Consider the following 288358-nt stretch of genomic DNA (forward strand, 5'->3'; position numbering starts at 1 on the left):
TTCATTCATTGTATCCGCACTAGTTCACATTTTCAAAAATTCATCTTAATTAAGAAGGAGGCTGGGAGGGTAAGGTTTTTCCCACATAGTCCGGAGAGGATGTCTGACAAAGCATCCACAGGAAAAGGCTTAAACCTGAGGATAAAAAAATGCCTGTATCATCATGACTGGTTGCCAACATATGTTTCTGGAAGCATATACCCAGACCAGTATAGTGCTGTTGTTCCTATACATTTCCTAGCTAGCTAAACCAGCAAGATTTTACTGTTTTACAACATGTCCACAAGCTGGACCAGCACTAATGATGGAATTATGCTGGTCTAACTTTTGCCGAATGCGTGTTCATGAGAGAGTCGAGTTCCAACAGAAGGGTGACAAACTAACGCCAGCCACGAATTTGAAGTCTAAAACGAGAAGTTTTAAAGAAAAATGTCGGAGGATTTCGATATATACGCCGGAACTCAACTGTCTCGTGAATGCGCGTATACAGCCATTGCTGGAAGCCTGTGATTATAGTTTATTAAGTTTTAAATATGGATTTTTTTTCTCACAAAAACCCCTCGCTTCACTTCAGAAGGCATTTATTACCCAATGGAGTCGTATGAATAACTTTTATGATGGATGGATGCACTTTTTGGAGCGTTAAAAAAAAACATTACAAAGCTGGGAAGAGCCAGCATATTATTTTATATAACTTTGATTGTGTTCGGCTGAAAGAAGAAAGCCATATACACCATGGCTTGAGGGTGAGTAAATTATGGGATCATTTTCATTTTTGGGTGAACTATTCCTTTAAAAAAGAAACAGAACTAGAAGTAAAAAGGGTGGGGGACCAGACATGCTAAAGGGTCAAATTCTCTTCCCGACCATAGCATTAGGATCCCACTGTGTCTCCACTTTAGCACAGCACTCCTAAACTGCAGGACCCTCCGATCGGTCTGGACAGGCTCAGAAAATCCAAATATTATCCTTCTGAAACTCAATATGTGGGCACGACTATGGCAGCTAATAACCTGGCCCCTGCCCTCACTCCACACCTCCCAAGAGTAGATGGCGGTGTAGGCATAAACTCCCACATAATGCAAAGAATGCCTTCACACTGAGAGAAGGTCATTGGTCATTTGAGGGTCTTTAGCAACGCCGTCCGCTCGCACCTCCACAACATACACACCCCAATGCCTGGAACTATTGTACCCTCAGATTATAATGTTGATACTGTAAATTTAGTGGGGGAAAAAATAGTTAGAGGTGTGTCTGCTTCTCTAAGGGCTGTGGCTGGTGGCGCCTACATTGTTTCCTTCTGTTATTTTAGAGCTTAGAAATGCTTGAAAGTTGATTTTCTCTGGACGTTGTTGTGAGAGTGCTAACGTCAATCTGGAGGTCTACATCTTTTAGCCACATATCTGATCCTCGGTTTCCTTGACTTGCTTTCAAACAGGCCACACAGAGATTAAACATGGCCAAAATAGCGTCACTGCCTGCTGTCAAATCCTGTTAGAGAGCTTAAAGGAATGGGAACAGGCTAGTAAAAGGTACTGAGAAAGGCCAATGTGAGAACATAAAATGCAATTATATGTATTATTATTAATAATAAGTATAATTATTAATTGTCTATGCATATTGTATGTACTGCTCAAAAGTTTGGGGTCTATATGACTTTTTTAATATGTTTAAAAGAAGTCTCTTATGCTCACCAATACTGCATTTATTTGATTAAAAAACAAACAAACTGTAAAGACAGTATACTGTTAAATATTATTACAATTTAATATAACTGTTCTATTTTAAAATATTTTAAAATATAATTTAGTCATGTGTTGGCAAAGCTATATTTTCAGCATCATTACTCCAGTCTTCAGTCACATGATCATTCTCATACTGATTTGGTGCTCAGGAAACATTTCTTCTTATTATCAATGTTGAAAACAGCTGTGCTGCTAAATATTTCTGTGTAAACTGTGATACATTTTTCAGAACTCTTTTATGAATAGAAAGTTCTTTATTTAAATTTTTTTTGTAGCAATGTAGAATCTTCCTGACCCCACACTTTTGAATGGTAGTGTACATTGGCTGGAGTTGAAATTATTGTCGATAATCTGAAAAGAATGTAAACGATCAACATTACACCATAGCTTCGTCTTGAATATTTTATCTTTCTTATGTATAGCTGACAATTAATAATTTGCGAGCCCAGAGTTTTTTGCCAAATACAGTCCAAATGGTTATTGTTATTGAGCTATGCAACTACCCACTATGTATGTCAAAGTAAAGTACTGCTGATTTTTTTTTCCCTCTGTGCATGCAAAATTCATAATCTTTTGTTGTTTTTTTCTTTTGATAGACAGAAACCTTGCAAATCTCTGGTCTGACCTTCATATGCGAGTGAACTCATGCCTTGAAGATTTTAAGCATGCATTAACTACAGTGCCTCAATGAGACTCTTAAGATTTAAAACTATTTACAGTAAAAAGCCAAAAAACACAATGAGCTCAGCTCACTTCTACACATCCTTCAACAGCCAATTTACATATATAATCAATTGGTACCACCTCCGCGGTGCGTTTATTCACTGCACAGAAAGGCGGTATTGATTGTACTGTGAGGGATTGTGGTACATTACTTGGAGGTTGTTCCAGAGGCTGATGAGGACACTAAATATAATCGCCGTCAAAACGATCAGCCTTTTTCTGTTACTTGAATGTAAATTACTCAGAAGCTTATGCCTGAAAGCCAACAAAATGCATGACTATTTTTACTTACACATCCAAGGATCTCATTGATTATGTCACGCTCATTGACATGAAACAATCGTACAATGTGTCTATTTTTGACTTTATCCGCTCTAAATGTCTGTTGCATGACAGTCGCGTATCAGGGTTGAATGAACAGAAATGCCCTGATGGCGGAGCTTTATTTGGGGTCTCTTGGACGTCATTGGATAATAAGTGGCCAGGAGCGGGCCTGAAACCCAAAACCTTTTTCTATCTAAGGAACAGAATGGGTTGGGAGGAAGCCCTGTAGGGTGAGTCAAACAGGAAGTGCATAAGAAGTGTAGGTCAATAGAGATGCTCAGCAAACAATGTGTAAGGATGACCTGTTTGATCATTGATTTGTATCTGATCTACTGAGCACCACATTGCATATCGGGGAAATCCCATTGCATATCACGAAAACCAATAACATTTGATTTCACTGATGTCCAGTCTGCACAATAGGCACCATATTTAATTTGAGAGCAAATAATGACCTAAACTTTGTATATATACGTACTGTATGTACCGGTATGTATGTATGTATGCATGCTTGTGTGTATGAATGTATGTAAGATAAATGAAACCTTAAAAGCCTTAAACAAAAATAAGAAATGTTAAAAATGATTAAACTGAAATAAAATAAGCATATAAGTTGAAGTAAAGCAAATCACTAAAACAAAACTAAATTAAAGCTAAATAAAAAAATTATAAAAATAACTAAAAATGAAGATGGAAACTGAAAAAAGCTAATTCAAAATAGTGAAAAATACTGTAATAGTATATCAAATACTGAAATAATAACACTGCATTGTAGTGCACAGTTTTATGGACCCATTTTATGTTGCTTGTTTGTCCTTTTTGGAAATCTTAAGAGAGACTAAATCGATTTTCGGCAATTAAAAAAGTTCTTTGCTTTTTGCAAAGTTTCGTATGAGTGATACAATTTCACTACAAAATCTTAAAAATGGCATATGACGCTTGAGTACTTTCACTTGTATTTTTGCACACTTATTTTATCAAGAAATCCTACCCTATCACTGTGTTCATTTTGGATTTAAATTATACAAATTTAAACACATAATCAATGCCAAAATAATTAACCATTGGCAGATGAAAATCTGAACAGCCGCTATCCTCCACCTTTGCCTTTTAGCTAGCACTGAGAAAATGTATTAGCTGAACATTTTTCCATGCCGTTTACCAAAGGTTTCACCTTTTCATTTTATTCGGGCTGACTTTGGCTCCAAAACGGTAGAATATATGCATTCCACAGTTCACTTCAGGCTATGTGAAAACATCTCAAGACTGACATTTTTATGCTGGCCTTCACAGCAGGCCTTCGACCAGGCATCCCGAGAAGGAGGAAAAAAGAAACCAAGAGTAGTTCTTTGGGAGAATCAGTGCGCTCTTTTCTGGCTATTGCCAAGTCTGTTAGGGTTTGGTTTGGTTTGGTTTGGTTTGGTTTGAACAGCTTTCTTCAGAGCCATCAGGAAAGATTCAAATTCAGGTAAGCGTGGACTCTCGCTGTCATGACTGGCTAGCCTGTGGCCTGACCATTTGGAAAGCTGTATACAATAACATTTTACTGAGTTCATAAACCTCTCGTGTACGTAAGAATCACTCTCCTCCATAAATCTGAAGGTGTTTAAGGCATGCACGGCTGTGAAATTGATGCAGTAGGAAAGGGAAACGTACGGAAGGGCAAGACTTCAATGAGGCACATGCAGCCTGAAATGGATCCTGGATCCTGAAGATGGATCCTGCCTGAAATAATATACTTATTCTTGAAATTAATCAAAAATGAACACGTAAAAGTAATGACTTTTGCTTTTGCACATAATTCAAGTCGGGCAGATGGAGCAAATCGTTTAACGAATTGGACCTAGCCACTGAAAAAACATTTCACAGGTACATTTTTAGTGTTTACAGGTGTGAGAAATGTATTATAGCAAAAAAGTTTAATTTCTCTGGCTGTATGGAAGTCTTTAATATCACTGTCCCATGATTAAAAAGCACAGACTGAGGTCATAAAGTCTGCCAACCCTATGAGGATATTGGCTTTGACTTCCTAATAGGATAGTAATAGTCCCTCAAAGAATTGTTCCTGACTCTTTCTTAAGCAATTACATGAATGACGTCAAAACATCCACCCCTTCTTATTGCTTTCATTCATCCGAAAGCCTCGTGTGGTTTTTAGCTTGTTCATGTACAGTGTGTCACGCTGCTACAATACAGATTTTCATTGCACTTCCTCTCATCATGTGCCTATGTAACACATAACACCTGTTTCCTCTATCCTTATGCACAGACTATCCTGCTCTGTTGCTGGTTAGCAGTGCAGTTTTTACTTACAATGCAGTCTCTTTGAGGGCACCAAAGCTCATCCCTTATAGCCCAAAGTTTGAGACCCCATTGAGACCCATTTATAAACCAGCATGAGTCATCCTCCTCCAGCCTGCCGGATATGCCCTCCCCTTATTGAAGTCCACTGCAAGAAACACATATGCACACGCATCTGATCATCCACAGATGTTCTGATCACAGAGGAACGAGAATGAATCATGGGGGAACAGCTTGGAATGAAATATAAGATGGAGAGTTCCAACCAGGGTCCAAAATAAAGTATTTGCCACTAATGGCTGATTAATTGAGAAAATTCCACAAATATTTATTTGAATGACCACAAAACTGTATTTTGTATTGTTATTTTTTTATAAAAATGTTTTTGGTCCAATGACTATGAAATTCTTTTTCTTATTTTCCTAGCATATTTTTGACCCACATTATTTTCTCGATAATCCATCTGTACTCACATTTGGTAAGTTTTACATTTTTAACCAATGGTTCCATTTCTAAATGTTATGAAATACCAATAAACACAACTGTGACATAACATTCTACACTAATGCGTCAAGTTGCTTTGTTACCGCAAAAGTCTCCAGTCAGACTAATGAACTATATTTGCATAAGAATTAATGCAATTATTATTATCATTAATAAGAACATTAGTGTTTTTTATTACATTTCTGTTGCATGTACAATATGCCATTCAATGGTAAACATTAGTTTACATTACTAAATATTAGATGCACTGTTAGGGGCAAAGTTACTTTCCAAAAGTAATGAGTTACAATATTGCGCTACTCCCTAAAAAAGTAACTACTTTCGTTACTTAGTTACTTTCTATGGAAAGTAATGCGTTGCACTTTTGCGTTACTTTTTCAGCTGTTTGCAATAAACGAATCAAACAAAAATAAATAAAATAACTCAACTCTATGTTTCAAGTGGTTTCCCCAAATTCAACTGAAACATTTACTTCTGCAGTCTCAAAATTATCCAACCTTCTAAACAGAATCCCTCACAATATCTGCAAAACATGCGTTGTCTCAAGCACACCTGATGCAACTAATCAAGGGCTAGAAATAGAAAAGTCAAAAGAATGGTCCAAAAAGTTAAGAGAAGATATCATCGCCCTTCACAAACAAGGAACAGGATACAAAAAGATAGTTAAGGCCCTAAATGTTCCTAAAACACCATTGGAAGCATAGTTCGCAAGTTCAAAGTTAAAGGAACAGTGGTTACACTACCTGGACGGGGCAGAAAAAGGAAGCTATCAACGGCTGTAACCAGATTTCTGAGAAGGTAGGTTCAGAAAAGACATCGAGTGACTGCAAAAGACCAGCAGCAAGAGTTGGTGGCAACAGGCACTGAGGTTTCAGTTTGCACAGTAAAGCACGTACTAAACATATGCGGTTTCCATGCCAGAACTCCAAGACGTACACCAATACTGACCACCAGAAAAGCACCAGAAAAGTCAACTCCATTTTGCTCAAAATCATGTAAATAAGCCACTGAAGTTTTGGGATTCTGTTCTGTGGAGCGATGAAACAAAACTGGAACTTTTCGGACCTTTGAATCAGTGGTATGTCTGGAGGAAGAAGAATGAAGCATATGCTGAAAAGAACACTCTGCCTATAGTTAAAGGGGGGGTGAAATGCTATTTCTACACTATATGCATACTGAGTTTTTTACACTGTTAAAGAGTTGGATTCCCATGCTAAACATGGACAAAGTTTCAAAAATTAAGTTGTATGTTTGATGGAGTACTTCTGTGCCAAAAATACTCCTTCCGGTTTGTCACAAGTTTTGGAAAGTTTTTTTCGAGTATGGGCGTGTGTGACGTCAGATGGGGCGGAATTTCCTTATATGGGTCCTAAGGGCACTTCTCCCGGAAGGGCGCGCGTGCACCCGTAGACCAGAGCGAGAGAGCGAAAGCAGTACGCCCATCAAAGCGCTGTGCTCGGCCTTAGGGAAGTCATCAACAGAGTTGTGCAAGTGTTCTTGGTTGTTCCCTGCATTTCGACGATGATTGTTTTATAAACAAGGCCCAGTTCGACGCCGGATTTGCAGATCGTCTAATGCTTAAGGATGGAGCAGTCCCAACGATAAAGGTTCACGGTCGTGTGTTGGAACCGCAGGCGGTGAGTAAAACTGCTTCAAATGTCTGTGTGTTGTTAGCTATCGGCGCGTAAGCACAGCAAGTAAACAACATGATCACGTATAGTTAATGTATCTATGGAGCATGCGATGTATGGTGTGTGTGTGATTCGCGCTCGTGATTCTTTAGCTCCGCCCACACGGCACGCCTCCAGCCGCTCGGTTTTTTCCGGAAAGACTCGGTACAGCCTATCTTTCTTTTATAAATATAATAAAACTAAAGACTTTTTGGAGATATGAAGGATGCAATACTACTCTATAGGTACTCAAGATTAACATGAGATTGACTGAAACTGAGTGTTTCACCCCCCCCTTTAAGTATGGTGGTGGCTCGGTGATGCTCTGGGGCTGCTTTGCATCCTCTGCCACTTTAAACCTGCAGCGTGTGGAAGGCAAGATGGATTCATTTTTGTATATCAGGAAATCCTAGGAGAAAACATCATGCTGTCAGTGAGGAAGCTGAAGTTTGGTGGTCATTGGACCTTCCAACAGGACAGTGATCCCAAGCATACCACCAAGGCTTGGTTGCAGAAGAAGTCCTGGGAGATTCTACAGCCGCCATCACAGTCACCTGACTTGAACCCCATAGAAAATCTCTGGGGGGATTTGAAGAAAGCGGTTGCAGCACGCAAACCCAAGAATATTACTGAACTGGAGGCCATTGCTCATGAGGAATGGGCTAAGATTCCTCAGAAACGCTGCCAGAAGCTCGTGTCTGGTTATAAATCTCATTTGCAGCAGGTCATAACAGCAAATAGTGTTCTACTAAGTACTAAAGATGCTTGCCATGAAGGGGTTGAATAACTGAGACAGCAGAAGTCAATAAAAGTTTTCAGTTTTCAATTTTCAGTTGAATTTGGGGAAACCACTTGAAACTATTGTTGTGTTGAGCTATTTAAATTACTTCTGTTTGATTTTTTCATTGCAAACAGCTGAAAGTCTGTAAATTTCGCCAATAAACTTGATTTGCAATGGGGGTTCAATCATTTTGATCACAACTGTATCTTTCCTGTCCAAAAATATATAGGCCTATACATTTAAAAAAGGCCTAGATTAATTGATGGAATGTTTATGTAAAAACATCCATTAACTTATACATCATCATTCAGTTCAGAAGACTGAAAACAGAGGGCCAAGCATCAGCTTTGGAGTGAAAACCAGCAACATTTGGTGCAAGGGGGTAATAAAGCCATGCATTATGCTCCTGTGGATTTAGAAGCTGAGGTATGTGTTTGAAGTGATATTCTTTGGATTAAAACATGTCTTAGATGGAGTCTACAGGTCCAAAACCTCACTTGGAGAAGATATGGCAGAACAACCTCAAGATTCCTCTGAAGTATTAAAAGTTTGGTGCAGACATGTGCTCCATGAATAGCATAAATAGTGGAGTACAAGCCAGTTCAAATGATAACTGAGAACAGGTGTTTTTGACTGTTCATAACTGTTTATGGTATATTGAAACCTTAACAAACTGATTTTTCTACAAAATTCTGAATCAGCCTTTTGATGCTGGTTAAATATTCTAATTAAAATAATACATTTCATAATATGAGAGAGAGAAGGAAAAGAGAGGGATAAGAGAGATTATCGAATAAAAAATAATATTCAGATTGCCATCACAACTGTTGCAGGCAAATTCCACACTCTCTCACCTCCATCCAGTGAGTGCCGTCACTTGTAATGAACCTTTTTAGTAACACAGCACCACTCCTGCTGTGCTAACATCTCTCCAGGAGACCTGGTTCACACAGATCCTTCAACTACAGCTCTTAATGTTCACAGTTTAAACCTGACGAGCAGGCCCACACAGAGTCGAGCATGCAGAAGCCCACAGAAAGCTCTGCAGAATTCGAATGCTCGTTATTTATAAAATAAACATGCATTCTGCCCCTGGAATATTCGGTTATTAAATATTGTGGTTGATTTGATAGTGCTTTCAGCTACCAATAAGTATAAATAGTACACTTGCAGTTATTTTTAACAGATGTTTAAATAAATTTTACAATGTTTTATGTTGTCTTTGCAAATTTTTTTTTAATGCTTGAATATTTTAGTCTCCTAAATCATTATTGCTTCATTTTTTGTTCAAATAAAGAAAGTAAGTAATGAGGGTGAGGAAATAATGACTTCAATTTATTTTTTTATATATTTGGTGTGTGTCTATTTGTGTGTGTATGGTTCAGGTTATACTCTAAGTTATGGGGACAAAATGTCCCCACAAAGAGGGCAATATCCAAAATCCTTGTACTTGTGGGGACATTTTTGGGTACCCATGAAGAACCAACAACAACAAAAAACATAAATTGTTACTGGATATTGCCGATAAAGGATTTGGCGATCATTGTTAACTTTAATTTAACCTTAACGGGAATTGCATATGTAATTGATTATTAATGAATACTCCAACCACATTGACAGCATGAAAAGAGCAGAAGAACAACATGTCAAATATAACTGATGTGAATTACATTCCAGGATAGCCTTAGGTTTCCCACAACCCATGCAAGCTGTTCCCATCTCTTTATTAAGTTGGAAATCTAAGAGAACAGTTTAAGTGGACACAGAGAGCTGGCATTTCAGTGCATTACTTCCAGAACATCGTGTGAATGTTCAGGAAGCTGAAATGGGCTCTTGGCACCATTAAGCTACTGAAATATTAAAGGGGTCCTGTCATACTTTTTACATTTACATTTACATTTATGCATTTGGCATTTATCCAAAGCAACTTACATTGTACAAGGTACACACTGTAAATTTTTAGCAGTTCTTGCTTTCTCTAGGAATCAAATCTATGACCTTTGGCGTTGCAAGCGCCAACCCTCTACTGTTTGAGCTACAGGAAAGCTATTTTATTATTACTTCATTTTGAGATCCATTCTAAGTTTTGCGCCAAAAACAATAATGTAGTTTTTTATTATTTTAATTTTCCACACGTTTTCTACCCTTTCTGTGACCCTTAAAATGAAATGTTCAGTTTTTTTTGTTGCTGCTATGCTGCTACACACACACACACACGCACGCACGCACGCGCACTAATATTTTCCACAAAAAATATTAATCAGCACAACTCTTTTCTACATTGATAATAAGATTAAATGTTTCTTGAGCAACAAATCAGCATATTAGAATAATTTCTGAAGGAGGAAATCAAAGAATCATGTGACACTCAGCTTTGCCATCACAGGAATAAAATCCATTTTTAAATATACTCAAATAGAAAACAGTTATTTTAAATTGTAATAAAATGTTGATCAAATAAATACAGCCTTAGTGATCATAAGAGACTTCATTCAAACTACTAAATAATATAAATAATATAGGCTAATGTATATTACATACATACCTTAGTATTTTCTTTAGTGCTGTCAAATCGATTAATCACAATTAATCACATCTAACGTAACAGTTTTTGTTTATATAATGCGTGTATGTGTATATATACACACACACACACATATATATTACACACACACAGAATATATTCACACACATATACATAATGTAACATATATATTATTTAAACAAAAACTTTTGTTAGATGCGAGATTAATCCTTTTGACAGCACTCATTTTTTTAACTGCCCATACTTCAACAACAGCTCCATCCTTGCTATAAAGACAGAACAAACTTGTTAGGCTTATTTTGGTGCTCAAATCCTAATAAAGCTGGACTTATTAACTTTTCCTTGCGTCAGCTCCGCGTCCCATCACAGTGACAGAGCGAAAAAAGTCACCATGCACCGCAGATATTTGGCTGGTGACATCAACTCAAGTCTGAAATTGCTGCAGGAACCACGTCTTAGACGTAGTAGGGTGGTGTAAGTTGCCAGGCAGCATCAAGTGTTAAGACAAGCAGAGTGAAAAATGCCAGCACTTGTCCTGTCAGAGGTGAAGAATGGCAGGGCTGTCTACAGGACGTTGTGGGTTACGGAGCCAGGCTCATTAATCTCGTCTGACTGTGATCTTACCCCAGCACATATGCAGCAGCGAGCCCCTATTCCTTCTCCACATTCCCATACCAGACGACCCCAAAACATCCCACTCTCCCAGCCCAAAAAATGCTCTGGCATCCGTATATTTTTCCTCAGATCAAAAACAAAAAGTCCATATGGAGCTAACTTCACAGTCCAAGTTTCTGCAATCTCCTTTGAGCCTTGTATTACAAAGTGAGCATAGAGATACTTTCTAATAGTTCATATGCTGGAAGACACCAGGGTTATTATAGAGTGTGAGAAGAAAAAAAAAGTGTGAACATTGTACCTTCAGGGGTACTACAGCTTGTCAATGGGTAAGTTCCCTCAAAATACATCTTTGTTCATTATTTACCACTAAAAGGTGCATATTAGTGTCTTATGAAACTTTAGGGGCAGAAAAGCTACAAATATGTCCTTTTGAGGGTATTGCCCCAGTGACGAGCTGCTGTACCCCTAAGGGCAAAAAAATTATAATATTTCTGAGTGTGTTTATAAAAAAAAAAATATATATATATATATTTTTTTTTTTTTGTCTTTTCAAATGATAGCCTACCATGTGCATCTGATTTGACTATGGTTATCATTCCATCTGCCTATATTGACAACTTAACTGTTTACATTATAACACCATTAAAGTCTATGAAAACTGTGGTGTGTTAACATTATATTATAGCATGTAATATTATATTATAATGTACATTTGAATATGATTATTACTACACCTACCTGTGTTCACAAATAATACTCTCAAAAACTGAATTGTTCACATTATAACAGTTAACATAACAGTTAAAGTCTAAAATATGTTATATTAATATATATTAATTATATTATATTATTATAAATGATATTATATTATATGTAGTTTTGTGTAGTTAACAAAAAAATGCATTCATAATGGTTTTCACTAACAATAATAACCTTCTCTCGCTGGTCTACGCTTTGGGTTCCTATCCTAGTGTAAGTAAGAAAAGACCAGCGTTACTCAAAGGCATTAATGTTTTTAAATGACATAATAACTTTGGTTTTTAATCCATCCCTCTTGAAAAATGAGTCCAATTTGGGTTTTGAGGAAGCAGCCTGTTCCTACCACTGGTTGTGGTTTTGTCCCAGAAAGTTAGTGTAGGCCTATGTGCTTTCCATCTGTGGGTGAAGGTTCACTTTTGAATAAAATCACTAGATTTAGTAATGACATTTGGTTAGGGGTCAGATGTCATACAATGGAATTGATCCATTGTTGTTTTTGGTGTTATTAGACATATCTCTTTGCATAACAGTCTGAAATATGAAGTATATTCATATACATATACATATATAGGGAGCGGTATTTATTATCTTGAACATAAAAAAAAGGCATTTACCTACAAATTAAATGTCGTTATGAGTGTTCTGCACAATGTGGAGTCATTTTTAAATTGTAATAAAATGGATTATGTACCTTGTCCAATTTACTCTTTATTCAAAATACCATACCTGTGTTCCAGGAAGTTTCTTAGTATGTCGTGGCTTGATATTCATATTACAAAATTTGTATCAGGCTAAATAATGTTATAATTTGGCATAAGCAAACACACTGTAGTAGGTGGGCTATTTAGACAGTCGGCCTTTCATTACCATTGTTTTAACTCAACATTCATGTAACGAGCCAACCACTTAAACTGTTTGGTTTGTTGTTCAACTCCTGAATAGCTCTTTATTCTTTTCCATTTTCATTCCAAATGTGGTAAATATTGTTGGATGTCTGTATTCGCGCAAAACTTGAGTATATCTAATTACGTTTTGTATAATCCTTCCATCAAAAACAATCGCTTCAGTCGTGAGAAATTAGTCATGGTCAATAGAATATGTGAAAAAGTAGTCTGGGGATGATGAATACAGAAAACCAGAGATTTAATATGTACATTTGATACATTTTTGTGCTTAAAAAGGAAAACATCCAACGTTTAATTGATCGTTTACAATTAACCCTTAATTCAAAACTATGAATAACTTTGTCTGCTGATTCCATGGATCCTCATAAACAACAGCAGCAAGCAGTTTGATTTTATTATGTTTGGCACTTCTCAAGCTGTTTATTCTGGTTTCTCAACATAAAAATTATTGAACTGTGGCTTTTTTTGGCTGGCAGACTCTTGCAAAAACAATTATTGCTTTGTAAAATATACAACAAAGAGCACAGTGTCTCAATTACTACAGTTAAACAGAAAAAGGGAGAGAAAGACCAAGAGAGATGGAGCATTTAGAATCATTGGAGAGAGTATTTAGCCCTAATAATTGCGTAGGGTAATTGTGACAGTGAATCCCGCAGTTGGCCACGTGCTGCTGATGACTGCGGAGAAACACAGAGACTGAGTGGAACCCTTCACTATTACCTTGGCTGTTTGTGGTGGTCCCTTTGGCATCTCACTTTCCCACAAACAGATGGTAATCTCTCCCGTCTGCCAACTATTTAGTGAGAGGAGGAGTCACAATATGCTCCCTGCACCAATATTTTAGCATCTATCTATCTATCTATCCATCCATCCATCCATCCATCCATCCATCCATCCATCCATCCATCCATCCATCCATATGCATTCATGAGGTTGCAAGTAAGTAACGAAGTATCAGTATAGAATAAAACAATCACAAAGTAGTCAAATTAAAATACTCTAAAAAAGTGAGTTTTAAGGGAAAATTTAAAAACACTAAGAAATTCCACTTGGCTAATCTCAGAGGGCAGAGAGTTCCATAGTTTTGGAGCTATAATGAAGAGAAAGCCCCATCACCCATAGATCTTAAACGTTGGCAGAACGGTTGAAAGACCAGCCTCAGAGGAGCGGAGATCACGCGTTAGGGTGTAGGGGGTTAAGAGCTCCGACAAATATTGAGGAGCCAAACCATGCAAAGCCTTAGGTAAGCATGAGAATTTTAAAATCAACACGAAACCTGACTGGGAGCCAGTGCAAGGACTCCAAGATATGAGTGATGTGATCCCCAGTCCTTTTCCTAGTCAGGATTCTAGAGGCTGAATTTTGCACAAACTGTAATTTATTTCAGGTTGCTTTTGAAACCCCAGCCAGTAGAGCATTGCAATAATCAATACGGGAAAATACAAAAGTTTTCAGCCACAGGGAAAGACAACATGGGACGTAATCTGGCAAGGTAAAATATGATTTTTTTTTTGTTTCCAAGATGAAAAAGTTTTTACAGTATTCTGGATATGCTGATCAAATGTTAAAGGGTTAGTTAATCCAAAAATGAAAATTCTGTCATTAATTACTCACCCTCATGTCGTTTCAAAACCGTAAGACTTTTTTTTCAACTTTGGAACATCTTTTTGATGAAATCTGAGAGCTTTCTGTCCATCAATGTACAGCTACACAACTGACTCTTCTAAGGCTTCAAAAAGTTCATAAAGAGCGGTTTAGTCAAAATTTTCTGAAGAGACTTGATTGCTTTATATGATGAATTATCACTCAATTATTACTTTATATCACACATCAGTTGTGGTAAACGGAAGCTCAAGCATGTTCGCTTGACGTGTGAGAACCAATGAGGTTTATTCTCGTGTTACGCAGCACGTTTGAGCTTCAGAAAGAACCAATGAGGTTAATTCTCGTGTTACGCAGCGCGTTTGAGCTTCAGAAAGAACCAATGAGGTTAATTCTCGTGTTACGCAGCGCGTTTGAGCTTCAGAAAGAACCAATGAGGTTCATTCTCGTGTTACGCAGCGCGTTTGAGCTTCAGAAAGAACCAATGAGGTTCATTCTCGTGTTACGCAGCGCGTTTGAGCTTCAGCAAGAACCAATGAGGTTCATTCTCGTGTTACGCAGCACGTTTGTTACGCAGCGCGTTTGAGCTTCAGCAAGAACCAATGAGGTTCATTCTCGTGTTACGCAGCGCGTTTGAGCTTCAGAAAGAACCAATGAGGTTCATTCTCGTGTTACGCAGCACGTTTCTTACGCAGCGTGTTTGAGCTTAAGCAAGAACCAATGAGGTTCATTCTCGTGTTACGCAGCGCGTTTGTTACGCAGCGCGTTTGTTACGCAGCGCGTTTGAGCTTCAGAAAGAACCAATGAGGTTCATTCTCGTGTTACGCAGCGCGTTTGAGCTTCAGCAAGAACCAATGAGGTTCATTCTCGTGTTACGCAGCACGTTTGTTACGCAGCGCGTTTGAGCTTCAGCAAGAACCAATGAGGTTCATTCTCGTGTTACGCAGCACGTTTGTTACGCAGCGCGTTTCAGCTTCAGCAAGAACCAGTGAGGTTCATTCTCGTGTTACGCAGCACGTTTGAGCTTCAGCAAGAACCAATGAGGTTCATTTTCGTGTTACGCAGAACGTTTGAGCTTCTGCAAGAACCAATGAGGTTCATTCTCGTGTTACGCAGCACGTTTGAGCTTCTGCAAGAACCAATGAGGTTCATTTTCGTGTGTTACGCGGCACGTTTAAGCTTATGCAAGAACCAAATGAGGTTTTCTTCGGTTGAGCTCCTGTTTATGTTTGCTGATCAATATGTGAATAAAAGCCTAGATTAAATCTGTGCATATAAAGCAATCAAGTCTCTTCAAATTGACTACACCGTTCAATTCATATGGATTAGTTGTGTGCGTGTTTATGAGAGCACCATGATGCATGCGTATTGTATTGTGTTGTGTTTATGTGAGACACCCCCCCCCTCCAAATAATTTTTTACTGACCCCTAAACTTTTAAACAATATAATTTTAACATTTAAAATAATCCTATTATAAATATCCTATTTAAATGTATAAATGAGGGAGGAATACAATGAAAAGAAGTGGAGGTAACACAAAGCAGAAAGACTGATCCGTATGAATATAGATTTCTTTCGTCTGTTAAATCAGTGATATGAAAGGCGGGCAGGAAGAGAGAGAGATTTACTGCAAGAATAGCACATTCCAGACATATGCTTTGAAAAAAATTGAGAAAAATCCACTGGGATGCATTTCAAACATAAGCCTAATAGCTGGCGAAGAAACAGTTGTTTAGATGGGATTACATGACAGGGACGAGACTCAAATATGGGATATCCACAATATCACAACAAAAAGTTCAGTCTCTGACCTGGCTCACGCTGAAAGAACGTGTTTGTCAACACAACACCGACCGTGAACTGTTTATGTAAAAGTCATCACAGTTCAACGGTCAACCTAATCCTTGTATGCCTTACAGATGTGAATGAAAATCCGTCTTGCCGAGCAGAATCAAACAAACACATGAGGGCGAGAGGGTGCTGAGTCCATTCATATCATATAACTGGGTTTTTTGAAGACTTCCATGTTTCCCAATTATTATTTTTTAAATTAGCAGTGGACAATTACCTCCAGTTGTGTGCAGAATCTGAACGTCTTCCATGAGGAAAACTAAACAGCCTACTGGTAAACCAAACCATGCGTGTCCACAAATCATTTCGGCACATGTGGATGTCATAAATAATTCTGTTGTTGGGTTGAGTGCAGAGAAGACACTGAAAAAAAAGAAGAAAAGGAAAAATGTTGAAGCGTATAAAATTATACCAGTGGCCTCTTCGTTTTCTAAGAGAGGTAACCACCACTTTAAGAAACTGTATGAGGTTATTTTCAATCAGGATGTTACAATCCCCAAACCTCCATCCAAATGACAAGCTCTCTTCACCACAAGGGGCAAGAGAATTTGTTCCAAATAATTTAGTTTTATTATGATTGCTTTTTTTATTAACCGAGACATGCCACAATATTACTAAAAGAACGTGTGTCAGGACAAGTGTGTGTGTGTGTGTGTGTGTGTGTGTGTGTGTGTGTGTGTGTGTGTGTGTGTGTGTGTGTGTGTGTGTGTGTGTGTGTGTGTGTGTGTGTGTGTGTGTGTGTATTAAAGCTGCAAGGTTCGGGATAAATTGAGAATTGAATATTTTTTAATTTTTTTGTAAAGAGATCACGGTACTCCCAAGACTCTGGTGTAATGATTACTTTAGATTACGCTCACTTCAGACATACTAGGATACTCGCTATTTTTGACAATTTTGTGTAAATATGTCTGCTCAAGTGCAAGAAGACTTAAAAGAGAGCTCAGTTTAGTATTTGCGCGCTGTCACCTACACATAAAACTTTCCACACAACATGCGAGTAATGGAATGAACTCCTTTTCATGTCTTCTTGCACTTGAATATTTAAATTGTCAAAAGCTTAAACTTTCGTGACGATGCAGCGCTGGACCTTCAACTGTTCCGAGCATCGTTTACATTTGTTCACGTTCATGCATTGTTAGAATTCATGAAAATGTCTCCTGCCAACTCGCGAGTTTCATTTCATATACTCGCCAACGTCGATTTTTGCTCACATTTGCCGCTTGGTGAGTCTTCATTTCAGTTCATTTATCAACCCAGTACCTTTCAAATACAATTTTGTTTTCCAGGACTGCATAAACACTGCCCTGGTACGCTGAACCTATAGGCTACATTAAAATTGCATGTAAAGATGCATAAGCCCAGCCAATGCGCAAACAAGTTATAATGGTCACCATGCCTTCAAAAGGGGTTGAGATTCAATGCTTTGCTTTCAGGAGCAAAATCATACTTGCTGAGTCACAGCTAAATGTGTGGGGGCATGAGTTTGTGCACATGTGCCATACACGGAGACAGCTAGACGTAGGCTTGTGTTGTTCACAAGATATCCAAACCAAGAAAAGGAAGTGTCAGCATCAAAGGAGGGAAATGTAGTGAAATTCCTTTCACCTCCAATAGCTGCCATTATGAATTCTACCTGGCACATGTCTAAGAGTCCTTTGTCCTTGAGCTGAAAGGCATCATTGTTTTGAAAGAAGAAATGAGGAGCAGAGTGAAATGCTTGTGAAGAAGTTAGTGCGAGAACAGAGCTGGTGTTTTCTGAAACTCAACACGAACATCTTCTCATATCAGCTCAACGTGCCTCAACCTGAACGCTATTCACAAAACTAAGAGGGTCTAAGTGAGTTTTTCTTGCAGATGCGGATATCTAGTTCCTGTTTGTCGATTACTTGCACTGTGTGTGATTTATACAGCGACTTTCACGGGGGTCGCCTTTTTAAAAATTCATTTGTATGGGTATATTGAATGCACAATCTCTTCATGTTCATCTTGCAAATGCCATCTATATAAACAACACTCTGAACAGAACATTTAAACGATTCTAATTGGGACAGAAAGTGTTTGAGCGACATATTACCACCCGCTTTTTTCGCAAACGTCTGTTTAAATGTATGCATGATTGAATGTGTGTCCACTTTAGCAGGCAAAAAAAAGTCAGGTTTCTATTTTTAGTAGTGTAGTGAAGCACTGCTCACACTGAAGCAAAGTCCCTGCAAGTCTCTTCACTCGGCGGCCATGTTTGAAAGCCTCTCGGGCAGCTATTTCAGTCATGGATGAACAGCTTCTCCATCAAATTCTCCACAGCTGTTCTCCAAACTTACGATTAAATTTCATATTTGAAAGCACCAATTAAATCTGACAACAGCAGTCTCATAATTTTTTTCAAATTTCTCAAATAATGACCCAAATAAAGCATTTTCGCATGTGCAGTCATAAGCGTCTCAGAACACTGACTGTTTCTATAGCAACCGTAGCTTCTAAAGGCAGCTGCAGTGACGCAAGGACTTTACCAACTGGCGAATGACTCTTTTATTTAGAAGGCGGGACTTATTATTCTGCCAAATTGCATGTTGTACTTTCTCCCATTCATAGTAATTTACAACTGGTTCAAGTTGGTCATGCAAATTCGCCACATTGACCAAAAGAAGCCTGCATAGCTAAAAAGTGACTTCTGTGTGAGCTGTGCTTCATACATTGCTACATATTGACAATAGACAATCAACCTTTTAGCCAACGAAATTTGCCATGAAATATCGATTGAGATTGAATGATTTTATCTTACATTTATTTATTTTTTAAAAACAGTCCTCTACAACTTACAAAACAAAATGAAAACTGAAAGGATACTGTAATATTTAAGTCCTCTGCTGTTTTACTACAATCGATATCTGAGAAGCAAGTTGCCATGGACAATGTTAATATTAGGAAATATCTGACTGCTGAATGCCATGACTGACCAATCAGAATCAAGTATTTCTTAGAGCAGTGTAATAATTGTGTAAAAACTTGAATGTGCGGCATACTTTTTACGACACCTTTTAAACCCCTCCAGATCCCTTGATTAGGGGCATCAGACGCATCAAATCCCCTATTAATTCTCACTCTGCGGTAGTACTTCAGTAGCTCTTTTTATTGGCTGCAAGGCCTCGCATGGGATGAGACACTTGCATCTGAGCCCAGAAGATAATTTACTAGGAGGGCTGATGTCTCAACGGACCAGGTCTGACGGGAAAAACTGTCTAAAAACTGGGATTCGAAATTTGGAGCCTTTCTGTCCCCCTCCCATAATTTGACACATGCCATGTGCTATGACATACTGCAGGACTTGTTATGACAGCACAGATAGAAAAAAAGCATGCAGGCAACCCTTTCCACCAGCTGAATGCTAGCAACTTACTTCTGAAATACAGTGAAAAAAAAGGGATCATGCATAATTTACAACTTCTGAGGTAAAACGGAGTTGTAAAAACTGACAGATCTGGCAAAATATATAAGTTGGACTTTGTACACAAGGTGGAGGAATAAACCTCATGTTACACGTTGAATGTAAATACTGCAAAGCACTTTGATTTCTCTGCATATGTCTGTGGTAGACTCTGGCTTGTAGAACACATCGTAGAATTTTTATTTCCATCACATTATAACTATATTATTTCTTTTTGAGGCAAAACCACTGTGTATAATCTGCCAATTGTTGGGGAGAGCATTCCACTTTGGTCTAATATGTTTCATGAATATAAACAATAAGATTAGCATTGGCTCTGCTAAACGGCACATTTATATCAAAATTCCCCGTTCCAAATGTGTTCTTCCATTGAAATACTGCAATCTGAACAGCCTCGCTTCACCGATACTAACTGAAAAAATGTTTCATTGAAACTTGATTTAGCAATGCATCATGTCCTGCATATAGACTAAAACGACAAAAGCAAATAACCTTTGGCGAAAATGGATTTGAGAGACTTGCATTTTGAAAAATTGGATGGTGTATTTATATAACGCTGGCATTTGAAAAGCAAAGTGTATGTGTCTGTTTTCACTAGAGCAGAAAACTGCCTTTTGCGATAGTCATTCTAAATCAATAATGACTGAAATAACTATTTTACCCAGTAGTCAATATGCTTTGGTATTGCATAAATGCTTGGACAGTTCAGTAAATGAAGGGTAAATTCAAAGAAGAACCTTCTGCTCAGAGAGCAAAAAAAAAAAAAAGCACGGCCCTGTTTTTCATGGCTAGCCCTCTACTTGAAGGATCATTAAATACGAAAACACATTGTTCCTGGAAATCGTGCATTTCACTTTAAACAACACAAGCATCACAAGACAGATATCAGAGATGTTGAGTGAGTCCACATACTGTAGGTTCCTATGCATTAAGAAACTGGCCAGATAGCAAACCATACTGTGTTTTATAAGCATATGAAACGTAAAGCTGAGGCGCAATAATATTTGACTGTATGTAATCACACGTATAGACCTTACTGGCACCGATTTTTGTCATCAATACGTTTTCAAATGGAAACATGCTTTTGATCTGCAGCTTTATAAAAGCTCATGAAAGACTTTTGATGGATGTTGACGTCTTGCTGTCTATGTGGAGAGTTTCCATGTCGGATATCAAAAGAACCTTGTGGACTCACTCCAGCCAGAGAGAAAGAAAGGATGGAGGCCCACAGGAACTGCTGTGGTCTGAGAACATCATCTTGTCTAGATTTATTTACGTACTTATTTTTTTGGAGTGGAAATATATTCACATATCCAAAAATAAAAAAATAAATACAAAATAAATACGTGTATAAATAATAAAAAAATTATTAAAAAATGTACTTTGTCCAGGTGCAGGAAAGACCTGCAAATTAAAGTAAGAATTCAGATTTATTTACTTCATATATCAAGTGGAAAACTGCACAAAGAAGTTTTTGAGTAAAACTAAACTAAACTGAGGCTGTCCACCCTGAACCCACCCCTTTGATATGGAGGATGCATTTCAGCCAAACATTTTACAAAACCAACAACTCTCCGAGTGTTTGACATGGTAATGGATCTGACAATATGTTTGGTCTTGGTAGATTTTATCTCCTACGCCGCTGCTGTTACTGTTATGGCTGCTGCTGCATAGCAAGTACGGGACTTGCTACTGCCAATACATACACGACATTCTGATTCTTACACGCTGCTGTAAACAAGTAAGACATGCTTCTGCTGTAACACTTAGCATACATGAATTACCCGTATAGCAGATCTATACAGGTGGAGCTGGGGAAGGTGGAGGGTTTTTATGAAGGTGCACTGCAACTGCTACAGCAAACGCTGACCAAGTATTTGAAGGTTAAGCAGCGAGTTCATTGGCTACTGATACAACAGGAACCAATCAGCTGTGTCCTATAGAGAATGATGTAATTGCAAGTAAATTGAGTTAAGGATCTATTAGCCTGCACCGTCTAGTTTCATGACAGAACTTTGTATTTGATTACAGCTTTGGTGTTGAAAATTATAGTGTAGTCTGATTTTATCACCCCACAGAACGCTATCTGATAGTTCTATAGAATCCCCATCTGATAGTTTGTAATGCCTGTTCAGAAACTTATGGTAATAGTAAACAGTATTTCCAGTTCTTTTGTAACAGTGGTAGCTATCAGTTAGAAACATGCTAAGACAACAGCCTAATCAGTAAACAATATGCTAAGCTAGCAGAAAAATCAACTAACAGTATACAAAATATATAAAGATAATCAGGTGCTGAATAGAGTAACAAATCAATAAAAACTAATCAAGTTTAAATTTTTCATTGTATGAATTTTAATTATTCAATACAAATTACAGACTTAAAACTGCGTTTCTTATTTCCAAATGTGTTCCTCAAATTCAATCATTAAAAACGAAAAAAATCAACAAAAAAAAAATCATTAAAGCTACACTGTGTAATTTGTTAAGTTGATTCTTAGCAAAAAACACTTTGTTCTTTCAAAATTATATGTGCTCATTAATGTGTAATTACTTCTACCAACTAATCAAGTATTCTCGTAAGCGTAGAATCTGCCATTTAGAATACATACGAGCGAGTCGCTTGAATGGCGGAAGCCATGTTGCGCCTCCATCTTGAAAATACATTAGCCAAAGAGGGACATACCTGGAAACTCAAGCTTCGCCCTTCGCGTTTTTACACTCAGTGGCACCATGACGAATGCGAGGGGGAGATTACTTGTGACAGCCGGCAGATTTGAAATAATACGGCCACCGTAGGAGTTAAAACGCCCTCGGAATGGGAGGGGCTAGAAAGTAATATTCAGTTGGTAGTCATATACAATTTCACCGCTAGATGGGAGAAAATCCTACACAGTGTAGCTTTAAAGAACAGGAATTCAGAACTGAAATTGTCTCAATATTTCCAATCTCAACACGCGAAAAGCAAGTTGGTGACTTTGTTCCTCCATGATTAATTATATTCCCAGAAATGAAACTGAAGAAGATACACCTCACTTTGAGGCAAAACATTGTTTCTTTAATGCATGGCCCACTGTGATGTGACTAGCCAGGGTTAACGTGTCTCATTCATCTTCAGTCTTCCCAGCCTCATCCCTAAACCACAGAGAGACAGATGTGCCGAGGGGGAAGCCCCCCTGCTTCAATTCAATTCTCTTGCCAATTCCAGCCACCCTGGGAATTCTATGGGAAACCATGGGGAGACTCCCTCTTTCCTCACCTTCTTAGGCTCTCTCTGATCATTGCGTTTCTTTTCGAAAAATAGCTCAGAGAGAAGTCACTTTCTACACATGGAGATTTATCTCCATTCATAGTCTGCAGTGCTGAGTGTATGGATTACAGATGATTAATACCTTCACTGACTCATCACCTGGGGAGTATCCACAGGGGCTTAAGTGTGTAATGCACAGCAGACATCCAAGTGTCTCCTACCCACCTCGATTCACCCTCTTTTCACATGCATTACCATGGAAGCCTGTTTCCGCCTCAGAGGAAAAAATAAAAAGGTTGTGTAACAGTCAGAGTAATAAGTAGTAAGATATAAAGTGACTGCTTATCATAATTGACTTTTGTGTCTTACAAAAGTCGCAACTGCAAGATATAAAGTCACAAATACAATAAATACACATTTTAAGTGAGATATTTAGACAATTTAGAGAAACAAAATTGAAATTGAAATTATGATATATCATGTCAAACTGCAAGATGGTCACATTGTGAGATATAAAGTTGCGATTGAGATAAAATGCGCAATTGCGAGATATAAAGTAACAATTATGAAGATGGAAATATGTGTAATGCAAGATATAAAGGTCATATTGTGGATATTAAGACACATCATGAGATTGCAAAATAATTCACATTGTGAGATATCACCATTATGAGACAAAACCTCAATTGCAAGATATAAAGTAACAATTATGAGGAAATAGTTGCAAATATGTGACAAACTGCAAGATGTCACATTGTGAAATGGAATACCACAATTATGAAAAATTGCAAGATAAAAAGTAACAAAACCGAGAAACAAAGCCGCAATTGTGAGACAGTCATGTTGCAAAATATGGGCATTTATGGGAATTACGAGGTTTATGAGATAAAGTTATAAAACAAGATATAAAGTCATATTGCAAGATATTATGTCGCATTAAGAGATTGCAAAATAAGTCACATTGTAAGATATCACAATTATGAGAAATAGAGGCAATTACAAGAAACAAAGTCGCAATTGCGATAGTCATTTTGTCACGTTGTTAAATGTAAACAACTATGAGAAACAAATTCACATTTGTAAGACATGAAGAAATTACCTTTTACATTTTTTTCACTCCAAGGCAGAAAAGGCTTCCATATATTAGAGATCAATGGACCAATTCACAAGCTTGCTGTGCAGGTGTGCGTCTAAGGTTGAGCTGTGTCATAACCTAAAGGAATTAGAAATAACATGGACAACTAATCCACAGTGCTTTGTCTTTGACCTCAATGGCATAGCATTTAAATGCTCCAGCTGTTTGACCTTTCTGGCATGAATGGGAGTCTGGTTCAGCTGATTTTCCATCTTCCTAAGAGCCACCGCAGAAATTAGAGCTGTGATTACTGGAACACTAAATCAGATGCAGCCTTTTTCGCTCTGTTTCTGTGTTGATGATCAACGACACTGTTTACACACATTCCAATAAATTGCAGTAGCTGCTACCTGTACAAGCGTTGCATGTTAAATTAGCATGTCTCATGTTGCACTGGAGCACCTAGGCAAATTCTTTTCAAACGTTAGATGGATGACTTATTCTTTCTAAAAACTTCTTACTTATGAAATATTCCTAAACTTGGAAAAAAGAAAAAAAGAGGAAAAGAAAAACATCTTCCTGACTACAGATGGCACTATTGTGTTAAGTTGAAGGCCAGTTTCGAGTCTTGCACATCACTCACACATCAAAGTGATTGACATGTTCTTTTACAGACCACTTACAAGCCTTTAATGACCTTTACAAGAGAGGGCATTGACTTCTTCCATTCCTAGTTGCCTGGGAGACAAGGATCCACATGTAAATGATATTCTCTCTCAAATGAACCATCCTTGATGGTTCCTCAAAAAGCTACACTTCAATGAAGCTGTTCCTGTAAAAATAACCGCTCTGTCAGTCTCCCTCCGCGGTCCCCAGGCTTTCGCCGGTTCTGCGAGCTTGGAATGCGAAATCAAACGCAGACACATCCACTGACCAAAGTATTAAAACTGATGAGTAAATGACTTTCACCGCTCCCACTTCAGGCTTTCAAGCTCCTTAACAAGTCAGTCGGTCCATGAGGGAAAAAAAAAAGAGAGGCAATAAAGTCAACGCTCAACTTTTCCACCGAACTGCATGTGAAATTATGAGACAATTGCCACGACTTAATAAACAAAAGAGATGGAAGTAGCAGCTGACCCGGCACGGGTGAGTGAGAAAATAACGCTCATTTGGTCCCGAAAGCGATGTGACCGTTACAAATGAGTGCAGTAGGAAACCAGACCTCCTTTTCACAACATCTCTCAATCTTTCCCACTCTCCCACTTGAGAAAAACCCAGATTTATGCATTGAAAGTGCTTTTGTTTTAATTACCGGCAAAGCTTTCCTGACGGTCTTGCTGTAATTGAGGGGCAAGAGTCCCAGTCGGATCGTTGGGAGCGAGAGACTGCCTGCTGCTCAGCCTTCTTTTAATGGGAATTTCTGTTGCTCCTAAGTATTTCAGCAGATCCCCGCAGCCGCCCGTGGGGTAGCGTGAAGCTGGGGCTCTATCGGTTCTTGAAGTCTTCTGAGGGCACATTATATGACCATAGTAATGGCGATTATTATCCTCTTTATTGCCATTATCATTCAGTGGTCCAACGGGTCGTCTGAATGGGATTCTAACCGCTCATTAACATAGCAGCTCGGTGAGTAGCTGATCTTTCAGCTGGGTGATTGAAAATGACTAGCCAAAGCATTTCTAGAAAACAGGGCAAGACAGAAGAAATTATCCTGGGATATCAATGTACGAAACAAGTAATTGACCAATTAAGATCTTCCAAAACAAAGATTTGGTTATTCAAAAATGCAGTCCTTTATTTTTCTAAGAAAGAAACAGATTCTTAGCTGATCCTCCAGCTTGGCAATTGAAAACAACCAGCCAAAACATTCCTATTAAACGAGGCGAGAAGAAGAAATGACCTTTGGATATCAATGCTAGAAACAGATACTTGATCAATGAAGACCCACCAAAATATTGCTATGGTTAGTCAAAAAATGCAGTCCTTTATTTTGCTAAAAAAAAGAGACAAGATTCTTAGTTGATCTTCCAGCTGGGCGATTAAAAAACGACTAGCCATAACATTCCTAGAAAACGGCGAGACAGAAGAAATTACCATTGAATGTCAATGCATGAAACAGATAATGAATGATCAATAAAAAACCCACCAAAACATTGCAATGGTTAGTCAAAAAATGCAGTCCTTTATTTTGCTAAGAAAGAAATGGGTCAGTCATGACATCAGTTTCTAGCACATACAGTAAGCACATTTCCATCTTCTCACAGTTTACTCTCTAATCAAACCCTTAAAATTATCAGAACTGACTGAACTAGAAACATTACACAGATTTTCCTTTTTACGCTCACTTCCGTTGCAGACGCATTTGATTCCACCACTCGTCCCAATGATAAGCTCTTAATAATAAATAAAGGAGTGCTGCCGGTTGAATCAAGAAACGTGGAATGGTTCGGGTTGTCTGAAGCCTACCAGGAGACCTCAAAACAATACAAAGATGGATGAACTGATATAGAGGTGGTTGGGTTGGGTGGTCTGGTCTGTGGGTGGTGGTGGAGTATTCCAGTGAGCAGGGAGAGCTGCCATGGTGTTGTGGTGACAGAGGTTGTGGGAAGGGGGGACAGAGCTGAGGTTTAAGACATGGTGATCTGCATGGACTCCAACATTTCTTCCACCGCCTTCACCGAGCATTTGTTCTCCTTCTTCCCACGGCCTGCCATCTAGGAGAAACAGAAAGAGAGGGGTTGATGAAAGGACATCATTCCATTTACAATGTTTTTGGACGTATTACGTTTTAACACAAACATTGTGGAGCGTCAGACTCCATAACATGCTGATGCTAAAAGACAAGTATTTGTGTACGATTCCCATGTCTTGCAGGAACTGCATTCATAAAACACTTCAGACTGTTTCTAAGAGGGTGAAGAGTGAGTGAAGACCATTGTTACACATCTTTGAACCTTAAGGCTCTTAAGTCTGCCTAAACTAGGAGATGAACCTATTTTTTGAGGGGTCCCAGAGACATTAACCTTTATTTAAGTAATATAAACTATATATAATTACCATATGGTAATTATATATAGTTTATATTACTTAAATAAAGGTTAATGTCTTTATTTAAGACTTATGTTGCTCGGCATACCTTTCCCCAATCAAATGCTTTCTAGTATGAGAAATGTTTCTCTCCCTAATACCAGCAGCAACTGACTAGCAAAAGGCTTTAAAGGTATTCACTTTACAAGTATTTTAATTGAAATCTTAATTTAACTTAACAACTTTTTTTTTTCAAAGATGCAAGTTTTAGCTGCATTAAAAATTGACTTGATGGCTCAAAAATTGTTTGAATAGTGATGACGCCTCTGCCTGCACTAGTAGAGTAATTGAGATGCCGCTGCGGGTCTCTATTCCTCTCTCCTTGTTTGCCCTATGAGAGTAAAAGGATTGGAGGGATACTACAGCCTAATGAGTCACCAACTTACACGCTCACTCACAAAGACCCATTAGCCGACAGACCCCATGGCCAAGCATACTTACTCACACGCTCTTGCCACATCCGCTGTGACTCATCTGCTAAGAGTCCCTCTGCCTTGCTCAAACTGGACAAATTGAGCATATCGGCCAAAGCTCACTTCTCTATCCTCTCCTCCAGCAATTGACATAATAAACCAATCCACTGTCCATTAAAGGCTGTGCTCTCCGTTTCTCCTCATTAGTCTCATCTGACGTCTGCAACGTATCCCGATCACCACTGCATCTCCAGCAGAGATAGGTGTTTAAGAAGTCAAGGTTTGTCAGGTTAGCAAAGTCCCATTAACCCTGGCTGGTACATGCTGGAACTACACCAAAAAAGCTGAAGATGAACAGTGACACCGGTAAACTGAAGTGCTTTGCTCATCAAAATCAAACCGTATACAAATGAGATTAATCAGATATAAAAACTTAATTTATTCCTGTGATGGCAAAGCTGAATTTACAGCCGTCATTACTCATTACTCCAGTCTTAAGTTTCACACGATCCATCAGAAATCCTCCTGATCTGCTTATTTGATGCTCAAGAAACATTTCTTATTATTATCAATGTTGATGTAATGTCAGGTGAACTTAGCTGGATCTAAATGCAGTGCGTTTAATAAATCAAGATAAAGGGCAGAAGATAAAGGAACAGAAATCCAAGGAATAGAACTGACGACACAGACGATACATCCATAAATGGATAAGAACTAACTTATTAAAAGAAACTTTAGGGTCTAAATACACAGGGGATAATTAGCAAACAAGATACACCTGGGAACAATCAACAAGAAAACTACAAACTGACTACGAAATGGGGCACCACACAGGAAATAACTTAAAAGTATACATACATATAACAGTTGCACTGCCTAATATTTTTGTGGAAACCATGATATAATTTTTTTAGGATTCTGTGATGAACAATTTATTTGAAATAAAAATATTTTGTACCATTATACATGTCTTTACTTTTACTTTTGATCAATTGAATCTGAAATATATATATATATTTTTTTATTTTTTTTTGTCTGAATAAAGTTTACTTTAATGAATATACAATTTTTTAATTTTTTTATACATTTAAAAGATTTAATTTGATATTTTCCTAAAGAGAAAGAAATGGGCCCAGATGATTAGCTTAGGTGGTTCTCACAAAGATGTCAGATTTCAAATTGCGCCAGCTGAACAACTGCCATTGAGATAAATGGGAATGCTAACAGACAGCTTTCTCCAGGTATTCTAGACCTCCTTGGAGGAAACATCTGCATCGTAATGGCCTGTGGGTGCGTTTGTAGAAAGAAGGAGCCAGCAATCCCACTGAACTCATTGGGTAAACAGAAAAAAAAAAAACACAAAGCATGGCCGAGAGAGCATGGCAGTGCCGTTTCTGGGCTTGGCAGTGCATATCTGTGTCATTGCAAGTAATTCATGGGTCCCGCCGGACATGTACACATACAGAGAGACAAATGTCTGGGAAACATCGCTAGATTAATAGAGCTGATTTGTGGTCTAAATGCCAGGCTGCCGTTCCCAGCATTCTCTCAAAAACCCCACATTATTGTGCAAGTGAGCTGTGTGGTTTCTCCTGAACGATGGATTCCATCACGTTTTAGACGAGTGCAAAAGTCAAGGGCATCTACAAATGGCACAGAGGACTACTCGATGTTCAGCAGCCCATGCATATCATGCATTTCAAAGCAATTAGACATGTACACATGCTGACTCAGTGCCAATGTTTGCATTGATCGTGGCTGACACGCGACCAGGTAATTGCTCACTTATGAAATTAAGCGATATGCGTGTGCCTTTTGTTTCTGAGTGTTAGATAATGGACTGACCCTGTCATATCGCTCAATCTGCTGTGAGTGAGGGCTCTGGCATTACGCATCAGAAGCCCTGTGTTGCACCCTAATCCATCAGCGAGGTGAGTCATCCGTCTGTATGACTATTATGAAACGTGGACTGACTCAGGACTTGACAGCCGCTGTGGCTGAGTGATATCAGCGGTGAATTATTAGCTCTATATTGAGAGAGAGAAGGATAAAGTTAATGTATTTATGCTTTTAAGTCAAAGACAGAAAGCACTAAGAGGAAAAAGGAGAGAGTTGAGAAGAGAATGTCCTAACAAATTCAATTCGAACAGTTGTCCGAGGACATCAACCGTGGCCAGAGAGTGACTTGCCTCTACCATCAAATGAAGGTATGCTAACCACCAGAGGTTGGAGGCACCGTTAACCTCCAGAAGACCTCATCAATCAAAGCTACTCTGCTAAAGGGTGACTCAACTTCTCTTTGAAAGACCTCAGAAGTTCTTCAAAGCAAGGAGTACAACAGGTTATGTTGACCTCTCAATACAACTAAGGTGCTTTCAGGTATAGTGAACGAGGTCAAGGATAAATTGCTTATTCTGAATAGCCTTAGGTTAATTCTTACCTGCATATTCAAAGCCACTTCACCATATCTATGTCATTAGAGATGGACACAGATGATTCTCACACAGTATTTCAAGTTCTCTCAACATTAACAACATCAAAGTCTCTGACTCATCTTGTGTAAAAAAAAAAAAAAAAAAAAATCTCTACGTATCATATGTAATACCTCCCAAGAACCAAGTGTCAACAGCAGATATCTTTGTTGTTTTGACAAAACATTGTACAACACCAAATGAAAATTCTGTCATCATTGTGTCTAACCCTCATTTTGTTCCAAACCTGTTTGATTTAATTATGTGGAATAAAAAAGAATATTTGGAAGAAAGATTTTTTTTTTCCCATACAATGAAAGTCAATGAGGTCCAAAACTAAACTGGACCCAATTTAATTGCATTGTATGCATGGAGATGGTGAGACTTTTTGAAATGTTGCATATCAATCAGGCAAATCAGTCCGAACATATTTTATTATGTTTAAAATGAAACTACATGGAGCATGATTTCTGGCCTATGAGATTTCACTGTGGGAGGGACTACCAGGCGCAACGTGACAAAAATAGGAACCAAGCACCGTCACAAAGTCTTGACGCATGATGCTGCTGACGCTATGGTTAGGACACAATGTCAGAATGACTGCCATCATAACCAATGACGTTCTTGTGAGTAAAGTCTCTCCTGAGGCATACGGATCAGTCAATAGAGGAGAAAGATACAGAAGATGATTGTGTAAAAAAAGACAGAAGGAATGAAAGGAACATTAATATCCATTTATTGGGTGGTCTGGAAATTCCAACAGAAAACCAGCCAAGTTTTTAATACACCCTCAGGGTTGGAGACCACAAGGTCGACGTGTTACTTTTGAAAGTGGATAACAGTCCTTAAATATTTAATTCTGTAAAAGAAATGTAAAAAGGCAACAATGCACATTTTATAGGTCCCTTTAGCATGTATAATTGACCCACAAATGAGTCTTTGACTTTCTTTCCTCTCTAGAATACAAATGAAAAATGTATTTTTTTATTCATACAATGAAAATCAGGTCCCCACTGACTTTCAGTGCATGGACAAAAGCAGTTCTTTAAAATATCTTCTTTTGTGTTCTACTGAAGTAAGTTATACAGGTTTGGAAAGACATGAGGGTGAGTAAGCGATGCCAAGTTTTCATTTTTGGGTGAACTCTCTCTTCAACAGCAAGATCCAGTTCATTCTGATCAGAATTTGGTCTTGTGGCGTACATCTGAAGAACCCCTCTTTGGCACTGAGACGCCAACCAACATGTCAAAGGGAGCTCCATCTAGAAAGTGTGACAAGAGTCCTCCAACCGCACAGGAAACACTCCAAGGCTACGCTTGTGTGTGTGTGCGGCCCCTGATGGCCCCACTTGCTGACTAAGGACCCCTTTATTACACTTTTAGCTGTCAATCCTTATATAAGCGATGTATATCAACCCTGATGGCAGTTAAGATTTCAAATAAATCTATAATATTTACATTGTGTACCATGGCAACAGCATAAACCGCTTTAGTGATACCATGCGCGCTGCACTTCACTTTTTCCTCTCTTCTGCTATCATTATTGCCTCCCTTTGCAGCCGTGGTGTGCACGCTGCATATTTTCCCCTTGCTAACTCCCGAGGCCTGTGTTTGGCACCAGCTGTTATGCTTCATAGGGATAGTGGCGCTTTAACATGCAGACATAGAAAACAGCTGCGTAACACAATGCCAGGCCCTGTGGGCTTAAGTCAACACATTAGCTGCGCTCTGCCCAGGCACGCGTGTTCAGCACAGACCCAGCGTGAAGGCATGGCATACGCTCACTGTCTGGGGATGTGCACTCCTGTCTGTATATCAGATTGTGCTCTGCAAGAGAAAAAAAGAACGAACCCGGGCAGCCAAACGCCACTGCCAGTAACTCGGGCTGGGCGGTATGACTAGGTAGAGATTCTGCTATACATCTGCGGCAAGATTTAAAAGATCCAATGACAAGCAGAAAACTGTAATAAGTGTTCAGATTCAAACATCACACACACATTTTTTTGATAAATATAATACCGTTCAAAAGTTTGGGGTTGGTAGTATTTTTTTTATGTTTTTGAAGCTCATAAATGTTGCATTTATAAAATCAAAAACACATAAAAATACTATGAAATACCGTTTTCTTTTTTAATAGATAATTAAAATATATAATTTATTCCTGTGATGGTAAAGCTGAATTTTCAGCAGCCATTCCTCGAGTCTTCAGTCACATTGATCCTTCATAAATCATTCTAATATGGTATCTATCCATCCATCTATCCATATACCGTACATATACACACATAGACCCTTTCCAAAAAATTTGAATATCATGGAGAAGTTTATTTATTTCCATAATTCCATTCAAAACGTTAAACTTCCATAGATTATAGATTCAGGGCCCACAACTTAAACGATTTCAAGTATTTAGTTGTTTATTTGTACATAATTTGGGCTTCCAGCTCATAAAACCCACGAAAACAGGATTTCAAAAAAATTGAATATTACATGATATCACACAGTAATTATACAGTAATACCATGGTCATTGAACCAGGTTTTGGTTATTTTGGCAGTGTGGGCGGGTGCAAATCCTGCTGGAAAATGAAGGAAGCATGAAGTGCTCTGAAAACGTCCTGGTAGACGGCTGCGTTGACTCTGGATTTAATAAAGCACAGCGGACCAAAGTCCTCTTTTCTGATGAGAGCAAATTTTGCATCTCATTTGGAAACCAAGGTCCCAGAGTCTGGAGGAAGAATGGAGAGGCACACAATCCAAGATGCTTGAAGTCCAGTGTGAAGTTTCCACAGTCTGTGTTGGTTTGGGGAGCCATGTCATCGGCTGGTGTTGGTCCACTGTGCTGTCCACTCAACGCAGCCGTCTACCAGGACATTTTCAGAGCACTTCATGCTTCCTTCAGCAGACAAGCTTTATGGAGATGCTGACTTCATTTTCCAGCAGGATTTGCACCTGCCCACACTGCCAAAATAACCAAAACCTGGTTCAATGACCATGGTATTACTGTGTGATTTCATGTAATATTCAAATTTTTTGAAATCCTGTTTTCGTGGGTTTTATGAGCTGGAAGCCCAAATTATGTACAAATAAACAACTAAATACTTGAAATCGTTTAAGTTGTGGGCCCTGAATCTATAATCTATGGAAGTTTAACGTTTTGAATGGAATTATGGAAATAAATAATCTTTTCCATGATATTCTAATTTTTTGGAAAGGGTCTGTATATAGCCCCTAAACGGCAACTTTATCAAAAATGAGATGATGATATTGAGCGAATGCTCTCCGCACATAGTATACATTCATCAAATACTTTCGCTTCAAACCCGCTAAATCCCAGCCTCAGTCCATTCAGAAATACCGGTCAGTTGGCAGAAACCTTTGAACGCCACTTACTTTTGCCAGGAAAACCCTCTCAGTTCACAGAACCAATCAGAACAAGCTAATCGAATCATATGATTTCAAGATGAATGACGACGTGCATATGAGCCGGCTTTCAATTGTCGAGCTGCAAGTTTTTATCCTGATTATCCAGAAGAGATTTTTTTAACTAAACAAGATGTTTAGAAGTTTAGAAGAAGTTTATACTAGAAATGTACATTTTATGACAATGGATTGTTTAGATTTGACATATCAGTTTAATGTTTACTGAATGCACAACTTAACATTCGGCCTACACTTTTTAGGTATTTTAATTTTTGATACATAATTTTATATATTTTTTTAATATTGCATATATAGATTATTATATTTTAAATATATATTCTATATTTTTATTTATTTTGAGCGTAGTGTATATGGTGTAGTTATTGTATAAAGTCTTCTATTTGTTGTTGTTATCCAATAAAGTTTGCAGTCATTTTGTGTCATTATGGTCATATTGTGTGATTTTTTATTAATTTTTTCCCTATATTTTAGAGCCTTTTACCTTTATTCAGAAAGGACAGTGAAGAGTGACTGGAGAGAAATAGGGTGGAATCGGGAAATGACTGCGGGTCAAAGTCGAACCTGGGTCCCCTGTGAGCACTTGGACCTGAATATGTTACGGACGTGGCAGTAGTGATTTTGCAACTGTTTACTAAGTCTTGTCCAAACAGGTGGACTTAGAGGTTTTTGCAAAAAAAGGCAATCAGATTTGTTAGATACCATTTTCATTGCCATTAAAGTGGCATTTCTAAACCTAAACATAGGAGCCTAAAAAAATAATTAAAAAAAATAATTTAAAAGAAAAATGTCAGATGGACTTTTTGCATCTGAACTCTTCATACATACATGCATATACATATACATACACATACACATACACATATACATATACATATACATATACATATATACAGTACAGGTCAAAAGTTTGGAAACATTACTTTTTTTGTATTTTTGAAAGAAATCTCTAATGCTTATCAAAGCTGCGTTTATTTGATAAAAAATACAGAAAAAAACCTGTAATATTGTGAAATATTATTACAACTTAAAATTATATTTTTCTATTTGAATATACTTTAACAAATTATTTATTCCTGTGATGCAAAGCTGAATTTTCAGGATCAGTACTCCAGTCCTCAGTGTCACATTATGTGTCATCCAGTCTATCACATGATCCTTTAGAAATCATTATAATATTCTGATTTATTATGAGTGTTGGAAACAGTTCTGCTGCCTAATATATTTGATGAATAAAAGGTTAAAAAGAACTGCATTTATTCAAAATAAAAAAAATATTTTCTAATAATATAAATCTTCTTTACTATCACTTTTTATAAATTTAACACATCCTTGCTGAATAAAAGGATTTATTTAAAAATAAAATAAAAAATATATAAAATAATTACTGACCCCAAATTACTGACCAGTAGTGTATATTGTTGTTACAAAATATTTCTATTTTTAAAAAATGTGCTTTTTTAATTTATTTTATTTTTTAGGAAAGTATCCTAAAAAAGTATCACAGGTTATGAAAAAATATTATGCAGCAGAACTGTTTCCAACTTTGATAATGAATCATCATATTAGAATGATTTCTAAAGGATCATGTGATAGACTGGAGTAATGATCCTGAATGATCCTTGATGAGCAGAAGAAACTTTTCAAAAACATAAAAAATAGTAATGTTTCCAAACTTTTGACCTGTACTGTGTGTGTGTGTATATATGTGTATAGGTATGTATGTATAATTTTTTGGGGAGAGATTTAGGTTATACCACCCAGTAACTCATGCATTCCTCTTACCTGATAGGCTCTGCTAATCTGAGAGGTGGCCCATGCAGCGTATTTCACATTGTCCTTCTTCACCTTTGCGCTTACTTTTGGGCTGGCAGCAATGTGACTCGCCGACTGCGGGAAAAGACGACGAGAAAAAGACAACAAATAAGGGTGAGATGGACCACAGTGTTGGGGGAAACACATAAAGATTAGAGTATCACCATTCCTGGAAAGCGTCAATAAAGACCCATGAGATCAAAATCCATCGGCTCCCACTTAAAGCCCACATAATGGAAGGGTGGCTAAACCCTGATGGCAATGGAGGGTATTTTTTAAAGGGTGGAAAATGTGAGGGTTTTGAGCCTGGTTGAGTAGTAAAAAAAAAAAAAAAAAAAACTTCTAGACGCTGTTAACGCAGCCTGATGTGTCTCGCATCAGAGATAGGAAAGGCGGTGCTGACAGGACTGGGAGTGTCAGGGAGGCGGCGTGTGAACGGCATAGCGCAACGTGAATCATGCTCTCCAGCCGCAACAAGATCTCCGTTCCACAACCACAAATCCTCCATCTTTAGCTCGTTATTGCTATTAGACCCGCTCAACAGAGCTTGCAGGACTCTGTCGGCTAGCATGAAAGCCCTTCCTCATGGATGTGCTGAAACTTTAACTGCACACCAATCAAACTCATCTCTGTTTCTGGCAGAAAATCCCTCGGCTTCTGGATTTTGGGGTGTGTAAGGTTGGTGAGATGTGGCAAATAGGCCCTGTTAAGGAAAATGTTTGGTCACTCGAGCCACAATCTGTGTTAATTTTTCATTTTTGTTTTAGTCATTGTGACTTATGATAAAAAAATATCCTTTAAATTTAGTCAATATTTTGTTTACTCCAAATTTAGGTCAATGAAAACAACATTTTAGCAGACAAGAAAGTCACAAATTAAAGCAAATATTCAAACATTTTATATATTTAAATATGTATCACCCAGCTTTATTGGAGTATTATTTATATACTATCATAATATATATGAATACTTTGAATTAGCTTTTTTCACTTTTTAGTTTATTTTAATTTTAGTTTACGTTTTAGTTATCTTTTTATGTCCTCTTGTCATTATTATTATGGGATGTTCAAAAAATATATATTTATATTTAATTTATTTAAGTTTTAGCAATTTTATTTAGCAGCATAAACATTCAGGTAGGTACCAAAGCAACATTTTTAATTACAATTTTTCCTCTCATATTTATATTTTAGCTTTATTCAATAATTTAGTTAACAATAAAAACATGTGAAAACTGTACTTGTTGCGAAAACCTGTTCAACTTAAATTTAATTCACTTTGAATAATTTGAGGAAAATTATTTTGTGATAGTAGTTTTAAAATAGTTGACATCACAAATGCACATCTTTGGGTTCGTCATCTTTATCTTTGTTAAAATTTTCATCAGTTGACAAGATCGGTCACAATATCTCATGTTTTATCTGATGTTTTTGCTGGGTAGTGCTCTTTTCTCTACATATGACCGGGAAACAGGCGCTTGGTTTTGTTGTACTGACCGACATCCTTCTATTGCCAGACTTGACACACGTGCAAATCGCACATCAAAGAGCGCTGATGACTGTCATAGTTCTGCGTTTGAACTACTGAGGCGTGTATGTGTGTGTGTGTGTATGTTTGAACAGTGGTCCTGTGTGTGGCTCCCTATGCACCCTCTGTCGGCCTTCTGCCCCTGGCTGGCTGTTTGTGTTCATATGTCAGGAGTCACTTACAAATGATGCATTGGTGTTAATGGACAACTTCCTGTTTAAATAAATACAGATGAAAGGCTTATTCAGCACACATATTGCCTGAACCTTTCCAGCAGAGCCACGTGTGACGGAGGGGTTGCCATTTCTTACCATTATTTTATTGTCAAAGGTTTGTTTATCTCTGGAATAAACATAGAAATGCCCTACAAAGGGCTAGTGGGGTTACATTACAGCAAAAAGTCAAATATTTTCCAACACAAGGACTGAAAACACCAACTGCCCCTGTGTGAACCAATCACAGCCTCTTCAACCATTCACGTTTAAAAACAAAAGCAATAGAGAAGGCGTCTCTTACCATGTAAAGGCCGAACAAGGCCCTCATGTTTCTGTTGTTAAGCTTCAGTGCCTGCGCAAAATACTTCCTGGCCAGCTCGAGGTTTTCCAGACCTCCCTGGGTGTACTTTACCTGGGGGAGATGGAAGAGGAAACAGAAAGGTGATGTTGTGTTATTGGCACCCTTAAAGTTGACACGAGAGCTAAATAAACAGAACATGATCTAAATAAACAGGAATTATCCTATACAAGCATACAACATGATGGATGCAGCAAGTCAGAGAGTACAAAGTTGAAGGGAGTTGGCCAAAGATTTGTGTCTATTGCAAAGCGACAAAATCAAACCAAACTGATTATACTGAATGTTTAATGATGCTATGCAGATAGGAATGTTGGACCAATGAGATTTTACAGTGGGTGGAGGCAACACACATTGATATGACCACATTTTTTTTGAAAGAACAAAGAAAATAACTAATTTTTTTTATTAACAGACGATTTTAAAGGATATGACCAAGATATGAATATATATATATATATATATATATATATATATATATATATATATATATATATATATATATATATATACACACACACACACACACCTTTTTAAACCCATAAACCTCTTCTTTCTGACATTTTAAAAATAAACGATTTAAAAAATAAAAAAAACATATGCAAACATCATACACACAATATAAAATCATACACACACAAAAGTATACAAACTAAAGTTAATAGTTTGTGTATAATCTTACATAATTCTTTTGTATGTTTATATGTTTTTATTTGACATTCTATGTTTGTCACTTATTTTCTGAAGGCCCACATTATTATCAACCATTTAAAATGTATTTGCTTCAGATGGCATTGTTGATTAACAATTAAACATCATTCTTCCTAAAATAATGCTTAAAATTTTATTTTATTTTTTAAATCACCTTAATTAAACTGAAAAGAACATTTGTTTTAGGCAGGAAGAAATAAATTGTACCTCTGCGTATTGTTCACAGTACAGGTGATTGTGTGGGTTCGTCATCATCAGTTCTTCAAGACAAAAAGCTGCTTTTGCATAACTGCGGGAGTGAAACAACATGAGAGGGAGGGGAAAAAAGAAAAAGAAAAACTATGAAGATCACACATACACACTTAAAACATCTCCCAGTAGCTTTGTGGCTGATTATGCAAAGTGATGCTCAGACTCGTTGACAATCTGGGACTGGACAGTTTGAGGTTTCTCTTTCATCAGCTTTTATGAGTTAATGGAACTGTGTGTATAAACACCCACATGGTCAAATGACAAATGGAGCTTTGCAACAGAGGTGGCATTTCTGCCCTAGATTCAAAAATGAATGACAGTCTGTTTCTGGGTTCTTCACTGACATCTCGAGGCTGTCATTCTCAAAAGCCGTTTCCACATGAGATCACTGCTGAGCCATTGACCTCACACTAAATTTACAGTATCATGTCTCAGACGCTCTCTCCCTTATAAGTATACAACATGGGCCTGCACATTACCCCATTGCTCCCACCAAAAAAACAAAACAATTTCAAAAAGAACTGCAGGACTATTACGACAAAGCCGCAAGACACAAAAATGAGCCAAATGAATCCAAAAGCTGTGGACGGGGTTGAAAGGCTCGTTACCGCCTCGAGTCCGCACAGCTTTTTTAGCTACCGTTAGGCAAGCTTTCGGTCTCATTCCGTGCGAGGTCCACACATCAAGCCTCGCAATGTACGTGCTCGCAAACACATAACAATTTATCACAACACATGAAATCTTAAACCAGAGCTGGAGCACGTCCAATCGGGTTGTGGATGCTAATCTTATGCCTAACAACAACTGGTGGAAAAAACGGGCTGACGCAAACAAGACTTTTTTGGTGGAAAAAGGGCATTGATGTTGCTGACTCGCAAAGAGATGATGAGCCTATCTAGCCGTTTAGGAAATGTTCAAGGGATTTTAAATACAAAGAGAGGAGAGAATGAGAGTGAGAGAACAACACAGACAGTCAAAGAGGTTGGAAGAGTGAGCCAGTGAGATCAGGCCACTCAGAAGGTTGAATGCTGCTTGCAATTACCATTTCCTCTCCATAAAGACTTTCAGATGTGCTCCTGCTATGGCGTAAACTGTGGCGGAGCAATGCAAAGAGTGTAAGAGAGAGAGAGATAGACAGATGGAGACACAGAGAAAGCAAGGCAGGCATCAACCCACATCACTCCTTAACTTAATGCCCACTACCTGAGTATTCAACATACACGGCCGACTCTACCAGTGCTCCATTTATGGATGGTGGTTTCTGCCTCAAAAAAAAAAAGAAAGGAAATCTGTATGTGTCACAATGTGACTTTAATTGTGAGAAAAAGTTTAAAATGAAAAAGTCATTAAAAGTTATAAAGTAACACTGAGGGAAAAAAAGTCAAATTTGGAGGCAGTCATTTTGTGATGTATAAAGTCAAATTGTGAGTTATAAAGTCACATTGTTAGAAAGACATGAGGAAAAGTCATATTTGGAGATCTTAAAATAAAAATATTTCAAATATAAAGTCACATTTTGATATTTAAATTCTAATTCCGCAACAAACTCAAACTGAGAGAGAGTCAAATTGTTCGAATCAAATTCAACTTAGGACGCAAACTCAAATTGTGAGATTTCTAAATATTAAGTCAAATTGTGAGATATAAAAAGTCACATTGCAAGATGTTAAGTCTGAGAAATAAAGGTGCGATTACCTTATTTTTAAACTTTGATGCATTAAAACAGGCTCTTACATCCATCTCCACATGAACCTACAAACCTAAAACTGTCTTAGGATGACTGACTAGTTGTCTAAAAACCAACTAGCCAATTAGTGAAGTTTACTAGTTTATCAAGACTGCTTTCAATTGAGCTGCATCCACCTGTTTTTGAAAGAATTAAATCCTATCCGTTCCGTTAACATGATCAGTCAACATATTTTTGCTTCCTTAAGAATGACCAGTTAACTTTAGACAACCCACCGGAAACCCAGAGGAAAATATCTAGTTTTTGGCAACCCTACCTAACAATAGCATCAAATTCACCCAAGAAACCACTTTTCAATTGTCATTGAAAAGCATGATCTACTAGTTGTCCGTGTATACTGCGGACTTAGTGTGGATAGCCTCCCGTCATAGCTGTGTAATCAGCTGTTTGGGTGGCGTTTGTTTCTCTTCATCTTGTTTTAGTTGGGAGAATGGTTGCCACCTCATTCTCTTGGGAATTTCTCTTTTTCCCCTTTTCTCCCATTCTTTCACAGCGTGGAAGAGAGATGTGATAATGCTGGCTTTGCCGGAAGAGGAGGGGAAGGGGAAAAAGTGAGTCTGTGACCTGAAATAAAGAATAGAAAGAGAAAGGGGAAGAGAGTAAAAGAGTGACACTGACACGCCTATAGATAAGGGGTTGTCAAAGAATGGTGTGATATTAGAAAAGTTGGACTAAGCGGGCAGATAATCCTCTCACCCCTGGATTTCCTCTGTCTGCAACAGCAATAAAGCTCTTTACACAAAACCGTGAGGTATCTAATAAGCGGTGCTCTCACCAAGCGCCTGCATTCCTACGGCCAGTGGCCTCCGACCGGGACAACCAACTTTTTCTTTCTCTCACACACATACTAACACCACGTAGCCCCCCTCATGGACAATAAGACCAAAACAATTAAAGGAGGATGGAGGAGAGGAGGCACTGACACAGACTTGTAGTTTCCTACAATCCTGATGCCTGGCAGAAAGTAACCCCTGGCAAAAGAGATATCAGCAGGGGAGCGCAGTCTTATCCCAGGAGTTGGAGAGGGGGCTCAAGGAACAAATCCTATTATGGCCCTACTCCATGGGACAAACAGACACTGAGCTTTAAGAAGGGCCCCTGGCTGAGACTGGCATTTCACTGTCTTTTACTCCAGAGGGTCCCAAAACTCTCCAGCAACCGTCACACGTCAACCGAAGGTCCTGAGAATGACCTGCGAGATGGTGGTGAATGTGACCTTATAACCCTTGTAAACATCACATTTTATACGGACATCTTACTGACACATTGGTGACTGATAAATCGATTTTAGCAGATTCATTCATCTTAAATAATGAGTTTTCCCCTACCTGTCTGCATTGTGTAAGAAGTCACACTGAAAACTTCATGATTTTACAAAAGTAGGATGCACTGATATTTTCAAATTCTAGCTGATTCCCAATAACCAGATAATTATTATGTAATGGGTATAATCAATAAATGGCAGACCTTAAAATTCTATACTATTTTGTCTAAGTAAATCAAAAATATGTACAAAGACGTACAAGTGAATTTAAGTAACAAACTTAAAATATAACAAACTTAAAATATAATGTGCAGTATATAAAATTAATAATCACCTTGGATTTGCTAAAGATTACATTTAACAGCGTTATTAAAGTATAAGTCTAAAAAGATTAACTTTAAGTGAGCATTAGATGATGGAAAAGTAATCTAAATGTAAAAAAAAAGACAAAAGAGCAAGTACAATTAAATATGCAATATTAACTGATATTTCTAAATAAATAAATAACTAAATAACTTCATAAAAGCTGATAAAGGAAATGGTGAAAAGAGCATTAACAGTCATTCTGATTTTTATGTGTTACTGTTTTTACACACAATGATGTGCGTGTTAAAATTAATTTTATTTCCAAATCAAATTCTTTTAATAAATTCATCTGAGCAAACTGAAACCCAGTAGGCAGATATTATTGAAGCCTTTCCCCTGTTTTGCCATAAAATATGCCTACTTTTTTTAAACATGACTGTGAAACATGTTCTAGTTACGTTGTTTATGTACGGGGGTCAATTTGACCAAGACAATTTGATTAACCCTCATGTTCTATCAACTTCTTGCAAGAAAAAAAAAAGAATCAACAAAAGAAATGATGTAAGAAATCATTACTCATGTTCATTGATGTAGAGTTCTGACAGCTCATGCCATGCTTCCTGGTCTCCCACAAACCTGCAAGACAGAGTAGTGGTAGTTAGCTCATCAGAAAGGCCACGGTGGACAAAAGGGGGGGTAGGGAAAGGCTTGAGGGCCAACTCAATCAAATGCAAAACCCATTTTAATTAAAAAGTGAAGGGGAAGTGAGGGAGGGGGGAGGTCTAAATCCTCTTGTAAAACACTCACTGCTCCAGATATTCGTTGAGCTCGCGAATAGCCTCACTGCTTTTGCCCTGCGCTCGCAGGATGGAGATCTTGCGCTTCCTTGCTGCCTGTTGGGTTGACATCAACAGAGGATTAGGGCTTTATTGTCTCAAGTGTTTGCGAGCAACAGAAAAGAGCAAAGAGTGAAAGAAAGAGGCATGTGTAAATGATCATAGTATTGTGAAAGCTGAAGGAATCTCCACAATCCCCTAGGCTTCTGGTGATCAGACTGTGAAGACAACAGGGATGGCAGAGGCACCACAATCTAAGTTGGATTCCATCTCCATCTTACGAGTTTCGATCAGACAAATACTGATTTTGAGAGTTATAGAAGTAAGAAATTGATTTAGATTCACTCAAACATTGTCAGATTGTCACCAAATAACTTTACGGATAGCATTTTGGGGATTCTGGTGGTTCTTGTTAACAAAACATCTAATTTCCGTCTTAGAAATGTGTGACCTAGTCTTGCATAGCCAGACTTCTGACTTGTAGCAAAATATCCTCATTTGTGCTCATTTTAGCAAAGATTAGATTTAGCATTTTGTCAAATAGAATTTTACATTTCAAAAATCTATTTTAGTTTTGAATTTAAATAATAACAATCATTTTAGATAATTAATTTTGCAGTCATTTACAGATTAGTTCAAATGTCAAGACAAGTTAAATATCATGTCTATAATTCATATTTACGAAACTAAATTATATTACATTTATCTAAAAGTAAAAAGTACAAAATTCTAATCGTTTAAATATTCCAGCTCCATAAAAACACCTTGAGAGAAAAAGACCAATGTACAGAAAATACTATAAAAACAACAACAACCCCAAAAAACCTACTTAATCATACAACCCGTGAGCAGAATCGTGGAAGTTATACAGTACGGTATGCTTTAAAATAGTCTTACAACATCACCCTAAAAAGCATCAATCCTTTTTTATGAATTCTGAAACAGGACATCATGGAGATGGATTAAATGCACCAGCACAGTTACTGGGCAGAAGTGCACGTACAGTTTCTTTTTTCCTCCCCTGAGGCAGTGTTATAATAAAAAGCCTTGCACCATCAGATTGTCCAATATGACGTTTCCTTGAAAGCATATTATTACTGCATTCAATTCGTAAGTAATATAGCAGCAGATACCAAAAAGTAATGTCTTTATCAGATTAGAAAACGAGCATCAGCGAGGATGCTGCTCACATTTGGAAGAGCAAGTAAAGACCCATTTCAAGTGGTGAATATAACACATTGCCAAAGAGACGCGGGCCATATGCATTCACATAAACTTACATAGCCCAGCTCACATCAGCCACAAATAACGTCCGCCTTGTTCCGACGCAGAAGTGACCTTCAGGCGGATTAGAATCTCATCAATCTGAATCAGAAAGTATTACGCCAAGTCCAACGACTTTTCCAGGAGAGCCTCTTTTTTTCCCTCCGCTGGTGAAAGGAGAGCAAAGAGCAGAAGCTTTACCGTTAGAAGTGCCCCAGATATTATTTATGAACTGGCACTTGATAGAGTGGGTCTTCCCTACTACCACAGCATGGACCAAACTCCATCAAGCCGGGCATGAGTCACGTCTGAAAGGCCATAAATCTGGAACTGCTATGATACCACCGCCACTCCAAATCCACTTATCCATCAACCAGGCGGCCAGACGAACCTGCTCCACTGGCTGCTGGAGCTAAGGAGTTGATGAACTGCCAAACCCCTACTGTACGCAAGTCTAATAGTTCTTACTGGATCAGCGGAAGACATGGTTTCACATTACCGGGGCTGCAGATGACAGGTGAAATAAGGCTATAGCTACAACCTCAAGCTGTTTGGATTATTGCACGAGTTCTGTATCGCTACATAACGTTTTCCTCCAAAAGTATTTAAAGAAACTGTGGAATGGAATCAAACAGCAATTCCAAATAGTTTAAGCTATCACATTTTATTGTTAATGTTCAGTCTCTGCCAACAAACTGATTTCTTTGTACTCTGCACTGAACAAGGCGGAAGGCTGTTTGCGACCACAGGTTATTTACTCGGCCCCCATATCTGTCTTTTGTTTCCTCTTAGCGCACTTGGCACCGACAGAAACGTACGGAGGCTGGTAGACCAGAGAGTCTTACGAAACTTTATTAAACAATGAGCTATTCCAAACCATTCCAGGTCTCTTTATGTCTTTCCCTCCCTCTCCCTTCTCTTTCGACGTGATCCAGGAAAGGCCAGCATCTCATTTTCATTCTCTTCGTGATTCTTTCTTCTGAAGCATTTCTGAGTGGCTCTCACCGTGAAGGACCTGGCTGCTTCCATCAACCCCTGGCTCTGCTTTCAGACTGCCGTTGAGAGCCCACCTCCAGGGATTTCAAAGGCAACCAGCGTTCCCACAGGGTGAAGAGGAGTTGACTTTCAGCACTGTGGTGTACCGACACGACCTGACTTAAAAATTCATCTTTAAATAAAAGAATGACCTGCTATTGGTTTAAACATATCCAGACCAAATCTACAGTCTCAGCGACGGATATCAAAATAAATTCTAAAAGTCCAAATTCATTTGAATGTCCAACTCTTCGGAAGCAGCGTTAAAGGAAAAGTTCAGGCAAAAATTCTGTCATTTACTCATCCTCATGTATTATTTTGATTAATGTTTCAGCTGAGTTTGTTTACCATATACAATGAAGGTCAAATGGATGCAAAGCAACACTGGATCGCGCTGACTTTCATTGTAAGGAGAAAAAAAAAAAAGCAGAGGCATTCTTCAAAATAAAATTCTTCTTTTTTGTGATCCACAGAAAAAACGGTTTCTAAAAACTATGACAAAAATGTAATTGTCCGAATGACCGAAATATAGTTTCGGTTCAGAAAAAAATCTGTTTGACCTTTACAAACGACATCTCATTCTGCACTGTAATTGCATGTCAACCTAGAGGTTAACCTCATGAGAATTGTCATTGACCTAAATTGCTTTCACAAGCACAACCATGTTTATCCTGCTGGATTACAGACAGAGTGAGAGTGCCGAAAATCTGTGAATCGAGTAAGCCTATTGGGTCAATCAGTGTTAAAATAAACAGCTTGTTAACATTACTTTCACTGTTCAGAAGTGGGTACTGTGTTAAGTGAGCAAAGATGATTAGAAGATAGATAGATAGATAGATAGATAGATAGATAGATAGATAGATAGATAGATAGATAGATAGATAGATAGATAGATAGATAGATACATAGACAGGTAGAATGACAGATGGATAGAATGAACTAAATATGATAGATGGAACTAACGAACAACAGATAGAATGACAGATGAATAGACAGACAGATAGACAGACAGACAGAACAAATGACAAAACAAACAACAACAGATTATAGATGGAACAAATGATAGACAGATAGATAGACAGGCAGGGAGAGAGACAGACAGAGAGATAGAACGAAAGACAGAACAAATGACAAATGAACAGACAGAGAGACAGACAGATGGATAGATGGAACAAATGACAGACAGACAAATAGATGATAGAACAAACGACAGATGGATAGATCGAACTAATGACAGATAGATAGAGAGATAAACAGACAGACTGATATGAGCCAGGAAGAATTTCTCCAAATCATTGCTGTAGGTATTGGACCATAATGAGCAATGGAAGGGCTAGGAGTTCGAACATTTTTGGACACCGCCATGGCAGAGAAACCTTGAGCAATTTTTGTTGATTCAACAATTTTGGTTAATGGGTACCACATCTATTCCACAGCCTATAATTACAACAGTTCAGTTTCCAATCTCAGCTCCGCATGCTGGGATGCCTCACAAGTCCTCACAGTAGTCGCCAATTTTCCGCCATTTTCTTGGATCGTGCCCTCATCCCATTCCACTGTACATGTTAAAAAACACAGCGTTTAGATAAGCCTTGCATTTACAGACAGGTGACCTAGATGATGTCATCCCTCCCATACCACAACCTCTTGTCACCCCGCCTGCTATACCCAGCCAAAGGGGATTGGATTGTGGGAAAATATAGTCTAGTTGCCACTGCACAACGGCTCCGTTTTCTTCCATTCCCCTCCTCAAAACGTACAGATTTGACAGGAGGTGACTTGCATTTGGAGATCAGGAAATGGGCAAATCCTTTTCGGGGCCATCAGAAATATCTGGGCTGAACCTAATTGTGTCAGGGTGTTTCACATGGTTCTCGCCTACACCCTTTCCACAAGTGGGTGCATCCTACCAAGCCTACCATGTCCTGTCAAGGAGCATTCAGTATGAAGATAAGACATGGAAATCGTATGCTTTTCACAGTGAAAACATGCCCTTGATGGCTACACCGATGGCCTGTTTTAGTCTTTTAACATACAGAGCCACCTAATCAAGTTGATAAATCCAAAAAGAGCAAAATCCCACGGCGTTTCACAGAGCGATCAAGCAAAGCTTTAAGTATCTGTCAGCCCATTTCACTTCATTTCCCAGACTTCCTGGTGCAAAAAAAAGATGGCTGTCTGAGTGATCATTCACAAACGCACATTTCCTTTTAGGAGATGATGGCTGCAGCCGGTTTCTGCAAAAGACTGATGAGGTAATGAGACGTGGTTGGACAGTATTTTCCAGTGATTTTTCTGCTGAACTGTGTGTAAAAGGACCATTTCATTATATTGATGATGACAATTCAAATTTGGGTTAAATGACAGTTCATAAATAAAAAGCCCAGTTTAACAATTTTAAGATTAACAAAACATTTACCCAGTAGATTTCATAAAAGGTATGTGCTTCTGCATAGAACTGCCTGTACTATATTTCACAAATGATCTCTACCTGCAGGTGTTTAGTAACGGGATATCATATTTCTCCTCATGGTTTTCATTACTACAGCAGATAAAGTTCACGAAAAATGCAACACTTTGATGGGGACGTTTGCGAAAATCACGTTATTGCCACACTCTTTTCCAAGCGTATTTGGCTTGGATAACACTAGGACACGGGGAAACATATTTCCCAGAGGGGAAATTTGTTTCATATCTTTTGGATGTTAACAGAGGGGCAAAGCGATATGATTACTAGATTGTGAAGAATAATGTAACCGCACTGGTTTGATGATATCCATTTTGCGCCGATCTTCTCAACTTCCCATTTACACGCCATTAAATGTGCTTGCAATTTAACCTTGATCATGGGAATAGGGAGAGTGCCTCGGTTGAAATGCACAAAAAACAAACAGAACAGACCTCTCGTTTTCAGAGGGAGAAAGACGGATGAGAGCGGTTCAGTCCAACAGTAACAGATAGTTAAATAAATATCAAATGGTAATGATATAACAAATGCAGAGACGAGAGGACGGAGGACAGGCCCTTTTTTTTTACCCAGCAAGATGAAGACGGTGATAACCCAAAAGTGAAAATTCAGTCATTATTTATGCATCCATTCCAAACCCACTTGACTTTCTTTGGTTGGACACAAAAAGTGAATTTTTGAAGAATATCCTGGCCACTTATTAATGTAACAAAACGTAATGTAGACTGGGGCTGCCAAACTCCCAAATGATAAAAAAGCACCCTTAAGTGGCCCATCGTTCTTGCTCTCTTTGGCAGGTTTAGTTCATAAGAGAAGTAGCGATATCCGATATGTGAAACTTTTTTCTTCCTAGTCAGATCTCTTCAATGAATCAGTCTGACTGATTAATTCAAGAATCTGACTGATCTGGTTCTCACTTACTTAATGATCCAGTTATAATGGTTAAAAGCCCAATGAAGAAGATTTTCAGTGAATAACACCTTAAATCTACCATATATTCAAAATATTTCAGAAAAATAGTGCACAAACCAAATGGTCTACTTTTTGTTTTTACATTCTTTTTTAAACCAATTTTTGTTTTATTGTGTTCCGTGGAAGAATAAAAAACGCACAGGTTGGGGAGAAAATGAGGGAGAGTAAATGATGACAGAATCTTAATTATGGGTGACCTATCCCTTTAAGAGAGAACACAAGCAGAGAGAGAGAGAGAGAGAGAGAGAGAGAGAGAGAGAGAGAGAGAGAGAGAGAGAGAGAGAGAGAGAGAGAGAGAGAGAGAGATCACCGGGGGAAAGGGGGTCCTGCCGGAGCACACATGAGGGTTTATTGACTTTGCCAGAAAAGCCTCCATGTGTTCAAAACAGACGGACGGTGAGGTGTGGAATCCACACATGATGTCCAAAGAACAAAAGTATCTGCTTCATCATGCACACTTTGCCAGCCCAGAGAAAATGTTTAAAACATTAAGCAAGTCCATGTGTAGAGACAGTGTAAAAAATGTGTATTGCGTCTACAGGGAAGGGCCAAAACAAATAAGGTTATGCAAACACTTTAAAACATTTATTTTCTTGCATTTTCTTATAATGAAGGGTAGGTACAATATGTTTTGAGGTGATGGTGGAAAGATATTGGAAAAACATGGAGCATACATGGATGCTGTAAGCCACTTCACTCAATAAATAATCAGTGAATAAAAAACAGGCTTCATGCGTTACGCCAAGAGAAGACAAATCAATAGCAAACTTCTAATACCTAAGTGATCTTTAAATAATAAATAAGTTAAGACTGAACCACATACTTTAAATGGATAATTCATCCAAAAATGAAAGTTCAGAACCTCACATGAATGATTTTCTTCCATGGAAAACAAAGTAATATGTATGCAAGTTTTTTTTCAAGAAATTATTACTTTTATTCAGCAAGGATACATTAAATTGATTTTAAAAAAGGGAGAATTTAATTTGTTATTCACTGATCCAGTGGACTAGTCATTGAGTTAAACTCGAGAACCGAATCAGTCAATTTGTGGACGAATCATTAAGACTTTAAAAAGAACATCTGACTCCAAAAACTAGGGATACACCAAAATAAAAATTCTGGGCTGAAACCAAAATTTCAGGATGGACTTGGGCGAAAACCGTTGATCGGTTTAAGTGTGATTGATCCGTGCCGCCGCTTAAACTGAGGCAGCTACAGTGATCGGTCACGCCGTATTAAAGAGTGCCAAAAATACATTTATTGTTTGAATTTCGTAATTAAATTGACAGAATTTTAAAGTTGAGACTTTGCTTTATATTAAAAGTACCAAAGCTTTTTGTGATTATTGGATGGCAACAATACTCCAAATGTTTAGTGAAGTTTTGTTTATGCATCAACAGAAAACAGCACAAACTAAAAGATTTTAGATTTAAGAAACCATATCATTAATGGTGTAATATTGTCAATCCAGTGATAGTGTCCACACAGCTGACATGTTTATCATGCTTATCCACGTTGTGTGCACGAAACGGACGCTGAACAGTCAAAATGTGCCATTGGAGAAGCGCTAATTAAATGTCTGTTTAGGTCACTGATTTCGACCTTCCAAAACCAAAAACAGTTTGAAAGAATATTTTCGGTAACAGAAAATTCAGTGCACCCCTACCAAAAATGTATTTCTTTGAAGAAATAAAACCTTATGCATTTGGAGTGACATGAGGGTGATTTAATGAAGACTTATTTTCATTTCTGTATGAACTATTCCTTTAGGTTATCTAAAGGTTAAAGGTAAAAAAACGAAGGAAAAAAAATTAGCACCCCTGAGACCTCTCTATGGAGTCTCAGGAAAAGCGATAAATCCCCATCTTCAAGCCATTTATTTTTGCTGAGGTTGCCCTGGCCATGTTTAATGCAACCGAAGTCCATAAATCAATGGTCTTTGTTACCTCACACACTTGTGTGTACTGCGTTTGCGTGTGTGTGATTTTAGTGGCTGAGGTCACTGAGGGGAGAAAGAGTTTAACGTATGAAAATGAACTTTTCAGGCAGCAAAACAAGTTTCAACCACATTTTTTTCCTTACCGTATTTGTCGGGTCATCTTGTAGTATTGAGTCGTACAGCTTATTGGCATCCTCATACCTTCAACAGAGAGAGATCATATTTAAGGATAATCAACAGGAACACCGGTCATGTGAAATTAAGTGGTAGAGCCATCAAATAAAGTTACCAACTTTTTGTATAGAGAACAGCTTGTTTCTATAGTGACAGAGGCGACGTATCCAAGCGGCAGAAATAAACAGCCATTACCGTAGCTGCTCAAATAGCCAGTGTTGTGCGAGGTTTACTAGCTCCACAAAGAGCGTAATCCACAAACATGATTGCCTGCACTTTGATTTACCTCCAAACAAATCAGCCTGAACTTCCACCACAAATCAGGCATCGTTTCGAAGCGCATTTCGCTTAAAAGCCATTCCGAAGCAAGACATATATGAGTTACAGATGCAAAAAAATAAATAAATACACTCCACGAGCCCTTCAACCTGAACTGAGGGTTGGACAGAACGGTGTTTGAAAAGACGTTATGAATTACGATCTCATACAGTGTTTTCTGAAGAATGGGAGGACAATGCCACAAGCACTTCACTTGTCATGTCGAATGAAGAATGAAAGCTTGCTTTTTTTTTTTTTTACGAGGGACAACCTGCACAGTTAACGCTAGCACGGCCAAAGCAACCGACCTCATGATCAAAAACCTGTTTCAGCCCGCAACCAGCAACAAAAGCAGATCTGGTTCCTATTATCATTGAGCTCCAACGCCACTCCTGTTCTCGCATCCACGTTAGAGTTCACTCCCTCTCTGGCACATCTCAAATGGCACCAGCCGCTTTGACTTGCTCTATTTATGTAGGATTCAGCCATGTGGAGGGGAGAGTTTCATTTAAGCCGAGCGTCTGATGGCAATTAGACTCTAATTTGCAGTTTATTTAATCTGACCGTGCAGGCGCAATCACTCACAATTACGGAACAACCCCTGGCATAACTGATAAACACGTCGAAGACATGGTGACCAGAATGAAACAGATCTGAAATCCTGCTGAAATTCTATACGTTAACATCAATTCACAACCTTCTTAATTGTTTGCTAAAACACTGAGAGAGAGCGAAATTCTCTGGGAGAGAAAAAGCAGACCATAGGTTCTATGTTTACAGGTCTGGCCGGCCTTGTTTTCCCAACCAGAGAGACAAAAAGAGAAGGGGGGGTGGACAGAGGGACCCCCAGAATAATAGCGGGAGAGACCACTTCCGTCTTTGGAATTCCTCGCACAGGCACAAGAGCCACAGGACTACTGAGGGCTGAACCATTCTCTCTCGCTTTTCCACTTAGCAGAAGGAACAGTGGCTTGCAAAATAAACAGCCTCCCTTCCCACGCATCCTGCCACTTACGTCCCAGAACCCCCCCTTCCTTGCAGCTAATCCAAGGCCTTGGTGTTAAGGTGGTGCTGTGGTGTATCTTACCTCTCCAGAGCCTCCAGCCGCATCCCTGCTAATCGCTTCACTCTGTGACTGTCTGGAAACTGCCTTTTCAGCTCCTGTAGGCAACTCTACGCAAAGAACAACAACGGTGGGGTTGACCATGCGAACATTTAACTTTTCAAAACAGACTCCACAAACAGGTTTTCCAAACCTTCTTCATGTCTGCCAGTGGTTTGTCATACAAAAGTCCTGTTCTAAAGTCAAGGTATAGGTTGAGCCAATGTGAGTATTAATCAAAAACAGCTTAGTATTGTCTTCATAAGATAAATATTAATAATATATCTATACATTTCAAAATGACTACCAAAGGTTTTTGATTTGCGAATTTATTTGATTAAAAAAACAGCAAAAACTGTAATGTTGTGAAATATTTATACATTAGTTACACTTCTGTTTTCTATTTCAATATATTTTAAAATGTAATTTATTCCTGTGATGCCAAAGCTGTATTTTCAGCATTATTACTCCAGTCTTCAGTGTCAAATGATCATTCAGAATCATTCTAATCTTAATTTGGTGCTCAAGAAACATTTCAAAGTTGAAAACAGTTTCCACAAAAATATTAATCAGTATGAATGATACATTTTTTGATTAATAGAAAGTTCCAAACAACCACATTTATTTATTTATGAATGAAACAATTATTCAGTCACTTTTAATCAATTGAATGCATCCTTGATGAATAATTGATTAATTTATAAAAAATAAAATAAAAAAATTACTGGCAGCAAAGTTTATATTATTTAAATGATATTATTTATACAGAACATTTTATTTATTTATTTAATCAGGAAGGTCCCGTTGAGATACAATATCTCTTCTGCCAGGGAGTCCAAATCCGAATCAACCATTAAAACATTTACACCGTTCTATAAAAACAGACTTTAGGATATTTTTAAACAAAGTGAGAGATGGTACATATTTCATGTGTAGTACACCTTGAAGCTCATTCCATGCATAAGGAGCATAATTAGAAAAGGTGTGTTTTCATCCATTGTTTTGACTAAAACCGATTAAAAGGTTATTTTTTAACAAAAAATAATTAAATCAACAGAAATACTAAAATAATAATTACATTTCGTAAAAAAAAAAAAATGGTAACACTTTACAGTAAGGTTCATTAGTTAACATTAATGTATTAACTAACATGAACTAACAATGAGCAATACATTTGTTACAGAATTTATTAATATAAGTGAATAAAAATACAGCTGTTCCTTGTTTGTACATGTTAGTTCACAATGCATTAACTAATGTTAACAAATACAACCTTTTATTTTAATAATATATTAGTAAATTTTGAAATTAATATTAACTAAGATTAATAAATGCTTAAGAAGTATTGTTCATTCTTAGTTCATGTTAACTAATGAACCTTACTGTAAAGTGTTACCAAAATGAAATTTTGTTTAAAGGTTATATAGACAATTTTTTTTACTGTTATTTTATATATCAGGCTTTACAGGGTTACCAACATCAACAAAATACTGACATTTCCTTAAACATCAGTCATGATTATTTGCCCAAAGAATAAATTCCTATATTCATTGCACCACAGCTTGAGTGACTATGTAAAGCTTGCTGGATTACAGAGCACTTGAAAATTATACTACAACTCTCAGGGGTGATGAAATGTGGCTTCATACATTTTTTTATTTATCCACAGCATTCAAAAATTTATAGATCTACTCTTAAAAGTGTGATGTGACTAGTTTGACAAGACAATATTACAGCGAAGGTTTCTCCTAACCATAAAATGAAACCGTAACTTTCCTGTCCGTGGGTGCCATGATAAACAGGTTGGCCATACAGCTGTGAGGGAAGACGGGAAAAATTGCAAGTGACATGGGTGAGAATTCAGAACACTGCACAGCAGGATCCCACAATTCCACACTGGCTACTATAAAAAGCAGAAGCAGGATGCTACTTTTACCAGTTCTTTCCCACTGAGATGAACAGGCCCCGTTTTTTTTCTTTTCTTCACACACATGACTTGGTAAGGAATGGTTACTGACAAATCCAGTGTTTTCCTGGTTAGGATGGAAAGTTTGCTCTGTGGCTTAGCCCGGCTGACCCATCACGCTCTCGGACGGTTTTTCCCGTTGTTTTCCCAGCTGCTGGTAAGAACCTCAGAAACTGACTACTGTAAGTGTCTCAAGTCAACCAGGATCCCTGATCACTGAACAAATTTTTTTTCCCAAAAACAACTGGGAAAACGTTGCATTTTCAATGAGCAAAAACAAAAACTTGACGAGTAGGGTTGCCCAGTTGAATATATGAGAGAATGCGAGAACGTTACTTAAAAAGAAAACTCACCCAGGCCAGATCGTCACGACTGCAGTCCAACGCTGCGATCATCACCTGCTCGTAAATTATCCAAACTGAGCACAGGAGACAAACATAAAGTGACACCATATTAGTAAGTCTATTTTTCAACATGGTAGCGAAGATGACAAATGAACATCTAACCCGCGTGAACTCCTTGCGAGCAAACTGTGACTTTCTTCTCTGTATCATTAGAAAAGACAATCTTTAGCGTCCGTCAACGACGCAGTTTGTCTTCGTAATCTCCGGGTGTGGGCGAGCTGGCAGGTCTCATGGAAACGGTCAGGAAATTCTCGCCAAACAAAACGAAGTCGCTGAATTTTGACAAGAAAACCTTAGCGTATTCATCAGTTTTATGTATCAGTTCAGTCAAACACCGCAAAGGGTGAGCGAATTTCACCCTCTATTCGTCATGACGTGCGTTACGTGCTGAAATCGCGCAGCTATCGTCGTCTCGGCCCAAAAAGTGTGTCGTTACTTTGACAGATTACAGGAATTTTTAATTCCTGCAATTAAATGCTTAAGTCATTTCCAAGATGGCAATGTTTAACGTTCAACTGGCAATTGTAGCAAAGCGAGTGGCTTTAGCTGCTCTATTTACCATAAAGAAAACTGATTAGTGGGCTTGGCTAATGGATCCAATTAATGAAATTAATGCTCCATGACAGACAAGTGTGTTTTGACAAGCATGCCCGAAGTCTATCGGCTGAATGATTTCAAATGTGCTAATTGAGAAAGAGCAATAAAAAAATCCCACCGAACAAGAAAAAAACTGATATGCCAAAGCAAACAAACGCCTCAAGTTTTTTTTTGAGCCGTTTTTATGATTCCAAGTCTTGCTTTGATAATTACCATCTTGTTTCACAGCCAATTTAAGAGCTGGTTTCAATCAAAACAAGCTGTGTAAAGTATTTACCCTGCTCTTTAAAGAATAATAAGAATAATAATCACAACAACAAAAAATTAAAGTTTCAGTAAGTCAACATCATGCATCAATAAAACACAGACTTTCATTTTTAGATTTTTACTCATCTTTGCTTTGTTCTTTCCTTAATTAGATAACAGGCCCATCTAGAAATCTATTTTTTTTGATTGCTTGTATGAGCATATTGCAGTAAAAGCCTTTTAAAGGGCTGTTTGGTAACTTTGACTCTTTCATTGTTGTTTGCTTAGATTCCTCAAAAAGCAGTGTTGTTATTTGAGGAACAGCCAAAAGAAGTTTAGTAATAGTTATTTGAGATTGCATGTGGTTTTAAAATAATAATATGGACAAAGAAAAAAAAGGCTAAATTTGATTTGAATAGAAAACAGCCCAATTTCTCCAATTGGTAAACCGAAAATTGTCAACTATAGGAGTGAATTTCAGAGCAAGTATGAAGGATTGGATCACCTCTGAGATAATGATTTTAGCTGCTGAAGAGAGTCTTGGCTTTAGTGGCTATGTTTGACAACACGATTGCAGGACTTGTCTGGCTTGTCTGGCTAAGAAACCCATAACTGACCAAAGCAAATAAATATTAAGCCATCTGAAATGTTCTGCTGTTTCCACTTTAACCTCATTTTAAATGTCAAGAGAAAAGCTGAAAAGTCTTTTTGTTATCAGATCTTTAAGGACAAATAACTGGTGCTCTTTTCCGTTTTCTGCAATAGTCATATTCAAGAGGTCAGATAAAGACTTCAGCAACTTCATACACGGTATGTTTTTATAAATGTTAACAAAACCTATGCCAAAAAAAATGCTGGTTTTGAGACATTTAGTGGATCCAAATACTTAAGCAAAAGAAAAAAAATCTAATATTTAATAATTAAAAAAATGCCATTAACTGCTTATTTTCAAATGACTATGCAACTATATTTCCACCACTGAACTTTTGTTACTCTGACTGTGCTAAAGACCGCAAAACCATCTCTAGTCACTTAGTGAGGTTTATCTATTTTATTTTATCTTTAAAAAATTAAGTAAAGTTTTTAGTGGAAGTAGTTTAGAGTGAATTTAAAGACAACTTCTCAGAGAGTGAACATTTTAAATAGCAAACCCTTTCCTAAACTCGTCCTCTTTAAATCACTTCTACAACTGCCATCAAATCATAACTTTTGTAACAAAATCAGGGCCTTTAATAAATTGCAAAACAATTACTGTCAAACTTCAGATCGCCGGCTGTAGGAAATGTTCCTATTAACTGTCTAACGGGAATATAACCTCAATGTTTTGTTAGGAGTATGATGGTTCCATGCAATAAAAAGTTATAGTTTCAGCCTATTTATTTGTTAAATATCTGTTAGTTATCCTGTTGAAGAGCTGCACTCGTAGTCAGACAGACATCACCCTAAACCGGTCCAATTATAAAATCCATTAACATAAAGAATTATATAATGCTATAGAGACCGAAGGTACTTCATTATGTATTACTTCTTATAAGTTTGCTTTTGTTTACTGTAATTGTACTTACTATCATCTCCAAGTTTAGACGCATGCTCATTAATCAGCTCTTCACCGACATCCACAATCTGCTCACTGTTCCTGTAATTCTCTTCTCTCCACTTACGGAGTTTGTCACGCATCTCTGAAATGCAATAAAGAAACACATTAGCCCTTGGCTGAAACTTTATCACTTATTTATTTTCATCATCCATCAATTATTTATTGTGAATTTAACTTGTACTTTCTTTATTCATCTTCCTACTTTTCTAAAAAAATATATATAGTTCTCACTGCTCTATTATACTGACATGTTTCCTCTTTGTAAAGCCTAATTTAAAATTAATCAACACAAAACTTTTTAGAACGGTCTATATAAGAATAAAACAATTATAATGATGTCAGATTCTGATAATGGTGTCAAAACAACTAAAAGGCCAAAACAAATTAATTACACATCTAACTTAATTAAAGGCACAAAGTACATACAGTGGGGAATAAAGGTCTGAGAACATTAAAGAAAATACTTATATTTTGAAATTTCCCCAATAGAAAAACCATATGAGTGAAAAGCTGTATAGAAAAAAATGTCATTGCCTTAACATTTGATATTCACAAGTATTTGTTTTTCTTTAATGACAGCAGCATTATTTAAGAAACCAAGTCGTGGGACATGTTTTTATCTCATGTTCAAAGAGCCAGACACATAATATCATATCAGTTGTTAATAATGTTAGCTAAGTTAGTGTTTGTCGGTACTTTTGACAACACTAGTTCATCTAAATCTGCATTATTGCACTATATTAGAATGCCAGAAGGCAACAAAAGATTGACATTAAAAAAAAAAACAATAAGAGATGATGATAATCTCAAGAGAACTGAATCATTCTTTATTATTTGCTGCAGATGACATCATCAATATGACAAATCACCATTTAACTGACCAGACAGACAAAAAAAAGAAAAGAAAAAAAAGAATACTCCGCTTCTATTTCAACATGACAATTTCTATACATCCCAATATGATAGTTAAATACAGATTGCAACCTAAACACCGTAATCCATTATATGAACATAAGATGATGTCTTTCTAGAATAGAGATTGTGTTACTAAACTGTACAGAAGCTAACTGGCTACTTAGATCGCCTGTTGTAGTCTTTAATGAAAAGCACCACAAATAAGGCATTTAGTTCGCAAATCTTTACAAAATGCTCAACTTGGGTAACGGTTGAATGACAACAGATAAATACTGAATCAACTAATAACCGCTGTTAACGAAAACAAAGTGATTTACCTTCCCAAGTGACATCGTACAGCTCCGATACAGACGACATGTTTTCTTAGCTCCGCCTCCTGTGAGCTGATTGGTGGATGACAGTGACGTAGCGAGTGAACGCTGTGAGAAGGGTCATTAAAGGGCAAAGGCCAAATCAAGACAGTTTTTAATTCAAACATTCCAAACACAGACCTGATATTTTTTTCCCTTACATAGAGGATAATTAATAATTATTAAATACGAATTAAAAAAGACAAATTACTATTAAAAGAAAGATAATGGGAAAAAATTAAGTTTGAAGTTTTATATATATATATATATATATATATATATATATATATATATATTTATGTGTGTATATATATATTTATGTGTGTATATATATATTTATGTGTATATATATATATTTATGTGTGTATATATATATATATATATATATATATATATATCAATCAAAGATCAGTGGCAATTAAATAATTATAATGTATTCATTATATGAATAATAAATAATATATAATATAAATAACCATAAATAATTGTCTCTATTGTTTTCTTTGTTTTATCTATTAAACTAAATTGGATTTGGTAATAAAAGTTTATTACCATAGAGAGTCTTCGCAGCGTTTCCAAAGGTTATCGTGGTTTTATATGCTGTGTCTATTTTCTCTCTCTATGTGCTCAATTGGTCTCTTAGGAGCTGTGGATCTGGCTCAGCGTGTGCGTTTACTCTGCTGTGTCTACCACACAGTGCACTCACCAAGTGAGCTCAGCACATGCTTGTTTATAGCAGCACAACCTAAACTTGATGTCGTTCCTATTGTGGCTGCTTGTGCATTGTCGAATCTTTACCAATGTTTTTGTTTTCTAAAGGACACTGTTAGCATTTAAAGGGCACCTATAATGTCATCCTCTCTGCAAAAGACAAAAACAAAACTCTTGTGCGGTTCATTGTGCACTGGTGACTTGTGGATTTATAATTTCCAGGTCATCTAGATGGCAGTCACATAGTATACATGGATTCTGGAAAGCTAACCACATTAAAACAAGCCAGCGCTATCTGATAGGTAGTGTTGACTGAAAAAACAATAAGCAAAATGTACTTTATTTTTCTTTCGCAAGTTTTTGCACGCAGATTTTTTAAGTAAATTTCACATACGGAATTGAGTAAACTTAACTTAACTAAGTTAAGTAAAATTTACAAAGAAAATAAGTACCTTTAACTTGGCCAGAAAAGTTTGAGTAATTTCTACTTAGATGAATTTTACTTTGCAATACTTTTTACTCAAACAATATAAAGCTGAACTAAGCCACGCTTTTAAAATGTAAGCTTTACTTTGAAACGTTCAAGTAAATACTACACTACATATTGACATGTCTACACATTTTTGAAGTAATGCTGGACAATAGACATATCCAAACAAAGAGACCTCAATACAATACACAATGTGAGGGTGTCATTTTGAGCAGAAAAAGAATTCCAGATGTCATAAAATGACAAGTTACTAAACCTAACAACAAAGCAATGATGAAACGGTGTAACTACAGCTGGAAAACAGCCAAAAATCAACCTTATTAATTATTCAAGCCCCAGTGCATGATGAGAACACCAGTATCTGAAAATATTTTACTTTATTTTCTAACGTTGATATTTACGCTTTAAGCTTTTGGGTCAGTAAGATTTGTAAGCAAGAGAGAAGCAAGGACACATTAAAAAATAGATTTCTATTTCAAATAAATGCTTTTCTTTTTAATCTGTATTCATCAAAGAATCCTGAAAATAGTGTATCTCAGTTTTCACAAAAATATTAAGCAGTACAACTGTTTTTACATTGATAATAATTCATGTTTCTTGAGCAGCAAATCAGCATATTGGAATGATTTCTGACAATAAAGACTGGAGTAATGGCCACAGAAAATTCAGCTTTGCCATCACAGGAATAAATTACATCGTTTTAAATTGTATTAATATTTCAGAATATTACTGTTTTTACTGTATTTTGTTTAATCAAATAAAAGCAGACTTGGCGAGTAGGGATTTCTTTTTAAAAACTCATACTGAAACTCAAATCAAATCAAACTTTTGAACAGTACTTTTAGTGCAGTGTAAAATTTTTCCAATGGTGTGAAAGTACTTAATCTTTTTTCATAATAATGTAGCTTTTCCAGTAACTATAGCTGCTTTTTCCAATGAGGTGCAGTGCGAACAAGCTGTTGTATTGTCGGAAAACCCGCTTTATGAATCGGTTAATCCTAAACAGTCCTCTCTTTCTCTTAAAATTTCCAATTTATTCTAAAGAATGTTTTTTTTTTTTTTTTTTTTTTTTTTTAATGGATGAAACATTCACAATAAGATCAATAACATACATTTAGAAGACGCCTCATGTTCACGGTTTCTACAAGCTCCTGACAGGCATCGGATTCACTTACAACTGTCCACGGGAAGTGAGGAAAAAGCACATGCTCTGCGTTTACTTTGGAGCTCCGCTTCTCGCCAGAAGTGTCACCATAAGGAGAGATCAATAGCAGCCATTTGAAAACCGAAATTGTGCTGCTTAACTACTGTGTGCGTAGTTTTCCGTGCCTTTGGAGCACCACATGTGACATGAGGTAGACCTGTGTTTCCCCTCATATGCCTGCTTCCACAGAAAGAGGGCATTCTCTGAAATACTCTGTTCAGACATTTTATTTTGATTTCTGACAGAAGTAGTCAAGGCTACAGATCTCTGACACAAGCAGTTCTAAAGACGCAAATTGGAGCAATGAGTGAGGTGTTCTGCGGCTTTAAACGACCGCCGCGCTTTTCCAGTCCTTTTTTTTTTTTAAGCAATATCTTCCAATTACAGAAAATGAAGGCAACAGTATTTGCTTTGAAAGCAAATCTCGACCCCAGTCTGACAGGATCGCTTTCAATCTTAGACAAATCATACATGACTTCAACTGTGTGCCTGGATTGTTGTAATAAAGCTTCTTCCATGGCACCTTTGACCTCTAGACCTGGACATTGTAGCAAATCCCATACATACATATACACTTTACTAAAATACACAGTAACAAGTGCGTCACACATCTCTTGTTCCAGTGCCAAGAATAATATTAAGCTCTCAATTGATCCTGTGACATAAAACCTGGCCTAAAAGTGTAATTGCTCATGGTAGAATGTCTGTCAACACATGAACAGCATTACATGTGGCTGGATAGGGTTTATGGATGTCATTCTTTCTCATTAAATTCAATTCAAACTGGGTCTCAAATGACACTACACTGTGAAAATGAAAATGGGCAGTTGAAGAGTTATTTCTTCCTGATTTGACTCCTAAAATGACTTTCATTGATGTAGCCCAATGAATTCTCGTTGATTCAGTGATATATTTAACTTAAATAAAGGTCATTTAGATGTTAAACATAATGTATGCTGTAATAAAAATGAGGTGTTTGTAGAAGGCAACAGTATATATAAAGGCATTTAATGTCTTGACCGAACTGGTCAAATTACTTTAAGTTATATCAATATTTCTTTATATGAAATATGTCTTTATTTCTGTTTTTTTTTCCTCATGTTTTCATTGGGAAATTTACATGGTGAGCAAACAGCAATTCTTAAATAATATCACATTAAATGTGCAAAGACATAAAACGGCACACACAGTCCTCAACACTTAGTACATAATACCTTTCTGATATTACAAGATAAGTTAATAAATCTGACACCCATTTAACAACATTGTAAATAAAACTGGCAAACTGCCCTAGTGCATGCTGGGAAGAGGGTAAATGGGACTGATCCACAAAATTATTTTATTTTTTTTTAGTTTAGCCTCATAATGATCATTATAATAATTAATCATTATAATTTTAAATTAAAAAATTGTTCCTGAAAGTTGTAGGTTGTCAGAATGAATAATGAAAAAAGCAACAACAAAAAAAAAAATAATAAAGTAAAATATTATTAACTGCATCTATATACAGTAGTGTCTAAAAGTGATTATTTTTAATGACCCTACAAATTCGATTAAACCATCAAAATATGGGGAACATTTTTTTAATTTGAGGGAAGAACAAAACACTGAACTTGATAAAGGTCATTTTATTTTTTTTATTTAAGTCTGCAAACTATTTCTTGCGACTATGAAATTAGGCATGAACGCTAATATGAATGTGCTTGTAGTCTTGGATCGTGATATCTCCGCAAAAATTTACAGACACATTTACAGGATATGTGATTGTAGAAAACAAAGGCCTGTTGAAAAGCCATTGCATTGTCTCTCTACACTCCAACATGTGCTCTAAAGCTGTAAAACCACAACCAAAGAGCACCTCATTTAAGCTGACAGCCTGGAAACCTTTTTCCTGTTGTGAAATACTTCTTAAGCTCACGACACTGCACATTATTCCCCGTCCTCAATTGGAACTCATTTCGTTTAGCAAAACACTTCCTGAGACCGAATGGGTCACGCCTCAGTTGCCCTCAATATGTGGGGGCAATAGAGCATGACCCACAACTCACCCATGCCACTGTCACTCCTTGGACTCGGTCCGTATAAAGATGTTTTAGAGTCTTCCCATGTGTCTTTTGGGGTTAGCAAAGCACAGCCACATCAGACACGATACAGGACACCTTCTGTATAGCAACGCCAATACAAAGGAAGGACTGTTGTCACCAGCTCTGTAAACAGTAAGCACAATTACGAGAAACCGCTGGAAATACAGCTTGTTTTTATAGCACGTCTGTAATTTCCTCAACTTTACTCTGGCGGTGAAGAGCAGCCGAAGCACAATGATTTCACAAGACCACTGCTTGATTCTCCACAGAAATAGGTCTATCCAAAGTTGCAGTATCCAAAGTAGCGGCGGTCTGGCCCTTCTCTGCTATTGTTGCAACTGAAGACGTCTACGTCCTCAGGGGGTCGTCAATCATTTGAGGTTTTGGTGCATTAAAAAATGCAAAGTTAGCACCATTTCATTTTCATTTTTAGCTGCTTCATATTTGCCTAATCTATGTGTTATTTACAAAGGCAAGGACATCCAGGTTTATAATCAAATTCATCTTGTCTTTTTCTCAATGTTAGCTTTAGCCCATGTCCTTTTATCACAGATTTTTCACACATCATAGAACAAAGTGATGCTAAAATTATATGCCTTAATCAATATAATAGCTATCGGTTTTTGCTCATTGAAAATATTATATATTTAATGACTACTTAAAAATATACACTACCATTCAAAACTTTGAGGTCGGTACGATTAATGATTTTAAAAGAAGTTCTGTTCAATTCAATTCACAAAGGCTGCATTTAGTTTATCAAAAATACAGTAAAACATCAATATTGTTAAATATTGCTACGATTTAAAATAACCTTTTTCTATTTTAATATATTTTAAAATTTAATTTATTCTTGTGATGGCAAAGCAGCCATTGCTCCAGTCTTGAGTGTCACATGATCCCTCAGAAATTATTAAAATATGCTGATTTGATGCTCAGAAAACAATTCTTATTATTATCAATGTTGAAAACAGTTGTGCTGCTTCATTTGGAAACCACGATACGTTGATGCATAAAATTCACAAGAACAGCCTTTATTTGAAATATAAATGTTTTGTAACATTATAAATGTCTCTACTGTCACTTTTGATCAATTTAATGCACCCTTGCTGAATAAAATAATAAATTTCTTTAAAAAAAATAAGCTGATATCAAATTTGCATGAAATCAAAACTTACCATATATTACAATCTATACCAATCTGGTATTTCACAATCCAGTCAGTTACAGATGGATATACAATCAAATTCATCCCTAAATTGTTTGTTGAACAGTTTCACCCTGAAATATATCACATTATGGAAATAAATGAGTTGAAAATAACATTCACAAAAACGTTAAAATTATACGTTTTTTGCATCAACAGGGACCCTTACAGACAATAAGACAACATGAACAAACAAATGTACAGAAATAACCCCCATTATTTAATAACCCCCAAATGTAATGAATTATTATTATTATTATTATTATTAGTGGATAAAATAATCATGGCTGACAATTCAACAGAGTCAGAAATGCAATTTAATTTAATTGTATAAATTGCCAATTGAAAATGTGATTAAAAAAATATACTTTTTTAATATATAAATGAAATAGAATACATTTTTTAATGCATTTCGTAACGGTTAAGTCTTTAGTAGTAGAGGTTAATTTCAATCACGTTTTTACAATCTCTCAGATGCATTTTCACGCCCACAAAAACATTATTGGACATTCAGCTTTTCCATTAAATCATTAAAGTGATTAAAATGCAGTCTTGACATGAACTCTCAGAGCAAGCAATTGTGTTCTGGCTTACATGTGCGATGCAGATGTTGTCTTGCTGGGCTCGGTGCAATGGGAGGTTCTGTGAGAATCTGCATTGTTTGCTCACCCCCTTGGCTCCAGAGATAACCCAAGCCCATTGGCATCAAATATACAACAGTGCTGAAGTCAGCATCGGACACGGGATAAGGGGTCTGGGATGTTGATTTATTACTAGACACGTCCAAAGAGCAAGGTGATGCATATCTAAAAAACAAGGGGGATATAATTTAAATTCATATCACTGGCACTGAGGCCCAAAGCGAAGGTTTGACTTTGAGGCATCATGCATGCATGGAGGCATTCGTCTTCAGAGGCAATTGATTTGGACTCATTTGATATAGCAATGAAAAGCAGCTGGAGACTTGTCTGGCAGTGTATTCCACTTAATAAGGCAGCTATCACAGGGGAATGGTTTTTCACGAAAAGTTTGGCTACTTGTTACTATGTTTATCATTTTTTTCATTGCTCGTCATGAATTGCATTGAGACGCTTTAAAAAAAAGAAACAGTGGTCAATTGTGCTGTCAATATAGCCTAACATGTTAATTTAGTGCCATACAAAGAGCAATTCAAACTTAAAGGGATAGTTCACTTTGAAATTAATTTTTGGTATGTTTTAGCTTACCTCAAGGACATCCAAGATGTAGGTGTCTTTTTTTCCGCAGTAGTTTAAATTTTGATATTTTTAGGTCAAACCGTTCTTGTCTGTCAGTCATATAATGCAGGTCTATGGTCACGGTCTCAAAACACATGCACAGAGTCCAAATTAAAACAATTCCCCGTCGTCCAAATTAAAACAATTCCCCGTCGTCCAAATTAAACAATTCCCCATCGTAAGTACACATTGATGGCCTAAGACACGAAACGAGCGGTTTGTGTGAGAAAACGAACAGTATTTATATCGTTTTTACCACTTATACGCAGCCATGTCGAAGTGCTCTGATCTGACGTGTGCGCAGACTGGTGCATAGACATATACACACTAGATGTCGCCTTGTCTACAGCAGTTCATTGAACGAATGTCTTTAAGGCGACATCTAGTGTATATATCTATGCACCAGTCTGCGTACACGTCAGATCAGATCACTTCGACATGGCTGCGTATAAGTGGTAAAAACGATATAAATACTGTTCGTTTTCTCACACAAACCGCTCGTTTCGTGTCTTAAGCCTGGAACACACCAAGCCGACGGTCGGCCGTCGGGCAGTTTCCGTGCGTCGGCCGACTAAATCTTCTCAGTGTGTTCCGCACCGTCGGCTGAAATTGGTCCTCGTCGGCTTTGTAACGGCCGATTCGACATGTTGAATCGGCGTCGGGCCGTCGGTGAAAGAGGGAACTCTGATTGGCTGTTCAGCTTAGTGACCGAGTCAGTGCACGAGAATAATAGCAAAATAGCGAGCAAAGTCAAAACGGTACAGATAGAAGGCTGTTCTAATGATATGTCATCTTATCTGAGTGTTCCTTGGCGAATATTTCAATATTAACACGAGAGGAGTGGAATAAAGACAGTGTTTAGCAGGATTGATATTCAAAACAGTAAGCACACACTGCTTTGTTTACGGTTTGTGTAACTGCAGCCGGCAGCGTCGGTTTCCCTTTTTGAATGACGAATATATCTGCAGAAATAGACAGTTGTCTCATTTACACGCAGGCGCAGAACGCGCATTCTAGCTGACAGTCGGCTGTAGTTCTCTCGGTGTGTTCAAGTGCAGCTTTTTACCCCGACGCGAGGCGACAACACAGTCGGCTTTCATCAGCGCTAGTTCGTCTGCGTCGGCTTGGTGTGTTCCAGCCTTAAGGCCATCAATGTGTACTTACGATGGGGAATTGTTTAATTTGGACGACGGGGAATTGTTTTAATTTGGACTCTGTGCATGTGTTTTGAGACCGTGACCATAGACCTGCATTATGACTGACAGACAAGAACGGTTTGACCAAAAAATATAAAAATTGAAACTACTGCGGAAAAAAAGACACCTACATCTTGGATGCCCTTGAGGTAAGCTAAAACATACCAAAAATTAATTTCAAAGTGAACTATCCCTTTAAATGTTGAGTTACCATTGTTATTGTTTTCAATCAGTTCCGCGTTTTTAATCAATAACTTGCTTGAAATTACACTCCTTTCCCACAAACATCTCATAGGCCACAGCTTACGACTAAAAAGGATCAACAACAGTTGCAAACTCTATGTAGCCTATCGACCTTATGCGGCAGAGAAACAAGTGCGATTTACTTATTGTAAAGTTAACGAAAGTTATCACGAGGATTGTAATGTTTAAAGCAGATGTCTTAACAAAAGTCAGTAGACCGGGAAGATTCGGGAAGATTCGAGCCGTTCATTCATAAGTACGCAAGATCACTGTAAGAACACAGACCGGAAGACAAAAGACAACGAGCGCAGCGCTGAAAAGGGGCGGAGCTAAGGTCTTATGCCGCGTTCCAGGCAACCTGTAACCCGTGTTTTTCCAACCTTATACCCGTGAAAGTGCACTGGAACGGCAGTCAAACCCGTGACTTCCCACCCGTGAACTCGTACTAGATCGATGTACTCCCAGTTACGAGTTGGAAAAACACAGGTTACAGGTTGCCTGGAACGCGACATTATTCACAGATTTATGTTTTCTTAAGTTGCGGGTGTTGTTCTATTTGCATACATGTTTTCTTCAGTTGCAGCGCGTTGAGCTCTCTCGGCCACCGTAGATTTCCGATTCGGGAACAAATTAATTTAATGAACCAGTTATTCTGAATCAAACAGAAAGATTCACGAAACAGCCTCAAACTCGAACAATATCCGGTTATGTCCGATTTCAAACGAAACCGTTGTTTAGCCTTCAGGTTAGTGATACTTACACTGTTTACCAGGGCTCAATAACACAAGGATTTCTTGTTCTACTTGCCGGACAATACATTTTTTACTTGCCGTGCCAAACAAAAACATGCGCAAATGATCAACTTTCGTGATGATGCGATGCAGCACTGGCCCAAACGGGCGAGGGACACTTCTGTCAACTGTCCCACGCTGGCCCCGCGCCATCGATCAGGCCTTATTGTCGAGCTCTGTTAACTCACTGGTTATTTTATATAACGTGTAATTAAAGATACATATTCAAAGTCAAGTCAAGTCAAGTCAAGTTTATTTGTATAGCGCTTTTCACAATACAGATTGTATCAAAGCAGCTTCACAGTATTAAATTAAAATAATACAACAAAGTTTGTTTCAAGAGGAATTTATTGATTGATAAAATTAAATTAAATATCCCCAAAATATCCCCAACTGAGCAAGCCAAAGGCAACAGTGGCAAGGAACCGAAAAACTTCATCAAGTGACCTAATGGTGTCCTAAAACTCCATCAGGTGACCTAATGGAGAAAAAAAACCTTGGGAGAACCCAGGCTCAGTCGGGGGCCAGTTCTCATCTGGCATTTATGAGCTAGAGGCCGGATTGTAGTTTGAACTGTAGGATTATATGAATGCCTGGCTGAAGAGTCAGAATTATTCTTACAAACATCTTGCTTATAACAATCAGGATACACTGCAACTTCAGGTGCAGAAGTGTATGGAAATTGTGAGAAATGCAAGCACAAAATTAAATCTTAACACGCTGACTTTTTGGGACTTTAGCTTATTCACCGTATCCCCCAGAGTTAGATAAAGTCCATACATACCTTTTTCATCTCCATGCGTGCTGTAACTCTGTCTGACGCACCCACCGCTAGCCTAGCTTAGCACAAAGACTGGAGGTAAACGGCTCCAGCTAGCATACTGCTCCCAATAAGTGACAAAATAACGCCAACATTTTCATGTTTCAACATTGTGTCTCATGTGACCTTGTTATTCGTACACGCTGTGTTATTTTTGAATAATTTTTTACAGATCGGGCTTTGGTCGGACTCGGGCTCATTTAGCTTTTCTCCTTTCATCGTGCCCATAATATACGTGCAGAGCGCAGGCTACTGTATGAAATATTGTTATATTGATAATATTATAAATATGCAACGCAATATGCGATTACGCGACACGCGTGCAATGCATTAGAAACTAAAATGGCATGTTTTGCTGTGGATTTTTTTTTTTTTTACAAGCATCCAATCAAAATGTACTTTGTCCCTGGCATTTCCCCTCTTATTCACAGTGTGGGCCTACCATGGCTCCTCATTAAGTCTGCCTTCGTCTCTCCCAGGCTGGGGAGACTAGAGAGCGCCTGGCAGCAGAAGCCCACACAAAGGTGCGGAGAAACTGGCCAGACGCGGCTGCTGGACCACCCTCCAATCTTCCTCCCCCTGACGGAGTCAGATAAGTAACAACAAGGGGTCTCCACGACACTGCACTTAACAATAGTTCCCTGCAGTTAATGAGGGGCCTACGGGGCCTTTTGTCTCATGAACTTTCTTTATCACTCACACGTAATATAAACACACAATGAGGTATATTTATTTATTTTTAGTGTGAAGTGGTATAATACAATGTTCAGTGTTTTGTGTATGTATGAATGAATTGAGTGGTATATCTATGGAGGACCAAATTACTATCAATTAAATCATCAAATAAATGTCAATTATTCAATTAAATAAATAAAACATTAAATATTTACTTAATAATTCAAGTAATTTGGCCCTCTATATAACACAATGTTTGTATAATTAGTAAACAAATACATACATAAAGCAATGCAATTTGTATTGCTTTATGTATGTAGTTTTTTTTCTAATTGTGAAGTGGTATAAAACATTATTTATTATTGTGGAGTGGTATAACAGTGTTTTGCTTTATTTATTTATTTATTTATTTATTGTGAAGTGGTATAATACAATGTTGTATTACATACAATGCATGTATGTATTTATTTATTATGAAGTCATATAGCACACACCGTTTACAGGGTTGAACACAGTAGTATTTGGTCGTGTAAAAATGCTAGCCTCTACGTGTACTGTAACTGTCAAGTGTGATAGATTTAATACAAAATGCAGCAGTGGTTTTTACTTACAAGCCTTATGTAAGGTGCTGTTTTTTTATTTTGAGGCTTGAGGTTTATGATAGTGAAAGGAAGAAAGATGTCCATTTGTGCGTGTGCACTCCGAGTGGAATACTTAATTGTGCAAGTTATTATTTTTGTGGTCATACCCACCACTTTTCTCAGTTGGGATGGGTGGAGATGGAGCGTGGGTGTGCAGAATTCCCTCCGACGTGTTGTGGAGCATCTGCATAGTGTAGTTTCCAGACAGAAGAGTTGTAAAAAAGCAGCAACAACATCTGGGGCAATCACAACTTTTCCTGCAAACATTTTATTGTCCACCACAGACATTTAAACCATCCATTTCTATCTACATAAACATTGCATGTCCAAAAACATCAGGAAAGATACTTCTGCAAATATTAATTGAGTCCATTTTTACTTCAGATTGATTTGCAGCATTTTGGAGGGAAATATACCCTCAACCATGAGCTCATTCAACACTTCGTCAGTCAAATAAGGTTATAAAAATTTAGGTTAGATTTAGGCCTCCTTTTAAAACACTGCCTTTAAAGATCCAGAGGGATTTGGGTTTACTAACTTCATCCAATTGCAAATGCAGAAAGGCCTCTATTTTCCGGAGCAGTGGCTACGTTTCCCTCAAAGGCACATCAGCAATTTAATCACCTACTGTATAGCGCACAGTTTCCCGTGCATTAACAAAGCCACAATTTTGTATGATTCACTGTAAAACACAGTTCCTCTTTATAAATGACTCCATTTGTGTTGAAATGAACTGTTAAGGAGGTACCAACGCCAAGAGAACTTTTTTTTTTTGTGTGTGCCATTGCATTTGTACCGCTTAAATTATGGGACACCACCAGCGTCACCTTGAATTGAAATCTGTAGTCTGCTCTTCAAAGGTGTTTTGTTCATTTTTGTTAGTCACTGTTTTTTTTTTTCAAGGTCTGTAACCACAGATATTAATAAGCAACGGTTTCATGTGTTCTGGAGAATTAACTAACTTGTCAGTCTTCAGGAACTATTATTCCTCCATTTCCATATATGTCACCTCCGTTTCCACCTACATGTCACAAATAGGTTGCTTCAAAGGAATATGCACTCTAATATAAGGGTTTTATACATGTAGCTTAAATTTAAGTTTAAAACGGACATGCTAGAGAACTAAATAGTTCATTTTCATCACGCTCGCTGTCTCTGACTCTTCTAGCCTCAGTCTTGTTTGGTGGAGAGGGTAAACGTGGATTTTCCAATGCTGTGCTCCAGGGCCTCCTTCATTAAAATGATTGGCTGGTTGAAACAGGAGAAACCAGAGCAATTTGGCCTCAGAATTAATTTTTCAAAAGTAGTCTTAATGTCAATTAGTATTCTATTGCGGTGTTTAACCTATTGCTCCTTCCTTTTCCAACAGCCTTTGCCAGCATTGGACTCTTTCTGGAAGTCGTTGCCTTATCAAGTTTACAAGCAAAATAATAATATAATAAAAAAGCAGTTGATGATTCTATTTGCTGATTTCAGCATATTGGTTGCATTCTCTCCGAAATATCTAATAAAACCACTTTGCTGCACTTATCATATTTGGAAATTAAAAAAAGATGAATTTGAAACACCAAATATGATCATTTTGTCTCAAATTTAGAAAGCGACTATATGTGATAAAACTTGTTACTATCCCTTTTATATAAAAAAAAAATGACACCTTTATTCCCGAGAGAGACAGTGGAACACTTAGGTACTTTATAAATAGGGATAGTGAGGAAAAAAATAATTCCAGTTTAAGAGCCGAAGCATTTACAATCCCGACATGGTGCCTATTTGCAGTTAAACCAAAGCACTTAGTAACAGCCGGTAATTTCCTTATGTTAAGCCATGGATAATTATTTCACAATAATTTTCATGGAGGTCTTCCCAAGCGGAGTGCCAGCTAGGTTTGATGTGCCAAATTGTTGAAACAGGGAAAATAAATTTTCTCATTGAGAATTATAAAACAAGTAAGTAAAATAAGAGCCTTAAATAAATGAGCTCCTTGCTTTTCTTTTGTGAAAACTCCAAGGCTATCACTGTGCATATGCTCGCATGCAAGAAACGCATTATTGATGCTGAATTATTTGGACAAAAGGATTTTCTCATGAACTCCGGGAAGTTGTGGGAACGTATGGTGGGTGTGACTGCAAACAATATACTCAAAAAAGAAAAACATGATTGGTTTGCAAAGGAAACGTCATGCACACACAAAGACTGTGAAAACTGGCTCGTAACTAAAGCAAGTGTGAATTTTGATGTGATATTTCACATGTTTCAAAGAGAGTTAAAAATCATGTTAACCTTTCAACCTCAAAACTAACAAGATGTCATGCCACTAAATACCATTCCAAACCAAAGTATTTAAAATACAACAAAACACGTTTTAACTAAAGGGCTTTGTTCGGATATATAAATCCTCAAACAAAGACATCTTTAACTACATATGTTGTTTTCCCTCCAGCTTTCAGAGTTGCCCAGTTAAACAGAGTTGGCCAAAGTGACAGCTTTACATTTGTGACTCATTCCACAGTCAGAAGAAACAAGGGTTCGATGTTACAAGAGGGAAATTGTTTTGGGATCCAGGACAGTGCTGTGTGGTTGTCAAGTAAATATAGTGCTTGTGGAACCCATTAGAGATGGGCCATTTAGGAGCTGATATTGGCTCTTCTCTGCAGTGTATGGCCAACACATGGGCATCTTTATGAGACAGCTGCTGAAGTGAGGAGTATAAAACCCGCTGGATGCTCTTCTGCTCCTGTCTTCAATTTATCATTGAGTTAGGCCCATATTGCATGGTTATTTTGACAGTAATGTCATTGAGGGAGCTTTTTTTTCCTGTTGGACCTCCGTTTTGTTTTGATCTTGAAGTGAAGGTAGCGCTGTGTTCCAGAAAGAGGTCACCTCTCTCTGGAACTCTCGCTGATACTTGTCTGCTGGAGGAATTTCAGTGGGTTCTGGAAGAGGCCCATTATTTCAGCTGGGTTTTTAAAAATTCACCAAGTTCACTTGGCAAAACACGACCTCTTTAGAAATAAAATGTTTCATTGTATCAATTCTGCAGTCAAATTATATAGTCTTGAAAGGTTTATAGCATATGTGCTCCTATTTAAGTAGGCTAGAATTACACACTTAGGAGAGATTGTTGTAGGCTATTATATTCTATTGTATTCATGTAGAGTTTAGTAAACTTATTTTTCTATTTTATTCTATACTGTCAGAAATAGGGGTACAGTAGGAGTCCATTTCTGTTCCCCAAGGTACAATCTACACTAACGTACCCCATAGGGGTTATTATTGGACCTCAAGGTACATATATGTACCTTTTTGAGGGTCAAAAAGCATTAAAAGGTACATATATGTTCCGTTTCTTTTAAAGGTTAAGGCACAATATTGTACCCTTGAGGGTACAGCCCCAGTGACAAGCCATAGTACCCAAAGGTACAATTATGTACTTTATTTTCTAGAGTGTATTTGTGAGTACAAAAAATGTCTCTCTCTCTCTCTCTCTCTCTCTCTCTCTCTCTCTCTCTCTCTCTCTCTCTCTCTCTCTCATAAAAAAATAAAAATTATATACCTGTATATATATTACAGGGCTACTTTATTTCACTTCAGAATTCTAGATCTGAGCTGTAGATAAACGAAAATGATCTCCGGACTATATTTCTGTTCCATCAGATTCATGAGTCATGACAGCTGTTATCTTGACCACGCTGGCAAATAATCATGACCACCCGACATGAATTATATAAATTATTTTAATAGCACGGCCATTCAAAACCAGGGTCTATGTGCATAGATCAGCGAAAATTATTTTGGCCGGGAATTAATGTAAACACAGATATTGGATTCCAGTCCTGTCTAAAGTGAATGTAAACAGGAGGGCCAACAAATCAGATATGGTCAAAAGATCGGATCTGTGCATTAAGACTTGCAGTGTAAATGCAGCCTGCGCGACTCATCATAGACATAAACAGAGAGTAGCTCCAGCTACAATGTTCTTCCGAGAGACGCATGCACTTCTGTTTATTAACCGCTAGAGCACCCAAAGTTACGGACTGCACTACTTTATTTTATATTGCATCAAATATTATTCAATTCTGGTAGCGCAGAGTATAGTCACAACAGACGAAACATAACATTACAATAGTAATGAACTTAAACAACTTAAAGAGCTCTTCATTGTACCACCTGACTGCTTCAGATTTATTTTGCCATTGATGATGTTGCTATTAAAACGCATGAATTCGAGACACGAACGGTTATACATCGTCACAGGTTTCCATCTCTTCCAAATTATGGCGTGAACGCAATAAGCTTATTGTTTTGGTTCAGGAGGAACTGCTGTTTCAGTTGCGGTGCTCGGTGAGTGACGTTTAGCTCTGCATATATAGCATGAAACGCGCTGATGATGTAAACCTTGGAGGTATGAAAATACATGCGTTGACAGGCAGGTGGGACATCGTACCATTGCATTCGGACCGAATGCAATGATTGGCTGAACATTTTATGGTCCTATGACGTCCACAGATGACATATTATACTTATAAATACATTTAGAACACTTAACTTAAGCCGGGGACACATTTAACAACTGTAAGTTCGATTATAAATGTAATTTGATACTGATCATGCCCAAACGCGCCAAGTCAGAGACAGTTGCGTTCAGGTGTTTACAGTTTAAAATCTGTTCCAGTCGTTGGGAACAGTCTGTAAGTGTGTTCAGTTCAGTCTTAGAATGTTTCAGCTAGTTGTTAAGTGTGTCATAAGTGATTGTTATCAGGATTTCAACCAGCATAACAAAAAATGTTTCTGGGACAAATCTCCTACCCTGCCTTTAAATTTTATTCTTTAAATTGATTCTGTTCTGTTCTGTTGTTTTACAATAGACAAAATATAATTATTAAATCTAATTGTTAAAAAAAAAAACTTTCCTAGAAGTGCAGTTGAGTAAATTTTATTATTTAAACTATTGTATTCTGTTTCATTTGTTAACTTTATTATATTAGCGCAGAATAGTCATGTACATTTTATTAATACAATTTCATTTTATTCCTTAATTTATTCCCTATTTCGTTCTGTTTTACATTAGAGTAAGCATATTATTAATAAACCTAGTTGTTTTAATTTTTTTTAAACTTTATTATATTCTATTCGTTTTTATTGCATTTATAGTTAGGCTACAGGGAATACCAGAGTCAATAAAAAATATATATATTGTATTCAGTTTATTTTGTAGCTTTATTCTATAATATATTTTTATTTTGCATAGAGTAAACATCATTCAATTTAAACCAGTATATTCTCTGATACTGATACTGTGACTTTCACTTACACCTGCAGCCTATGGCGCTTTGTACTGTGTGAACACTGTATTAAATAAAGTTTTCCCCGTTTTGAAGCGCGTCCTCTTCCGTAGTCAACATGGCGGAATACGATCTGACCACCAAAATCGCCCACTTTTTGGACAGGCATCTCGTTTTCCCACTGCTGGAATTCCTTTCAGTAAAAGAGGTACATGTGTAACATTTGTTCGTTTTTGCAGGCGTGTTGTAGCACTGTTTGTTTGTAGAAGGTGGCATAGGTAGTACCACGTGCGCGGAGCCGGTAGCCGCAATATAGTGGAGCCGCACCGCTAACTTACGTCCGGTATTGTGTAAAAGATCATATAACTCATGAGAGTTCAGCCGGTATTAAAATAACAGAGTAAATACAGGAAAATGACAGAACAAAAAACGTTTACCTGAGTAATTATGGACACACTGTCTAACCATAGTACAACTAACCCCTCTGTTAGTTATTTGCTAGCTATGTAGCCTAGCAAAACATCGTGAGCTGCCTAGCTTTCTAAGCAGCGAGAAAGAGTTTCTGGCCAGCTGACAAAACAGTACAATAGTAATAGTGTTGTGAAATATTACAATTTAAAATAAATGTTTTCTCTTGTAGTTAAAAAAATAAAAAATATAAATAATGTATTCCTATGATGTTAATGCTGAATTTTAAGCATCATTACTCAAATGTAATACAAAAAAAGTATTAGTTTCCACAGAAATATTAAGCTGGAACTGTTGTCAACATTGATAATAACCTTTATTGATAAATGTGCACCAATAATAATTTATACTAATTGAGCACTACATCATATTATTATGATTTCTGAAGGATCATGTGATACTGAAGACTGGAGTAATGATGCTGAAAATACAGATTTGCCATCACAGGAATAAATTGCATTTTAGAATATTTAAATAGAAAACATTTATTTTAAAATGTAATTATTTCACAAAATTACTCTTTTTCAGCATAGTCGTAGTGAGCATAAGATACTCATTACAAAAATATTAATAAAATTGTTCCAAACTTTTGTTCCAATGTATTCTCACATCTGCATGAATGTACTGTCACTGTTTTCTAGATCTACAATGAGAATGAGCTCCTCCATGGAAAGCTGGATCTCCTCAGTGACACCAACATGGTGGACTTTGCCATGGATGTATACAGGAATTTATATCCTGATAAAGAAATACCCAGCTGTGAGTGCTTTCACTTCTAATGGTCTTCAGTGATAAAAGATGCGTCGCTTAATGTGATGCTTGAGAATTGACTGTATGAGATTCATCTCTAAAATGTATCACCTGTTTGCAGCTCTCAGAGAGAAGAGGACTGAAGTTGTGGCTCAACTGAAACAACTGCAAGCCGACACCGAGCCGATTGTGAAGGTGTTTGAGGACCCAGAGACCATGAGACAGATGCAGTCTACAAGGTACAATACATGCTGAAATGTACCAATTTTTTCAACTGTCTGTCACATACTGTCTTTTTTTTTTTTTTTTAAGAGATGGTTAAATCTGCTGTTAATGTACTCACCCTCAGGCCCTCCAAGATATAGGTGACTTACTTTCCTTCAGTAGAACAGTTACGTTTTTAGCTGAAACCGTGGTCCACGGTGATTCAGTGCAAGTCAATGGCTATTGTCACTTTGGGAGTCAAAAAAACAAAACGTATACTTGCAAAACAAAATTAATATCCGTGGTTCCTGACTATATATTGAGGTCTTATGAAGTGAAACGATCTGACTGTACAAGAAATGTCTGAATGCCAGTGTATGGCAACTGGCATTATTTGCCATACTTAAACGCCACCCCTGGTTTCAGCTACAAATCTTCTTTACTCTTGTACTTAAGAAAAACTAATTTATCCACATGTAATTTATTTTTGGGTGAAGAAAGTATCCATTTATTAAAAGGGTTTGTCTCACCTGAGTATCTAAATATCATTATACCATTTATGAGATGTTCCTTTTAACACACCGGTCTGGATTGTGATCACTACATTCATTAAAGGTTGTTCCTTGTCTATGTCTTTAGGAAACCTAATTCTCTTGTAGGATTTTTTGTTTTTTTTTACACTAAAGTCACACTAAAAGTTTGTTGTTTTAAACAATCTGTGTATATTGTTATGACCCAGATTAGGGACCAACACAAGTCGTAAAAAAGAAAAAAAAAGTTAAACAAATCGCAATGGCCAGGGCAAGAAAAGGATTACATTTATTGGCAGTAAAAGTAACAAAATAAAGGAACATATAAACACACACAACTCAAATCAGGACTGGCGAGCGAACTAATCTGAACTACAACTCAGTTAACATTTCCTAACTACCGAGAAAAATAAACAAACACAAAAGAATCGTCCGGGTCAGCTTACTTACCTATGCTTTCCCTCTATTCTAATATAACTAAACAAACAAAACTCACCATCCTGTACAAAAGAAAAGGAAAAACAACCACCAACAATAGGTTTCCTGAGGTAAGCCACCGTGAGGTGCCACCAGCAGCTCTTAAATAAGCAGAGGCCGCAGGTGTTAGGAATAATCAGGCTCCGCCCCCATCCAATTGGTAACTATGCTCAGAAAGAAAAGAGAAAACAAGAGAACGAGCAGGGGCTCGTAACAGTTGTTATTATTATTCATTTATTATTGTTTTTACTTTGTCAGTGCTTTTGAATTTCAGTTCATTTATTTATTCAGTGATTTAGTCAGTCAAGTAATGCTCGTCCTCATTGGCTCATTTGTGTATTCAGACGTATTTGGCCATGGACATGCCCCAAAGCCTGTTTTTTTTAGGTATTTGGTGCATGCTTTAGAGTGTACAGTGGTTTACTTTAAATTAGAATTGATCTTTCTGTACTTAACAGAAAATTTGTATAGACCTTTACATGGCTGTGGTTTTTACTGGAAGAAGACTGGAGAATCATTTAATGTTATGACAAGATTAGTCATTGTCTATTCCAAGCAACAGCTGAGATGGTACTTTAGTTATTTTGTTGTTCATCTAATGCAAGTTGAACAGTGTACAATTGCACATTTGAGACAAGACAGTCCTCAGGGATGTGGGATGAAGCCCTGCTCGATGCTAGACGATACTCCAAACAGAACATTTGTGGCTCTTTTTCTGGATGGTCTGGCTTAAGTGCCATTTAATTAAGTGGATGGCAGAACATCAGCGGGCATTTGTAATCACAATCGGTTCGCATTTGATTGAAATTGCCATGTGGATGAGTATATGGTTTCATTCTGCAAATTTCAGAAGAGCAGAATGTTAGAGCATCCTGTGGTGAGTTTCACGGAGGCTACTTTTCAATTTATCTGATGCTGACTTTGCCGTAATTAAAATATTTTGGTTAAACTTAGTCCTCATCTAGTGCTTGCTTTTCTTTGATGATGTGCCTCATTTCTAGCTGCCGGCCAATCTAGATGTTTTAGGTTTAGATATGTGGTGTATAAGGGATTAAGAGATGTTTTTTTCTTAAAAGAAAGTTGTTGATGCATTGATCACTAAAGCAAGTATAGATATTCTCAAATAGCATTACCATTAGCAGTTGGAGGGATTTGCTGGATTAGAGACAGTGGATTCCTGTTGATTATGTTGGATTGAAAAGACATGGTTCTGCTCTCAATCAGTCGCCATCAAACCTAGAAAGAACAGAAGGAATGCATAGCAATGAGTTAGTCACTGATTTGGCCAATATATTTGAGATAATTTAGACCTGATCATGAGACCACTGTTCAAAAAGTTTAAATATTTGAATCTTTGCCTGTCCTTTATAGCAGGGATTCCCTTTTTTGTCAGCCGAACCTCTTTGGCCCAAAATGTTTACTTGAAGAACCCCTTGAAGACACATTCACATGTTCACGCCACAGTTCTCTGATGTTGCTTAATCGCCATATTTTTTATGTATATGTAGGTATGTATATGTGTATATATATAATGTATGTATATGTATGTAATATATATTTTATATATATTTTTAATGATTTAAGTAATTTTAGCTTTTCATTAACTAATGAACTGCATGCAGTTTTCTCATGAACCCAGCAAAATCGTATATGCTATTAATATAAATATTAACAGCTACAATGGCAAATCAAAATATAATGACATGTAGCTTTCAGTTGTTTGTTTCTTAAGTAATAATAATTTGAGTAATTATTCAAAAACAGTCCGAAATAATGATCAGTAAGTGTTTTTTTGTCAGTATTGTTTGGTTAATATTAATGAAATAAATTACATTTACCGATTAATGTACATTTATTACTTTAAATATTGGTGTCGTTAATTATAGTTGTTTTTGACATGCTTTTGTGAGTATTTTAAACTAAGCTTTGTGGTTTTAGCAGATTTAACCTACTTAGAATCTAGATTTTTACACATACACAAAAAGTCGTCGATGATACAATACTAGGGTGTTGTGGTTGGTTGCCAGGGTGTTGCTATGCAGTTGGGTAATGTGTTCTGGGTAGTTCTTATTCCGGTCCTGTATGTTTGTTAGAATGTTCAACATCAAAAGCTGCATGATTTAATGTATCATTCATATCTTCAACACAAACCATGTAGGACAAGTTATGCTCCAAAGTTTAATATTTGGGGTTAGGGGTTTGTTGAAATTTGCTTGCCACAGCAATAATTGCTAATAGCTTTGGTTAACTTTTTAATCACATTTTGCTAGAGCTGTTTTATATCTTTTTTTGTGTCTGTGTTCTATGTCTTTTGGCCCCTGCAGGTATAGAGGCAGCAGCTGAGGCCACGATCTGCACTTAGTTATTGTTTAATTGCTCGCTTTGACTAGCGTTAATACAGCACCGTGCTTCCATATATTTTATCAGGCTACCGATGTGTGTTTGTGGTGTCTCTACAGTGTGAAATCTCAGTAGGTGGTATTGCCTTCCCTAGACATTTTTAAACACCAGTTTGCGTTTCGTTTCTCCAAAACATGCTTTTATCACAGTTTAGGATTAAGTATGTGGCCTTAGAACCAGGCGCAGTCTTAATTAACCCACTCAAATGGATGTCTGCTCTTCATTAACGAGCGGCTTTGAAGTTTACTTGTTCGATCTGAATATTTCGGGTTTCGGGGGGCATTTTTTGGTGTCTGGAGTTTCACAGGCCGAGACGACCACGAGGAAGTGCAGATCAGGACTCGTCTTTATTTGTTCTTTTATTTGTTAATAGCTGCTTGTGTGCGGCATGTTTCTTTTAAACAACGTCAGTCGGATGTTTACTGGGTCAGCTCTCTGACAATGTCGCTCACAGGGCGGATGCAGTAAGCAGGTGATTAGTGATATCATGTTTAGAAATCTGTCAGGACCATTGTTCAGGAGTGTTAGGACATATGGAGTGGCGATGGATTTTTTTTCTTTAACAGACTGAGCGTGATGGATAGATGAGCTGCACTGAATGGCTGAGGGCCGAGTTATCTCGCAGTTCCCTCAGCACCAATGCATTGACCTCCATGGCAAAACCTGCCCTGTCTGTTCCTCATTTCAACCCAGACGGGAGGTGGTGAGAGCTGACGGAGTAAAGATGTAATGTCTTCCTCGGCAGACAGATTAACATGGACTGACTGTTAGTTTTTGGAGATACTCGGTGAGAGCTGAGGAGGTTGGGCAAATGCAAAAATTTTCATATTGACTGTGTTCTAATCAGGTTTGATGCGACAAGACAAGCAATTTGAAAAGAGCAATGTCGATATTTGTTCTCATTAGTAGATATTTAGTGTTTAAAAGGATAGTTCGTCAAAAATGTGTTGTTTTCAAAACCTGCATGACATTATTTCTTCTGTGAATCACAAAAGAAGACTTTAAGAATGTTCACACTGCTCTCTTCCATACAGTGACAGTGAATGGGTATGGAGTAAGGCTGCATGAATAATCAGAATAACCAAATTATTATTATATTCTCTTAAATTCTCAATTTTATTTGTTAAAGTGAAATATATTTGTAATACATTTGTAATTTTAAAGTTCTTATTTTTTCGTTTTTTGTAATAATAATAATTATTATATAATCATATTGATATATAATCACAAAAATGTTGGCCAAATTATGTAGCCCTAAAAACAAGCAAATCAAACCTGCAGTTAAAAAAAAGTTTACATTAAAACATTTCTTAGAAAAATTGCAATACATTTTGTTTACCCCAATTCATCATGCAGCCCTAGGATTAGAACCTAGAACTGTTTTTTATGATGTACAAAAATGCATCATAAAAGTGGCCCATATGACTTATTCTCTATATTCCAAGTCTTCTGAAGCCATACAATACCTTTGTTTGAAGAACGGACTGAAATGTGAGTCGTTATTCAAAATCTAGCTCGACAGTTGTGCTCACAATTCACTTTTATTGTATGGAAAAGAGCAGCTTGGACATTCAACTATAAATATTCTATTTGTGTTCCACAGAAGCCATAAAGGTTTCAAAAGACATGACGGTGAGTAAATGACAGAATTTACATTTTTGAGTGAACTAATCCTTGTTTCCTGATGTTCTTATTTGGAGTGAGATTACAAACCAATGAGATTTCACAAAGGGTGAGGCTTGCCAGCGCAACGGCATAAACAGAAAAATCAGACAATTGCATAAATGTACTGTTGCTGTTTGCGGATATGTCTGCTTACATCAATAAAACCTGATTTACACAGAAAAGATTGGTTGGTTTTATCACTTATCGCTGTTTAGGACGTGGCGTAAGGGAGGTGGCTCGTCTCCACCCAGAGTCCCAGCATCTGTCAGATGATAGTATAATGGAACAGAAGCAGTTCTGCAGGAGAATGCCTTTATAAACAGCCTTTGAACCTCCCCACAAATAAAATAAACGTGCAAACCTCCTCTTTCTGTCTGGAGCATGCATGGCTTCATTTGCCGAATTCTTCTGAGGCCGGCCACATTTGGCGGAGGTGGTCATGCGGTAAGCTTGGTTACCAGCCCCCCGTGCTGAGCATTTTGCCAAAACTCAATGATACGCACAAGTCGCTGTAGATTCTTACTCCATCTCACCTGAGGGGGAGAGACAATGTGTTTGTGTTTCATGTCTTCGTTACTTTATTTTTTGTTTAATTAGCGGTGTTTCCTAAGTGGTGTTACTTAAGGCTTGTCTTTAGGCTTATTGGTTTTTCCAAACCCCAGTATTAAAGGTCGTTGTGTAACTCATCCCGCAAAGTTTGTGTTACGGATGTGAATGATACCTCAAATCATGAGGCTGGTTGAAAAATGTGTGCTATTAAAAGTAATCAGACTTACCATTTTTGTCTGGCAGATATTGGTAAAAAAAATAAAAACTAATATACTTTTATTGAAGTGGACCATGAGGCATATCTAGATCACATTTTCTTCAGAAAGTGTAAAACATTTTTCTTATAGGGACTTGTTAAAGGGACCATCATAATAAAGTGAAACCTTAATTTTGTATAAAAATAAAATATATTTTTATGTTACATTATATTTCATTATATTAAATTAAAAATAAAATATAGTGATTTTATTTAATATGATTATTTAGACGTTTTGAAAATAAGTGTATTCCATCAACTGTTGCTCACCGCAAAATGTTTCTGTGTTCCAGGGACGGGCGTATGCTGTTCGACTATCTGGCTGACAAGCATGGCGTAAGTACTTCTGCTGACTCTTCCACCCTTCTGAAGAGTTCTCATGACTTCTCTATGAACCCAGTGTTGTTTTCGGGGGCCAACAGGAGGGGCGGCCCTGAGCAGCGAAACATTAAATGACTTCCCAAACCTTAAGTCATTTTCGGGGATTTTATGGCTTGCAGAAATTTCTGCGGACATTTACATTCTGTGGCGAATTGTTAAGAATAAACTGAACAGCTCGGGACCCGTGGGTATGGCCTCAAGAATGCTGGGGATTCTATATTTGACTTGACGGCACTCCCACCCCAGCATCCTGAGACTGACCTGAGGCCTGTCCTCAGTGCACCTTCACTGCACAGGCTACGCCGTCTTTACGACACGATCCTCGCCTTAACAACCCTCTCGTCGCCGCCCCCAGGAAGGCCCCTGTGGCCTTAACGACATCCGCACCAGGGCTCTAGTTTACTGTGACCACACAAACACACAGATCTAAACTACACACACAATGAGCTCTCTGTTCTAAGACGCTCTGGCAGCAAGTTTCCCGAGCATGTTCTATCGAACTGTCCATCAAACTGCCGGTGCTCTCTGGTCATCGCTGTTAGCTGAAATTGAGGATTGTATTTGAGGTCATGTAGGTTCACATGTGAACAAAGTTTTCTGAAAAGCTACAAATAATTTGTCTGTTCTCACTAGAAGTGAAAGTACTGCTGCACAAAGTACCAAAATCACAGTAAATCAGAACACATTTGTGACCCTGGATCATAAAACCAGTCACATGTCGCACGGGTATATTTGTGGCAAAAGCCAACAATACATTGTATGGGTCAAAATTATCGATTTTTCTTTTATGACAAAAATCATTGGGATATTAAAGATCATTTACAGTGAGTAAATTTAGTAACATTTTTGTGAGTGAATGCAGCACAATCGCGAACATAAATGGACAACTTAAAGGTGATTTTTCTCAATGTTTAGATTTTTTTTTTTTTGCATCCTCAGATTCCAGATTTTCAAATAGTTGTATCTCGGCCAAATATTGTCCTATCCTAACAAACCATACATCAATGGAAAGCTTATTTATTTAGAAAATTGACACATGTGACTGGTTTTGTTGTCCAGGGTCACATTTGATGTTTAAGGTAGCTTATTTGATTTTTAAAGGAATAAACATGTTGCGTGTGATATATTGGTAGACACGATTAACCTGTAGAAATTTGTCAACCGGTAGAGATTTTGGACTGTCGTCTCTATCGTGGTTACGCTCATGTGACGTTGCTGTGCTAACGCTGTCACAAAAGCTTATTGTTTGCATGCGTTTTTAAGTATTGCTGTTTAAAAACAAGTAACTTGAAGTGCAGTTAGCAGGAGGAAGAGAGACTGTTTCTCAGCGCTGTCTGAGAGACGCGCACATAAGGAAGCGTGAGAACTTTTCACAGACTAATTGGGCTTGAACAGTTAAATACACATACTTTTTTGTCAAAGTGACCATGTCTTTCTAAGTAAACACAGCCATTTATTTCTTAAGTGAGCATTAACAGTTGAGAAAGAAAGCGCATGAGTATATCAGATCCGTGCAGTCGCTCTTAAAGTGACAGCATCCAAATTTACCAGCTGTTGTTATTAATGTTAATCAAACAACAACAAAAAGAAAATCTCTCACTACTCTTGACTGAATCACTTTTGTAGCTTTAATAAGAATAAATGCATATTTAATTGACATAGTAAAGGCTATGCAGTTTTTTTTAGTTTTTTTTTTATACATTTGATTACTTTAATTATGAATAAAATTACTCCTCTCGTGATATAAGATTTTGGTCAAATTGCCCACCCCTAGTTGTGCCTACTGCCTAGCAAGATTACATTACGTAATCATATACGTTACGTTTCATTACGTGTGTTATGTTTTCACACCCTGATGTGAATGTTATAGCCATGAATAAATAAAGGCTTTTTCTAAGTTCTTGATTGCTTTGGACTTATGATTTTTGTAATTTAATTGTCTATTCAGCTAAATTGTTTAAGCAAGTACAAGGCTTATCCAGCATCTTCATATGGCTGAAACTTTATATGTTACTCTTCATTTCCATTGCGCATAAATACACATTTTGTGTATCTAATCATACACAGTGTCTACTGATAAAGTTTATCACCTTGCACTGAAAAATTACTTTGCGACTTTTACATCTGTCTTTCCTTGCAGTTCCGGCAGGAGTATTTGGACACCCTGTATCGATACGCCAAGTTCCAGTACGAGTGTGGGAACTACTCAGGTGCAGCGGAGTACCTCTATTTCTTCAGAGTCCTGGTATGTGTCTTACCACGCCCCTGTCTTTAACAGATGACAGAGTTGTGTTTTCTAGCATTCTCCTCTGGGACGTTCCCAGTGGGGCAATTTTCAAGAGCTTCTTTTCATCACGACACCCTTTCATTTTCTCCTTCGCAAATTGATGCCATTAAATGCATTCTTGTTTAATAAGTTCTTGTCTAATGGACAAACAGTTCTATTTTGATGGAGAGTCCCCTTGTGGGTGTTAATTGAGCCAGACGGTCGCCCTATTGAGAGTTTGAATTATTGTCTCTGCTTAATATGGTTCTGCTTTTTTAGTACGAGACTCTGCCAAATCCCGTGAGTTACGAGCATTACGCATGCACTTAACGTTGTGTTTTTCAAAATGACACAGATGAAAAGTAGACATGGCTCGCTCACAGGTAGATTTTCTCAAATTAGAATCCAAATCCTTTTATCATGAAATATTGTGTCACTTATTCATTGCTCCACAAAACAGGCAACTTTTTTTTTTTTTTTTTTTTTACTTGAGGCAATCCGAAGAACTAAAAGCTCCTGATCTGTAATTACTTCTGAAAAGTGCCATCCCATGGCTTGTTAAATTCCTTGCATGTCTTGAGTGCTGAAAAGAACCTCTTCAAGGACTTGGTTAGGAGTTGTTTCAGGGCTGTGTTTAGTGGCAGACTTCATAAGCTTATGGGTTTATGGGCAGTGCTGCTCCCCATAGATGATTGGTGGGGATTTTGTGGCCTAATCACTCTTGGTTTGACAGGATTCCCCAGTTTTTGTAAGGGTTAAAGGTTACACAGCTTGTTCCATATAATCCAAAGGCACCAAAAAAAAAAAGGCTTTTGCAACAGAAGATGACTAGAATTTGTGTTCTTCGAACAGTCAAACCATTTTGAGTCTTTTATCGAGCCAAAATCTCATTGAATAAATGGATACTAAGCAGTGGTGTAGTCTAGTTTTTTGTAGTGAGTATACTCTATACTCACTACACTCTATACTCTATACCCCCCCCCCCCCCCCCCCCCCCCCCGCCGCATACTCACCCATCCCAGAGCATCACCCCATAAGCACCACCACACTCACTAATGCATACAGTAGGCCTATGCATCGACATGTAATTGAGAGCATTATGAAATAAGTGTTATCAACATCTCAATTTAAAATGACATTTACAGCTGAGGAGACTGGACTGATTTTCTACTGTTTAGTGTGAATCACCATCTAACTCAGTCAGTTGAGCTACATTTAGCCTTAGATGTTATATGAATATGGTCCCTGAAGCACAGGTTTTATCAGCTGACAATTAAAAAAAAAAAAAATGTTTTAAACATTATAGGCACAAATACAAATTTACTTTTCGAAATGGTGTTTAAAAAAAAAGAAAAAAAGTGTTATTTTAAAATACATTTTACTGTGCAATTTCTTTCTAATTAATTTGAGTTAGACCAAACTTTTATTTTGGTGGGTTGTAGACATTTGAGTTTCTGTGTTTTAATAAACTATTATTATTATTATTATTATTATTATTATTAGGCCTGAAGTATACTCTACTGTGCAATAGTAATATATTTCTGTTATAATTTCTTAAAGTTATACCTAACTTTTATTTTGACAGGTTGTCGTAAAGACACAACAGTTTCTGTGTGTATATGAAACGAATGAATGACGATAGTTTTATCAAATTCTCGTCAAGTGACTCTCATAGCAGCTCTGCGATGAAATGCACATGTGTAGCTGTAGCCTACATCATGTCTCAATACAGTGAGATGCTGAAAACACCACGAGCGTGAGTCACCCGTGCTTCTCTTTCTCTCTCTCTCTCTGTGTGTGTGTGTGTGTGTGTGTGTGTAGTGGAGCACACATTGAGCGCTCATTCCCAGAGACGCGTATCTCTTTTAGCTTTAATATTCATAGACACTATAGTGACTAGTCCATATCGAAATTTGATTCATTGTACAGCAGCTACTTTTGATTTATTCATTCAAAAATAGCCAAAATCCGTGACGTTCTGCTTTATATAGCAAGTTCCATTTGTGACTGGATTCCGCGATTCGATCCGTCGCTTCGCAAACACAGACGGGGTGAATTTATGAATGAAAGTGTGAAAGTTCTGACACAAAACGAAGTTGATACGTATCCTCACGCTTTTTTAAGTGGGTATACGCAAATCCTTGGCCTTTTCTAGTGGGTATACGGCGTATACCTGCGTATCACGTAGACTACACCACTGATACTAAGGCCACATTCACAATGCAGTTAAATTAAGCCCAAATCAGAATTGCATTGTGAAAAGAAAAAAATCCTTTTAAATCAGATCATTTCAGTTCTGATCTGGAAATAAATCAGATTCATATCTGATTTTTCTTTTGTTACTTCAGGTAGTCAGGTTGCAATTTCTTTAAATGAATCATTAAATTTGTTTTAATACTTTCATGCATTTATTATTATGATTAATAATACCAGGTATATTATCATTGCTTATAATAATAAACGCATATCATGCTATTTATCATTAATAATTATACGTGTACATGGATTATTATATCCATGCATTATTATCATTATTATTAATTATTATTTTGTTTGCCTGTATTTATTTAATTTTCTGTATGTATATAATTTTTTTCTGTCCCCTAGTAAGATTTTTTATTTTATTTTTTAGAAACAAATGCTTTTCAAAAAAGTAATGAGTTTTTTACAGAATAGATTTCAAGCGCTTTAATCTTTTTTATTTCTTTCATTTTTCTAATTTAAAAAAAAAAATTATACTCATTTTTCAGTAATAAAACTTTCAGGATAAGATTTTCACTTGCTGGTTAGTTGTCTCCTGATCATACGCGTGTCTGATATGGACTATATTTAAAAAGTTAAGTGAACAACCTCACCAAAAAAAACTAAAATCTGATTCCAATATAGAATTGGATGTTTTGTCTTGCGTTGTGAAACTAGCCTAGAGCGCACACAAACACTCACATCTTCCTCTAAGTTCCCTTTATCCCTTTACCTTTTTTTAAAAATAAATGTTGTTGTCTGGATAATGATCCAGGCGGTGATGCACCGAGGACCTTGGATTAAATAATTTTCACCAGTGGAATACTTTTAGAATCAGATAATACCAAAGTAGGTTTGTGGGGGAAGATAATTGCAGTTCACTGAGAGTACTGGCAGTATCCATGTTACACGTGCGTACTTCTTATTTCCTCTATAAACAAAGGGCTCATTGCTGGGGCTCTGGTGTTTGTGGCTTCTCTCCCACTGCCTGTAGAAATGAGTGAAAGATGAACTTATGGGGAAAAGCGTCCGGGTGCTCAGAGCCCAGTGCAGTGCTGCTGTCTAGCTAGTGGGGCGGGGGGGGCAAATGACGGCTGGGAACGAACAAATTGACCCGCTCCTTTCTCTCTGGCCGCAGTGTGTGGAGGTAGTCCAGTGTCTTAAAGAGAGGTGCCCATTGTCAACGCTGCCCTGGGCCAAGAGTGTTGCGAGAGGCTCCATGCCTGGCTAAGTTATCGGACTCCCTTGCCGGCGAGCTTTTCTCACGTAACCACATAGCCTGCCTTCTCACATGGAATGCACTCCTGTTTCTTCAGACCAGCTCTCACGTATGATTCACTCAGCCTACATTGTTGTAAAAAAAAAAAAGGCCAGACGTTTGCCAAGCGACGCTGTGTCGCTGTGGTAACAAGTGACCGAAAAGAAACCCTTTATTTGATTTTTAAATAATCTTGGTTTTAGCATTTCAGAGGTGTGATGAAGACTGTGTGTTGTTTAGATTTGCAACATGTTTCCCATTTGTGCATGATTTGCAGCGTCAGTCACGCTGTTTGTTTGTTTGTTGTGTCCCTGTGGTTTTCGTGGGAGCCGAGGGAAGGAACGGCCAACGAGCCTTGAATTACACCCTTCAGTTTTTGTCACTCTTTTTTGCATATTCATTAGTATAGATGCTTCAAGGACATACTAAAAGGGATTCTTGAGAATTCTGTCATCATTTTTCACTATCATGTCATTCAAAACATGTATGACTTTCTATGTTTTTGCGGAAAACACAGAATGTTTTTATCCATATAATAAAAGTCAGAGGGGTCCAAAACAACACTGGACCCAATAGACTTGTATAGATAAAAACATTGAAACATTTCAAAAGTTTGGGGTTGGTAATAATAAAAAAAAGGCTATACGGTAATATTGTGAAATATTAATACAATTTAAATTACTGTTTTCTGTTACCTGTGTTGGCAAAACTGATTTTTCAGAAGCCATTACTCCAGTCTTCAGTGTCACATAATCCTTCATAAATCATTCTAATATGCTAATTTAATGCTCAAGAAGCATTTCTTGTATCAGTGTTGAAAACATCTGCTTAGTATTTTTGTGGAAATACTTTTTTTTTCTTTTTTTACAGGATTCTTTGATGAATAGAAAGTTCAAAAGAACAGCATTTATTTGAAAAAAGTATTTTATTTATTAAAATAAATACTGACCCCAAACTTTTAATGGTAGTGTATCTTTTGTGTTCATACAGGTTTGGAACAATATGAGGTTGAGTAAATGACAAAATTTTGATCTTTAGGAGAACTATTCCTTGTGTAAGTGTGCCGAGAGCTTTGTAAACATGCATGTTAGGTTTTTCTCAAGGTTTTTTAGAATAAGTTAAAATACAATTGAGTCTACTTATCCTAGGAAAACCACATCATTGGTATCATGAACACACCAAGCGTTTTGAGTAGATTAGGCTGTTCACACAACAACCAGCCTTGTTTATGCTGTAACTGCTCAATCTAAATAAACGGAAATAGCTTCCAGAAATGTTCTCCCTGTGCATGTTTTGAAGCGTTTAAATGTTATCCTTTTATTTCAAATTTAAGATAATTCTCAGATAATATGCTTTGTTACTTTATCTTCTATTTTCATCAACAGTGAGAAGGCGATTGGAATAGCCGTAATGTAACTGGTTTTAGTGGAGCTTTCTAACCGAATACCTGCCCCTTTTTCTTTTCTTATTTACTATTTATCCACCTCTTTTCAAGCTGGACCTCCCGTCTCCTTGGATGGCTCCTAGCATGGGAGATGTCAGGCTCTAGAACTCCTCTAGCGTGGGAAACACAACCATTTAACGAAGGAAGCCAGGCTTGCAAAATCCAGACCCGAGGTCCTGTTACAGTGAGGGCCCGGTGCGAAAAGAGCAACTTATTCATATCATCTGTTAATGCAGGGATTGGATGTTGAGAATAAAGATTGAGTGTCCCGTCAGATCCCCAGCACAGTAAATTTATTGTTGCTGGTCAGTCAGTGAAAATGTGCCCATTTCGGGAGGCAATGGAAACTCAAGGTAACTTGTGGAAAAACCCAGGTATTGAAACTATTCTTGCATGGCCAGTGCTGAAAGCCAGTCAGTGTGCAGAAAGCTGCTATAATGACATGGAGCGTCGCCAAATGTAGCAGGCAGGGACTTCCAGGAAAAAAAAACAAAAAAAACAAACACTTTTCGAAATGAAACGTTGACCTTTATATTGGCAGCAGGGATGGCTTTTTCCCCGGTTGTCCCTCCGAGCTGATCTCTCAAAGTTTTTGGTCTTTGACTATTGTTTAGACACATCCAACTTGGGAATTTTGATGAAAGGGCTCCACTGTTGCAGGGTGATTGCGTCTGTACTGTATGGATTTTATAACCATACTACTTGTGTGTCACTATGCAAATATAGAAGTAGATTTTATCCTGCCATAAATCTACAGAGAATTTATTTTAGGGCTAGATTTCTCGATTTTAAGTGATTTAACTTATTTTGCTGAACCAATTTCGAATCTTAAATCCCAACGATTTTTTTTGTCTATGCTGTTTTCAGTTCATGAATGAACAAAACTTTGTAGCATACCTCCAATCCAATAAATCGCAATAAGCTTTGGTACTTTTGATATGAAACAAAGTCTCAGCTTTTAAATTCTGTAATTTTATTACGAAACCAAACAATAAATACCGTTTTGGCGATAGCACCTCAGTTCAAGCGAAGCTACAGCACAGAGACTATGTGAACCGATCACCTCTTGTTCTTTATTATTAGTTAAAGCACAGATTTAAAATGAATGAACATCAGAAGGTATGTTGAAAGATACAATGCCACTTTACGAAAAAATGATCATGTCTCATAATCACTCAATCAGTGTTTCAACCGCGGAAAGACATCAATAAAACCGCTTACATTTAACGCTTTCTATTTCAGAAAAATGCTGCTCTTTTTTTCTATATATCAAAGAATCCTGAACAAAAATGTACACTTATTTATTTTTTTAATAATTTTTTATTATATTGATAATAAGAATTGTTTCTTGAGCAGCAAATCAGCATTTTAGAAGGATTTCTGAAGGATCATGTGACACTGAAGACTGGAGTAATGATGCTAAAAATTCAGCTCTAATCACAGGAATAAATTACAATTTAGAATATATTAAAACCGAAAACAATTTTGTGTTTGTAATAATTGTAATTTGTGCAATTGTAATAATATTTCACAATATTTTTGTTTTTACTGTATTTTTGATTAAATAAATAGACTTCTTTCAAAAACATTAAAAAATCTTACCGATCCCTAACTCTTGAACAGCAGTGTACATGAGGAGCAGTATGTCCATCCAATCAGATTTCAGTGTATGCATGCAGGGCTCCTTTTGACATTCAGACCCTGACTTTCGGGTTGTCTGCATGCCGCCACGTCTGTCATAGGTCATTTTCTTGCACGCTGGTGGTCAGTCTAAAAACTCCATTTCCCATGAGCCTTTGGCTATAGCTCATCCCCCTTTTTTCATGAAACATGCTGAGATGCTTCAGCAGCTCGCTAATCTGCAACACATTATCTCTTCCCTTTGTTTGTTTTTGTTTTGAGTCATAATTTAAAACAGCTTATGTTCCTTTGAAGCTGATTGTCTGCAGAGATGCACCATGTTAAATCTTGTTCATATTTCCATACAAGAAGCTGAGCTTCTTTCAGGGGTTTCATAACTCGATTCCGCAGGATGTTTTTCTTTTGCGCCAAATGTTCAGGAGATTATCACAATTACTAGTTAATCAAGTTATCTAAACATTATTTTCAAGGGCCTGTTTCTGTTAACAAGACTTATGTTATTGGCTTCTGCTGTCAAAGGATTTTAGTCAAGGTAGACGTGACATAGAACCTTAGGACTGTTCAGCCTTTTGAACATATTGTCTGTGTGAATGTAAATTAAATAATACATTTAATAATTACTTGTCCAGCAAAGACCTTCTCAAATGGTTTTTATTAACTTTGGCACCACACAACTATCCATCCTCACCCAGTGTTTGTGTTTAGTTTGTCCTTTGATTTGATTAGTTGATTTTTTTTCACCTAATGTCTGGACCTCATTCTCTCACTCCTCCACAAGCAGACATTTTGATTAGTGTCCCGCCACTCCGGTCCTGTCCACATCTCGGGGCTGATCAAAGCTTGCAGACATGTGTTAGGGCCAGTAACAAAGGCTGTAGCGGTAGTAGCACACATCATTAAAGACCCTCACCAAAGGCAAAGGCAATGCATTAAGGTCATCGTAAGTTCACATGAACTTCAGGGAGCTTTTGTTCCCCATTTATGCTTGATGATGCTCCATACCAGATATCAGAAAGAATTACTATAATAGTAACTTATTTTAAACTAATTTGATTTACATTTTGTGCTTCTGAATAAAAAAATTTAATAAATAAAAAAACGTTCCTGTTCGTTTTGGTGATTTGAAGCCACTTTCATCTCTTGACGTGACCCTCCTTTCCCTCAAGATAGCTCTTGACCCCAGGCTTGTTAAAGAGCACTTGTTTAACTTGCGTAATTATTTCCCAGCAATATCACTGACAAGCTGGCCTTTAACCTTTGGCCCTTGTCTGATGACTCCTTCAACCCAACCACTTCAAAAACACATTTACTTGAATAAAAATAAATATATATTATACAGATTCTTTCAATATACATTTTATGTGAATCATCATTATAACGATCAGAGTAAAATTATTAAACTTTCATCAGGTTCATTTCATTCCTAACATTACAAAACAGAAAGAATTTTTTTATTTATTTTTTACCTCAGATGTGCTTAAGGAGAAGGGTTTGTGTGTGGTGCAGCAGTGACTTTATCACAGAAATACAGCAAAAGAAGTTCTATAAAACGCCAAATAGTCTTTCAAGATCCATTTTTCCCTTAGGAGCCCAATTCTCAAAGCATACTCCACGGAGAACCTTAACCAAGAGCTTAACTTTTAGCTCTGTGTAATGGCAGATGTCAGAAATACAGTATTTAGAAAGTGGAAACGGACCAAGACTGCCACCCTACCAGTGTAATTTTTTGGGGAGTGAGTTGATTTCATTGTCTACTTCTGTTTACAGTGGTTCAATGTATTTTTCTATGTTTGTGTGTGTTTGTGCAGGTCCCCGCCACAGACAGAAATGCGCTGAACTCTCTTTGGGGCAAGCTTGCCTCAGAGATCCTGATGCAGAACTGGGAAGCTGCCATGGAGGACCTCACCCGCCTGAGAGAGACTATCGATAACAATGTAATGCCCTGCCACTCAGAATTCAATACCACACTCAGATTCCCTTACATAGGCCGTAATATTGACCGCCTTGCGTTTGAGCATAGCACCGCTGCTGTTGCCGTTCCTCCCCTCCTCTTCTCCATCTCCTCGAATCCTTCTCACCGCAACTCACAAGTCAAGCAAAACCTTAATTGCTGTGTTATGTCGGTGCAGCTTGATTTTTAATTGGAGGAATTGAGCTGGGAAAGAAGGGTTTGGCTTTGGGAGAAGTATGAGTAAATAAAAAAATTAAAGTCTTTGGACATTGTAAATTTCAATTCAGATCTTTTATTTGTACTGAGTCTGGAAGGCAGCGGAAGCCAAGTGTTGGTTTTCCGGAGTCAGAAGTTCATCTTGTTATGATCAAGTCACGATCAAGACAAATCACTTTTTAAAGGGATAGTTCAACTAAAAATGAACATTTTATCAGTATTTACTTGCATTCATGTTATTCACTAAATTCTTTTGGTGGAAATTAATTTGTATTCAACAAAGTGACAGTAACAACATTTATAATGTTCTAAAAGATTTCTATTTAAAATAAATAGAAAATTCAGTAACACTTTAGTTTAGTGTCCAATTCTAACTAACTAGTTGCTTATTAGCATGCATATTACTAGGATATTGGCTGTTTATTAGTACTTATAAAGCACACATTAATGCCGTACTCTGCATGACCATAAACCATCTCTTAATTCTATCTACCCAATACCTAAACTAACTATTGATAAGCAGTAATTATTAGTTAATTGAGGCAAAAGTCAGTTAATAGTTAGTTAATAGTGAGAGTTGGACCCTAATCTAAAATGTGACTGAAATTTATATTGAATTTTCTGTGTATCTATTTAGAATCCTAAAAAAAAAACCTGTTTTAAACAGACAATAATAATAAATGTTTCTTAAGCACCAAATCAGCATATTAGAATGATTTCTGAAGAATTGTGTGACACTGGAGTAATGGCTGTTGAAAATACAGCTTACCCTCGCAGGATTTAAAATATATTAAAATAGAAAATGTTTATTTTAAATCGTAATAATATTTGACAATATTACTGTGTTTACTGTAATTTTGATCAAATAAATAGTCAAATAATCAAATAAATCTCCTTTTGTTTTCCATGGAAAAAGAAAGTCATGCAGGTTTGGAACAACATGAGGCTTAGTAAAATTGTAATTTGGGGTTGAACCAATCCTTGTCAATGATTTTTAACACCCTTTCCCCTCTATTTTTGTTATATCTCTACAGACGGTAAGTTCTCCTCTCCAGTCACTCCAGCAAAGGACTTGGCTGATCCACTGGTCACTCTTTGTGTTCTTCAACCACCCCAAAGGCAGAGACAACATCATCGAGCTTTTCCTCTACCAACCACAGTAAGCACCTTCTGCAGCTGCTCGTTTTCCATCTGGAATTTGGTTTTGCTTTGGTTTGACTCTAATAAAAACGGATGAGGTAGGAAGAGAGCACGGGTCCAGGTTGGAAAGCCCACCACAGTCCGCAAACAAAACTGCTGATGCTGGGCTCACCAGCCAGCCGCTCACAGACCCACGACCCCAGTGGTCAGCTCGAAAATGAGTCTAGCAGCACGGACGAATGCTGACAATGGCAAATGGGCTGCTTAACTCACGGGTTTAATGTTTTAGGCTTCTTAAAAAGCAATGTTGTCGATCCTGGACAAGCATGTTTATCTTTATTTAATCATTTTCAAAAATGTTTCCAAATGGGATTTTTTTATTTTTATGAATCACCCCTGACTTTCGTTCCCAATTAGGTCTGAATGTTACATGAGGAAAAAGTTTCTAGTAACAAACTCAAAATTCATTTCACATTTGTACATATACATATATTCACACACACACACACACTTATTTTTCATAAGTGTGCATTCTAGAAGAATAATCTGGGGCTTTTTGTTGCCGACTAGTCAAGGTTTAACACATTAAAGGGCAACGAGGTTCAGTCTTGTTGTGTGCACATGAGTACAAAGAAGCTTTAAGGGTCTGCTATCTTTTTTATAAGTGGGTTTACACCTGGTGCCTAAGGTAGGAAACTTGATCTACTAAATAATTCTACATTCCATCTATTTTAAGGCCACACTTTTCCACGAATGCACTTTTGTGGAGCCTAATGCTTATACACTATTCAAAGACAAAATAGACTTCTGCCTCTAAGATGTTGTTTTCCATCGGTTTTCACCAGCATAGATGATTAAGGATGACCAGACCAATAATTAGTCATTAGAACCTGACCATAGTGGGTGAAAAGATAGATTGAGGTTGCTTATTGCACTGTTGCTAGCTGGAAAACCATGTTTATGTTTGGCTTTTTCTTTGGCCCTAAAAACAGTACACAGCGGTCATGAACAGTGACCTGTGGCCGTGAACCTAGAGTGAATGTTTGACCTGCCTTTGAGACAATTGGTTGGCTTAACAGCAGCCCTTTGGACGTAGGTGCTCATTATACAAGAACATTCATTATGCTTCATTAAAACCGCTCCAAAAAGGTACTTCTAAATTGCGGTTGGGCTCGTCAGATCAGAGGTCTTTCAATGCTGGCAGCGTGCTTTTCGTTTTTGTGGTGTTCTCTCACCTCTTCTGCCTTCAGCTTTTATTTGCAGAGCTGTGGCCACGAAGAGCAATCAGACCCCATAAATCTGAATCCGAGTGTAATTTACCGCATTAGATGCACTGCGTTTTATGTACCACAACAGTATTGCGTTCTTGGAGGGTAGATGCATTGATTGTCATGTTTTAGTTGGAAAACGGGATCATGGTCTGTTTTTGACCCTGTGAAAAGATCTTTTGTTTTCTGCTCTTCTCCTTTTTGTTATTCTTGAAGTTTTGTTGACAATTAGACTGAGCATTCAGGTTCAATTCATTGTTGTTTGGCTGTCATTCAGGACAGGGTACGATCCAGTGCTCTCGGCCTGAAGATTGTTCACGATGTGGTCGTGCCGTCGAGCAGACGGCCAAAACAAAAACAGAAACCGAAATTTTTTTAGTGCAGGAAAAACGATACCAACGATAGGCTATCATATAATACGTTTCAACCAAGTCCAAGGGCAGTTCGAGAAAGAATATTGTCACAAGATGACCTATGATGTAGGTGCAAACAGGAAAGCTAATACCGCCGAAACACTATCCCGGCCAGCGGAGAGTGGATTCAGAGTTTCACTTGATTTACCTCTAATTCCCCTCCTCCCTTCAGATGCATCATGAAATTGGAACTGCACCACTGTTCTTTCCTTCGCCTCGTTTCTACCTTTTTCTCTCTCTGCTCACTCAGACCCGCCAAATTAGGGCTGCAACAGCTAAGAGCCTCCATCAGTGAAGCCACTTTAAAGTAGTAAAAACGCATTTCTTGTTTATTGTGCATTTATTGTTTAAAAGTGACTGTGAAGACATTGTTATAAAACATTTCTATTTCAAATAAATGTTGTTCTATTGAACTTGCATCATTCAACACTGAAAAAATCTTGCTGACCCTAAAGTTTTTGTATGTTTTAATTTAATATCACGTTAATAACATTTATTATGTAGAACAATTTTGTGACTAAATTCACTTAAATGTTTTAAAAGCATGACATAGAATAATCGTCTTTTTTTTATCATTTGTCAATAACATTAAAATAATCACCAGCTTATTGGTATTAGCCAGAATTTTAATAATGGTGCAGTTTTGGTTATTTAAACACAAAAGAAGATATTTTGAAGAATGTTGGTAACCAGACAGTTGACGGTAGCAATTGAGTTCCACGGTAGAGAAAATAAATACTATGGAAGTCAATGGCTACTGTCTGGTTACCAATATTCTTCAAAATATCTTCTTTTGTGTTCAATAGAAGAAAGAAACTCATACTGGTTTGAAACAACTTCAGGGTGAGAAAATGAGAATGTTCATTTTTGGGTGAGCTATCACTTTAAACCGCTCCAACAGGAAATTACGTTGAGAGAGAGTTGAAACGGGACGGAACATGACCTAGGCCAGACTCGAACACGGGTCAACAACACAATCAAAACCTTGATCTATTATCAAAGTAGTTTTTAGTTGCAGCCCTATCCTAAATCCCTACCTCCCTGAGGAGAATGTGACGTACTCAAATTGAACTACTACTTCCTGTTTTGCCCTTTTCCTTGCGAAGTCATTTAGCAACCGATTAAGCCGTATCATGGCTTTGGTCGTAGCTGTTGGGCTCCGTTAGATAATGCTTTTTTTTTTTTTCTCTGTGCGAAGCCCAGATATGGCATCATGACTCATGTGAGCGGTCTGGCCATCGGAGCCTCCCTGGGAGAGCGAGTAGGTGTAAGTTAATCAGGAACACAGCATGAAGTGTTGTGGTTTGCCATGAAGTCAGACAACTACAAAGGGAGGAGAGACCGAAGGCTGCGCCAACTGGGATCACACGCCGCCGAAGCCCGCTGCTGTTTTTAGCTCCAACATCACAAGTGCCACAGGCCCCCTTGTCCCTTTAATTGTTTCGGCTAATTAAACCATCCGGCAGCCCTCCTCCTTTTCCTCCAAGTGACATGTGTTTCTCCATGCTAATCTGTAAGGGAGCTTTAGGGCCTGGCCAAGGCAGAGCAGCTCCACTTCCTCCTTGAAATTTAATTTGGTCCTTGTATGGGGGGATGAGGGAGGGAGGGAGGGGAGGGGGGGGTCAAAGATGTTCGTACAGATACCGCAGGCACGGAGACCGTCCTCCAAATTGACTCAAAATGTTAAGTGCACTTTAACAGGAGCTCTTAGCCCTATGACAAGGCATCTGTTGTATGTTTTTTTTTTTTTTTTTTTCATATAAGAAAGTTCTTGCACGTCTCTAGTCAGTAGAGAGGAAACTTTGTCTTGGGTTGTAATAGTAGTGCTATGTAGCTTTCATTCTCGGTGAAGCCCACAGCTAGTTGACCTGTGGCTGAAAAACAAGTCCCTGGTGGGATAGTGTTTCACTGCTCTGCAGGCCTGTAGCTGGTGATCCGTGTCTAGAAAGGGGCTTTTCCTTTTCCCTTCCCTCCACACTGGGACCAATGAACAGAGGTGCTTTCAACACGGTCTGATTCTTGTTCTTCTGTTTAACAAGAATCTGCAAGTTCACTATATGAGAATAGGGAAACTGATAGTTCATCGTTCTTATAGCTTTCCTGTAGCTCAAACAGTAGAGTGTTGGCGCTTGCAACGCCAAGGTAATGGGTTCGAACTGATGCAAGAACTGATAAGAATGTAAATGTGTACCTTGAAATGCAATGCAAGTCGCTTTGGATAAAAGCGTCTGCCAAATGCATAAATGTAAATGTTATAGAACATTTTTGCTGTGAAAACGGTGTCCAACCTCGACAAATTACATCATGTGACTGTTTCACTGTAGAGATGATAGCTGTCCTTCAAGCGTGTGACTGTTGTTGTTGTTTTTGTTTGCAGGTACCTAAATGCTATTCAGACCATGTGCCCACACATACTGCGCTATCTGACCACAGCTGTCATCACCAACAAGGACGTCCGCAAGCGTAGGCAGGTGCTGAAGGATCTGGTGAAAGTCATCCAGCAGGTATCAGACAGGACTTTGGTTTTTCAATTATGTACTGGTTTGTCATGTCCTTCAGTAAATTTGTATTATTTTATTGCATTTATTTATTATTGAAAAATATTCCTAAAAATATGAAGTAATGCTATTAAATTAATTTGATTAAATTTTTAAATCAACTGACAGCTCTTGTATCAACATGTAAATAAATATATTAAATATATTAAAATGCTCATATATATATATATATATATATATATATATATATATATGTGTATGTATGTATGTATGTATGTGTGTATATATATATATATATATATATATATATATATGTATATATATATATATATATATATATATATGTATATATATGTATGTGTATATATGTATATAATAATATAATATTTATACATACACACATGTATATTATATTAATGTTTAATTTGATAGTTGTAGTGATGCACCAGAAAAAAATATCAAATTAAACATTATTATTAATGTGTATATATAAATATTAAAATGTATATTATAAATGTTTTTTTGTTTTTTTTACATTAAATTAAAATGTTTATACTAGGGCTGTCAGTTGAATTAAAATGTAATTAAATTAATGTAATCAATATATGCCGAGAAATTATTATATTTTGTTTGTATTTTTTACATTTATTATTAATTTATGAACCCATTAAATGGATTGTATTAAAAGATGGTTTGTGTGCCTAGATACATTTTTTTTTTTAAAGTTACAACATTTTTCATTTGCATTCATGCTACTTTGTGTGAATCCTCAGGCTTATTAAATTCAAAGCCTTTTTTTCTTTTAATTCAATTTGAGCAATTTGTCAGGTGGTGCTTTTTTTAATGATAACCGTCTCGTACTCTGTTGGTCTTCCTGCAATCATCCACACTGGCCTTGCGAGTACTGATAGATGTTTTCAATAAGAGGTTACCCATCACCAGATAAACGATGCTTTCTCTCTCTGTTAAATAAGAGTGTATTTTTATTTGAATTTAATACATCTAAAACATTGCAGGGAATATTATACCTCGCTGTGTCTGTGGAAAAGAATGAATGAATGAGCGGTGTACATTGGCCTGAAAAATAAAAGCTCTGTTTATCTATGTGCCTCCTCAGGCCGTGCGAGTCTTGAACCCATTAGATTTGATAAATGTTGCTGGACAGTCTGATTGTAGTGTTCTGATGTGTGTGTCCAACAACAGTAGCTTCTTCAGAGATCAATGGCACTGAAATCCAAATAAGTACATCCCGCAGCCTTTGCGTAATCACTTAAACATGTGTCCTGAGGTGCTCACCATACTCCCTGCACAAGTTTCTCTTCTCATGGTTACTCAAGCATCTATGGTATTTAGATCCAGGGAAGACCCAAAGACTATCACATATCCAAATGGGATTCATCCCATCAGGTTCTCTGCTAAAGGGATTGTACTGCACTAAAGTCTTCCAGCTCATGGCTGTTTATAGACATGGCACATTAAGCAGAGGTTATTCTCATTATTATATACAACCAGACAGGAAGAGTTCAACCAAAAATAAAAGTTCTCTGATCATCTGCTCACCCTCATATTGTTTGAAGCAAGTAAGATTTTTATTCTACAATGGAACAACACAGAAGATATTTTGCAGAATGTTAAAGCTATTGTTTTCCATATACAGCAAAATAGAATGGTTGTGAATGGAAGTTGCAAATTTAATTTATTTGATATTTTTAACATTTCAATTACTTATATTATATGAAGTAATTATAATTTATTATTTAAGCCACGTATTAGTGTTTCCATTCAGCATTTTTATGTGGTATCCCAAAATGTGGTTGGAAAAACCAGGCTGCTGTCGAGAACAGAAAAAGTGCCATAAAAGTAGCCCATATTACTTGTGCACTGTTTTCAAGTCTTCTCAGAGACAGTTTTACTATTTACCATATATGTGACTTGATTTCTTTACTGTAGGCAAATTAACTGTCAGCTTGTGTCAATTAAGAAAATAGATGCAACAGTTTGTCGACAGCCATGTTTGTAACCACAAGATGAAAGCAGCAGTAATTTTGTGCTTGAACAGCTGATATCAGTTCTGCTTGTAATGTGAAACTATTTGTTAATAAAGCATACATATTTATAATGAAAAACACCCCCCCGTTTGAGAACCAATGGTGGAAGTTTATTTATTGCGTGAACTTTCCCTTAAAGAACTATTTTGCATTCATTTTTCTTTTGTTCTCTTCTTTTTAGGAGTCGTACACCTACAAAGATCCAATCACAGAGTTTGTGGAGTGTCTGTATGTGAACTTTGACTTTGATAGTGCTCAGAAGAAGCTGCGAGAGTGTGAGGCGGTAAGTTCCAGCTGTCTTTTCCCGTTACCTTTTTATTAGCTTGTTTCTTTGCGTGTCCTTAAAAGCATGGCACACCCTCCTGTTTATAGGGACTTCACAGATTGATTGTATCTTCTGTCCTGTTGCTGTTTTTTTTTTCAAAAGCATAAGATTCATAACATAAGATTCCTAACGTTTCATAACAGGTTCCATTAGTGAATGCGTTTGAAGAGACTATACTTCTTCTAAGATGATGAGCTCATCCTTCACTTTTTGTCTGGCCACAAAAAGCCTTTAACTTTGTAATTTACGCAGATGATGTGTCAATTTCCCTAATGATGAGTTGTGATGACATCACACTGAGTCTTCGACCTCTGATTTGTCAGAAGTGTCCTCTGAACTTTACCATAACTGTTGATGGTCATTAGCGATGCTGTCTGTCACTTTTCTGCAGTCACAAACAGCCTACACTTCTGTTTCGGGCCCTGAAAGGGGTCTTAAAGCTCAGGCGGTCTCTGCATGCCGCGGTGTCATGGGCAGCTGTGGCAGTGGGCCCCTGAAAGAGCCTCTGACTCACCATTTGTCATGTTTTTATGATAGCCGGTAATTGTCAGATCAGTGGGATGGTTAACAAGAAGTGCTTTTGGTGTGCAGAGGCGGACACGCGCACTGGAAAGAGCTTTCTGCGGTACAGACAAGCCAGTGATCTGTATTTTTGTTCCCGTTTATAAACGGCCTTCCATAATGGTCACTTCATCAGTTTTCACCCTTGCCCTGCTGTGTCATTCTGTCTGTTTTTACAGTTAAACTACTGACTCCCAGTGCCAACACCACACCGAACAAAACAAAAACACAACGGAATAGAGTTAAAAGCTGTTTCAAAGGAATAGCTCACCTCAAAAATCAAAATCAATCTTTTCCATGCAGTTTTTTATTGAAAAGAGACTGAAGCTTTTAAGCTTTAAAAGACAAGGGGCCATAAAAGTGGTCCATACAACTTGTGAACTTTTTTCCAAGCCTGTTGAAGTCATACGGTAGTTTCATGTGAGGGCCAAAATTTAATTTGTGTCTATTCACTCGTAATCTTCTCCTGCAGTGAGCTGTTGGAGTCAGTGATTCAAAATCAACAATCAGATCAGAATCATAAATGAATCTTTCAGACTAATTGATTGAAAAGATCAGACTCAAAAGAACAATTTGTTCATGAATCATACATTGGTATTTTTCTTATGAATTCAGATGACTAGGGTGGATATATTGCATGTTGTAGTTCATGTATAATGATTTAAATTTTTTGTCTTTCTCACACAAAACTATCTTAAGTCTTGGAATATGAGTCTTAAGGACCACTTTTATAGTGCTTTTGCATTTTTTTTTGTCATTTTAATCCACTCTCACCATCTTCAAAATTTCTCCTTTTGTGTTCTACGTAAAGAAAAAATTGCCAGGTTTAGAACAAAGTGAAGGTGCATAAATGATGACAATTTTCATTTTCAATTTTCAAGATTTTAGAGCTGCTGGTACAAAACACTGAACACGGAATTAATCACGTCTTGGGCTTTAGTAAGATAATATTTTTCTTTTCAGTGAATTGGTATTATCATTAACATAGTGTAGGGAATAGTGCAAATGACTTTTGCTGCCATGCGATTACAGACATTGTTGACACAGCACAGAGATTTGTTCGCCATCCTGACCCTGGAAAACATTACATTTCAACCTAAATGTTTTTGGTAAGCTTCCCCACAAACATGCCAAATCTTAAATGGCAAAAAGTATTATAAGAAAGTCTTAGTGTGATAAAAGCCAGAAATGGCCTTCAGGCGCATTCTTGGTTGCTGTAAACACATTACATTACAAAGATTCATCCCAAGCGTAATTAGCTTGAGTGCCTTTAGCCTAGTGTGCACTTATGTCGAAGCTCATTCCCATTCTCTAAATTATAATGAATTCAAAGACCAGTCGCACTGCCCGTCGTCTACCATTGCCCAAAATAAAACAATTCAGTTTTGTTTATTAACAAGCACCTCGTATGTTAAATAGCAGGCTTTTTATAGGAGAATGAAATAACCCAACTTAACATTGAAATGGGAACCTTCCTAAAACGCTGACATGATTTATAAACATTTACTCTTGTGCGAGTGCCCATTTGATCAAGCCAGCTGTTTTTCATTCTAGACATTTATCGTCAAGAAGCGTAGAAGAAAACTAGTGCCTAAATCACCAGAAGTTTTTTTGGGGGGTCTCTGCTGGTCTAAATGATCGAGTCATTTGGGAGATCTCTATTACACTTTGCATGCTTGGAGTCCAGGGTTTGTAAGGCTAGCAATAATTAGCACACCTGCATCTGTGAGATCTCGTGAGAGCCCCCCGGCTACTGGACCACCAGAACCAGGCGCATTCTACAACTAGAGTTCAGCCCAGACACTGCATAAACGGCCACTAATTAGTCCTGACCCTGATTATGAAAGCCTGAGGCATTATCGAGATCACAAGCTGCACAAAAAAAAGTTAAACTATGTGGCATGTGAGCAAAACTGGCTAGGCTCAGATGTATGTCAGCTATAAATGCTTACAAAATCACAGTCTGATTGAGTGGTGACTTACAAAATCTGAGTTGCCCTTCTACAATAGCCCAAGGCTTTTCCTGTTAGACTGCCGAAGCCTTGCAAGTCATCAGACTGTTTGCTCTTAACCGCCTTTACTCATACAAAAATAAACATCCCCTCCCCTTCAAACAAGTTCATTACAGTAACTATTTATTTAAGTGATTGTAAAAGAAAAAAAACAAGTTGTATGACCCAAATGAGCAACTTAATTTTAAGTGGGTAAAAAGGATATTAACACTTTTCTCTAATAGGGCTCAATTTATTTATTTATTTTATTAATAAAGAAATTATTATTGAAAGGGGAGATGCTTGAGGTCCAAAAATAAATAAATATAAAAAATATATTGTGTTGTCTGTCTATATATATATATATATATATATATATATATATATATATATATATATATATATATATATTAGTCTGTTGACTGCTAAAAAAAAAAAAAAGTAATTTACGAAAAGTCATAAAGATCCAGTGAGGGTCCACTGAAAAGTATTACTCTCTTCATTTTATGTATGTATTACTGTAAACATTTTTTATTTTAATATATTTTAAATTGTGATTTACTCCTGTGATGCAAAGCTGAATTTTCAGCATCATTACTCCAGTCTTCAGTGTCACATGATCCTTTAGAAATGATTTGGTGCTCAAGAAACATTTATTATTATCATCGTTGAAAATGGTACTTGATTTATTTAAAAAATAAATCATATTGACCTCATACTTGATGTCTAAAATAAGCTAAAATAACCCAAATACAGTACTGTTGTTTACAAGCAATTCCTTAGCATATCATCGGCACCCATGGCTCCAGAGGTTCTGCAGGCCTGTGATTCACTCCAACTGGACACGGTCCTGGATCTGTAGAGACTGACCGCATAAGTGTTCTGGGATTTTCTTCAAGCTGTGGATCATCACATTGCTTACTTTGCATCGTGATTACCTTATCATGCTTATCCAGTCAGCTTTTGTAATTTTTCCTTCTTCAGTTGATCCATCTCAGCGGAGAGGGGCCATTTGCACAATGGTTTGGGCTCATAATGTCTATGCTATGCATAAAACATAGACACAACCTTATATAGCCCTGTTTTCAATCTTTTGGAAGACTGAAAAAAAACTAAAGCTGCACGTTTAGATTCCAGTAAGTTAAGCATAAATTGAAATTTTTTGTTCTGCTACAAAGTTGCTGTAGCCGCCTTCTCTCCCCCTCTTACTAAAAAAAACCTCAACAGTAATTATAGCACTTAAGCGAACCGTTATCAGCTTAAGATAAGACAATGTCAATGATGAAATGTGTGTTGGCTGATAGGGCCATGGCCATGTAGTTGGGATTGCTTCAAGCAGAACAACGGAAGATAGTAGCTCTCAAGCCTAAGCAAACAAAGCGGGGGCTGTGAGCGCAGACGTGCACACGAAGACGCGGGACGGGGGACTGCATGTGAACCGTGCAGAGACAGCAGGGGCTCGCACATGTCTTCAGCTGAGTGGAATGCACCGCACTATTTGCGTTTTGACAGCAAAGTAAAGCACACCAGGTCTCTTTAGGATGTGGAGGTTAGTATGCGGTGATCAGAGCTCAGCTGAGATTGATAGTAGACTGTAGTTGAGATGTTTGAAAGCAGTGGCACTGTAAATTGGTTCCGATGGACCCTGCGGCAATGGGCAAGACAAATGGCGATAAGTCACAGCCATTGCGGTGGATTCAGTGGCTGGCTCTGTTCCTGCTCCGTTTCATGTGGGGACTGTGGAATTCCAAGATCTGTGGTTAGTTTAGAGTGCTGAGAATGACCCCAGATTTTCCTTTTTTTTTGTGCTTCCAGATAATGGTTTTCTCCTGAGGATAGCATTAAACACTGTTGTATATGTGTTAACTATAGGCTTCCATTGCTTTAACCTGCAGCTACAAATTCATTTCCATAATTTGTCATAATGCTTGCTTTTGGCCTTTTTCCCATACCGTTACTCCCCAACCAGGTGCTATTACAGAGACCTTGGATAAAGTGGAACTGTTTTTATTTCAGTTCTGAGTTTATATAAACTTCCTGTTCTGCTCATTGTCCAGTTTAGCCACAGAGTTTTCTGTGTTCCAGCAAACTTTTGGACCAAACTCTTCTAATCCTAAAACATTAAAACAGTGATTTCTTTCTCTCTCCCAGTTTTGACATCAAACTGTAGACAGGCGCTTACATTAATATTTGTGTGTGTGTATGTATGTATGTATTTATGTATATATATATATATATATATATATATACTTAAACTTAAAACATGCAGAGATTTTATTTTTTAAATACTAATTATTTTATGCAATGATGCATTAAAGTGATAAATTTACAATAAAGACTTTTACTTACATTTACAAAAACATTTTTTTATTTAAAATACATGCTGTTCTTTTTTAACTTTATAGTCATTAAAGAATACTGAAAATAATGTATCACAGTTAAACAGCGCAACTATTTTCAACACTGATTTGGGGCTAATTTTTTTGTATTATTATTATTATTATTATTATTATTGTATTAGAAATCTATAGTGTATGAAAATAAAAAGCCTTTGTTTCAGGGGTTCATGCAAAAGAATCATCATATTTTAGCGTCTGTGGTATCAAACCGTTTGAAAACCCCTATTTTTAGTATAATCAGTGTAAGATTGTGTGCATGAAAATGCATTCAGTGTCTAATGTAAGCATTTAAATCTTTTGAAGGTGCTGGTGAATGATTTTTTTCTTGTGGCGTGCCTTGAGGACTTCATCGAAAATGCTCGTTTGTTCATCTTCGAGACTTTCTGCCGAATTCACCAGTGCATCAGTATAAAGTAAGTACTTATGATTTCCAATGTAGTTCAAAATAACTGTTGGATCATGTAACACATTTTGAAACACCATTTAAAGTGGACAAATTGATGGATAAATTGTTGTCAGGAATGATAAAAAAAACAAGAATAAAAAAAAGGTAGCAGGTCTGGAAATGTGTCCACAATGTGGGAACGCTTCCTGTTTCCTCTCTTCCATTCCCACTCCACTCTCTGATAAGTTTTTATTACCGAGTGTGCTAGAGGAAGCATGTCCAGAGACCGGCTGCCAGCACCTCAATCTCACACATGGAGACACGCATTCAGAACCAGACATCCCAGGCACATCCACCCATCTGTTCTGAAGCATGTCTAAAGGGTCTACATATTGGCCCTCGGGAGGATCTTAATGGGCGCGCCCCGTCTGTGGATAATACAGCAGATTTTTCTCTTCTAAGCGCCACTTACTCCGTTATTGTCTGTTGCGTCTTCTCACGTCGTCGTAAAGAAAGTGGCGTTTGGAATTTTTATCTGCGCTAATTCACTTAGAGTGCAACCGAAGAGGAATATTGCCTAAATTAAACCGATTAAAGAGAATAGTTAAGATAAATTTACAGTGATTTATGTTGTTCATTGATCCACACGGTTCAATTACCACTGACACGATGCATCATAGACTCTCCGGTCTGCGTTACGGCAGGTGTTTTATTACCACTTTACTCTGGTTGTACTTTTTTATTGCTTATTTTACGGTATTTATAAGGCATTGTAGGCTTCTAGAGAAGACATGCAATGGTTTCAGTCCCCAACATTTTCCATTGGTGGAAAAGAAGTGGTCTGCATGGAAAGAGAGGTTTGGGCGGGTGTCACTGGTTTCCCTGTGTCTGGTTCCTATTAGCCTTTCAGTGACGGAGTGCAGAGCAGAGAGGCCGCGTTGCCCTCCTGCCTGTTTAATGAGCTTTCATAACTAGTAGTCGTTGAGCATCTGTCCTGCATTCTTTTTCCCGCCACCGCCTCTGCGCCAAGCAGAAAGCACTTGACGGCAAACTGGAGATCTGCTAACAGGTTGCATCTACCTCTGGGGATTTATGACATCCTGTAAATCCCGAAAGGTCCATGTTCGTGAATGCACACACTCACCCGACACAATATCATATACCATGTTTGATGAAAGGAGGGGGGGGGTTTTCCCAGCAGTGCACGTGCAAACATAGACAGACATTGGGAATCTGTTATTTCTCTTCTAAACGCACACCCGGCGATCAAAAAGGTTCTCGCACTATTTCCATGCTTCATTGTACAGCCTAATTGCTCGCTCACATTTTCTGAGCTGTATTAAACCGAGAAGGGCTGGAGTCAAGGTTGAAACATGGAATGTGATCAGGCTCTGTCCAAATCTCCAGTTGCAGATAGTCTGGAATTGATTTGGAGTCTTGGCTCTTTTTTGGCAGTCTCATTGCAATTGAATCCATTTTCTTGTCAAAGGCGACAAATGTAATGCTGAACTAGGAAACCGAATTGTGATTGCTGTTTATCTGTTCAGGTTAGTAGCTCAAAGGAGTTGCCTGAAAGACAGTGTTATGTCTGTTTAGAGGATATAGAGGATTGGAAAACATAAATTTTTGGTTTACTAGTGCATGTCATTGGTACATTACGCAGAAGGCCTCTGCAGCTAATTGTGGGCTCAAATGAAACGCATGCAAGTTTTGTTATGTTTACAGTTGTTGGCCTTGAACGGGTAGGCAGAATATTTTTTTTCCTGTGTTTTTGCCCTCAGCCTACACCAAAAAAAAAAGACCACAACTACAAATGGCTTTATACATAAAAATGTCTGAGAAGGCTCTATTTGAAATCTGATTTTTATGACTTGCGCTTATGAAGGCATTTGTATTAGTCTCTTGCCCTCAAAAGTCTTAAATTCCCAATTTTGCATTCATTGGCCTTTACTTGAGTAGAAAGTTTGTGTGCATTTGATGAACATTTTAGTTGGATGTCTACGATCTTGTCATCTGTAAAACAATGTGATCTCTCACAGTCCATATTAATCCATTTTGCAGTTGATTTGTGGGGCCAAGCACATAGGAGACATTGTTGTACTCAATGTCTCCTAAAAATGTTTTTAATTCCCTTCCCATTGGGTTGGCATTGTTCATTTTTTACTCTTTTTAAAATTAACAATTAGAAAGAGGGGAGGTTGTTTTAGTGGGAAGAGGGGAATACATTTTCCCCCAAGATATGAAGCAGAGGTCACTTCCAATGATTAAAGACTCTTTAATCAGAGGTCAGAAATGTGACCACTGACTGTCTGTTGCGTTTATATTGTGTTATACTGTATTATTATTTTAACTATGTATTGTTTAATTTTATGTAAAGGCCCACTAGGGACGAACATTGAGAATTAGCTTCGGCTAAAATGTTGTAGTATGTAACATGAGTTTATGTAACATACTTGTCCCTATTCAAATAAACTTAAATAAATAAATGATGTGAATCTCTTTGTGCCTTCATATGGAAATATTTAACAATGCGTTTGTTTTAAGCACACTATGTTAAAAACTTCTGTAGAGCAGGTCAGCACTGTATGAATTCACAGCTGACCTTTTAGCTGTCTACGGATCCTGGAGTGAGACTGGTTGCCTCAGTCCCACCGGCCTGGAATCGGAATTGGATAAATCAACTGCGAGGAGCCGGTACATGTAAGGGGGTTGAAGTGAAAACGATCCTTACCCTTCACCCCCTAACCCCAGAGGACCAGGTTTATTCCTGTGTAAAATGAGACTGCAGTCAAGCAACTTGGCTTAAAACGCCATGTCAGGCACTTATGCTTGAGTGGTTCATTCACCCGACTTTTCTTTTCCATAATTACTTCTTTCAGCATTTGTATATTTTTGGTTTCAGTTCAGACTTTCATTCATATTAGTGGCAAGCATGTGCAAGAACGACTTTTTTTCCTTCTTGTTTTAAAGTCAAACTTCTGGGTAAAATTAGATTAGTGTGTGTGTGTGGGCCATTTCATTGCACCGAGGCAGTGGTTGACCTTGGTCTCTGGTTTAGCTTGTCCGGAGGGTCAGCTCCCTTAAGAGGAAACTCGATCTTATTTGTTTTTTTATTTGACCTTTGACTTTGGCTTGACTGACATGTGTCACCACTTAATCAAATCAGTGAAATAATATTCATTGTCTCTTGCATCACTTGCAGCACAGAGTTTGTCTTAGATGTTTATCTATCATGCAATTCTGCATTTCCATATATTTTTCTGTAAAAGCTTACAATCTGTCCGCTTCATTTCAGACATGGTCTAGACCTCTAGGTCTGTGGGCCTGTAATGGATGTTCAGCTATCTAAACTTCCCAGTGTCTTAATTGGTTTCCTGTTCCTTTTCGGTTGTAATTGTTCATCAGTGCGCCGCATGCTTCGCGGAGTGCTTTGGGGCTGGCGAAGAGCTTGGATTTCATGTCCCTGCTTTAACCCCTGGAGTCGACAGGCATTCCTTTTTCCCGCACCGAGTGTCACTGCTTGATGTTGGGCATGTGTTAACCATCACCGGCTTGGAACTCGTGATGTGACAACCGGCACATTCGTTGGCGGTTAGCTCTTAAATAATGAGCTTTATGACCAATCTAGCCTGTCACGCATCATTTTCTGAGGGTTTCACTGGGAGTGAAATGATATAAGCTGTCATCTCTCCCTGTCTCCAGACCCATGCTGTTGCCACGGTGGGTGATTGAGTTAACCTTTCACTGCGAAAGCATTGGAAACCTGGTGTGTTGGCTTTACTTACAGAACAGAATGGGACAAGCCGGCTCTTTTTGACTAGCACGGAATGAGCTTAGTCGAAAAGAAAGCCAGCTGCGGTATTGTAGGATTTTGGATCAAAGAACACTTGAGCCCCTGCTGCCACCTTCCTCCCTCAATGACACATTCGTGGAGGAGACACCTGGCTTTATTTATGGACGTTGTTTCCAAAATGCCATAGGATGGTCAGTAGCCATGCAAGCCCAAGCTGTGTCATTTTATTCTTGTCTGCAAAGTTTGTTTTATCGTTACCTTGACCTCATATCCACGAAAGCGCAATGATGTAATTGTATTCCATATTTATGGGTTTCTTAGTACGATTAGAATCACAGATAATGCAAAGCATTTGTCACTCTTGACCAGACGTCTAAATGCTGAGGTATGACAGTAAACCCATTATCATCCAGCACTTTCGATCAGCACTTTAAACCTGCATGCACACACACTCCACAAGCTTGTTATATACCTCACAATTTTCACGTAATACCATCAGTGTATATAATGTTCTCCTTTTACCTAAGTTTGTCCTAATGGACTGTGTTTGCCTCGCAGTATGCTGGCCGATAAGCTGAATATGACTCCCGAGGAGGCAGAAAGATGGATCGTCAACCTCATTCGCAATGCCAGGCTGGATGCCAAAATCGACTCCAAACTGGTGAGAGTCTCTCATATTTTATTTCACTCTTGTTTCTCTGCCGCCCTCCTCAAATAGCGAACGATTGATAGATGCTGCGTTAGTGTCCTTTAATTAGTCCGAAAATCAAATTCAGCCTCTTTTGTGCGGGGATTATGTTCTGCTTTAATACATAAAGGAGAGGCAATCAATTACGTCAGTAATTCTGCCCAGTGCCCGCTTACTCACCATATCCTTCCTCGAGGGTAAGAGGACTGTCATTACAGTCCTGAAGGAGGGTCATTCTCACACACATGTGTAGCTTTATTTTTTTTAGTCATGACAAAGATGAATATTCTATTAACAATCTAGAAAACTATATATATATACACAAAATTGTTGTTTTTTTTGTATTTACTCGTTTGTTTTTTTATACACTTAGACCCTGCACTAATGCCTAACCCGGACAAACAAAATAAGTCATAATTATAATAATATAATAAGTAATTATATAAATAATTTTAAATGTATCATTAATGTTAAAAAACTATTTGAAAATACAAGTTCATATAATGTTTAATTGCCATTAAAATTTCCACATGGTGATTTTTCTCCCACCACTTAATACATTGTATTATATTGTTTCAATTTTAATAATAAAAAAAAAAAAATCTTCTAATTTTGTTTTACACTACTTAAAGTTTTGGGTCACTTTTATGTTTTGAAAGTAATCAGTAATATTGTGAAATATGATTTATCCAGCTTTCATTAATATGATTTTATAATAATGACCTAGCTTACTGCAATGTGCAACAAGTAGAGTAACATTATAACATAACTTTCAACACACTCAAATGTATATAGTAGATTGTTTTGAGCAAGTAAAACAACGCTGTGTTACCCCACAATTTTAATTAGTTAAAAAAGTGACCTGAATGAGTAATAACTCAGCTATTTCATTAGAATGAAATAAAATAATTAGATTTTAAGTGATCAAACATAACTGTAATAAAGTTCAAGTTCAGGAAAGAACCACCGAACTGGCAAACGTTAAACATAACTTTAATCGTTAAATAAATATAAACAACAAAGCGAAAGGACTGTCAGCGGCCGAATGCGGCATATAAGCATAATAAAAGCTCCAGAGCTCCTCAATGGAGCTCGAGACCAGTGTGTTGCGTAGGAGTCTCTCGTTAGCATTCGCTCGTTCTGCTCCCACGGTTCTCGGCCCCATCCTGCTTCAAACCACAGTAACGTTAATAAAACTTCAATTCTTTCGCTCATCCATGAACATGATTTCTGCCTGAGTCCCGTAAGATTGATTTCCATCGGCTGTGGAGGTGAAGATGACAACTTCCATGATTCCACACTCATTCGCAACATCATCAAGCTACGCCTTTTTTATGGTTTTGAATAAGCGACCTCTAGTGGCGAAACTTGCATATTGTGCTTTTAATTTTCAGTAGCCATTACTCCAGTCACATGATCTTTTAAAATCATTCTAATACACTGATTTGGTGCTTAAAACCATTTCTTCTTATCATCAATTGTATTGTACTGCTTAATATTTTGTGGAAACTGATATATATTTTTTCAGGATTATTTAATTAAATAGAACGTTCAAAAAGCAGCATTTGAAATAGAAATATTTTGTAATGCTATGTCTTTACTGTAAATTGATTAATTTAATGAGTTCATGCCTAATAAAAGTATTAATGTCATTTTTTTTAAGTTTTCTAAACTTTCGAGCAGTAATATATATATATATATATATATAATGTTTGTGACTTTTTTTTGTCAATTGATCTAGGAACTTAACATGTCATAACAACACAAACAAGTAACGAGACTTCTGATCTCACAAATCACATGGCATTCTACTGCAATGACCTAGAATTAGCTCCTGTGTGTTTTAAACTGACTCTGAGGAGGTTGTGAATACATGTCTGTGTGTCTGTGGGAACAGAAAAGGATTGGTGTTCCCTGAGTCTAGCTCTGACACTCTTTTCCTCTCCTCTTTCCTTTGGCAGGGACACGTGGTGATGGGCAACAACGCCATATCGCCATATCAGCAGGTGATCGAGAAAACCAAGAGCCTTTCGTTCCGCAGCCAAATGCTGGCCATGAACATCGAGAAGAAGCAGACCAACGCGAACAGGACTGAGGTCAGCATCTCTCCATCTCTTTTATCTGATCTCATCTTTTTGTCTTGAGCCCTGTAGTTTACACACACAAATGATCTATCCAGAAGAATGCCGAGCGGCAATCAGCCCAGAACTGTCTTTACACAGTGTAAACCAGTAAGAGCAGGTTTAACACAGCGAGCGCTTTCATCATGCCGTTTTTCTTCAAAGGCCTAATGACAAGGTAGCACAGCTCAGCCATAAAGAAGAAGGTCTGAGTCCCATGACTCAGCGCTGCAGAGTAAATAACGCTTGCACACAATCACACACACGCTCCATGGAGTTCCCTGCGTTTAGGAGTCACCACAGATGTTTTGCTTGGGGTCCAGTCGGCCTCCGTTTGATCTCGTATGTGTGCACTGATTGGCCCACGACAAACGTGCCCTCTCTTTTGTTTGAAATAGAACGTTTCCAAAATAACGGCCTTTAAATGTTTCGGCCCCTCAAACCACGTCATTTAAGTGACTCGCTCGCACAAACACCACAGTGGCAAAGGTCATAACACACAGTCCTGTATTTTGATGTGTTTGGCCAGACGCAATTTAATTTAACATTTTCTCTTTCCCAACGGAAAAGGTGCGAACGTGAACTTGAACTGCTTGTACTTCAGAAACGACTGCGGTTTTGTAGTAGATGGTCTCAGTTGCATGTTCACTCATTTATAATGAACTCACCTTCATTTGTGTTGGGTAATAACATCTTTTGGCTCTCTCTTCCTCTCTATTCAGACTCCAAACTGGGCGGGTCAGGATTCTGGCTTCTGAGTGGATCTCTGCAGACCGTACGCTCCCATCTAACCTTCCAGCATTCCCATATTGCGGCCGAACATCCTGTTCTCCCTCTCGTGTCCCTCAAAGGAGCGAGACAGAGGCCTTATTTTTGCACTTGGGTTCAATGCATCTGGTATTAAATAAAAAAGAACCTTACAAAACCATCTTCACCTCATGCTTGCATTTTATTCCTGGACATTACGAATGGTGGTTGAGGGTTAAGTGGTTGTGATCTTTTGTGTAATAGATGAAGTTTTAATGTGCTCTGAGTCACTGAGTGGGATGGGGGGTTTTGTGCCGCTGCACATGCATGCGCCGTAATGATGAATGAGTGTTTAGTCTGCTGCGTTTACGGCGCTGTTATGCGAAGAGGGCACGGAAAGGTGATCATCCCGAACTCGCGTTGTCATTTTCAATGCCGCTCGTCCTCTTTGTTCGCAGATGGGCACGTCAGATGCGCTAGACAATCAACGTAATGCCTCTCCACCTTTCCCATCTCATCACATCTTCCGCGCATGACACCTACAGTCTAACGCTCAATACGTTTTCTATTTCCATCCCTACCGTTCGCAGACGCTGCAGGCTGGGATTCGAAGCGTGTCTTAATGTCTGCTTTGGCCTCTCTATCAGCTGACATGTTTATGGGCCCTGTCTCTCTGGACGAGTGAAGAGGGGGCTTATAGCTGCCACAGCGCTCGGGCTCCCAGCCAGACATCTAAAACAACTGACGTCACCTTTACTTTCCCAGCGAGCGAGCGAGCAGGCGGGGAGGAAGGGGGGGTGGGCTAAAGTGATTGGTTTACCGGTCCTGTGCCATGACACATTACGAAAATAAAACCCTCCTAGCCCTTAATTATCACATTCACCTTAGGAGTGCTGTCTCAGATGTTGTTTTAGTAAGACATCCAGACCAACAGCAGACGTGCGGCTGAGAAGGTTGTCCACCACAACGTCTGTCACTTCACTTAAAATAAATAAACAAACACCCAAACGAAAAGGTCAACGTAGGTTTTGGTTAAAATGGCTACATAATCTTTCCCTTTTTCGCATTGTTCATTGCTTTTCCCCTACGTGAAAAGGTTAAGGCATTTGTTCAAACACAGGCCACATAATTAAAATATACAACGCATGTTCCCTAATAAATTTTTGTCGCAATTATTCCTTGAGTCTTGTTTTCCAACTTGCAAATGCATTTTTACAAGGCAATGCCTGTATTTAGAGTAGCTTTTCTGTAATATGAGCGATCATTGCAGTGTCTGTCCTAATGCAGAAGCTTTATATTGTCAGGGAATTACTTGTTTTGAATTTAGGTTTTACGTATAGAATGCACTCAAATGTCTATCCACTAAAATGGAATAGTAAACCGAGATGGAAAGTCTTCAGGTACTCTTAAGGAGGAAAGCAACCTGATACAACTCCAGTTATGAAGGCAGGTGAATAAATACATATCTTCAATAAGATTTTTTTAATGAGAAATGAAACTCTATTGTGTTGTACTGATGGAGACAAATAGCTGTCATATAATTAACATCGACTTTAGGAGAATTTCACTTTGATCTGAACATCAAAGGGCTCTCGAGGAGAGAGTGTCATCACTTAGAAATGACAAATGTTTTTTTTTTTTTTTTTTTTTTCTGAGGAGGGAACAGAGGTTCTGTGCGGACTGTTTAAAGCGCTGCCTGTTATTGGTACCTGAATCAGGTGCTGCACACCTTGACCTAACCTGGAAGAGTTCCAGCTAATCTGAGCCAAACTGATAGAAGGGGGAAATACATTTTAAGATGAAGTCAAAGAACATGAAAAAAAAAAAAAAAAAGATATAAAAATAAAAGATTAAGTGCCACACCTAGTGGTCAAGCTGGGTAAAACATTTCTTGCATTTCAAAGCAATTAATGTCCATTTTGGCAAAGAAGCTTCTCAAGGAAAATTGCCTTAGCAGCACTCATTCTTTTTCTATTTTAAATAGTTTAAAAACTTGTTTAAATTCATTTTAATATCTTAAATGAAAGCTGTTATAAGCGACCTGAATAGATTAAGTTGTATTAATGCTAATATATAAAAATAAAATTGCAGTCTTTTAAATTGTAATAGTGTTTACAGTTTACAAACATCAAACTGAGACATTTACATCATAACAGGGATAATATGAGTACAAATATTTTTACTTCTCATAATGTATTATTTTTTGTTTTCTGATTTCATCCTGGCTGAATAAAAAACAAAAAAACATTTTAACCATCTTAAATAGGTTTGCTGGTCTTAACAGGTTTAAACTGGTCTCTCACTCTGGCCAAACTAAAGTTCAGCTGGTTTATTGGGTCGCCAAACTGGTCTTATCACCTGAAAACTGCTCACAGAGACCAGTGAAGACCAGCAAAACCAGCGTAGGCTGTTTTAATTTTTGTTTGTTTGTTTTGCCAAATGGATGTATGTAACAATAAAATGAAGATAGCAGCTCAGGTACTGTATATCCAGTATTATTATTAAGTTTTATTTTATGTGAAGTTACGGTTTCTGTTTATTTTTATATATGTGTCAGGTTTATGATTAGAAAAAAAAAAAAAAATTAATGAGTAAACTACAAAATGCATACTACTTATAATTCAAGCCAATGCACTAGGACCCTGGGGAAGCTCATCTGTGTTGTATAGATACAGTAGGAGAAATTCCATTTGTCATCTTCTAAAACTTAAACAAGGAGGGGGAGAACAGCCCTCTCTCTGGCCGAGGGGCTTCTGAAAGTGCTCCGAAAAACCCCACAAGATCTTGGGAGTCTCCACGTGACAGCAGCGCCTATATAGCATCAGCACCAGTAGAGTGATACTCCATCACCAGCCGAGCACTGCAGCAAATGCCAGTTACACACACATCCTCATGCACCTCAAGGGTTTATTCTAGAGCTTTTGCAGACTATTGCATCCATGTGTTTTCTCACTCTGTCTAGGGGACGAAAGGACTAAACTTTTCCTGCGAGAGGGATGCTGGATGTTCCAAGTCCACTTTGGCAGTCGGAAGGAACTTGATGTATAGGCAAAGTTTCTCTTTTTTTGGACTGGACTCGCGCAGGTATATTTCTTTCGCTCTGTGCATCTACTTTTGAGGGCACCCATCTCGTCTCGTGCGCTTTTGGAGATTCGCTAATTCCTTCAGTTATTTTGAATGAAATAGTTCACTCGCAAACACATTGAACCATCAAGGTGTATTTTTTAGTCAAAGAAGCTCAAGTTAAAAGCTTTTTCTTTCTCCACAGACATTAACGAGACACTTTTTTGTGTGTAAAAAGCACGTTTCGCTCTCTAAAATGACATTAACCGGTGGTGAGAAATGGTGTTTTCTCTATGTGTGACACAACCGAGTCCGGACTCCTCAACTCCTTGCTCCTCTGTGGGAAAATATACATATTGAAACCTCATATACGGACCTTGAAGGCTCGCGGCGAGTACCTTTGACGCTTTCTACCTTGAGTCGGGACAATCATACAGCCGCCCAGATGCAGTTTCGCCTGTTCTCATTTGCGCTGATCGTGTTGAACTGTGTGGACTACAGCCACTGTCAGACGCAGCAGTCTCACCGCTGGAGAAGAAACAAAAGAGGTGAGTGACCTGTGTGCGTGTGGATTTGATAGAAGCTTCAGCTTATTAATTCACATAAGTCATTTAGCTGACTCTTCTACATACGGTAGATAGACTTTCGGTAAGCGCATGACAGGGACAGTCCCACCTGGTGTTACGCTGCTTCGTCACAAAAAATACCATGGTAACCGTAGCACGCTTTCTGAATCTTTTTGTCAATTTAACTTTTTGATGGAAGCGGTGGCAAGTTGCCATAGTTTTAAAATAGTAAAAATGACTAGTTTTAACTTTTTGGCGAAAATGTATCGTTACCATGGTAATTTTTGTAGAACGAGGTTCGGTGAGAGATGTTCTTGGATCATTTAATTTCACGTTTGAACGTACAACATTACGGTTAATACTAAGGTAACGTTAACACTGGGCACCGCAACTTCTCGTAGCTTTAGTCACACGTATGTTGGCAAAACGTAAAAAATAAGACGCTTTTCTTATTTTATTATCATAGATTGAGTAAATAACCTGTTAACGTTACTCGTTAATGTAGCCTTTTTGTTTTGTTGTATATTTTGGCATGCTGAACTGAATCCAAGAAAGCAGTTTTAGGACGTTTAGCCTACTGTCTGAATTAAAAAAAAATACAAGGGTTGTTGTACCTTCAAGATGAGAATTTAGGATTGGGATTGTGTTTCAGCATCTGTTCCTGTCAGAGAAAGCTCTATATGGTGTCTCCATTTGTATGGAGCTTATAATATGACAAAACGATTTGAATTTGAATTGTGTAAATTTGAATTAATTGCAAGTGAAATCTAACAAAATTGAATTTTAGGTGGTAGTTTAAATAGTTCTGAATAAGATTTTTTTTAAACGAATATTGAACATTTGAAATTTAACAAACTGAAATGTTTTTATGGCTGAATTTTATAGACATGTATTTTCAAACAGCTAGTTTTTTTTGTTCTGAATTCGTATACTGCAAATATTCAGTTTAAAAAAATACAGATTCAAGTTTTCAAGATGAAGAAATTCGGAACTTCAAATTCAGTTTTCTAAAATTCAATCTCAAAAATTCAAGTTCAAAAATTCAGATCTTACAGAAAGTAGGTCACAGGTCATCCACAGGGAAGAGTAAAGGATCTCAGATAAGTCGAACAGAGCATTTTGGCTGCACTGCAGTAGTTTTCTGCCGCAAACGCGGTGGTGGTTCAAGAGAATCCGTGTATCTTTCGTTCAGTCGTTTTTTTATTTAATATTAAGAGTAGAAAAATGAGAAAACAGCTTGAGTATTAGATTTCTAATATTCTAGTAATAATAGTCCGCTGTTGCACGGAGCTTACAAAAACTGTGTATTGCAACTATAGGCTATATTTCATTTCCTCATCAAACAACTAGACTAACGAATGGCTCTGTACAACAGAAGAGCCCAGAAAGGGCTTTTTCTCTGAGTAGACCAGCAGTTGGTCTGAATTTGCTATAGCCTATATTTTCCGGACTGTATAGGCCAAGTCACGTTTTATGAAACACGCTGTGATTTATTCCAAAGTGACTCTGGCATATATAATGCATTTAACGTCAAATAATATAAATGTTGACTTTCAAAAGTAGGTGCACCAAGAAGGCTATTCTCTGCATTTTGGTTCATTTTTGGTGAGCGCCAGAAAGATCTAAAGAGACCGAGACGCGCTAAAGCAGCGCATCATGTTGTTTTATTTATTTTTCAATGGCATTATATTTTGTAGTCATTTTGAATGTACACAAATAAAAATATACATTTTACTGTTTCGAATTATGTCATATTATCTGTATGACTATAAATAACAGAGTATTAAGTTATTTCCCAGCAGTGGAACAAATCCAAGTGATGGCGCTCGCGCATCGCGCTCTCACACAACATACTATCAGACCTGACGTTACTACTTCATATCGCAGACTGTTCATTATCAAAATGAAACACAGTCAACCAAACATATAAAAAGTTATTCTGCCTAATTTTATTGGTCTGTTGTACAATATAAAGGGCAAGCTGTGCCGCACACAGTCCTACTCCAAACATTTCCCTTGCTGTGAAGACGCTGATTTAGCCTATACGTGTATTTTGGGATTCGACTGAAGTATGACGCCTTCTTTATATTAATAGTTAGCATCCACATGTTACATTGCAAATATGAAAACTTTTGACTGAATGAGAGATGCGCGACCGTTTCGATTTAAATAAATTTGTTTAGGCTTGGCGTTTAAAATAGGCTAAATGTTGTTTGTAATAAAGGGCACAATATAGCGTATTTTATAGGCTATGTAGCCTATATTATTTTATTAGGCCTATAGGCTACATGGCTACTTATTTTTCATTCTTGTTGTTTTCTGCATTCATTTAAGGATTTGTCATACAGTAAGGTAAAGTAAAATAGGCTACACATAGCCTACATGTTAATAGTGTTTATCATGTAAATGTTGTATTTTATTTACAGGTCTTATACACTATTGCTGAATAGGCTAATATTAAAATGCGTTTTTTATGACGATTTGACGCGCGCGTTTCTCTCTCAACATGATCCGGTGTGACTTGCACTCATGTGCATGCGACTTATTTTCTGGCAAATACGGTCAGTTAAAAATGTTGCTACAAAATGCACAGAGTGGAGACCATTTGGGCAAAAAACAAACAAAAAAACAAACAAACAAAAAAAAACATATTGTGTTCATTACCCCCACCCACATTTGGGCTTAATCACTGTTATAATTAGGGGTTCCTTGGAAATGTATTTAGGTGTAGACAAAATCAGTTATGTTTATTTCATAAATATGAACGCATCTCCCGGACACTAGCCGTTAGTCTACTTCCTTGGCCTATTTTTTTAGCTGGCCAATTCTCAAAATCTGTGTGGAAAAGCTGCGGAGCTTTTTTTTTTTTGTTATTCTTTTTTATTATTATTATTTATTTTGGAAGTTTAGTTGCCATAGAAAATAACACAGTTTTGTTTAACATCAATTGATACTCAATATTAATGGAATAAATACATGTAATGTCAGAGAATGCACAAAGCGCATCCTTTTGAGATGTAAATTACAATACATTTTAATTTAAATAAAACACAAAAGGCCTAGCTACATCATAAAACTCAGAAGATGATGTATTTTAATATATTATATTATAATACAAATAAAAAGGCGTCATACTTCAGTCGAGTCCCAAAAGACACGTAGCCTATAGGCTATAGGCTAAATCAGCGTCTTCAAGGGAAATGTTTGGACTGTAGGCTACTGTGTGCGGCACAGCTTGCCTTTTATATTGTACAACAGACCAATTAAATTAGGCAGAATACCTTTTTATATGTTTGTTTGACTGTTTCATTTTGATAATGAGCAGTTTGCGATATGAAGCAACGCCAGGTCTGATAGTAGGCTATGTTGTGTGAAAGCGCGATGCGCTGGCGCCATCACTTGGATTTGTTCCACTGCTGGGAAATAACTTAATACTCTGTTATTTATAGTCAATTTGTGTACATTCAAAATGACTACAAAATATAATGCCATTGAAAAATAAATAAAACAACATGATGCGCTGCTTTAGCGCGTCTCGGTCTCTTTAGATCTTTCTGGCGCTCACCAAAAATGAACCAAAAAAACAGAGAATAGCCTTCTTGGCGCGCCTACTTTTGAAAGTCAACATTCATATTATTTAATGTTAAATGCATTATATATGCCAGAGTCACTTTGGAATAAATCACAGCGTGTTTCATAAAACGTGACTTGGCCTATACAGTCCGGAAAATAGCCTATAGCAAATTCAGACCAACTGCTGGTCTACACAGAGAGAAAGCCCTGTCTAAGCTCTTCTGTTGTGCCGAGCCATTCGTTAGTCTAGTTGTTTGATGAGGAAATGAAATATAGCCTATAGTTGCAATACACAGTTTTTGTAAGCTCCGTGCAACAGCGGACTATTATTACTAGAATATTAGAAATCTAATACTCAAGCTGTTTTCTCATTTTTCTACTCTTAATATTAAATAAAAAAACGACTGAACGAAAGATACACGGATTCTCTTGAACCACCACCGCGTTTGCGGCAGAAAACTACTGCAGTGCAGCCAAAATGCTCTGTTCGACTTATCTGAGATCCTTTACTCTTCCCTGTGGATGACCTGTGACCTACTTTCTGTAAGATCTGAATTTTTGAACTTGAATTTTTGAGATTGAATTTTAGAAAACTGAATTTGAAGTTCCGAATTTCTTCATCTTGAAAACTTGAATCTGTATTTTTTTAAACTGAATATTTGCAGTATACGAATTCAGAACAAAAAAACTAGCTGTTTGAAAATACATGTCTATAAAATTCAGCCATAAAAACATTTCAGTTTGTTAAATTTCAAATGTTCAATATTCGTTTAAAAAAAATCAAATTCAGAACTATTTAAACTACCACCTAAAATTCAATTTTGTTAGATTTCACTTGCAAATAATTCAAATTTACACAATTCAAATTCAAATCGTTTTGTCATATTATAAGCTCCATACATTTGATGCATACGTTTTAAAGGTCCAAACGTGAAAAAAAAAGCGTATATTTTTTTCATCGGCGTCATGTTTAACTAGCCTAACGTTACTACTATTTTAATTTGTTATAAATTACGGCGCCCAGAACTCCGTTTAAGAGCTTTAAAACGCACATTTTAAGTTGGTAGAGAACATGAACAATTGAGAGCCGGTTTAAAAAAAATCAATAGTTCAGCAAGCTGAAAAGTGTAACTTACGTGCGTTATACTTTCTTCAGATGTTTCGTCCAGTTCTACTAAACGTAAGTAGACATCTATGTAAGCTATCATTTTATTATAAATTCACATATTTATCATTTAATCTTTAATGTTTTGCTTTGAAAGTGTTTAATATTCTTGAGACGGTCGGATGTGTTAGCGACGCCATAAAATACTTGATTTCGGAACGCAAAAATAATTGCTTTCGGAACGCAAAAATTGCTGCCATAAAAAAAAAAAAAAAAAAAAAAAAAATCGACACTCTGAACGTCTATGAATAATCCCCACACTTTACTGAAGCCTTAATATATTTTTTTAATGTCAAATCTCATTTTGATTGTGATGGGTTAGTTCACATTTGCACGTCATGTTTTGTAGATCTGTGTTCATAGTATGAATAATCTCAAAGAATATGGGCAATTCAATCTCAAAGTACTGACTGTAGAACAGACCCTCACAGTGCGGCGCTGTCTGGTGGCCATTTGATGAGTTGAGCTTTCCTTTACCCTTTTCAAATGCACTGACCCCCCTCTTGCCCTAAGCCGCTTTTAATTGATCTCACAGACAGACATTGATTAAGCTTTGAACAACTGCTGCAAGTATAACAATCCACACTTAAGATCCACAGGGATTTAACCCATCAGTAAATATAAGGGGTTGCCTTTCTTAGCCAATGCATATGGACACGGGGGGGCTGCTGGATGTCAAACATTTCAAACGTAACCGTCCCCCCTAAACCTTAAACTCTGGAACATCATTCATTCACTGCATGTGACAGGACAACCGCCTACATGTCTCCCAATTTAACTTGATCCCAAATGAAGACACTTGCTGACACCATGGCTGATATGCGCTCTTAAATCCGCAGAGATGTAAATTGGGAGGCATTCATAGATTTAATCATATGCATGGCATGCCAGGGGAGATCTGCTCCGGCTGAGAGCCCCAACCACTGCCCATCTGCAAATAATCAGTCAGACACTGTAGGGAACTGGCACACACGAGTTTTCAGCCCCACTGTTTTTCTACAAGATTTGCGATTTCAGATACTACGTAATATAATTTTCTTAATAGGATCAAACTTGTTGGCAGAGGCAGACTAGTTAAGCATTTTCAGGAGGATTGAAAGATTTTGATGGAGAAAATGGTGGCAGAAGTGCATCTGGAGGTGAGCGGGATCCTTTGTACTGTATTTGTAAATGGTGACGCATCTGTAAAACATGCCTTAGAGTTTTGAGTTTGGTCCTGCAAACTGAAAGGTGTGTGTACTAGGCCTATGTGGCTTGTTTCGGTTTGAAATGCCATTAAGCTTTTAGATGTGCTTCGTTCCTATATTTATCATGCTTATTGAGGGCTGTATCACTATTCAATTGAGTCTAAAACACTGAAGTGTTTTTCTTGCCCTCGGCACACTTGAGACAGCTTAATGTGCAGTCTTTTCTGGCGTGCTTGTGTGCACTACAATCCCACATCACCCCAGTGGCACGGTCAATCCTCTTGAACCTTGTTTTACAAGGCTTTGTCTTAACCACCCCACAAGTGTGTATATTCGCAACAGATACTCCACTAAAGCTGAGCAGACTGAAATCGAAGCTCAAATCGTACTTTTTCAGTGTTTTTGTGCGTGATTGGTTTTGTGTCAGCTCTTTGTTTTCGCACAGCCTTCCTCATATGAATATAACAAAGCCAACAGAAAGACACATTCAATTTGCACCTCTGTACCCCCCATTCAGTGCTTTACAGATGCCAGCGAGTTTGCAATGATATCATTGCTTGGCCCAGGGGTAATACTTTTCATTTTTATTCTTTGGCTAATGATGCCACCTGCTGACTACATAAAACTGTGGGTTCGCGTGCCAGCGGAGACTAGAGAACATTCTCATACAGGACTTGCGGGTTTGACAGGCCAGGCTCAGGAGGGGTGGTAATGCTTTTACCTCAGAGCTACTGCTCTCAATGCGACAACTTTTGACTTTTTTTTTTATTGTATATATAAGAACATACAAATTTGAATTTGACCAATCTCTGTACTCAAGCCATCTACTTGCACTTTAAGTGAAACTCTGCACTACGGGAGGTTAAGGAGCGGCTAGCTCTGATGAACGGCCAGATTAAGCTCACAGTAATGGAACTAATAGAAGTCTGTTTCCAGAGAAACACAGTCGCGGTAATCCATGGGAAAGTGGAAGAGAGGAAAGGCTTAGCTCCATCCCTGAGCTCCTCAGCTTCACCCTTAAGGGATTAGAGGGAAAGCACCTGTATTTTAACACTATCGAACAGTTATCTTAATCTGCTGGCAGCAAATGGCAATCTGTCCCATTATGCCTCAGAAACTGTTTTGTATTGATAAATGTTTCATAAAAATGTAATCCAAGATGATCAGTTTATATGGTTCATAGTTAAGCAAATCCAAACCTATATGCGTTTCTTTCTTCTGTGACGCACAAAAGATGACATTTTGAATAATGTCTTAATGTTGCTGATTGTGTTTTTTATTATTGCAATGATAGTCAATGTTTGCATACAGGTTTGGGACAATGTAAGGGTGAGTAAAGATGCAAGAATTTTCATATTTGGATTCACTTTTGATTCAAGAGACATGGTGTGTGCAGCCCAATGCATGTAATTAGAGAATACATGTAAGAAAAAATGGCCTGAGCGGTTAAACTGCGAGAGTGTAGGATGTAAAAGACTTCTTTGTTATTAAAATCTGTCCGGGAAGACGTTTAAAATGAGTAAGGACAGAAAGAACTGTTTAGAGCTACGCTTTCTACAAGTTTATGTAAGGTCCCAGGTTTATGGGTGTAAGTGTTAATGTTGGCTCTTGCCATGTTCGTGCCATTTAATGTCCTGATGAAGTGCGTGACAGGATGGGTGACTGCTCCAGAGCCTCTTTATTTAAAAATAATAATAATTATAAAAAAACATTCTGCCACTCTTCTTTTGGAAAATGTGACATTTCCTTTCATTCTAATCCATAACGGAAGGGATGTTTTATGAAATTGATGTTCATTTAATTTAGTCAAGTACAGCCAACTCTCTCACCCAGCCATTTATTCCGCTGGCCAGGAGTGACTTTTTTATTCCAGCAGGTTAGACGGTGTTGGGTGTGTTCGCTGTGTCCCTTTCCTGTCGCACCATAGCTTGCCATCGATCTGTGGTGTGATCGCTTTGGGGAATCTCTGAGAACTTGAGTGTGCGTGAGAGTGAATATCATTAAATGAAGAGTTTGATCTGGGGGCACTGGAGAGACTGTAGGGAGGGATGGATGGCATATTTGAGGAGATCAGTTGGTTTAATGGGAGTACCATCACCTGAGACGGATTAAATCTTTTGGTGTTCTCTAAGCGAACAAATATCCAATCATGATCTGTCCCTCTCTCTTTCTCTCTCTCACTTTCGCCATTCCGCTATCCTGAAGGTGTGTTTTTGTCAGTAAGTGTTTTTTTACATTACTTGCAGAATGTGGTGCTTGTGTATATAGACAGACGTGGGGCTGATTGCGTAGAAAGGTAGTAGCATGATTAATTAGCCGACAATTTAAGTGTTACACAATTTTTAAAAACCCTTAAAGGGATAGTTCACCCAAAAATGTAAATTCTGCCATCATTTACTCACCCTCAAGTTGTTCCAAACCTGTATGAATTTCTTTCTCCTGCTGAACACAAAAGAAGATACTTTGAAGAATATTCAAAACCAAACATTTGATGGGCCACATTGACTTCCATAGTATGGGAAAAAATGAAGTCAATGGGGCCCATCAACTGTTTGGGGCCGTATCCCTTTAAATGTACTACTAAAAGTCTGTGCCCACATCCACTTCACTATTAACTCAATTAATTCTGTAAATTTAAACAGTCCCAAACTTGCTGCCAGACCAGGCATCCTTTGTACGGACATTTTCCTCATCACCAGGGGAACTGCCTCATGTTCAAAGTGGAGCATTGATGAGAATTGAATGCATGCCGCTCAGAGAGGTTTTGTAACACTTTCCACGCCTTTATTTGTCATGTCGCGGCAGAGAAATACCCATTGTGCATTCATAGTTTTTTTGGTAATGTAACCAAGGGCATCCTCTCCACTGGCCTCAATCGTTGTCATCAGAAGATCCCATATGGTGGCAAAGCTAAATGCCAAACAGATGGTTTGCTCTCAGGCTACAATTTACCACACTGTAAAAGTTCATTTTCGGAAATGTGAAATAAAATAGAATTATTATATAAATCTTATTATAATAAGCTCCATATTTCCTAACGGTGATTGAAAACCGTTTTGCCACAGACAAAAAGTCCACTGTGCTTTTTAAATTCCATGGATGTATTTTTATTTATTTATAAATTTTTTAACCTGCTCACCTCTATTATTTCCACGACAGCCAGACCCTAAAGTAATTTTACTTTAATGTTTTTCTTATAAGGCTGCTAAATATGGTAAGCCAGTTGAGTCTGATTCTCTTAAGTTTGAGCTATACAACTTTTGAAAATAGGACTTCCAAGAGGTGAACACAACACAGGTTGTTTTAACATTAAACAAATTGTTTCAAATAGTAACTTAAATCATACAATGACACAAATAAGTGAAATTTTAAGATGTTGATGTGCAAATGTAAATGAGGTGGACATAGCCTATTCATTGTCTCAGTTTTTTTTCACCATCGGGAGCATGAGCTTGCACTTATAAGATGGCATGTCAAGTTAAGCGTAGTTCATTTTTAAAAGGTAGGCCTACATCTTGTGACCCCTGCTTTCTGTTTCACTCTGTTCTTTTTGATTTTGAAAGTAAGAATGCGTAATTTACATTTGCACATCTGTACAATGCATGTTATTCCAAAGCATTGCTTTTTACATCAAGTTCTGGTTCTATTTGGTATCATCTGGACATGTGATGAAGTGAGACAAACATTGTACATGTCACTGACATAGTTTTGCCTGTTCTGTGATAGATATTTGCTGTGTTCCAAATCCTAGTAAGATTCCCCTGTAGGCAACTTTTTAAGGCATCATGTGTCTTTTCCAAGAGAAAAGAAAAGAAAAAAAAATCTTAATTATGCTGTCATCTAAGATGCTCACTTTTTGCCCAATTTGTAAGGCAGCTTTGCTTGTCTCTTTCACAGAAGCCATATGTGTATATATTCACACAATTCAATAATATTCAATAATCCTAATGCTCATTGAAGTATCATGCCATTCCTCTTGTGTTTCATAGAAAGCTGAGTCGTGTATAGCATTATTTGTATGATGAATTCCTTTGTAGATCGTTCCAAATCACTTAAGATTTGGCGGTTACATTGCGGTTAGGACTCAGCTCTAGAATGCAGCTGCCTGTGTAGGTAGTAGACAGCGAGAAGGTTCACTAGATTTTGAAACAGAGCTTGAATGTAAAACAAACCTGCTGGTCTTTTACATAATACAATTCCTTATGAATCACCCACCCCTCGCATCTTGAACCAGCTATATGAGAAAGGAAGGGAGAGCACAGACAGAGGAATGGCCCCTTCAGACAGGATGCGGAATGTGCTGCGCTGCGCTATGAAATCCAATTATTTCAATGGTTTGCGGAGCGCACCATTGGCGAGCTCGCGCGCACGCCGTGGTCAAAGTTCAAAATAGTTCAACTTTTGCCACTGCGCTCTGTGACGATTACCTGCACGGCCAATAGAAACGGGGCATCCAAACAAGCGCGGAAATCAAAATGGATGAACATCTAGTACTGTGTGTGTCGGAATTTCCTGAGCTGTACGATACAAGTTTGAGGTCGTATAGGGACAGCGTAGCGCAAATCGTTTTGTATCTGAAGGGCTACGCTAAACCATCGCCGCGCATTCCGCGTCCTGCCTGAAAGGCGCTTAATGGGGTGTCAGTTGAGTGTGCAGGACATTTTGAAGAATTTAATTGGTGGTTCAAAATGTCCTGAAAGGGTTGGAGAAAATCGAACTGCCTTGAAGTATAGGCTCTCTGTGTTCCCAGGCCTTGCCAGGTTCTATTCCATACCACATTTGTTCTCCATGTGCGAGTATGTCTGTCCGTGTGCATTCAGGCTTTCTACCTAGTCTGCATCGATCTGCAAGGGCCTTGTTGTAACGTGAGCTCTAGAGGCTTCCTCCATAAAAAACACAAAAAAAAACACACACACACATAGCTACATATGCAGGCGTGTGTGGCCTGTCTCTGGCTCTGATAGATATTTACATCCACGCCTACACAAATCGCTGGAACAACAACAAGGGGGAACGTTGGGCTGCTGTTTCCCCCTCCCCATCTCTCTAACACCCGACAGATGGACAGGCCTCCTCTGTTCCCCTGCGCTTGATAGGACCTCTAATTACGCATCCAGACCACATCAAACCAGCCATCCACACGCCTTGCTTTCAGTATAGTGCGGAAGTGATACGGTCAGGGGCAATAAAGCTACACCACTTGCTTGTAATTTGTTTGTGAATCGAGCTTGGGTCTCGTCCCCTTTGCCCTGTCATTGTGCCCGTCTCCATCGTGAGTCTAGGTCGAGGATGTCTGGACCTTCTAAGAGCTTGAAAGGGAGGCAGAGACACCCTGCCTGCATGCTGCCCGCCTGCCTGTGGAACCCAGAAGTCCTGGTGTGGTTTTAATCAAGGCCAGGCATGGTAGTCATTACAGTGCCCTGGCGCTAAGCTCATTGTCTTTCTTTGTCTCTCTCCCTCCCTCTCTCTCTTTCTGTGAGGATTCAAGATGCAACTCAGATGTGAAGGGGTCCTCAAGGGTCACTAGCCCTTGATGAGAAAGTGTCAGTGGTTTGTGTGCAGTAGCCAGCTCGTATCTGTAATCAGCGTATTTGTTTGGAGTCATGAGTCATCGCAAAACTCGCTTAAATCAAAAAGAAACTAAACAAAAAGCTCTTTAAAACAATTCTGTTCTCTATTATATAATAAGCTGTGCAATGGGAAATTATCATTGTAAGCTATTATTCGGTGTCAATCTTGTCAATTTGGTATGGCTAGGAGTATAAAAATGATAAATTTACTTCATTACTATAATGCCGGTTTATAAGTAACATGGTTACATTTACAATTACACTTATACATTTTTATAAGTAACATTTATAATGGTTTATAAGTTCTCTCTCACAGACTGAGCTAATATACAGTAATGGTTTCCACAAACATATGAAGCAGCACAACTGTTTTCAACATTGATAATGATAATAAATAATTTCAATAAATTAAATAACAAAGATTTCTTAAGGATCATGTGACACTGAAAATTGGAATAATGGCTGCTGAAAATTCTGCTTTGCATCACAGGAATAAATGACATTTTAGAATATATTATAATAGAAAACAGTTAGGCCTATTTTAATTTGTAATAATATTTCACAATATTACTGTTACTGTTGGATCAAGTAAATTCAGCCTTGGTGACCATAAGATTTTTTGTAAACTTTTTTAAAAATCTTACTGACCCTTACTGACCTGATAAAATAGTTATCAGGACTAATCATTACTTCATGAGCAGGATCCTGAATCTTATTGGAGAGGTCTTGTATCACCCTTGTTTGGCTTATTTTGATATCTTGATGTTTTTAATGTCTTGAATACTTGGGGTTAAATATGTAAGGAGTTTGATACTGATTTGAGATAAAATAGTTGTATTATGTTTTACAGTTTAGCGGGCATTATATTTTTGCCTGCAGATTGACCAATCAGAATCAAGTATTCCAGTGAGCTGCGTGATAACAGCTATAGGGTGGTGCAGGAATGATGTATTTTTGTCTAGGGTGATGCTAACCAGGGTAATGCTAACTTTTGGGTTGGCCTACAAAAATACGTCCTCCCTCCACCTCTCTATTGTCTGTTTTTGCGTTGTCTTTGCTGATGCTGGGTCGTGTGCCTGCATGTAATGTAGTCTGGCATGGTGCCACCTAAATAGAACACAACTGAAGAGAAAAATCTGTGTTTTGTGCTTTGTAATCTTTTGCGCATAATTTGAAGAAATTAACAAACTCAAGAAATGATTTTAATGTGGTCTTCAATTCTTTAGACTCTGAAGTTTCGAAATGCAGAGGACGACTTCAATTGTGGTGAGTTTAGGCCTATGTTTTGTGCGACTTCAATATATCTCTGTTTTTGTCCCTTTATTGTCCATTTGTCTTTAACTACCCACTGGGCTCAGTGGTAGATAGATATTTAGATGGGGTCAGGCCAGTGGCAGCGCGAATGATAAAGAAAAGGTTTAGGATGTGGGGAAAGAGAAAATATCCATGCACATTTCACAAATTCCTCCCTTTTTCACCCACTCAGTTATCCACTTGTATTACATCTTGGCTGACTTCAACAGTGTATTATTTTATTTGAACCAGAGCCAGACCTCAGAAGCACACCGTCTTCTCTTGTGTAAACAGCTGTCACGGAGAGGGACGGTGCGTTGAAGGTATCCGCAGGCAGGGGTCACATGTAGTTTTCATGTTCATGTGCTAATAATGGCTTTGGTGGTGGCACTCCAGTAATGGATAGTACCAGCTTGTCACTGTAATTAACATGCACAAAGGTCTGGTGTCTTTGAAACAAAATACATTTTTGCACACATTTTTGTTTTGTCATTGTCTTTTGATGAAAATTTTCTTCAAATGCATTCAGTATGTCATATACATTCATTTCAGTAAAACTGTTTTGTTGACAAAAATAGCATTTTATTAATTGACAATGTGCTGTAAGATGTAAAAGTTTCTTCTTTTTTTAAAAAATAACGCTTCAATTTGATGCTTCAAAAAGTTCATAAAGAGATCGTATAACAAATCCAAATGAATTGAGTGGTTTAGTCCCAAATTTTCTGAAGAGACACGATCGCTTTATTTGATTAACAGATAGGATTTCCAGCATCATTACTCCAGTCTTCAGTCACATGATACTTCTAATGTGCTGAATTAGTGCTCAAGAAACATTTCTTAGTATTATAAAATTTGAAAACAGTTGTGCTGCTTACATTTTTTTAATTTATTTTTTAAAACTTGATACTTTTTTCAGGATACTATGATGAATAGAAAGTTCAAAAGTACAGCATTTAAATAGAAATGTCCTTGCTGAATAAAATAAGTATTGATTTCTTAAAAAATAAATAATAATCTTACTGACCCAAAACCTTTGAATAGTATAGTGTAATATTATGTTAATGTTGTGTATAGTTAAAGTCATTTAATTATCATAATGATGCTTTTTCGCCTCGTCTAAGTTATGACTTTTTGCCAACAAACATTTTTAGAAAGAATTTCTTTGACAAGATCAACAGTGCTTTCAAGTCTCAAAAGCAAAAAAAGAGAGTTGCATGGTGTGGCCAACGTGTTTATGGGAGTACGGGGCCATACAGGGGCCGTATCTGAGATGTATCTGGCTGCCAGACAGGTTTGTTTTAGTAAGAGCAAGAAGAGGTTGAAGTTGAGTGATTATAACAGAGCTCTTTAGTGTAAGCTCTGCCCTGGGGAGCAGATGAGATGAGCGGCCATTACATAAAACGCTGCCCTGGTGTTCATTTGTATCTGGAAGTGTTCTGGCATGTCCTCGCTGGCCAGGTTTTCACGGGGATTTGACAAATTTGTAACAATACACGCAGATTTTATACATTGTGCCACCCATGTGTGCAGGAAACCGCAACTGTAGAACCTGTTTTTGTTATTTTCAAGCTTATGCTTATCGTATGCCTGGCGTTTTTGAAGTCGATGGCATGGGTGTTGCGTGGTATCCTGTTGAATTTTTGCTTAATTAGCTCAATAGAGGTTTTTGAGGGTCTGCTGAAGCTATTTATGGGTAGAAGACTCAGTCTTGGGCATCAGGCTTTGAAGTCCCCTCACAGTGGTTGGGACCATATGAGGTTCCTCGGCATGTTTCTGCCTGCCACCCCCGTGGTGCTGTCCACTTTTGACCCTGTGGATCACTTCTGATCTGGCCTGTAGGGATGGGTTGAGGCAGGGAGGTGGAGAAGAGGTCTCGTTAAAGGGTTAATGAGGTAATACCTTTCATGTTCCATAGCATATCACAGACTCAGGCGTGAAGGCAAACAATACTGTGTAGAGGGAGGTCTGATGGGTAGTGTGTCTGTATATGTATGTGTGGGTGGGTGAGTTTTATGTGCACTCATAATTCTAAACTTAGTTTTTAGAGGTGTTTGCGAAGGCAAGCTTCACGAATACTAGTGCTCAAACTTCCAGTCTGAGTTTTGAATAGCCCGTTAATGCTTATTATTAAACTAATATCAAATAATAAAAATTATTGGAGTAGGTTTTACAAGAAAATACTATTTCAGACTTTCTACGTCAAAATGTCATGTTTAATTCAATGTGTTACTTGCCGTTTCTTTGTAATTATTTGTCAAATTTACTAGCAATCTCTGAGTGATTGTTTCAAAGTAAATCCTACACCAAATTCATAATTTAAGCTAATGACATGAATGATACCTCAAACCATGATACACTGACAAATGATAAAATGGACGAATAAAGGGAACCATGTCATGTCTACCATTTAGAATGGTGGGTAAAAACTGCATAGCAACACGCTGGTTCTCAACCAAGACAACCAGACCAAGATCTTCTATATCAATATTTAAAGGAATTTTAGAGCTTGACATTTCTAGAAAAAATCATATTCTTAACAATAAATAAAAATACCCATGGTGTTTTAAGATTTTTATTAATTTACATTACATTTCTAGGTCTATAAATCACTTTTTAAAATTAGGGTACCTCATATTGTCATGTTTGCTGGTGTGGTGCATTTCGAAGGCCGCATTTGTCAGCCACATACGTCATTGAGGGTGCTTTATTTCAGTAAACTCACCACTACATTTCAAAGTCATTAATCCTTAAATGCATGAATGTTTCGCAAATCATTATTACATATTCGGGTCTTTAGCGACCCGGATCTATATCGAACACGGATGGATCTCCACCTGTCGTGATAATATAAAACTCTCCTCATTAGAGTAACAATTACAGAAGAATAACATAAAGCATATTTTGTTACCTTTTGGAGCTTGGAAGGGTTCAGTTTGAGCAGATGTTTTATACCATTATCACTGTCCTCATCAGTGCTCATTCAGTATCTGGCTCATATTTGCGATCTCAAACATATTCTCAAAACTATCATTTTCAAAATCAATATTTTGATCGCTGACAGCTTCTTCACCAGACCACAAATATTTGATTGCGTTTAGTACTTGCCTTAAATGGATAGGAAATTCTGCATTTACCTTCTTGTTGTTCCAAACCTGTATACTTACTTTTTGTCAAACGCTAAAGGAGGTTTAAAAAAGAAATTTGATTTGGATCACTGGCAGGTGGAAAAAGAGGGTCTTGTTAGGTCCGCTAATGCTCAATGTTGTGAAACTATCCCAGGCACGTCTTTTCTCTGATCTTTTGGCAGCGAAATTGCTCTTTCTCCATGCAAAAAATCCACTGCTAGCTGTTTAGCATGTTTGTAGAACAGCATGTGTGACTGAATTGTGGGATTCAGAACCCATTGTGCCACAGGTGTGAAAATTAGGTGTGAGGTTTATGTGTGATAAATTACCAACAGGTGTGCTAATTTTAACCGTTCCACTTCCCACCCTCTCCACCACCACCCCCATCCCCATGTTTCTCTGCCACTTACACTGCTATCATTTCTTATTTTTTAAGGTCTTTTTATAAGCATAAATCAAACAATTTAATACAAATGGAATCATTTTAATTCATTTTAAAATAATAATTTAACTAAATAATAATATTAAAATATTTAGCTAGTGGTAGAAAAATAAAAACTGCTCAAAACAGATAAAGTCTCTTTGAAAAAGTCTTACTATTGTGCACAGATTTGTGAGTCACTTGCATTTATCTTTTATTAAGGATGCTTTAACTGGAAACAAGACTAAAATACTGTTTGAGAAAATGATTCATCTCAGACCTCACCTCTGAACTTTCTTTACAGACCTGAGACCATAATAGAACATCTCACTCTGAAAAGAATTCATGGAGTGGAAAAATCTACTAACTTCCAAATTCCATTCTAAAGAAGAAGAGTGAGCTGTGCAGAAACATAAACATGTCTTCTCACACATAGCCTGACATGACAGATTGCCTTTTGCACCTTACAGCACCTGTCTTTGTTCCACACATAAAGATTTATTTTTTTAGCGTGTTTACAAGATTCATAACAGGTAAAGTGCTATTTGACCCCTCATTCAAAACTCTCATTGTAGAATTACAGCATATCAGCAGGTATTCATTGTATTTTTCTATTGTATTTGCTTTTTTAAATGAGAATTTACATGAATCAAAATGTCTGCTCTTTCAAGCTTAATTGCAGTTTGCCTGAAGATAATGCTAATCCCTTTTCACAGCCCGTTAATATGATATATTTCAGAATGAAATGGGATATCCAACAAGAAAATATGTATATAAATTATGTATATATGTACATATTTATATCTTTATGTTGAATTCAGTTTCTTTAAACAATTTTTCTCAAGTCTCATTCCCACCAGGGATTGAACCAACAACATTTTTGGTTACCAAACTTGGATTTTAAAAACTACCAAGAGCAGCGCAAACTAGCATCTGGTTTAAGACGTGTTTTTTTGGGGCGGTAAATAATGGAACTTGACTAGCGCAAACCTTAGTAAATCACCTTGCATGATTCATTTCAATACTCTCCTCCCATGAATTCTTCGTCTTAAAAGGGAAACAATACAGTCAGCCGCAAAAATAACTGTGTCCGCCTTTTCAGCACAAATTTTTCACTGTAGTTTTTTAACGGCAAAAGAGGGTTTGGCGCAAGCTGTTAGTAAATCTGGCCCTAAGTCAACTAAATAAATGAATAAATGTTTCATCAATGAGAAAATGTTCAGTTCTAGAGGCACAGTGTAAATAATTGGCTACCTTAAATGACTGTACTTTAAATGAATGACAATAATCAGCCCGTATGTGTGCTCTGCAATCTCTCTGCGGACTTAAAAGCCAAGCCAAGGTATTAGCATACACGTCAGCAGGTTTGCCCTCAGGTCTGAATCTCCTTTTGTCTTGCACCAACTGCAAAGAAACACTAACACCAGTACCAGCTGCCCAAACTCACAAGGCATGTTTCGATATCATGTCCACCGATTCAATCGCGGTGATCCAATCTACAAATCCATCGGTGCTTGCCATGCCTCCCGGGCCTGTATCACAGGAACACTCTCACTAAGCTAATAAGCCAGTGCCGTGAAACAAATGTGTTTACTCAGACACATGGGTGCAGAATCATTATAAGTAATGGGATTGCCCTAAATTGTAAACATATGCATACAGTACAATCTGTTAAAGTAAACTGGAGTTAGGGGGGAAAAACATGGATGCCTAAATCCTGACTATTTCCAGCTGCAAAGTAGTCGGAGGTGAGGTCCAGCATATTTTCTGCTAAATTTGAGGAGAAATGTGCCTGTAGAGCAAAACGTACCCTTGCCATATCCCACCATTCTGGCTCTGGTGTATTAATCTTCTGCAAAGTGTGATTTCCATACCCATGACCATGACAAATAAAGTCAGATGCAACAAATGCGGGTGGATTGATGCAGTTTTCCATGTACTGCCTTAAACCATGTGGAACAATGTGGGGACTGGCACACTTTTAGTGGATGATCTGAAAGTTTTATTGCATACTCCCAGTTTCTTTTCCATTATAAGAGGCGAGCGTTACTGATTCTAAATGGTTGGTTTACCCAAAAATATTTACCCTCATGTTGTTCCAATGCCGTATGACTTTCTTCCTTCCACAAATGGAGATTACAATGAAAGTGAATAGTGACTTAGGCTGTCATTCAGCCTAACACCTCCTTTTGTGCTGCACCGAAGAAAGAAAGTTATACAAATTGGAACAACATGAGGGTGAGTAAATTGATGACAGAATTTCAGAATGAGACAGTTGACTCTGTGCTAACTCTGACTTTTCTCTCGATTCTCATTCATGTAATGCTGATTACTCATTAACAGATACAAATCCTAATTTTAATAGAACTTTGAGTGGTCTTATTATATTGTATCATATTGTTATTCTATGTGCTCCAATACTTATTTGTGGTGGATTTTGTACGGTGGTTTAAAGCAGTGTTGTTATTGATATCTACAACATTTTTTTGTTTTGTTTATATATATATAATAATAAAAATATATATATATAAAAAACACTTGCCTTGGCAATTAACTAAAATAAATAAGTATTAAAATGACTATAACTGAAATAAAATAAAGCTAAATTGAAAATAACTATACAAATGACAAAAGCACATGACACAATTACTAAAACTTAAATGAATATGTATTATATAAAAGCTAATTCAAAATATGAATAAAAATTATATCATTATATTAATGATACTAAAATAATGCAGGTTTAAAGGTAAAGTATTTTCTTTTTTTCATTAAAGAAAATTTTACTTATCCCAGTTTGCTGGTCTGACAACTTTTGGCTCAACCAATTTAATTTAAGTTGGTGGTTTTAACTTTAAAACACAATTCTGACATTTTAGTGACAATGTCATTTGAAGCTCCTGTAAAACTAGTTTGTGTGCAAAATTAAGACAAAACAGATTGTAATTGATCCAACTTTTGCTTTACTTAACAGTAGCAGAATTATAGCTTATGTAGAGAGACAGAGAATGATCTCCCGTCTGTCTTTCAAACAATTCTTACTTATTAAATGAACAAATGAATTAGCCTCATAGTTGTAGGTACTGTGCTTCTTCATGGCTTCCTCTTTTTCTTCTAGAGATTTTTGTATTTTAACTTTTTACAGCTTTGAATCCTGACAGATGATGCATGATATCATCTAGAATAGATTGTAGGGAAAGGGATGATGTCACCGTATGATGTCATAGGTATTTACGAGTGTGAGAAAGAGAGATCATTGGGAGTTGTTGGGAGTTGTTGCACAGTTGTTTAAGAGTCTTTAAATGTACCTGAGACAGTTTTTTTTCTCTCTGTCGGTTCTCACTCACACTGTAATTACTGTTGATCAGGATTCAAAACAAAGCCAGCCAAAGCTGAATGAAGGCAACACAGTCCAACAATGCCGTCATACGTTGTGTTCTGAGCTTGTGATTCGCATGAATGAAGGACCAAGAATTTTGCGTTTACCTGAATGAACCACAGTCTCCCCACAGAAACTGGGCACAGTGAAACTAGCACACAATATTGTTGGTTAGATATTTTACTCCTCATAAGTTACATTTCATTTCACTAATGTCTGCAGATGAATAGTTGTCTGCAGTTGGATGCCATACCTGTCATTTGATGTTCCTGAGAGGATGTCAACAGGGATGTGCCGATTATAGATGAGAGAGGAAAGCAAGTGCCCAGAAAACTGTGGCGAACGATTGAGAGAATAAAGGAAAGAAATGAAAATAACGACCCTTCATTTTGCTCCCCAAACAAATCAAGACATCCACCTCTAATCCATTTGTACTGGTGATTTTATGTTGCCTCATAAAGCCTCATTCTTGGCTAACAGAAATGGAGGAGACCGTATGATGAGCTGTCTGTTGGTTATTTTACACCAGGGTTCCTCAAATCCAGCTTTGGAGAGCTATCCTGCAGAGTTTAGCTAATTTTCTAGTAACTCTGAAGACCCTGACTAGCTTGTTCAGGTGTGTTTGATTAGGGTTTGAACTAAACTCATTTAGGCATTGGTCCTCCTGGACCGGATTTGATGAACCCTGTTTTACACCATACAATGTCACACTCTAGACGATTTGCAGAAATTGTCTCGTCTTCTGGTCAGGCTGCAATAATTTGGAGTCCTTGTGGTGTCCTAAGCCCAGATGTTCAAAGTGGATAAAGGTAAATACAGTTGTTTAGGTTGTAGATGGATCGTTTAATGCATGATGAAAGAAGGCACTTGCATATTTTGGTTTTGTGAAACATTTGTCCCGTGCTCTCAGTGTAAACTATTTTGCTTTGTTATGGGAAAGGGCAGTTCAAAGAGAGGTGCACAGGTTGTCAGGTTGATGTCAGGGGCGTTGGAACAGTTTCAAAGTAGCGAGGAAGCATTGAAGTCAATATTACAAAGACAGTTTTTTTCCCTTGGAATATTGTGTTGAATATGGGTTTAAAGCTGCATCTTTGCATGGATAATGAAATTTAATAATCCATTATAATACCTAATGTGTTACGGATGCCATATCAAATTATCCACTTGCACAGTTTTAATGAGGAAAAGTTCATGCTGCAGAGATTGGATTTCAGCATTATTATTCATAATTGCATGCATCAATTTCAGAAAAGTAAATTAACTGTTGTTGTTTTCTTCCCCAGTTGTGATTCTTTAGTTTGCTGATGTGATATTATCCTTTCATTTTATTTGCTCAGTAATGTGCACAAATTGAAACTTGGATAAAACATTGAGACTATGAATGTAAAGCCTAATATCTTATTTTGTTTATGTTTAACTGTAGTTCAGTCAAATCGTAGTCAGAACAAATGTTTATATAATTTTTTTTTTCAGGATAGGGGTGAATTTTTGTGAAGTTAAAACAAGAAATGTGTTTCTCTCTCTTGGTTCTTAGTCTTCTTAATTTTAGTTCTGCAATATACGCTTGCCAGCATAAGTTACACTCTGGCAGGTTAACATGACAGACTTATGGTAAAGTTTAAAGCTCACGCTGGTATGATTCTTGGAACAAAAAACACTCTTAGCAGCCAAATTAGGCTTATCCACTGTAATTTACATAGAACTCGAAATTCTGCCAGACCGACACACTTAGATAATTAGCGTTCTAGAGTGACTTAAAAACATAGCCGGAGATGTTGTTTACATGTATGAAAGCCACTTGGATCGTTCGGTTTTTCTTGGATGGACTTTTATCATTCAAACAACGAGGGCAGATTTCTGTGCGAATAAGACGCATAAATACCACATGATGGCTATGACATAACTTTACATTTTCTATTTAGCTTGAGTTTAAGTATAAGTAGAGTTGAATGCAGAATATGAATGAGGTCCTACTGGGCACTTTTTCTTGTTTGTTTCCCCTCTTGGGTCCCAGTGTCTCTTTAAGGCCTGATTTGACAGTGATATTGGAAAACCATCAAATTTTCTGGTTTAGAGCTTGAATTTAATCCCCTTGATGAATTGATGAAAATACGATTCAGAATGGAAGACTCCGGTCATAGCTCCAGGTATAAATCAGCTGGCGGTGAAAAGATTTCCGTAAAATGTGGAAGCGCTGGGCCCTCTAGGGTGGCTCTTGGACACCCTTGCCCTAGACACACCAGATCCCAGCATCCTTTTTGACATGCCTGTGGTCAGAGCTGGGAAAGCCGTCCTCAGACATGCTGCTGTTCCAAAAATCTCGTATGAGGCAAAAAAAAAAAAAAACGTCAGCTATGCCGTATCCCTTACTCTTTCCATTTATAATTACTAGGCCAGTGAGAGCATGTCCCGTCAGTGCTGGTCTGAATATCATGCCATACAATTGATAACAAGCAAAACCCTGCCAAACACAAGGTGATGAGGGAAGCGATATGATCACTGATGTGATTGTTCATAGTTGATTGTGTTGCTCAAGCTCATGTTGACAGCAACAGTTAAAGTAATAATTTAACTGCCCCATTTAACTCTGACAGTGGGATGAAAGGAATAACACCCCTATGATTAAGAACAGGGGAAACGGTTTGTGATATTGCCATACCACCCTCAATTAACCAAATTCAGTAAGGGAAACACTCTGATAGTTTTCGGCTTTTTGAAGTTCCAACCTCACGCCAGTCCTGGTTTCCGCCTGTTCTCTGCACTACGATCGCAATCAGGTCTGAAGTATGTGGGCTGAGTCGGGGAGATTTTTTTTACCAATTTATGGTGAATGTCAGGTTTCTATAAACATGTTCAAACTGTATACCATATGTCCATATGTGTGGTTGGGGAAAAAATGTGTCCAGATCATTTCCTTGTCACAAAAACACTGAGGTCACGTGACATGAATCAAGCTACACAATAATGTTGTCTATTTTTTGGTTAACATGAAAACAATATGATAAAACCCCCAAAATGCTATAAATATTCTCTTTTGATGTAGCCTTCCTAATCCGTTCTAAAGCTTTTTGTTCCAGGATAGTTGATTGGCAACATTTCAATTTTACAATGTAAACTTGAATGTGTATAGCACATGGTATTGACTGTGTAGCATAATAGATAACATAAATGCTGTGATGAATACAAAAAATATATATTTTTATAATTCAACATTACTGATTTTTTTTTTCTCACTACAAGAGATAAATTCCTGTATGGTTCCTGTATGTCTGTTGTCACATATTAAAGGTCCCAAGCGTATCTGATCCCAAGCAGTCAAGCATTTTTACTTAAAATTTCCAGTCCTTTATCAAGTTTAAAATTTTGAAATCTATATTAAAGACAAAGGTTATGTCTTATTCTGCCCATTAGCATATTTTAAAGACAATATTGAGCACTAGGAAGGGCCTTGTTCAACTAAACATTAACATAAGCATGACAACATTTTGCAGCAAGCAAATGCAGTGAGCTACGAATGCTCAATGGTTTTAAGGTGCATTCTGGGAATTTCTAGTGAGCAAATTTTTTAGTGCACAGAGATATTGACAAGAAATGGTTCATTTGGGGAGCAGATTGATTGATGAAGAGTATTAGAACGATGAACGGCAAACCTTTATTCCTCCTTGTGTATGGTCTGTCCAGTGGAAAATGTTTATGAATGACACATATTACATCTTTTTAAGCCATACAGAATTTTCTTTTTATGTGGTGCACTCTTAATTATTTATTCAAACTGAAGAAAAGATTAGGGAAAAAGGGAATGGGAAAAAGGTCAGCGAAATGCATGATTTTTTATAAAGCGTTTGTGGTGGGTCGTCCAGTTCGGACTGTTACGGTTGATCTACGGTTTGTGATATTTAAAACTTGGCTCCAATCAATAGCAATGTCTCTGGTTTGCAGCTATTGTGTGCGCCCAAGGACATTTTCCTGTAAAGGGGACGCTAAGGCGCTTACATTAAGAGACATTTATTGTGAAACGGTATGGTCGTTACTGGCTCCTTTGTCTTCTACCAGGAACATGATCCTTCTCGGAGTCAATGCGGTTTTGGGCTTTCAGCGGCTGTCTGAACTAAACTTACAGGAGTTGAGCTTTGAATCAAATCACTGTGCTGCGAAAACGTCAGGCCTCGCTAGTGTCACAGTAATGACAGTTTCTTTAGTCAATGAAAGTTTTATGTGTCAATGAAAATGTCTTAGACAGTTCTATAGCAGCACACGTTTAACCATTCAATAGAGCCCTTTGTAGTTAGCTTGCTCTGTGGTGAAGCGGTTTCAACTTAACGTTTCTGATTTGATTGCAAGAAAGGAGTCATGAACTATCACCATGCTCCCTTGAGCAAAGCACTTAACCTCAGTAAGTGTACAGTAAGTTTAGTTGTTGCTAAAAATGTGTGCTTTTGTCTTGGTACTTACAGTACATTCTGCATTCATGTAGGTCAAGATTTATTTTGCTGATAGTATTTAAGCAAAGAATCTTTCATTTCTATATTCATCCTATACGGGATGCAATTTGTCCCTTATTTTAGCGTCTCACATTAAAACACTTGGGAAAGCTTCTGTATGTATCTCATTTGAATTGATTTACTATTCAGCATACAATTTTCATTATTAAACTATTGCATATTAGAATATATTGGAAAACAAATTGCATGCAAGGGTTTACAAATGTGATATGTAATGATTATAACATATTCATGTTATATTTTGGCTAGGCTAAAGTTAAGTCAATAAAATGTCTTCATTTCTTATACATATACTGTAAATGGCTGCACATGGTGACTGCAACATTTTGTTTTTGTTTTTTATTTTGTGATCAATTGTCACATATCACCGGTGTTTTACTGAAATCTCTAGTGGCATGTTCTATAAAGAAATGGAGATTGTTGGCAAACCTAGTCAAGATGTCACTTAAGCATTATACGATGTTATTAGCTTTTAAAGTGTCTGTTTTGTGTCTTCCTTTATTGCAGCTAGCTATGGAGCTTATCCTATTTGTAAAGGCTGCTCGGTGTGTTCAAAGGACAACGGGTGTATGAACTGCCAGCCCAAGCTCTTCCTGTTCCTGAGGAGGGAGAGGATGAGGCAGTACGGCGAGTGTCTCCACGCCTGTCCGTCAGGCTACTACGGCATGCGCGGGACAGAGATCAACATGTGCTCCAGTAAGAACCTACACTTACTCACTCACATATACACACACTGCCTATTTGTAGCACAGGTGTGTGGATACTGAAGCAAAGACATGCCGCTTTAGCATTCTTTACTCTGTAAAGAATATATTTACCGTGTCACATGCTGTGAATAGGCCTACTCAAAGTAATTTGGCCTTGTATTTGATACAGTCAAGTCAAGTCAGCTTCATTTACATAGTGCTTTTAACAATAAGGACTGTTTCAAAGCAGCTTTACAGTGATACTAGGAAATTAAAGTAACAGAGATTGTTTTGGCTGTACAGGAGCTCTAGAATAAAGTTATTGTCCATCTAAAGTTAGTTTTGATTGATTCACTTCCGTTGCAAAGATCATTAGTTATTAACTTAGGGGCCGCTTACACGACAACGCTTAACGCGTTCCGGCCCGCTCATTCGCACAACAACAGTGCCTGGTGGCTCGAGAACGCAAACCTTGAGATTGTTTTTTTACAATAAGGTTTGAGTGAACTGACAAATCTGACAATGTCAATTTGGCTAGTTAGGACTTTGCAAATAGGATATTCACTATTGAAATCTGTAATCTTAATCTTATGCTTATTTGTTTTACTTATAATGCTTATATGCTTTGACCCTTTTTCCCAGCATTTTCCATGTTTTCTATCATATGTTTAAGCGCTGTCTGTAGTTCCTTAACTACAATCAAAAATATCTAACTTTTATATTACATTCAGTTACAACCATTACATCCAAACAGAGATGAAGCTAGAAGCGACCAAACACCTTAGAAAAGTGCCACGTTTTATTTTGTGTCACCATACTTGGTCATGTAACTACTCGTGTAACTGTATTTAAACAGGGAAAACGTGGAGGTGTTTGGTCGCTTCTTACTTCATCTCTGTTTGGATCCTAATGAATGAACTGGGCTAAGCTAAGTGCTATCAAAGCTATCAGAGCGATTGATTGCACGCACTGAGACGAGAGAGGTATGTATCAACTCGTCTTAGTTAAGGGAATAACATAGTTTAATATGAAAAAACGGTGGAGTGTTCCTTTAAAAGTTACAATATTTCTTTCTTGACCTAGTGAGTTAATACGTGGCGTTTGAGATAGGATTCTTTATAAGAAGAGGACGTTTAGTCGACTTCAATTATTGACTAGTCAGATGTTGGATGTCACCCATCCCTAGAAACAAGAATGAAATAGGAAAACAAATTTTTTCTGCTAAGAGTAATATAATAGTCCTATTGGAATTGTTTATCCCCATCCTTCCATGCCCTGTATTTCATAACCTTATTTTAACATTTGTGCCAGGCCTGAGACACTCAGGACCTTTGAGGTTAAGTGAAAAGCCTGAGGTGTTGGCTTTGTACTTTATGTGAAAACAAAACTCTAACTCTTTGGACTGTTCGAGCCAAACTCCTGACAGACAGACTTGAAACCTCAGAGCAGTGTGTCAGGACCTACAATGCTAATAAACCCAGATGCAGTACAGACACCCCTGTATAAAAACATGTCCCTTCTCACTAGCAAACTCTATACAGATTTATCTGCCAATTTTATCAAAAGAGGAGGAGGTGGAAACACCTAAAACGCCTCATTTACCATAAACTGGATGTACCAATTGAGGCTACTTAGCGTTATAGAGCTTGCCTGTTCTCCACTAGTAATCAAAGTCATTGCACCTACATTTTGTAAGTTCTTAAGTTGTGGAGAAGGGACAAAGGCATGTTGTTTTCTGAGACTGTCCTCCAACCATTCGTTGTCCTGGTTGAATTTTGATTTTAAATGATACTGATATGTGGCCAGTTAATCTGGATTCCTTTCCAGGAGAACTTCTCCCAGAACAAAACCTCACATTGTCACGTAGCATCAAATCTCCGCGCAAAGCCTACTTTGATGTGATCACTGTTTCAGTGACTTTGTAATCCAGCTTCGCATTTGACCCATCTCCTTAAGTTATGCTTTTTCTGTCATCTTCACTAAGCTCTTCATGTGTGCCAGTCATAATGGGATGTTCTATCAGGGTTAGCGCGAGAACTAATCGTCGGGTCACTGGGAACAATTTCGAACACATCGCATCCGTTCAAAGTCACTCCGCAAGTCCGCATTCTCTCTTGTCAGGGTTTTCAGCACAACTACAGTTCGTTCTTCCAAGAGCCTGAAACAGCGGATTACATTGGAGTTGATCGTGTTTTTAAAAAACATGCTCTGAAATCACTTAAGCAGCAGCTGCTTATCATTAGACCTTGAATGTGTGTGTGATCCTATCTCGTTTAAGAATGCGTCGCAGTATCGCCAGGCCTGAGCGAAAACAAAGGCAAAGAGGAGACAGGTTTGCACTACATCAGTCCAGACTCTTCCGCTGGAGCCGTGGGGTGGTGTCGAGCGCTTTTGAAATCCAAATTGAACACTGACCTTCCTCTGGCGAGCATCATATGCGTGACCCAACCATCTAAAATGTGTAGAAGGAAGATTGCATAATTGACATAAATGGATAGTTCACCAAAAAATAAAATAATAATTATAATAATTCTGTCATAATTTACTGTCAGTGCAAACAAACATGACTTTGTTCTGTACAATACAAAGGAAGATACTTTGAATGATGTCCATACTATGAAAGTCAATGGGGTCCAGTGTTGTTTGGCTGAGAAAAAGTCTAACATCAATTGTTTGCAGATATCACTTGGTTTGATGTTTCATTGTTGAATGCAACAACAGTCATTCATTTTAAGTGTGGTATGTTTTAATTGTAGGTCAATTTAATAATAATGAAAATAATAACTATTAAAGTGTCCATAAATGTAAATTCAAACCACTCTTAAAAATAAAGGTTCTTTATTGGCATCTATGGTTCCATGAAGAACCTTAAACATCCACCTTTCATTTCCATAAAAGGTTCTTTATAGTGGAAAAGGGTTCTTTAGATTATTAAAACATTCTTTGCATGAAGAAAAAAAAGGGTTCTTTAGATAACTGTTCACTAAGGTTCTTTAGGGAACCAAAAATGGTTCTTCAATGGCATCACTTTTGGAAACTTTATTTTTAAGAGTGAAGGGCCATCTAAATTCTCAAATGATCTTACAGACCTGTAAAACTCAGTAGATGATGATTGATAGAACTATTTGAGAGAGACATACTTGGAAAGCTTGTTTAATAATTACCTGATCTCACAAGATTGTTTGACTGTGTGCGCGATAGCCTTTCTGCTTTTGGTTAGTTGCTCCTAAACACTGCTGCAGCCTACCACTTAAGCTAACCAGATAAAAAGAGAGTGTGGGGAGGATGAAGGAGAGATAAACGCTGGAAAAGAGATTCAGAATGCAGACAGAACTGGTGTGCTGGTACCATCAGTTTTTCCACAGGTTGTCAAGTGGAAGCCCTCTTCCTCATCCATCTTGAACCCTCCTTTTCTCCCTTTACATTTTAAATCTTTCAGTGTCACCACAAGGAAACCCCCCCATGCCCTCTTTCTCACGGATACATAAGCAGATAAATGCATGAAAAGCCTCTAGACTGAGAATTAGGGTATAACATGCAATCAGGGAGAATCATAACCTTTACAGCAGCCAACAAGCTGATACATCTCTTTTATGGACAATTGACTTCACAGTGGCAGGGCTGTGAGTATTAATGCTGACTTTATGACTTTATGAAATATTTTTGACATGATTAATAGCCCATGTTAGTAAGCAGCCTTCCAGAAATTGGCCCCAGATGACCTCCTGTTTGTCCATATGTGAAGTTTCCTGTTATCTCTTTACTCACATTGAAAGCCTTTTTTTTTTAGAGCTTTCTGATTGCCAATATCCTGGACGTGTAGTTCAAGTATTTTTGACAGCTCAGCCAGGACTAGTATATGTGCCACATGAGAGCCCCCCATAATTGTTTCATCCAATTTGTTTTATCGTCATTGGTGTTGTAAAATCTGTTCCTGTTGTACTGTTGTTGTAATAATTCCCACTTTGACACTATTTTAAATGGGCAAATGCAGGCTTTTGGGTACGTCTGTTCGAAACCTTCCTGAGCTTCTGAGTTTTACAGGTAGTTTTGATAATCCAATGGGACTGAGGTGGACCTCAGCCACACGAAAGGACTGTTGCCTGAAGTGGTACCCAATAGTTAAAGAATCAACTCAATTCCACAATATACCCTTCCAATGAGGTAATGAGTCCTATACCCTCTGGAAAAGAATGAGTTGTTGCAGTTAAAGTTATGTCATTTGGGACCTGCAAAACAGCAATTGCCGTTGGCCCCTCTCGTCTTACTCTCACACCAGAGAGCTGGATTTGCCAGACAGTGTAAGTGGTACACCTATCCTTCACCCTGTTTCCTGAGTTTTACAGGTCTGAATGATCATTTGAGAATTTAGATGGCCCCAGTTGAATTGAATATACATTTATGGACACTTTAATTGTATTTAATGTATTTTTGTTAATATTATAGTAGCTTACATCTTAAAACAGGCCACACTTAAAATGAATGACTGTTGCATTAAATAATGAAACATCAAGCCAAGTGATTTCTGCAAACAATTGATGTTAGACATTTTTGGAATGAGTTTCCAGCCAATTGGACTTTTAACCACTAACTTTGACAACCAGAATGTTCTTTATATTTAAATTATTTATTTAATTTTTTAATTTGGCACCACCCCTCTGACAATCTGACTGTCGATGAGCGGGAATACAAATATACGGAAGTACGATCTGTTATTTTAATAAACGCCTTGGATGACTCAAAATAACATGTTGACAAGTCCAGCTGACCTTTGCTGACAAATAAGTCCGCTAACATGGAGAAAGATTATACATTTGTTTATATATATATATACATGAACATTGTGTAATCTTTCTCCATAGATATATACTATCAACATTGGAACAATACAGAACTGATTGAACATCTGTGAACTTATCTTTTAAGTATCCAAATACTTTTGTATGTACGGACAAAACATCAACAGTCCTCTCTTGCAGGAAGTTGTATGAGGATCATTCAAATAGATGCTGCAAGGTCCTCAAGAAAAACCCAGAGGGCTTGGTCTGGTGCACCCACTGTCACAGCAAGATGACATTTTGGGGTGTGAGAAAGTCAACTGCATAATGCTCACCAGGGAAAAAAAAGCAGGTCAGATGAGACAGGCTCTTTTAGTGAAGCTCTCTGGGTAGGAGAAATGGAAAAATGTGTCTGGATTTAGCACTCCCCAAGCATGGGCATCCCTTTTGCACCGCAGATGGCTGCCGAATATGCATTGGTTTCTGTGACCTCAGGACCGGCTACCAAATTGACCCCTTGTTTACAAGGCACTGTCATATAGGATTTAAAGTCGATTTTTATTTGAAAAAGAAGTTGCTGAAAATTACATGTTTAATTGCCTAAAAATGAAGTAAACTTTCAACAACCCTGGCCAAGATGGTTTGCAGCCGCTTGAATATAACACTAGCTCGAATGTCCACATAATAATTTGCTTTATTGTTTTTTTTTTGTGAAAAAAAAATTCATCCAGACCACAGCAGAGAGGCATTCCTGCCACAAGTCTTTCAGGATTAGATCACCCCTAAAGCTTGATGATTCAACTCAACATGCACTTGACTTGAAAACCACATCGAAAACCAAGTGGAAAAAAAGTACAAACATAAATCTCAAGCAACAGTTTGCAGCGTAGTAGGCAATTTCCTATAATGTTCTGTTTAGGATTTTTTTTTTTTTTTTTTTTTTTTTTTTGTCCTCCTTGCATTGGGCTTTCATCAGATTCCCACCACCTGTCCTTATCCCCATGTCTGTGGAAGAACAAGTAATCTAATTATGTCATATTAGCCTCATGTTATCATCTTGGCCTTCAAAAGTGGCACCAAGGTTAATCCTGCTGGAACAAGTGTCTCAAACTCTGTCGGTGGCCTTATTTTTACACTTTTCATTTTCTTTTTATTTGTATACATTATTATATAAACAACATATATCTTCATAGATAAAAAAAATAAAATAAAAATGCATATATATATATATATATATATACAGTATATATATATATTATATATATATATGTGTGTGTGTGTGTGTGTGTGTGTGCGTGCATTTTTATAAATTATATAATATATTGTAATGTAACAAAATATTGCTTAAATTGCAGGCTGGATTTAAGGATAAGCTCTTACTAGCAGTTTGGTGGTTTGAGACCCTAAATGATCTTCTCACTGACGGTCAGATTATTCATTCAATATCAGGCTTTCGAACCCAGGCTCACCTTATTCAGATTCACAGATAGCGTTACTAATTTCTAACAGATATTCCAGCACAGTGGATTTTGATATGGCAGTTCTAATAATCATTGCATTGCATGTCAAGTCAGTCCAGTCACTGTCTGAGTCGTGTGCCAATAGTTGCTCTTTTTTCTTTTTCGTCCTCAATTCCCTGTTGAAGTAAGCGATCCAAAAGGTGATGACAGCCTCCCAATGGCTGCAGTATATCAGGCCGAGGACAGAGGCGGCTTTTCTGTTACAAAGCTCATTTATTAGCTGTTTCTCCCTGTCATAGACTGGACATGTAGGGACACAGAGACTGAGACAGAGCTCTGATTAATCTGGGAACAAAAGCAAGTAGATCCATCTGTGTGGCCTTCATCTTCTCAGACTTTGCGCCAAGATCTCTACAGCAGTGTAATTCGACCAGCCAGAGCACGTGTTTATCAAACAAAAGATGCAGTTCTGCCCTGGTGTCTTGGCTGATGTAAAGACAAGGGTGTTAAAAATAATGACATGATGAAGATGTTCTTTTTTTTTGTTTTTGTTTTTTTGTCCTTTTTTCTTTTTGAATAGCGTGCTTTAAAGCTATGAGACAACTTGGCTCGTCTCTATAATCTGAGTATCTCATCGGTTCAGACTGAGTGTGTATTACATTTGTTGCAAACTATGGCTTAGCAGTTTGAACGCATGTGAACACATTGATCATTGATCATTGGCACCACAAGTTAGAGTCTTGGTCCCGTAATAGGGTTCAACAATAAGGATGGCCTGTTGGCTTTTTTGTGTTTTGAAAATAAATAAATTATGAATGAAAACTTGTTTTTTCAAGACAACTATATGTTTTATAGAAAAAGCAATATATAATTAAATAAATAATAGTATTAATAATCATTTAAAAAAAATTGTGGTGGTGCCAGTAAAAAAAATGCGGGCATGGCAAAGTATCAGGGTTCTATCACTTCGGTCTATTTATTTTTGGTTTGGTGACAGAGCTCTGACACTCCTTCTGTCTTGTCATTGTGAGCGTGTGGTTCCGATATCGCTTGGGCCGTACGCTGTTCTGTCCGTGTGTGTTGTTGTGTTCTGTGTGGTACGCAGTTTGCGTTTTCATTGGCCGTGTGTTTTCATGTTATGTCTTGTGTGAACACGCGGCTTATGTGTGTTCTCATTAGCTGCATGTTTGTGTCTTGTTTTGTTTGATCACATGGTGTTCCCTGGCCATGTGCTTTTGTTTTTGTTTTGTTTAGTGTGAGCACATGGTTGTCATGTCTGTTTCTTTGTGCCATGTGCTCCCATGTATTTTGTGTAACCCCACCCTTCTTGTTATCTTATTATTGGTTAATTTGTCCAACATGTCCTCCCTCGTTACCTGCCTTGTTTGCTCCCTATTTATTCTCCTTGTGTCTGTTTGTGTCCTTTGCCAGATCTTCTTCAAATGTTCCCTCTTTTGTGTTTCCCTGACTTGTTGTTGGTTCAGTCAAGACCTGCTGCTGGTCCTGTTTTTCCCCTTGGGGGTAGTTTGTTATTATTTTTATTTATTAAAAGCCCTTAAATTCTGCATTATTGAGTCCTCGCCTCATCCCTTCACCCAACCCTGACACAAAGTATCAGAATTGGGCCAGCTGGAAAAAAAATCATACTGATCTCTCCATAATTTCTCCCATGATTTCCTGTCATTTCTCTACTATAATTAAGCAGTAAAGTGTGAAAGTCGAACCTATTGTTCATGTAATTAGGCTAAAGGAGTGTTGCTTGACGCCTATATTCACAGTAAATTACAACCTCAATTTATTGCATACAGGTTTTAAAGGTTGCAAAAAGGTCAAAAAATACTTTATCACAATCATTCCCCATGGGAGTGATAATGATGGTGATTATGGTTGTCGGAGTGCTGTGTATGTGTGTGTGTGTGTGTGTGTGTGAGTGTGTATTTTCTCGCCAGAGATTGTTTGGACTGGATAAAGAAAGCGTGAGAGATCAGGAAAAGTGGGCTGAGGCTTCAGGGGTTCAAAGGGAGAAGGGGAAAGACTCATTTGTTGGGAAGGAATGTAGCTGAGGAGACAGGCTGGTTAACTGGAGATGGTCTAATTAGGAGGGTGTGATGGTGAGAACCTTCACGAAACCCAGAGAGGTCAGAGATAAAAGTCCAAGCCTTATCTCTTTGTACTGTGCCAGATTTTCCTCTTTCAAACATTTTATTAAATACATGCTTACCTGTAGACTGGTAAAAGTTACAAACGTTCCACAAAAGATCTACAAACAGGTGCCTTAAGCTACCTGAGTGGAACCAGCAACCAATTTCACATGTTTGTGGATAGCTGTAATCTGAGATCCTTTGCCTATCTGGCAATCCGGTCTCTGAAGAAGCTTTTTAGAAGCGCCATAAATTAGACAGCTCCCAGTGGCTCTTTTTAATTATGCAGGCCAACGTATCGCCCTGTTGGTGAGGCTCATGTAATTTCGCTCTGCTTGACGTGCTATTTGCAGAGTCACAGCTTGATGACATGCTGGCACGCTGCCCTTGATATGCTGTGGCAAGGCGGGGCGTGGGAGGATCGGCGCAGCGGTATTGCCTCATTCACAGAGTGTATTGACCCCTCTTTCTCTTTCTCTTCCACCCAACTCTGATGTTAACACAGGAGAACATCATCATCTGCCTGACTAGATTATTTCACATAGGCCTGGACTACCTTTTAAGATTTTATGCTAATAATTATTGTATGCTAAGGTCTTGCTGAAAATTTGCTCAATTTTTATCCTGATAATGATTTTGTGCTAAGTTCCTCCTAAACTCCTATGATGCATATGAATTTATGCTGAGTTCTTATTTATAAATTGTCAAATTTTTATGCTAATAACGACTGCATGTTAAATTCTTCTTAAAACTTTTCTCAGATTTAATGCTAATAATGATTTTATGCTGAGTTCTTGCTGAAGTATGCTAATAATGATTTTATGCCACTTGCTCAGTCAAGAAAGAGAGCGAATGAGAGCCAAACTTTCCTTCTAACTCTGTACTCTTGGAGGCTGAGATGTTCTGCTTTCCTTTCTTCTGTGAAGGGGTCATGGTGAGGTAATTCCTCATTCCGGATGTCGTCACATCTTTGGAGTTCTATGCAGCCCTAAAAACTCTCACACCCCACACTCCCTGGCTCAACATGCATGTCAGTGGAAGTTGCACTGGAAGATCTCACTCCCCTGAAGTAAAAATCTTCACATGGCATCAAAATGCCTTTTTCCCAACCTCATAATCCCTCTCTCACGTCGATCCCCTCCCCCACCCTTCAGTCTGCTCCAGATGAGGAGGTTTTGTCTGCTGTCCCAACTGACATCTGTCTCTCTTGTTTCTTCACAGGGTGTAGGATAGATAACTGTGAGGCCTGCTTTAGCAAAGACTTCTGCACAAAGTGCAAGCCTGGTTTTTACTTGCACAAGGGCCATTGCTTCGAAAAGTGTCCGGAGGGCTTTGCTCCGCTGGAGGACAGCATGGAGTGCGGAGGTCAGTATCATTTAATACAAGCCTACTGGAAAATCCAGATAAATCTGTTAGTTGTTCTGGAACATGATTACTGGTTTGTAATGATACCATCACAAAATCTCTCTGGTTTGCGCATTAGCTGTTCCAAGATGGTCCTTTGCATCAGCTAGACCATCTTAGACCAGCAACAAACCAGCTACCAACTGGTCAAACCATTTTAAGGTGGTCAAGCTGGCTTCTGGGACATAGTTGCTGCTCAATCAGCAAATGATTCGCTTTTGCCAGATAATGACGAGCTTGGAACAGTTAATGACCTTTTTAGACTAGAACCACTATATTCCAAAAACGCAGCTACCAGTTTAAGACGGATTTTTACAAATATCATCTTTCTCTAATATCCAATGCTTCATTCCACAAAAGACTTTCAAAACCTCTATTTCTCTTTTTTTTTTTGTAACCTAAAACTTCTCTGAATAAAGATATGTTGACATTAGATATGTTATTATATCCAAACCTTCATAGCCATTATCATTGGTTTTCATTATCATCATCATCATCTAGTTCTCTAAATAAGTTTTCTTTCACCAAATAGAGGGTTGTGAGGTGGGCCAGTGGAGTGAGTGGGGGACCTGCGCCAGAAGAAACAAGACCTGTGGTTTCAAGTGGGGTCTGGAAACCCGAACACGGCATATCGTGAAGAAGCCACCAAAGGACACAATACCATGTCCAACCATCGCCGAGTCCAGGAGATGCAAAATGGCTATGCGACATTGCAGGAGAGGTGAGTGTGTGTGTGTGTGTGTGTGTGTGATTGGATCAGCATATGTGGATCTAGGCCTGCTCATGCCTTGGTTTAAGATAAAAATCATTAATTCCTTCTGCAAATCATCAATTTCATTCCAAACCTTTTCCATTTGAAGAAGGAAATATAACTGTGGCCATTTCGACTGCATCTCACCTGTTTAATCTTAAACTCTGTATTTTTGGATTGAAAAGTCAGCCGATTGGGTTTTCGCCCTCTATGGGTTTTCAATGTCGACTGGCATTTTCATTCATGATTTATTAGTATTTTTCCATGCTCACTTTAGCCAGCTTGCCTTAGGTTTTTTTCTCTCTCTTTTCTTGAGAGCGTATGTGTTCTCTCACTTATTCTCCTCTCCTCCCAGTGGAATTCCTTAAAGTATGAAGTGCAGGTTTCCTCAATGGTACTCTGTTTCCTTTCTCTATAAGAGAGTTATTTGCGGTAGGTGGTGCATGTATTTTACCACTAAAACGAGAAGTCAAATCGGAGGGAAAATATTTTTTGAGTAAATAGAGCCAAGGAAACATATTTTATAAAGTGTTTAGTTTTAGAAGAGATGGGCCAAGTTTACTCGTGGAAATAATTGCCGTATTCAGGAGGGCTTATCAGGAAAACTCACGATGATAATTAATCGAGACGTTTCCTCGCAGCTTTTTTCATTCTGCTCACCTGAACAAACTTAAATCTTTTGTGGTCACTGACTTAGGATACTGTCACACTGAGTACACATGCAATTTCAATTTCGGAGGTCAGTAAAGGACAACACATTCACATTGAGAAAGTTTTTGACTGATTATGGAAAGGTTAATTGTCAACCCTTGAGTCAACCCAGAGACCTGAGGCAATATGAAGCTGAACTTTCTCAGTTTCCATTGTTTATTTAGGTACCTCAGTCTCGTACTGTATCTAAATTCCATAATGTCCATCTTAGTATCAGGTCACAGCCACTGAATTTTGCTCCATGAGCTATTAGTTTTGAGAGAAGTGCATCGCTAAAACTGAATCCATTCATCTTCATTTAAATCATTTGGAAGAAATAAAAAATGTGTCTACTTTGGTACATATGCACTCTGACAGCTGCTTTAGAGAAGTGCTGATTGAGTAAGTATGTTTCTGACATGTCACATGGCTCTTTTCCCCTTTCGGGTGCTTGTAAGGTGCGGAGCAAAGGTTGGAAATAGTGATTTTCTGGCATGTCTTCCTTCTTTACCCTATGTTGGCTCTCTCCACAGGAATTTTTCCCTCCCTAATTCAGCTCCTCCTGACCTTTTCCAAAAGTACTTTATAGTCATATTTAATTAAAAACTGGCATTGTGATGCATGGTTCCTGGTTTCAATTATCTCATCTGAGGTCAGTGATTAGGAGCCATTGTTTAAGACTTAATTAAACACGCAGTGGAGCCGCTCCTTTGTTACATTTAGAAACCAATAACCAAGTAAGCTTATGGAAAAGTCCTACATGGTATTATGGGAAAATTATGGGAAAAGTCCTACATGGTATTAACTCATACATGCTTCCTCTGAGATGGACTATAACTGTTAGGAAATAGCATTTGAACTTACCAAGAAATGTTTAACAGCAAGTTGTTACATGGACAATCAGTCAGTAATGATACTGACACATTACTTTACTTCGATATAGATATCATTAAATACAATGATGATGACTCTGATCAATTCAGTTCAATAAAGGATTTGTCTGATGGATTAAAAGAAGTTAAGTATTTTTGAACAATTCATTAAAAGAACCATGTATTAAGAGTCATTAGTTTGGGAATCAGACTACTCTGGGCATGCTGTACAGAACCAATTAAAAATATAATTTGTTTATTAGTCAGGCTACACTTAGTCATGCTGCATGGTTTTCATAATAATAATAAAAGCACTTGCTCATAAGAATCATTTGATAGTGAATCAGGCTACACTGGTCGTGCATTATGTTTTTCATTCACTAAAAAGAACCAGTTGCATCACTGAAAATAACCAATTCATAAGAGCCATTTGTTTTTAAATGTTGACTATACTGATCGTGCTGTATGTTGTATTTAAGGCAGTGCATTTAAGTGATGTTCAGGAGATCTACTAGAGAAATATTGATAATACGCAATGGGTCTGTTTACACCTGTATTTTACTTGAAAAAAAGAGACCAGGTGTAAACAGCCTCCAAAACGCTTTTGAGATGGATTTAAATTCGATCTCTCAAACCACTTGAAGGGTTGCATTCCAAACGAAACTGGACAAGTGTAAATGCATCTGGTTGTTGAAAGCACATATATGCAATTTTTACTGCTCCCAAAATGGTAAAAAATAAATAAAATGTGTGTGTTATACCGGCTCCTGTAGGCCAGATTTGACAGCACTACTGCAACACACGCATGTGGCCCGCCGCAGATGAGTAGCTGAGTAAAACTGAAAGTTCGACGTCGCATCCTGAAGCTCAACACGCACTTATCTTAATTAAAAGTAGTGTGACTAAATTATCTCACCAGTACTGATGCCACTCTCTCTCCTATTGCAGTCTTTGATCTTGAAATGAACTGATTATAAATAAAATGCAGCCCATACTATCTGTTGCTTTCTCTGACGTGAACACCGTTAAATTAGCATATAGAGCGGGAATTAAAGATCGGATTTACATTTGTATTGCGTAGGAACATTTATGTGGCCAAGTGTGAATTGAACAGTTTTAACAAATCGGATCATTATCTGATCAGTAAAAACGCATGAAGTTACCATGTGTAATAGGCCCTTTAGATATTTATGTGATGTTCTATAGAAATAATGATGTTATGGTCATTGTCTTGCATCCCAGTGCAGGTACGGCAGATAAAATATTGTGCATGGGTGACCAGGAAGTAGCCAAAGCCTTTGTATAAGGATATGGGCGCTTGGTTTAGAGTCTTCATTAAACGACAGGGCCATGATAACATAGCCCCCGACTAACCTCTTACATTACACTGGATTCCAAGGACTTTACCAATAAGTCCCTGAATGCTACCTAATACGACAGCTTTGCACTGCAATATAACAAATTACTTTGTGAGACATAAATAGGATTACAGCCAGACTATAAACATGTACGCATGTGTAAGTTTATGTATGCCCTGCTGCCAAGCAAATTGCTCTACATGAGAAGAAAAATGAGGTAAAAGGTGACTGTGGGGGAGTGTGCTAGAATACAACCCTGTTACCATAATGCAACATTAGATACTAGACACCCGCTTGTGGAAATCAGTATAAGATTACGTAACAGCAGACTTTGCAGATTGCTATGGATTAGACAAAGGCAGGAAATATGAGATGGTAAATAACATCAGAGGAGTTATACATGTGAATATATTTTTGTATTGTTTATCTGTTCATCCAGCTTCCGTTTCTTTGTGCTTAAATGTCGCCGGACGTCATTTACAGACCCTAGCTTGAACTTGACGCACAAGCGACTTAAGAAAAGATGAAAACATCTGGACACCAGTAGTTTAAAGCACTCACATGCACCAGTGCAGAAAGCAGCAAAAGCTTGAATTATAATTTTGTCTGCGTCCATTGCAAATCTGTTTTTACTTCCGTTTCCTGGTCAGTACATCTACCTTGGTTTGTTTCGCCAACTGTATAGTGTAGATGCAGATATCGGATATGGGTCACTTTTAAAAGAAGGATATATAAATAAATAAAAATCGGATATAGTCAACAAATCCGAATTGGGCAGTGAAAATGCGGCCAAAGTAACTTTGCATGTACATACCAACTTATTCTAACCCTAACAACTTACTAATACTCTTGTCATGAGAGTTAGTTGACATGTAGTTGCAAAGTTAATTATAGTTAGTAGAATGTCTAAAGTAGACTATTGAAATAAAGTTACTTTTTTTTTTTTTTACAATTTAAATAGTGTAAATTGTTAATGATACCTTATTCATTAAATACTGTTAATTGATTTAGTCTTTTTTATAAGTGTTACCAAAAAACATCATAATTTAAAATGAATTTATAAATCTGATCATTACATTACATAGGGAAAACAGTACAGATATAGTGCTGTCCATTTCCCAAACAAATTAATCTTATAAAATAGTTATTTCAATTAATATATTTTTTTTTTAAGTATCAAACTCTTTTGAGATTGGTCTGAATGAATCAGATCAAATTTACTTTGAATTAACGTATTGCTGACTATTGTTGAATATCACCATCGTTCACTTTTCCATTTAGGATCTGGGAGTCGGTTGCCGGGCCGACGCTCTCCCAGCAGGCTAGACGGCCTCTTTCTGGCAGCGTGACGGGACTCCTCAGGGTGGTATATAGAGTGGGCTGTAAACACAATTTATTAATAGTCGCCCGGCTGTTCGCGAAAATTAAATGCCTGCTGAGCTCTAGCTTTCACCTAACCAAGCCCCTGTCATCAAATCAACTGACTGACCAGCCACACTAGAGAGAGAGCAATGCTAAGACAATTCTGCCATGAAATTGCTCTGTAGAGTGATATTCCAGCAGGGAGCGTCTGTCAGTAGAACTGCTGTTCTGTGGGTAGATTTTCCTTCCTTCCTGGAGCAAAGGATTTCCACAAAGGTTGTTAGCCCTCTGCCTTTTTGCAACCAACAAGCAGCAGGTTACTTAATGTCAATTGTATTAAATGTTGTGTAAACAACTTAGACTCTTATTGCCTCCATTCATCTCCCTAATCCTAGTAGTAATTCCCTAAGATTGTATTTGGTGTGACTGAGGTTCAGACACAAACACGACATTGAGACTTATTGGATAATGTTTCTGTTCGTAGCAAAGCGGCTTTCAGATTCTCAGACAGCTAGAAATTGTGTATTGAATGACATTTTGGTACACTCATAACCACGTCTGCACCACTTATAAGTGGCTCTATCGGGGGAAAATGTTTTACTTCAGGAACAAGTAAGACTCCATAGTGCAATGATATGCATGCTCAACTTCTCGTAATGATTCTCTGTGGTTTCTAGATTCTATAGCTCAGGGCCAAAGAGCCTTGCATGGTGCAATTGATTTCCCATTTTTGAAACAGGAGAAACATACAGTTTTTCCTATATGCCCTGATATCTGTGACAGTTCCTTGTCCTTCTTGGGTTGCGCATGATCCTTTCTCACTCTTAAATGTATCATTTAGACACTTTGGCTTCTTGCAAGAGTTTTACGCTATTCAGAATTCAGTTGAGAATGCCTTTAAAATTTTAATTAAATTAATACATTTGATTTGAATTGAGCTTGCAAACAGGTAGCAAACCATTGCGATTCGATCTTGAAGTTTGATGTGCTGTAAACCTGTGCGTAAACCTTTGGAACACAAAGAAAGATATTTTGAAAAATGTCTCAGTGTTTTTTGTCCTTTCAATGAAAGTCAATGGGGTCCAATATTGTTTTGTACTAGAGGTCTTCTGGACAAGTTTTGAATTGCTGAATGCTGGTGCGGGAGGGAAGATACTGAGGTGTGCAGAGGAAGCAGGAGAAAATGTTTTATTTGTTGGACTTCCAAAAAAAATATCTAAAAATGAAAATAAGAGTTACTCAAATTTAATTTATGTTTTAAGGTACAGAATGTTATATGTTAAAGTCTACTGTCTATTCGCTTATTAACAAAAATAAGTGTTTTACAGGCACAGGGGTGGACATGTTTCTCGGTTATATGTCCTCCTTTTTCCTGCTAAGACAAATGTAGCAGGGTGAGGTCAGAAGCATCATGTCTGTGTGGGAATTGAAAAAGATAGCCTATAACACCAGAGTGAGACTGAAACGGGACAAAAAAAAATCAATGTAGATCTGTACCTGCAGGATTTTGCGAGTTTTAACAAAGAATAAAAGTTGGGGGCGGGAGCAGGAAGAAATATGGACACTTATTTTTAGCGGGCGCAGGAGTGAAAAATGTTTTGGACCCCCATTGACCTTTAATTGACCCTATTGACCACTTGCAACGCCAAGGTCATGGGTTCGATTCCCAGGTAAAGCAAGAATTGATAAGAATATAAAATGTGTACCTTGAAATGCAATGTAAGTCGCCTTGGATAAAAGCGTCTGCCAAATGCATAAATGTAAATGTAAAATGTAATGTATAAATTTATTTATTTTTAAACCTGAAACATTCTTCAAAATATTATCTTTTGTGTCTCTTTATGTTGTTTCAATTTAAATGCACCACAGGGCCTTAAAGGAACAGTATTTCACCCCCTCTGTAGACTTCTATATGGCTGGTGTGACATTAAAGCTCTCTTGAATTTTGAAACTAATACTCCCTTTAGAAGTTGTGGGGAGATCAGTGGCTGCAAAGGCGCTATTTGCCTTCCCGTCTTCGGATTAGGATGGAGCTCCACCCACCCCCCCTAAATCCTCTGCTTGTCAGTCCAGGCCAGTCTGGGAGCCAGATGGAGACTATGGTAAAGTGATGCCCACAGAGGAGTAATTGCCTTTAATCTGTTATTGAGGGAAGCAGGATGAGACCCGCAGCAAGGCATGCCCCTCTGTGCCACAGAGAAAACACTGGCGGAGTTTCGTTTTAATGTGTGCGCGGCTTTGTGTGGCACTGGTGTGTTTATGGTTAGTTAGCGGAGTGAATTTGGGGGCTTGGCAGGATAACCTTGTTCTCCGAGCATTTTAATTACGCTCTATGATCTGACTTGGGGCCTGTGTTTAGTTTGGAAAACCAAAAATCCAAATCCATATTTGAACGTCTTTTGAGTGTCAAACATTCCTGCGACAGATGCGAGCGTCCACAGACAACTAATTCACTTCTTATGCGAGTTTTCTTACGCTCGCCCTGTGCCGAGCGCCCCTCCAAAACAAATAGCGGACGCCTCTCGCCACTGCTGCCGAGAGTGTGTGTTTGCACTTATTTATTTAATAACTGTCAGGCTGCCTTGCGCTTCCCACTAAAACTTGGGCCTCTCGCAGGAGAAAGTGATCCGCAGATGACGACTCCCGATGAGATCCTGACTCGGTGTTGAAATTCAGGAATGATAAATGGTGTATTACGTCTGGGTAATACTGCGGGCTATCATTGGATAGAGCGGGAGCGCAGCGTGCACTGTTTTCCCAGGGCAAGAGGAGCTCACTAATTGGCTGCCGTGTTGGGTGATTATCCGTGCCTTGCGCCCAGGTCTGTTGTGACTGGTGTGCCAATGGACTAATCTTTCTTTAATTAGCTGACTCCGCAGGACTGACTGGCCGCTGTTTCACAGCCAACTCGCTTTTCTGCATTCACACCACAGCTCCCATACTTTTCCCAGCTACTTCTATACCAGGGGTACTCAATCCTGCTCCTGCCGATCGACTGTCCTGCACAGTTCATCTCCAACCCTAATCAAACACACCTGCCTTTAATTTTCAGCTGATCCTGAAGACCTTAATTGGTTGCTTCAGGTGTGTTTGAGTTGGAGATGAACTGTGCAGGACAGTCGATCGGCAGGAGCAGGATTGGGCACCCCTGCTCTATACCCTTTTGGTCTTTTGTTTTTAAAGTTTGTATTGCGGCACCGCTAATGTTATTGGCTCTGTATGATTAATCACTCGTTTGTTTCTCGCTCGTAGGTTGATTTGGATAAAAGTGTCTACAAAACATAAATATCCATTTAAAGTCTGACTGAAGATGAGGTGTCTGAGACTGGACATCTGGGGCTCGTTCTTCGTACGTCGCTAACTCAGTTAGCTGGATTTGATTGTTGACGATTTGGCATGATCTTGGATTGTTTGGTTCTTCGACGCTCATCCTGGACTTGCTGTCATAGCAACAGGTGCGCAAACTTGAACCTGCTCGTGAGCAGGCTTATTTCATGTAAACAGGATTAGACTGCGGCTTCATAAGCGGAGCTGATACGGGAAGTCCAGCGCAGCGCGATAGTGCACTTTCTGAGATTGACATTTTTTTCTCGTGACTCGTGAGATTGTCGTTTACATTATTAATTTGTTGGAAACGCACATTATTTTCGACTTGTCGGAGTCGGGCTTTAACTACAGCACAAACGGGCTTTAACTACAGCACAAAATGTGCTACAGCACAAACTGTAGCACATGATTATTTGTGAGTGGCTCTTTCCTTTACACTATTGGAGCAGAGAACTTGATGGAAAGTGCTGTCTGTCGTGTCATTCGGACTTTACCTGGCGCTTTTAGGTTTAAAAAACAGTTTTAGGTTTTTAAGACCCAATGCTGTAAAGCAGTTTTTTTAAAGCAGTTTTTTTTTTTTTTTTTTTGCCTATCATTTTTTATGAAGATCATGCAATCATGACCATGCCGATTACAGTATGTCACTCAGGCTTCACTAACGTGATTGGTACCATAGACTATTGGCTTCCATAGACTGCCATCAAGGCCTCAATGAAGGGGATTATGTGAACAGAAAGGGGGTTCACAATGTAAATGTGCAGCCCAGTTACTATTGGGAGTCTTAATATTCCAGATTAATAATATTATATCAAATAAAAAAAGTCAGTTGACTAAAATCTTCCATATCACAAATGTGAAAGCAAAATGGCCAGGATCTGTGCATGACTTAAGAATTTTCAGAGATTCACATTTATGCACATTATTTGAAAGTGGTAAGGAAAGTTCCACAATTAAATATCAAGCTCACTGTATTACATACACTTATGCTGATCCTAACAGAACTGCATTTCTTCATAGGTGATTATGACATGTTCCTGCCTGCAGACAGGTGTTTTATGACCCCATTCCCTGACCCAAACCAGTTACAATGCAGTAGCCAGGACAAGGGCACACAATGAAATGAACTTTGGCTAACTAAAGGGAAGATTTCAGTGTCTGATAAGTCTGAGGTTTGCACACCTGACAGGGCCTGTGACATTGCTGCATGTGCCATATTACACAACATTGCCCAAAAAAAAAAAAAAAAAAAAAAATTTTCATTATAATATAATGAAAAGTTTAATAAAAGACCAATATACTTAGTTCCTTGAGTTTTATTTCAATTGTTCTTTGTAAAGAAAATCCAGTGGTCAAGTGCCTGCAACAAGAGATATTAGACACATGCCTCATGCAACAAATAAAAAGGAAAAGTTGTCTATACACTGCCCACCTGTAGGCCTATGTCTCTCCTCTGTCAGTGCAGACTCTTCTGTAGGCCTTTCTGTAGATGTGGAATCCTGCAACTTATATTGCTGCCATAAAGCATACAAGTATAAATTAAGTAAAGTTATTTATGCACTTGCAGGTAGGCTAGTTCCTCCATATGACAGTTATCTGACAGGGTTTATTCACTGTCCAGTGAAATGGAAACAAATGGACATTACAAAGTCTTATACTTTCTTTCCTTTGGAAAGTTATAAAAAAAATGTCCACTTACTGCACATATTTCAGCCACCACTTTCTTGGGAACAGATACAAGTGTTGGTGTATTATGTAAAAGTGCACAAAAGAGGAAAACACAATGTCATTATATGAACTACACTCTGGAAAAATATTTTTACATTAACATAAGTTTATTAGTTTTCACTTTCACAAGTCAAAGCAATTCATCAAATCATCATTACTCAAGATTTAACAGTTGAAATGACTATACAGCCTTAATTTAATGCAGCAAAAATTATTTTACAGTGTAGGCTACTAAGATCTTTTCTTCTTTTTTTTTTTTTGCTCAGCCTTTTTCTTGGTTGCTTTTATAAACAGCCAACCATTTATTTAACAGTGTCTTTTATAAAAGAGACTATAATATAACAAAAAAATTACCATTATGTAGAATATTTTTGTTCTTCACTTTTGTTTGTTCCCATGTTCTAGTGTGGTGACTCTGACATTACAATGAACAAAGTAATTATGCAATTATTCAAATACAAAAATATAGGCTAATAAGTGATAAAAAAACATCTAACATGGCCACTTCTAACGGATTTAAATTGTCTGCTACTTTTTGCCAGCCCTCTCTCCTGACTTTTGCAGACTTTGAGGTGTTCCCTGGCGTTTTGCATTAAAACATTAAAATTCCGAAAAAACTTCGACTATTAGTTCTTGCTCTGCTGCGGAGAAAAACTGTGCGCGCTCTTTGGCCATGCTGAACAGCCAATAGCAGCGTTGCTTATCAATGTTTCTACTATCGATACATGTCCCCTTTTAACCCAGCGCATGAACGCGCAATTATCTCAGATAACTCAATCCAGCGATACTAATCCTATCCGGCAAGTGTGTTCGAAGAACCGAGTTAGCCAGATCATGATTAGCACGATGATATTATCTTGGATGTGTCATTTGATCTCGGATGTAATAAGCAACGTACGAAGAACGAGCCCCTGGTCCGAGGTCAATAGTAAATGGTGTTTGTCAATAGTTATTGATCCTTAATGATTCTTATTGAATTATTCATAAGAAGTCATTGAGATATTGATATCCCAGCCCATTGATTGCAGTTTTCGTGATTTTCGGTTGGCTTTTCTAAAGGTGCCTGATTGCAAGAAATTACTTTCTCTTCATTGTTTAATCTGAAATCAACTTCAACTACAACATCAACATCAACTACGATCTTACTGATTAAGTTATATTAAGTGATACAGTAACTTACAGTTTTTATATGGAGGCCCTTTTCCATTATATGAAAAATGTAACTTTTATTGTAATTGTGGCTTCATATCTACCAATTGTGCCATTGTACAAAATAACTATTTCTTAATTTGACACTTAATTTTTTGTGTGAATTTAAATCTCAAAATGAAACTATATATTATAATTCTTACTTTGTATCTCAAAATTGGGACTTGATTGTTCATAATTGTGACTATCTCACAGTTTGAGTTCATATCTTACAATGTGACTTAATTTCTTATTTTAAAGTCTATCTCACTATAAACCTTTTTTTTTTTTTTTTTTTTTTTTTTTTTACTCAAGTGGAAAAGGGCTTCCATACTTTTGTATATCTACAAACTTTTGGAGAATAAGTAATAATCAAAGCAATCTGTCTATCTAGCTTTGCTAACCTGGCACATGTGTAGCTTACTAACCATCAAGCTTCATGATGAGTCTCAGTCTCACTCCAGAATTTGCTGGATGTTTATCACTGTGTTTACATAGAAAGGCACTCTCTAACATGAAAGTCACTTTAAATTGCCCCCTTGATAGCAGAAGATTGCAGCTTTTGAGAATTATAAATATATATATATATATTCCCTTCTGGAGAGACCAGGTCATTCAAGTCTGAAGCCATGTAAAAGTAATAGCGCCAGTCAGGGAGTGCATCAGTTCAGGCAACTTCTCACCTGCTGTACAATTGGTGTGACACCCTCTGCCTAAATGTGATCTCTGAAGAGTTCTGCCAGTGCTAAATCTTCCACAAAGAGCGGAGGTCATTACCAGTAGCCCTGGGCTGTCTTTTCTTCACAGTTACATTCCTTGTAGAGGGGGGAGAGGGGAGTCTCTGATTAACTCCCCACAAAGTGCCCTGCTCCCTGACCAAAATAAATATGGCCCCTGTCATTCTGTCAGCAACTGTCTTCAATATTTGAAATACCCCATGATCCCGCCGGCTTTTATATGGAGAATCCGTCGTCATTCCACAGGCATGAACCATAAACGTGGAGTCCTGTGAAAGAGGGACTGGGGTGAAGGGGATCTGTCTTTCTGCCTGTCTGTCTGTCTGATATGCCTGCTTTTTGTTTTCTTCCTTCTTTCTTTTTTCAAATCATGTAGATTCTTAATATTTCATTCAGGGGTTTTCAGTCAGGGGTCTGGGGACCCTCAGTGCTTCACAAAGGGTGTCTGTGAAGAATTTGAGATCAACATCTATTTTTTTTATTCACATCCACCTATTATTTTACTGATTTCTGATTTTCCTGATTATTATAATGATTATTTAATTCTATTGACAGTCAAAGTTTAAGTATTTTTCATTATCTTCATATCTTGATTTGATCTTTTTATACTTTTGTGAAGAAAATATATATTTTTATTACCAGGTACACTGTAACTTCACAATTACAGAGTATTCATTGGGATTTATTAAAATATATAGCTGTTTTTATATTTTAGGGAAGGGGTCTCTTGCAAAGGGATCATCATATTTAGGGGTCTTTGGCATCAAAACCTTCCTTCCTTCCTTCCTTCCTTCCTTCCTTCCTTCCTTCCTTCCTTCCTTCCTTCCTTCCTTCCTTCCTTCCTTCCTTCCTTCCTTCCTTCCTTCCTTCCTTCCTTCCTTCCTTCCTTCCTTCCTTCCTTCCTTCCTTCCTTCTTTCCTTCCTTCCTTCCTTCTTGCATCATGCTCTACCAGTTGAAATGCAGAATAAAGCTGCAGTCCATAACTTTTGTTTTGTGTTCAAAATGTACAAAATGTATATTATAAGCGAGTCATGAATCCATTTTACCACACCATGTTTCTGTCTTACCCTGAATGACTAAGGTACACCTATAATAAGTGTTTATATTCAGACTATGTTAGACTGGTTCGGGTCGTACCACTGCCCAGTACCTGCGTGACTCGTCATAGATATAAACAGAGACTGCTAGAGCGCCAAACACAATATACATTCTAGCGACAGTGACTTTCAGCTGTTATTTTGTCTCATGATAGCGTCATAGGTTTATCATCACTCGAATTGTTTGCCATTTGAATGTGGCCCTTCTGTCTTCCAGGCGTCTGCATAGCCCACTGCAAGCCCTTCCGCAAGGCCCCACACATGCTTTCATCTCCACAGACACACACAACAGCCATACACACATCACACATGACACATGACAGGCAAGACTCCACACAGCATTTTGAATGCTTCCTCCACACAGCATTCAATAAACATGCATTCATACATTCCCACACATAAGCACTAATGTATAAGCTCAACTTTTGATAATGTGTATGCTGAGGTTCCGTTTCATGTACCCGCAATATCAGTGGGACACTGGCACGTCCTAGACCACCCCTCTCTTCGGGGCTAGATGGGAGCAGGGTATGACTTTCAACATCTGGTGCACAGTTGCACCAACTCAACCGCTAAAATCTTCGGTCCTCTCTCGGGCATTTTTATTGAGACATCACAGCTTGTAATCAGAGCCTCACGATACTGAGGGAAGCTGTGGCTTCTGACCCACTCACATCCAGCGGCTTGGACCAACGAAATAGACACCCAGACAAAACAAAGTGTCATTTGCTGCTGGATGCATGTGTTTTTAGGTGTTTGTACATCCAAGCTTGCATACACACAGCAGGGAATAGCCAAAAAAGTGTCAATTTGCAATTGGGTAAATTCAATAAAATAAACAGATGGGTTGCAAATGGGGTCGTGCACTATTTGGAACTGAATTGAGAGTTCCTTTAAATTCCAGTGAAATTCCTGAATTGGATTTGGTAACAAACAGAATGCACAATTGTAATTTGGTTTTAAATGTAAGGAAGTAGAAGGTTTATAGGCCTTTTAATCATTTTAATGTTTAATGTTTTAGTCATTTGTTGCGTGCTTTTCTCATTTTTATTATTTATTATTGAGCTTTAATTTGTTTTAATTTTAGTTTTATTAATTTTAGTACTAAAGAACATCATCTTGAATTTCAGTTAGTTGTCAAGGCAGCATTTCTCATTTTGAAAGTAAAAAAAAAAAATCTAATGTGTTACTTCAGCTTTATTTCAATTAATAAAAACTAGCCAATTTTTAGCCAATTAGCCAGTTCTTCAGTTCTTAAATTTGCACAACCCTTGTTTTAAGTTAAAAATATACCCTCAAATTTAAATGGTGCAGTTGCTCTTGGTTGAAACTCTAGTTTTCTTTATGCTAAATTTATGCAGATTTTATTCAGAACTGTAACTTCAGTATTGCTGGTTGGTTTGTTTGCCTTTCAACATTCACCCAGATCCCAAGTCTCCAGTTTTTATACTTAATACATGGATGTAGGATAAATCCCTGCTACCTCTAGTTACTTTTGGATCTTTTCCCTGACATGTTCCTGTTTTTCTAACCATTGCTGCGGTGTGAAACCCCTGACCCAATTGGGCCTTGAAAGAGCTTATAGCAGAAGTACTGTAGTTGAACCAGGGGAATTACTGGCACTGGGGCGGCTCCATATAGATGATAAAAGCTGCCAGTTTCACTCAGGTGAGTGGTTTTGGGTTGACAGGAATTGCACCTAGATCCTCAAAACATTAAACACACCTCACAGCCCCACAGGCCCACAGATAAAAGTACAAAAGTTTATATTGCTCTTCTTTAAAGTTAAGTTGTCTCGAAAGGATACAAGCACACCATTTAGACACATGAAAGCTGTTTGAAGGGAATTTTATAAATTGAGGTAAGGTAAGGAAAGGAAAGCAGGCGTGACGCCCTTGACTTGAAGCATTTCACAGAGGGTCCCTGCCCTCGAAAACACACGCTTACACACTTCTCTCTTCAGTTTTAGTGTGTAAGCCTGTCTGATTTGGCACAGATTGTCTGCCTCGTGGGCACTTCCTCTTTATGTAGAAACCCACTTGGTTCCTGGAGACAAGAGGCAGATTTCCTCTCCGTTCCCCATTGGAGATGGAGATTGAAGGCCTTGTTTCTGAAATGAGATATAAAGAACACATCATGCTGCACAATTTCCTCTTACATCCTCCAGAAGCGCCCTTGGGGAGCAAACAGATCTGAAACGGTCGGGTGTATTGCTCAGAACACATATGGCCCAGACAGGGCTATGACAGGTACTTTCTTGACTCAAGATGTAGCCTAAAGGTTTGCTTTATAGTATGGCTGCACCTCAGTGTGTATTTATATAAGGAACAGATTAGATTGTATGAATTTAACATGGACCCCTGTTTGAAAAGCCCCAGTGGTGACAGCGGCCCCAAATGTTTCCCATAACTCCACAATAATGAACGTTCACTCTCCTGCCAGGACAACCGCACATAGGGGTGTAAAATAGTTCTACCTCTGCATCCATATGTACAGTACATGACAAAATCTGAAGTTTGGCCCCTGTGTAAGGGGGCTACGATGTTCTCATTTGCCATGACGCACACACTTATTGGCTGTACTTCCCATCACCCACAGCACTCGCAGGAAATGCAGCTTCAGGAGTGAAATCGAAAACAAATGTTCCATCAAATAGTTCGTGTAATTTTAGTGTGACGAGGTCACATCCTTGGCGGAGCTGTTGAATTTTTTTTTCTTATTTTTCCTTTTGTTCCAGTTTCAGAACAAACATGAAAATGAGATTTCAAACGTACAGTAATTGTACAGTTGTGCACTCCTAGAGCAAGCGAAAAAGTGATGGATTCCAGGGACGAGATTTTTTCCTGTTTGTATGTATCAGCAAAGATAGAAGCCTTAATCATGGGCTATTTATAGCAACTGTTTTTTGGGTTTTTTTCATATAAACAAAAGGTGTTCTTAAACATTCCGAGATGTTAGTCACAAAATGCCTGGGCGATCAGTTCCTTTCCTCGCAATCCGACGATGGCTGATTTGATAAGAACCACTCCTAGAATCTCATTCCTTCGTTCTATCAGCACGAAACAGATGTTTACGTAAATCTGACAGATCAAAGCGCCGCGCTGAAGTTTTGAATACACTTAAGCGAATCCAGAAAAACTGAATAGTTTTACCTCGGCTGTAGCTGTCATTTGCCTTATCGGAAATGATGCATTTGTGAAACTGTGGCATGTGACACAAATTATAAATATGTGGTATTCCCTTGATCTTTTTTATCATCCTACTGCCGTTTTCTCAGTCCTGGTTGGTAATAGTCCATTGGATGCTTGCTAAAATAGCACAGAGGTTCTCTTTGATAAAGCTGTGGAAGCTGTTTATGTCGTTCGTCAGAAATGTAACATAACATTTAGGCAGTAATTAAATGAAACTAAAGCTAATTACGCCTCATTTTCTGAGGGACTCAAGACTTCAGCTCTATGTACTTATGCCCAGATGTGGGGGTGAGTCAGGCAGTGAGATAGGAGACCACAGAAGCTGTTTTGCAGCCTTCTATATGGGTTTGCGGTGGCAGGCATATCAGCTTCTGTGTGTGGTGTAGAGGGCAGCTGGCATGGCTGTGGTAACTCATAGTGGACATCACTCAAGTCTGCAGGTGACACATAAAGATGGAAGCGCATAAATTCTAAAGATGCGCATAAAAAACTTAGTCGGATAAAAAAATTTGATGGAAACTATGATGGAAACACATTTACCGAATAAATTCTTCGATGCGCATGTGACTTTGCGCGATGGGATGGCATAACTGGACCAAACCAGCGGGATCTTTTTGCACAGCATCTGAAATGCCTGAACAAATTATGTCGTCAAAGCGGTTCAGTATAGTTACTGCCAGAACTGTCTTACATGACTGCGTTCTCATACAGCAGACATCCAAAAGCAAGATAACATTATCGGTTTATTGCGGTTTATTTGTCTGTAACTATATCTTGTTTTCAGGGTCCTTAGAGTTTTACAGGAAAACAAGTCAAAACTATTATTTTTTTTATCATAGCTCCTATATCATTCTTTCTTTTTGATTAAATGCAGGCTGGATCAGCTGCCTTGCAGTTAGAGATATTTAGCTGCAGTGCTCATGTATCATTTACGATCATTTACGTCCAATCATTTACGATATCTATGATCAATGAAGTTTACAAAAAATACATTTTATTAATAATTGTATTAATCAGTCTTAAATGATATCCAGCTCTGATCTGGGAAAAGTCCGGACACATTATTTGTATTGCATTAAAGATAATGTGTTCAGACTTTTCCAGTTCAGCTCTGGCCCATGACCTGATAACTGTGCAGTAACCACCAGATAAATCACTGCAGTCATGCGTGTTTTTGTGCTAAAGATGATGATCTAACGGCAGTGGACATATCATCAAAGAACCAATGCGGTACACTCACCTGCTCCTTAATCTCTCTACACTTCTACAGTTGCACAGATTCAAGACAATAATGACCCATCTAATCTCAACATTAGCTTTGAGTTCGGAATGTATGTGTTTTAAATCATTCCTTTTGATAGTAAGCAGAGCTTCAGAGGGAGAGAGAGAGAGGAGGGGAGAGAAGTATGATCCAGAGTAACCTTGTTAGGCTAAGAGACACTGTGCAGAGAAGCTTCTTGTCAGCTGGTTAGCAAGATGGACTTCTACCTATAAAGGATCGTCTTCTCAGGACAGTGTTGGGGAAGCTGCTTTGAAACGGTATATTAAGCTACAAGCTAATCATAATTTACAGTAGTTCAACTACAGTTAAGATACTTTTTTTGAAAAAGTGTTTAGCAATACTACAAGCTTGGATGTTCAGATATTCATACAATAAAATATTCTGGGGCCCATGAAAGTTTTGTGAAAATAATCAAAAATGATCACTGGTTGGCTGGACACTTTTTTCAAAAACGCTGGAGGGGAAAGAGTTAAGTTCACTTGCTGCATTAGATTTTTAGGTACAATCAAATTGTCTGTACAAGTCATTTCAACTTCAATTATATTAAACTGACTTAAATCGAGTTGAATCTCATGTAATCTATACAACAAAAAGTTTAAATTGCTTAAATTATTTGGATGAGTTCATGTAAAAACATATGTTGCCATGACTTATTGATCATATAATTTTTTACAGTGTAGATGGCAGTATATTTCAAATACTATCTATCTATCTGATGACATAATTTATAATTAAAATACTATATATGTATTATATAAACATTTAATATGTTTTATTATTTATGTTAATGTTAATGTAATGATTTAAATGTTTGTGTTATCAGTTAATTTTCTATTTTGAGGGTTATTTAAATTATTATTATTATTTGATGTATTTAATAATATATATGTTGTAATATATGAAGAGTTCAGATGCAAAAGCCTCTATAAGTGCCATCTGAAAATTTCCTCTAGAATAGTCATTTTTATCAAGCTTGTATATTCAAGTTCAGTAATTTCACTTAAATGACATTTAAGAAGTAATTTTCATTGCCATTTAAGTTAAATTACTGAACTTAAATATACAAGCTTGATAAAAATGATCATTCTAGAAGAAAATTTCAGATGGCACTTATAGAGGCTTTTGCATCTGAACTCTTCATATATAACCTGTATGTTACATATAGAACAACCTGGTGTCGCCCATGCCTGTTTGAAGATGAGAAATGACAAAATAAAGCACAATTTTAACTTTACAATTTTATTTGAAATACAATATAGTACCACGATAATATTCCACTTGAAAAAAAAAAAAGTTAAAAATGAAGAGAACATAAAATTAATTACAGGGACTTGAATCAATTCATCTTTATTTGTAATTCATCTGATAATAAGCATAGTATTATTATTATTATTATTATTACAGATTTTTTTTTTTTATCTCCTAACATCTGATGAATAACTGTTGCTATGGGGATTATACAAGATACACAACACACAATTAAATTTGGTTAATTCCAACATTAATTGCACCAGGGCATTAGTTCTGACCTTTAAAAAAAGGTTTTAATTTAATTAGCTACCATAATTTGCTTAATTTATTTAGAAACATGACTTATGAGAGGTAAAGCTGGATTGCAGTGGTAGTGAATAAAACAGGGTTTTGCGCTGAAATGCTGTGGGTAAACTGACGCAACAGTTCAGTGCATTCCCCTTCTGTGTTCTGCCAGGTTCACTGTATCTCCTTCCAGACACATTGTCCACAGTGAAAGTCAAGGGGAGCTGTTTGCAGTTACGCATCTCTTCACAGCATTATAAATGTATGTGTTAGGAGGCCCTTAATGGCTGCTAATCCAATTTCTGCTACTGAAATCAAATCTCGCTGGCGCCAGTGGTCCTCTCCTTCACTCACAAATAATGACTCTGCGTTTGGTGTCTTTATGAAAATGATGGACCACCAAAACAGCAGCTTTATCATCTCTTACTTCCACAAGAAGCATCGTACCCTGGTTTCCATTTTGCGTCTTTCCTCCTCATTCTCTCTTTAGCTCTTTTTGGGGGGCGGTGGTGGGAGTGGATGAGATTAAGGATCAGCAGAGAAGGCAATTATTAATTGTTGATCCCTTGAAAGATGAGAAGGTTCTGAGCAGAAGAAGAGCCTTCGCAGAGAGGCCCATTTACCGCTCGCTCGTAATGCTTTCCTGAGGTCAGGCATCGATTTCCTTAAACCACATGCTGTGCTGATAAGATTAGGCCTTTCGATTCCTGAACTACTTGAGTCATGCAGATGAAGTCACTTTGGGTTGGATTTTAAGGCTGGAAGGACGTGTTTTCATTTAGTCACGGCCTCTTCAGCGTCTTTTCGGCAGGTCACTGCCAGGCTCAGATGGAATATGGGGAGTTTTTATGCATGTTCCACTGATTTGGTGGGAAAAAATCTCTAGAATTTGTAAGTGAGAATCCAGGGCTAGCCGTGCATTAAATGTTTTTAATGCACGGCGCGTAGGCACAGCTAGCCGTGGATTATCTCGCTTATACCATGCTCATTTGCTATAGCATTGACAACTTAAAGCTGTTATTGATGTTTACAGCGCAATATTTGACCGTAAGGGTTAAATTGACGGTCATTATCGTCAGTTATGGCTCGTTAGATCTAGCATGTTCTGCCCGCTTTGAATCAGACACAGAGATAAAGTAGTGTGCAAGTTTACATTTATTTGAATGAATGAATTTATTTGAAATAATTATCGAGAGCGAGAGAGAGAGAGAGAGAGAGAGTACCTGTACCTGCGTTCTCTATTTAAACAACAAAGCTGCAAGTTGAATTACTTCAAAATAGCGATGTAACCCCCTTGTTGCTGAGAAATATAATGATTCAGTAGCAAAACTATTTTATTACTAAAAGTCGCTGGGCAGCGTTGATAACAAGTGTCTGTGCTCTTAAATGTTTGTGTGTGTGCAATGCGATCTCCGCTCTCTGTGTGCGAGACGTATGTGTGTGTGTGCGCTTCAATGAAAACAGCATATTAATATAGAACAATATAATTATGAAGAATATGATTAAACTGACTTGTAACTACCTGTGCATTAAACAGTTTTATTGCACACCTTCCAGCCAATCAGAATCTAGTAGTCAGACTCACACTGGTATAACAATTCTTAAACACTTTTTAAAAATTATTATTAAGGAGAAGCCTTTTCAAATGAAGCATAACGGGAATATATTTTTAATCACTGTAAAGGATCAACATTACTTTATGTTGTTCTTTTCAGCCCATATTATATTATATTATATTATATTATATTATATTATATTATATTATATTATATTATATTATATTATATATTTAACTATTAATACAGTATGTATTTATTTGCATTTGGGATAAAATTATTTAAAATAAGTTATATATATATAATAATTTAAAATATAGGCTATTATAAGTTTATAATTATTATAATAACCATTATTAATAATTGAGCACCAATAATAATTGACTATAATTGATCACTAAATCAGCATATTAGAATGATTTCTGAAGGATCATGTGACACTGAAGACAGGATTAATGATGCTGAAATCATTCAGCTTTTCCATCACAGGAATAAATTAGAAAACAATTAAGTAGAAAGTAGAAAACAATTATTTTAAATTGTGACATTATTTTACAATATTACTGTTTTTACTGTATTCTTATCAAATAAATTCAGCCTTGGTGAGCAGAAGAGACTTATTTCAAAATCATAAAAAAAAATCTTTATTCCAGACTGCCACTGTATACATTTGATCAATTCATGCATTTCCTGGGAATCAAACCCATGACCTTGGTGTTGCTAGTGTCATGCTGTAAACTATTGGAATGGCTGATTGAGCTACAGTTTCACAAGCATGCGATTAGAGTTTTTCATCTTGATAATACCATTTCAAGCTTAAAAAAAACCTATATGAAATGATGTGTTATTTTGATGACATGAAAGAAAACAAACGCATGCAGTCAGAGCCAGGTAGAGGATTGAAAGGAGAGAGTAACCATGCGCTGAAGGAATTTGTGGTTGTGAGTGGAACTTCCACTCAGTGGTCTACCATTGCCAGGTGTTTCAGCAGATCATATCCATGCGTGTGGCAGAAACCAGGAGAAGAAAGAAAGTTATGAGGAAATCACACGGACGTACACTACAGAATGTGTTTCAACTTACACCTGTGTTCTCTTTGCTTTGCTTTCCTTTCTTGACACTCGTACACTCAGGGGAAAACTCTCTCTTTTGTTGCCAAGGAGTGGTAATCAATTTTCCGTGCAGATATCGGAACATTAGAGCGCACACTAGTACACTGTTTCTGATTAGCACTAACTTGTTTATTTGTTTGATGCTGAAAGTCATGTAAAACTGAGTGTCTTTTGGCAGATGCTTGTTTTATCTACAAAAGGAAAGCAATCAGTGTTGGAAAGATTTCTTTTTTTAAATTCCACTGAAAAAAAAGAAAAGAAAAATGAACCAGTGTTTATAGATAAAAACCATTCTGGCATGTTTGCGTTGAGCCTTCCCAATCAGAAATGCTAAAAACACATCAGTTTTTCCTCTCACGTCTCTCCGCGGTAATTCAAACTGTGGGGTTGTAGCGAAAGGCAGTGCCGTCTTGACCTCACTCTGTGAACCTTGCTAATTACTGTTGGCAATTAATTGTTAATATTAGATCAAAACTGCAAACCCAGTCCTAATTCACAAAATCATACACCTGACATCAATTCAGGTTGAGGCACAGTGAGGCGAAGGTGCAGACATCTTGATATGATTTTCCATTTCATGCATTGTTTTGACCTGCACAGATATAAAGCTTTCAGTTAGTTTTGGTTGCCCTCTAGCTGTCTGTTATGAAATTTCCAACAGCATTTTTTTCAGAATTCACAAATGAATTATGATTTGAGCGTCCAATGGGATGTGTAATTGAAAGCTGTTACTTGTAGGAAGTTCTACGTGACCCTGTTTCATGAGACAGACATTTCTACAGCAGTTTCAACAGTCACATTTGCAGTGTTATTACAATTTTTAAGGTGGAACCAGTCAGAAAAGAAAAAAGAAAAAAAGGAAACCCGGTTTACTGTATTTTGACCATGGTAAATATAGTACTGTCATGAACTATAGTATATAATGCTCTGTCTTACTAAATTACTTGTAGTAATCAACACACTTATGAACTGTAAATAACTTAAAATTTTTCAATTAATTTGTTCCATTTTTAAATGCACAATAGAAAATGAGGACATCCAGCTGGGAAATGCCACCAAAAACCACCAGACACATAACAAAAATATGTTCTAAGAATATGTACATTTTGCTAACGTTCCTATCAAGTTATGAAAACATTTATTTCTTTGTATCATTTTGCAAACATTATGAGAACGTTAGTCACATTGAAACAAGTTTTTTTTTATGTTATATGATTTATTTATTTATTTTTATGAGCGATGTATCAATAATGTTTTTGTGCTAACATTTTGAGAACATTATTAAAGACCAGGTAACTTTGAACAAGCATTCTATTAATGTTACTGGAAGAACATTTGTTCATAACTTTGAGAGAACCTTGCCAGAAACCTTAGCCAAAGTTCTGAGAACATTCCCTGGGATCTGTTAACTCATAATGCCTTTGACAAATATTTACTACAATACTCCTTTAGAAGAACCCGTCCTTTTGAATGATGTCTTTGAAATGATTTGATCAGCCATAGAGGCATAGCCTGAGGTTTAGTTCTCTTTTAGGTAATCACACTGCTCTCCACTACTATAAACAGAACTTAATGAGACAGGATATTGTTCTAATGGTTGGGAGGAAAGAACATATGTGCTCTGGCCTGCAACATACTGTAGGACTTTTTAATGTAGACCTCTGCTCTTTACTGCCATCAAACTGCACCCCCAAATTGATCGCATTGCAGAGTAGACTATGTTTATGAAGCACACAGTTTTGAATCAAAATGGCCTCTTAAAATGGAAAACGAAAAGATATTGCCTGTGGTCATTATGAACTTGCGTATTGTGCCTGAATAAATCCATTCTAGCGCACTTGGAGCAATTGAAAGCGACATTTATCGAAGAGGTTCAACGGTTTCGCTGTTGCTGTAGTTTTTATGTGAGGCGCATGGAGATTCGGTTCAGTGATCTCAGACCCCTATAGCGCTTTTTCGAGGCGTTTCTGAAGGCATAACGAGCCGTCGTGTAAAGACAACATTTTTGCATTGTGCCAAATTGCGAGACCGCAAGAAATAAGTCCCAAAAATAGAACGATTGTATTAATTGCAGGAAATTGCCAGTGGAAGATTACGATTTTTTTTCTTTCTCGTGCCACCAAAAGAGAGCATTTTTCTCAGGGTTGTTTCCACTTAAGAAAATCATTTTCTTGAGAATTCACTTCGTTGGGACTGGGAATGGCAATCGGGCAGCTGCGAGCGAGCCAAGAGCTGGGACGGCGTTTGAGAGAGAGGCCCACTTGAGATAAAGTCACCACACATTATGCAGTCTTGCCTCATTTTGTGGTGCTAAATGGCCTGAACAAGTGCAATAATAAGACTGTGAGCCAGGCCTTGAAATACAACTATAGAAAGATTCTTTTCTGCAGCCTGTATGTGAACCGTAGCACAGCTAACGGAGAATGTGTGCCAGATCGGGATCCAGATACCACCCGGCATCCAAGTCTGACTCGTTTTTCCCCTGCTGACAAATTTTCTGTGCCTTTCAGTCACACTTTCTCCTTCGAACGTTCACACACTCACACACTCAATCATATGCACCTCGTTATCTTATTTGCCACTGTTGGATTTAGCTAGCCACCCTTCGTTGTGTGCGATATGCCACACAGTCTTTCCCAGCATGCTTTGCCTGCGACACCTGGCTTGCATTAATTCTGGTCTGAGAAGCCTGGCTGAGAAGCAAACGAGTGTTATGCACTTTGCTCCACTGGAGTGTGAGGAGGGGAGAAGGGGTGAAGAAAGGTTCATTTGATTTGGGGTTCTGCTCGGAGATCTGCTGTCTTTAAACCATTAAAAATATCATTCACGGGCAGCTAAAGGTCTTGCTTGGTATTTTAACCCTTTAACTGTCACTCCATAAAACGGTTAAGAGAATTTTTTTTTTTAAAACAACTTGTATTTCCTTCAGAAATCATAATGTACAAGAATCTTTTATGTCACTCAAATGTGTTTTACTTTGAGTGAGTTAAAAGATGATTGTACTTGTTTTCATTCTAAGCTTTAACAATAAAACAATACTTTCTATTCAACAAATATAAGTATCACAGATTCCATAAAAATATTAAGAAGCACCGTTTTCAATTTCGATATTAATAAGACATGTCTCTTGAGCACCAAATTAGCACATTATGATTTCTGAAGGAAATACAATGATTCATACAGTGATTTCTGAAGGATCACGTGATACTGAAGACTGAAGAAATCCAGCTTTGCCGTCACAGGAATAAATGGCATTAAAATTGCACAAAAAAAAAAATAATATTTTTTAAATAACCACTTAATTTCGGCTTAAAATGCGTTTTTGTAACGTGCGTTACTGAGATTGTAACGAGTATAATATTACAAAATTTGTATTATATATTACTGTAATATAATTACTTTTGTAATGCGCTACTCCCAACTCTGAACATGAATATTAATCAACTTCTGTTGCAACTAAAATTTCTGATTGGTCTTAAAGCTGTTGTTTTATGCAACCGGAAACTCTTTTTTTCTTGATTATTACTCAAAAAGCCTTTTGAATTTCTAAAAATGGATGTCATAATGTTTGCGACACCCCTGATCACGAATCAGAAAATGAGCGTATCAACAGTTTCTAGAATTAATGTGTTTTTTCTTTGCCATAGGGGGTTCGGGGAAAGGCCACCGGACCAAAGAGCAGAAGAAGAAGTCCAACAAGCAGAGGCTGCGCTTCCGGGCCCAGAACCAACACAGCGACCACCTCGCCTCTGTTCGGGCCAGCCAGTAAAAAAAAAAAAAAAGACTTTACGATGGAACAAAGACCACAAAGCTGCTAGCCACGCTCCACACACACCTACCCTGATGAAAACACACACACACACACACACACACACACACACACACGCATTTATCCACATTCATGTGGTCACACTGTGTCTCTGTGCCTCCTGCTGCTTCCCTCACCGGTGACACGTCCCCCCCGACCCATGACCCCACTGTGATATCATGGAACACTACAGCAGCTGTTCATATAGCTCATATCTCGTCCTATTTGAGGAGAAAGAAGAGAGAGACTGAGCTGGAAGCACAGAAAGCTTGGGCATGGAGACCTGGAGGAGTCGAACGAGCACAGACTGGCGAAAGGAGCAGAAGAGATTGGAAAGGTTACTCAAACGTGATTGACTGATTATGATGCCCTGAAAAACAAGAGAGAGACTTATCTGTATTTATGTACAATTTACAGCATTCCCCTTCCTTAAGAATCAAGGCAGAGGGCATCATGTATGGCCTTTCTTGTCAAATAGGTACTTTGTTGTTCATAGCAATGTTGCAAAACCATGCATAGTTGCGAAATTATTATTCTCAGCACAAGATGTTTACGTCCAGACAGCTTTATGCTTTAACTGTATATTGTGGGTAAGAATCTTAGTTGTTCAACTAGCATGGCCACAAACTCATGTGTACATAGTCGGTGAGTTTATCTAATAAAGGTAACATTGATGATAAATATAAAAAAAACGTACTGTATTTTCAGTATTGACACTTCAGCGTTTAAATGTGTAAAGGGTTATAATACCAGCTACAGTTAAATGAATTTAAAAAGAACAAAAAAGCTAAATAAAAAACATAGCCTTCACATAGCTATTACATTTATATGGTATATAATTGATTTATTTATTGATTTTTTTTTATTATTATTATTATTTTTATGTTTGGTGAAAATGATGTCTCTGTACCTGATACTCCTCAGTGCTGAAGTATTCTTTCAACCACTTATAACAATACAAAATATCTCTAACAGTGGAAACCGATTGTGTCCGATTTGCTGGTAAATGTTCCTCAGAAAATCACTGTGTAAACCTGGTTTAACATCTTGTACTTTATGTTGATCACACATCCTGCAGCAGCTGAAGTATATCGTCAACTGATTGATAATGTGTATATTGTGTGCTATTAAAACGCAGTTCATGTTGCACATGGTGCCGTTGTATACTTTCAGAACCTCGCCAACCTTTCCGTCGAGTCCTGAAGCTCTGTTACGTAACATTTGTCATTTCACAGCACACCAACAGATATGGCCAATTGGCAGCAGAGAATAGGGCCCTTATTGGAATGTGACATCATTCAGAGCAGCTGTAGGCCCTAAGTCTTTCTGACAGGTGCAAATGGCATCACTCCATCCATCGCTACAGGCACTGCAACCACTTCAAACAACCTCTCAGAAAGAAAATGAATAAACATTTTCTTCAGGTAGGTCCAAAACGGTTTAATTTAAGTCACGGACAATTAACCTAGTGCTGTGTGCTGTATAATCGTTGCCTCTGGGGAAAAAAAACACACACAAAAAACAAGACTGATCTTCCAAACGGAGTCCATTTATCATGTACTAAGAGTCGGACAGCAGACGTCCAGATTCTAATGTAGCCTACCTGTGAACCTAGAAATTATTTCCAGACGAGGAGAAGAATAAGCATATACAGTCAAACCAAAAATTATTCAGACACCAGATATTATTTTTTATATTTTTTTTTTACTAGTGGGACTCTATAGTTCATTTATGTGAGGATAGCAAAGTAAAGTAAACTGTGACATATTATACCCAACACTTCTTCATACATTGGACTACCAGTAAAATTTATACAAAACATTTAGACCAAAAATTATTCAGACACTTTGACCTGACCATGTTTTGCTTAAGTGTTTTTTTCCCCGTTTTCTTTAATTGCTAATGCGACCTTTTTACACCAGACTGAACAAAATTAAGCATTGCTTGGTAATTGGTTAACCTAAATTGGTATTATCTAACTGTGTACTTACATTGAACAGCTGCCAGTTATTCAACCTAATTCATTTGTGAGACAGTCTAACCTTCTGTTCTGGTCAAAACCAGTGAAATATCTACTGATATATGATAACTCTGAGTTCTTGTCATATTTGATTACCATTTTCTAAACTATAGCGAATAAACTGTGATAATGTGAGAAATGTTGAAGGTGTCTGAATACATTTTGGTTTTGACTGTATACAGTATTAGTCTCAAACTAACTTTAGAATGCATACATTACAAAATTTAAATGAAAACTAATAGATCATTTATTAATAAAATGAACTTTTTATTAAATAATTTAAATTCAATTTAAATCAAATGCTCATTATTGATGTATAGAGTCATATACTCTATATACTCTATGCACATTACATTAAAGGTATAGCGGAGGATCTTTCCAAATTTTAGATAAGACCCGCCCTCTCCACTTTTTGAAAAGTTTGATTGATTCACCAGAATGATTGACAATTAGGAGGACCAATAGTTTACCCACCAGGAAGTAAAACATCCTCCGCTATACCTTTAAGTTTGAATTTTATTTAAGTGGGAGGGGGAAATGGCTGGTGCCTGAGGGAAAGTGTGAAGTATATTTCCATAATTACTGTTTGCATTTCACAATAGTATGCGTTATCCTCATGATTATGTTGAAAGACACCTGGACAAAACTGTTGATTGGATGAGACAAAAAACAAGAACAACAAAAACCCATGCTTTAAAACCAGTACAATTTGGGCCTTCTTTGAAGTAGGAGTGGGGTCCATAAACTCTGTAGTCAATGTATATGTAAACTTACTGTATAAACACCCATCTGCTGTGGGTTACAAGTTAATGAACTCCTCACAGATGTCACCTCGGGGGCCACACCATCACCAACCCGAACTGGAAACTTACAGGCAAGAAAGAAGTGTTTAGGTTACCACCAAAAAACAATAAAAAGCTAGGCTACATAATTTTGGCTGTGTGTAGTACAACATTATAATGTCAATTATTTGTCTTCCTTTTTCTCTATAGTTAATCCCAAAACTGAAATCCTATCAACCCATAAAAACACTTCTTTTTTCCCCCAAGTGTGTTATTACTAAACTTCTAATAAATTTTTTTTTTTTAAAAGAATTTAAAAAAAAAAAGTATTCTTTCAGTCTTCTTTTTATGTACTTCTCAGAAATATCCATTATGTTGGCCTACTTCGCAGAAATATATTTAAAATACACTTAAGTATACATGAGTTATAGTGGTCGGCAACCCGCGGCTCTAGAGCCGCATGCGGCTCTTAAGCGCCGCCCTAGTGGCTCCCTGGAGCTTTTTCAAAAATATGAAAATGGAAAAAAATTTTTTTGTTTTAATATAATTTCTGTAGGAGGAAAAACATGACAAACATTCTTAACCCTTTCGCACGTACGATCGCATCGGTGTGATCAGAACAGTCAGTGCATGACGTGATCAACTGCTAAATTCAAATGTGCTCTCGCGCGTTGGCTGGCGCTGAGCCAGAGACAGGCGCGCTCAGAGCGGTCATATATCACAACTTTTCAGTGTTTTCAACCACATAATGTTTGTTTTAGGTTTCAGACATATAACGTTAAGTACTAAAAAAACAATACATTTAGAGTTTGTAAAATACACACTGATGTTAAAGGAAGAGGCAATAATCCTTTCCAAGACACGTTTTATTCATATCAGATACACATTGTGTAAGTAACTTTAAAGTTTACTCTATTCTTCTCCCAGTTCACCAGCCACTTACTTTTATGTATTTCGGGAGAAGTGGATGAATTCACGTGTTGTAAATCCAACAGATCCGATTCTCTGAACTGCGTCTGCGGCACAAACGGCGGCGCCCATCGCGCATACAGCTCAACTAACGCGATCGTTATAAAGGTGTTTAAACAACAAAACACTTCCACTTGCATATATTTGACAATCGGAATATCAGATATTTCATGCCATATCTAACAAATTTGTGAAAATTTTGAATAAGAAAGGAAAAATGACATAAAAGCAGATCATCATTCATTCAGCTCTGTTGTTGCTGCGGTGTGTCACGTGACACGAAATGACGCGTCACCTTGGAAACCATAAAGTGACACATTCTAAATAACGGTCGCCTTGAAAAACGTTTAAAAATATTTTAAACTTACGTGTGAAAGGTTTAAAGTTTTCCACGTTGTAAAAAATAATACACAAATAAATAAAACGTAATACATTAAAATTATAATGGAAGTTAAACTTAAAGCACCATAGTACAGCAGAGTAGTCACGTGGTGCGTCATTCTCTCCAGGATGCGCTGCAGGGAAAATAAACATTTAATCATGAATGCTCATTATGTATTTGTAGGCTACTTATCATTTTGATACTAGGGGGCTAATAAAGCTAATATAGACACTTACAGCATGTGTTGCCTTCATTATAAGGCTTATATAAGGCTTTTAATTTTTTGCGGCTCCAGAAAGATTTTTTTTATTTTTTTTCGGGTCCAATATGGCTCTTTAAACATTTGGGGTTGCCGACCCCTGAGTTATACTGACAGTAAAGTCAAAGTATGTAGCCCCGCCCCCTTTCAGCGCTTCGCACGACGCTCGTTGTGTTCTGTCTTCCGGTTTGTAGGCCTCTTTCCACAGCGTGAAGGTGAGTTCTCTTACGAGAGGTCTCTCGTACTGCGTAAGATATCTTACGCTAGGGGAAAATCCTTTTTCCGCGAGATATTGAAGCCAAAAATTATCCTTAATTTTGTTATAATGCAAAACGCGTTGCAGCAGCAATGCAGACATAGGCGAGACAGCTCGCGCGCCTATTGGCTGCTCTGCGGCAACTGCAGCAGCCTATCGAGCGAGGCCTGGCGTGACGTCAGACCCAATCAGGGCACTTCGCGCCCGCTACGTCACGTCCCGCCGAAATGGGCGTGGTCTAGGCCTATAAATATCGCTCGCAGGCAGCTATTATCTGATTTTTCATCCTTCAAGCGAAGCACACGCATCGCTGGAGCTGGATTAGGAGCCGCGCCGTCGAGAGAGAGCACCTTCAGCGGGACGAGTCACTGAAGTCGCTGGCCGCGCCGCCTTCCTGCCTTCCTGCTGCGCTTTCCGGCGCTTATATCCTTCTCTTTTATTACACTGTATTTCTGTGTGTGTGTGTCGCCGCTGCGACACACATTTCTAAAAGAGCTAGCGTCTTTTTAAAGATGCCTTCCTGCGGCTCGTGCAGAGCCACACTCAGCGACGGGGACCGCCACGTGATCTGCGTTTCCTGCCTGGGTGAGGAACATGCAGCTCTCGCGCTCGCTGACGGCGGATGCCCTCACTGCGAGCTGATGGCAATGGCGACTCTGAGGACTCGCCTAGCCGTCTTCACCGAGACTGCTCCCCCGCCCGCCGCGGCGTCGCGCCGTAAAAAGCGCCGTGCCCAGCGGGCCCCGGAACCCTCCCTCAGCCGCCAAAGCTCGCCGGTTCGCCCGCTTGCTTCCCCGGCTTCTTCTATTTCGCTTCCTGACGGACAGCGGCCGCCGTCTGCCGCCGCTTCCGTTGATATCGCGGATGAGGAAGCCCTGCTGGGAGAGGATGATTCCTGCTCTATCCTGGCGTCAGGCAGTGAGGATTGGGCGGGCTCTGAGGACCCCGCGCCCCCTGCCCGCACTTCGTCAGGCAAGAGAGCTTCCATAGAGACGGAACTCATGCGAGTACTCGCACAGGCCGCGGCGAGCCTCGGCCTCGAGTGGTCTTCGCCTGAGCAGCCCGCTCACAACCGGCTGGATGGATTTTTCCTGCCTGGGGAGCGCGCTTCACCTGTGTCCAGGCCGGCGCCCTTTCTTCCTGAGTTACACGAAGAAGTCGCCAAGTCCTGGAGCGCCCCCTATTCTGCTAGAGTGCGTCCTGCTGTTTCTTTGGCATTCTCCGCTGTTGACGATGCCAAGAACAAAGGATACCTCTCGCTGCCGCCGGTTGAAGAGGCGATAGCGGCCCACTTATGCCCGCCCTCCGCTGGACGGCGCGCTAAGCCGGCCCTACCCTCTATAGCTTGCCGCACGACGTCGAGCTTGCTCCACCGCGCTTTCTCCGCCGCCGGGCAAGCTGCGTCAGCGTTGCATACCATGGCAACGCTCCAGATCTTCCAGGCCGATCTCCTCCGTAAGCTGGATGAGGAAGGACCTGACGCGATCTGCGTGCCGGACTTAAGGAGTGCCACGGACCTCGCCCTTCGTGCTACTAAGTCCGCAGCGCAAGCCATTGGACGGACTATGGCTTCTCTCACCGTGTCTGAGAGACATCTATGGCTGACGCTCTCGGAAATGGCCGAGTCTGAGCGCACCGCGTTCCTCGACGCCCCGCTTTCCGCCGCAGGCCTCTTCGGATCCTCCGTCAAAGATTTCGCGGAGAGATTCGCAGAGGTACAGAAAGCGTCTCAGGCTATGAAGCACTTCCTCCCGAAGCGCTCCAGCTCTGCAGCAGGCCTTGCGAAACCGTCTGCTCAGAGCTCACAGCCACAGCCACCGTCCACTGCCTCCACTTCACAGCGCCGCCAGGCCAGAAGCGCGAGACCGCGCTCCCGCTCATCCGGTCGCCGCCCCGCAGGACGCGGCCCGCGACCTAAGGTTACGGTGAAGCCCGAGGCCCCGAAGTCGTCCTAGCACAGCTAGGAAAACGACGGTGTTCCAGTCCCGCTGCGGCCGGACTCACACCAAAGCTATTCGCTCGTCCAGTTCCAGAAAATGTGACTGTTCCAGTGTTTTCTGCAGCCAACAAGTCGGTTCTGTCACCCGCTTGCCTGCACACAAATGCCGTTTTCACGGCTACCCAGATAAATCCCCAAAAGAGCGTATTTTCTGGTGTCCCGGCCACGGCCGATGGTGTTTCGTGTGTAGTAAGAATGCCCACTGCCCAGTGCCCATCCCTACACATAAGCACAGCCTGTCACACAGGGCTCGCGCACATAAAACCGACTCAGGTCGGTTGCGCTTCAAACATGGTGAATGTGCCCACTACCCAGTGCCCACTAACACCACGTTACGCATGTCTCACGGTTTCTGTAAAAACGAAACCAACGTGCACTCGCTTCACGCAAGCGAACGATGTTTTCGGTGTGATAAATGTGCCCGCTGTCCCGCGCCCACATCCACACATAGACATGACAGTTCCCACGGGAACCGCCCAGCCCTCCCCCTCGCGGTTAACCACCGTAGAGGAGTCGAGCGCGGGCAATCTGCCCGCTGTCATCAGCGCGCCCCATGCCTCAAATGTCACGAGCGACACGCTTGTGTTACAGCACACAGAAGCTTCTCCATCGCTGAGCGAGCGGAGCGCGCTTCGTATTCGACCCCTAGCTATCCATGCAGACGCATGGGCAAAGCTGCCCGGGGTTTCGAAGTGGGTGCTGAACATTATAAAAAGAGGCTATTCGCTGCAGTTTCGCCGACGCCCTCGCCGCTATGTGGCGCGCGTCGAGACCACGGTAAAAACAGAAGTAGCACATCTACTTCGAGCCGAAGTGACGAAACTATTGAGAAAAGGGGCCATAGAACCCCTCTCTCAAGATCAGAGCGAAGGAGGGCTATACAGCAGATACTTCCTGGTACCGAAAAAAGACGGGGGTCTCAGACCCATACTAGATCTAAGGCAACTGAACAAAGTGCTTGTGAAGCGACAGTTCAGGATGCTCACGACCAGGCAAATCCTTGTGCAGATTCGCCAAGGAGATTGGTTTGTGTCAATAGATCTGAAAGACGCGTATTTTCAAATACAGATAGCGTCACGTCACAGGCGATTTTTGAGATTCGCCTTCGAGGGCCAGGCATATCAGTACACAGTCCTGCCGTTCGGCTTGTCCCTAGCACCCCGTACATTTACGAAGTGCATGGACGCGGCGCTCGCACCCCTCAGAATGAGAGGCATACGAGTGCTGAATTATTTGGACGATTGGCTGATTCTAGCGCAATCTCGCGCAGTGCTCATAGAACACACGACCATTTTACTCGATCACCTCGAGGATTTGGGTCTGAGTGTCAATTGGGCGAAGAGCTCCCTGTCACCCAGTCAGAAAATATCTTTCCTGGGCACAGAACTGGACTCACTATCCATGATAGCGCGACTATCACAACGGCGCGCGGTAGACATTCGACGCACAGCGAACTCTTTTCGCTGCGGCGCGTCTGTCCCGCTCAAAAGATTTCAGAAGATGCTAGGTCTCATGGCCTCAGCATCGTCAGTACTCCAGCTGGGTCTGCTCCGCATGCGCCCGCTGCAGTTTTGGCTGAAAGCGCGAGTCCCACGCAAAGCGTGGGCACCCGGTTTGCTTCGCCTCAGGGTCAATCAGAAATGCGTTACAGCGCTGAAACCCTGGAAAGCGAACGACTGGTACCAATCAGGTGTAAGCCTGGGGACTTCCTCGAGGGTGAAAGTGGTGTCCACGGACGCGTCCACCTCGGGATGGGGAGCGCTGCTCGAGGGCAGACCGTTCTTCGGCCAGTGGTCAGAACGGGAGAAGCTCCTGCACATAAACTGCCTCGAAATGCTGGCAGTAGACAACGCGCTGACGCGTTTTTGTCCCCAAATAAAAGGTCACCACGTCTTGGTCCGCTCGGACAACATGTCTGTGGTATCCTACATAAATCGCCAGGGCGGCATCAGATCCGAGAAACTGTACAGGCTGGCAGAACGCCTCCTGGTATGGGCTCAGTGCAACCTGCGCTCGCTCAGAGCAGCGCACGTGCCAGGGATCATGAATATAGGACCAGACAGACTGTCCAGGAACAACGTTCCGGCAGGCGAATGGTCCCTACACCCACAGACAGTCCAACTGCTGTGGAAGAAATTCGGCAGAGCGGAAGTGGACCTGTTTGCGTCTCAAGAAAACGCTCACTGTCAAGAATTTTTCTCCAAGAGCAGGAGCGCGCTGGCCCATGTGTGGCCCCGCCGCCCGCTCTATGCTTTTCCCCCCGTCTCTCTCCTGCCTCAGGTGATAGAACGGATCAGGGAAGAAGGATGCTCAGTACTGCTGGTAGCACCGCTCTGGAAAAACCAACCTTGGTTCCCAGCCGTGATGCAGTTAGCAAGTACTGCCCCGTGGCCAGTACCAGTGAGGAGAGATCTCCTCTCACAGGCCCGCGGCTCGATCTGGCATCCTCACCCGGATCTATGGTCCCTTCATGTCTGGGCCATCAACGGGTACATGTTGGACTCCCTAAAGGAGTATTAAACACGATCACGCAGGCTAGAGCTCCGTCTACAAGACGACTCTATTCTTCGAAATGGTCAGTGTTTTCGGGCTGGTGCACAGCCCGTGGTGTGTCACCCACAAATTGTGATGTGACGGAGGTGCTTTCCTTCCTACAAGAGCTGTTGGATGGGGGCAGGGCCCCCTCCACGCTCAAAGTTTATGTGGCGGCTATAGCAGCGTTCTCAGAAACAACGCTTGGTCAGTCAATAGGAAGGAACGATTTAGTCATCCGCTTCCTTAAAGGAGCTAGGAGACTGAATCCTCCCAGACCTCCCTCAGTCCCCGTATGGGACCTTTCTACGGTTCTGGAAGCCATGAAAGGTGCGCCATTTGAGCCTTTACAGTCAATCGATTTGAAACACCTGTCTTTCAAAACGGTGTTTTTGCTGGCTCTCGCTTCGGTGAAGCGCATAGGGGATCTGCACGCGCTCTCTGTGAGCGCGGCGTGCATGGAGTTTGGGCCCAATGACTCAAAAGTTATACTCAAACCTAAGCACGGTTATGTTCCAAAATCCCTCAACACACCGTTTAGGGCGCAGATTATCTCTCTGTCAGCCCTACCGGTCCCTGATGAGGAAAGAGACGCGAGCCTCCTTTGCCCAGTCAGGGCATTACGAGCTTATGTGTCTCGCTCGTCTGTTTTCAGACAGACGGAACAGCTCTTTGTTTCGTTTAGCGGACGTTCTAAGGGACTAGCCGCGTCGAAACAGAGCCTATCCAGATGGATAGTTGATGCTATAGCGCTGGCATACGCCTCCAAGGGCATGCAGTGCCCTTTGGGTGTCAGAGCGCATTCCACAAGAGGCATGGCCTCTTCGTGGGCTTGGTCGAGTGGGATTGCCTTGCAAGATATTTGTATGGCGGCAGGCTGGGCCTCCCCGTCTACATTTATAAGGTTCTATAACCTAGAGGTTCCCGCCCTGCAGGCCAGGCTGCTGTCGGTCTAGACTACCAGTATTATCTGACCTGATGCGTTCAGCTCAGAATGCTGCGTTTACTGAGCACAGCTCAATTTTCGACAGTTTAAAGCTGGGCAAACTGTGTAAGACCCACATTTTTTCCATCAGTTCAGGCCGTACCCCGCCCTGTCTGTATGATGAAATTTGCGTCCCTTCGACGCTACTCTATGTGGAAAGTGAGGCTGCACCCCTCCTTCTCCCGGACTCTCTGTGAGTTCACTGAGTGATTGTGCACTATATGTACCCCGGGCTTTTCGCCCTTGGGTCTTTGGTGTCAGATCTCAGCACGCACGGCGTTTTACACTGGGTCCCCTAGCGTAAGATATCTTACGCAGTACGAGAGACCTCTCGTAAGAGAACGTACTCGGTTACTAACGTAACCTCGGTTCTCTCTAGAAGAGGGACCGAGTACTGCGTATCTTGCCGTGCATGCACACGCTCTGGTTGCTTCGATGATGAAAAACCAGATAATAGCTGCCTGCGAGCGATATTTATAGGCCTAGACCACGCCCATTTCGGCGGGACGTGACGTAGCGGGCGCGAAGTGCCCTGATTGGGTCTGACGTCACGCCAGGCCTCGCTCGATAGGCTGCTGCAGTTGCCGCAGAGCAGCCAATAGGCGCGCGAGCTGTCTCGCCTATGTCTGCATTGCTGCTGCAACGCGTTTTGCATTATAACAAAATTAAGGATAATTTTTGGCTTCAATATCTCGCGGAAAAAGGATTTTCCCCTAGCGTAAGATATCTTACGCAGTACTCGGTCCCTCTTCTAGAGAGAACCGAGGTTACGTTAGTAACCGAGTACGATTTCACGGATATATGAATGAACCGCTCGTTTTTAAAATCTTCCCGGTCTACTGACATTTGTTATGGCATCCGCTTCAAACATTACAATGCTCATGATAACTTTAGTTAGCTCTACAGTTCCAAAAATCCACTTTAGTAGTTAATTAGGCAACTCTTCAATGGCGATGCCGATGCCATTGAAATAACAGAGCTAATGTTACCTCAAAAACGGAAGTTCAAAGACAAAATGCTAAAGATGGCTGTGCACTTGTTTCTCTGGAGCATAAGGCCTATATTTGTACTCAGTCTTTTGAGTACTCGAGATCTACTTAAAAGTATAATTAAGTCTTCTAAGTATACATGGCTTGTAGTTGTGTTTACTCTTTGATAGCCTATTGAATAAGGTACAACGGCGGTAAAGGTGCATTTTACTGTATTTTCTTTTAAAACATTAGATGGCAAAAAATTACAATTAAAAATAAATCAGATCAGCACTTTTCTTGACAAACGCTTTTGATGATGAACATGGAAATTTGGCTGACCCTAGACTCGACACAATCGCAGCATTGCAGTTTATTCTGGGCTAATTTGATCTAATATTTAATGTTTTAGTTTTTTAAGTCCCCCAGTAGTGAATAATTGTATCTGTTAAAACTCATCTTTGATCACCAAAATGACATTTAAATGTTTTTTCCTTGGAAAAATAACTTGAATGTAACTCTACTACACCCTTGCCTCATTTAGAATACGCTGTTCTATGAATATGCAAATTAGCCCCGCCTCCACTCACTCGCAACAGCTCAGAGATTCACTCGTTGATGTGATTGCTTACAAGGTAGTTTGTGACGTCAGAAACTCCAGCGATTTCAAACTGCGTTTTTGAGACTGTCTTTGGTTCACTGCAGTTTTAAGGAGAACATAATCTGGTGTTTTTGCACATGGTTTGTCTTAAAGCATATTAAAAACACCACATAGACATATAAACAACATTAAAAGCTTGATTTTCACCACAGGGGGACTTTAAATGTTGTAGATTTATTTCGCAAATGAGAATGATGAATGTTTTGAGACAAAGGTCTTGTTAATGATTTTCAATTAAATTAATTAAAGCAATTTTTTCAATAACAGAAAAATATGTAAAAGTATTTGGGGTATTTGGCTCCACTGCTGTTGGGGCTAAAGGCACAATAATTAACATGATAATTCATAGCCGGCTGAGTTTTCCATTTGTTGACATGACATGGTTAGATTCAGATATCATATATGGGTTTCAAACTTAGATAGTCCCCATATTTATAATGAAACCATCATATTTAAAAAATATGATATTAATCATATCATATAATAAAATATATTTATTTGGTACTATAAAGATTAATTAAATTATGGGATCTCATTCAATGCTTTCAGAATCTTTACTTTTTAAAATCATTTTGTTTCTGTATTTTTAAAATGAAAATTTTAATGACAGTATATTAATTGAACAAAAATGAATTATTTTATTTATCAAAATAAATAAAAAATAGTACAAACTTTGCTGAAGTGATTGTTTGGAACAAGTATTAGGCTAATTTAGACATTATTAAAAACATTTTATTTTAGCTGAAGTATTTGTATTAATATGTTGTGCCCCCTTTTGCCACCTCATTAATCATTTATATGATTTTTTTTTCACACAAAATCTGTTGCTCTATCAATGTTCAATAAAAACTTTTTTTTTTTGAAATTATACACTATGGGAGTAGTGAAAATCATTTTTCTTAGGCAGTGCCTTGAGTCCCATTGTACCCTACTTTTTCCACATAGTTTTACATGCTGTCTTACATTGTTTAAAAACAGTTACTAATTCTGAGTATGTGATAAAATCACTTTGTTCCTTACGCAAAACTATTAGGCTATATGAATTCAGTGGAAATATAGCACACAAGCAGTTTGGCCGACTTTTGTCATGTTTTCTATGACACTTTTGCACATTTTGAAGTTTGAAAGTTCCACTTGCTATCAACTGTATCCTTTTGTGTTCCACAGAAGAAAGCCATGTTTGGAGCGACATATGGGTGAGTAAACTATGACAGAATGTTTATTTTTGGGTGAAGTAATCCAGGACACACTAATGTTATGGTCTCTAATGCCGGTCCACACATCAGAAGTTTGAGTTGCCCATTTCCTCTTGCCATATTGCGATTCTCTTTTCATCATAAAACCACTTCTGTAAACTACGTGGCAGCGCCTTAAAGGCAGAGTATCATAGTGAGGATGTCTGTATGTTCCTGGTGTGTGTGTGTGTGTGTGTTTGCCTGTGGTATGAGCTTCTGGTCTAGTTGAGTCTAAGGCTTCCTTTTAATCTGACGGAGTGCGTTTTCATTAGCTCCATTTGGTTCTATTATTACGGCACACTTCAAAGACAGAGCAAGTGGAACCACTAACAGGAAATGCTGTTTGTGAGGCCTGAGTGCTAGTGGTCCTCGTTCCCGCGCCGTGCCATTTCCCTCTCATCATTCTGTCATGTACAGAACGTTTGCTGCCTGAATGACACGCTTGTTCCAAAGCAGATGCCGGAGATGGAAGTTATGACATGGCATCGCCGGATTAATGGCTTTGCCCGGGACAATAAATGTTGAAATAATTTGCTCTTTTCAATAGGCTAACTGTGTAATGGGGCATTGGTTGCCCACCGAGGCAAAGGAAATCTGGGATCATTAGCCCTCTCGCTGAAAATGACTTTTTTTTTTGGCGAGAGATCCTGGGTGGATATGCTCCGATGTTACAGGCCAAAAGTGTCTGCTGGTGTATAGTGTATCCTACAACTTTACCATATGTGTACTATCAATGCAAACATTCAAAATTAAAATCACTGAGAGAGAGAGAGAGAGAGAGAGAGAGAGAGGGGGGAGATAGAGCAAGCATAATTATTTTTTTACGCAAATATTATCCAGACTCCCAGTCCTTTTGGGAAATGCGTGCTCATACTGACCCCCAAAAAAACATGTTTGAATTAATAAATCAATGAAAAGAAATTGATTACTGCATCCATCCATCCATCCATCCATCCATCCATCCATCCATCCATCCATCCATCCATCCATCCATCCATCCATCCATCCATCCATCCATCCATCCATCCATCCATCCATCCATCCATCCATCCATCCCTCCCTCCCTCCCTCCCCCTCTCGCTCTCTCTCTCTCTCTATCTATCTATCTATCTATCTATCTATCTATCTATCTATCTATCGATCTATCTATCTATCTAACTAACTCTCTAACTCTCTAACTCTCTATCTCTCTCTCTCTCTCTCTCTCTCTCTCTCTCTCTCTCTCTCTCATAATGGTAATGGTCTCTTACTAAGTATCCATCGCAGTGGGTGTGAATGGGACCTCAAGAATTTAGTAGTCCTTTGGGTGGGTGATGTAATTTCTGTAATGTCAAGTATAATGATGTTGTTTTTATAGAGGTGCAAAGTAGAGTCACTATTGTATTCAGTCAATTATGGTCTGTCACTGTAGGGAAACATACAGCTCAGTCGAGTGGTTTTAATGAAACTCTATCTGAATAATGCATGTGAGAATTATGTCATTTAATGCATTACAGGGGTTTATCACAATTAGACAAATCCTCTTTTATGTTTCTATCAATTTAAACGCCTGGCCCTCTTCATGCTCACTTTCAGCCTTGAAGTCAAGAGGGAGTAAAATAATATTTACGGCCTCATTTTTGAGCCTGGTCATCTTGATTTCATTATGGCAGGTGCAGCGGTGGATATGGGCTCGATGTGATTCCCATTGGAGAGAGACTTCTTGGCAGGTCTGGCATGGGGTACGGTATTATTATGGGGCATACGATATTATTCTTAGCGCCTTTTCCCTTGCCATGGCTAGTTTCCTTGCAAATGACCACTGCACCGCCACACTAAGTCAGCTGTTTTATTTCAGTCAGACAACCGCACAAGACCTCACGTCTTCCGTTGAGGCCTTGAGGTCTCGTAATCACATGAGAGGTCAAAACCGTGAGTCGACCGCACCATCACCACCTTCCTCTGGACTCCAGTTCAGGTCTTACCAGAAGGATCTTTAACATATGTTCTTTATCAGTGCCGCTGAGTACAGTTACGTATATTTAAAAGACATTAGCTAGAGCTCTGAGCTCCCTTTATGGCCAGACAGCGGTATGCAGAGACAAAAGTCACTTTTGGCCAAGCTTCCGTGCCTGTTGCTGTGGACGAAATTAAAACCTCCATCATGATTCTGCGTTCTCCTTTTTTGTTTGGCAACAGCTCTCCATTTATTGAATTTTATAGGGGTCTAGTAGCTACATTAGCTAGCGGTTTCAAGGGAGGATTAATACAAAACAGCCCTTATTAAACCATAATAGAAAGACTGCTGCCTATAGAATTACCAGCAAGGACCCAAAAGGGCGATATCAATCCCATTGCTGACACAAATAACTGTGAGGAATGGGGGATATTACTTTGCTTTGAAAAAAGAGGGAAGTAACAGGGAATTAAATTATAATTTTGGAGTGGCAAGCAATTGCATTGCTTCATGTAATATTGCTAAATGAATATTGCATAATGCTTTATGTAATAAACGTTATAATTTTTGAGGAATATGTGTACTGGATCATACAAAAACTGGCCTGGAGCATACAGAAAGTGTCTGATTAAATGTCTGTCTGATTGAATAAATGTCTGATTATTGTTTTCTATTTTGATTCAAAGGTGCCGGAATGCTGTTCCGGATTGTTCCGGCCTAATTTAACCCCTGGACATAACAATGCTAACATGCAGCAAGGGTTTTTATAGAGGTGAAACCGTGTACAGGAGGTAGCTTGAGGTGTAAATCCTGAATATTTTTTCCACATAGCAATTCTTTGAGGTGAGTAGTTAGCTAAATCACACCTCCCTCACACACTCACACTTATAGGTGGTCTCTGATAAAAAATCACTCTTAACATAACCACAGATTACAAAAGGAAACACAAAGCACTGCTCGCGTAGAGTTTAAAAAGAATGCTGGTTTTATTAGATGTATTATTGAAAGATTTTTGTGCTGAATGGGGTGGCCACACTATTCTTCTGTCTACGGTCTCTGCTGTTTTCACACTTCTCTGGTGCCATAACACCTGGAGTTTCAGTCTAACACTCAATTCGGCTTCTGCCAGGCCATTCTGTGCTTGCTTCTAAATGGTGCGTGGATACTTTGTCAATGTTCTGTACATTTTAATGCAAAAAAATTAGTTTAAATCATTAATGTGACCCTGGATCACAAAACCAGTCACAAGTAGAACGGGTATATTTGTGGCAATAGCCAACAATACATTGTATGGATCAAAGTTATCGATTTTTCTTTTATGCCAAAAATCATTAGGATATTAAGTAAAGATCATGTTCCATGAAGATATTTTGTAAATTTCCTACCATAAATATATAAAACTTTTTTTTTTGTGAGTGGATGCAGAACAATCGCGAACATAAATGAACAACTTTAAAGGAGATTTTCTCAATGTTTAGATTTTTTTTGCACCCTCAGATTTTCAAATTGTCCTATTCTAACAAATCCATACATCAATGGAAAGCTTATTTATTCAGCTTTCAGATGATGTATAAATCTCAATTTCACAAAATTGACCCATGTGACTGGTTTTGTCGTCCACGGTCACATGTTGTTTTATACTACGGGGCTGTTAAATGCTTCAATCTGATTGGCTGACAAACGTTCTAAGGTGTGCAATTATTTAATAAGGGAAACGCATGGCAGGTCTTGACCGCATTTCAGTTCCATATCACTTCGCCAAATGATTTCAGTTATTTCAAAGGTCCTTACACCCTACAACATCAAAAGAATAATGACACTGACCAAGCAAAAAAAATGTGTAAACAAGACAAATTGTTTCCATTGTTTTTACCACAAAATGACATTTTAGTACAGACAGCATAAACTCTCTCTCCCACTCAAACGCACACACAGAGAATACGGACACACACTCGCACAGAAACGTGTTGTCATCACTGTTCTGATGATTTTCTCTGTAAAATTGTTTAACAACTTAAAAGTTATATGACATTTCTCACTAGCGAGGTAATAACGGCGCCGTTCTTGGAGCAGATAAACACTAAACAGTTTCGCTATTAGTAGAGACAGACAGTGTTGAGAGACGCACAGACTCAGGTATACCTAATTCACATACACTTAATCTCTCTCTCTCTCTCTTTCTTTATGCATTAGTGTGCTATCAGTGGCTGAAGCCTCCATTACTAGCTCTAAAATGACGTTTTGGATTAGCAACGGAGGTTTGGGATTAGAAGCTCAAGACATACAAGAGTGTTTTAAGGACAAAAACCTGACAAATCCCTTGAAATACATCATCTGAACAATGTTTTGAGGTTTGGTAAACAGTACAAGCGAAATAATTGACTCCGAGCCGTTGAATTATTGATAAATACACCTCGGTGTGCATTATTTCTCTAATAATTCAACGGCCCGTTGTCTATTATTTCTTACATAATTATCCATAAAATTTAATTATCCGACTTTTATATTTGTGTAAGTAGGCTATATTGTAATAGTTCACCTAAAATGTAAATTCCGTCATTATAATACTCTCACTTACAGTACAAATAAAATCTTTTCAAAGATATTTTAAAATGTTGCACACATTTGACATTTTATTCACAACCTATATCCACCATTGCACTTAGTCAAACTCACATGCAGTCATTTTCTGCACCAAGATTTTTATAACGTGGCCAAAATTATTACTGTTAATGTAAGGTTTACTGTTTTTTTTTATAATTAATTTTTTTAAATACTCAGTCTGCAAAATTAACCAATAAAAGCTTATTCATTTAGGTAGGTTAATGTTGTACTTTAAATAAAGCTAATTGTATTTACATTTATTTACAAGGCATATACAATCAATACAATTAAACACACACAGAAAAAGGAAAAGTGGCTTCTATAACATTGTTTAAAAGCCTCACGTCAGACTTTTTTTGTTGTTGTTTATTTCAAATCTATTTCAGTTCCTGAATACCCAGTGAGGTACAGAGGTGGAAATTGCAAACAGAAAGCGCTAACAGAAACCATTTGAGTGACAGAAAGGCACAATGTTCTACAAACAAGATTCTCTAGAGTGAATGAAGCAGTTTATCTCTTTGGTGATGCATGGAGGATAGACACTTACAAATACAGTTAATAATTTTTCAGCTCCTGAGAAGTGTCATAAAAATCATTCAGCTGTGTGGCATTTATGTGGCTGACTAAAATAGAAAATCAGAGTCCAGGTGAGTTTATAAGTGATCTGTTTTCTTCATCAGTCTGCTATTTATCCCCACATTACACGTTCATTACGCTCTCCTCTCATTTACGTGTCTGAAGCAATGACAGGCAGTTTGTCGGAGGGGAATACCAACTGAATACATGCTATCACCGGCCTCTAAATGAATGGCTAGTGTTCTGTGCAAGCCTTTAATTCCAAACCTTTTACTACAGTATGTGTTTAGCCTTTAACCTTTTCACAGAATGTTTGTAAGCTTTACACAACCTCCCATGTATTTTCTGCGTATTTGGCTATGTGTACGTCTGTCTACCAGCTTCAGCCAGTAGGCATATTTAATTTTCTTGGTTTTTACTTCTTGTGAACTGAACAAAATTTTACATTTTCTAAAGAAATTCGCCACAAAAGGGTTATGACAAAAAAGTCATGACAACATGTGCCTTTCCAATAGTTTAACTAATCAAAAAAATTTATTCAATTTCAACTTCATTTTTAAGTTATACGAGATTCAACTAGACAAGATAAAAAAAAATTATAATAATTGATTACTTGAAAATGTAAGGCAGCACCTGAACTTAGGTGTCAGTCTAGCTAACAGGACACATTCTTAGAACTTTGGCTAACGTTCTGGCAAGGTTATAACATTTTCAAATAGAGAAACCATTCCCTTAATGTTTTCTCTAATGTTCACATTACCAAGAAAATTAGTTTTTAAAACATTTAAAAAACTGGACTTTTCATAACTGAATAGGAACATTTCCAAAATATTCTTAGACCATATTTTTCTTTCAGTTGTTTTAGCTGAACAAAAATGGTCCGTTATGCTGCTCGAAGTAGCAAAACGGTATTTGTTGTCATATTATTTTAATATATGATCATAATCATAAACACAACTGGTTGTATTAAAAATTGTTTTACTGCAATTTGTTATTCAAGTTGTTTACCTATAGAGGTTAATTAATCAGAAATCACACACATTTGCAGGAGGTAGCTTACTTCTGCATTGAAAAATAAGCTAGCACCTATAAATCTTTTTTTTTTTTGTAGGACTAGATAATATAAAAAAACGCTCTGCTATGACATCAGACTGAAACTGCAATACGTGTTTTGTTTCTATTTGGAATATTTTATATTTTAAAATGATCACACAACACAGGTAATCACACATTACAAGATATGACCATTACATTACCATTACAGATATTTAGACCATTACCAGTTCTTGTGTAAAATGACATTTCAGACAAAATATTATGTGTAATTTTTGTCTGTTTTTCCTTGGCAAACGAAAATGGTTTTAAAGGAAGCCACTGCTGAATTAACTGCTCCTGAATTAATCAGTGTTTTTGAACAAATAGGTTGAGTGAATTAATCAATGACTCACTCAAAAAGTCAAGTCACTTGTTTCATTCCTGAATGAATCAGCGTTTTTGAACAAATCCGTTTAATGGATTAATCAGTGACTCACTCACTTGTCGCTACTTGAACTTGTCGTAACTTTCAGAACGATGCACAGAAAAATACAAAACACTAATATAATATGTGTAAATTCTGGTACCTATTGTCTCAGAACCCAATGAGATTTTTGTAAACTGTAAAATGTATAAAAGCTTATACGACTGTGACAAATCAATATAATTTTAGTTACAATTCTGTACAGATAGAAAGAAAGATTAATTGGAGAGATCAAATGTAGCTCACGGTCTCATCCTATGCTATCTGTTAGTGGTTTGAGCTGTACAGTAGAATAGGTATGAGTCTAGGCGCAAGGCATGGCATGAAGCCGAGATCTACCATGCTGCTTAAAGAGACTGTTTTCGGGGGATGGCCCTCCGCTCGGGGGCCTCCCTGTCTGAGAGAGCGGCTACGAGGCACCAGTCTCTGCAGGGGAGACATAAGCTCCAATCAAAACAGGATTATATAGACCCTAGTTTAAAAGAGAATAGTGCCCACACACAAAGACAGTTGCACTGAGGCAGATGACATGTTGAGGACAGCTTTCCTTCACACCACACACTGGTTAAAGCTACAACAAACCAGTTTAGTCTCAGACTACTCAAACGGCAAAGTCATTATACAAAATTATTTCATTCCTAATCCTATTCCTCATTAACTAGCTCCCCAAAGATTAGCATAACGTCCAATAAATACAAAGCAAAACTTCCCGCGCCAACAAGTGACGCACTAACACTTATAAAGCAAAAAAGGTGCGGAAGGCCATTTGAGACTTTTGTTAGTTAAACCACATCCCGCCAAAGTTTCTTCCCAGTGGCACGGTGCTGAATAAAACGATATTGTGACAGGACATGGGAACTCCGCCAACGCATCTGTAACACAGGAGGAAAATTCAACGGGAGCCTGCTGTAATTAGACTAATAAATGTTTTACCATGGATGTATTGGAAACAAAGCAGGGCTTATTGCAGCGTGCATGGCTTTCATTGCGAGACCTTGTAAGCGAATGATGTCTTCTACTCCGAGTCAAAGGGCGTCCTTAGTGTAGCAATGAAACAATTTAACGGGAGCTCAACCTCTAACAATAAAAAAAAAGAAGTTTTTGCTACTAAGTAAGGAGGAAATGTGGAACCGCTTTCCTTGTTTTATAATTGACGGATGTTTGACAATTTGTATGAGGATTTTGTTTAATTCAAACCCATTTTATGTGCATATAAATCCTGATTAAAGATATGAACGAGGCCCTGAGTGAATGTCACTACTAAAGCCGTCGATTTGACAATGTTATGATAATGTGTGCAACATTGTGTGCCACGTCCATTAAAAACACGCCTGCTGCTGTTGCAGAATAATCTGGTAGAGAAGGTGGTGTGTTTTCGGTTTGATGTGGTGCTGAGGAGTCTGGCTCATTATTGTATAGGACCGGTTTGGCCTCAGCCACAGAATATGACCTGTTTAGACCCGATTAGCCCTCTTTAATGACCATGGGGCCACCATATCACATTCCCCCAACCTTTTATTTTATTAAAGATGTGGTTATTCAAAGAGTGTTGGGGAAATAAAAAGTGGCATAGACTGGGTCAGGAATTCATACACCACTGGTTGCTGGCAGACCAAATCATAGCCACATGAATGATGCTTACAGGTAGGTAGGCTGAAGTTCGGGTTAGGCCCCAGAAAGAGTGAATATGATTAAATAGGAGAGCCAGACAGGTAACCTTGATGTTTGCATTAGCAGTGCATTATGGCCTCCATGTGTATACTGTATAGTATATCCAACCTCCTACTGTAGCGTACATTGCTCTGTAATTTGCACAGACTGTGTCCTGGGCTGGTTAATTAATCTCAGAGAGCAAACCAGAAAGGACTGCCTGGTGATTTTGATTGGAACGGTTATATTTAGCTGTCTGACATGCCACTCGGAGGTGGCTGAGAGCCTTGGCCTGCTGGGTTACTGATGGTCAGTGCTGTAAAAATATCCATTTGTCAAGTGAAAATGCACTTGAGGTGTTTCATATCTCTCCCAAAAGGATTCTTCACTTAGACACAAGCCATAATAAGAGCTGAATTAGACAATTTCCACTTATTGAAGACCTGTACAGTATACAAAAAAATAAAATGGATAGCAAAATATGTAACCTCCTCAGACTGTCTGATATTTTTCAGGATTTCTCATTATTTATTTTTTTATATATTTGCCATGACACTCTTTTATTCTATCTAAAATATGATTCTATATTCTGAATATATAACCAGCTGACTTGTCTGTATAATCATTAGCAGTTGATCCATCCTAAAACCTGTATGACTTTCTTACTTCTTTGGAACACAAAAGAATATATTTTTGGAGAAAAATATATTTATATTTATTTTTTACACATGCAATTAAAAGCCAATTGGTCCAGTCAGTGTTGTTTGAACCATCCACCGTTATTCACAATATCTTCTTTTTGTTCAGAAGAAAGAAAGAGAGTTTTTCAGTTTTGGGTGAACTGTCCTTTACCATGCAATTACATTAACATTTGCAATAGGAGTCACTTGAGGATTTTTAGACAGCAAATACAGTATTTCATCTTCACCTTTCATACAAGACCCCCCTTCATAAACATACTGGAAATTTTGCATGTGTTATCCATCCTACTTGACACCCAGCTTTCATAATTTAACATGGCACCTTTTACACATTGAGCATCTAATATATTTTCTCAGCTGGAACTCTTGAATAGCATTGTGAGCTTTGTTGAAGTGTTGAGTTGCAGAGAATCCACATCCACCTCACAGGAGGGGGGTCTCTGAATAATGAATCTATAGAGGAAATACATGTCCTGCCAATGAAACATTCACAAAACCTAGACTTTGCCCTTCTAACCGTAGAGAAATATTCATTTTTAATGCTGGGGAAAGTAGGTCTGGACAGACAATTTCATCTCTTGGTTAGTGGAAACCCGACAGTCCATGGTCCCTCCAAAACGGAGCCACAGCTGTCAAATCAACCTGTCAGGAAATGCTAAGCAATTGCCAAAGATTAAACTATTTGCCAGGTTATACAGATGAAACCTGCTATCCAAACACATTTAGATGAAGGGACCTTTCAGCAGTAAAATGTGCAGAGCAAACTTCTCTCCATGAATTGTGTCTTGAAATAATACTAATGTTGCACATCAGTATATTGATGATCCTATTCCTCAGTTTAAGTTTAAGGACAGCCTCATTTTTCTCACACAAAACATAGTCTCTTTAGTTGGCTAAACTCAGAGGTTGTCAACCATAGGGTTGTGGAGGATATTTTTTAAACGTTTAGCATACTGTTTTAGACATACAGTAAGTTAGATCTATGAATTTGTAAAGTTTTGAGAAAGTGCAACACGCAATATGGCAGAATAAGTCCTTCTAAATAAAAGAGCCAATCATCTTTAAAGTTAGTAAAGTTGTATTTATAATAGTCCAAGTGACTACAGTGGCTCAACCATAAGTTTATCAAGCGACGAGAATACTTTTTGTGCGCAAAACCCCCCAAAAATAACGACTTTATTCAACTATTCATTTTCTTCTGTGTGGGCCTCTGAGTGAGTTCACGTAGTGTACAGGCTGTGAGCCTACGTTCTGACGCACAACCCAGAAGCTCTGCGCAAGATAGATAGGCTTTTAATAATCTTTCAGTGCGCAAAACCATGATAATATGACACGCATGAAGCATGATAATACGCTTCAAAACAGAGCGGCACAAAGCGAGTATGGCGTATGCGCATCACTGGTGCAGAATGATGTGCTTAAAGCAACATGGAGTCGCAGACAGTGTGCAGCGCTGCACAAGTGCGCATTTAAAAGTTCACGACACAAAGCAAAGAAATGTTGAGCGCATAAATCCTAGTGTCTATCTGTCCAACAGTTTATTGATCATTTGTTTCTTCACAGTTTTAAATTCCAGTTATTGTGCGTTTGATGGCAATTCATAGTCCGGTGCTGTGTGAACAGACACGGTAGGTAGGGAGTCATTTAGAAACAATAAACTCCAACTAAATAAAGTAATTTTATGCAAATCAACAGCACTTTATCTACAGATCAAGCATTATAACGTTAATATTTCATATTGGAGAGAGTTTTACCGTGCATCATGTCGCAACCGGACGAGGCGCGTGCTAAATGCTGAACAGAGAATGATTGACAGCCGCAGAGGAGGGAAGACGAGTTTCCGTGAACTTTAATTTAACAATGTAAATATACTTCTGTCGCTCACATTAAGCAATGGAATGGCTTCAGATGACTTTGAATATATTGCAGGACAACTTAATTAGTGCTTGTCTATTTCTTTTGGTCCATGACTCCACTTTGTGCTGTAGGCCTATAAAAGAGTGCAATAATCGCGGTTAGATCAAATAATCACGATCAGGTTATTTAATTATCGCGACAGGCTTAATTTCAGCATAAGAAACAACATTTATGGGACAGTTTATTTCTGATTGTGTTGCTGATTTGAAATATGTTATTAAATTGTGAGTTCTGCAAACAGTTTTTGAGATTCCAGGATTCCCCCATTCAAATAGATAGGACTTGGTCTTCGATGCCTGAAATTACGGTGGCCGAGAGAGCTGCAACTGAAGAAAACACATACAATTAGAAAAAAACATCAAATTAAGAAAACATTTTGACAACATGTGCTGCAAATACTCACAATGGGCCTCATTCACCAATATCTTCCTAAGAATTTTCTTAACTTTGTACTTAATAAACTTCCTAAGAAAAGTCTACGTCAGATTCATGACATGTTCTTAAAGGGATAGTTCACTTTGAAATTCATTTTTGGTATGTTTTAGCTTACCTCAAGGGCATCCAAGATGTAGGTGTCTTTTTTTCTGCGGTAGTTTCAATTTTGATATTTTTAGGTCAAACCGTTCTTGTCTGTCAGTCATATAATGCAGGTCTATGGTCACGGTCTCAAAACACAAGCACAGAGTCCAAATTAAAACAATTCCCCGTCGTCCAAATTAAACAATTCCCCATCGTAAGTACACATTGATGGCCTGAGACACGAAACGAGCGGTTTGTGTGAGAAAACGAACAGTATTTATATCGTTTTTACCTCTTATACGCAGACATGTCCGAGTGATCTGATCTGACGTGTACGCAGACTGGTGCATAGATATATACACTAGATGTCGCCTTAAAGACATTCGTTCCAATGAACTGCCGTAGACAAAGCGACATCTAGTGTATATATATCTATGCACCAGTCTGCGTACACGTCACACACCAGGATGCGCGAGCGCCCTCAGATCACTTGGACGTGGCTGCGTATAAGAGCTAAAAACTATATAAATACTGTTCGTTTTCTCACACAAACCACTCGTTTCGTGTCTCAGGCCATCAATGTGTACTTACGATGGGGAATTGTTTAATTTGGACGACGGGGAATTGTTTTAATTTGGACTCTGTGCTTGTGTTTTGAGACCGTGGCCATAGACCTGCATTATATGACTGACAGACAAGAACGGTTTGACCTAAAAATATCAAAATTGAAGCTACCGCGGAAAAAAAAGACACCTACATCTTGGATGCCCTTGAGGTAAGCTAAAACATACCAAAAATGAATTTCAAAGTGAACTATCCCTTTAAACAACAGAATTGTTCGCAGCTGTGTTCTTAAGATTGATGAATCCCACGTCTTCGTAATTGAAAGCGCTTGCCAGTTGTTCCTAATTAGCATAAGAAAACGCCCCGCATTCCCATATAAGGACATGACACTTCAGGGCCGTGTGCAAGAAAAGTTGTAGACGCACAGATGGTGGTGGTCCACCGATCAACCAAACGAATAAAGAACTTCAGTAATTCTGAAATAGAAATTCTACTGCAACAGGTAAATGCCAAACGAGGCATAATATTAGATTTAATCAGCTTAATTGCTGATGTAAATTGCAGTGTTAGTGTTTCTTTGCATACTGTGATTTATTTTTTTCAACAAATGATCAGAAATGCATTACAGGAAAATACTATCTTTGTAAACGACTATAGAATAAAATAAAATGCAGTAACCAATTATTTGGAGCAAACTGTCATCACTCAAATGTGCGTAGATTTTGTTCTTAGCTAAGAACAAATCCAAGATAAGAAAACATTAGTGAATGTCAGAATCTTCATAAAAAGTGTGTAAGTGGGGTTTATGAACACATTTCTTCGTAAGAACGGTTGGTGAATGAGGCCCAGTGTAACCAAATACAGAAACGAGCTGCAAATACTCACAACACAACCAAATACAGAAACACGCTGCAAATACTCACAATGCAACCAAATACAGAAACGTGCTGAAAATAATCAACACAAAGCTCAGCAAATACTCAAGATGCAACCAAATACGGAAACGTGCTGCAAATACTCACAAAGCAACCACATACAGAAACGTGCTGCAAATACTCACAACACAACCAAATACAGAAACGTGCTGCAAATACTCAACGCAAAGCTCAGCAAATACTCACAATGCAACCAAATACAGAAATGGACTGCAAATACTCACAATGCAACCAAATACAGAAACGCGCTGCAAATACAGAAAGGCACTGCAAATACTCACAATGCAACCAAATACAGAAATGCGCTGCAAATACAGAAAGGCACTGCAAATACTCACAATGCAACCAAATACAGAAACGTGCTGCAAATACTCACAAAGCAACCAAATACATAAAATTGCTACAAATACTTACAAAGCAACCAAATACAGAGCACATACGATCAGGATGTTAAAATAAACAAAAATCGCACCTTTCAGGTCATCAATAACACAACTAATGAGTAGAGATTGAAGAATAAGCTTGTCCCCTTGAAACATTTATGTTGTGGTCTGTGCTATTTGCAGTGCGTTTCTGTATTTAGTTGTGTTTTGAGTACTTGCAGCATGTGCTGTCAAACTGAAGAAGATGTTTTCTTAATTTGAATGTTTTTTATTTATTTTTTATTAATATTTGCATGTTTTCTTCAGTTGCAGTGAGTTGAGCTATCTTGCAGCGCAGTGAGCTCTCTTGGCCACCGTACAAAATAGCTGCCCGGAGGTGTTGCAAATATAGCCGCAGAGTGAACAGACTTTTCTTGAGAACTAGAAATAAACAAACCTAAATGTCAAGATCAAAATCTCACACGCACTGAGAGAAATGATTGTCAATTATAATGCAATTGACCAAAAACTACAATAGTAAACAAAAACAAAAAATACTTTTATTTATAAAATGTAATTTTCCACCTGTGAGATCCTAAAGTTTTCCTCTGAATTATGTTACGTGGGTGGTTCACCAGAATTTTGAAACTCTGGAAAATGGGTTGTGTGCCAATTTATTTATTTTTAACCCTGGACAAATGGCTTGCACAAGAGCATCTAGTACATGATATTAAACACATTAAACAAGCTGACAGAAAGAAAGACAGTTAATGTAAATCATATTATATAACTGAACATCATAATTCTCTTTATGATAAAACCTAACACATAAGCAGATGAATAATCTTATTCACAGATCTTGTTCATTTAGAGAGTATGTCGTAACATGGTCAGGCTCCACCAAGTGCAAATTACTCCAAGTTATAGACTTTAAAGTGATCCCTTCCTTTTTTTTCATTCATGGAGCTGAGAGGGGCCACGAACAGATGAACTTTGTATGTATAGTGTTTCTTATATTTAAATGTTCAAGAGGACCACATTACCTTTTTTTATGATTTTGATTGTAATAGGGTCTTATCAAAACCAGATGTATGCAGTAATAATAGGCAGCTGCATAACTCTGCCTCAGGGCTTTTCCTTACATTAAAAAAAAAAAGAAAAGAAAAAATGAGCAAAAGGAAAAGGAAAACTTCCACATGCTAACATTTACACAGTGATTTCTTTTAATTGCACTCTGCTTTTTAATTTGCCTCGGACTAATGCTTTTAAAAATGTGCAGAAGGTATTTTATTGAAGTTTTGCCTAACGCTGGACCATGTTTCCGTGCGTGTTCTTCTCTTTGGTGCGTACCTGGCAACCTGCATTCCTTGTTTCATTCCCAGAGTCAAACGTGTCACACGGCATGTCGAATGAGCTGACTTCCATCAGTTCTTTGCTTCAAAGAATTACTGTAAATTAACATTCCTTATGTTGGGCTGTATGGACAAGTCCCAGTGAATCATGTTCGAGGCTCTGGTTGCAGCCTTGACCAAAGAACGGAGGTTTAAATCTACATGACTTGCTATAGCTTACTGAAAGGAGCATTGTGTGGAACGCCATGTTTCCATAAACTTCCAGTGATGATAAAGCTTCTGAAGCAAGTCTTCAGAAACTTGACAGCTTAAAAAAGGTTTGATATGTATTTTGACTTTTTTGGATGACTTTCGTTACCTGGCTTGCAAAAGAAAGCAGAGTTTTCATAAACCATGACCAGAATTGCATCATCATCATCATCATCATGTTGTTATAGAGTCTTCAATTTTGGCTATTATAATAATTATTTATATTAGGATCATCTGTTTGACATGGTTCATTTGTACCATCATGGTGTAGAAGGCATTGATAAAAATCTGGGAGGTAAAAGATTGTTCCAAATTCTATACTTCCTTGACAGAACACTCTAACCTCAACCGTCTCCTGATTTAAAAAAAAAATTAATTGAAGAGAAAAGCAACAACATAAATATTGTGGGAGTATTTATGGTTATGAGCTTCCAGTGGCAGTTCCTTCCAGAGATCTATATTTCTTGCTTTCAGCTTGTGGAAATGATGGATTGAAGGCTTGAGGAAGAGCCCAGACCCCCGACCTGCAATAAAGCAACTTTGCCGGATGACAGCCACGGCACCGTCCACAGCCGTCCTCCTAAAGGAAAAAAAGTGAAGAAAAACAAGCATTGATCTGAAAAAATATGGTGCAGGTTTAACCTGAGAGTCACAGCGCTACTGTATGTCTTCCTTAACCCTACTGAATCTCAACTTTCCATGTGAAGAAAGTGCTAGTCGGTGAATGGGTGCAAAGCACTTATGATCATGCAGCTGTTGGTGTGTGTATGAGAAATCAGCTTTAATTGGTACTCAAAATGACTTAAATAATTATAAAACGAATAAAAAGTTATTCAAACTTAAACAATTATTTACTCACCACCGTCATGTCGTTGCATATCCGCATGACGCATAGCTCTCAAAACTAATTTGCATATAGGTAAACTTCTAAATCAAAAACAAGGCTTTCCAAGTGACTGATGTGAAATGCAGCGTGGAGATTTTTCTTCTTCGACATACTCTCGTCAATCTCGTGTTCTAGGTCTAGTTAATAAGTGGAAATGTAATGTTAATATAGGCCTGATGTTTGTGAGAAAAAGGTGGATGGGTGCCGGAAGAAGCAATGTAACATGTTTTGCGATGACGTCAACAGAAGAAACTTTTAATATACCAATAACAGAGATTCTGACATTTTTACTAGGCTACTTAAAGATCTAGACTGTGACAGCTTTAACTGAACTCATATTTTCTTCTTGGGGACAGCTGTTTTCAGATGTTTCTGTCTGTTGTTTTTTCGTATTGTTCAAAGATAGTCACCTATAAATTGCCCCCTCATGAAAGAGAATCAAAGCTGATGGTGCTTTAAGTTGCCTTTGCATGTTCTCAACACTAGCAGCATGGCCTCGTTTCATTCGTCTATCTTATCAAACTAAACAGACAGCACCATCTTGTGGTGAAAAGAGGTCAACCGTTCTGCCAAGTGGAGAAACTCATTATTGATAAGCCTACACATGAGCCTACAAGTGAGTGAGTTATATTGGACTTCCCATTTTTACCTGGCAGATGATAATGTAAAGTAGCCAAAAAGTTCTATACAGACTTAGACGAGTATGGAAAACCATTTCCTCCACATAGGAAAAGAAACATGCCTTTGTAAATTTGTAAAACTGACTTAAATAAGGCAGAATTATACTTTATCACTTAGTTATGATGACATAAGTTGAAATTAGAAAAAATGTCATAATTGCGACATTTTAATCTCATAATTATGATTTAGTATAGACTATATCATAATTTTGACTTTTAATTTCATAATTATGACTCACCCAGAACACATCTAGCAACACAAAAAATCCAATCACCTTGACTTCCAAATAAAAACATGGCATCCAAAGAACTTCAGCCTTCAAAAAACCTCAAAACCTGTGTATCAGAGCGGTAAACAGCGGTATTTCATGGTTTAAAAATAGTAATAGAGGCCCGCTGCCACACATCTCACGTATTTGTGAGTGAAAGCCTTGAATGTTCCGCAGATGGACACCTTTATTCTCTCGCAGTCTGAGCTGGAGCATCGTCGTTGGACTGTGGTCCTGCTCAAACTCACGGTGGTTAATTAGTGTCCTGTGGGAGCCTGGCAAATCCTCTGTCTAATGAAACCTCTTCAACCAAAGCCACAGTGTCTCCACCACATTAGAGCTACAGTAGCAGACTCACAATAACATCTCAACGTTATTATGCCTTCTCAGTAAGTAGAAAACCACATTGCTGTCTCTCACTGGTCAGTCAAACACTGGACCCTCTGTCATTGGCAACCTAAGGGAGAGACAGCTGCCTAGTCATAGTAACTGCAGTATCCAGGGATTACACCCAGACTGCTCCTCACACAATGGAGGGCTTCTTCTGGCTTAATGAAGCAGATGATGTTTAATCCGGAGGTGGATGTGGAAAGTTTCATCACAGAGCTCTTACGTATGGAAGCCCATTTCCGCCACATAAGAAAAAAATCATGCTTTGGTAAATCTTAATTGACATAAACAGTCATAATTATGACAAAATAGGTTGAAATTATGACATACTAAGTCATAATTGTGACATACCAAGTCATTTTGATGACATAAAAAGTCATCGTGGCATACTAAATCATGGGCCTATGACATAATTCGTGACTTAGTATGTCATAATTATGACTTTATTTTGACGTATAAGTCATAATTATGCAGTCATAATTATGAGATTAAAAGTAAAAATTAAGACAGTCTACTAAGTCATATTTATGAGATTAAAAAGTCGAAATATGTGTCTACTTTAAAACAGTATTGCGAAGTACAACTTCACTTTCAGGAATACTGCAGTGTGACATTTCTGAAATGTAACTGTTTTGTCATCTTTTTTTGTTGCCATTTATTTCCGACAGAAATATATATGTCCTGCACATGTACCTGGTCCTACTCGACCCTCTTCGAATGGGATTTGAACAGGTGTCTCCGGGAGGCCGGCGTGCTAACAAGGACACAGTCTCTAGCGTCAGTCTAGCGTCAGTAGCTAGTGTGTCTCTTGAGGCCAGGGTAGTGAGGTTTACACAGCTCTTATTGGCTTGCTTCTGTTACACTCACCCCCCTAAACCTCACTCCTATCTGGGTCACGGCACCAAATGTATACTCAACCCTCTCTGAGCAGCATTTGAACCGGTGTCTCTGGCATGGGAGGCAGGTGCGCTAACAAGGATGCTAAAGACTGCAGTCTCTAGCTTCTGTCGCTAGTGCGCCTCTTGAGATCAGGGGAGTGAGGTTTACCTGTACCGCTCTTACTAGCCCGCCTCATTTACTCACGCAACCTCAAACAATGAACACAGCTGGAGACTTGCTGTCCGAATCGCGAACAAACGACTCCTATGTGTGTTTTTTTTGTTGTTGTTTTTTTCAACAAGGCAGTCAAAAAGATTTACAAAACAGCCTAGAACATGTTTGTGAGTTAGCGGTCTGAATCAAACTCACTGCATCATCGTTCTAAACCAAGAGACGTTTCTCCGTTATGTCTGATATCTATTTACTGACTCGCTCGTTGTTCATACTGTATGACATTAAAGATACATATTCACAACATAGTTTTATAGATTAGCAATGTTTTTCTTAAAAAGCATTCAAATAGTTTACACAATTGACAAAATATTGTTGATTAATTATTGTTTAGATCCATTTGTAAGAGAAAGATTGTTTGGGTGACCTGTTGAAAGCATTAATCACTCAAAATTATTTTAATTTTTTTCAAACAGGTAGAAATATTATTTCAAAACTTATTAAAATTGTTGTGTACATAATCAAATGTCCATTCATTTCAGCAAACCACAGTTGTGGTATTTGACTTGTTAGCTAAAATTGGAAACCATGCACTCACTGAAGCACTTCTGAACAACCATTTTTATCAGGCAATTCCATAATTTTTTTACAAGCGTGTTTTAGAGTTGTGTTCTAAATGACGCACTATGAACTTGTATACTATTTTATGGAAGCTTGTTTCAGCCACTGAAAAGGTAATTGGGACAATTATCTGAGTTTTTTCTCAGAAATGCATTATATAAACTCACAGTTGTGAGGTATAAAGTCAGAATTGCGTGATATAAACTAGCAATTGCGAGTTATAAAGTCAGAATTCCGCGATATAAACTCACAATTGCGACTTATAAAGTTTGCACTTGCATCAAATTAAACCGAGTAAAGATTATGCTTAGTTGGCTTGCTGTCCGGGGGAGAGCTCCGGGCTCGGAATTTTGGCCCGAACCCAGAGTATTCCCCCCGTTGTTGTAAGAGTAGTTAGGACTAGAAGTAAGGAGATGGGGTGGTGGAGGGATGCTGTTAAACTGTCAACGAACGGAAGTAAGTCTGCTGTATATATATAAACCTCTTAACTCGTTGATTAGGTTGATTAACAGAATGTGCTATACTCGTGTTTAATTAGGTTTGATTATCTGAATGTGCTCCACAGGTGTTTAATTAGGTTTAATTATCTGACCGTGCTCCTCCCGAACTTTGTTAATAAAACATCATGAAGTGTGAGATACAGCGGGGAAATAAGTATTGAACACGTCATCATTTTTCTCAGTAAATATATTTCCAAAGGTGCTATTGACATGAAATTTTCACCAGATGTTGGTAACAACCCAAGTAAGCCATACATACAAAGAAACAAACAAAAATAAGTTCAGAAATTAAGTTATGTGTAATAATGTGAAATGACACGGGGAAAAAGTATTGAACACATGAAGAAAGGGAGGCGCAAAAAGGCATGGAAAGCCTAGACAACTGCTGAAAACGTACAGTAATTAAAAAGCAATCCAGCCCCCTGTCCGTGGAAATTAATAACAGCTGGTTCAGTCCCAAATGATGGCCTACAAAAAGGTCTCATTGCCAAGGTGTCACACAAGACACACCTCATGATGGGTAAAAGCAAAGAGCTGTCTCAAGACCATCGCAACCTAATTGTTGCAAAACATAATGATGGCATTGGTTATAGGCGCCATTCTAAGCTTCTGAATGGTCCAGTGAGCACTTTTGGGGCCATATTACGGAAGTGGAAAGACAATAATTTCACCATAAATTTGCCTCGACCAGTGCTCCTCGCAAGATTTCTGATAGAGGAGTGAAAAGAATAATTAGAAGAGTTGTCCAAGAGCCAAGGATCACTTGTGGAGAGCTTCAAAAAGACCTGCAGATAGCAGATACTGTTGTCTCAAAGAAAACAGTAAGTAATGCACTCCACCGCCATGGCCTGTACGCACGCTCACCACGCAAGACTCCATTACTGAAAAAAAAGCATGTTGAAGCTCATTTAAAGTTTGCTGCACAACATTTGGAAAAGCCAGTGAAATACTGGGAGAATATAGTGTGGTCACATGAGAGCAAAATTGAACTGTTTGGATGCCATAATATACACCATATTTGGTGGAGAAATGGCAGTGCACATTACCCTAAAAACACTATACAACTTGGTGTTGGCTCTTGGACAACTCTTCTGATTATTCTTTTCACTCCTCTATCAGAAATCTTGCGAGGAGCACTGGTCGAGGCAAATTTATGGTGAAATTATTGTCTTTCCACTTCCGTATTATGGCCCCAAAAGTGCTCACTGGACTTGTGGGCTCCATAAAAGTGCATCAAGGGCACATATCGGCCGCAAAGGGGATGCTTGTGAGCCCTTGTGAAACTTAAAATGACAAATGGGATACCCTACGGACTTGTGGACTTAAGGACACACACAGACGACGTCCATTGTATGTCCGCAAGTGCACGAACCCCTACCCCAAATGGCACCCTAAACACTCGCGGCCTTCCTACGAATCCACACTTTCGTGACGTGATGCCGCATTGACTGTTGGGTAAAAGTCTGCTGAGGAGCTTGCGGGCTTACAGGCTCAAAAGTGCACATCGAGAGCGCATATCGACCACAAAAGGACTCTCGTGAGCACCCTTCTAAAAACTAAAATGACAAATGGGACACCCTACGTTCTCGTGGACTTCACGGTCACGTGGCGGCCATTTTAAGTCCACAAGGCTGTAAGCCATTTAAATTGGGACAGGGCCAAAGTGTGCCATTTGGGACAGAGATAGCCCCTGCCCTCTGCTTATTAAAGCAGCGACAGTGCATGAAGTGTCCAACATTCTACACTTCGTTTTTTAAGTTCAGTTAATTAAGTGCATCGTGTGGGTATTTAAAGTGTACTTTTTCTTTTTGTAATATGGTTACTACAATAATAGGTTACTTCAAAATAGTACTAATTGGGACACACCTAAATAATATAAAGGATAAAAAGATAGAAAATAATTATTTATCAGCTTGTGTTTACCCGCTCCTTCACATCTGTGCTTGACTGAAAAAGAGTCATATTTTTTACTTAACACACACTTAATAATATCAGCCAAGCCATTTGATATCATAAGTATTACTGGTGTGGTGAATAACTTGATTGAGCGCCAGTCATATTATCAAATCCAGTAAGTTATTGATGGTTATAATTCAAGGTTAATGTAAATCAAGGGGAGTTAATTTAGCATTTTCCTTACTGCCAGCTTTCCATTGGAGCATTATGTAAAATGCGGTTTGGTTTGTGTTACTGTTCCATAAAATTATGTCAGACCCAACACGAGTTTAAAAATGAAACACTCCATTTGAGCTTGAAAAAATAAGATCTCGAATGCTAACTGAGTGTTTGAGGTGAAAGTCATGTCTTATGTTGTGGGTCAGTGGTTGTGGCAAAGCAGTTTGTCTATTTTTCATGTTCAAGCACGCTTACTATTACAGTCAGATGGCTGAGGAACCCCGTCATCACCACCATCAATAACGTCCACAAGTTTTGTGTTCGAATAATTTATAATAACGAAATGTCAGACAGGTTTGTGAGCTCATTAGCGAGCTTGATAAATGGGCAGGCAGGTCTGGTTATGCTCAAGACAATTTAAAATGATTTTAAAATGAATTTACAGCTCCATTGAAGTATATGATTGTGTTATGATTAATCAGGCAAATAAATAATACATATTCCAACCAATTAGAAATAAGGATCAATAAATAAATAAAAAAGACTATATAAATATCTCACAAGGGAGCATTTTTCTTGGGACCCCTAGAAAATGTGTACATTAATTACAAAGAATTGAGAGTTGTTTTTAAAATGTTCCTTTAGTAGTGTTGTAGGCTATGTGAATACTGTTAACTGCTCAACTTGTTCTTCATAAGAAAGGATAGTGCTCATTGGTTTGGCAGCCACTAGAGAGCGCCATGAATCTTGTATCCTTGTTGTCTTTATTGATTGCACAGCATTTTACTTCCTGGGTTATTTCGTGATGTCTTGTCATTAAATTCTGCTTTTTATCATAGAAATAAAACACTAACCCGACATGAGGATTATCCTTCTAAAGAGTTAGTTGCATAATTTTAACACCAAAACATACCTGTTAGTATTCTTGATTCCTCAGGTGCCTAAATTAATCCCAAATAATTATTTAAAATAATATTATTAAGCCTGTTTTAAAAATAGGTGATATTCATGAGGATAGACAAAAAATTTATTAAATTAAATAAATCTTTGAGAATGAAAATCCAGCAATCGTTCTCCCCTCCACCATGTTTAAAGTTTATGGCACGCCCAACTCTAGACTTGGGTATCACCGGGAATCCCGAGCTTCCGGTTGTAAATACAACTTCAGAGGGTGTTCATGACCAATTTTTAATAATTCCAAAAGCAAGTTAGTGAAGGCAGCATTAGTTTGGTGACGGGATCTGACACTAATGTGTTTGTCTTGTCCTTGTGTGAGCGTATGGCTTTGGGGGGATGTTCTCTGGGTTGTGCACTCTCTTATGTCTGTTTTGAGTGTTTTGGGAATGGTGTCTGGATACTGATACTTCGGTCTTGTCTTGGTTCAGTTTCGGGGTCCTGACATCCATGCTCAATGCATTTCTGTCTGTCTTGTGTCTTGTTTTCTGTTTGGGCACATGGCAGATGAGAGTGTCTTCCATGAGCTCTTCTGTCCTGTATATTGTTTTCTAATGGAGCACATGACTTGTTGTGCTATTGGTTTGTCATGTGCTCTTGTGTCCTGTATGTTGTTTTCTAATGGAGCACATGACTTGTAGAGCCATTGGTTTGTCATGTGTTTGTGTGAGCACATGACTTCTGTCATATTGCCATATGCCTTTTGTTGGTTTCTGTATGTGTGCCATGTGCTTTTCTGTGTCTCTAGTCTTGGCCACTCTCTTGTTCCCTGATTATTGGTTTATTTGCCCCACCTGCTCTCCCTTGTTACCCTCCTGATTTCCTTCCCTGTTTATTCTCCCTTTGTCCTCTGTCCTGTGCTGGGTTTGTTGTGGATATTTCCCCATTAGGTGTTGCTGTCCAGCCCTGCCTTGCTGGTCTTTTTTCCCCCATGGGGTTGTTTTTGTTTGTTTTGTTTTATTTTATTATTAATAAAAAGCCCATTGAAAACTCCTCACCTGACAATTAAAGTACTTTATTTAGATTTTGACTTCATAGATGAACGATCTTAACAGAAAGCACTTAATTCAATACGCATTAACATACAATAACTTACATAACATACAATAAAGAAAATGAATTTATAAATAAATCCAAAGGAAATGTCAGATGAGGTAGTTTTTTTTTTTCTATAAGAATGAAAGCATTGAAAACATGTTTTCAAATATCATTTAAAAGTATTTTAACATATGTATTCTGAGAACTTAGTAGAAAATCTGAAGGCCTGCCTTCCAATAACACTGATCACCAAGCATAGCATCCAAAGCCAGTCGTCTACTTCCGTGGTTCACACTCACAAACAAGCAAACACAAATCTAATGCAGTAAGCACTTTTTATTTTACTACATATGTGCGCCACGGCCACGCACATTCATAAATATTGAAATAAATAAAGGAGAATTGACACGCGGGATACTTGACACGCGGGACACGATACCCGGTCTCCTGGGTGAAAGTCCTGTGTTGTTTGACCCATCCACCACACCAACTCTCATAGGCATATTAGCTACCGCTCTTAATGCCACGGAATCGTGCTGACCATCCCAAAAAAAAAAAAAAAAAAAAAAAAAAGATAAACGTGTACACCAGGGGGCGGGAACCTTTTTTGACCAAAGAGCCATTTGGTTATGCAGGCTACTATGCTTGTCCGTGTTGCGCTCGGAGCGCGCGCACAGCATCGTGTCAGTTTTCTTTTCGCAACACATCGCGCTTTTAATATTTCTTTTCAATATAAAGCACATCCTGCTCTTTTCTTTCTCATTCATTCATGTTTCGTTATTAATAACTTTAAACAGAATCGTCAACTGAAATCTGCGGGGATTATCAAAAATACGACACATTTTTTATTTATAAGACATAAAGGCCTCTGCGGCAAAAGTGAAAGTAGCCTACCAGCGGGTGAAATGTTTCGAAATGTCTCTTTACACAGCTAAACACCCGTTTCAATAAAAGAATATATTAAAGTGTATAGCCTACTTTTACATTTTCGCTGCTGTTCTAAAAATGGTTTTCGCCATTACCTTAAACAAGCTGCAGTTGCTTGAATCCCAGTGCAGGAGCTGTAGGTTACCACAGAAACGTAGCCTAAGTGGTTAGTTGATTGTTGTGGTGACTCGTGAAACTCGCGAACAGCACTGAACACGCACTTTTACCGCAACAACTTCAATAGTAGCCTATTATTATCATAACCTTTTCATTAACTTCGGAAAGCTGTACAACAAGGGAATGTAATTGGCTGCTTTTTCTGCAGAGAGTCGATCTCTGTTGATGTGTCTTCATTTTTTATCGATCGTTTGTTGGTAAAGGGTGAGAGACCTTGCGAGCTACATGATTTTAAAGGTGAACTAAGTATCTTTTTTTACCTTGACTGAACAGCTTCGGAGTCATTGGAATGGTTATATTACTTATTTCGGGTTGAATGGTGGTCGTTTCGCACCCCCCTGGTGCCCGTGAGCGGAAAATACGCACTTGCAACTTTGAGCCGGCGTGCCGCCGGCCGCTGCGTCAGGAAGTCTCGCGTGATATCAGGTCTCGCGATGTAAACAATTGCTTTACGGCCAAAAGAAATCTGCTAAAATGCTGTCATTATTGCGCTCCCTCACGCTGTCCGAACCCGAATAAAGAAGATGTTTTAAAGAATGTTCCATCTGCTTTGATGTCGTTGATCTATAGCCTCTGGTGTCTGAGAATCACCAACGAGTTTTTACAACAGTGTTGTCAAATATCTATTCCGAAGCTGTGGGGGGAGCTCTAGAGAGAAACCTGCGAGCAAAAAGCGAGAATACAGCGAAGAAATCCCGAAGCTACTGAGTGCTGCTTTAAGTGTGGCTCGCGAGCCATAGGTTCCCAACCACTGGTGTACACAAATCAATAGATAAAATCACGTGTCCATTTCACGAACTGCCTTGAGACTGGGCTGGTCTGACAGGGTGGGGGGCGTGGCATCATGCTGATGTCGATCAGCCATCACTGTCACGGGCCCGATGATGTCAGTCACACATCGTCCTGAAGGTACATGTCCCATGTACTCTGGTTTATCATCACACTAACACTTCAGGCAAAGTCTTGCAGTCCAAATGCTTGGTGACAATCAAGTTCTTGCCTTGATGTGGCATTTTTAGCAAAGAGTCTTTTGAGAGCTTCTTGTTGCTTTGGAATACATTCCTTAAACAAACCTGTGGTAAACATGTCTTTGGTAAATACCTTATCTTGACTCAAAGTATATACTTTATAGGCTATTAAATGAATAAATTACTTACATAGCTTATGCAAAGCATCAGGAGTGCCACACCGAGGACTGTGATGGCCACGGCTACATAAATAGGATCACTTTTATTCAATTCCATTTGCTCAGCTGTATGATGCTCTAAAAATACAAAACACATCAACATCAGATTGTTAGTTTCCCCACTTTCATCATTAATTTGCTTCATTCTGTTATCATTGCTTTTAGATGAACTACAGCTTTAATTAATGTGCTAGATCACCCCAGTGAAATTAATTTTGATTAAAAAAGCAACAAAAATGTGTTTTTAAGTTTAAGAGTATAAATCATTTTTGTGACCATTAAAAATCCCCACACTTACCATAGACCTTCAGAACGATTTCGCCTTCCTGGTTCTGATGGCCAAGAGGAGCAGACAGAAAGCAGTTGTATATTCCACTGTCTTGTGCAGTTACATTAGACAGAAGAAGGCTCTGTCTTTTCTCAAGCAGCTCAACCTCTCGTTCGACACCTTTGTATTTTTCCACTTTGCCATTTTTTTCATTTAGTCTTACAAGACCAGTTATTGTTTGGGGAGGCCCTTCAACAACCTGTAAAACAGAAGTTTAATTCATTAAGTTAAACGGCATCTTCATTTAAAACAACACTGAACATCTCTCAAGTAGCTAGAAGAACATAGGGACTAATTTGTATGAAGTACCCTGACAAAAATGTAAAAGCAACTCAATTACTGAATTGCTTTCATTGCACCTTGAATACGGATGTACACAATAATCGATAGGCAATAGGCCTACATATCACATTTACCTTTATTTGGCAGAACATTAAAATATTAATATTATAATCTGCTTCGCTGTTTAATACTTTTTTTTTTTTAAATGTCAAATTAAATGTAGGCTACTTAGTCATTTTTATGTATTTTTTAATATCTGAATTGATAGTTTTAGTGGTTATTGAAGCAAAACGAACATAGTAAACAAAAGATGATAGGGAAAAAACACAAGGTTCTCAGTAAAGTATACAAATGTTGAACTTTACCTTGTACCATGTCACCGAGCGGTACTGGACACCCGCCTTTGATTTCGCAGCGCAAGGCAACTCGACGTCCTCGCCAATGACAGCGCGAATCTCATTCCTTACACCCTTTGCCACAGCTGAAAATAAAACACCTCATGTCAACCTGGATCAACAGAGTCTGCGTGACAATACTCGCAGGGATACGTGTGGAGTCTTACCTAAAGTTACAAGACATACGATGAATTCCGAGAAGTAATGCATGGTTCTGGCTATCTTGGTCGGTGTCGACATGGTTTATATAGCAACAAGCTTGCTCATTTGGCTTTTGGGGAAGTTGGAAAATCCCACGCGCGAGTGTGACTGAACTGAAGAGAAAGTAGGTGACGTTAACCCGGAACCGGTGTGATGGTGGTGTGATAGTAGGCTTTTAGAGAATGTCTTTTACTTTCATTGTTGTGACACCTGCTGCTAGGGGCTCAACAACCACGCCATGTGTTGGATCAAAGACGTTTTCGTGGGTTTGATATCGCTATCATTCTTTTATTGGCCTGGTAAGACCTATTCAAAGTGCCATCGCTTCACATTTAATCTCGACTTTAATTGCTGAGACTTATGCCAAACGTAGTGCTATATGACGTAGCGTTTGTTTACAGTCCGTTAGTCAGTCGGCCTGAAGAGTAGGCACGAACGGACAATGCTTGGTGTTATTCAGATTTATTTATTTACTATTATACTGCATGCGTAATGTTTTGTAATTAGTTTGGCTTTTTCTAAATTGTAAGTCTGTCTCTGTGCTTTGTGGCAGTTTTAAGCTGTGAGAAACGCTGGAACAATTCAAAAGGTTTTAATTTTAACAATGCATCTTAATCTTGTTAAACATTTGTGTGTGTATATATATATATATATGAGCAGTTAATAAAAATAAAAATAAACATGTTTGCTGGAGAATTAAAGATTCACTTGGAAAATCCCCCTTTGGGATTCCCCCATATTAGGCTACGCAATTATGCACGGTAGTTTCAAAACAGCCCTCACTGCCACTCAAGTAAATGTGTACTTTACACCATAAGAATATGCTTTGGCCTTGATTCGGTATCTATCTATCTATCTTATCTATAGATCTCTATCTAGCTAGCTAGCTACCTACCTACCTACCTACCTACCTATCTATCTTCCCTCAGTCTGGACTATAGTCACAGAGACAACTCAAAGCTACACCTGCACGGAAGAATTACACCATCTACAATCTGAATATGCGATGAAGCACCCTGACTGTGATCAGTATTGGTCTGCACAGGAACTTGTGAGTATAATAAACAATTAATTGAAGTTAAGTAATAGATTCTATAGAATACATAATGTAAAATACTCTGCAGGTTACTGACTTTCATGCTGTTTCCTTCAGTCCATTGGAACGTTTTTGAGATCCACCCCGGAGTGTCACAGTCCATGCAAAGAGTTGTTCGTTGGGAGAATCACATTGACTGAATGTGTCAATGTCACCCTGGCTGTAATATGCACACAAGTAAGTCATTTTCTGTGCACTGCAGGGCATGTCTTTTAAGAATCCGCATTTGAATAGCACATTAACCAGCTTCTGTGTCTCTTTAAATTGTAAAGGATGATTTGACTGAACACCGTGTGCATTTTAATGGTAAGTTTATTTTCTAACAATAATATATTGTTATAACAATTATATATCACAAGTTAATGCTTTTACACATTTGTTGTTGTTTTGTTTTAGGCAAAAGGGTACCTCAATCACTACACAAACCTGTGAAGAGAGATCAAATTGGTAAGAAGAAACAAACTGTGTGTGTGTGTGTGTGGGTGGGTGGAGGGATGACTACAATCAATAGTTCTGTTTATTTTTGAATAAATATTTTTGGTTTCATTTCAGAGGATTTCACTGTTTTTTTTTTTTTAGGTATTTTCCTGTCCATTGCCTTGCTGGTCATAACCATTGCATGTCTACTATATGCTGGATGCAGTCAAGCCTCTCACTAAGATATTGGATGAAGAGAGTCTTCAATAGAGATTAAACTTTTTACAGTTTTTGCTTTATTTTGTTTAGCTTCATCACGGCAGGGACTCATATTTGTATATAGCATAGGAATTAGAGATGCACCGGTACTAAATTTCCTCTATCGATTAATCACAATGATATATGTAGATACGAATATAGTTTTATTTTCTTAAGGAAAGAAAATCTCTCCCAACTAATGCTGTAAACTGGGAACCCTCTCATTTGGTACATTAATATAATACTAGAGGTTCAAATTTACAACAGAGCTATTATATTCAGCTGATTTTCAGAAATAATAATTACACTCAAATAAAAACTGAAATGTTTGTATAACACATTTGCACATAAGTTAGTTTTCATAAATACTTTGTCCTAATGGCAAATTCATTCAAACATGCATAAATAATTAACAGTAAATAAGCTTCTCTCCCAATTTTTTTTACTTTTTATTATTTATTGCTAACTAACGAACTGTAATCACTGGATAACTTTCCTAAGGTAAATGCAACGTTAAGTGACATTTTGCTCACATGGTTGAAACACAGATTGAGCGATGATATGAGACATTTCAATTGTCACAGTTGTAAACACCACGGTGTTCTTCTTCCACGAGGGGTTTTGGCGTCACGGCATTTGTTTTCAGGCGGACTGTTAAAGAATGCGACACATGTCTCCCGGACATCCTGTAGAATTCAACCAATCAGACCACGACTTCGAAACTTCAAAAGTGTTTCCAGAAAAGTGTCATATGCATCAGACATTCAGCCAACAGTTTGTGGGCGTGACGTCTGAGGCTGAGACTAGGGTCGCTAAATTTAACACGAGACATTTTCTTCACACAAAATCACCTTTTGATTGACCGGATATAACCGGCCGATACCAATTATTGGCCGATACATCGGTGCATCCCTAATAGGAATAGTACATCAACTTTATATATGGTTTGTCTAGGGTTATAGTTAACTAAAACTGAAACCATTCAAAAAAAATTGTTACTTGAAATAAAATAAAAAAACACATTTCATTTCATCAAGTTAACATTTCTCATTTTTCAACATTTCTCATTTTTAGTTTAACTGTTACTAAAATAAAATGATTAAAAACGACATATTATCTAAGTAATACTTAGTTATAAATGTGTACGTAAAAGTTTAAGTGTAAATGAAGACACATGAAAACACTTGCTTTGGGTTTGATGTCTCCCCAAGGTGCAAAATTATATATTATGCTGCCTATAAAAATTGACATGGCATTATACTGTATTAAAACTATTTTTGTATTTTCTTTGCTTCATATCTACCTCTGATGATTGTATGTTTTACTGCTAGTCGTGTTGTTGTTTTTTTGTGTGTGTGTGTTTTTTAAAATAAATGCTGCTTGTTTTAAAAACTTGTTTTAAACAGAAAATTTATTTAAATGTTTTTAATTGTGTTTAAAGTGTACAAAATAATATTTAAGGCCACTGTAGTAAAAACAAGACCTTAAGAACCAACACTACTTTATGTACCAATACTACTTTAATGTATGTGTTTAGGAATTTAAAACCGCCCCTTTTTACATTGAACATTATAGAATTTACAGGTTATTAAATATTTAGTGATGTGAAAATACATTATTTCCCTGATAATGCAAATGCATTTTGTCCTTCATAATACATTAATCAGAATGGACTGCAAAAACATTAACATAAGATAAAGCATTTTCCTAAATAGATTTTACAGTCATTCAAAAATGACCTGTGATAATGACCTGAACACAGATCAGAAAATGTTGTGGTTACACTATAGTCATGACACACAATCATACACAGTTTACAAAAAATGTATCTTTAATTCAACTTAATGCATCAAAAGGGAAATAAATATTTCCCTGAAACTACTGGGCAAAAGAACTGCATTGTCTCTAAATAATTTAAGGCTTGTTTTTAGAGAAAATATAACATGATATTTCAGGACACAGAAGATGTATATTTAAGATGCTTTACACAATTATTTACATGTCTGTACTGTATACATAATGAAACCAAAACATTGTTGATGAATGAAATGAAAGTGCAGGCAGTATTCATTTGTGTAGTTTCATCTGACGACTTCAAAGAATCAAATTAGTAAAACAAAACCCGTAGAGACTTGGGGCCTCATTTATAAAACGTGCGTACGCACAGATTTGATCTTCGAGTGTGTGTACGCTAAAATCCATGCCAACGTTCATTTATATAGAAATGGTCTTTGATGTGGAAAAGTGCTTAGCGCTACGTCAGGGTCTGAGCAGACGTCAGAGAACTCTTTTTGTCTAAATCACACGTACACACTTTTGAGAAATGATCGTAAGATCAAATGTAGGACGGTTTCTACGCAACATTTTATAAATGAGACTCTTGATCTCCAGGTTTTGACTTCAGTCTGTCTTGACTCCAGTCTGCACCCAAACAGCACAATATTCATGGTCTCTGCTAGAAAGGCCCTTCTGTCCCAGGTCAATCACAATCCTCCCTGTTCTCAGGCCTGGCTGACGGGCCCTTTGACCAATCCCATCTCTTTGCGCACTACAGGTGCATGAATGCTGCAGTCTCGCGCCTCGCACACGCCAGGTATTCCTGCACCACCAGCCATGCCAGGCTGACCCACACGCCCAGGAAACCCACGAGGTCCTTGTGGGCCCTCAATGCCATCTTTAGGTTCTGCTGGATGGCCTGGCAGTCCTGGGGAGATACACCAGAGTTACTGTAACTACATCCAATCCACAGTCATTGAGGGAGATTTCAGACCTGTAGATCGTTTAAGGAACAATGTTTTGGTTTGCATTTGCAAGGCAACATTTCAAAGAGTACCAAAGTGTACATGACACCAATGAGGCAAAGCATTATGACCACCTGTCTAATGCTGCTGGTCCTTTGTGTCCCAACAGAACAGAGCAGACTTGCCGAACCATGGATTCTACTAGACCTCTGAAGGTGTCCTGTGGTATCTGGCATCAAGACATTAGCAACAGATCCTTCAAGTCCCGTAAGTTTTGAGGTGGAGCTGCAGTGGATTGGACTTGATGCTTCAGCACATCCTAAAGATGCTCAATCAGATTGAGATTTGGGGAATTTGGAGGCCAGGGAAACACCTTGAACTCATGTTCCTCAAGCCATTCCTGTACAATGTGGAAGTGTGCATTATTCTGCTGAAAGAGGCTATTGCAATCAGGGAATACCATTGCCATAAAGGAATGTACCTAAGTTAACAACATTCAGATAGGTGGCAAGTGTCATATTGATGTCCACATGAATGGCCGGACCCACGGTTACCTGGCAGAACATTGCCCAGAGCATCACACTTCACCCACCAACTGTCATCTTCCTGCATCTTGTCCAGTTCCCACACTTGTGGACCCATTGTAGACGCTTTCAACAGTGGACAGTGGTCATCCCTCGGACCAGTCTGCTGCTACGCAGCACCATATGCAACAGGGTGCGATGCACTGTGATGTGACACATTCCTCCCATAACCATCATTAAAATGTTATGTGACTTGTGCCACAGCAGACCTTCAGTCGGTTCAGACCAGACGGGATAGCCTTTGTTGCCCTCACGCATCAATGAGCCTTGGGCGCCCAACACCCTGTTGCTGGGTTGTGGTTTGTCCCTCTAGGCCACTGTTGGTAAATTCTCACCACTGCTGACCGGGAGCAACCCACAGGCCTTGCCGTTTCAGAGATGCTCTGACCCATTCGTCTGGCCATAACATTTTGGCCCTTGTCAAAGTCTCTCAGGTCTTTACCCCTGCCCATTTCTCCTGTCTCCATCACCATCTAATCAATGTCATTTTGTTAGGGTATGATCAGCATTTTTCGCTTCACCTGTGTGAGTGGTCATAATATTTTTGGCTTTTCAGTGTTTATACATTGGTCCTTCAGGTCGGATTGCTTTCTCAGCACAACCAAACTGCTCCAGAGTTTTCAACAAAACCACTGACACTTGTTTTGCCCCCAGTTTGGTTAGCCTTTTATGAACATATCAATCACACTCGAATCAACACCAATAGTTCTGAGATCCCCTGAACAAGGTGGTCTAAACCTGCTTTATTTGGTGTGGATCCGAGCGTGATTGCCGTATTCATATACACCTATATGAACTGAACCAAGGGTGAAAACGCCCAGTCTCCAAAACAAACCTTCTAAGTGAACCAGGTGTGAAAACTCCCCAAAATTACCTCTTAGGCCTTGGTGACCATCATGCCCAGGAAGACCTTTGCCAGCATCACCTCTCTGTCCTTTCTGACCTTTTGTACCTTTAGAAAAACACAGTGAGCTCATCTGTATGCATAAACAGCTTTTTTGTTAAGTTAAAACTTTTAATAGTGATGTCGGCACAGTACCTCTGCCCCCTGGAGCTCCTTTCTGGCCCTCTAGACCTTTCATGCCTTGGGGGCCTCTTTCTCCTTTAGCACCTGCCTTTCCTGCTTTACCCTGAATGAAATACACTGTGTTAAAAAGTAAGAGTGCTTTTATATGACAGGTTTGTGGCAACTCGTATATCAGCTCACGGTATTTCCTGAACTTCCTGTGGGTCCTGTGACACCTGGGGGTCCGATGAGGGTACGGTTGTTGATGGGACAGCCCTGTACGCATTTGGCACGTATAGATGCAGCATACTGGGAGATCTGAGCAGTAACCACACCTTGACACAGCTGCAATATCTGCTCATCCGTCAGTCCTGGACCCTGCACAGAGCGAGTTGTACAAATGTTTTCTGCGTTCTGGCCTAAAACTCTTTCATACACCCAAAATTAATTTAATTCTCATAAAAATCACGATGATACTCACATGTTCACCTGGCTCTCCTTTCGGCCCAGTCTGTCCTTTCCCTCCCTGGTCTCCGCTAGGTCCTCCTTCTCCTCTGGGACCTGGAAGACCCGGAGGTCCAATAGGACCACCAAGCCCATCGCGGCCAAAACGACCCTTCACTCCACTCTACACATAAAAATAAACTTTTACTTGTAATAAACAACAGGATTTGTTTTTACTTTTTACTACAATAAATTGATCAAAAGTGACACTAAAAGTTTTTAAATTGTGAAAAAAAGAAGAAGAAAAAATCGATTTAAAATAAGTTCTATTATTTTGAACTTTCTATTCATCAAAGAATCCTGAAAAAAATGCATCATGTTTCCGCAAAAATATTAAGCTACTGTTTCAACATTGATATAATAGGAAATGTTTCTTTAGCACAAAATCAGCATATTTAAAATGATTTCTGAAGGATCATGTGACACTGAAGACTGGAGTAATGATGCTGAAAATTTTGCTTTGATCACAGAAATAAATTACATTTTAAAACAGAAAACAGTTATTTTAAATTGTAATAATATTTCACACTATTACCGTTTTATAAGAAAATTAAAAAAAAAAACATTATATAAAATTATATATATTTAAAACATTTTAAAACTATTATTATTCTTGGAATTTTTGTCTTTTATTAACTAGGACAATGAAAAGTGAGGAGAAATACTGTGGAGAAACAGTGTAGTCCGGATTCAAACCTGCATCCTTGTACGTCATGAGCTTGTGGACTACCACTGTTCCACGGCTCTGACGTAAAATAGTTTCACTCAATGATGACAAACCTGGCCTTTGTCACCACGAGATCCAGCTTCCCCCTAAAACAATGACGAAATTGTGGTTAAAATAAAAAAAAACTGTGGCTAGCATAATGGAAACAGGAAGAGGAACTGTGATGGCTGGTACCTTATCTGCTTTAGCACCCTTCCCTCCTTTTCGTCCTTGTGTCCCCTGAGAGAGTCATGAATTCAATAAAATCAATTCATATAACCAAATAGATCATTTTAATGGTGACACCATCATTTTATCTAATGCCTATAAAAAGGTTGTGGCTAATATTATACTGATGTTAAATACTTTTTATATTACCTTCTCACCATCTGGGCCTGTTTCCCCTTTGGCACCCTGTAGATCAGAACAACAAACTAAGCATTTGATTAATAGACAGGTTAATAAATAAACTAAAAATTAAACTAAAATTAGTTGCATACTGTGGGACCAGGCAAGCCTTTTGGCCCGGGTTTCCCCGGAACTCCTGCATCCCCACTGTCTCCTTGTGGACCCTATGGAAAGAAAATAAAGAAAAAAGTCTTCTTGATATTGCAAAACAGTATTGAGCAATGTTTACAGTTCTGCTTGAAGAATAATTGTGTTAGTCACATATACTGTAAATGAGTAATCTTTGATTGCCTTTTATGATGTAGACTTAACTACATGTCTAGACTACACTATGCATAGTACTGTACATGCTCATTTCCTTTAGGAAATTTTTTTTAGGGGAAATCCGGACGCCTACACTGTAATGAAACTGCTGAAAGGTAAAAATAGAACCTAGTTTCACTTTCGGTCTCGGGACTGTCTAGGGACATTCCCCGCTGGATTACTGTTAAACCAACAATAACAAGATAATCTAGCAGATTTCTGGTGATTTCCAATTTATATGGTGTTCTCCCACAGAATAATAATCTGGCTTTTGTTTTGATCTAGAAGAGATCACATGTAAATCAACAGGTTAACCTTGTGTGGTTTCTGATTGTGTCACGCGCATTTGAAATATATGAGAAGTGTAATATCGCCAAAATTCTATCTTACCACACTTCCTACTCTTCCCGGTGGCCCCCTCAGACCACGATCACCTTTCAAACCCTGAGGAAAAGAGGAAGACGGAAATTTACAAACTTTTTTGCCCCAAAAAATAAAAAATTCCTTATTCTTTACAAAGAAATAGCAAGCGGATTGTGGAAACTGAATTATGACATTTTTAAGTAGAAAAATGAAATAGTATTTTCTACTCCTATAATCTTTGATTTAATTATAACTATATATATATATATATATATGTGTGTGTGTGTGTGTGTGTGTGTGTGTGTGTGTGTGTGTGTATTGTATTTTCTCTTACCTTGGGTCCAAAAGACCCAGGCACCCCCTCAACTCCTGGAACACCTAGAGGACCCTGGAAGATATATTATTATTATTATTATTATTAGGAGGAGCCAAGTACCGAAGGTGCTATTGTCTCCATTGGCGTTCTTCTTCATCTTCCATTTCTTCTTCTTCCGCTCTGGAAGTCTATGGCAGCCCATAGAACGGTATGGTAAAAATTTGTGATACTAATAGACATGTATCAATACTGATACTAAACTCTAATAGAGGACAGTCTGAACTGTCACCATAGTCTTTAACTCAAACCCTCAAGCGCCACCAACTTTCCAAATTTTCACTTGTGTTTATGCTAATAACTTTTGAACCGTAAGAGCTAGAAACATTTCCTCTGATTCTTTGGCTCTCAACTATTCGATGCAATTGATTACAAGTTGCAACCTATGATGGCATTTCTGTCATGAAAATTTTTCCGCCATTTTGAATTTTCTTAAAAAACAAATTTTTCGAACTCCTCCTAGACGGTCAGTCCGATTTTCATGAAAATCGAATCAGATCATCTTCAGAACATGCTGGCAAAAATTTATTAAAAGCTTTTTGATAAACCCAACCGTTTTCGAATTACACGCAAATTAAATTAATGTAGAGCATCCCAAATTTGGCGCAAGGCTATATCTCTGCAACGCTTTAGCGTTAAAGACTTGAGGCTACATGCTGAGTTTTGGCACAGTACCACCTACTGGTCAGGAGATATGATTTATTTTTTTTACTTTTTTGCTTATTACTTCTGAACAGTTTGCCCCAAAATAAAGTTGTCTCGTTAGATTCGGGGCGGCATGCCGAGTTGAATGATATACAGATTTCCCATATCGATCATTTTGGGGCGTCGGCCATTTTGAATTTTGTAGTAAAATGCTGTATTTTATGAAAACATTAGCATATTACGTTACGAAACTCTGTATGGGTCATCGGCACAATGCTCTGACGGAGCCTGAGAAGTTTCGAGCCAGTGCCACCTAGTGGTAAAATCAAATATTCACATGCTTATAACTTTGGATTTGGTTGACTTCACAGGAGTCATCTCCTTAGATTCCTGAATCCTTGCCGAGTCCAACGATACCAAACATTCTACGTTTCGCCTTATGTCTTGTGCAACATTGTAATTTAGTGTTTAGATAACTTTCGCAAATATCTTCGAAACGTTAGTCCGATCGAGATGAAACTACCATAGGAAAATCGGAAACAAAGATAGAAGTAACTGGACAAATGTCAAAATTTTGATAGTAAGCGTTGGTCATTTTTTATGCGCTCATTAATATAAATGTCTGTAACTCCTAAACGAAATGAGATATTTTCATCACATTTGACATGCTTATGTATGAAGGCACTCTTGGTGGCACTATAATTGAACAAAAATGAAATTACCTCTAACTACAGTACCGTTGGTCTGATTGACTTCAAAATTGACATGCAGTGTCTTTGTCTCAGTTGCTATCATAGTCCATTATGACATTGGTGTGCCAATGTGAAAAACTTGGCCGTCATTTTAATTACAAAATGACAAAAAAAAAGATCCAAAGCTGTAAATGCAATGGTTTTGCATATTTCTATAATTGCTGCTTGCAGCTATATTTATTAATATTAGTTCAGAAAAAGAATACTTCAGGAAGTTTTTTCCATATTGACAATGGCACTTGCATCAGTAACAGTTTGCTACTCACATCCTCTCCTGGCTCTCCGTCACTTCCTGGCAAGCCACCTGTACCTTTAGCACCCTGAAGATGATAGCAGATGGAAAGAGAAATGCGCCTACTGTAATACCAAAAGTCATTCACCAAGTGCTGATTCAAGGAAAAGCTTTTAGTTGGAATTGTCAAATTATGAAGTGTTTACTTATAGAACATTGTGAGTATATATGCAAACCTAGACAAGACAAGGGATAATTCCACTGAGCTAATCTCTCTCATAGTTACTGTCTGATAACCATCATAAGCCTTTTTATGAAAACAAACCTTTGGTCCTGTCACCCCACGGTCTCCGGGAACTCCTGTATAACCCTTATAACATGATGAAAAATAGTAGTATATTGAGATTACAACAGGGATTTTTCTAAATGTGAGAAAGAGAAAGGTTGTGAGTATTTTGTCACCAAGTAACCCTGCTCTCCATGGTCTCCTGAGAATCCAGGTGCTCCAATCTGACCCTGATGATGCAAAGAGGAAATGAAGGTTTAGTCAGCAGCAATAATTATAGGTGTAATAAAGTGTGTCAAACTAATGACTAGTCTATGACTTAGATATGCCCATAAGTCTTGGTATCAACCTTCAGTCCCTGTCGTCCCTCAGGACCCTGTTTTCCTGTTTTACCAATGGAACCCTGTTGAGAGATGGAGAGACTCAATACAAGTCTGGACAGATCAAAACTCAACTGGAAATGTATTAGTTATGTTACATGAGAAGCTGACAATAAAGATGGACTTGTTGTATTAAATATCAATGTTTTTAAATCGGGGTTCCTGGAGAGCCACAGTCCTGTAGAGTTTAGTCCCAAATCTGCTCCAACACACATACCTGTACTTTTCAAATATTCATGAAGGACTTGATTAGCTGGATCAGTTGCATTTGTTCAGGATTGAAGCTGAGTTTTGTACACCAGTATAGCATGACAGACTGAAATACCCTACTGTGTTTGCTTGAAAGGTCATGTCAACTACCCACATATACAGTACTGTAGTTCCACAGTTGATATATCAATTGCAAAAAAATAGTTAAGAAAAATAAACACACAGAAAAACAAACCGAACGGAAAACTCCCCCACACGCCCCATGGGAAATGAAACTCATGACACATGACATTTAACCAGAAAAGGGAAGCACATACATTTGACTTAACAGCATATCAAAATAAGTTGAATTGTAGCATAACCTTTTTGAAGGGACTGTCCCCCTAGAGCAGTGGTGCATTTTTTACAAAGACAAAGTTTTTCTAACCCTATTAAATGTAGCATGTTTTGTCAAATTCTGAAATTGAATTATTAATATAATGAATAAAGCAATACATTTAAATAAATAAATCATTTCAATCAAATTAAGTGCCATTTTTGCACTGCAGTGGCACAGGCTGCATCTAGATGCATTTGCACACTGTTTAATGCCCTTAAATAGGGCACTATTTGAGAGGACAGCCATTTGTAGAGGTGTCCGAAACCATAGTGGACGTTATCAAGTGCACTCAATCCATTCCACAATGTATCGCAATAACGAGTGTACATATATGCTCAACGGCCAAAGAATACCCACAATGCACTGTGAGAGTTGTGTGCAGAATGAATTCTCGCATCTGACTAGAAGATGGCGTCTGCAGCTTAATAATCCATCCATCCATTTTCCAAACCTCTGGTCCAATGCGGTTACAGCGCAACATCATACAGGTAAAACTGCCTTTTTAATTGATTATTAAATGGCTTAATTAAGGTTTATACATAGTTTGTTCAAGATAAATCTTTTCATCTTACTACAGGAGCTGCCAGTTTGCTAAGTTTTTAATGATTATTAAACAGTAAGCAGAAACTATGCAAAAGCGGCAGCCCTTCCGGCACACTTACAGTGTCCGAATTCACTCACTCATTTCATTCACTCATTCAAGTGAACTATATGACTATATACAGTATGTCTTAATGAGTAAGTCATCGAGTCATTTATTCAGTAACAAAGCAAGTGGCTATATTTATCAATGAGTCATTGAATCATTGACCCGATTCATTCAAAACCACATATTCATTCTCTAATGAAACACAGCTGTGTGTTGGAGATGCACAAAAGTTCTGCTGTGGCTTTCATTGGAACTATTATTTCATTGCAAAATAGAGGAAACAATATTGACAATACTGTTTACAATGTACGTCACTTAATATTGCATTTTTGTTTGTTGAAATGTATAAAATCAATGTCACATTTGCAATTGTGTGGATGTTTGGAAAGAAAATGCATTTATGCTTGTATAATATATTATCAACATTATAAGAACAAGAATTCACACAGGTATGTTTTTCTATCGAAGAGAGTTTGAGTCTTAAGTCAGTAAGTTTTGAAAGCAAAATATGAGGTAATTTGATTGGATGTCATGTATTTGACCTTTTACGGTACTACCATTTACCCACTTTTACACTAGATGTGGCATTTTGCCTGTTAGAAACACATGCTTGGTTTTAATGTTATTTTAAGGTCGGCCAGAATTAAATGAAAGGAAAAACTCAGCATTTTGTTTGCGTACCCTCTCTGTCACCTCACATACCCCAGCATTGAAACGACTGCCGTGAGCAACTTTCATTTCATTTCATTTCATTTCAATTTCCTTTTTCTTTCATTTACTCTTATTTGTAGCTTGAAATCATGATCAAATAATCAAAATAAATAAATACAAAAAGTGAAAAATGTTTTTTAAAATTCCTTGTAAATATGCAAATCTTTCTGCAGAGTTCTGAAGATGCAAATTCCATGTGGATCTGTTGACATGCTTCTTACAGGCCTTGAACCAGCAACCTTCTGCTCACCTTCTGGTCTCTATATTTCAGCAAGTACACCATATATCATTTGTAAAAGAGTAAAGTGACCTACCTTAACACCTTTACCTCCTGGTTTTCCAGATTTACCTTTTGGGCCAAGAGGACCCTGTAAGTCAGTCAGAAAAATATTATCTCTGATTAATTTCATAGAGAAATCTGGATTATGTTAGGAATCTAATATATGATAACAAGATGTGTTAGCTTTGTGTTGACTGTGCTTTGACTTCTAAAATGGAGGGCTAGACCGTCTCAGCTGTGTGATCTCCCTATATATTCAGTTGTTATCATTATCACTATCAGCTATGTGATGATCACTGATAATGAAAAATATTTGAAGTAATCTGGAGAGGAAACCCTGGTTGTGATGTGTTACTGAAGATGCTATGTTGCTCACAGTCTTTCCAGAGAGACCCACTCCTCCACGAGGACCCTCTATTCCGAAATTACCCTGGAAGGCACAAATAAACTCAATTTCAATCACAAGTCATAATATCTAAATAATATAATAATGTCTATAATAACTAAATGAAATAATTTTAAATTGCATTGAATATCATTCTGGATAAACCTTGTATACATATAATATAACAGTATAGCTCTGCTATTTAACCAAGAATTATAACTCTTTTCCACTCATGACCTGAAGTCCTTTTGTTTGTTTTTTTAAGTGAGATCTAATAAATGTTCTTACCAACACTTTTTAGTTTACTTAACTTTTTAGTTTACTTAACGTAAAAATCTAGCAATCTATTTGCATACTATGCCTTTGTTACTCAGAAAACCCATGTTAAGATACATTCTCATCTTTAATGTCGTTAAATTGTCAATACAACTGAAAATGTTGAGAGAACATCATAGAAGTTGACTTCAATGATGCTGATTCACTAAAATGGTTTTGAAGTCAGCATTATGGTCATTAGTGTTCTCTTTGGTTGGGCACTTGGAACTTCTTTTAATTTACCATACGTCTCTTTTTTATAAGTTCAATGGTATTACAAGAAATCACAATTATCTAACTTCAATATGAACTATTATAAACATCATACTATTTTGGAACATTAAACTATTAATGAGGTAAATATAATTAAATATTGCATTAATGCCCTTCTTGTGGCATCAGTGCAAAACACAACAATGGTGACAATTATATTCATTTGAATAAGATTCTGAACATTAAAAAAACTGTTTTATTTGCTAATTAAATTGTCAAATTAAGCCAGAAATGAGTAAAACAGGGACATTTCTTAAAGTCCCCCTGTGGTGAAAATCAAGACTTTAATGTTGTTTATATTGCTACGTGGTGTTTTTAATTTACTCATCAGTCAACACTATTGCGGAGTATTTTCTCTTTAAAACTGCAGACAAAATAATTTGTTTCTGAAATTTGAGACAATGCATTTCCACAAGTTCTCTACTTATTCCTTTTTACAGTGCATTACCTTGAATCCAGATAGTCCAGTTTCACCTGGGTCCCCTGGTAACCCGGGAAGGCCCTATGAAGAAGGGCAAGAAAACTACGTATCAGAGACTCTTCCGTAATTAGCACTTAAACACAAAATAATGTAGGTAATAGTAAAGTCTTGGCTCACAATTGCACCAAAGAAACCAGATGCACCATCCTCTCCATCAGGCCCAGAGTCACCCTAAGCATAAGGCAAATAACATTAAGGTGAGCCAGTTCTTTGAAAACCTCGTGGTATGAACAGGATGCAAATTCAACAAGTGTTACTGTGTTACTCACCTCAGGACCAGTGTCTCCTCCTTTTCCTCTAACTCCTTTGGTACCTTTGTAACCCTTATAAGATGACATCCAGTTTGGTCGCTTACACTTTCACACTAGTTACATAACACTACAAACATTAAAATCGGATGTTTTGCTCTTACCTCCCTTCCTTGGACCCCAGGTAACCCCTGTTTGCCTTGAAGACCCCTAGAACCCTATAAGCAAACATAATCAAATTGAAGAATGCATTATACTTTAAAAGACAGCGAACTATAACATTTAAAGGCATGGCAATAATCAACCTTGGGTCCAGCGAAGCCTCCGAATCCCGGCTCTCCTGCTTCACAGTCGCATTCAGTGGGTCTCTCCTGCCCCAGCTCAGCGTCTCCTCCATATGGCACCTGTGTTATTAAGGTTTTATCCTCTTTGGCATAATCAAAAGATTCCACGACTGTGGCATACGGGTATGTTTCCTCAGTGATCATGGTGACCACGGTGGCTGCAGGCGCATAGGGGTCGAAGCCAGATGCAGAGTGCTCGCCTTCATTGCTGCGTTTGGACTCTGCGGGATACTTAACTGAGGAAGCAGAGACAAGACACTGAGGCACTCATTGCTCCTGCTCCTGAATATATTGATATAAAACACATTATGGTGACTAATAGTCTAAAATGTATATCAAATGTTTTTATCTAATTTAATTTAAACACTACAATAAGGTTTTAGTAAACTACATGAACTAACAATGAAAAAAAAATACTTCTAAAGCATTAATTAATCTCGGTCAAAGTTAATTTAAACATTTAACAGATGTTTTGTCATGATCCTGCCTTCCTGTCTCTGATTTTCCCTGGTCTTGAGGCAGGATCATGACAGGCCCATGTTTTATGTGCAAGCACATGGCCATTTGTTTGGGCCATGTGCTTGTGTTGTCTCGTCACCTAGTCCCGCCCCCTTGTTATCCTCGTTTTGTCATTATTGCTTCACCTGTGTCACCCGTTTCCCTCATTAATTTCTCCCTATTTAATCGCCTCATGTTTTCTGTCCTGTGTCGGTACATTGTCTAACTTTGTGTGTTATTCATTGTGAAACCTTGTGAGTATCCTGTCGAGAATATTGTCTGAAGAAAGTTCTGTTTTTGCTGTTAGTTTATTGTCTAGTTAATTGTCAGAGTCATAGTCTAGTTTAGTCACCTGTAATCCTGTCTTGTTTTGCCCCCTCGTGGGCTTTGTTTTTCCTGTTATTTGTACAATAAACTGTGTTGCTGTGACTACTGTCTGCAATTGGGTTCATCTCCACACACCCACATAACATGTTTCTGATCATTGTTAGTTAATGATAGTTAATACAATCATTAACTCATGGACCTTATTGTAAAGTGTTACCATTATATACAGTATATTATTAATATAATACCTGGGTTGTTTGGTCAAATATAATATAATACAGTATATTTATATGGAGATTTATATATCCAGTTTGAGAGATTTGATCAATTATGAAATGTATCGCTTTTCATAAATTTGTATTATATTGCAACACCAGTAATTAATGTTCAACTTACAGAAGAGGGTTGAATGTTGTTGAAACGTGAATATCAAAATAAAATGAGAAAATACAACACAGCTTCTGAGGTTTTATTTCTTTTTTTCTTTTTTGTAGTATAGTAGTAGTAGTAGTATGAACAGTAACATCTTATTTACCCCTGTCAGTGTATCCAGAATGTCCGTCATATCGATCGACTAAGGAGCCTTCATACATGTGTTCTTCTCCTGTGATTGTAAAAGAGAGAGAAAATAATCTGCCATTTTAATGTTTTATTGGCTATTTATACATAGTTATACAGATGTAAGCATGTTGGTGGTGATGTTGTCTCACCTGATTGTAGACCAGAATAATCTTGCTGGGCCTGAGTGTGCAGGACACACAACAGGAACACAGCCAATACCTGACAATACACCAACAAATCAAACAAATGCATAGGAACAGGTTACAGTACACATCATGGTGGCAAATCTAAATAATATGATTTATTGAAAAAATATATAATAACAATGTATTAAATGTAGCGTTACAAAAGGATTTACAAACTTCATTAGAAATAATGATGATCTATTTACATAGAACAATGATTTTACAATGAACAATGTCTTTTTAGTTGTAATTTGAGCAAACTGGGGGTTTTCATTGCCACTATCACCTTATTTACAAGTGGTGCTTCCACTTTGCTAATAGGAATTTTAATTTACATGACTTCGGGTGCCTTTTGTCCTTTTGCTGGAACAAATGGATATATGCAGTAACTGAAGCTGATCGTTTTTAAAGGCCTCTGTGCTTAAATTACCCCTCTTCCTCTTTTGCACTTCCTCATGTGACTAGCTCAAATGTCACTAGTGAGGTCATGGAACATGTTTAAAAACAATAAATAATAATAATAATAATAAATGATTTAATGATTTTAAATAAATCAAGACCAACTTATCAACTATGCATAAAAAAAATTATAAAAACAGTTTATCAGTTGTTTAACATTACACCAAATTATTTGTTTCTTATATTTTCCCGCCCAAATAATCGTAGTTATTAAACCATGCAGACAGAATCGTTTACAAAAAAAAAAATAAAATAAAAAAATAAATAAAAATGGAGGAAAATGGCTAAAGATAGATGTGAGATCCCTCAAATAAACGAACAGCAACTGGGTATATTTTAGGAAGAGCTCAAATGATGTTGTATATCTGAACTCCCTCTAGTGGTCATTGTTAAACAGAGTAGCACATGTTCAAAACTCCCTAGAAAATCACCTCACAAAATTACCAGAAAAGTACAGACATGAAATTGATATCTAGATTTGTATAACATGTTAGACCTGTCAGTATCAGTTTAAAAAGTATTTTTTGTCAGTTGCATGCTCAAGTAATAGCTGTTTAAAGAGTAAAATATTTAGCCAAGAACATACAGTACATGTAAATGTAAAATTGATGGTCTGTGTGTGATTTCAATCAGGTCCTCTAGAATGCTGCACTGCATTAAAGTTCTCATGCTGCTCTCACATTCCAGTACAGTCTGTAAAATCTCTCTCTCTCTCTCTCTCTCTCTCTCTCTCTCTCTCTCGGCATACTGTACACAGCATGTGACCTTTGACCTTTCCAACAATGCAACCGACTTTTTTTTCAGGTCACTTGTTAAATGGCAGATAGCCAACGAGATTAAGTTACAGGCAAAATTGTAAAGTTTATAGCTTAATTTTACACAACCTTTTAAAAGTTTGGTTTTCAGTTTATTACGTTTTTTATTCAGATGAAATTGAATAAAATATTATATTTTCCTAATAGTTGCTGTTCTTTTTAACCTTCTAATCATCAAATAATACTGAAAAAAAAGCAATATCATATTAAGCTGCACAACTGTTTTCAACATTGATAATGATACAAATAAATAAATTAATTAAATAGTTTCTTGAGCACCAAATCAGCATATTAGAATGGATTATTTTGAATGGTAGTGTATATTCAACTCATTTGACCTCACATTAACCCAGGGACTAAATGCAATATTTTTTTCCTTTTGAGAATAATTTTTTTTTTCTATTAAGGCTCATTTTCTAAAAAGGCTCATCAGTTTTAAAAAGATGCATTTTCGGTCTAATTTGCATATCGGTCTAATTTCTTCTAATTCTCCAAAACCTGAAAGAGTGACGTAGCAGAGCTAATGGCTCATAGGGCTGAAACATTGGGTTCCTCACCAACTCACAGGCCCTCTGGGACAGTGAGGTGCTTTACGGGTGATACGCACACGTTTTCATCAGCCTTAAGCTTAAAATCTGGAACTGGCCTTTAACTACTACTACATAATTGTACTAAAATCAGAGTATTAATGTATCATGAGTTATACTGGTCTAATTGGTCATGTAACCAAAATAATAGGTTGTTCATGGCACACATTAAGGAATATAAAACAAACTATACATTTCGTAAAGACCCATAAAAGTTTCTGTAGCCTGTAGCCAAATACCATTTGACAGTCTTAGATAAACATGATAGTTAGATTATAACAAAAAAACGTAAAATGGACTTATAAACAGTGCATAGGATGAAAGCATCGTCAAAATGAATTCTCCTCAGCGACCCACAATTTGATTTCAGCGACCCAAAAACTGTCCTTGAAACCAACCAATATGAACCTAACAAAACTACCAATGCATATGATCTGAACATCTGAATAAGCATAAAGAAAGCGTATGAGAAATCTGCTTCGCATCTCTCAAACGAGTATGATTCCCCTCGGAATTCCCCCAAGATTTTAGTACCTCATCCTGCATCTTACCTTCACCCTGGAGTCTCCCATGGTTTCCAGGTGCTTTACGGACACGGAGCTCTGATCCCTTGGATTAGCTCAGTGAAGGGCTTTTTTAGAGAACGCAGAGAGCACTGTTTCAATGAGGAGCTGCAGTGGTCCTCAAAGCATTCTCCCTCCTTGCCTGCGATGCTGAGACAGATGAACAGACCTCATGGTCCCTCACCAGAATCTCCCAGGCTCCCAACTCTCCTCATCTGGGTGAGAAATACCTGAGCCTTCCTCAAACAAACACACTCCTCCACTGCACAGAGAGTAGTGAGGAATCAAGGCACTGTAAAAAGAATCCTCCTATCAGAGAGATATCACTATTTTTTACTCTATAACATTAATCATTTAGAATTTATTACATTCAATTTTTATGTAATATACATGGTTCACTACTATAATCAATAAAGCTGAATTGCAAGCTGTGACTTTGTGAGTTTTAATGACCTTTTGACCTCCTTGGAAAAATGTGCCATTGATGTAACAGATTTCTCTGTTAGAAGTTCATTTCGGGAGGTTATTCTCTTTTAACAACAGAAAGTGGGGCTGGAAATATCCAATGAACAGCTAAAGGTTGAATAAAAAGCAGGTTAAAACAAATTAGGAAGATCGTGTGCACCAGCTTAGTAAAAATGCAGAGCTTTCTTGAATTACACAGCTACATCACTCATAATTTTCTATTTATCAAAGAACCCTGAAAAACATCCATCACAGTTACCATAAAAATATTAAGGTTTCTTGACCACCAAATCAGCATATTTTCAAATAATTTCTGAAGGATACTGAAGACTGGAGTAATTGCTTTATTTACAGGAATAAATTACATATTAAAATATAATAAGAGAAATTGAAATTGTACTAATATTGTGCACTATTATGGTTTTACTGAATTTTTGGTCAAATAAAAGCAGCCTTGGTGAACAAGAGATTTCTTTTAAAAAATTAATAAAAAAAAAAAGTACAGACCTCAAACTTTTGAACCATAGTGTATATGAAGATCTATCATGGCATGGACGTTAAAAATGCAGGAAATGCACAAACAAATATTTGATAATTTTTTATTCACGTTTTATTGTAGCATATCATCCAACTAAAAACATTAAAGAGAACAATACAGATATGAAAGTAACTCAAATTTCAAGATTTATTTTTCTTCTTCTTTTTCTTGTGATGTCTCTCCACATCTGGAGAGTGTGAATCTCTGAGGACAAAACAAAAGGAGCGAATAATATAGTCAGTCCATCACAAACATTGAGTTTGTATTCATGCTGAACTTTTAAAATACACAACAAGAATTTTAGAATGATGGACTGATGGATAAGTTAAGTTCTGATTAGTATTCAGATCCTTTCGTGTTGTTTAGGTCAGTGTTAGTGTTAACATTACCTCTTGCTCTTGTGTTTTCTCTCTCGACTGCGCTTGCGTTTGCGGTGCTGTTTATGCCCATGCTCATCTCGGGAGCTGATACGAGACTCCCGTGACTCAACGGATGCGGAGCGGCCTTTCTCATATGACCCTCTGTAACCAAAAACCAACATAAAAAATCAATATCAGTCAATCTGTGCTACTTCTGTCAGGGAGGAAAGAGATTTGGTGTACAGAAATCAGACATGTGACCTGTGGGACGACTGCTGTGATGCTTTGGACTCCTCATCCTTCACTTCCTGCCAAATCCTGCCTAGTTCTTCAGAGTGGATGTCAATAACCTCGCGGATCACCTGGAAAAGGTAGGAAAAGGCATACAATTATGCAGAATATTCTCTATGGCTCTCAAGCCATTCACTGTGAGAAGACTATTTAAATTCAAAGCAAAGACAATCTACAGTGAGAACATGCATAGTGACATTAAACTAAAAAGTGTTTTGTGGGTAAGTAGATTACATCCCCCAAAAGCAAAAACTCAAATCACAGACCTCTGTGTAAGACTTCTTGGTGATGTGAACGTTTTTCGCTCTGTAAGACTGTCTGCGCCTCCTGTAGTCCCTCATCTCAGCCAAGACCTCCAGATGAGACTTCGGCCCACTCTGTTTATCTCCTATAGAATGGATTTCAGACAAAACATCATTCTTTACTTTATCAACCAGATATTATCAAGTAATTGGTACTCAGTATAGTGAAATTTGCACACAGGTAAAAAAAAAAACCACACAAAAAAATAGAAATTATATGGACTTGGTACTGAAGCCTTTAAAAGTGGAGGCAATGATGAGATTTTCTCCAAGTTTGGAGCAACTTAAACGAATCAGCTGCAGTTGGGCCCTGTGATGCAGCTCCACCTCAGGGCTCAGTGGGCTCCATGGTGTAGCTCTGACTTAGGGCTGAGTAGGTCTTGTGGTGCAGCTCCACCTCTGGGTTCAGTGAGGCCCAGCCAATTATTACTCTGTTATGACATCTTTACAGATACTATGTATTTGCTGGCTGTCATTTTATAGGTAACTGCCATTATTAATCAGACTGAGAATTTATTCTATGAAATGCTTAAACTTACACTTGATGCTTCTGAGATTTGGAGGGACAGAAATCTCAGATTTTTTTTTTTTTTTTTATATCTTCATTTGTGTTCCAAAGATGAATGCAAGTGTTATGGGTTTGAAATGAAATGAGGATGATGACAGAACTTTCATTTATTAAGTGAATTAACCCTTTAAAATAAACGTGTAAATGTAAATGTGTGACCTTGAATATGTGAAAATGAAGCAAATATTTCCCCTTAATTTGACTCCGGATCAATGGTGATAGAACTTGACGGGTCTGTGAATTCAAGTACCTTTTTTAAGCTTTGCAACAAGGTCTACATAAAGATCCTCGTTGTTGGATTCTCTCTTTGCACTCTGCTGACTGGCTTCTTGTAACACATGATCATGGACGGCCAATCGTTCTGCCACAGTGAGGTCACATAATGCGCGCTTATGATTCTGAGGTATGCCAGGGAGATCTGTAGATGTGTCACCTGCAAAAAAAATAAAACAGATTTTACACAAATCACAATTATTAGTAAATGATTCAAACAAATAACATTGATTCTGAAGATGCATTATCAAAGTGTGTTTATTTCAGGCGCGCGTTTCCAAATAACATTTTAAATGACCAGTCTGCAAAAAGGAAATCCAGTGCAGAACTAGCGAGTCAGAAAAACACTCCCAACACGTAATGGGACAAATGGACCTATAGATTTCTGCATTTCTCGGTCTTATGTCATTTATGAGTGTTTAGCTAATGTGTACCGGAGTGAAATAAATTAAAATCTTCTATCAAGCAATATTAAGGACCAAGCCTTTAAAAGGATATTGAGCCAAAGGATACAGCAAGTATGAGTGGAAAATTGTCTAGACCAGACTTCCTTTAATACTCACCCCTGTTAATGGGGAAAAACAAAACAAAGAACACAGATAAATGTTGAAAATATTTGGAAAAATAAATAAAGACATGGATATCATTAATACACACATTCTGTCACACACAATTTTAAATGTGCTATATTGCTTATTATCCTGATAAGTTCTGAAATGACCAAATCACTGTCTAGAGAAAGGAACTGGCTATCTAAACACTTACTTTGTGTGTGGATTCCTGTCGAGCTCACACAAGGAGCATTTACCCGGGTCTGCAGAATTACTTGGTGAAATGTGTCAACGTCTGAAAGTGATATCAGTCAACATCACACAACTTCACAGCCTTGCAAAGCTCTTTAAAAACCTTAAAGTTGAATAGTATGTCTTTCACAAAGTCCAAAAACTCACCCATGGTAATGGACGGAATGTTAGCTTTCTCATAGTACACTGAAGGATCAAACATTTCAGCCTGAAAACAAATGACAGGAAAAAAACCCACCATCAAATTTCCTGTTCATATTTTCCAATATGAGATTAAGTCAATCACAAGACTTTTTGCTGACACGGTACTTAATGTGGTTCATTATTCACCTGCTCTTCTTTAGAGTATCCCAGCTGACTGAGCTGACAGGCGGCTTTGTGTTTCTCCATCCTGTCCCGCGGTACAGTGTGGTTTGGATTGAATGGACACACTTCCATCTGGTAATCAGAAGACAATACAGGTATTTAAAAAACGATTTAAGCCCAAGAGAGGTAAAGCAGGTGCCATTTACCCGTACAAAATGTTACCATAGTAACCATACTCTCCGTCTGTATCTATTAAACTATGTGAAGTATTACATGAATAGTTCACCCCAAAAATGTAAATTCTGCCATCATTTATTCACCCTCAAATTGTTCCAAACATGTATGAATTTATTTCTTCCTCTGAACACAAAAGAAGATATTCTAACCAAACTCTTGATGGGGCCCCATTGAATTTTTTTTCTTTTTTTTCTCATACTATGGAAGTCAATGTGGCCCATCAACTGTTTGGTTATCCATATTCTTCAGAATATCTTCTTTTGTGTTCAGAGGAAGAAATAAATTCATACATGTTTGGAACAATTTGAGGGTGAATAAATGATGGCAGAATTTACATTATTGGGTGAACTATCCCTCTAAGAATGAAGATTGTTTAAATTGGATTTTTTTACGAGTAGTAAGTGATTATGTAATAATAATTTTTAAGATTTAACGTTAGATAAAAAAAAATAAAAAAACACTTCCTAATAGTTTATTGTTAATTTGCATTAATAGAAATGACAGTAGTCAGTAGTGTGTGGTATTTTTGGTACTATGGTAAGCGGATATAAACTAGATCCAGGGTCATTAACACAAAGGCTACAAAGGCTACAAAGTATCACATATCCATTCACTGCATTCTCTTTATAGTTTTGTGTTTGGCTGTTGACGTTACCTGAACTGCATGTGTATCTAATCCCTGACTCCATTCCAGCGAGTCAAACAAATCCCTGAGTTCGGCTTGACAACTCTCTGTGAAGTCTGTGAGCTCCTGCAAACGCTGCATGCGCTCCTGGAGACCCAACGAAAAAGATGTTTCACTCATTTTACATCAGGAACGATCCAAAACAAGCCTCTTGCTTTACGATTGTTGTCTACGCGAGTGTTCGTTGGCGCTTGAAAATGACGTAGGCACGACGTAGTCTCGAACTGTGGTTGCCACAACCGTGAAAAAAAAACAAAAAAAAAACACTATAGCGCGTTCGTGCAAAAAAATCAATATAAAATAAAAATAAAATATTACAGGTATTTAGAAGACATTAATTAAAAAATGATTGACTGTTGGGTGGGAAATGTCTATTTCTAACCAAAGTACCTAAATATAATTAGGCGTTGTAGGCTATTTAACACCGAGTGTACCAAATCTGATTAAATTAAAACATTTTCTGGAAAAAAACAACAACAAAAAACAACAAAAAAAAAAAAAACCAACAAAAAAAAAAAAAAACCTTTTTCGATGAGTTTTGGGAGAATAGTATTGAAAATTCAGCACTTGCTTGTGGAATAGTACCGAGGTGAACATTACATAGGTTGCAGATTATGATGACTTTAATTTCATTAATTCTCACCTGAGTAGCTAGGTCTACATGTTCTTGGTGTGTGTGTGTGTGTGTGTGTGTGTGTGTGTGTGTGTGTGTGTGTGTGTGTGTGTGTGTGTGTACAGGTTTATTACAAGGATAGAAAAACCTGAGATCACCTACATCGTGAGGACCAGCCAAATCGTCCCTTTGGGGGTATGTTTTGGCCCCCATGAGGAAAACACCTTATAAATAATACCAAGTGATGTGTTTTGAAAATGTAAAAATGCAGAAAGACCTGAAGCTTACCCTACACCTAAACCTATGTGTAGGGTAAGCTTCAGGTTGCCTACAATGATTGTATGAGGATTATATATATATAAAAAACGAGGTGGAGCAGTGCAAGTTATCAATGTTGTATGTCAAGAGTAAAAACCTTTATGGCTTTAATGAGATATTTTATGTATACATTTATTTGTCGGCTGGATAATTCACAGAATGCTATTATTATGCTGTTGTCAAACCCTATAGGCAAAGTGTGGTGCAATATCAGTCCCCACCTATAAGAAAGTATTGGCATAATTGTCTGTATGACAATTGTATGTAATTTTTTGTTGGTTGTTGTATGTTTTCTTTCTAACGGACATTGAGTCTGGAAATCAAGATGAACTGAATTGAATTGAATTGAATTGAATTGAATATACAGTTTGAACAGTATAACAATCATCGTGTGTGTGTGTGTGTGTGTGTGTGTTCATTCTGTTTCAATTTCCTTCTGTTCAATTTCCTTCTGGACCACCAGATGGCAGCACATCTTCATTTAGTGAACAAACACGTTCCACGTTATTTTACCACATTATATTGGAGACAGGCTCAATTATCAAAATGATCAGACTGCCTACGGTTTTAGACTAAAATAACTCTCAATAAAGCCTTTTGTTTTATCATTAATATGACTCACTTTATAAAGTAAGAAAAAAGCGTGGCATCAACGCATTCTTCATTCTGAGAATATGTGACAGTGACTCATAGTTTTCCTCTATTCACTGGGTGTATTTACCTATGAAGGACTTCAAATCCAACAGCATTTCAACTTAATTATGCCAAACCGAATGAATCACTGATTTTCTTTTTCTTGTAAATAAACCTTGAGACCAACATGTGACAATTAAAAGTAACTTGAAAGATTTCTAATTCAGTCAGTCAGTCAGTCAGTCAGTCAGTCAGTCAGTCAGTCAGATGCTTGACATGTTTTAGACCTTACAACACCTGACTGCATATCAAACCAATGAGCCAAAAGTGAAAAGTTCCTTTGTTTTTCTATAGGCTATATAGAGATGTTGGCATGGTAATAATGGTATGCTCTCATTTTACGGGCCATCTGTGGATGAGTTTTTCTGTTTCCATATTCACTTCATAAGTGTGGGCGTTCTGCCCTGATGCCATGCTTACGCATAATTGACGATACTAGTAGAGTTTCGCCGCTCCCACGCAAAACCATGTTATCTCTGACGTCTGCTGGCTGAGCACTAACACCTGCATTAAGAATACCCGGGGAGAAAAAGAAAATTGGTATCTTGAAAAATTCAAACATCTAAAATACAGTGTAGAACCTTGAGTCTATGTTGGCAGAAATACGTCTGAAAAACATGTTTTAAATGTCACATTGCAATGTTTCCAATGATATGCTTTATATTTAGCCTTTTAAAACATATTTGTCTTCTTTTCTATTTTCAGGCACATTTGTAAGTCTTGCGTCTATAATGCACTGTATGTTGACATTTAGCCTACTCATGCGGGCCTGCCAATCAGTAAGTCATGACACCTTATGTTTTTACATTACTTTAACTCAATCCAAACTGCAAGATTCACTCAAAGTCAGTTACAAATAAATTCTGACCTTGTATTTTGCCACTTTATTACCCCAGAAGTTATGTTAAATTGCTAATAATCACTACAGTTGTTCTCTCAATGCCCCCCGGTTTCAGACAGCTTCAGCTTAGTCCCAGACTAAAATGCATGTTTGAGCTGTTTTAACTGAAAGCAACTTGCACTGACTCTCTTAAAATATGTCAGTGCCATTGTTTGTCTCAAGATTTTTTTTTTCTAAAGCACATTTATAAAAGCTACTCAAATGTCCAATTGAACTAAGGTTTAATCATGGCTTAATCTAAGCCCTGTCTGTGAAACCGGGCCTGAATTTGGTATCACTTTATTTTAATGTTCACTTTTGAACATTCTGTTATAAGAACTTGCAACTACAAGTCAACTTACTCTTATTAGAGTATTGTCTGCTTAATATCTGCTAACTCTTTATTGTGATGCTCTTCCAACAGACATTCTACTGACTATAAGTAACTTTGCAACTAGATGTCAACTTAATCTAACCCTAACCCTTCCAGTCTACTTATACTCTACTAACACTCCAATGAGAGTTACATGTATAGGTTCAACATTACCTATAGTCAACAGAATGTGTTAAAGGGACCATAGAGATAAAGTGAAACCCTAGCTGTTTTTTTTCATTTTTAAGCTTTTAGCCCCAAACTTGTACATGTTTTTGTTTCTGTAGCAACACCTCTGATAGCCCTTTATTGAGAAGCAATCAAGTTTGTCATGAAAAAGGAAGCAATTTTCTCAGCCCAGACACTGTAGACAGACATCAATGGACAGCAGCGGTCGAAGCGGAAAACATTTGTGGTAATAAAAACCATGTCCCACTCAGAGACCCTTACAGTTCACTCGATTTTCTCTTTCACACAGATGCCCTATTGCTTTTCCCCCTTCTAGGTCTCTGCGTCTCACTCAGCAGACTCTGCTATTGAATGTATTTCACTCTGAAAGCACAAAAGAATGCCCTCTCCGATTACTTCCAGCCCTTAAACTATCATGCCCTCTCCGATTACCTTGAACTATCAAAATTACCACCTGGCAGATGAAAATGATCACAAAAACAGCACTGAGGTGAAAAAAAAAACAGTGTCTTGGGACTTCACTCGAACGTTTCAGTACGTTCGGCTCATGTCTGCTGTATGGAGCTCATACTCGGCTGGATTAGCACTGGCGCTGTTGGAAATAAACGTGTGGCCTGTGGCATACCAAAGGCGGCCTATTAGTGTGCAGCCCACGTGAGCAACTACACTCTCAAATGCTCCCTCTCCCTCGCTCTCTGCCCTCACCCCTCCCGCGCTGTCTCTCTCTCGCTTGTGTCTCCTCTGGCTCAGTGGTGTGTTTCTAAGAGATAAGACCCTTGCTCATTTCACACATGAACAGAATGGAGGTGCTGGTGGAGGAAGAGAAAACAGGACTCTGATTGCAGAAGAAATGGCTCACTTGGTAACTCCGCCCCCAGCCGCAGGGCTGGATTGGTCTGTCCCAAAAGTGGGCGTGTTTACAAAACGCAAGAACGGAGCGGTTGCAGAACTTCCACAGAGACCACGTTTAATGTGTCGGTCGCATGGGGGTCTTGTGTAAATAAAAGATTTAGTGTAAATAAAATATTAATTGTGAGTCAAATTAGGTCAAATTAATTTTTGTTCAGTTTTTGATCACTACAGGCCAAATGTAAGAAAAAGAACCAGACTATAATACTTCCAATTACCTCAGCGCAAAGTGTAGCAAAATAAGTGACAATTTCAGTTATATATGAAACAATATGCAAATAAACGCAACAAAGAATAAAAGAGAGAAAAAACACACAAAAAAACACAATTAGTCATGTTTCCTCCTGGGAGTAATTATAAAACTTTTTTTGTATACACAATAATGTAAAGACTTTGAATAATAAAAGTAACATATAGGGATGTTTCTCAGCAAATATTTATGTATGTTATTAATCTGAACAATCGGTATGTCGTGCAATTATTAATATTATTATTTGATCACTTTTAATCTGTTTTTTTTTTTGCTTTACATCGTTCATACAGTTTTTGAAAAGCCTTTGACAGCTGTTATATAAATCATTTTGTGTTATTTTAATTATGTTTATATTAAGCAATCTTGCCCATGTAAAGGCCATTCCTTGAGGAGACCCCCCTTCTGATGTCTCAGCGGCTTTATGAGAAGTAATTGTGAGGAATGAACTGCCTACAGTCTGTTGGCCTTGTGACAATCAGACGACACATGAAAGGAGTTAGTCATGCAAATACAAGTTAATGAAGTGTTTTTAGTCCCTTAAGAAGGACGTTTTTGGGTGCCTTTGTCTCTATTGAACACCCTGTTCGTATAGCATTGGTTGCCGGCAGGAAAAGAAACTCAATTTGAGCGTTTGCATCAGAACATTAAAAGCCTTGTACATAAAAAGAGTTGCTGAGCTTTGCCCGCATATTAAACCACACAAAAAAACGTTGCATTTCCACCACAGAGCCAACACTCTAAACTCATGTTTACTCGCAAAAGCTGGAATAATTTTATCTGGCATAGAGCACATTGTGTGTTAGTTATTCCCCCGAGATGAATGAAGTAGAAATATTGATAACATCTGAAGAGCTGTAGCTCTTGAAAAGTCGTTCAGTGCACTTCAATTGCATCTGAAGCCTGTGTATTTCTTTAATTAATTTCTCAAAATCATTGATGACTTTATTACAGAGTGTGAACAGTGTTGACAGGAACCGTCTTCATTCTGTTGCATAGAGTTCCCTTCTTTCCCTGTTCAACATCCCCAGTGGTAAATTAACAGGGTTGAGGTCGATTTGCCTGCAGCACATCACTGGATTCAATGCAAAATTGCATTATTGCCACTCTCTCAGTGGAGCAATGACAGAACGTACAGTGACGCGAACATCAGCCAGTGCATCAGAAGTGAACAATCTGTTCTGATGCCAAATAAAAGGAGCACAGACATAAATATTATGCTGGAGCACAGCCTAGGGAAGGAATCACATAATTAAAGTTACAGAACCATTTGGAGCACTTGCTCAAATTGAGAAAGGTATGTCGACAACTGATTTTAGTGGCCAAGAACAGCCTGGTTATCAACTACATGTTGTCATTCGCATCATCAGCAGGTAAAAATATTATCCAAAGTTTGGATTTCACGACACCTGTTTTTAATACTGTAAATAAATATTAATAGCATTTTACTCTCTTGCTTAAATCAAGAATTATTTTTTTTTTTGGCAGATTTGAATGAAAAATTTATGATATTTTTTAAAGGTCAGAATACACCACAACACTTTTAAAACTAAACGCAAAATAAAACACATATGTACAAACAAACTCAAACAGAAACATGTGGCTCGTTAGTTGTATATGCATGAAAAATGAAACAATATGTGTTCTAAAATCGCTTCAAAATATCAAACATGTTTGTTGTCCTCCGACTGAATGGGCTCATAGTCTGAAGCCAAAAATATAAAATAAATCTGCCTGTGAAATCTGTCAACTCCAACAGCCTAAAATCTCCAGACTGGCTATGACTTTTGGCAAGTAGTGCACTGTAAAAAAACAACAAAAAAACTAAAACCAAAATTAAGTACAATTAACTTGGCTGTGTAAGTCATTTCAACTTAAATTACATTAAACTGACTTAACTTAGAAAATGAGTTAACTTATTTTGATGAGTTGAAGTAATGTAAAAACATATGTTGTCATGACTTATTGATCGTATTTAAAAAAAAATTTTTTTTACAGTGCTGACTCCAGACTACAATTCGGTGCTAAAAGAAACTAGGCAAAAGTCATGTAATGTAGTCTAGCATTTAGTGCCATGTAAAAAATAATAATAAAGATTTTGAAAATAAAGTTGTATGTTTTGAGAATAATCACATAATAGACCTTAGATTAAATCTCTGACTCTGTTGTCAAAACATTGTTTCATTATGACTTTTTATGTGGCACTAGCACATAGAAAACATCTCTTTTTGTGTTTCACAAAAGACAGAAAGTGTGAGTAAATGATGACATAATTTAATTTTGAGGCAAACTATCCCTTTAAATGTTCCTTTCTGTCCTGAACTTTACACACTCACTTGCAATGACTTTCATGAGTGTTTGACAACATACTTAGTCATCATTGGAGTAGTTAAACCTCAGGCTTTGTGAAGCGCACTTTGACACGGGTGAAGTAGACTTGCTGTAAGCTAGACAGACATGTCATTAGAGTGGTCTTTGTGTTTGTCCGGGTCCTGAGTGCACCAATATGTAGAAAGAAAATAAAAAATCCTGACATTAAGCAGAGACATTGATGTTTCTATTTTTAGGCACATGCTCATATGTTCTTATTTGGCAGCTTCAAAAAGCTTATTTTAAAAAGCTGGATATAAAACGACTTAAACACAGTTTTCAGGATTTCGGATTTCAGGATTTCTTTTAATGTATTATTAATGTATTATATAATGTATTAACTAACATGAACTAACCATGAGCAATACATTTGTTACTGTATTTGTAAATCCTTTTTAACGTTAGATAATAAAAATACAGTTGTTCATAGTTTGTTCATGTTAGTTCACAGTGCATTAACTAATGTTAACAAATACAACTCTTGATTTTATAATGTAAAAATAAATGTTAAAATGAACATTAACAAAGATTGATAAAGTTGCTACATTACGCACATATTTGTACAGAATAATTAAAGTAGAGTTTTGTAATAGCAATAACAATATTTATTTGGATAAACTTTGAACAGTCAACGACTAAATAGGTGCCATTAAAATAGGTGCGCACCCCCCCTTGCTTATTGCACTGTATTTTAACACAACCTCAAGCAAGCAATTGGGTAAAACCATTTTGTGTCACAATATCTCATTGTAAAAATCCTAAATTCACAAATTCATTATTTTCACTCTTGCACTGGAGATATATCAAATGCTGAGATTAAACTGTCAGCTTTGATTTTAAATGCTTTAATACACACCCAACAGTTATTCAGTGCAGCAGCAACTAATTCTCTGTCAAGGCGTTGCTGGGGGGCCGACAGAGACTCTGGGTGCAGGATTAGCACAATGACAGAGCAGTTATTACTTCTACAAATCTACTTCCACAATTAAAGGTGCTAGAAAGAGTGTCCGGAATATTAAAAGACCTTTCCCACACCAATTCCTGATGTTTGACCCGTATCAATCCCTGGAACGTATGCTAGAGGACATTCTCCAATAATAAGCATGAGTAGGAGATATATTAGGTATTTATTTGAGATGTTGGGAAAGAGTAAAGGCGCCTTTGTCAAGGTCATGCAGATGCAGATGCAGCATTGGATGCCAAATGAGTTTGGACCTCCTTTTTGTATGAGGGAACACCCTCAGGCGAGAAGCATGCCATTAACATGGCAGCAGTAATGAAGGTGGAGAGAAAATAATTAGACTTGTAGAATCTAAATTATGGAGCAATTAATCATTAAACTGGGTCAGTATTAGGACTCACTGAAAGTGCCAAACAAACAATGCTTTAATTATCGGCCAATTAGGTGGTTAATAATGCTTTTCAGTGGAAAGATGGCCCTTGCTACTATCAAATACATTTTTTTTACACTCGCAGCAGGTAACTGAGGTGCCAATTACACCAGGGCAATGCGGCTGACCCATTTTGGGGTTCGTTTTTAGTCATAGTTTTGTCTTTTAACAAAGATGTTCTTTGATTAAAAAAAGAGGATAAATTCAAATTCATATTCAACAGTTTTAATCCATTTTACTGTGACTAAAATGGCATGTCATTTTTGTTTTAAGTTTAGTTGACAGTTTGAAACTCAAAATGAAACAGAATAAACTTTAACCCTTTTTTTTTTTACCTTTTAAAAATGTATAAATAACATTCATTTGAATTTGTCAAGCATATAGGAAACTGCCTTGAGCTCCTGGAATAATTGCATATAATGAGTGAACTGAAGTATTATTATCTTTTTTTAGAAGTTATTAGTCAAATCCTTCATGCTTTTCCCCCTGTTATTAATTTTTTCATTTTTTATAGACTTGGGCTAATATTTTACATTCACTATATGTCATACACTGGCTGCAGTAAAACACACGACGAAGAAGATATATAAATAAGGCAGTCTTTAATAATATCCACTGGTAAATCCAAACAAGGGCAGGCAAGCAAACACAACCATAACATAGACAAGACCAGACAAATGAGAACTGAAAGCACAGGAACTTAGATACACAGATCAGACAAGGTAATAAATAGTGAACAGCTAAACAGAATGACGAAATCAAATCAGTAACTATGGTGACAAACTCAGGTGGGAAAACGGCAAACAAATTCAAAACATAACAGAACCGTGACACTAATAATGGAATGTTTGTTATAACAACAGAATATTTGTATTGTGTATCTTAATTCACATTTGCTTTCACTTTATTGACTATATGCAAATTTAAGTTGTAATATTATGTGTAACAGTGTAAGTGGATTTTTAATCAGTCATTTGTTTTGTTTTTTCTTGTCATATATATATATATTTTCATCATTCTGTATACTTTTTACATTTGTCTTCTTAATTGTTGACAATTTAAAAAAAATACTTGTCAACAAACATTTTGGTCAGTATTTTGTTGAGATTGAAACTGCTGGGCGCACATACACATGAAACTGAAACAAATTTTATGCACTTTCACTCTGTGTTTCACAGGTAAAGGATTCTATTCTGTACAATTCCCTCAAAACCACTCACACCAGTCCGGAAAGCCAAAGCAAGTTTATTAATTCAATTTTTAATTGAATTTTTTCCACAATTTCTCTGCTTAGTTAATTCCCATGCTGTCCTCGGGGTGGATGATTGGCGTGTAATTACTAGCTGTTGGCACAGACAAGACCTAGTATGTCCTATTTTTTTTTTTCCCTTTCTTTTTATTGTGGATCCTTTTTTAAAACTCTCTGTCTGCATCTAAAACTTCTTCCCAAAGTCATCTCTCTCTCTCTCTCTCTCTCTCGTTCTGGACTGTTCTCTCTCACTCCCCCACATATCTTCTCCATTTTCTCGTGCGGTTTAATAGTTTCTATCCTTCCATTAGCCAAACTGCCTCACACATTGTGAGGGTCCGCGTGGGTGTTTCCATGTAAAGCTCTTTTTATATGGCATAACTAGAGCTTTCCTCATAATAATTATTTCTTGACCTATCAAACTGGGCATCGGCCCTCATGGCGTCGCAGCTGAACTCCATTCTTTGAGGATACGTGTTAATAAAACAAGTGGCAGATAACAGTAATTACCACTCAATGGCTCCGGTTCTCTAGGGGCCATGCAGAGAGAGACTCCAGGCTTGCGTGCTAGATTGATTCATTTATAGGTTTATTTCACCCAAAAATGTAAATTCTGTGATTATTTACTTACCTTCATATCATTCCAATCATTCCAGGGGGGGGGGGGGTATGATGGGATATAGCCTCAAATAACACTCCAAAGCAATATTAGCGATAGTATGTTAAAAGCTTTGGCATTTGGTTAGCAAGCAGCAAGTTCAAAGAAGGACATTTAAGAGATACGGTACAGTCATACCACTTATTACACAGCATTTCATCACATAAATTATTATGGGGATAAGAGATAATGATCTGATATTAAACTGTTTTAAAATTGTACCTGTTTGTTATCTTATAATCCATTACAGTGTACGAAACAAATGTTGCAAAATGGCAGCAGCTGAGTTTGAATGAAACAAGAGAGAGCGAGTCCACGATACTGGATGGCATAATTAAATAACTGAACACAAAATATTGATTTGATTCAGTTTTAATATTTTATGAGCTCACCAAACTCAAAACTTCCATGAGGAAAAACCGTTCCTAGCAAGTGTATAGCGCTGCTGACTTTGGTAACCCGGATGAGCCTGTGTTATCTGTTTTTAGCAGTTGTTCTCGAAGAATTACATACCGCTGGATGGCGCGATTGACCAATCAGAATCAAGCATTCCACAGAGCCGTGTAATAAAGTTACTTATATTCAGTATAGTGTCTGTTGGGGGACCATCAAAATAAAGAGTTAGCAGATATTACAGTTTTTCTAAATTGCTAAAACACATTTCTCAAAACCATCACTCACTTTCTCAAAACCTGAAACACAAAACAAAATTTTCAAACTACATTCAGAGAAACTCTGAGTCTTCTGGCAAAATAAAACAATTGCCTCAAAACCATTTTATCTGTGCTCAAAATCAAACAATGCTTTCAGATCTTACACATAGCGAGTCAAAATGATAAACACTACAGATCATTCATTAGACAAAAGATGGAGAACACAAAATCCAAAGCATGCCGATAAAAAGTATATTGTAACAAAGTAAACAAATTTTGGAATTACGTTAAAAAGTATTCTAATGACAACTTGAATAAATTGTATACTGTATTCACTGCAAGTATAGTATTGTACTGAATATTGTTTGAATGTCTGTATATTCAGGACTTGCATACTGTGAAAATACAGTGACCCAACTGCAAAAGCCAAAAAGGTTACAGTAAAAAAAACCTCTACATGAAAAGCATGTTACAGTACACTCAGAAGAGTTGTGCAACTGCAAAATCAAGGTCAGTGAGGGAGATTTTATTCTGCTTCAGCATCATGTCTTCATGTTGGGTCCGGCCTGAGGACTTCTTCCACATCACAGGCAATGTCATCTCTGCAGGCAAAGGGAAAACCCCTATAGCCAGATCCAGCCTTGACAGCATTCTCCACACCTTGCTCTTTCTCGTCCTCATCCTCTTCCTCCTTGTTCACCACCTCTTGCACATACTCTTCCTCCTCTCCCTCTTATATTGTTTCCATCCATTGTTGGTATCAACATTCAGTGCAACATTTTGAGTCAATTTTGGCACTCTGAACTGACTTGTATTATGTACAGTTGGATTGGTCACATCATTAGAAATAAGTGTGAAAATTTTTGAGTTGTTATGTGTAAACGATGACAACAGTGTTATAGTTGTGTTTAACTTTTGCCTGCTTGTGTTAAGTGTTTTGAAACATAAGTGCATCAGTGGGAAATGTGTTTTAGTTAATGAGAATGCGTTTAGAGTTTTGCAAAAAGAGTGCTTGATAATTGCAAACAGTGTTTTATCTACCTGAACTTGTTTAAAGCTGCCGTCGGCAAGTCTGGCAGATTGGGTCGATTAGCCAAAATTTTGAATGATTACAACTCTCATGCCCCTCCCCACTACCAGCGAGCACCCTCCCATCGAGGTCGTGCTCGTCAGTGCGTCACTGTGCGTGTGTACCTGATTTTCTGTGAACGCGTCCGTCTCTTCAGCATCTATCAACACCATGGACTCGGAGGTAGGCTGCCCTGGCTAATCTAGCCATAGATAGCAATAACCGAGGAATTGGAAGCTTGTTAGTAGATTTTCTCTCCGCCATCACTCTTCATGCAATCTCCAGGCGAACTTCAGGCGTGGCGTGTGCAAGTGATATTAACGTGCGCGAGTGAGGGGGGATCTGTGGCGTGTGCACGACCTGTGATTGACAGTCAGATCTCACACACCCCTGCGCTGATTGGACCTGATGAAGCGGGAGCGCTGGATTTTTGCAAAACAAATAACACGCTCCAGGTGGAGTTAGAAGCTCGGGTTTTTTTCTAAAACCACCTTATTTATGTTGTTCTGTCGGATTATAGTGTCGATTACACTGAATATGATCAAAAAAATGTTGCCGACGGCAGCTTTAATGTTTTACAGAAAGAGTGATTTATTTGACAAATTGGTTTAGGCTATTGAGAATTTGGTCCAGAGAATGGGGTTTAGTGTTTTAGCAATACAGAAAAACTGTAAGCAGACATTCTACTGCAAGTAAATGTTCAACTACTGTACATGTCAACTAACTCTCATTAGAGTATTATTAGTCAGTCTACTAAAGGCTACTAATACTCTAATGAGAGTTAGTTGACATGTAGTTGCAAAGTTACTTATAGTTAGTAGAATGTCTAAAGTAGACCATCAAAATAAAGAGTTACCTGGCATTATTCAGACCTGGGACAATCTTGCGCATTTAATTATGTTGTATGCAAGCGTTACCAAGTGGCCAAGACCACAAATGTGGGTATTGGGACAGGCCTAGACCGATTTTGTTAACTGAATCACCTGATTCATTGAAAAGATTTGATTCGAAAGAATGATTCATTCATAACTCCCTATGGGCCCTATCTTGCAATTGACTTTGTACACCGACGCATGTATCATTCCTATTTTGCACCCACGCAAAGCGCACTTTTCCCTCCACAGACGCATGTCGGTTAACTGAGAAATACACTTGCGCTCCCGGGGACAGTTCAGCGCAAAGAGGAGGCGTGTTCCGGCGCAAACGTTCCCTCATGCTATTTTGCACGTTTAGAAAACAATTCCGCCACTGACCGAAAAAAACTAGTTTAAAGTCAGTGGCGTGTTGCGCATGTTATTCATATGCTATTTTAAGAGCGCATGCTTGGCCATAATCAATGTAGCGTGTGCACAACGCGCATACACTTTGATTCTCTCATCTACACAGAAGCAGCAGTTTTCATTTTTGCAAATCATACATTATTACGATAGATAGATAGATAGATAGATAGATAGATAGATAGATAGATAGATAGATAGATAGATAGATAGATAGATAGATAGATAGATAGATAGATAGTTTATTATAAAAGCATACATCTAGCTTACACATTTACCCAAATTAAACCGAAGTTAATTTGGGTGTGTTTCTCCATCCCCAATGTCCCTGATGAGAACGTTGGTCTCCTCGGCTGTGAACCGCTCCTGGCGCGCGCCTGGCAAATCCGCCGTTATAACAGGAATCCGCTTTAGAACAAGCGCGCCTGCTCTTAAAGGGAATGTGAGATGACGCCCTGATTGGTTTATTTCACGTTACGCCCAAACCACACCTATGAATAATGAAGCTACTTCAGACCAACCCCTTTTAGATTTGCGCCTGGCGCAAGAGTCATTTATCCCGCCGGGAAAATAGCAACAGCGCCCAAGACCCGCCCACAAAGTTACTTGCGCTTTGCGCTTGACACTTGCGTTTCAGATCGTTAAAATAGGGCCCTATGTCTCTTATAAGCTGTCATAACAGGCCAAGAAGCACTAATATGTCAACGACTTCAATTTCAGTCTGTTCGTCTCACAAAGCTAACTTAAGGCTTTTTTTTTTTGTTCTTTTTGTTTAAATTTTGAAGCTTGATAACTTCCTTCCTCATTCACTTTCATTATATAAAACTTTAGAATGACATGAGGTGATTAAATAATGACATAATTTTAATTTTTGAGTGATATAGGCTACTATTCACACACTTTCCATCCATTCATCCATCTATCCATCTGTACCTCTGTCAGGCTGTCTCTTCTCAATGTCCTCCCTCTGTCACCAGTGTATTAGCATAAGTAATTACAAATTCATGTGTGCCTGCATGAGTTTCTAATTTAAAATAAATGTGTTGATCTCTTTGATTCATTTTTAGTTCAGAGCAGCCTGTCTTGTACAATTAAGATAACAGGGGTTTGTGATGGGCGTCAGCAGAGAGGGGTAATTGGAATCCCCTCCCTCTTTAAGCTGTTATCTCTTTTTGTTTTTAAAGTCTTCCGAGCTTTCTGAAGACTCCAGCAGCGACTCACCCGTGCCGCATATTGAAGTCTGTGTGGCTATCGCAAGGATCCACAATGAATGGTGTTTTGGAGCTCAATGCTCGTGTAATTCTATTGATTTCACTTCAGAGGAAATGTGTGTGAAACACAGGGATCCATATCCACTTAAACCGCAGAATAACGCTTCGCCCTGAATAAGAGCGAGACGTAAATACACAATTTAATATTGCTCTAAAACAGCTGTCGCCTCTGACTGAAATCACAGTGAAGTTGATTGTATTCAAATGAGTGTCAGAGCTGCACTTGACATGCATGCGTTCACAAAAGAGCGCTCAAGCTTATGATATAGTGTGCTTTGTCAGGAAAACTGACTTCCCTCCAATGCAGTGGCAAAAAAAAAAGGAAAGATAGAGGGAAACACCACACCCACTTCAACAACAGTAGTGGTGGTGAACTGGTGTGGTAAATGGTAATATATGTGTAAAAAAAATCTAAGTAACTAAAATATATATGAACAAAATTGTCAAAACAGATTTAAGAGCTTACACAAGGGGGCGCAACTATGGTACAATAAATTAATGATATCAGATGGTAATGCCATGGCAATGAAAGATTGTCATCCTGGAATATGGCGATGATGTGTCTTCCTAAATGGTTGTTTTAGAAATTAAAAACAGGGTTAGAAGAACTGTTGCCAAACATATGCTAGAAACATAATAATCACTGCAATAATGATCCAATATATATATTATTTTTGACAATCTATTTTGGGACAAAACAATTGTTTTCTTCAAGTTGTATTAATATTTTCATATTTTATTTGTTTTGCTCAGTCAGAACATTTCATATTTTGTGACATCGAATCGCATTTATTCATGCTTTTCATGTGTGTTGTGTGCACACAAAACACACAAAAAAGAGCAAAAGAGAGAAAAATATAAAAGGGGAGGGAAAAAAATCAGCTTTCCTCCTACTTCAGTGTGTTGGTCTTTGATAAAGACCTGTTACCGGGGCAACACAGACCTAATTCACAGACTTGGAACTGTCATGCACTAACCTCTGGAGCGGAGAGGGGGGGTGCAAGAACGTTGAAGAAAGGGTGGGGGTGGGTTGGGGGGTGAGCAGGAGAGACAGTTAATTACAGAATGCAAATTACGTTGTCAGAAGAGCCATTCAAAAAAAGAGTCTGCTCCTGCCTTTCAGCTCCTCCCCTTTGGTGCAGGTTTAATAAGCGACTCTTTCAAACGGCCCTGCCTGTGGCTTTCAGAGACAACTGGAAATAATCTCAGAATGATGAACAGAATCGGATTGCCTCTTCCAGGCCTTGACAACCTAATGCATGCAAAATAGGGGTAAAGCCATGGGCATGGGACTATCTTCTTACAAAGTGTTGAACAACATCAACCCCTGGGCTCCTCTGAAATGTCTCTTTTTCTCACTATAGCTCACTCTTTCTTTAACTTCCGTTTTACCCACATTGCCTCTGTTTCTTAGCCCTAGGAAAAGTTCCCTCTAGTAATCTTGTAATTTTATTTGACTTCTCAAGGCTGAAGGAAACTTGAAGTATGATGGATGTTGAGTGGCAATCTCACTGCTTCGAATATAGACAGACATAAATCAGTATCTTCATACTGAATAATTATAATGGTGGGAATAAAATATTGAATACTCATTATTGTAGCTGTAAATGTAAGGGCGACTCTGTCCAGCACTTCTAATCTTTTCTCAATGACTGGCTCCTGACTTTTATAAAATAATGTCACTATATACATCCAATAGTTTTGATATAGCAAGATATTTCAAACCTGTATGATTTTTTTCTTCTTCTGCTGAACACAAAATAATATTTTGAAGAATGTCAGTAACCAGACAGTTGATGGACCCCATTGACTTCCATAGTGAGGAAAAAATACAACGGAAGTCAATGTGGTTCATCAACTTGTTACCGACATTCTTCAAAATATCTTCTTTTGTATTCAGCAGAAGAAATAAATTCATACAGGTTTGAAACACTTGAGGGTGAGTAAATGATGACAGAATTTTCATTTTTTAAGTGATATTCCTTTAAGTAATTTATGGTTTATTTAATCAATGTTGGAATTTCACAACCTCTAAACAAATAATGTACCTTTATACTCCAAAAATATATGTGATATAGATTTAGGCATTCTTTTATAAATCTCCAGTGTTTTAAAATATATTGGCCTGGTTTCACAGACAGGGCTAGGGATATTAAGCCAGGATTAGGCTTTAGTTCAATTAGGACATTTCAGTACCTTTTAAAAATGTGCCTTATATATATATATATACACTCACCTAAAGTATTATTAGGAACACCTGTTCAATTTCTCATTAATGCAATTATCTAATCAACCAATCACATGGCAGTTGCTTCAATGCATTTAGGGGTGTGGTCCTGGTCAAGACAATCTCCTGAACTCCAAACTGAAAGTCAGAATGGGAAAGAAAGGTGATTTAAGCAATTTTGAGCGTGGCATGGTTGTTGGTGCCAGACGGGCCGGTCTGAGTATTTCACAAACTGCTCAGTTACTGGGATTTTCACGCACAACCATTTCTAGGGTTTACAAAGAATGGTGTGAAAAGGGAAAAACATCCAGTATGCGGCAGTCCTGTGGGCGAAAATGCCTTGTTGATGCTAGAGGTCAGAGGAGAATGGGCCGACTGATTCAAGCTGATAGAAGAGCAACTTTGACTGAAATAACCACTCGTTACAACCGAGGTATGCAGCAAAGCATTTGTGAAGCCACAACACGCAGAAGACCCCACCGGGTACCACTCATCTCCACTACAAATAGGAAAAAGAGGCTACAATTTGCACGAGCTCACCAAAATTGGACAGTTGAAGACTGGAAAAATGTTGCCTGGCCTGATGAGTCTCGATTTCTGTTGAGACATTCAGATGGTAGAGTCAGAATTTGGCGTAAACAGAATAAGAACATGGATCCATCATGACTTGTTACCACTGTGCAGGCTGGTGGTGGTGGTGTAATGGTGTGGGGGATGTTTTCTTGGCACACTTTAGGCCCCTTAGTGCCAATTGGGCATCGTTTAAATGCCACGGCCTACCTGAGCATTGTTTCTGACCATGTCCATCCCTTTATGACCACCATGTACCCATCCTCTGATGGCTACTTCCAGCAGGATAATGCACCATGTCACAAAGCTCGAATCATTTCAAATTGGTTTCTTGAACATGACAATGAGTTCACTGTACTAAAATGGCCCCCACAGTCACCAGATCTCAACCCAATAGAGCATCTTTGGGATGTGGTGGAACGGGAGCTTCGTGCCCTGGATGTGCATCCCACAAATCCCCATCAACTGCAAGATGCTATCCTATCAATAAGGGCCAACATTTATAAAGAATGCTTTCAGCACCTTGTTGAATCAATGCCACGTAGAATTAAGGCAGTTCTGAAGGTGAAAGGGGGTCAAACACAGTATTAGTATGGTGTTCCTAATAATCCTTAGGTGAGTGTATACAAAACAATGAAAAAACAATGACACTGATATATTTTAAGAAATGTAAGTTTCTTTCAGTTAAAACAGATCACACATGCATTTTATTCTGGGACTAGGCTTAAGCCTTGTCTGTGAAACCGGGGAATTAAATGTTAGATCAAACTGTTACCTCAAATTCAATCTGCACGCAATGACCTCAGGGATCAGGAAAATTTCATGCTGTACTGTGATTCAGTTTGTTGCTATTCAGTTTTTTGAGGAGAAAATAAAATCAAACCCTGTGGGGCCTTTAGCTGTGAAAACAGCAAGCAAAGCTAATATTAAGATAGGGAATTGTAATACTTGTTAATATTCAGCCTTCGTTCACCACGTAACTGCTTGTGATCCACCTGAACTTGTGGCTTCCCGAGGTAGGCAATCTGCTCGCCACCACCAAAATCGATAGACGTGAGAGTAGAGAAGTATGAGTTGAGTGGCAAGATCTGCGACTATTGTCCTCTTTAACCTCTTCCATTTACTGTGAGAGCGACTAGGGGCCATTATAAAATGTTCAAAGTAATAGATATTGAACTAGCATTCAAAATGAGCTGAGCGAAAGGTAATCAAAGCATTCAGTAATTACAGTGTCTTCTGTAGTCCTCCTCCCAAAAAAGACTCCATTATGTCTTTGTTCTCCTGATAATAATGAAACAGGTGTTCGGCTGTGTGTGTGTGTGTGTGTGTGTGTGTGTGTTGGGGTACTATTAAGTCAAAGGACACAGTTACACGGGAACTGCTAGGGAGGCCAATTTACAATGTGTGCTATAATGACAAATGTTTTTCAGTGTTTTGTTAGAGGAAAAAAAAAGTGCTTTGACAAAATGATTCATTAGTCGTTATGAAATATAGTAAGAGAGAAAACTGATATCATATACTAAATGGATTGCATCAGTATATATAATAGTTAAAGCTTCAGTTGAAAGACCTAGCAATTTAGATTTTTTTTTCCTGGTTTCATTTGGCAGGATTTTGATTTTCTCTGACATCTCATTCACATATGGCTTCCCAACGCACATACTGTACTTAAAAACTTGATTTGTTTATTTTATTTTCAAGCAGTTAATCGTAATAAATAAATGTTGAAATCCTTCATCTGCATGGTTCAAACTCTATTATAATGTTTGTTTAAAGGCAGATGATATGTAATTCTGAGTATGTAATATTGTATTATTCTGTCTGAGGGCTAAAAAATATTCCCAGGGGAGCTGCTTTTGTGGCACGTAAGTGTCGCATTGGAATTCTGCTCAGGACCAGACCAGTGTCTGACTGTCATCCCTAATATGGATGGTGCCAATTAGACCACAGCTACAGAACCTCACACTATCACAATCTCTTATATACAATCCACTTTGAACATTTTACCCCTACACACTCATTAATCCATACTCAAAGTTTTGTGTGAAACTATTTATCCTCATGATTTTCATCACAAGCCACATATCATCCCCCGAAAATTCCATATATAGTAACATATATAGTAACTATATAACTTTTCTATAAAATTCTTCACTGTTCAAACAGTTGAGTTTTTTAAGTCTCTTATGCTACCAAGGCTGCATTTATAAAAATTTGATTAAAATACAGTAAAAACTGTCATATTCTGAAATATTACTACAATTTAAAATAAATATTTTCTAATTTAATATATTGTAAAATGTAATTTATTCCTGTGATGGAAAAGCTAAATTTTCAGTCGCCTTTACTCCAGTCTTCAATGTCACTTGATCCTTAAATTAATCCTTAAATTATTATCAATGGTGAAAAGAGTTGTGCGGCTACATTTTTTTTAGAAACCGTGATACACAAGGGTTAGTACATAGTTATTACCAATTTATTGTACAGTATTTACTATAATAAGTACATAGTATGTGCATGGGGAACAGGACTGTAAAATAAAGTGCTACCACAATCTTTTGTAACATTATAAATGTCCTTATTCCCACTGATTCATTTAATACATCCTTGCTGACACAAGTCAAGTCAAGTCAAGTCAAGTTTATTTGTATAGCGCTTTTCACAATACAGATTGCATCAAAGCAGCTTCACAGTATTAAATTAAAATAATACAACAAAGTTCGTTTCAAGAGGAATTTATTGATTGATAAAATTAAATTAAATATCCCCAAAATATCCCCAAGTGGCCTATTGATTTCTTTTTTTCTTTCTTTTTTTTTTTAATAAAAACAAAACACTTCTACAATCATCAGCACTTGTGCTATGATGCATAGACCATGTGATTTGTGTTTTCTTGTGATTTCAGATAAAACAAGAATGGATGAGTCTACCGAAGCATCATATTAGCAAAAAATACCTTGAAGCTGTTGAGTTCTTGTTTTCTGGGAATGGTGTCGGTTCATAAGTCTTTGAGCTCATGCACAGGTTTCCCCTCAACCCTCCATCCCTCTTTTCAAGACTTTTGCTGGCAGCTATGAGAGGTCTGAATGAGAAAGAACTGGCTTCTTACAAACTCTGTGGGGCAAAACATTTCAGAAAAAACATTTTAAGATGAATACAAATCTTCAGTCTTCAATACGAATCTTCAAACATTCACACTGACCATTCAGACATTATTTAATTTTTAAATATTAAAAAATAAAGTTAAGGGGATAAAAATTACAGTATTTAGAAGCACAATATCTCTAGCTGCTTAATTAGTATAGGCCATGTTTAGAATAATTATGCAGAAGCCAAAACATATGAAATTATACCGTCTGATAGACTCAAAATGATAAAAACAACACCCAGAGCAAATTTCACTTAAAGGGATAGTTCACCCCAAAAAAGAAAAAAGAAAAAAAAAGAAATGAACCTCTCGCGGTTCAAACAAACAGGGAATAATATAAGTATAACAGTATAATAAACAGTATAAGCAAAAATAATACTTTTGTATATATATATATATATATATATATATATATATATATATATATATATGTATGTATATATATATATATGTTTATATATATATATATATATACATACACACATATATATATATATACACACACACACACACACACACACACACACACACACACACACACACACACACACACACACACACACACACACACACACACACATATATATATATATATATATATATATATATGTATGTCTGTATGTATGTCTGTATATATGTATATATATATATATATATATATATATATATATATATATATATATATACATATACATATATATATATATATATATATATATATGTGTATGTATATGTATATATAAATACACACAAAAGTTTTTATAGGCCTATATAATGTTTATATGTTTATGACAACGTTGTGAGGACGTCGTGGTAAAGTTCCATTTTGTATAATCTTGGCTAACGTTCCAGAAACGTTGTGGGCACGTCCTCAAAAGACGTCGCTAGTTTATATTAAAAATTTTACTTTACCACGACGTCCTCACAACGTTGTCATAAAGTAATGTCATGCTGACCAAATGACGACTAAATGACGACGTCGTCACAACGTACTGTGTTAGCTGGGAAGCTTATTGTACATGTTGTTGGGCCTATGCAGTTCTTGAGAATTTTAATAAATGTCAATGTTTGAAAAAAAGAAAAGAAAACACTGGAATATATTTCCCAGCACAAAAGTATCTGCCACCCAAGAACCCACCTCTGGATTTAACCACAAACAAGTATTCTGCTTTTCTGTATTTTGTATTCTGACAACGTGTGCAAAGTAACTTTACACTTGTATATCCGAATCTTCTTACATTCACTCAATCAAAGCCATACTCTGTGCAGTTGAGGTGGGTACAAAGAGAACTTCAAACTTGAAAATCCAACAACAGCACCAACAACAACAACAACAAAAAAGCAATTTCCCAATTTGTTTTATTTATGTGACACATGCTTTCCGGCAGGGAACTTATCTGCAGGCGTCAGGAGGCCCGTTTGTGGAGGAGCACCTAATCCCAAACAGAACGCCTCTGCTAATCTTAAATGGGATGGAAATCCTGGAGATCCTGAATAACTCAACATGGGCCACTCGTGTAACTCTGGACGAAGCAGAAAACAATAATTTGACAAATGTGATAATGCCAACAATAGCGATTTGGCAGTTGAAACTGCGAAATTTGCCTGTTGCAGAGTCACACAAATGAATCTAATTCTTAAATTCCAATCCAATAAGCTTGGATCTAATTAAATGTGGATTTATGATGCCACTTTAATTAGTCTATATTATATTTTGAACAATGCCATCTTTAATTTTGGTAACTGCCATCAGACTTGGATAGGTTTTTAGATTTTCCATGATTATCTTATAATGAGTTCTGCATTGATGTCTTCATACGGCCTTATGGCATTTCCTCTTTGGTTTTAATGCCACTCTGGGATGTTCATCTGACAATAATTTGTCTCAAGACCAAATCTATTAGCACTACATATCCAGGGGAATAATAATAAGTAGAAGGCAAAGTAGAGGATGGAAACATAATATTTTTTAGTCATGTTTTCACTATGAAATGTAGTTTTTTTTTTATATACATTTTCCCCACTTTCTAGTTTCTAGTTGAACAGACAGTTTTATATATTTAAAAAAAACAAAAAAACATTTACAGATTTTTTATATTTATTTATTTATTTGATTTAAAGACTTTTATATGGATTTTTAATAGTTTTTAAAATCTTTTAAAATCTTTATTATACACTACTTTTGACAAGTTTTGGGTCAGTAAAAAAAAGAAAAAAAAAGTTACTTTTATTCAGTAACAATGCATTAAATTAAACTTGTTAAAAAAACAAAACAAGTTATATATATATATATATATATATATATATATATATATATATATATATATATATATATTTTTTATTTTTATTTTTATTTTTTTACATTATAACATCACTCTCCCCAGTCTGTCCCGAACGCGCCATTTAGTTCCGGTAGTTCCAGTTTGTCTGAAAACTATGGTAATACAATTAATCACAAAACCAATGTTAATTTTACTAAGGGGTGGTGAACAGTATTACAAAAGCGAGAGCTTACAAAAGCTACAGTAAACACTACATCAACACTAATGTTGGCTAGCAGGCGAGTGCAGGCAAATCTCTGCCATTTGTTTACATCGTAGTAACAACATAAAACTTATAATTGGGACTGTTAATAGAAACGCAACTACAAATCCACAAACAACAGATTGTCCCAACAAAGAGGGAACTTCTCCATTTCAGGAGAAGCTTTTGAGAGTAGCCTCCATTGTACTGGTTCTGGAAGCTGTTCTCCATGAAATGTGCAGCACACAAATAAACGTCAGGGTTATAATGTTTTAAATAAATTTAAACCACTCTAAGTTTGTCAGCCTTGTTCTTGGAAAGTGTATGAATTCTGTTAAATAAAATATCTCCCTTTGGAGTATAGAGTAGACTTTGAGTTTTGTAACATTGCAGATCTTCTTTTATACTCAAACAGCAACGTTATAAACTAATTAAAGTTGAAAAAGTGAAAAAGCATAATAGGACCCCTTTAAATTTTGAGCACCAAATCAGCATATTATAATGATTTCTGAAGGATCACGCAACACTGACTGAAGACTGGAGTTATAATTCAGCTTTTTACTACTCACTTCTATAGCAAATTCCTCTTTTCCAAAACTTATACTCTGAAATGCACCAGGCAATTTGCACATCTTCAGGAAACCCATCTTTTTTCACACTTTCAAACCAATTTGAGCTGTGCTTTCAGATTAACACACTTGATGTCTAGAACAAGCGAAAAAGACAGATACAGGATGTTTTTTTTTTCTTTTACAGGATTAGTTCACCCTAAAATGAAAATCATTACTATCATGTTGTTCCAGATCTATATGACTTATTTATATAGAACTGTCCAAACAGTGCACTCCACAAAGTTTAACCTTAGCTGAGTTCATGACTCTGTCACATTCAAAGACTGCCTGAGGAACAAAGAAGAGGAAAAGACACTGAAGTGTCAAATGAGGGCAAAAGGAGCTAAGGTGGAATGGCGGGGCAGGGAGTAAGGATATAAGGTACGGTTTAAATGACAGATCAAAAGCTAGTTCTCTGTCTGGCTGTGCCTACTGTGACAAAGACAAATCAGACTTACGAAAAAAAAGAAAGAAAAAAATGTCCAGGAAGTTGTCATAAACTTCTTCAGACAGATTTTTCAGAGGGTAATCTTTTTTCTTTTTTTTTCTTTAGGGACCTTCCTAAACAAATGTTTCCAGGTTCAACACAAGCCAAGCTCAATTCACAGCACAATTAAGACAATTTTATAACGACCATTTTTCTGAAATGAGACATGTGTGTCCTTCGAAGACAGCTTTTAAGTAAGTCATTGAATCACTTATTTGACCGCCTCTGTGTGTTGCTAAGAGATGCTCAATGGTTAATTCTGCGGTGGATTTGTTTGAACTATTTATTTGGCAGGACAAAAAATAGATAAAGTTATCCAATAAAACTACAGTTACCCAATATTTAAAAAAAAAAATTAAAAGCAACAACACACTCATAATAGTGGATGAATATGATTGTGAATATGATCTAGATAGGTAGGTAAATGATCTGTTGATGTTGTAGCCTACAGTATTTACTTTCTTGCTTTATTTTCTGCTTTTAAGTAAAAAAAAAGTATATATTTATTTATTTCTTTTTGCACTTGTTTGCTGCCAAAGATGGCATATGTTGCAGGTGGCACCGTCCAAATGTTTCTCTGAACCTCAGCCAATCTCAGTAAGATGAGCTGCTACATTGGACGTTCTCCTTAAACAACATTCGGTAACACTATTTTACAGTATGTGCACTTCCTTGTACTTACCTAAGAAAGAAATTATACGGTAATTACACGGGTTAAGTTAGGTTTAGGGGTAGGTTCAGGGTTAGTACCTAGTTATTGTAATTACTATAATAAGAACATAGTATGTACATTGGGGAACATGACTATAAAATAAAGTGCTATAAATCTGCAGGACTTTCGTCAAAAGATATGATCATGTCTCAAGGGGAAAAAGGGAGGTGGGAGGTGGGAGGTGGGGGGGGGGGCACAAGTGAAGCAGACACTGAGATAATCTAAAGTGCAGGTAATCACAGAGCTGCTTTGATCATTCCTCAAATGTTGTAGAATAGGAGATGTAACTCACTGCTGAGGACACGGTTCTGATGTGGAGACTTCGATTCAGCAACTTTTTTCTAAGGTCAGTTTCATAAATTGGTGCTATAGTCCATTACAGTTTTAAATAGCTGTCAGTGGAGAATGACTTTTGTAGCTATGGTGAAGTTAAAGCATCTACCACAATCACCAATATTAATACTGATACAAAAAAATTATTATATATACTGTACATACATATACATAGCACATTCCTGTACTTGCTCTGCAGTAATCTACAACAGCAGCAATATAATCGACAATCTGTTTCAGACACTAAGAAAAGAGGTGATTCTGCAGTGGATATTATGAGTCAATGAAAGTGTTTTTTGACCTTGGATGCAAGTAAACCTATTGTAGGAGACCTTCAAAACAAAATTAGAAACTTTTAATAGCATTATTGGGGCAGTTTAATTAAAATTCTCACAGTACTCACATACTCACTATTTCAGTGCATTTAGCACCTGGTAAACTAGATAGTAGGTTGGTTAATGATGGTGTGTGGCTAGTCAGTTAGATGCAGGTTTTTGCATTGAAATAGACGACTGCATGCAAAAGTGGCATAATGGTTTAGTGAATTCGTCCTTCGATTATTCACTGATCAAAATGCTCTATAGTTAATTCTACACCATTTATTATGTGTGTGTGAAAGAATGACCTTTCAGTATCTCATGAGCTTGGACACGGTTTAAATGCCTCTCTCCCCCCTGGGTTCTGCCTATTTGACTGTCTCTACACACATAACCAGCAGCAGAGGGCACCAGTGATCTTCTAAAGCACTGTCCACTGGCACAATATCTGCTGGCTCTAACGCTCCAAATATCATCTTGCATTTGTGTGTGTGTGTGTGTGTGCGCATGGGTGTTTGTCTTTGTATAAATCTGGTGTTTAGATTCCTGTGTGATTTGTTCTCGCAGCGTTTGCACAGATCATGTTTATGGGTGCACCTGTGACAAATGCATGTGTAGCAGTATTTGAGTACACGTGTTTACATAAATTTAAGCGGGTGTTTCTTCAACTTATGTCCCAGGGGTAGATTTTCCATCATTTTTCCAACAGAACCAATTGCTTTGCTCTTGACTGAGTGTTTTTCTGTAAAAAAATCCCTTGTTGTTTACCAAAGAAACAGAGGTCAAAAGAAACAAACAATTAAAATAAACAAAAATATAGTAAATACACTTGTCAACTGAGAATTTTTAATGCACATTAAGCTATAATTTTGTCAAATTATGCAAAAACCTTGAAACTATTATTTTTTTTTTTTTTTTAAGATATAGTTATCGATTTAGCCTTAGTAAATGCCATTTCCATCACAGAATGCCATTAAATGCAATGCACTGTTTGAGTTGGTGGAAATGTTCATAAAAAAATAAATAAAATAAAAACAGAATTATCCTGTGATGCATGTATGTTTACTGTTGGACAACTGTTAGTGGATACATTAAACCAGTGAGAGTGTGAAAGTGTGTATCAGAGTCCACAGGGCCAAAAGTGGACTCAAACACACATTACACACCAAGTACACAGCTACAATTATGGTAAAATTTGGGTTACGCTTTATTTTAAGGTGTCATTGTTACAGTGTAATTATATATTTAAGTACTGAGTAATAATAATTAACAACATGTACTTACTATAGGGTTAGAGTAGGATTAGGATTAGGATTTGGTTGAGGGTTAATTGCATGTAATTATGCATAATTTACTATTATTACTATGGTAAGTACATGTAACCATGTAACAAGGACACTGTAAAATAAAGTGTTACCAAAATTTGTTATCTTGCTGCACTCATTCCTATCACATGTTGTGAGCTGACCGGGGGTCTACAGCAAACCTCCTAGAGCTCCATTAGTCTGGTCACCAACCCTCTGGAAAATTCTGTATCTCTGCATCTCCCATTTCGCTTCTCCTCAGGGGTTTTCACTCCTTATCTCAATGAAATACATTAAAAGAAAGATTAATGTGGGAGACCTTTTAGAAGACTCAAGAACTTGCAGGAGGGAGAGTCCTGGGAACCCTACCAGAGGAGCAGCAGATGCTGAAAGCATAAAGGCACTGACCATAAATTCCCTGGTTTTCTTGTATGTCAGATCACAAGGTTGTAACATGCACATTTTAATAGGCCCCTGTGCTGTATGAATTATTCAGAATCGAGTGCTTTACCCTTTATGAAAGAATTAACTGTGTCTAAATACTGATTGTAGACGACTATAATGCAATAAACAAGACTGGACAAGCCCCATGATAGATAAATAGTCATTTGCAAGGCTTGCAAAGCATACTGGAGTCGCAAAAAGGAAGATAAATTCTGACCTTCACTTGACATTTTAAGTTTATGTGACAATTTAGTAACAATTAAAAGTCATGCATTATGAAATCTTATTGTCTGAGATCAAATGTCTATAAAACACACAGGGCCCTATCTTACACCCGCGACGCAAGTGTTTTTTGCTAGTATCAGACCGACGCAGTTATCATTTTCACGTCCTGCGCCATGTTGTTTACATAGCAAATGCATTTGCATCCATTTGTGCGGCCATGGGCTGCTGGTCTGAAAATGAGGTGTGTTCTGGAGCATTGTTGGCGCGTTGCTAATTTGAGGCAACAGAAATAAACTGTGCCATTGACCAACTGAAACCTGGTCTAAAGTCAATGGCACAATATTTGTTTGGTTATTTAATGAGCGTGTTAGTTATGTGCGCCTATAGGCAGGTCCACAACGCGCGTACACTCTGCTTATTAAACACACAGGGACGCACAGAAGCACACAACATGCCAAATATTTAAAACAATTATTATTGTGTACATAAAGATATGGTGGAATCCGGCTTGTCCCGTAGATGGTCTGCTTGCGCACTTTTACCTCGCGCACGAGCAGTTCCGTTTGCGCTCTGGAGACACGTTCGGTCTTTCCACTATCAAATTCCGTCATGTAAATAGCGAATCTGCCATGGTGCGAGCGCAACTGGAATTTAAAGGGAATGGGAGATGAGACTCTGATTGGTTTAACGCACGTAAATCCCAAAACACACCCATAACTTATTAAGAGAATAGGGACAACCCTTTTAGACCATGCGCTTGGCGCGCCGACCATTTTTCCCGTCGTTAAACTAGCAAAAGTGGATTCGGACACGCCCTAAGTGAATGTACGCAGTGCGCTTTAGACCATGGGGCCCATAGAGTTTCCTGTGTTCATATCTTGTCGTTATTGCCTAGAAATATAAATTGTGAAAATACAGTACACTTTAACACTCTTAAAAACTCCAAAAGGGGGTTTTCACATACAGCCATGCTATAAAAGAAAGATTTTTGGTTTCTTAAAGAACCTTTCAGTGAACAGCTCTTAAAAGAACCATTTTTCCCCTCTTAGTGTGAAGAACATTTTAATAATCTAATATTCATGGAACTATCAGTGACAATAAAGAACCTTCCTTTAGAAGCTTTGGAAGCTTTAGAAATGGCCAATCCGATCATTATCTTCATGTTATGGCCAACAATATATGTACATTTCAAATAAAAAAAAGCACACACACAAAAAAAGCAATTGCTTTAAACACTACAAGTGAAGCTAAGCAATATAATGAATCGCCTATTTATTTTGAGATTTCCTAAAGTCACACTTAACAGTAATGTTAACAGTATATTCGTGTTTATAAAAAATAATTTTAAGTGAGTTAAAATGATGACGAAGATAATCTAAATGTAAAAATATTTGAAATGAGCATGCATAATTAAATATCCAAAACTGACAGGTACAAACTAATTATGTTATGTTTTCTGCAACATTTTATTGTTAATAATCTCCTCATAACTTAAACCAGAAAAAAAAAAAGACCCAGATTTAATGCAAAAGTCTGGCTCTGTGAACCCAGGACAATGAGAAGTGTGAAAAAATAACATTCAGTGCCATATTAGAAATCACAAAGGATAAATACAAAAATAGCAAAAAAAATCAGCGTGACTGCATTAATACAAGGAACGGTAAACAGATTAATAGCTCTGTCAAACAGGTATTGATTAGATGTTTGCTTCTCAATTGATTTTGGTCATAGCTCAGCCAAAAAAGGGGAAAAAACACAACAGTCTTTTATCACCAGACCCCTGAAAGAAACTTTCACCCTCTGTCTTTCTCTTTTCTCTATCCTGTTGCACAGTGGTAGAGTAATTGACCATCGGAAAACCTTGGCTCTCAGAGTCAGAGGATAATATATCAGTCAATAACCCCGAAGAAACCATTAAAGCTGGAGAATGTTAGCCAATCTCAGGGAAGAAAAACAAAGTTCAAGCCTCTGTAATCTTCTCTTTAAAATGATCAATAAATCAAATGAAAGTTTGGGGTGTGCGATGGAGCTAAATTAATCCTAGTAACCACCTGAAGCTTTAGAGCCTTCAAAATCCTGACGTTCGGCAAGGTGACGCACGTGTGTTCGCAGACGCATCCCCAGAAATCCTGCATTACAACTATTGCAGAATTAGGCCTGTCACCTTCATAATTCATAACTGCACATTCCCAACTTCATTAATATGATATTGGAGCAAACGTTGACAAATAGCTCACCTGGTTTAACGCAGGTGTATAAACAGGTGCCCTGTCTGGGGCTGGCTGAGCTGACCACCAAACATTTCCCTTTCTGCTTCCACAAGGTGTCCCATCATAAATTACTCATGACATCATACCCTGCACACATGATGGTTCCACATGCGTAGAGTAGCTTTCCTTGTTAACAACGAAGCAATGGACTCTGAATTTTTCAGTGGCCTTGAATTATTCAAAAAAAGCAGAGTAATTGAACTAAATCAAAGGAGGAATGCGTCTGCCGAAGAGGGAGTAGTGAGTCACATCTTGCTACTTTTAATGTTTTTCTGTGGCAAAGCAGAGGTTGTAGGTCAGAGCAGGCGGCCAGTGGTGCATTGTGGGAGCTGTGGTGTAACCATGAATGTTTGAGGTTTAGCGGGCACGGTGTGTCACCAAAAACATAATTATCTCGTTATCTACTCCCCATCAGTGCATATCGCCATTACACACATGCAGACACACTTGTTTCAGTGGTTTTGTGTGGGGTGTAATGGAGTTTTCTCATTAGGAGGAGTTGTGGGAGTATTTCTGGTGTATAATGATATGAAGAGGAAGGTCATTTTTCCTCCAGCAGACTGAAACGTCAAGCACCAGTATTCAGTCAGTCAGCTTTCTGATGAAATTAACGCCGCTCTTCACCCATCTTCTCTCTCTAAGCAGATTACGGCACTTCAGGGACATTATTTCGACTGTTTATCACTTCACACACCAATTGAAATGAAGTGGAATCTATGGCAGAGAGAATCTTTGAAGAAATCAAGCGATTGTTTGCGTGGTGTTATTAGGATGCCATCCTCAGATGGACATTTGGATATATGCACAATTAAAGTCAATATGAGAAGAAATACAATTCTAAATATAAAATAAAATAACACTTTTGCCAGGTTTCAGGTTTTAATGATTTCAGGTTTCAATCCCACAAAATAACAATAAAAAATAATATATTTATTCAATTGTTTAAGGTTTAAAAATTAACATTTAACAAAAAAAAAATATCAGTGGATGTACTTTATATCAGGAGCAGGGATGAATCTGTATACATTTTATCATGTGATATCTGTGTGTATAGATACTGGAGTGTAGAACTGTGCAGGAGAGAACATCGTTTCTGTACAACAGGATCCGCCACTGATGATAACATCAGTTTACACAAAATATCCAGTAGTAAAAAAATAAAAAATACCCTCATTAAATCATGCTAACTAAAAGAAAAATCCTGCTCAACAACTTCTCTGTATTCCATACATCCCTGCTGCTAGTTATTTTCCCCTCATTTTTAAAAGAAGTAAGGCCTTCATAAAGTGTTGAGGCAAAAAGTGGTGGGACATGTTCCCAGTGTCAATTATGCATATGAAAATATTTACCAAAGCTGAAACACACAGTTCTGCTGCAAGTACAAAGCCTTTAAATTAAATTCTACTAACCGATTCTATATCAAAATAGCACAGTGACTAAAGTAAATGGAGAACGACTGCTGCTGTGACTGGTATTCTTTATTTGTTTGGGGTTTATTTTCACAACAGCTACATTGTCTTGTCATTAAAGTGGTGAATATTTACATATATGAACATTTATGTTCTTCCATGATTCCATGATGAACACTTGAACGTGACAAACTAGTAATTACGACTTCAGGAGTAGGAAGTATGGAAATTTCAGATAGCACATGGAGGCAGCATAAACCATTAGTTGTATTTCTGTCATGACAACTCCCGGAGTGTGTGGTGTAGTGATGGACATGACAATGTTGATATGTTTGATTTTGGCGGAAAAGATCTGCTACACTGCTGCTGCCACTACATACACGACACGCTGCTGTGAGAGAGTAAAACATGCTGCTGCTAAACAAAATAAAGAGGTGGAGCTGGGGAAGGTGGAGGGTTTGGCAGCCAGCGCCATCTAGAGTTTCATGACATAACTTTGTGTTTATTTTCTATTGGGTGATAATAGCCATAGCCATAGAATGTGCACTTGAACTGTTTCTGATTCATTTCCATATACAAGCAGTAAATAAAACAAACAAACAAACAAACAAACAAACAATAATGGAATGAAATGAAACTAACCTCAAAGTTTTTAAATGCTTGTTAAGGGGAGGATTCTGGGGGAAAACAAGCCTCAGACTGCTTACTGCAGCTGCTGTTTTCAGGACACATGAGGAGAGATCCATAATCACACATTTTTAAGAGTCTGACAGCTTAATGGCATTTTTAGATGGTATGAAAGACAGGGTGCTGAGGCCCCCCTAAATAGAATGTAGCAAAGCCTATGGTCTGTGTGCACTCTTACTCGTGTTAACACTAAATACCTGGGGCCCTATATAAAGCACTTCCTGAGGTGGCAATGTTTTACAATCCTGCAGAGAAAACCGGACACATATATCTATAAATCACTTCTAGCATGAGCTATTCTGGTTCAAAAGAGCACAAGGAAGCCAGCCAAAACATACCCTCGTCATGAAAGAATGATGGAAATAATGATCTTTCTCTTACCAATGATCATTCAGTGATCTGGACTGCACTTTGTAGTTCTGAATATGACAGGATCCTTATTGGTTCTGAAGTTCTTATTCAGCCACTATAGCTCAACCATGGTTGCATATTCTCTCTCTTTCTCACTGCTCAGTGCACTGCGGGGTGTTTGTATGGTCTTGAAGATTAGAGGTGACAGCGGTTCCCATGTGGCCTCTCTGGGAATGCCGTCAGACAGCCGCACTGTACACACATTCAAAAAATACACACACAAATGGGCTATAACTGCGTTCCAACTGTTGCTTTTTAGTGTTTCGATTGAAAACACAGCATTTGACAGTCTTATAACCTTTTAAACCCTTCTTCTGAGCCACGGTATGCCAAAACACAGAAGAAAATGCATATCAAGTGGAGTGTGTTTTACTAATTTAGCCCCATGTTGTTTAATGGTCTTTTCCACAGTGGATTTTCCTTTTATGCCATTTGTATGGCAGTCTTTTCTCCCCATCTGTCACCAGCGCAATCTCATGTCTGATCTGACAGTGGATTGGGTGTTTAGTATGATTGACAACTCTATTCTCAACAGAACGCGTCCCACTGTAAACCACATGGATAAACTCAAATGACATTTATAGGACCCAAGATGTGCAGCATTCACACATCCTCAACCACCAGACAGGCTTATATTTTCCAGTGTTATTTTAGTATTATTTATATAACATTATAGTTTTAATTTTGAATATTTTTATTCTTTTATTTTTATATTTTCAGTTTATATTTTAATTTTGTTCGTGTTTTTGTCATTTTTATTATTTTTATATTTTTTAATATTACTTTTTTTTATTTAATTTTTTTTATGTAATTTGAGTTCAGTTCAGTTTTATATGGAGAACCTAAAGGGACAGGGTGGTGAAAAAAGAAAAGAAAAAATGAGATGGGAGGAAAAATAAAAAGTCAATGCTTTTGTGTCCCCCAAGAAACTTTGCGTTCTCTTGCAAATGTTTTGTATGGAGCCCCAAAAGGGACATGGTGGTGGGTAAAAAATTGACAAATAATTTTCCCTCCATATCATATTTTCACCATATCACCATGTTCCCTTAGGTGCGTAGTTTTAGTTTTTATCAGTTAGTAACTTAAGTCTTGAAGAACTTAAACTTATTTCTATATCTTTATTTCTATATAGGGTGCGGTTCAATGGTTAGAGCTGGAAACCGGAAAGTTGTTTGTTCAGTCTCCACAAGAAGCAAGCTATGTGGCATTGTCATAGTACCATTGCAAAAAGCACTTAACCAGGGTTGCTTCAGGGAGATTGTCAGTTTAAAAAGCATATAGTTCTGTTTTAAGGCAACATTGGCTACATTTACTACCTAATGCCTAATTTTAGTATTTTCTGTCCAAATCCTTTTTATTTATTTTTATTTTACAAATTTCCCTTCTAAATTAATTAAATGTGTAAAATACATTACCCTGGCATGTTCATTGGAAGTAAACAAACAAATGGATGGAAGCAATTATAGTAAAATAGGGCAGGCTGTCTTCAAATTGCATGTTGATTAGTGTGCGATTATGACAAATAAATAAAAATCTGATTAAATTTGACCTGACATTGCAATAACTCAGGTCAGCCCAAATCTGAAGTGAAAATGTCACTTTTGTCATCCAAAGTAAAGATCAGAGAAAATAGTATGAAACTGTATAAAACAACAACAGAAACAACAATAAATAAGCATATAAATTGAATTAATTTAACATGGGACAAATAAAATTATAATTTGACATCTTTGCTATTTCCTTCTTTTTATATTATAGACTAGACGAGTGAAGACTAAAATTTCATCATTTAATATTGTTTTAGTATTATTATAATTTTTTATTAATATTCATAATCAGTCGAATTATGTATCTGTATAATTACTTTTTATATACATTCATAATCATTTGTAATCATTGTCTTTTATGAATCATACTGTTCTTGAATACATGTGGGAGCGACTTTGGGATAAGCTAGAGCGCATGAATGGGGGTGAGAGAGTGTGTGCTGGAGTTAAACTGAAAGTATATGCAGTGTATAGTTTCCACCAGGATTGGATATACATTCCATGTTAATGGGAACTATATGTTCCTCTGGTTCCTATGGTAATGTAGTTTTTTTGGGCAGTAGCATATAAAGAGCGAGCTCTTTGTCCAGAGGACAGGCAGAAGATGACCTTTGTTTGGTCCATTGTCACTCCCTCCTATGTCTTATATTATTTTAAAATAAATAAGAGATCTCTTGACAAAATAACTGGTGTCTGTTTCCATGAAATTAAATAACAGGGCAAAAGCAAGATTTTTAAATCTACACAAGACAAGACAAGCCCTCTGCACAGATCTTCAGTGAAGACCTCAACAACTAGACAAGTCCTCAACAGATCACTATGGCCAACTATGAATGTGTCATGCCAGGACCAGCTATAGGATTGCAATGCAGTCTTTAACAAGAAGCAGGATCATCACGCTTAAGCCTGTTGTCCGCTACTGGCTAAACGGCAGCTCTACCGTCATGTTTCAACCTGGTGGTTCACCAAATCTTCCATTTTAATAATAATAATAATAATACATTTTATTTGGCCGACGCCTTTCTAAATACCCAAGGACATCTTACATGTTTCGGAGGACATAAAAGAAGGAAAGAAATTAAAATACATTTAACTTCATAGTAGGCTAATACATGTTACAAATAAGACAAATCAGAAAAGTGCTAAGAACGCCAGAAGAAAGCACTATAAAAGAGTGTCAGGAGGGTTACTATGGCGATGTAGAACTAAAATGTTTTAAAGATTAAAAGCTTTCTTAAAGAGATAGGTCTTTAACAATTTTTTAAATGAATTGACTGTGTCTGCCTGTCGAATGTGGGAGGGGAGGGCATTCCAAAGTCTTGGAGCAGCGCAACTGAAGGCCCTGGCCCCCATGGTGGAGAGGCGGAATTTGGGGGTGACAAGGAGGCCAGTCGAGGAAGAGCGGAGGGAGCGTGTAGGAACATAACCTGATTGGAGGTCAGAAATGTAGCTGGGTGCAAGATTATGAAGTGCTTTGTAGGTGATGACAAGGGTCTTAAAATCAATACGGAAGTGCACAGGGAGCCAGTGTAGAGTGATAAGGATAGGTGTAATGTGTTCAGATGGTCTGGTACCAGTGAGGATTCGAGCGGCAGAGTTCTGAATAAGTTGAAGTCTATTTATCAGCTTAGAAGGGAGACCGATGAGAAGGGAGTTGCAATAGTCCAGACGTGACGTGACAAGGGCATGAATTAGGGTTTCAGTACTGGCTTGTGTCAATGAGGGTCTAAGCCTGGAGATATTTCGGAGGTGAAAGAACGATGTCCGGGTAAGTGATTTAATCTGAGATTTGAATGAAAGGGAACTGTCAAGAATGACACCAAGGCTTTTGACTTGAGTTGACAGAGGGACCGTGATCTCATCTATGGTTAAATTGAGGTTTTGCTGTTTTGAGAGAGTAGATTTGGAGCCGATGAGCAGGACTTCTGTCTTATTGGCATTCAGTTTTGAAAAGTTTGTGTAACCCTCGTTCCCTGAAGGAAGGGTTTCTATGGGAAGGGGAACGCTACGGAAGCCACATTCTTCAAAGGAGTTATGTGGAAAAATACATATGGACTAGCCCGAAGGTTGTACTGCATATGAATACTGGGTGACTTAGCCCAAGGGAAAGACACAGGCTTTGATTAGGAGCAGCCCTGGAAGGATACACATATGGGATCCCCGTAGGGTCACACATATGGAACCTAGCCTAGACCCGGTTCTCAAGGATTCAACGGATAAAGGCCTGGCACCGGACGCTCTGCCATGTCTGGGCCGAGGGTGTTGAAGGACTCAGGTTTTTCACTCTGGAGCAATAAGAGCACAGTAGGGTGCAGCAAGCCGATAGAGCCGGGCCTCTCAGTGCTTCTACCCGTTTAGGGTGAGAACACGGGGGGAGACTGGCTCTACACGTAGGCTATAAAATCCAGCGAACGTGTTAGGTGTCGCCCAGCCCGCAGCTTTACAGATATCTGTTAGCGAGGAGCCACGTGCCAGCACTCAGGAGGATGCAACGCATCTCGTGGAGTGAGCATGCAACCTGAGCGGGCAAGGCACGCCTTGTGCTTGGTAAGCCAAGGCGATGGCATCCACTATCCAGTGGGCCATCCTCTGCTTGGAGACAGCCTTTCTCTTCTGCTGGCCTCCATAACAGACAAAGAGCTGGTTTGAGGTCCTGAGACTTTGAGTTCTGTCCACGTACAGGCGCAGAGCGCGAACGGGACTGAGCAAAGTCAGGGATGGGTCTGCCTTCTCCAGGGGCAGCGCTTGCAGGTTCACCACCTGGTCCCTGAAGGGAGTGGTAGGAACCTTGGGCACATAGCCAGGCCGGGGTCTCAGTACAACATGGTTGTCACCCGGCCCGAACTCTAGGCACGATTCGTCGACCGAAAATGCTTGCAGGTCCCCTACCCTCTTGATAGAGGCCAGTGCAATCAGCAGCAAAGTCTTCAAGGAGAGAAGCTTTAAGTCTGCTGATTGCAAAGACTCAAAAGGGAGCATCCTGAAGTGCTCGAAGCACCAGGGAAAGGTCCCAAGAGGGTATGAAGGGGGGGTCGAGGAGGGTTTAACCTGACGAGCAGGTTATGCTTTCCTACTGATTGCCGTCTATGTGGTCGTGAAATGCTGAAATAGCAGCAGCATGGACTTTGAGGGAGGAGGAAATCAGCCTTCGCTCCAACCCTTGCTGCAAGAAGGAAAGCACGGACCCAATCAAACATCTTCGGGGGTCCTCTCGGCGAGAAGAACACCACTCGACGAACAGGTTCCACTTCAAGGCATACGCACGTCTCGTGGATGGCGCCTGTGCAGAAGGGATGGTGTTAAGTACCTCTGGGGATAAGTCACCTAGAACCTCCACGTCCCGTCCAGGGACCAGACATGGAGTTTCCAGAGGTCCGGACGCTGATGCCATAGGGTGCCCCGTCTGTGAGTCAGAAGGTCCTTCCTCAGAGGAAGCCAGGGAGGGACTGTCACGAGGAGCATGAGTTCTGGGGACCAGGTCCTGGTGGGCCAATAGGGAGCCACCAGAAGCAAGTAGGCTCACTGGGAGAAACGCATATTTGCGGAGGCCCCGGGGCCAGCTGTGTGCCAGTGCATCCGTACCGAGTGTTCCCTCGGTCAGGGAGTAAAACAACTGGCAGTGGGAGGTCTCTGAGGAGGCAAACAGGTCTACCTGAGCCTCCCCGAACTCTCTCCAGATCAGCTGAACCACCTGGGGGTGGAGTCGCCTTTCTCCCGGAAGCACAGCTCGTGATAGCTCGTCGGCCAGCAAGGTGGAACACAGGGACACTGCTCGGTAGGCTCTCTCTGGGAGGCGGCCCATAGCGGAGTCTGAGTGTGCTGAGCAACACTTACCTGGTTCCACGGGGCAGGAGGTGCAGGTGCAGAGGTGCGAGAACGCTTTGTTGCGTTCTCGAACTGCACACTGCTGCCCGCTGGCAATAGAAGAGGTAGATGAGAATGGTGAGGATTCTCTCCCCCCCACTGCTCTCTGGGCCCACTTGGGTACCACTGGTTTTGAGGCCAGCGGCGGAACACAAACGAAGGGAAACAAAGGATTTTCCACCCGGCCCTCTTCCGGGGGAGGGAGCGATGCCGTTACCGTCTCCCGAAGAGCAGTCCCATCCATCTCTGGGTCGCCCGTCCTAGGGCCGCTTACTCTTGGTTTTTCCGCCCTTCTTGGCAGGGGTCTGGACGGGCGGGGCGGCCTGCCTGCGACTGGCTCCACGGCGCCGTTTAGGTGGAGGCTGCTGCTGCGGCACGGGAGCGAGGGCAAACGCAGAAGCCCGCCCTCGTGTGTATACGTGTGTATCCCTTAGCCGCCCCGCCATCAAGGGTGGTGAGGAAGGGGGAGCAACCAGGACGGTTTCTGGCAGTAAAAGGTGCCATCCACGTCCCTGTGAGCTCCTCGTGCACCTCCGGAAAGAAAGGTACTGGGGTGGGTTGCTGAGAACCAGCGCGCGCCACCCCAAGATACCAATCATCCAGCCTCGAGGGCTCGGGACACGGTGGAGGGTTCCACACGAGCCCGATCCTGTTGACGGCCCGGGAAAGCATGGCCATCATCTCCGGGTCCGACTCGGGCAGAGTCGTCATCCGCGGAGAGGTCTGACCCACCCTCCGATGCAGCAATCGACATCTGTTCATTGCGGGGAGCACCGATGGAAACGACTGGTACACACCTCGAGGATGGTCCAGTTGGCGGCTCTACTGGCTGCGGAGCGTGAGAGGGATGAGGGTTCCTAGGGGGTTGGTTCCCCGAAGGAAGCGTGCTCACTGTAATCCTCAGGTCTCCCGTGTCAGTGCCTGAACCTACATGACAGAGGCATCCGCCCCTTTGCTGGAACGAGGGTCTCGACCGCAGCTCCGTGATGGTCATCTTCCCAAAATGGGTGCATGACTCATCCACGAAGGATGCCTCAGACACACGAGGCTCAGATCGTGAACATCCCGTGATCCCAGGTAGCGACCGCATCCAGAAACACACAGATAGAATGTCATCTTTAAAAAGAATCAAATTTGTTATATTGAACCTAATTGAATTAACATTGAACTGACTCAAGCTGAATAACGACATTGTAGAGCTGCTTATAGCTGAATTGAACCCGTTTCATTAGTGAACTTCAGTTATGGAACTGAACTGAACCAACACTGAACTGACTTGCGCTGAATAGTGACACTTCTGACAGGACCACTATCATTAAATTTGATTGACAATTAGCATACAGTTTGGATTGGCGGTATGGTTCCGTTCTGGGCGAGAACTCCCTGCGCATCCATGCAGCCTAGCATGGATAAGAGCAGGGAGAGCAGCAATAATATTTAATTTGCATTTATAATATCTTTATTTTTCAGATCTTTATCACCTTTTTACATAAAAAAAACAAGCTGCTTTTATATTCCAGGAAGGGTCTTTCACCAGGGGTCCATTATATAAACTGTTGATGTCTGTCTCGCATGTGAAGGATCATATTTGGACTGTGTTGTGAACGTAGCCAAAGACTCTGTTATATTCTCTAATATGAATTGTATTTAAAATACTGCAGCAAACCTTCAGTCCCACGTCTCTCTCCCTTTCCAGAAACTATTCTCCAGTCGGGACGGAAGGGCCACTCATTCAAATGCCACATGTTGTTTTATGTGGTATATGACAGTTGTCGGGGGAGTGCTGTGTGCTGGATTTAGAATATATCTCATACCCAGGGTTGTGGATAATAGCTTACAAGGGAGGCGTATGATTGGTAACGGGCGTTAATGAATTCCTGTGTAACATCTGCCGAGATGCACTCCACATGCTGGCTATTAAAGGGAGGTGATGGAAAGCACTCTTTCGGCAGACATTAATTGCTACCTCCACCAGATGCCAATTCTCCCTCCTGGTAGGTAGAATTTTGATAGACAGAGTGGATTGCTCTTGTCTGACATAAAAAGAAAAAACTTGAAAGATGCTGCAAGCACCCAGTCTTGTCTCCTTTGGCCTCCATCACGTGAACTAGATTTTTTTATAAAACTGGAATGCTTGGAAAGGGCTCCACCCCGCAGATCAGTTTCCTGGGGTTCCCTGGTGTACTGTAATTAGTCTATTTAACATTGTTTGTCTAAACAGAGTGCAAAATTGATAATTTTCACAGCATTGCGCTGGTGTTTGTTTGAACCTGACAGCAGAGGAGAATGGCGGGCTCATGTAAAGCCGCTGTGGGGGTGTTTATGACTCATGCTGTCGGTGAAACTGTAAAACAGTGATGGGCGAAGCTCATTAGTGACCTTGGATACAGCAAAATCTGAAACACGGCCATGCCAGAACATCCTCATTCCTTTCACTTATTGATTATGTCAAAGACGCCCTTGATAGGGTGGTCTCTAAGTCCTTGAACTTAATGTCTTTCGATCTGATTCTGAATTCTTGAAGAAATACTTCAAATGGTTGTGTTGTAGGCTGAATTATCGTCTTAACCTGGAACAATGATATGAATTAGTCTGCTGTACAATTCACTTAGCAGATCACAGAGGCTCAAGCCACATGCACTTAGCATGTGTTTTACAGCTTCACCAATCATTTTGAGCCATTTCTACATTAGCTAATGCAAAAACTACGGACATAACATGATGAAGAGTCTATGCATTAATGAGTCCATCACAGGGTACAAATTAAATGGGTGTAGGGGTCTGTTTGCTGACTTCATTTAAACTTTTTTGTTATTGTTTAATAACTGTCATTTAACACTTTTTGTCACTATTGTTAGTGATTTGTTGTTGTGAAGTAAAGAGCTCATCTTTTTACATTTGTTGATTGCCACCCTTCTTGAGGTTGTGTGTTAAGTGTTGAGGCCTACAGTTTGTTTTTATGATTGTCCCTTTACAAACAAAGGTATTGTTATCAAAACAATACATTTGTGTTACGAAATGAAAATTTGCTGAATATGAAATTGGTTGTTGCCTTGACAAATTTTGTTGGTTGAATGAGACATTTTGCATTTAGTGAACAAATACAAATTTAAATCAAAGTACTGTACAATTAAGACAGGTGAGTGAACTTAAAAATCTGTTCTCAAACATTTTATTTTTCTTCATTAAACGCTCGAACCCTTCCGGAGAAGTGAAAACACAAGAATGAAGGGTCTTGAAAGTTTTTCAGTAATTCAGTTGAAAAAATTAAATATTTTATGAGATAAATTTGTTGTGGGAACTGATATTTATACACTACCATTCAAAAGTTTGGGGCTGGTAAGATTTTTTAAATGTTTTTGAAAGAAGTCTCTTACAAATGGAAGGTTACATGTATTTGATAAAAAATACAGTAAAACAGTAGAATTGTTCATTTGAATATATATATATATATATATATATATATATATATATATATATATATATTAAAAAAAGTTATTTATTCCTGTGAGGGAAAAGCTGAATTTTCAGCATCAATACTCCAGTCCAGAAATAATTGTGATATGCGGATTTGGTGCTCTATAATGCATTTTTTTCAAGATTCTTTGATGAATAGAAAGCTCAAACAAACATTTATATATATATATATATATATATATATATATATATATATATATATACATACATACATACATACATACATATATATATATATATATATATATATATATATATATATATGTATGTATGTATGTATGTATGTATGTGTATATATATATATATATATATATATAATTTATACATTTATTTACATTTTTGTAAAAGTCTTTACTGTCACTTTTGATTAATGCATCCTTGCTTGAGCATTAATCACACACACATACACACACACACACTTTTTATAATTGTGCGCAAGAAGAAACCAAAATAGATTGAGCTCCCAAAATTACTCGAAATTTCTTCAAAAACCTTGATATTCTTCATATTATTCATGCACTGCCTTCAACACTTGTTGGAATGCCACGTTTTTGCCTCCCTGAAATGTCTTGGCATCCCTAGCATGTCAATGCTTTGACAACTACCCTTCTGCAGCCAATTTACACACCTGCTGCGTGAATGACAGTAAATCAATACAGGCAGTGTCACAATTTGGCTGCAAGCTTACTGTCCAGTCATGAAACTGCATGGGCATGTGTGAAAATCCCCATGCATGCTGTGAATTTGGATGGGTTTCAGATCTACAGTTGGCGATATCAGTGTGTGCGTTATGTGTGTTACGCTGTTTAAATAAGTGTGAACTTAAGACCAGCGCAAGAGAGAAAGGCATTATCTGTTGTCACAAAATATTAAGAGCTCACAGATATAGCAAGCTCAAAGATTTAACAGGCATTGCTGATTTATCTTTTACAAAACAAGATAAGAATATTGATGCTTAAAGAGCCACATTAAATATTAATTTAAATATTAATCATGCATAATGTAATTTATTCTTTGCCAGCTGTTAACTGTTTCTTTAAACTTTAAAGGGTCACATCATAAAAAAAATCAAACCTTCTTTTATTGTTTAGTTTTTTTTTAATTAAAAGGGTTTGATGAACAATGTTCAATTAAAAAAACAAAAAACTTAAAAGTGTAGTAGTGTTCAACGTGGTAAATTCTTGACATGCAATTGCATTATGTGCTGATAACGTGTTCTCCCATCGTGATGGAGTGATCTTGGACAGAACTTCAACTTTAAAAAATAAAACATTCCTCGCTTCAGGCAAAATTCTGCCTCTACCCACAACCTCTCCTCCCGTATAATCTCCCCTGAGCACCATAAGAGTGCAATCTGTGATGACCACGCGCTGCTCCGGCCCCCTCATGCGGCACTAACACACATAAGAGAGGCCATAAATGCTCCTCCATTCCACTCTCAGAGCTCCAGCAAAGACGTCAGGGGACAATATGATTAACCCCCCATGCCACGGTTCACCAATGCCCGCCGGGCAGAGCTGAGAGCTCTGCTGAAGAAGGGACATCCCTGGAGAAAAACTCAGAAACCTCCACCTCCGTCCCTATAGTGCACACATGCCCACACACTATATAGCATCAGCCGCCAGTCACTGCACATTCTGCAGTGGTCAGAATGCTGTTGTGAAAAAGCCTGTGATATACAGTACCGTAGATAAAGAGTTGATAGTGTGCCAAGGTCTAAGCTGACCAATCAAACTGTGACGAATACTGTCAGTAAAGGAGGTTCAATCTAAAATTTGGTTTGCATCACCATCACTTGTGTTCTGATATGATTGAAATGATCATTGAAAAAAAACACAAAAAAACACCAAATGCATTTATGGAAATTAAGCTCCAAAATTAATTATTTAGAAATTGTCATGGTATTGATGTCATAAGGGTTCCCTTCTTGTAAAAGCAGTTATAATGGAAAGGCAAAGACAGAATCTACAGACTTTTTTCACTTTTTTTTTTTTTTTTACATTGTTATAAAAGATTTATATTACAATGAAATGCTTTATATTCATCAAAGAAGCTGCACAGTATATTATATTCAATCTGAACACACAAAATGTTGATGGTCCCATGCATTTGAACATTCTGTTGAATATACATATTACGTAACTTTGTAACTACATGTCAACTAACTCTCATTAGAGTATTAGTAGAGTCTGCTTAATATCTGCTAACTCTTTATTGTGATGTTCCTCCAACAGACATTCTACTGACTATAAGTAACTTTGCAACTATGTCAACTTATTCTAACCCTAACCCTACCGACTACGAATACTCTATTAACAATCTAATGAGAGTTAAATGTAGGTGCGACGTTACAAATAATCAACAGAATGTGTTCAAGGGACCATCAAAATAAAGTGAAACCAATCAGCTTTGCCATCACAGGACAAATTACATTTTAAAACAGAAAATAGTTCAAAATATGATTATTTTTACTCTATTTTTTATCAGATTCTTCATTGAAAAACCATTGTAACACTGGTATTAAAAAAAAAGACATGATGCTAAAAACATGAAAAGAAAAATATGAATATAATCATTAATATTAATATTTATAGATATATTTTCTGAATCTATAAATGATATAATGATGTGAAAGTAAAAGTTTATACAGGTGAGCAGAAGGCAAAGACAAATGCACAAGGCTTTCAAATTCAACAAGATCAGGTTCAGTCCAATTGCCTCGTGTCAAATTGTGACCACAGACAGCAGCAACGGCTGAACATTCCAAGTAGAGCTAAGGCTAATTCTCTAAATCTGGTGACAGGTTGTCTGAGGGAACCAGCGAGGTGACCTCATTACTTGCTTATCATACCTGAGTCATGTACAGACAGCAACAGTACATCAAACCTACAGTATGTGTGTGCGCAGGTGTGTGTGGAAGGGTGTGGCACCTGCACATGGTTGTTCTGTGTGTGGATGAGTGAGTCCCCCAGTCTGAGGTGAGAAAGCAATCGCATTGTTTAGCAAGAAGAGAGGCGTCTGGGGTCAGACCGCATCTGCAGAGTGGTAATAGATTAGAGGCCTATCAGGTGTGGATCCTGCAGACAAGAGGCCCCAGCGTGTGCTCTCCACCCACATCTTTAATTTCATTCACGGCGGGACATTAATGCACTGGATACAGCGCAAAACAAAGATACAGTCTTCAGTAATAGCTCTGAAAATTTCAAATATATTCAGAACTTATATAAGTTATTGTGTGGCGGAAGGACATCTTCCATCAAACACATGTGAGATGTATTTATAGGCTGTATTATATAGATGTTTGTGTCATATTAGGAGTACTGCAGTGCTTGGCCCAATCCAATGAGGTAAGAACTTGGTCCTGCAGAAACACCTCCTGGAGAGCAGCTCAATAACAAGTGCCAGTCTATTGAAGTACTAAACAAACTAAACCAAAGGACGCACACATACATCAAATATTACAAACATCAGACACATTTTGTGAATTTGTACGGCGACCGGGAGGGGACATGTTCGGTTCACTTAGTTTTGTCGTGGACATAACATATAAACTCGTGGGAACGTGATATTAAGTCATGGGAACGTCATAATATCTCGTGGGCACGAGATTGTATGTTGAGCGAATGACTTCCGTTTCTTGTGGCCACGACTTAATGTTGAGGGAACGACATCCGTTTCTCGTGGCCACGACTTAATATGTTGAGGGAATGACATCCGTTTCTCGTGGCCACGACTTAATATGTTGAGGGAACAACATCCGTTTCTCGTGGCTACCAGTTTTATAACATGTGGGAACCGAATCTTCACACGCGATACAGGCTCCTCCTTTTATCCTGGTCATAATTTACTTTGTTATTTGTTAATTTAAGTTTCTCATAATTTCTTTTTGTTTATTGCCTTAAACGGGACTTTATTCGTGACCCGAGTATTTCATTCAAGCCAGCAAATTTCCGCCGAAAAAGCCCATTCAACTTAAGAATGCGCTTCAGGTGTCTTTCACTTACGTACCAATGTCTTAATGCCAGAGACCAAACTATGGGCCCTATCTTGCACCCAGCGCAATTGACTTTGTACACTGACGCATGTATCATTCCTATTTTGCACCCACGGCCATGCACAGCGGACTTTTCCCTCCACAGATGCACGTTGGTAAACTAGGAAATGTATTTGCGGCGGTGCAGCGAAAAGAGGAGGCGTGTTCCAACGTAAACGTTCCCTGGTGCTATTTTGCAGTTCCAGAAAACAAATGCGTAGCGCATGTTATTCATATGCTATTTTAAGGGTGCATGCTTGGCCATAATCAATGTGTGCACAACGCGCATACTTTGCTTATCTCATCTACACAACAGACGCAGCAGTTCTCATTTTTAGAAAACCATACTTTATTACAAGGAAAAATATTAACACACGAGGGACATCATTGTTGTGTTCATGAAGATGTGAAAAAATAGGCATAAATCTAGCTTACGCATTTACCCAAATTATTATACGCCTGTTTAACTGAAGCTAATTTGGGTGGGTTTCTCCATCCCCATACAATGTCACTTCTCTGTCTTTTACGGCCCTGACGAGAACGTCGGTCTCCTCGGCTGTGAAACGCTCCAGGCGTGCACCTGGCAAATCCGCCGTTATAATCCAACAATATGCACCGCCATCGAACAAGCGTGCCTGCTCTTAAAGGGAATGTGAGATGTCACTCTGATTGGTTTATTTCACGTTACGCCCAAACCACACCTATGAATAATGAAGCTACTTCAGACCAACCCATTTTAGATTTGCGTCGGGCGCAAGAGTCATTTATCCCGCAGGTATAATCGCAACAGCGCCCAAGACCCGCCCACAAAGTTACATGCATTTCGTGTTTGATACTTGCGTTTCAGATCGTTAAAATAGGGCCCAAAATCTTTATATGACATTCCTAATTCAAAGTAAAATGTTATTTCATCAGTCATCTCCATCTCCGACTGCTGTATATGGCTACAGTATTGACCGGTGTGGTACCCTCGACATAACACGTGGCTACGAGAAATAGATGTCGTTCTCTCAAACTATGAAGTCGTGGCCACAATAAAAATATATCGTTCCCTCAACATATGATCTCGAGGCCACGACTTTACATCGTGAGGCCACGACATGATGTTGTAACCTCAACAAAATGATGGCTACGATTTATTATCACGTTCCCACAACTTAATATGATGTTCCCACGAATGAATATCTCGTGGCAACAACATATTATCACGTTCCCACGAGTTTATATGTTGTGGCCACAACAAAACTAAGTGAACCGAACTTGGATGTTTTAGAAGTATATGTGAATAGAAATAATATATATATATATATATATATATATATATATATATATATATATATTTTTTTTTAAGTGGTTATATCATAGTTTTTTTTTTTGTTTTTTTTTTATAGTTGGCATCCCTTGAATAACAGATAATAAAATCTCTTTGATTTTAATGATTAATTATGAAATATGTGCACTGCGTATTTCGGAGTGAAACAGATCACTGTGTTCTTATACAGTACATGTGAGTGGCTCATTATCCGGAGGTGTGCCAGCCATTTTTCCCATACTTGAAATGAGAGCGCTTTTCATAAAAAAGAGAAGCTTTTACTGTCAAAATAAAATGACGAAGGAAAAAAATTAAGTAACAAAAACAGTTGTAATTTTATAGTTGTATTGCAAAATAATTTTTTTAAATACAATTTTGCAGTGAAATATTACAAGAGTAATATTTCTTATTTTGTTATTATTATTATTATTATTATTATTACTTAAAGGTATAGCGGAGGATGTTTTACTTCCTGGTGGGTAGTCTAAACTATTGGTCCTCCTAATTGTCAATCATTCTGGTGAATCAATCAAACTTTTCAAAAAGTGGAGAGGGCGGGTCTTATCTAAAATTTGGAAAGATCCTCTGCTATACCTTTAATAGCCAAATTAATATAACCACAAAATTTTGGCCAACATGTGCAGCCCTACAAGAAGCGCAGCAAACCTGGATAAAAAAGCAGTAAGCAGTTTTTATCCCCCCAAAAATGTGAAAAACATGTGGGAAAAAAATGTGA

The 288358-nt window shown here is 38.1% G+C and overlaps 7 protein-coding genes and 1 long non-coding RNA gene across 9 annotated transcripts; 4 read left to right on the forward strand and 4 right to left on the reverse strand.

Moving 5' to 3' along the window:
- Positions 1-26256: 26256 nt before the first annotated feature.
- Positions 26257-57957, reverse strand: emc2 (ER membrane protein complex subunit 2). The gene is made up of 11 exons (XM_082149363.1): positions 57852-57957; positions 56588-56701; positions 54129-54193; positions 51795-51880; positions 50359-50416; positions 42508-42593; positions 42277-42336; positions 38339-38420; positions 37364-37474; positions 35291-35395; positions 26257-26809 (listed from the first exon to the last, which is right to left on the reverse strand). The coding sequence occupies exons 1-11, from the start codon at positions 57889-57891 to the stop codon at positions 26723-26725; spliced, it is 894 nt and encodes a 297-aa protein (XP_082005489.1). The 5' UTR covers positions 57892-57957; the 3' UTR covers positions 26257-26722.
- Positions 57958-74559: 16602 nt separating this feature from the next.
- On the forward strand, positions 74560-113741 carry eif3ea (eukaryotic translation initiation factor 3, subunit E, a). Its single transcript, XM_082149350.1, has 13 exons — positions 74560-74695; positions 75597-75714; positions 75827-75944; positions 82080-82122; positions 84308-84412; positions 92826-92951; positions 94219-94343; positions 98383-98509; positions 100733-100834; positions 106131-106240; positions 110564-110666; positions 112655-112789; positions 113536-113741. Exons 1-13 carry the CDS (start codon positions 74606-74608, stop codon positions 113569-113571), a joined length of 1338 nt encoding a protein of 445 aa, XP_082005476.1. The 5' UTR covers positions 74560-74605; the 3' UTR covers positions 113572-113741.
- Positions 113742-113874: 133 nt separating this feature from the next.
- rspo2 (R-spondin 2) lies at positions 113875-178615 on the forward strand. Its single transcript, XM_082149369.1, has 5 exons — positions 113875-117171; positions 141912-142100; positions 151691-151834; positions 152406-152594; positions 177306-178615. The coding sequence occupies exons 1-5, from the start codon at positions 117069-117071 to the stop codon at positions 177425-177427; spliced, it is 747 nt and encodes a 248-aa protein (XP_082005495.1). The 5' UTR covers positions 113875-117068; the 3' UTR covers positions 177428-178615.
- Positions 178616-209653: 31038 nt separating this feature from the next.
- Positions 209654-214244, forward strand: LOC309483507. The gene is made up of 2 exons (XR_014200580.1): positions 209654-210444; positions 210531-214244. It is a non-coding gene; the product is annotated as an uncharacterized lncRNA (long non-coding RNA).
- On the reverse strand, positions 214218-217509 carry cd83 (CD83 molecule). Its single transcript, XM_082149372.1, has 5 exons — positions 217364-217509; positions 217167-217282; positions 216490-216718; positions 216163-216269; positions 214218-216078 (listed from the first exon to the last, which is right to left on the reverse strand). Exons 1-5 carry the CDS (start codon positions 217434-217436, stop codon positions 215944-215946), a joined length of 660 nt encoding a protein of 219 aa, XP_082005498.1. The 5' UTR covers positions 217437-217509; the 3' UTR covers positions 214218-215943.
- On the forward strand, positions 217388-220532 carry LOC309483497 (uncharacterized protein). 2 transcript variants are annotated; one of them, XM_082149377.1, is made up of 6 exons: positions 217388-217521; positions 218327-218448; positions 218551-218670; positions 218766-218799; positions 218890-218940; positions 219073-220532. In XM_082149377.1, the coding sequence occupies exons 2-6, from the start codon at positions 218404-218406 to the stop codon at positions 219150-219152; spliced, it is 330 nt and encodes a 109-aa protein (XP_082005503.1). In that variant the 5' UTR covers positions 217388-217521; positions 218327-218403; the 3' UTR covers positions 219153-220532. The 2 variants fall into 2 exon arrangements, with proteins under 2 accessions (XP_082005503.1, XP_082005502.1); XM_082149376.1 differs by lacking the exon at positions 217388-217521 and adding an exon at positions 217540-217696.
- A 449-nt stretch (positions 220533-220981) lies between these two features.
- On the reverse strand, positions 220982-237655 carry LOC309483469 (uncharacterized protein). Its single transcript, XM_082149336.1, has 26 exons — positions 237175-237655; positions 236710-237013; positions 234262-234331; positions 234087-234155; positions 232688-232962; positions 232547-232600; positions 232404-232457; positions 232252-232305; positions 232102-232155; positions 231057-231110; positions 230715-230768; positions 228421-228474; positions 228248-228301; positions 228111-228155; positions 227820-227873; positions 226118-226171; positions 225811-225864; positions 225210-225281; positions 225088-225123; positions 224905-224949; positions 224784-224816; positions 223981-224127; positions 223701-223877; positions 223533-223623; positions 223368-223445; positions 220982-221872 (listed from the first exon to the last, which is right to left on the reverse strand). The coding sequence occupies exons 2-26, from the start codon at positions 236728-236730 to the stop codon at positions 221670-221672; spliced, it is 1956 nt and encodes a 651-aa protein (XP_082005462.1). The 5' UTR covers positions 236731-237013; positions 237175-237655; the 3' UTR covers positions 220982-221669.
- Positions 237656-237771: 116 nt separating this feature from the next.
- On the reverse strand, positions 237772-241754 carry snrnp48 (small nuclear ribonucleoprotein 48 (U11/U12)). The gene is made up of 9 exons (XM_082149361.1): positions 241519-241754; positions 240651-240758; positions 240468-240528; positions 240283-240363; positions 239495-239677; positions 238641-238762; positions 238345-238445; positions 238114-238245; positions 237772-237928 (listed from the first exon to the last, which is right to left on the reverse strand). The coding sequence occupies exons 1-9, from the start codon at positions 241666-241668 to the stop codon at positions 237865-237867; spliced, it is 1002 nt and encodes a 333-aa protein (XP_082005487.1). The 5' UTR covers positions 241669-241754; the 3' UTR covers positions 237772-237864.
- Positions 241755-288358: the final 46604 nt, after the last annotated feature.

This window comes from Leuciscus leuciscus (genome assembly GCF_965113295.1).
Source record: "Leuciscus leuciscus genome assembly, chromosome: 20".
Classification (NCBI taxonomy): Eukaryota; Metazoa; Chordata; class Actinopteri; order Cypriniformes; family Leuciscidae; genus Leuciscus; species Leuciscus leuciscus.

What these genes read in the sequence shown, in the direction of transcription:
- emc2 (XM_082149363.1), bottom strand. Translation starts at nt 57,891, where the DNA reads ATGTCGTCTGTATCGGAGCTGTACGATGTCACTTGGGAAG. An exon ending in GTCGTGACGATCTGGCCTGG is followed by an intron (nt 51,881 to 54,128) that starts GTGAGTTTTCTT and finishes TTCTTTGCGTAG; the next exon opens with AGTTGCCTACAGGAGCTGAA. An exon ending in AGATTAGCAGAGCCTATCAG is followed by an intron (nt 26,810 to 35,290) that starts GTAAGAGGAATG and finishes TGTTTCTCCTAG; the next exon opens with ATGGCAGGCCGTGGGAAGAA.
- eif3ea (XM_082149350.1), top strand. Translation starts at nt 74,606, where the DNA reads ATGGCGGAATACGATCTGACCACCAAAATCGCCCACTTTTTGGACAGG. An exon ending in AGACAGATGCAGTCTACAAG is followed by an intron (nt 75,945 to 82,079) that starts GTACAATACATG and finishes TCTGTGTTCCAG; the next exon opens with GGACGGGCGTATGCTGTTCG. An exon ending in CACCAGTGCATCAGTATAAA is followed by an intron (nt 106,241 to 110,563) that starts GTAAGTACTTAT and finishes TTTGCCTCGCAG; the next exon opens with TATGCTGGCCGATAAGCTGA.
- rspo2 (XM_082149369.1), top strand. Translation starts at nt 117,069, where the DNA reads ATGCAGTTTCGCCTGTTCTCATTTGCGCTGATCGTGTTGAACTGTGTG. An exon ending in GGACAGCATGGAGTGCGGAG is followed by an intron (nt 151,835 to 152,405) that starts GTCAGTATCATT and finishes TTCACCAAATAG; the next exon opens with AGGGTTGTGAGGTGGGCCAG. An exon ending in TATGCGACATTGCAGGAGAG is followed by an intron (nt 152,595 to 177,305) that starts GTGAGTGTGTGT and finishes TCTTTGCCATAG; the next exon opens with GGGGTTCGGGGAAAGGCCAC.
- cd83 (XM_082149372.1), bottom strand. Translation starts at nt 217,436, where the DNA reads ATGTCGACACCGACCAAGATAGCCAGAACCATGCATTACTTCTCGGAA. An exon ending in GCTCGGTGACATGGTACAAG is followed by an intron (nt 216,719 to 217,166) that starts GTAAAGTTCAAC and finishes TCTGTTTTACAG; the next exon opens with GTTGTTGAAGGGCCTCCCCA. An exon ending in AATCGTTCTGAAGGTCTATG is followed by an intron (nt 216,270 to 216,489) that starts GTAAGTGTGGGG and finishes TTGTATTTTTAG; the next exon opens with AGCATCATACAGCTGAGCAA.
- LOC309483497 (XM_082149376.1), top strand. Translation starts at nt 217,636, where the DNA reads ATGTGTTGGATCAAAGACGTTTTCGTGGGTTTGATATCGCTATCATTC. An exon ending in ATTGGTCTGCACAGGAACTT is followed by an intron (nt 218,449 to 218,550) that starts GTGAGTATAATA and finishes TGTTTCCTTCAG; the next exon opens with TCCATTGGAACGTTTTTGAG. An exon ending in TGTGAAGAGAGATCAAATTG is followed by an intron (nt 218,941 to 219,072) that starts GTAAGAAGAAAC and finishes TTTTTTTTTTAG; the next exon opens with GTATTTTCCTGTCCATTGCC.
- LOC309483469 (XM_082149336.1), bottom strand. Translation starts at nt 236,730, where the DNA reads ATGGGAGACTCCAGGGTGAAG. An exon ending in GAGGCTTCGCTGGACCCAAG is followed by an intron (nt 232,601 to 232,687) that starts GTTGATTATTGC and finishes GTTTGCTTATAG; the next exon opens with GGTTCTAGGGGTCTTCAAGG. An exon ending in TGGTCACCAAGGCCTAAGAG is followed by an intron (nt 221,873 to 223,367) that starts GTAATTTTGGGG and finishes GTATCTCCCCAG; the next exon opens with GACTGCCAGGCCATCCAGCA.
- snrnp48 (XM_082149361.1), bottom strand. Translation starts at nt 241,668, where the DNA reads ATGAGTGAAACATCTTTTTCGTTGGGTCTCCAGGAGCGCATGCAGCGT. An exon ending in TAGATACACATGCAGTTCAG is followed by an intron (nt 240,759 to 241,518) that starts GTAACGTCAACA and finishes TCTGATTACCAG; the next exon opens with ATGGAAGTGTGTCCATTCAA. An exon ending in GATACTCTAAAGAAGAGCAG is followed by an intron (nt 240,529 to 240,650) that starts GTGAATAATGAA and finishes ATTTGTTTTCAG; the next exon opens with GCTGAAATGTTTGATCCTTC.